The sequence below is a fragment of the Eschrichtius robustus genome, chromosome 2, assembly GCF_028021215.1.
Source record: "Eschrichtius robustus isolate mEscRob2 chromosome 2, mEscRob2.pri, whole genome shotgun sequence".
Classification (NCBI taxonomy): domain Eukaryota; kingdom Metazoa; phylum Chordata; class Mammalia; order Artiodactyla; family Eschrichtiidae; genus Eschrichtius; species Eschrichtius robustus.
Window position 1 is genome coordinate 178,297,282 of NC_090825.1, and position 260,397 is coordinate 178,557,678.

Here is a 260,397-nt window from a genome sequence, read left to right on the forward strand (position 1 = left end):
TATTTTCAGATTATTTTCCGTTCTGATTTATTATAAGATATTGAATAGAGTTCCCTGTGCGATACAGTAAATCCCTGTTGCTTACCTATTTTATGTATAGTTTGTATCTGTTAATCCCATACTCCTCATTTATCCCTCCCCGCTCCTTTCCCTAATCTTATACATTTGATACATAGGGGACAATTTTTAATGCAGCTGAAACGTCTATAAACGTTTTATTATTTTTTAAAAAAATAAACAGTGATACATCCATGTCTCCCTCCCTCCCTCCCTCTCTTTCTTTCTCCGCAGCACGGCACGTAGGATTTTAGCTTATACAGAGAAAGTTCTCCGCTCAGGGGCCAGAATCGCCCACTTACAGATCCATTACTAAAGATTTAACTCTTCGTGGTGTGCTATGGGGCAGGGCCAAGATTCCCTCCACTTTTTCCTGGGAGTCTGGTGGTCGAGAGTGGTCTCTGGGTGACGCAGAGCAGGAAGGGGCAAGATTAAGATCTTCGCAGGCTCCAAGCTCTCGGAGGGGCGTGGCGCTTTCCCACGGCCCTCCAAACCGTGGGACCCGCGGCTTACACGCGTGGAGACCCTCAGATAGCTTCCCCCGAAATTCTCCCACTGTAGATCAGAAGCTGAAGCTCCCTTGTCTGTGCCGCTGCCTGAAGCCCGGTTCCATGCACGCTGCCTCTTCCCGGGGCAGCTGGGGCAGTGGGGGTGGAGGGGAAGCCATCACCACCGTCACCACTGTCACCACAGTCACCACCGTCGTCACCACCGCCGGAGCCAAGACCCCGCCCTGTCCCCCGCAAGCAGCGGCCAGGGAGCCAAGGAAGGGCCGGAGCCGGGAGGAAAGGAACAGTGAGCCTTTTTATTGTGCATTAATTCACTTGGTATTAACAATTCCACACAATATTCAAACACTGCAGGAAAGTGGGTGTGGCACACCTGGAATTTTTTAAAAATCAGAAATAAAAACCACTGGACATCCAAACGCAGATGGGGTAGAACCCACTAGAAGCACAGATTGCTTTCTGAGAACCGGGAACCGGTCTTTACAATGTTTGGCAATGGTCTCCGAGGACAGAGGAGGAAACGGGGCGGGGGTGGGGGGAGGGGGGGAGTGGTGTCGACATATGGCTTCTTTTCAGGGGGGCCCCGCGGCAGGTTCTTGAAGGACGAGCGACCTGTGGTGGCCTCACCGGGGCCCGGAAACTGCCCCTGGTCACTCATGCTTGGGGCGGGGGGTCCGATGGCCTTTTCCTGCCCGCCCGGGGCTCGAGATGGATGAGCTGCCTGGAGGCCCAGCGACGACAGGACAGGGTGGCCGGGACATCAAAGGAAGAAAGAGCACCTTCTGCATCCCCATCCGCCCAAGGGGGCTGGAGGTCACAACCGAGTCACTTAATTCTTGGCCTGGGGGGTGACCTTTAGGGAGGATGGGGGAGGGGCTGGGCCGGGCCAGGCCCACAGGAAACACCGCAGCCCGCAGTCAGAAACCCCGCGTCGCCCAGTACTGCCTTTTTTGGGTGCCTGTGTCCTTAATTCCCCCGGGATGTGGTTGAGAGGCGCCGGTTTCCCCAAGGCCCGCGCTGCCACTGCCAGCTCCCGGCCTTGCGGGGCACTTACAGTCCCCCGAACGCCCTGAAAACCATGGTTTCACGCTGACACTTGCACCAGGAAAGCACAAGCAGAACGCACTGTCATGTGTGCCCTGATGCTTCAGGCCTATGCTGGGGACCATGATGTTGAAGAAGAAAAAAAAAGGAAAAGAGCGCTTTTTCCTCCGCTGGAAAGAAACCCACGGTGGGGCTTTTGCCCACTGCCACCTCCCTGGGCTCCGAGGCTGAGGGCACCTGGGGAGGCAGCGGGGCAGGTGTGGCCATGGGGCGGGGCTGGGGGATGGTGGTCCTCCCCCTCTCTGGGCCTCAGTTTACCCAGACCGCTGGGTCCCTGGGGTCTTGACTCGGGGGCCTCTGGCCCGGTGCGATTTTGCTTCAGGGCTTGCGGGGGTGGGGAGGGGCGGCCATCGGCCGGCTGAGCCCGGAGCTAGCGATGGGGCTGCCAAACTCGGGTCCCTCCACCCCGTCGACCAGGGGTCCTGGGCTTAGCTTCCCGCTGGCTTCTCCGGGGTCACTCGGCGGGGACACGCGGTGAGGATAGGCTTGGCACAGCTGGCAGGGCAGGGGCCCGAGAGAGAGGGCAGGCCTAGGCCCGGGGACCTGTGACCTCAGCACCAGGACCCCTTGTCCTCTTCGGGGCCTGGCAGCGGGAGGCCGGGACAGTAGCGGCGCAGGAGGACGGCCGGGTGCACGCAGACCGAGCTCAGGCTGAAGGGATTAAGGCTTCTGTCCCAGAGCAAAGGGTGACCAGTTGGCAGATGGCTGGTGGGCTGTCCTCGCCGGCAGACTCGCTCTGCCAGCTGCCCCTCTGACCCTCGGGCTAAGCCCCGCTGTGCCCTGGCTTCCCCAACCCCCAGCCGTGGGGTGTGCCCGGGGTTTCTGGAACAGGCTTTGTTCTGTCCTGCTGTGCTGCCAGGCGTGGGCAGGCCAGGCGCCCCTGGGCCGCTGGCTGCCTGCGCAGTGTACGGGGGTAGCAGCGTGGGGTGGGGGGCTTTGTGGCTTCCCCCCTCCACCTGCAGGGGCGGGGGAGCGGGCTCCCCGAAGCCCCAGGTGCTCCCGGACCGGCCGGAGAGAGCTGGGTGCTGGGGAGAAGCTCGGCCCTCGGTCTGCACCCCGCGGGAGCCGGCCATGGGGGTGCCGGGCATCCCGCCAGCCTTCGCAGCTGTGCACGGTCGGAGCCCCACGGGTGGGAGGGGAGGAGAGGTGTTGGGAGAGGAGCTCAAGGCTCCGGGTCCCACCAGCCCGCGTGCCTTGTGCCGGCTGCCCAGGGCCCTCCTGCTCGGGGGGGGCCTGGGATCCTGACTTCCCACCCCGCCCCCGCAGGGCCGCACGGGCAGGTGGGCCACCGGGGGTCAGGCCGCCGCAAGCAGGTGTGCATCTGACCCGTCCTTCTGCCTCCACCTCTTTAAATGTTTTTGTCGTAACAGAGGAAACAGCAATTGTAAGAGAGCCCCCCAGCCCGCCCTCACCATCAACTACACGACACCTTACAGATGCTCCCGGCGGCCGGGTGTGAGCGCAGAGGGGAGCACTGCTAGTGCCGCTCCATTTCTGGGCAAAGGATCCCATCTCCAGGGGCCTCTGCAGCTACTTCCAGACAATTTCACACCTTTTTTTTTTTTTTTTTTTTTTTTTTGGCCGGGCTTAGTTCCCCGGGATCGAAACCGTCCGTGCCCCCTGCGGTGGAAGCGCGGAGTCGTAACTACTGGACCACCGGGGAATTCCCTCGCACCCTTCTATACCCCGAAGCAGCAGGGGGCCCCGGGCTGGCCTCCCCAGGCTGCATTTCTGCCTGAAAAATGACCATGGAGATGCAGAAAGTGGAAAAAAACAGAACAAAACACGGAAGAGCCAAATACGACCACAGCCTCTAACTGCCCACGCTGATGTCTCGTGCTTAAAACTAAAGAAAACACAGCTGGCCGTTGCAGTGACCAGAGCCATGGGCTGAAAATCCGTTTCTGGGATGGGCGGGGTCCCCAGGAAAGGGAGGGGGCCTCAGCATGGCTGTCGGATGACACATGCCACACAAAAGCCACACAGCTGGGTGACCCTAGGTGACAGGGGTGCGTTTCACAGGCAAAGCCCCCCTCCCAGCCCCTAAAATCCACGTGTGCATTGTCACACAACCCAGCTTAGCTACAGGTTCAGCCAATGACACCCGATTTTAGCGGTATGGAATTACAAGGTTTTAAATGAAAAGGAGAAAAATTTCTGAAAAAAGTTCATTATGTCCCTCCTCCCAACTCCACCCAATTTTTCTCCACTTAACACACCCTGGCCAAAAGCATCACCATCATCAACCTGGCTGAAGTCCTCACGAATGGCCAACTGTATAAGACTTGCCACCCGGCCGGGTCACCCACGCCAGCGGCTAATTCACCCACCTCTTTCCCGTCTCCCCGCCCAGCTCGGCTCTAGACCATGACTCAAATGGCAACGCAGTTTTCAAAAATCGTTACCACATCGCTTGGGCATTTCAGCTATTCCCCATCAGAAGTGGTGGTGGAGCCCGGCCCCTGACAGGGCTGTGATGTTGGGTCTGAAAATCCATCTGAACCCAGAGGATACATTTTACCCCACCTGGGTGATGGCAACTTTTTGCATTTCTTTTGGAATTAAGAGTTTTGCTTGACTGTGTACTGAATGATGCCCTGGCTGGGGGAGGGGGGTTCGGGGAGGAGCCTAGCAAGAGGGAAGATAGAGCTATAGGATAATACAAGGCTTCTTGTCCTTAAAGGGGTTCTCCGAGGCGGGGACTCCCACCAGCAGGGGGTCGTTCCGGGCGTGCTGCTCACAGTAGCTCATGAGTTCGGAGGAGGCTTTGGAGACCTGTGTGTGGGCACAAGGACAAGAGAGGAAAGATAAGAAGGGGCCGAAGCACCGTGTCCACAGCAGCACGACTCACAGCAGCCGAAAGGTGGAGATAACCCCAGCGCCCGTCACCTGAAGACACACACCGTGTCCCTCCACACACGGGAACATCACGCAGCCACAAAAAGGAGAGAAGCCCTGACCCTCGCTACAATGTGGATGGACCCTGAGAACACGATGCTCAGTGAGAGAAGCCAGACACAGAAGGACACACAGTGTGTGATTCCACTGATGGGAACCGTCCAGAACAGGCAGATCCACAGAGACAGAGGGCAGTTGTCAGGGGCTGGGGAGTGACTGCTCATGGGGATGGGCCTCCTTTTGGGGTGATGGAATATTCTGGAATTAGGTAGTGGTGCATTAGGTTGCACAACAATGTCAATGTACTAAGTATCACTAATGGTAAATTTTATGTTACGTATATGTATTTTACCGGAAATTTAAGATTAAATAAGAAGCAGAAGAACTGAACCTTCTCCAGAGGGGGCTGTGTGGAGTTTGAAGGGAAGGGTCAGGGGAGGAATCACTCTAAGAAAGGACCTGACGGGGAGAGCCCTGCAGGTGCATCGCCCGAGAGGCGGGACAAGGCCTTCGGCATTTGATTCTTGTGCCGTCTGAGCCGTCGGGGTCTCGGTGACCGTGGTGAGGGGGCTGACACCTAGGACCCCCTGCGTCAGGGTCTCCAAAAGAGGAGTGAGGAGATGCAGGGAGGGCCCACTGCAGCCCTGGGGGAAGCTGACGTGGGTGAAGTGGTGCCTAGTGTCCGGGGGGGCGGGGCCCACCCTGCTGGCAGCACCGCGGCTGCGCTGTGGGACCCGGGGGGGCCCCTCGAGTCCCGGGCGCATCCCTGCGGCCTTGACCCCTCGGCAGTCCCCTTCCCACCAGGAAGAGCGGCGGGCAGGGAAAGTCTGCGGAGGGTCTTCTGCGCCCCAGAGCTGCCGCCCCGGGCGCCAGGGCCCCGGGCTCGGATTCCACTGCTCCGCCTGGAAGACAAGCCCCCCGGGGCCCCTGGATGCTGCGCGCCCTCCGCTCGCCTCGCCGGCCTCTCACTCAGGCCGGCCCTGCGCTCCCGGTCGCCGTCTTGGGGCCGCAAAACCTCAGGCGGGACGGGAGGGAGACCGGTCACGCCCGACTCTGCTCCTCCCCACGTTCAAAGGCCGCCCGCGGAGGAGCCCTCCCGACATCAAACGGGCGGGTGAGTCAGCGGCCTCCGCCAGGGCCGGGGCTGGCTCGGCGCTGAGAGGAAACCACTTCAACCGGGGCTGCTCTGCCTTCAGCCCCAAGGAATGCTTTGAATGCTCAGAGTTCTGGAACATTCAGACGCCTCGTGGGAGGCGCCCCCCACGACACCACCCGGGGGCTGCGGCAGCCTCCCTCCTACCTGGCTGGGCTGGAGGTGCAGGGCGACCACAGGGGTTGGCCCCATGGCCACATGGGGTCGCGTGTCCGCACTGCCGGGCCATCCGTTCCTAACCCGCGACCAGCAGTGACTGGGGGATGACCGTGCTGAGGGAAGCAGGGCCTGAACAGATGCGTGGAGTAATGGCTGATTCCATGTGTCCGCTTAGCTAGGCCAGGTACCTGGCTGTGTGGCCAAACGCCAGCCTAGATGTCTCTACGAAGGTCTTTTTAAGGTGAGATTAACATTTAAGTCGATGGACTTTGAGGAAAACAGGTGACACTCCATAATGTGGGTGGGCCGCATCTAATCAGTTGAAGGCCTTCAGAGAAAAGACTGAGGTCCCTCGAAGAGGAAGGAATTCTGCCTCCCGACAGCCTTCGGACTCAAGTTGCATCAGCTCTTCCCTGGGTCTCTAGCCTGTGGTTCATGAAGCCCTGTCAACCTGAGACCTGCCAGCCCCACGACTGCGTGAGCCAATGCCTAAAAGTACCTCTCATGCTCCCTCTCTGTCTCTAATATATAGTCATATATCCCTGACTAATCCAGTGGGTAGCTGGAGCACGGCTAATGTGGAAGCATAAATGACCCGTGTCTTCCCTGGATGGAGACTCCCTGGTCCTCACCCAGCCACCCACAAGCTGGGGTCTGCGGCAGGAATCAGCTTCTCGGAGGTGGCTCACCGTCCTTTGCAAAGTGGACATGGGTTTGGTGAGAGGATGATTTCGAAGAGTGTCAGACAGCTTTCTCGTGTAGGAGGCCATGACTAGCCCGTTGGTCTATATCCTTTGAAAGCCCTGGATGTCATCCTGATGTCCACTCGTGGACTTAAGATTCAGCTATATAAACAAATACGGTCCCTCCACACACGGGAGCATCAGTCAGCCAAACAAAGGAGTGAAGCCCGGACACTCACTACAACGTGGACAGACCTTGAGGACGTGATGCTCAGTGAGAGAAGCCTGACACAGAAGGACACACAGTGTGTGATTCCATTGATGGGAAACGTCCAGAACAGGCAAATCCACAGACAGACAGTCGGTTCCTGGTTGTCAGGGGCTGGGGAGGGGATGTGGGGTGATTGCTAATGGGGACGGGCTTCTTTTTGGGGGTGATGGAATGTGCTGGAATTAGTCATGATGGTTGCACATTTTGAGTTCACCAAACGCCACTGAATTGCGCACTTCAAAAACGGTTAACTTTATGCAAATTAAAAAAAAAAACAAAAAAAACCCCCACAGAGCTGACTGCCCAATTGTGCACTATCTTATTTTGCTTTGCATGTTCCTGGCCCCCGATGGGTTAAGCGTTTGCGAGGAGGAACTGCTTGTCCTTTTTCTTTTTTTAGCTAAAAATCAAACATGCTTATTTCAAAAAATGTAATCAACGCAGAAGTGGCGAAAGTAAACAGTGAAAGGCCCTGTGTCCTCTCTTCCCTGGGGCCAGGCCTCTGACTTCTCTTTGCATCTGTCGCAACAGGGGAGCTGGACAGAGCTCTGAGGATGAGGGGATAGAAGAGAAAGTGACTGTCTCACGCTGACCCTTTTGGAGGGGCCTGATTTGGCCTTCTCTGGGGCCGTCCGGGGACGGACCCCAAGGGCTGGGGCAGGCTCACAGCAGTACTTGAGGCCTGCTTCTGGTCCCACTCTGTTTATAAAGCATGCTGGCACATCAATCGTCACAACAACCCATGATGTAGGTTTACATCAGCTGTGTCTTTCTGCTGAGGAAACTGAGGCTCAGAGAGGCTGAGTGGCCCAAGGTCACACAGCGAGAGGCAGAGCCTAGTGCAAAGCCCTGCCGTCCTGCTAGCCTCCGTGCCCACCGTTTGCTGAGGGCGTGCCCGGGGGTCTCTCCCCTGCTCACCTTGATGCGCTCGATCCCGGCTTCGATGCGGAGCTGTTCCACCAGCTTCCGAGCCTGGGCTATGTTGTTAGTGGCTGACATTGTCTGCCATCAGCTCTGGGCCCCTGTCGTCCAGAGAGCTGTGGGGAGAAGCAGACAGACATGAGCTGGCCCGTGACGCCCCAGGACTTCAGGTGGAGGACGTCGAGGAGGGATGCCCCACTTCCGGAAGCCTCATGGGGCCCGGCAGCCCCGCCACCCTGCAGCCACGACGCCTGTGTCCCTGGGTCACGGTGAGAGGCCCGGCCAAGCACATCTTCTCCTACAGTCCCCTCCTGCGGCCGGTCGGGGGTAAGTGCTCACTGGACATGACCACTGAGGGTCCCAGGAGAGCTCATAAAACCATTGCATCGGCTCCTGGTTGGCTCAGAATGAGGGGAGTTTTCTCTGATTCCTGCTCCTGCATTGGGACCCCTCCCCCCATACTGTTGGCACTGGGGCCGATCATTCTCTCTTGGGGGCCGTCCTGGGCCCTGTGGGGTGTCGAGCAGCCTCCCTGGCCCCCACCCACTTGATGCCAGGAGCACCCCCAGTGTGACAACCACAGATGTCCCCAGACATGACCCAGTGTCCTCTGGGGGCAGATTCGCCCAGGGGCGAGACCCCTGGCTCTGGACCAAGGCAGATCACGTGGGAAGCCTGCACCCGTGGGTCCTGGGTACCCCACCCCTTCTCTGCAGGGCCTGGGCCTGTTTCCTTCCTTCATTTGGTCAGTTGTCCAGCAAATTAAAATTTAATTAAATTTAAAACGTTGCGATGCCCATAGATTCACATGCATTTGTAGAAAACAGTAGAGACAGCCCGTGTAGCCGCTGCCTGGTTTCCCCCAGCGGTGGCATCTTGCAAAGCTGTAGTGACGTCATAACCAGGATGCTGACATTGACACAGGGGAGATGGGGGGCACTTCCACCCCCAGGGTCCTCATGCCTCCCTTCAGGGGCCACAGCCAGGTGGCCAGGCCGTGGCTATGTTCACCTTTTATACTTCAGTACCATGGCCTTGAGAATATTGTTTATTTATTTATTTATTTTAGGTTGCGATAGGCTATAACTTAGTTTATTATGAATAAAATGTGTAGCACATCATACATTTCTACCCCACAAATTCAGTGTTAGAAGAATTCCAACACGACAGAGCTTAGACTTGGCAAGAACAATGCAATAGACAGAGTAAGGCCACTTAAACAGGAAATGGCTTGTATAAGTAAAATGAACACAAACATTTTCTAGGTATGATTTGGTCTATAACTGGGCAGGATTAAGACAAATGCCATTCAACTTCAGTTAAAAAGTCAAAGTTTCACTGTTGTTCAAATAAAAAGTCAAAGCACGCAATGTAGAAAAAAAATGATAAAACCATCTTAACCTGACTTACATCACATCCATATTCAATGAATTATGAGAATGCTATTTATTTATTTATTTTTTCAATATTTATTCATTTGGCTGCGCCAGGTCTTAGTTGAGGCATGTGGGATCTAGTTCCCCGACCAGGGATCGAACCCGGGCCCCCCTGCATTGGGAGCGCAGAGTCTTAGCCACTGGACCACCAGGGAAGTCCGGAAAATGCTGTTTAAATGGAACCACTCGGTAAGGAGCCTTTCGGGATTGGCTGTTTTTTCCCACTCGACCTAATTATCTGGAGATCCACCCCTGCGGCTGTGCTTATCAACAGTTCATTCCTTTGCAGTAAAGGTCCACAGTGTGGAGGTGCCTCTTAACCCTTTGCCTGTCCGAGAACACCTGGGCCGGCTCCCGGTTCTGGCTGTGTCAGCAACAGAGCTGCCACAGGCGTCCGTGTGCAGGCTTCTGAGTGAATATAAGCCTTTATTTCTCAGGGATAAATGCTGAGGAGTGTGACTGCTTGTTTAATTTTTTAAGAGAACACCGGCCTGTTTTCCAGAGTGGCTACACAATTTTACATTCCCACCAGCCACGTACGAGTGATGTAAATTTATTTTTTATAATTCAGTTATGCAAAATTTTTCTGTCCCTAAAGGTGGTGAAAATTCTACTATTTCCATCCAATCTACATTTAGTGAGCCCTGGGATAGTGGTTCTCAACTGGGGCCATCCTGCCCCCAGGGGACACTGGGTGATGTCTGGGGACATTCGTGGTTTTCAGAACCTGGGATGTTGCTCAACCGCCCCCCAACCCCAGTGCCCAGGGCGGCCCCCCACAGAGGATGGCCCGGCCCCAAATGACGATAACGCCAAGGCTGAGAAATCGAGTCTGATCCTTGCTCACACTGGACACCAGGATAAATCCCCGATGGTCAGCCAGTGTAAACCAGGGGGGCCCCCAGCATCTGTATCACCTCCTCTCCCTCCCGCTCAGGTGTGGATTTAAATGTGTGCAGCATCCCAGGACCTCAGAGGTCACATTGTCCTGCGGGGGCGGGGGGGGGGGGGAATCCATGGAATCCCTAACCCAGGGGTTTCACCTGGGGAGATCCTGTCCTCAGGGGACACTGGGCGACACCTGCGGACGTCTGTGGTCGTCACGACAGGGAGAGGGGCTCCTGGCATTGAGACGGGATCAGAGAACGACCTGGCCCCAGTGTGCGCGTGGCCTGGGTTGAGGACGCTCCCAGTGGGTCCACGCAGTGTTCGTTTGGGATGGTGGGGTGCAGAGCCCAGGTTCAGGAGTCCTGGGGAGCTGCCCGACTGGGCTGGCGTTTACCCAGGTCTTTCAGTAGCAACGTGTGCTTCTGTCATCATACACTGTACCTCTGTCTGTTTCCCAGAGGGGCAGCTGCAGAAAAGTAAAGGCAGAGTTCAGGTTCTCAAAAAATTTCCCTTTTGGCAATAAACAGAAACGGACCGTGGACGTGCATGTCTCGGATGGCCCTCCAGGGAATCGCGCGGAGTGAAAAGGCCAGTCCCCAGAGCCACATGCTGTGCGGTTCCATGTACAGAACATCCCCGAGACCACAAGGTCGTGGAGATGGAGGAGAGGTTCGTGGTTGCAGGGGGGCGGCGGCCTGGGGAGGGGTCTGGGTAGACAGGCGGACACGGGGTCCTCGTGCTGTGTGAAGTGCTGGAGATCTAGACTGTGTGTGTGTGTGTGGTTCACGTGTCTGCACAGGGGATAAACTTGCAAAGATCGTAATATACACACACAAGTAAAACTGCAGGAATCTGTGTTCGGTAGGTGATGTAGGGACTTTCTCTCTGTGATCTGGTACAACTGCGTGTGAATCTACAGTGATCTCCATCCAAGTTCCATTAAAAAAAAAAAAATCCCTTCCACACTGCTGGCTGCCTGCCTTCCCGCCAGACACCCAGGCCCCTTTCTGGGTCAGAAAAGGCCCGAGTGTGTCTGCTCTGGGCGTACAGGGCCCACGTGTGGGCTTCCAGAGGGCTCTGATTCAGCAGAGAGCTTCAGAGCGGCCACAAAACATCCAATTCAGGGAAAACCGCCCTTGGTTCGACTTAAAAATACCTAAATTACTCAGCGCTAAATATAGACGCTGACAGAGAACAAATGGGGTGGCTTCACAGCATGTTTTCCTTGGAAGGCCGGGGAGTCCTGCTCAGCACCCACACTCAGAGTGTCCACCAGGACCCTAGGAGGCCCGGCCACCCCGTGGGCACCCCAAACCGTGGCCTCCCTCGTCAGCTCTAAGCCCGTCAGCGCTGCTGGCTTTCTGTTCCGGGCACGATGCCCTGAGAGGCTCCCTCCAGGCTGGGTTATAACCTGGACCCCCCGGGACGGCCGGAGGGGGCTGCATTGGGGATGTGTGTGTGCTTGTGTGTCTGCATGCACGCGTGTGTGTGCATTTGTTTACATGCACGTGCATGTGTGAGCCTGCATGCGTGTGCATGCATGTGCGTCAGTGTGTATCTATGTGTGTGCACGTGTGTGTGTGCACGAGCAGCTGAGACCAGACATGGCTGCATCACGGCAGCCCAGACAGCAGACCGAAGTCCTGGTCCTGGCGGTGTCACGGCCAGTCACTGCCTCACCGCGTGCCCCCGGGGTTAGGTCAACTCCCGCAGGACAGGCAGTGGCCGTGAGTCAGCCCGGGAACATTCCTCACCAGCTGCCTCCCTGCCAGAGACACGTGATGGCCCCAGGCACCCGACCTGGCCGGGCCTGCCTGGCCCGTGGCGCCTTGGAAGGCCCCGGAAGGCGGGCAGGGCCTTGGGAAGCAGGAGGGAGGGGTGAGGCGGTTGGAGCTGCAGGTAGCGGTCAGATTCCGCCTGGGGAGAGGCCGGTTCTAGCCTGGCGAGGCTGGGGGCATGACTTGGGGTGAGGTTTGCCTAAAAATAGAAACTTAACAGACGACAGCAGGCCCTGGCTGGCCTCCCAGTAAAGGGCTAGGAAGTCACCAGGGTCAGGCTGGATCCCACAGAAGCATCGCGGGCGCGTGGCTGCAAGGCAAGGACCATGAAGGTCCCGAGCGCGCCAGGATGCCTTGTGAGGCTGCGCTGATTACAGACAGAGGGTCATCACCGGAGTGTTACAGACCTGAGCCCAGAGGCCAGGCTCAAATGCACGTGAGGATTAAACACAACTGGGGGAGGGTGGTGTTTCTCGATGGCGAGCTGGGGGATGGCAGGATGGGGGACACCGAGTTAGAACAGGGTCCCTCCCCCAAGGCCCTGCTGACACTGGGACCAGGTCACTCTCGGTGGGGGCCCGTCCCGGGCGCTGCGGGGTGCAGAGCAGCCTCCCTGGACCCACCCACTCGATGCCAGGAGGCCCCCAGTCGTGACAGCCACAGACGTCCCCAGACATGGCCCCGTGTGGCCCAGGGGCAGGGCCACCTCCCCCCGGGGTTGGACGGGGGAAACCTCTGGGTTATATTAGGCCTCATTTTCCCAACCAAAGAGATTCCATATAAAAAGTCATAGAATGGGGACTTCCCTGGCGGTCCAGCGGTTGAGACTCTGCGCTTCCACTGCAGGGGGCGCAGGTTCAATCCCTGGTTGGGGAACTAAGATCCCACATGCCGTGCGGCGTGGCCAAAAAGTAAATAAACAAAACAAGTCATCGGATGAAAAAGAAAATACACACAGATTAGTGAAAATGTACAGAATGCTGATTTTCTGTTTCAGAGAATTTACCTCCTAGCAACTGAAGCAACAGAACGAGTGGAGAAGATTAACAGCTATGACTGTATACAACTACTCAGAACTTCTTCACGGCAAACCAATAAAACTAAAACCCAAGACCAGCGACCTAGGAAAAATCATGGCAACGATACACTGGAAAGCGACCTCTCTGTCATGTTAATAATACCTTAGCTGGGTATTTTTTATCTGGAAAGGACGCACTCGAGGAATTCATGTGAAAAGTAATTTAACCGGTAAAACACAAAGTGAACAAAGCGTGGCCTCATCAGCAATCGAGGAAAGTAGGTTGGCGGGATCATGGGCTGCCAGCACTTCATTTACCCAGGACACCAGGAAGGCTGCAGGAAGAGCGACACCTGACGCAGGTAGGGATATGCTCGTCCCCGACTCTCTGGTATTGTCGGCCAATCTCAGCCTCGTAAACTGGACATCAGGAGCTACGAGGCTGTCCTCTCAAATCCCTTGCTGGGGCATTTATCCCGAGGGAACAAAAATCAAGAGAAATAAAAAGCTACATATAGAAAGGTGTTTACAACGGTGTTATTTATAATAGTGCAAAATTGAATGAAACCGTGTGTCCTGCAACGGGGGAATGGCTAATTCAGTGGGGTGTTTTCCTAGTGGAGCAACTGTTATAAATGGTACCCAGGGCTTCCCTGGTGGCGCAGTGGTTGAGAATCTGCCTGCCAATGCAGGGGACACGGGTTCGAGCCCTGGTCTGGGAAGATCCCACATGCCGCGGAGCAACTGGGCCCGCGAGCCACAACTACTGAGCCTGAGTGTCTGGAGCCTGTGCTCCGCAACGGGAGAGGCCGCGATAGTGAGAGGCCCGCGCACCGCGATGAAGAGTGGTCCCCGCTTGCCGCCACTGGAGAAAGCCCTCACAGAAACGAAGACCCAACACAGCCAAATATAAATAAATAAATAAATAAATAAAAATAAAGGAATTCCTTTAAAAATAAATAAATAAATAAATGGTACCCAAAGATGGGCAGCCCAGAGGAGGTATTTCATGAAAAAACAGGGAGATGGATAAAGTGAGGATGTGTGGCTATTTACCACTGTATTAAAACATATGTGGATAAAGGCAGAAGGGGAACCTCAAACTGACAGTCTGGTTAGTCATTGTTTTTATGATTTCCTTTAATGAAATGGTTTCCATTCAGGTACAACTTGCATCCAGTAAAATCTGTGCCTTGGGGCATGCAGTCGATGAGAACTTAGAAACGCATACAGTCCTGTAGCCAATACCAGTTGTGAGTAAAGCCGTGGTGAACATTCATGTCCAGGTTTCTGTGGGAACCTAAGTTTCTGTTTCTCCCGGGGAAATGCCTGGGCATGGGATTTCTGGCTCCTAGGACAGGTGTATGTTTAACTTTACAGGCTAAACATTTTCAAACAGTTTCCAAAGTCACTGCGCTGTTTTGTGTTTTGAAATAATCACAGACTGACAGGCAGTTGCAAAAATTGTACAGGGTGCCATGCACTCTTTTCCCCGATTCCCCCGATGGTGACATCTTATGTGACTGTGGGACAATATCAAACTGGGACACTGCTGCTGGCCCGATGCTCACCGGGCTCAGGTTCTACCAGCCCTCCCACGACTCATATGTGTGCAGACGGGACGTTTGTCACCACTCACTCCTCCAGGAAGGTCTGGTCTAAACGTCGCCTGTCCTGGCCGCTATCCCTGACTGAGATCCAAGTCCCTTTCTCCTGCATCCCTCACCCAGCCAGGACACCTGCCTGCAGACCTGCCCCCACGCCACCGCGGCCACCCCCATTGACATCTGTGTCTGGATCATTCTCTGGGGCGCCGTCCTGAGCACTGTAGGGGTTTGAGCAGCATCCCTGGCCCCCACCCACTCAATGTCAGGAGCTCCCCCAGTTGTGACAGCCACAGATGTCCCCGGACATCGCCCAGTGTCCCCAGGGGGCAGAATCTAAGGCTTTTGTTGAACTCTCTTATCAGAAGAAACCCAGCAGCTAAAAGAGGTTCATTTAGGCAAAATGCAAACAGTTTTTTGGAATTGAAATGGTCCAGTTTGAAGTGAAATGGTACTGAATGGAACAGAAGTTTGTTTCAAAGAGGGTTTAAATTTCTTAGCATCTGAGAATTCCCTGGAGGTCCAGTGGTTAGAACTCTGCTCTCTCACTACTGAGGGGGCGGGTTCAATCCCTGGTCAGGGAACTAAGATCCCACAAGCTGCTTGGCCTGGCCAGAAAAAAAAAAAAAAAAAAAAAAAAAGAATTTCTTAGTATCCAACAACCTCTGTGGCTGGGAGAAGTCACACGGGGCCAGAGTTTCCGAGTTTCCCTCAAACTCAACCAAGAACACATTTGAAGGAGGAAAGAGCACAGCCCTGGGGGGAGAGAGGGGGAGGCAGAGGCCCTGTGGAAAGTGGCGGACCTGCATTCTGCCCCAGCTCCCAAAGCTGTATGGTTTTGGGAAAGTTACCTCCCCCCTCTGAGCTCCAGTGAGCTCTGCTCAATGCTCAGAGTGACACTCCCTCTCGGCGCAGAGCCTGGCCAACCTCCAGGTCCCCAAGTTCCTATGTTGGGGGACGGGGGCCCCAGAGGCTGGCAGCCACGGGGAGGGCCCTCCTTCAGGAACCTGTGGCAACTGCCACATATAAACACAGCTGCGGGGGAGGAGGGACGAGAGACGAGGTGCCTGGACCTCCTCTGCATAGTGAGCGCGCACTGGCCGGTTTGCTGGAAGCTACTGAGAAATCTCCCTGCCCTCGGACTTTGCTGGCACCGATGTGGCCACACCACTCATCTGCCCAGGGGCTGGGCGGGGCAGGGTGTCACAAAGCCCACCTGGCCTGGGGGAGAGCGGGGCAGAATCTGAAGTGGATTGTATTAAAACTAGGAGTGGAGGGGCTTCCCTGGTGGCGCAGTGGTTAGGAATCCGCCTGCCAATGCAGGGGACACGGGTTCTAGCCCTGGTCCGGGAAGATCCCATGTGCCGAGGAGCAACTAAGCCCGTGTGCCACAACTACTGAGCCTGCGCTCTAGAGCCCGCGAGCCACAACTACCGAGCCCGCGAGTCACAACTACTGAAGCCGGCACGCCTAGAGCCCGTGCTCTTCAACAAGAGAAGCCACTGCAATGAGAAGCCCGCGCACCGCAACGAAGAGTAGCCCCCGCTCACCGCAACTAGAGAAAGCCCGTGCGCAGCAACAAAGACCCAACGCAGCCAAAAATAAATAAATAAATAAATAAATTTTAAAAAATAAGTAAAAGCTGAGCATGGATCCCCTTTTGTCGTTCTGTGGCTCTAAGATCACGCTGATCTATTGATACATTCATGGCCTCCTCCTCAGCCACCTGGACTTTGGATTAAAACCTCTATCTGCAGATTTCACTCCAATGACGGTGGGCCAGCTCCGGTGGACGCTCTCCTGACGAGGGCAACTAGCAAATCTTCATGGAGTAGAGAAGCCTGAAGGCACTGGAGGGCTATTAAGATAGTGAAGATTTCCATCCAGGATCTGGGGAGGATGGTAGCCCAGGAGTCTGGCTTTGGGGCTGCTTTTTACTGGGGTGGAGGGTTTGCTAAGAGGCCAAGTGGCTATTGCCCTCACAAGGCTAGGGGCTCAGAGGTTGAGATCCAGGGCCTCCTAAGGGGAGAGAGATTGGGGAACTCCCCCTTGGTATGAGCTGGGACAAAAGAGTCCTGCCTTCTAAGAAAAGGGTCCACAGGAAGCAGACAGGCCCTCACAGTGACTGTAGCTGAGTTCTGAATAACCTCAGTCCCCGATACTGGATTGAGGTGACCTTAGATTGCTAGCAGCCCTAGATGCTGGACAGAAGTAAAAATGGATCCTTTCTGGTAGAAAACAACATCATCTTAGGCTTCGAATTATTTCTACAAACAAGTCAGCAGTCACAATATCTAGCACACAATCAGAAATGACCAGGCATAGAAGAAGACAGGACCACGTGAACGAAAATCAGCAGAAATAACAGACGATACAAACAGGTTCCCAGGAGTTCGATACACTGGAATTGACAGACTTTAAAATAACTACATTAATTATGTTAAATATGTGAGGTTGGAATTTTAGCAGCGAATTGGAAACTAAAGAAAAAGACTTGAACGGATGTGTGGAAACTGACAATATCTGAAACGAACACAATGGAAGAAGCAGTATCATTAAAGATAACTAAAGAGAAAATTAGTGAACTAGAAGATAGGAAATATCCAGAATGAAGCATGGACCACATGAGACAAGGTATAAGACACAGAGGATGCAGTAAGTTCTGACACACGTGTAATTGGAGCTCTGGAAGGAGGAGAGAGAGAAAGGGGCAGAAGCAATCTTGGAAGAGAGAGTGATGGATAATTTCCCAAAACTGATTAAAAAAAAAAAAGGACTCTAAGCCACAGATTCAAGAAGCCCTAGAACCTCAGGCAGGAAAAACATTTTAGAAATTGACAGAGAAATGACCAATGAGCACCTGAAAAGGTGCTCCATGATTAGTCATCAGGGCAAGTATAAATGAAAACCATCATGGGAGACTGCTTCACAGCCCTTAGAGTTGGCAAAAATCTAAAAGACCGACAATACCATGTATTGGGGAGGATGTAGAAACATCAGAATTTTCACACGTTACTGATGGGAGCATAGGATAGTACAACCACCCTGGAAAATGAGTTAGCAGACTCTTATAAGGCTAAACACATACTTAACCTATGACCCAGCAATTCCACTCCCAGGGATTTACCCAAGATACATAAAAACATATTTCCACAAAAGGACTTGTACAAGATGTTCATACATCTGTATTTGTAACAGCAAAAGTTGGAAGTAACCCAAATGCCTGTCAACAGGAGGATGGATAAACAAACTGCAGTAATTCATACCATGGAATACTACTGCACAAGGGAAAGAAGAACCTACTGACAGATGAAGCCACACGTGGGACTCTCAAAGGGTGAAAGAAGACAGACATTAGAGGTGTTCTCTATCTCAACTGAGGTGTTAGTGTACACAGGTGTATAGACTTGTCAAAATTCATCAAACTGCATATGTAAGATCTGTTCATTTTACTGAAAAGGAATTATACCTCAATAAAATCACTTAATTACAAACAAACAAACATAATCTGCCAGAGGAAAAAGAACCAACAATTTCATGGACCCAGTGAAAATTCTAGACCTGGTGAAAATCAACTTCAAGAATTAGAGTAAAAATGAGACTTGCCTGGCGGCCCAGCGGTTGAGAATCCAATGCAGGGGACGCAGGTTTGATCCCTGGTCGTGGAACTAAGATCCCACGTGCCACGAGGCAACTAAGCCCGAGCACCACAACTAAAGAGCCCGTGTGCCACAACTAAGACCTGACACAGACAAAAATAATTAATTAAAAAAAAAAAAAAAAAGAATTAGGGTAAAATAAAGACATTTTCAGACAAACAGGAAGACTCTGTCTCCAGCAGACCTGCCTTATTAAAGGTAAAATAAAAAGATATTAGAGAAAAATGACCCCAGATAGAAGGCGGGAAATGTAAGAAGATGCAAAAAACAAAACAAAACAAAAATGTTGAAGACGGGAAAGAACTTGATAAAATAATTCTAAAGTCCCCATGGAAAAATAAACAGGAGGTGGACAGCCCTGAAAACACACAAGAATCACAAGAGCCATTAATTCGATATTTACCTCCACCCAACAGAAGATGCTCTAAGGTTCTGCCTTGAAAATTGTATGATGCTATTTTAAATTATGCTAGTTTGGTTACTGGGTTTCAGGGATTGGAGTCCTCAGTACTACTTCAGGAGGTCACTCATTTGAATTGTGTGATTTTTACACACAGAAAAAAGAAAAAATAAAGTCAGTATCTGAAAAAACATGTACACTTCTCCATCTGCTGCGACTGGTCCAAGGCCAGAGTGATGGGGACCAGGCCAGCTGTCCCTGGAGACTTCTCCTTGGTCCAGCCCTCAGCAGCCCCAGGCAGACTCCTGTGCCCTCCCCCCATCCCCAGCCAGGGGCGTCCGCCCACCCCCTCCATCCCTCCTCCCAACAGCCGGCGTGACTTCTGAAAATGCACCTGAGTCTGTCCTTGCCCTACTCAGAAACCACCCGGGGCCCCTGCGGCCTCACAAACCAAGTACAAAGTCAAAGCTTATCACTCACTTCCCTCTGTCAGGAATTCTTCCCCCACCCCCTATCCTGCCTGCTATGGACTGAATATTTTGTCCCCCACCCCCCCCAAAATGCATGTTGAAGCCCTATTCGGTATCAAGAGGTGGGGCCTTTGGGAGGTGCCTAGGTCTTGAGGGTGGGGCCCTCGTGAATGGGATCGGTGCCCTCATAAGGGGCTGAAGGGACCAGAGTTCTCCTTTTCCACCATCTGACTCCATTCTCTGGGTGCGGGTGCTCCCAAGGTAATGCAACGTGCCATCCTGGGCCTCCCTGTGTGGGTTCACATCTTGTGTGGGGACCTGCGTTACATCCAGGTGATTGGTACGCCTGTCCGCCTGTCTCTCCCAAGGCCTGGCAGTTCCTTGGGGACTGGGTTGATGTCTTTCTCTCAGGATGTCTTTCTCAGAAATATCTTTTACCCTGGCCCCCTGAATCACCTTTATCACAGTGTGACTTCTCTGCTTAAAACCATCCCAAGGTGAAATTTTAAAGAGAAACAAGACATTTCACATCAATGGAATCACACACTGTGTGTCCTTCTGTGTCTGGCTTCCTTCACTGAGCATTCTGTTCTCAAGGTCCATCCACGTTGTAGTGTCAGTGCTTCGCTCCTTTTCACGAGTAATATTTCATCGTGTGCATGGAATAACATTTTTTTTAATTTTTTATTTATTTATTTTTATTTTTATTTATTTTTGGCTGTGTTGGGTCTTCGTTTCTGTGCGAGGGCTTTCTCTAGCCGCGGCAAGCAGGGGCCACTCTTCATCGCGGTGCGCGGGCCTCTCACTATCGCGGCCTCTCTTGTTGCGGAGCACAGGCTCCAGACGCGCAGGCTCAGTAATTGTGGCTCACGGGCCTAGTTGCTCCGCGGCATGTGGGATCTTCCCAGACCAGGGCTCGAACCCGCGTCCCCTGCATTGGCAGGCAGATTCTCAACCACTGTGCCACCAGGGAAGCCCTGGAATAACATTTTTAAGCAAACATTTTTTAAAAGAAAAGGAAGATAAAGAAAAGCCCTCATCTTGCTGTTGTTGAAGGGTAGCCATATATTTTCCTAATCAGGAGGAAAGTGGAAGATGGGAAAAATCAGTGGTTTGTTTGACTTGGACCAAGAAATATATAGGCTGTGTGTCTCTGGCTTGTGGACAAGAGCACTGGAGTGCCAAGCTTCATGTGTACCCTGCAGGTGATGGAGTGCATTCATAGTCTCTGTTACTGGGGAGGACCACGATGTTGGGCATCATGAAGGGACTTCTGCGCCCATTTTTTACAGATGAGGAGACCGAGGCTTGAAGACGTTCGTATGTTAATAACCTTCCCGAGACCACGCAGCAGGTGGAGGTTGGGCCACGGTTTGAATCTAATTCCCAAACCAGGGCTCACTGGGAGACCAGATCTAGGGGCAGTCGGGCGGGTCCCAGCACATAGCTCTGTCCCCCCTGCACCCAGAGGCAAGCTTCGGAGGGTGAGGGGCACGGTCTCTGCATCCTCCATGGCCCAGTGCATTTGGCAAAGGGTTTAGACATACAGTGGTCCCAGGGCTGAGGGCCTCCACACAAGGGGGATGGTGCCAGGACCCTCACACGGCTTCTTGCTTTGGAGAAGGACTGGGGCAGAACGCTGGGGACATCGACAACACTGGGGCAGGCCTGTGTGGCCACCAGGGTCAGAGAAAACCCCGAGTGAGATGAAAACAGCAGACTTCCAGCGTTGCGCCTCCCGTCTGGTGGTTTGTAAGTGACTCTGGGGCTCTCGGAGTCCTGGACACTTTTCCCCAAGGACTCGAGCAGACTGTCCTGCCAGCTTACGACAGGGCTGCACGTGTGTGCCTGGGAGACCTTTGCATCATCACCTCTGCACCCCGCAGAGGACCCCCCCCCCCCCAGGCCTTCGCAAGATCACGTTTCTGTCCCCTTGTTCCTGGTGAACGTCAGGGCTTGGAGTTTCCTGGCGGCCGAGCCTGCTTCCTTCCGCCTGGGCAAGTCAGACGGAGTAATGGGAGCTCTCTAAGGCGGCAGGACGGGCCCGGATGCAGGACCTCTAAGATGTCTTTTGGCCTCTGTGTCTTGCCAAGATACTCGGCGTGACTGTGTGTCCAGATCGCTCACGGCTGCGGGGCGGCGTGGCGGGGGGGGAAATGCGTGGCAGATAGGTACCCGAGACCTCGTTGGGGGTGGGCGGGCTGAGCCTCGTGTCCTCATGGGCAAAGCCAAGAAGGAGACAGCAGGCCTGGCGGGGGGTGGGGGGGGGGCCCGGCCTCTGCCGGAACCCTGGAGCTCTGAGCCCTGAGCAGCAGGGCTCAGGGGAAAGCGGATCAGGCATACACCCCGGGCATCTAGGGAAGCCCCAACCTGCCGGGCGTGTCTCTGGCAGGCAGACTCAGAGGCCGGAGAGAGCAGACGTGCTCCCCTGCTCAGCCTGTGATGCCATCTCCGCCCTCAGAGGTGTTTTCCAGCAGCACAGGAAGCAGTGACAGCAAGACGCAAAAATGCCAGCGATCCCCGTGAATTCCACGCATAGCTCTCATAGCTGGGAAGAGTGCCACTCCCAGCCCACGCGATACACTGACACCCACCCGAGCCGCCGAGGCTGCTTTCTTACCAGAAGAGAAAGAATGGGATGCCACAGAGGCTTCTGAGAAAGTTGGCTGGTAGGGCTGCGTCAAGGGAAAAGAATGTGAAAAATGTGGCTGGCGAGGTGAGCAGGGCCTTCGAGGAGCAGCTCCTGGTTCTGGTGGCCCAAGAGGCGGTGCAGCCAGGGGTGGGGGGCCACTGGGGACCCCTCCCTGGCTGTGGGGGCCCCTCCCTGGCTGTGGGGTCTGCCTGCGGCAGGCGGACACCCAGGCACAGTTCCGGCCCGGCTCTCAATTCTGTGCACTGAACGTGGACCTGCAGCCCTGGGGACTCAGTGTGAGACGAACTGCTCTCCTGGAAGCCGCGGCCGCAACTTCCAGAAGCAGCACGAGCCTATAGGCCTGGGATGAGGTGGGTTGGGAGCCCCTGGCTCTCAGAGACAGAGTGTCCCTCAAAGGCCACCTAATGTCCTGAGGAGGACAGACTAATTCAGGGTCTGTCTCCCGGGCACTGCTGACACTGGTACCGTCCTGAGCACTGAGGGGTTTGAGTAGCATTCCTGCCCCCAACCACTTGATGCCAGAAGCCCCCCAGTCGTGACCACCACAGGTGTCCCCAGACATGGCCCCGTGTCCCCGGGGGGGCAGGACCGCCCCCTCAGTTGAGAAGTACTGGGTTAGAACCCCTCACAGCAATGCTTCTACCCTGAATTTTACTGTTAAAGACGATAAGGAGAATCACGGGAAACAGGAATGAGGGTTTTCTTTTTTCTTTTGTGGTGTTGGTTTCAGGGCCCATCCTGAGTCAGGGCTAACGTGCTTGATCTCACCTGTGGCCTGGAGTGACCCCCTGGGCCATGCACAGCCGGTCCTACCTCCTCTGGGGGGCCCACTTGCAATGACAAGGCATTTGTCACACCCGACCTTCACCAGCAATCTAGCAAGGGATCCTTGGGGCTGTACCCGCCTCTACGATGACCCCCAGTGACCTTGTACAATCCCCTCCCCTAGAGTGTGGGCAGGACCCGAGGATAGGAAGGGATTTAGCTCTGGGCCGGGCCGGGTCGTGTGGCACAGGTGACAGAGAGGGGATAGATACCCTTGGTGGGCCTGCTCTAATCAGGGGAGTGAGTGTGAAAGGGATTCCACGCAAGGGAGACCCTGTGTTGCTGGCTTTGAAGTCGGAGGTGGCCGGGTGGCAAGAAATGGGGGTGGCTGCAAGTGGGGGGGGGGACCCCGCTGCTATAGCTGCAAGGAACCAAATTCTGGAACAATCTGAATGAGCTCCAGATGAGGCATTTCGACTGCAGCCTGGTGAGACCCTGAGCAGAGAGGGCAGCCACACCATGGCCCGACTGCCGACCTCCAGAACTGAGAGCTGGAAGCTGCTGGGTCTGTGACAGCTTGTTACGCAGCACGGATAGCTGATACAATGGCCAGGAGAGGCCCGACTGGGGTCTCCTGACTGTTGGGCTGGCTTCTTCCCAGCACTCTACATGCTAGACGCTGGCCATGGGGCCGGGGACAATTCCAGCTGGCACCCACTCCTTCCGCTGAGCGTGGACAGGACACTCATTCTCTTTTTTAACAGCCCTGAGACGCAGGTAAAGCATTAAAGCCAGAGGAGTTTCTGGCAGCTTCTCCATTAGCGGCCAACTTGCTCCCCGTGGTTCCTGCTCCCTGGGACATGAGTGCCACATGCGTTTCATCCCCCGACGGCACAGGAAGTTGGCCTCAGTGAATCTCAGCCCAGAGAAAGCCTGCTGCTTCCAGGCGGTTCTGAAACCCTCCTCCACAGCCTCCTCATCCAGGCGGATGGGGCCTGTGTGGCCGGCGAGCTGGGTGAGTCAGAGCCCCAAGAAGGTGGCCTTGCAGAGGGAGGGGGGCGGCTGGCAGCGGGAGCCTGCGTCCCTGGCCTCATCCCCAGCCCACAGAGCTCTGCTCTCGGGAGGGGAGGGGAAGGGAGGGGAGGCAGGCGGGAGGCAGCAATTCCTTGTCCTCAGAGAGAACAGAAACAGCCTTCATTTTGCTTTAAAACTTCCGGAACCGGTAGCTTTACAGCTCACCGAGCTTCTGAATTCTTTCCTCCCAGGGCCCGGCAGTCTGACCCCCATCCCCACCTGCCATTAAACAGGAAGGAAACAAAACAACCCCCCGCCCCAAAACACAAACCTCCAGCCAGATTCGACAGGAGGACAAACGAGACCCGGGTGAGAAAGCAGGCTCTCCCCCACCCCGGGGATAACCGCCCCCCAGTACATGGTGTTCAGAAGAAGAGGAGGCGGGCTGCTGTGTTGAAAGAGGAAAAACAATCCCAAAGCAAAACAGAAAGGGATGAGGTTTGGGAGAACAGTCTCTGGGCTTCTTTGAAGAACAAACTGCCCTCCTGCAGGGCCCGGGGATCTGGCTGACCGAGGGCTGTGCCCACGTGCAGGTTGATTACACACCTACTGTGTGCACGAGGCCTCGGACCTGCACGCCTCCAGGGGGTACCCTTGCACCACAGTCATGGCATGGAAGCCCCTAGAACAGGGGGTCTCCATCAGGGGCGATGTCTCGGGCATCTGTGGTTGTCATGACTGGGGGGCTCCTGGTATTGAGGGGGTGGGACCAGGGACGCCGCCCCCCCCCCCCCCCCCAGAGAATGACCCGGCTCTGATGTCAGCAGTGCCGAGGTGGAGAGACCTGCTCTAGACCCTACAGAAACGTGCACACGCCATTAGAAAGTCAGAGGGAGGGGCAGGTGCCTCGCGGTGTCCCCAGCATCCGGGATGCGGTGGCCTCCTGGCCTCGCCCCTGGCTCCAAGCAGGGTCAGACACAGAGGGGACCTGCGGAGGGCCACGGGCGCCACACTGGCATTTGGACTTTACTACGAGGGAGGAGACAAAACCTCTTTGACCCCCCCCCCCCCCAACAACCAGGAGCCGAGCGGGCATCCCCGCCCGCCCCCAGCCAGGGCTGGCTCTGGGCTCCGGGATCTGGGCCTCCCTGCTGGGCCCGAGATTCTCCAGGGTCGAGGTCACCACCCTGGCCTGGCGTGGGGAGGGCTGGCCACGTGATGGCTTCTGTGACCTTGGGCGTCATGACCTTTGGTGGGAGTGGGGGCCCGTAAAAGACCAGCTGGGTCTTTGCCAGGCAGACGCTTCCCAGCAGGAGGCTTGCCCCGCCCCTCCCCCACCCCACCCCAAGACCAGCGTCTTGTGACTCCCTGTCAGCCGGTCCTTTTATGCACAGGCTAAATCGGGTCCCTTGGCAGCTATATTTAGAAAAGGCCGGAAAAAGGGGAATGAATGAGGTGCCCACAAGCGCGAGAAAAACAGAGCTGCAGGGCAAACGGCCGCCCTTGGCCCGAGCCGGGAGGTGGTCGGACAATGAGCCCCGGTGACGGAGGGTGACGGTGTGGCTGATGCGGGAGCAGAAGAAAGGGCCCTCTCTGTGCACCCGGAGGATGACTGCAGTCATGTGAGGGTGTGCAAGCCGGGCACTGGGCTGGGCCAGCACGCCGAGCGCCTGTGGAGGGTGTCACCCCCATTCTTGGCTTCCCGGCACTGAGGAAATGCCGTCACCCTGGCCCCGTGAGGGTGCAGCTTGGAGCCAAAGGGCAGGAGGCTGGGAGAGAGGGGAGGGCAGGTCCAGGCCTTCCCACCTGAGCCTGGACAAACTCCTACACATTCTGCAAAACCCCATGAAGTGTCACCCTCTCTGAGAAGCCCCTGGTCTGCTGTCCGTGCACAAGGCTGCACCAGAACCCCTTCTTGGGGTATACACAGCTCCCTGGACATTCCTTGGCATTGCATTTCCTGTGGCTGCTGTCACAAATTACCACAAATTTGGTGGCTTAAAAACATACACATTGATTATCTCACGGTTCTGGAGGTCAGAAGTCTGACTAGGTCCTCTGGGTCAAAATCTACACGTGGGCAGGGCTCGTTCCTCCAGAGGCTCCAGGGGAGCAGCGGTTCCCGCCTCCTCCAGCTTCTAGAGGCGCCGCATCCCTGGCTCGCGGCCCCTCCTGCATCCTCACAGCCAGCAGCGCAGCCTCTCCCGTCTCTCTCTGCCTCTGACCCTCCCGCCTCCCTCTTATATAAGGACCCTGTGATGACACTAGGGCCCCCAGGGAATCCAGGGTCATCCCCGTCTCAGGGGCCTTAACTTAATCCTGCCTGCAAAGTCCCCTCTGCCATATGAAGTGACACATTCACAGGCCCCGGGACTAGGACAGGGGCATCTTTGGGGTCCGTGGCTGAAGCTGGGCACCAAAGGGCCACCTGGATGGAAGGGACTGGTGTCTGCGGTGCAGGGCGTCTACCAAGGAGGCTCCTTCCAGGAACTCGCTCTGTCCCCAGGGCCGGTCTCTCTCCCAGGACAGGCCCCCAGGATCAGGCTGCCAGGGGCACAGCACTGGCCGCACCTGAAGTCCGCAGTGGATGCCACTCGCGGGCATGTGCCCAGGATGGCCCACCCTGCAGAGTGGGGACGGCCTGCCCGGGGCACACGTGCTGCTGCGGACGGACCTCGGGCCTGGGTCATGGCCTCCAGCTCTTTGCTCTGGGCTCCGGGTTGACGGCCAACACCCAGGGGACTGAAGCCTCAACACCCCAGCATCAGAATGACCGGTGGTTACTGAGCATCTGTTACGCCACCTCTGATGTGGTTAGAAAGTGCTGGAACCAAACAGACCCAGAGAGGCTCTCCCTAAGGGCTAGCTGCAGTTAGGGACATTTCTCATGTTTTTTTTTTTTAAAAAAAAAAAAAAAAAAAAGGGCCAATGGTGAGATTACTTGAACGGTTTCAGAGGTGCGCCTGTGTGAGGCACCAGACTCTAGAACAAGGGGTCTCACCGGGGCGATCCTGCCCCCAGGGGACACTGGGGATGTCTAGAGACATCTCTGTCTTCCCTCTGGGGGGCTCCCGGCATGGAGTGGGTGGGGTCAGGGATGCAGCTCCACGCCCCGCAGCGCCCAGGACGGCCCCCCACAGAGAATGGCTGGGCTGTGGCAGCAGTGCTGGGTGGGTCGGGGGTCAGGGGGAGACCCCTTTATGAACGGCCTAGGAGTGTGCCAGCCTGGGAGCCTCTTTCCTGTGAAATGTATACGTTATTTTGGTCCCATCGGGTTCGCTTGAGAAGCCCGGGTGGGCTGAGGCCACCAACGTGGCTCCTGGGCACCTCCTCCGGGCCCGGCCGTGCCTCCTCCGTGTCCGAACTCCCGAGGGGACCCAGGTGCCCACCAGGTGCGGACACAGGGCCCTGGGGTCAAAGCTCAGGCTGCCTGGCACTAGAACAAAGCACGTCCTAATGACATCTGGACGGAACCCGCTACTCAGGTGCTGACGCTTGTGTGTCTTGGCTGGAAGCCTGACCTTCAAACACAGCACCCGGGGCGGGGGGGGAGGGGCAGAGAAGCAGCAGTCTTGGTCCAGGATGCAAATTTCGGCCCCAACGGAGGTGTTGCTGGGCTGTGTCCTCATCTGGGGACACGGCTGGGGAGCACGGTGGAACCTTCCAGAGAGGGCCATCCGCAGCTACCCCACTGACAATCCAGGGTCCAAGGAGCCCCAGTGAGCGGGAGGGAGGGAAGGAGGGATCTCGGGGCCCAGGTACCCACAGGAGGCAGCAGGGGTGCAGGGACCAGCACTGGGTCTGTAGAAAGCGCCTGGCGAGAGGGAGTTAATCTCGGCTTCCCGGCGGCCTCTGCCCCAAGACGAGGTTTCGATGACCCGCGTGGAATTTCTAACAATGAGATGAAGTGTCTGGTTCTGTTCACACTGACATCCCGTTTCTCGCCTGTCCAAATTCCATAACGCCCTTTCTTGTTAATGCAGAAATGCGGCCAAGTGCAGGGCTGCCCAGGAAGCACCGAGGTCTCCCATGGCTCTCGCTGGAAAGGGGAACTGTGGCCGCCTTGGGGCTGGGGGCCCAGCTCTCAAGGGTCTCTGCAGGACTTGGGAGAGGTGGCTTGGGCCGCACTGCGCACAGGAAGTGGAGAAGGTGCACAGAAGGCACGGACGTGACCTCATGGGATCCTCAGGGACTGGTGCAGGGCAGCCGGTGGGTGTGTTCTCAGAGAAGGCCAGGCAGAGCTGCTCGGACTTCTGCCCTCGCCCCTAGAGACCCTCCTTGCTGGTCTGAAGAGGCAGGCAACTGTGTTTAAGAAGTGCATGTGGGGACTTCCCTGGTGGTCCAGTGGGTAGGACTCTGCCCTCCCAAGGCCAGGGGCCCGGGTTCAATCCCTGGTCTGGGAACTAGATCCTGAATGCCGCAAGTGGGAGTCCACATGCTGCAACTAAAGGGTCCTGCATGCTGCAACGAGGATCCCACATGCTGCAACTAAGACCTGGCACAGCCAAATGAATAAATAAAAATAAATCTTAAAAAAAAAAAGAAGTGCATGTGGCCAGGAGCGGTGGGTGACCCCTAGGAGCTGCTGACAGTCCTGCAGCTGCAGGCACCACAAATTCTGCCAACACCCCGAGGGACCCTGGAGCAGATTCTCTCCCAGTCAAGCCTCTGGGTAAGAATGAAACCCAGCTGACACCTGGATGGTGGCCTGGTGGGACCCTGAGCAGAGGACCCAGTTAGGCTGTGCCTGGACCCCTGACTCACTGTGAGATGATAAGTGGTTGGAGCTTGGGGGTATTTGTCATGCAGCATCGCTAACTAATACAGCAGAGAAGCACAACCTGCAGAGAGGACCCAGGTCCGGAGGAGATGGAAGGGGATGTGGCCTGATGTGGCCTGTTGACGTTCCCTCATTTTTTCCTACGATGTCATGTCAGTTGGGCCTGCCACTCCTGAATTAATCTATGTGACTGTAAAAATAATACAAATAGAAAATATAAAACTAACATTAAAAAAAAAATAACGTCTCCCTCCTGACCCCAAAGTCTTTGACTAGAATGACTGCCCTAGGAAGGTACCGCTGCGTGTCCTGCTTTGAGAAGCCAGCCCCAGGCCGTGGCCAACTGTGACTCCCAAGGTTGTGGTGGGGAAGGAACCACACCAGTGAAGAGAGAGGTTTGCTGATCCATCAATTCCAAGCCAAAGAGCCATGTTGAAAGAAAACCGTTCATCACTCCTTGCCGCCTTTTAAAACGAATCACCTGGGACCCTGCTGCGAAAGTCCAGGACTTTCCCACCTTGTCACAGCCCTGCCTCCTCCCTTGCTGTCTGCCCCGCCAGCACTCCCTGCAGATGTGCCGGGCGGGTCTCACTTGCACCCGGATGGGTCCCGCACCAGGCACGGCGGGGATGAGGGTTCTGTCATGCCAAGCACCTGCTGGGACCGAGCCTGGCAGGACTCGGATTCTGTTCCTGCGTTTCACCGCTCACGCCTGCCCTGCGGAACATTTCCCAACGTCTGTCCCTGTTACCCCGGCGTAGCCACGAGATGCTGGGAACACGGGAAAGAAAACAAATTGCTGTGATTCAACAGCTCTGACAGCCCACCCCCGACCCCTCAGCATGCTCTGTGCTTCCTCCTCTTTTCCCTGTTGACAGCTTTGCTGAGATAGAAAGTCAGAAAACAAACAATTCACCATTGAAAGTGTTCACTCACTCAGTGGTTTTTTGGTATATTACATTATTAAATTTTAAAGATTGTAAAAATATATATATGTGACATAACATTTGCTATTTTAACCATTTTTAAGTGTACAATTCAGTGGCATTTAGTGCATTCACATTACTGTGCAATCATCACCTCTTTCTGATTCCAGAACATTCCATCACCCCAAAAAGAAGCCCCATCCCCATCAGCAGTTACTCCCACCCTCTCCCCAGCCCCTGACAACCACTAACCACCAACTCTCTGTCTCTGTGGATCTGCCTGTTCTGGACGTTTCCCATCAGTGGAATCACACACTGTGTGTCCTTCTGTGTCTGGCTTCTCTCACTGAGCATCGTGTTCTCAGGGTCCGTCCACGTTGTAGTGAATGTCAGTGCTGCACCCCTTTTCGTGGCTGCGTGATGGTCCCGTGTGTGGAGGGACACGGTGGGTGTATCCATCATCTACTGATGGACAGTGGGGTTGTGTCCACCTTTGGCTGCTGTGAATCGTGCTGCTGTGCACATTTCTGTACAAATATCTGAGCTTGTAGCTTTTCCCTGAACTCCCACTGCTGGCCCCATCCTGACTCTCAGGGAAAGTGGTGATGGCCCCCGAGGGCTCTGAGGGGTCCTATCCAGGTGGGTAAGGGGCCATGCAGCCTGGGAGACTATGTGATGGTTAATTTTACATGTCAGTTTGGCTGGGCCATAGGATGCCCAGATACGTTTGGAGACTTCTTTACCATTTTCATTGCATTATACGACCAAGAAAATTCTGATAATTCTAGTCTCTGTTCAGCAGGAAACTGGTCAAACGACATCTTTTTGTTTTTAAGAGAAAAGTTGGCAAAATCACCACTGCTCAAATTCTCCCAAACCCAATAATTGGAAAAGAGATGAACTGTGGTGAGTTTATCTTTGAATTAAAGAATTCAATACAATTCAGCCAAGCAGAATTCCATTTCCTCAGAACACATCACCAATACAAACCTGGTGTGTAGGTGGGTGGGTGGGTGGGAGGGAGGGAACCTGGGCTTGCGGTCAATAGACCTGGTGCCAAGTTGTGACTTTGTCATTAACAAATTTAAAAAAGAAAAAAGACTGGGACTTCCTTGGTGGTCCAGCGGTTAACAATCCGTCTTCAGGGCTTCCCTGGGGGCACAGTGGTTAAGAATCCACCTGCCAATGCAGGGGACACTGGTTCGAGCCCTGGTCCGGGAAGATCCCATATGCCGCGGAGCAACTAAGCCCGTGCGCCACAACTACTGAGCCTGCGCTCTAGAGCCCATGAGCCACAACTACTGAGCCCGTAAGCCACAACTACTGAAGCCCACGTGCCTAGAGCCTGTGCTCTGCAACAAGAGAAGCCACCACAATGAGAAGCCTACGCACTGCAACGAAGAGTAGCCCCCGCTGGCCGCAACTAGAGAAAAGCCCTCAAGCAGCAATGAAGACCCAACGCAGCCAAAAATAAATAAATAAATAAAATAAATAAAATTAAAAGAATCTGTCTTCCAATGCAGGGAACACTGGTTCAATCCCTGGTCAGGGAACTGAGATCCCACATGCCGTGGGGCAACTAAGCCTGCATGCCACAACTACTGAGCCCACTCGCCACAATTAGATTGAAGCCCATGCGCCACAACAAAAGATCCTGAGTGCCGCAACTAAGACCGGACGCAGCCAATAAATAAATGAGTAAGTAAGTTAAGTAAGTAAGTAAAATAAAATAAAAAATAGAACCTGGTCTTTAAAAAAAAGTAAAAAGACTATGGGATGGTTAATTTTACGTGTCAGTTTGGCTGGGCCATGGGATGCCCAGGTATGTATGTGGTCAATTGTTCTTTTGCATACTTCTGTGAGGGTGTTTCTGGATGAGACTGCGGGGGATGCGGAGGTGGAGGGCCTCTCCTGAGAGGAAGGGAATTCTCCAGTGACTGCCTTTGGCGTCGGCTCTTGGGTCTCCACCCTGCAGCCTCCATAATCAATTCCTTAAAATAACTCTCTCTCTGTACACACATCCTGTTGGCTCTGTTCCTCTGGAGAACCCTGACTAATACGGACCGCCAGGTGCCTTGTGGGTGGAGAGAAAGGAGCTGGAACCCTGGCCCCGTGGTCCACCAGCCCGGGGCCTTGCTGAGTCTCTCTGCTGCGAAGCCTCAGTTTCCTCACCAGAAAATGGGGATGAGAAAACCCGCTCCCCGAGGCTTCTACCAGGACAAAATGAGACCAAGCAGCCGGGTCTGGCTCACAGGAGGCACCTGATAGACACCAGCCGGGCTGCCGAGTGGGGTCTGCAGCGGGGGATGAGGAAGTGGGAAGGGGCGGTCAGCAGTGGGCCGGCCAGGTGCCTGGGAGTGGGCCAGGGCCTGGGTGGAGCCGTCCGAAGTCACGGGCTGGAGCTTTGTGTCCTCGCCGCTGGCAGGTGCTGTAGCGTGTGGACCTAACCCCGCAGCACGAGGCCACGCGGCCGCAGCCCCAGCCGCTCTCCTGACACCTGAGCCTGGCGGGGGTGGCTCTGCCGTGATCCCTGTACACGTGTGTGTCCCCGGGGACCAGGAGCAACTGAGTACTGGCCTCCCTATCAGGAAAAGGGGCTGCGGACCTGTGGTCCACTGATGGAGAGCGTGAAAAGACCAAGATGAGGGTATCTGGTGACCACTGGGGAGTACCTGCGTTTCAAATCATCATCTTTGTCACCGCTGTTCTCGTCAGCCGGGCTGGGGTGAGGATGGCAAGGCGCCCGCCTCAGGCACAGAATCTAAGGGGCACCGAAAAGTCGGTCACCGTGATCACATACTTTCATGCAATATTTTTTTTTAAGAAGTCAAAATGAATGCAAAATATCCATGACGAATCACACGTCAAGGTTTTCATTAGGGACAGGATCTGATGGGGCTGGGGTTAGGGCAAAGCAATCCCCTCTTTAATTGAAATTCTAATCTTCGGACTTCCCTGGCGGTCCAGTGGTTAGGACTCTGAGTTTCCACTGCAGGGGGCGCGGGTTCGATCCCTGGTCGGGGAACCAAGATCCCACAAGCCGTGCGGCACCGCCAAAAAAAAAATTTTTTTTAATCTTGACCACGGATTTTTTGGGGGGCATTAATTTTGATTTTTAGGACATACTGCTATGTTAAGATACAGCATAGCGATGACTGCATTTTTCGGTGCCCCCTTAAGTTCTGCGCCCGGGGCGGGTGCCCGGCTTTCCTCACCCTGGGCCGGCTCTGCCTGGGCCGCTTGCAGGCCGCACAAAGCGGAGAGGTGTGGCATCCTCAGGGGCAACAGGGCCCGAGGAGCGCAGGCAGGAGGGAGGTGAGACTCCACGTGTGAGCACTACGGTTAACGAGGGGCCCTGCGTGGGCCAGGCCTGCGTCGGCGTCTGCAGGCCCCCTTAGGCCCCCTGGGAGTTCTCATCCCCACCTCGCAGGTACGGGACGTGAAATGAGCGCTCCAAGCCACACCCTGGGCTGCGGCAGGGACCTGGGTCCCAGGGACTCAGCCGTGCCGCCACCCCGATCAGCGGCCACCGCTCAAAGCCCTTTGGGACTCAGGGAGTGAGCACCCCGCGCCTGGAAGCATGAAAGCCTGGGCTGAGGGTGCTGGCGGGGGTGGTTGCTGGAGACTCTGGCCCTGCTCAGGCGTGGCTGACGTGGGGGCTCGGGGCCGAAGGGGGGCATTAGCTCTGCTCACGGAGCCGCGTGGGGGCTGTGGATGAAAGCCTGTCTCCCCTACCAGGGCCGCTGCCGCGGGGGTGGTGCCCAGGGCGGCACTGGCCAAACCAGAGGCCTTGAGGGGAAGCCCCGAAGGAAGATCCTAGAGGAGGGGAGAGCACACGGTCCCTCAGAGGCGGGGAGGGAGCCCCAGCGCCCTCTGGCTTCTCTGTGGCCCAGGGTGCTGCCATCCCAGTGCCACGGGCACTGGGTACCCTCTGGGACCTCCTGGCTGCAAAGGGCACACAGAGCCAGGAGGGCTGTGGGCTAAAGTGTGTCCCCAAAGACACATTCAAGTCCTAAGTCCTGATACCTGGGGCCTCATTTGGAGATAGGGTCACTGCAGATGTCACTAGTTAAGATGAGGTCGTACTGGGGTGGGGTGGGGCCCTAAACGCAGTGACTGGTGTCTGCACGAGAACGGGACACGCGCACATGCGGGGGAGGCCATGTGAAGAGGAGGCAGCGGCTGGGGGGATGCAGCCACAAGCCAAGGCTGCCAGGGATGCTGGAAACCACCAGAGGTGAGAAGAGGCAGGGAGGACCCTCCCCGGAGCCTGTAGAGGGAGGGGGGGCCTGCCGCACCTGGATCTCGGACTTCCGGCCTCCGGAGCCGCGTGAGGACGCGTTTCTGTGGTTGTAAGCCCCCCAGTCAGTGGGTACTTTGTGATGGCGGCCCCAGCGAGCCACTTCAGGGGATTCCGTCTCAGCCCCTGCTCTAGCCACCTCCACCCCGGACCCCCAAACCTCACAGCCGATCACGCCCCGTGTCCTCGGGCCTCACACCCCACCCCCCTCCAGCTGTATGAAGCAGGCGTTCAGAGAGGCTCAGAGACGAAGCAGTGAAGCCGGGGGTCCAGAGCGAAGCACCCCCCGCCTCAAACCAGCCCTCCCTCCATGTTCTCAGCGAGCCCCACAAAGGGTCCCAAGAGAATCCCATTTCAGCCATACTCCCAACAACGTCCTTCCACCGAGAAAGGCGTCCCGATGCCCTTTCCTTCCCAGAGCGGTCACGGAACCCGTGGAAATTAAACCACACGCGCTCAGACGAGCAGTGGGGCTGAGGAGAAGGTGGAAAGCGCCTGGTCTGAGAACGCGACCTGCTGAAACCTGCGGTTTCGGGATGCGGGTGTTGGGGGCAGGGAGTGACAGCTGCAGAGGGAGCATTGGGGAAGGTCCCAGATCCACGACCCGACGTGACACCTGAAGGAACGAGGACAGGAAGGGCAGGCGAAAGCCGCAGGAGGAAGGAAATGACAGAGCCGGAGATAAACGAAGCAGACCAGAGAAACCAGAGGGCGGCCAGAGAAACTGAAACTGGTCCTTTGAGAAGAGGGGCGATCCTGGCCTTTAGCCAGACTGATGGGGAGACAGAGGGGGAAGACGCGGGGGGCCAGAGCCAGGCGTGACCACTGAGCTCCTGGAAATGGGAAGGGCTGTAGGAGGGTGCCGGCGACCAAGGTTGCCAGCAGATTAGGTAATCTACACGAAATGGACCACTTCCTGGAAAGGCGCACATTTCCAACCTGCTGGTGAGAGCCCCCTTCGCCAACGGCCGGCACCACGCTTGGGAAGTCACAGAGTGTTATTTCCTCTGCAGGGAGATGAAAGGAACCCGCCCAGACATGGCAGAGCCTCTCAGAGGTGGACCTGGGATTTGAACTCAGGTTTCCTGGCTGGGAGCCCGGAGCTCGTTTCACGGTGACACAATTCCCAGTGTGTCATGTGCGCACGAAAACACTCTGGCTTGTTTGTTCCTTTGCTCAAAAACAAGGGATTCCAAGCTCGTGAAGTAAGAGAGAACGTTACATACCTTTTTCAGTTTTTCCAAGAAGCAGCACTGTTTGACCCTGTTTAGAAAGAGAGAGAGAGAGGAAAAAAAAAAAATCACGGTTAAATATTTTTAACGTAATTAGCTCCAGCTTTTCTCAGAGAGATACTTGGCTGTCACCAAAAATGTAGCATTTGGTTTGGAACCGGCCGTGTCCTCCAGAGAAGGAACGGGGGTGCTTCTGGAGATTTCACTTTATTCTTCACAACCGATCCATTCAGGAGAGACAACTGTGTTTCTCTGGGGAGGGGGGAGTTGAGTTTTTGTCTGGAACTTGTATTATTCCATTTCAGGACACGGGGACCCCAAGCCTTGAAATGGAACCGAGCCTTGATGTGTCACGCTTGGGGTTTTTCCACGTCTGGTTTTCGGCTTTGACGGAAGCCACTTGACGGGGCCAAAAAGGGAGAGGTGGAAAAAGCGATCTCGGGGCAAAGCAATTAACCCCGGGTGGAAGAGGTGACAGGTATACGGGGCCAGGAAGGCGAGGGATCTGAGGCTGGCCGCCTGGGGCCAGGAGGTCACCGGGAAAGTACGGAAGTCCCCGTGATCGGACCCCGGGGGCGGGGTGGGCTCTGGTACTTTGGAGCCGCTGGCCTTCCGGGGGATGGGACCCACTGCTCTAAGCGGAACCCTGGACGGAGCCGAGTCTCTGTCTGATGATTGATGCACACAGCAATGAGGGGCCCTGGGGCCGCCACGTCCAGCTGTCAGGGTGACCCTGAGGCTGGGCTGGACGCCAGCCTCCACCCCACTCTCCACACTGCCGCGCCCGGGGAGGCACCCACCAAGGCCAGGAGGGAGAGGTGAGCGGTAACCCCGTCCCCTCCACGCGGCCAGCACCAGCCTCCCGTCTGTGGAGGAGGAGGCTGCGGGCTACGGAGGCCTGTCCTCTGCCGCGGGGCTACACGTCCCGCTCGGCCAGATGGATGCCTCAGCCTGTGCTCCGGGCGCGGGGACCCCCCGGCAGCTACCGGGCCACTGACCACACTTCACAGGCCAGCAGCTAGACCACCCTCGAGTTCTAGGCAGGCCCTTGCTTGGGGCCCTTTCCACTGTGGGCTTGCTGTGGGGAGGTCAACAGAAGCCCCTGCCCAATGCAGGCCAGGCTTCCTGAGCTGCGGGGCCTGCCTCGGGAGAGGCTGTTTCCCTCCCGCTCTGAAGGTCCCCTTTGGTCTCGGAGAGCCGTCCCCTCTCCCTTCACAAACATTAGCTCTTTCCACAAACCTACAGGGGTTTTTTCCACCTACACAAAGGGACATGCTGCTGGTGCCACTCTAGGGCCAGAGCCGAGGGCCACCGAGCCTTTCTCAGTGGCCCTGGGCCCCAGGGGGCTGGCATCAGAGACCACGGGGCGGGCCGGGAGGGGGGAGACCCAGCCGAGTCTCAGCCACAGGAAGGAGATGGCTGGGGCAGCTTTCACTATTTTTTTTGGCCACACCGCGTGGCACGCGGGATCTTAGTTCCCCAACCAGGGATCGAACCTTCACCCCCTGCAGTGGAAGCTCGGAGTCCTAACCACTGGACCTCCAGGGAAGTCCCTGGGGCAGCTTTCTCTAAAGCAGGGCTTCTGCCCCCCGGCACTGTTGACATCGGGTGTCCTGGGCACTGCGGGGTGTGAAGCAGTGTCCCTGACCCCACCCCCTCGATGCCAGCAGCCCCCCAGTCCTGATGACCACAGACGTCCCCAGGCAGGGCCCAGTGTCCTCTGGGGGCAGAGTCACCCCCAGGTGAGACCCCTGTCTTAAGGAAGTGCTGGGTGAGACACACAGACACAGAGTAAGGCATCTGGCAGGGAGCACTCCTGCCCCAGTCCCTTGAGGCGGGGGAACCCCAGCTCCTGCTAAAGGTCAACACTGGGCTCCTGGGGCTTGTGGGGGAGACACACCTTTGCTGGGCTGAGTGTGCTGGGGCACCGGGGTGTCGGGGCGCAAAGGCGGCACCTCACCACCAGCCCATGCTCCCGGCGAGGGCTGGGCCCGCCTGCCGTGTGGATGCCAGCAGGCCTGCGTGGGAACGGGCCACGGGAGGTGTTCTGTAGGGTCAAGCCTCGATACCTTTGGATTCTGTACTTGGGAATTCACCTACTGGCTAGATTGTATTTGTAACCCCCAGACTGATACTTGGGGGTGGGAGTGTGCAGTCATTAGATGACACAGGCAGAGCAGTGAAACATTCGAGTCACTGACAACCATTTTCCCAGCTGAAGTGGAACCGGGTGGTAACCAGGGTCCTTTTCACCATTTAGGGCTACGTTTTGGGCATTTTTGAGTTTTTGGCGGGTGTCTGCCTCTAAAACGGCTCCCCAGCCTAGAGCTGAAGTGCTGGCCAGCGTCCCAAGTGCAGGAGGGCGGTGTCATACTCACGGGGACAGTACTGTGTGTTAGGTGAGCTTCGTTCAGGCCAGGGTTACAGCCCCGCCGTGAATGAATCAACAACTGGTATCAGACAAGGCGCCTTTAAACAGAAACGCACATCACACGAGTTTGCGTGGGGATCGGTCGTGACAATGGGGTGACGGAGGCTCACGGGATCCTGGCCCGGTGTGTCCCCAGGAGCGGTGGTGCGGTGTTCACTAATTCAGTGTTTGCGGCAACTTTATGGCCCAGAACCGCTGCCAATGACAAGAATCAACTGTATACATATTTTCTCTTCTTTATGACCATGAAAGGAACACAATTTCATTTTCCCAAATCTAGAAATCACATAAAGTAACAAAAATCATCCATAATCCCAGCACCTGGATTTTTCACGGCATATACACATACCTGTTCATTTTTACAAATTCAGGTCCTACATGCAATTTGATCACCTGCTTTTAAAATTTTTCTTAATTTGCTTACTATCTATCACATTGTGGGGGGAACCACTGTTTTCCCATGCCATCACAAATCCTTCTAACTAATTTTGGAATGATTTTAGATGGACAGAAAAGTGACAAAAACAGCACAGAGAGTTTGCACGTGCCCTCAGCCAGCTCCTCTAAAGGTTGGCATCTCATCAAAATGAAGAAATGGACCCAGGCGCCTTACTCTGAATTCAACTTCAGGCTTTATCTGGATTACTCTGAATTCAACTCCAGGCTTTATCTGGATTTCACCATTACTCCACCCCACCAAACAATGTCTGTTCTGTTCCGGGGTCCCGTCCAGGATACTAATGCTGCATTTACCAACAGGACCTTTGTGGATGTACCATAATTTATGATTAGTAGTAGTACTATGTATATCTATTGTTGCCCATTATTGGATGTTTAGGTTGTTTCTGATTCTTTCCTCTTCTTAAATCACTGTACCATGAGAATCAATGCACATGAAGCAAATATCCAAGCACAGGGAATTCTGTGTGTGCCTCTCTTTTTTTTTTTCCTGAGGATGAATTCTTAAGTGTAAACCCTGAGTTTAAAGGTATAGAGGACTTGATCCACCTCCCAGTTTGACCTCCAAAAAGATTGCAAAACGGTCCCATGGGAGCCACTGGGCTGCTCACCCACTTACCCACTGCCTTGCCAGGCCTGGGCACCAAGCTATGGTCCTTGGATTCAGACACCTGTTATTATGCCGCACTTTTTTTTTTTTTTTTTTTTTTGGCCACGCAGCACAGCTGGCAGGATCTTAGTTCCACGACCAGGGACTCAACCCGGGCCCTCGGCAGTGAAAGTGCAGAGTCCTAACCACTGGACCGCCAGGGAGTTCCTGCCACATTCTTTTATTAAAGTAGGACATGCCTACAGAAGAGTGTACAGATTGCTCATGTACAGACCATGCATTTAAAAAGTGTGTGCGGGGCTTCCCTGGTGGCGCAGTGGTTGAGAGTCTGCCTGCTGATGCGGGGGACATGGGTCTGAGCCCTGATCTGGGAAGATCCCACATGCCGCGGAGCGGCTGGGCCCGTGAGCCACGGCTGCTGAGCCTGCGCGTCTGGAGCCTGTGCCCCGCGGCGGGAGGGGCCGCGATGGTGGGAGGCCCGCGCATCGCGATGAAGAGTGGCCCCCGCACCACGATGAAGAGTGGCCCCTGCTTGCCGCAACTGGAGAGGGCCCTCGCACGAAACGAAGACCCAACACAGCTAAAAAAACAAACAAACAAACAAACAAATAAATAAAGAGTAGCTATTAATTAAAAAAAAAAAAAAAAAAAGTGTGTGCACCTGGGTCACCATGACCTGCATCAAGACATAGAACATTTCCAAGACCCCCAAAGGCATCCCAGGGCCTCCTCCTGCAGTGAATCACTATTCCAATGGAATGATTTATTTTTCTTATTATTATCATCATTTTCATGATCATGGTCATCCTGACTTTCACTCGTGAGGATGGGAAAGAGGGTACAGATTCTGATTGCAGGATGGGCTGTATAGGTGAGAAGAACTTCCTAGAAGATTTTAGAACGTTCTAGAAGACAGCCAGCCAGCATCTGCTCAGAGGGTGTGAGGAGTCGGTCTTTCTGGCCCAGCTGAGGTGCAGGGAGGGGATTTTGAGCGAGCTCCGGCCCTGGCTCGGGGCGTTGGTCTGGATGTCGGCCCACTGGCTCTCTGAACCCTGATGCCCTGTCTGTAACATGAGGGCCCACGGCATCGCTCTCGGGGTCACGGTGAGGACGAAACGAGACAAAGACGGTGCCCAGCACTGCAGGAGGTGCCGACCTAAGGCAACGATGATAAAAGTAACACGATGGATATGACATGTGATAACACGGGCACACCTCGTTTTACCGCGCTTCACGGATATCGCGTTCTTTACAAATCGCAGGTTTGGGGCGACACGTTCCCGCAAGGAATAAAGAGTGTGCTGAGTCCAAAGAAGCGGGTTTGGAGATGGAAGAACCTCCTCCTGGCGAGGATGCGGTGGAGACTGTCAAAATGACGACAAAGGACTGAGGATAGGACATAGACTTAGTTGATAAAGGGTTTGAGGGCATTGACTCCAACTGTGAAGGAAGTTCTCCTGCGGGTAAAATGCCATCAAACCGTATCGGACACCACGGAGAAACCGTTCGTGAGAGGAAGAGGCCACCGATTCGGCAGACTTCGTTGCTGTCTTATTTTAAGAAATGGCCACGGCCGCCCCGTCCACAGCATCGGGGCAGGACCCTCCACCAGCAAAAAGGTTATGACTCGCTGAAGGCTCAGATGATGGTTAGTGGGGTTTTTTTAGCAATAAAGGATTTTTTTAATGATTTTTTAAAATTTTTTGGCCGCATCACACGGTAGGTGGGATCTTAGTTCCCCGACCAGGGATGGAACCTGGGCCCCCTGCACTGAAAGCACGGAGTCTTAACCACTGGACCGCCAGGGAAGTCCCCAAAGTATTTTTTAACTGAACGAAACCCGAATTATTAGATGTAGCAGCTGTGGCTCCAGGATCAGGGGCTGAGTGGCCTGGGTCGAGTGGAAAGGCCTTGGGTCCTGGGCTGACACGGGTACAGCTGAGGAGGCCTGGCTCCCTAGGTCCCTTCTGACTTGATCCTCGTTTCCTGGAGGGTGGAGCCTGGGTGGGGGGATGGGGCTGGGCTGGGGTCATCACACTCGCTGAGTGTTTATTACGGGTCAGAAGTTGAATTTCCCTTCTTTCTCCTGAGAAAGGTGTTACGGCTGCTTTGCAGACCCGGCTGGCAGGGTCCCTGGTGCTTCTGGAGACACATGCAGTTCCATGGCTCGCCCGTGAGACAGAGGGAGGAAAATTCCAGAACCCCTGACTCTGCGCTTTTTCATTAGCAAGGCCCTGCTTTACATGCAGGACACGGGGGAGGTCTTCACGTGTGTGTGTGTGTGTGTGTCTGTGTAGTTGGGGGAGTGGGTCACTAGGGCAGGGGTCTCTCCCAGGGTAGTTCTGCCCCCAGGGGACACTGGGCGGTGCCTGGGGACATCTGTGGTTGGTACTCTGGGGGGCTCCTGGCATCGAGTGGATGGGGGAAGGGATGCTGCTTCACACCCCGCAGCGCCCAGGACAGCCCCCCCCCCCCCAGAGGATCCCCGGCTGATGTCAGCAGGGCCGGATGGGGGGGTCAGTGGGGCACCGGGTCCTGTTCTCTGCACAAGCCCATCCTCGCCCAGGACTCCCGGCTCCACCTCTGGGTGCCTTTGCCCAAGCTCTCGTCCTTGCTGGTCTCAGCTCAGCTGCTCAACTGCCAAGGGCTTCTCCTAGAAGGATTCAAAAATAGACCATCTACTTTTTTGTTTGTTTGTTTGTTTTGTTTTAAATCTCAGAGATGCCTGAGAGCACAGCGCCCGGCAGAGGAAGCTGCCCAGGCAGTGAAAGAAACCAGAAGTGCTTCTTGTTGATTTTCACCAGCTCTTCTGGGGTGACGGTAGGGTAATCCCCTTCCTCAGGCACTTCTCTTAGAAGTTACTCTGCATTCTGCTTCTCAGAAGGAAACTGGGCTCCCAGGCGAGCACTCATGCCCTCCACCCACTCGGGGCTTTGAAGCAAAAAATCCAACAGATTCGGAAGGTTCACAACAGACCAGGGACCCTGGGGGCCCCGCGATGCCCCGGAGCGGCTGCCACGGCCCCCTCGTGCCCTCAGCCTGTCCTTGGCCCAAAAGGGGGGCCTCAACTTGTCACAGCTGCAGGGAGACACACCTACAGCTGATGTTTTTAAAATGACCAATAAACATCATATGTATCTTTTCAGTTGAAAGCTATCCTCACCTTCAGTATTTACGACAGGGATTCTCTCCCTCGGCCCTGCTGACACTGGGGCCCCGGGTCACTCTGTGGAGGGCCGTCCCGGGCACTGTGGGGGGCTCAGCAGCACCCCTGCTCCCACCCCCTCGATGCCAGGAGCCCCCCAGCCATGAAAACCACAGATGTCCCCAGACATGGCCCAGTGTCCCCTGGGGGGCAGAGCTCCACTGAGCAGAGTTCCTGCTCTAGGATTATTGAGTTAACGTCTTTGAATCCCTTCAGTGGATTCATCTCAAGTAAGAATTTTTATTTCATTTCATTTCATTTGCTGTGCCGCATAGCTTTTGGGATCTTAGTTCCCCGACCAGGGATCGAACCCGGGCCCCCTGCGGTGGAAGGTCAGAGTCCTAACCACTGGACCGCCAGGGAATTCCCTCAAGTAGGAATTTTTAATACAACTGTTTACCCTCAACTTACTTTTTAAAAATGTATTTGTATTGCAGGTAGGTATACGTATAGCTGATTCACTTTGTTATACAGCAGAAACTAACACAACATTGTAAAGCAATTATACTCCAATAAAGATGTTAAAAAAAATGTATTTGTATTGAGACATAATTGACACACAACCCTGTGTGAGCCTCAGGTGTTCCTGTGTCAGTCTGATACATTTATTTATTGCAACGTGATTACCACCTTAACCATCCACTGAGTTAAACGTTTCTTCCTACCCTCCCGTCCTTCCCTGGACCAAGAAGGATTTGAGAAGCTTCTACAAGGGCAAACAGCAAGTCATCGAGGCAATGACGGTGTAGCTGGGGTGGGAGGGGAAATGTCAGGAAGAAATAAAAGAAAGGTTGCAAAGTGGGGGTGACCGTTCTCTGGAAAGATCGTCTGGTGTTCGTTTTTAGTTTGGGTACTTTTCGCCTAAACAAAAATAATGTCCACTGGTTATAGCAGGTCAGATACTGTCCCTCAAATATCCATGTCGTGTCCCCCCCGTCCCGTCCCCCCCCCCCCACAGAGCTTCCTGGATTCGGGGTGGGCCTTATACCCAATAGCTGGTGTCTTTATCGGAGAAAGCGGAGGGGGGGTGGGATTTGATACTCAGACACACAGGGAGAGGCCACGTGAAGACGGACGCAGAGACTGGGGTGATGCGGCCACAAGCTGAGGACACTGCAGCCCCAGAAGCTGGAAGAGGCAGGAAGGGTCCCCCTCTGGAGCCTCTGGAGGGAGCATGGCCCTGTGACACCCTGAGCTTGGACTTCGGGCCTGCAGAATGTGAGAGAATAAATGTCTGGTTTGAGCCATGCCGTTTGTGGCCCTTTGTTACAGCAGTCTCAGGAAATTTAAAAAAAAAGTCTCTAGATGCGCGTCCCTGCAGCTGTGACAGTTGGGACCTTGAGTGACAAGGGCTCCCTTCCCACCGCTGGACTGACTGGCTCTGGGCATTTGGGGGAGCACAGAGAAGGCACCCCAAACCCCCCTGAGATGCCTGCACCTTGCAGGGTTGATACATCCGGGCTGTTTGCATGGGAGAAATGGTCGGCGGGTTCCCTGCCTCCGGGACTATATCCATGGGAACCGCAGACACCTGGGATTAGGAACCAGTTACCCGGGGTTCCCAAGCTTTGGAACCCTCTGGAGGGCCCACTGCAGTCTGCCCGGGGTGGGTGGGGGGCACTGTGGCAGCTGGCCTGGGTGTGGCCGGTTGCAGAGGCCCCTGGCGACTCCACCGGGCAGCCAGGGCGGGACCCCTGGGTGAGGCCGGCCCGCACCCACAGGAAAGGGAGGCCCAGGCTTTCCATGGGTTCAATGCTCCCGGATGGTGAGGGTGGGGTAGTGAGTCCACATGTTTAATGACGGTAGGAAACAGAAATAAAAGATCACATTCCCGCCCTTGGGGAACTTTCTGTTCAGCAGGAGGAGGGTAGAGGGAGGGGCTCTCAAGATGCATAAATAGACGATTACAGTACGTCATTTAAGTGCTACATATCAACACACTTTTTTCTATAAAAGGCCAGATAGTAAATATTTCAGTCTCTGTGGCAAAGATTCAACTCAGTAGCCGCCATAGACAACATGTCATGGGCGTGCTGTGTGCCAGTAAAACTTTATTTGCAGCATCAGGCAGAGGGCCAGATTCCACCCCCTTGGCTGTAGTTTGCAGAACCCTGAGCTGGAGGGATGAACAGCTTCTGAGGTTAAGGAATAGCAGCTCCTCCAAAGGTTAAAAGAATTACCCTCTGACCCTGCAATTCCACTCCTACGTATGTACCCAAGAGACATGAAGACACACGTCCACACAGAAAAGTGCACACTAATGTCCAAAGCAGCAGCACCCATAATAGGCAAAAACTGGACATGACCCAAATGTCCATCAATGGGTGATGGATAAACAATGTGGTCCCTCCACACACGGGAACATCACTCAGCCACGAAAAGGAGACAAGCGCTGACACTCACTACAACGTTGATGGACCTTGAGAATACAGTGCTCAGTGAGAGAAGCCAGACACAGAAGGACACACAGTGTGTGATTCCATTGATGGGAAAGGTCCAGAACAGGCAAATCCACAGACATAGAAAGTGAATTCATAGTTGCCTGGGGCTGGGGAAGACTGAATGGGGTATAGGGTTATTTGGGGGGGGGGGTGATGAAAATATTCTGGAATTAGGTAGTGGCCATAATTGTACAACCTTATGAATGTACCAAAAACACTGAATTGCATATTTTAAATAGGTGAATTTTATGGTATGTGAATTATAGCTCAATCTTTTTTTTTTTTAAAAAAGGAGTTAAGTACGACAAGCTTCCTAACAGTAGACAGTGTCCAGGCCCAGAGCTTAAGGGTGGGTAAACCCTGGTGGGAGGCCCCGGCTGGATGATACCCCAAGTTCAGGCCAGGATGTGGGAGGTCAGAGCAGAGTGGATGGGGGGGCCAGTGGCCAGAGCCAGGCAGGTGTGGTCCAAAATGGACGTGCGTGCTGCGTGGAGAGTTTGGGCCTCTTCCTGGGGCCGAAGGAAGTTTCCACACAGGCAGTGATGGGTCCAGGGTGGAAGGAACAAAAGCAGGGCCTCACTATGACTTTCAAGGTCCCTCTCCATAAAAAAATATTGAACATACTTTATGACCACATTGGTGTAAAGATGGACACCATCCAGGCTGGAGTAGTATATTCATGGTTTTCTTCTGATGTTAAACTAAAGCACTCTCGTGGGCTTCATGGATAAGCAGACCTGGAGACCAGGTGGAAACAACCCGGATGAGAACCCTGCGGGGCGTGGACGGAGGATGTGATGGGGATGAAGAGGAATTTAAGTGGTTGGGAACGTGGGGGAGGAATCGAGGACGATCTGAGGTTCAGGGGGGCCCTCTGCAACCAAACTAAAGAGCGGGCTGTGGGGGACGGAAGAGGTGGGCCTGAGAGTCTGCTCTCCAAGCGGCAGCAAGGCCAGCACCAGACACATCCTTCTTTCCGAGAAGTCACTGAAGCCAGAGGAGCAGAGCCTGGCCTCCGAGCAGGGCGCGTTCTCTGTGACCTGGCACCCGGCCCAGCCGGCCTCCGAGGCCTGCCATCCAGCTTCTGAGAGCACGGGGGAGCCGCGGAGACACGGGCTCCTGGTGAGGAGGAGTTCGGCGCCAGCCCCTGCAGAATGTGTTCGGTTTGAGAGTGGGTGCCTTCCCATGACCCTCTGTGGCCTTTCACGGTCCCCCTGCCCAGGCCCCACCGCCATCGCCCGACACTCGCTGAGCCTGAGCACTTCTCTCCAGATTCGGAGCAGACACTTGGAGCAAGCACGCATCCTGGCGTGGGGCACATCGTGTCTCCCCCAATTCAGATGTGGCAGCCCTAACCCCAGGCCTCAGAATGCGACCTGATTTGGAGAGAGGGTTGTTGCAGGTGTAATTAGTGAAGATGAGGTCACACCAGAGCAGGGGGCGCCTAATCCAACATGACTGGTGTCCTTATGAGAGGGGACGCTTAGACACAAATACGCACACAAGGAGAAGGCCACGTGAAGACAGAGGCAGAGATCGGCTGAGGCGTGTACAGGCCGAGGGCGGCCGGCCACATCAGAAGCCGGGAGAGAGCCTAGGAGAGAGCCTGGGACAGACCCTCCCTCGCATCCTCACACGGAACCAGCCCTGCCGACACCTTGCTCTTGGACTTCGGCCTCCAGGGCTGGGAGAGGATACACTTCTGTTGTGTGGAACTTTGTTACAGCCGCCCTGGGAACTCACACACACCCCCGGCTGTTGGCTTGGTCTGACTCAGAGGGGAAGGGCCGGCGACAAGAGACCAGAATTTGGGGCTCGGCAACCCCTGCCCCCGTGGTGGCCTCCCCCAAACCCTCGCCCGCCCTCTGCTGAAGGTCTAAATGGAGGTTGTGAAGCAGAGCTGGCAACCCTTTCCTGTAAAGCCCCTGGAGTCAGTCCTGTCCCAGCTGCTCGCTGCGCCCCGCAGCAGGAAAGCGGCCGGACAACGTGTAGATGGATGGGCCTGCCCGTGTGCCAACACAATTTTATTTACAAAACACGCCATCACCCTGGGCTGTGGTTTGCGACCCCTGGTCTGGAAGCTCCACCTGTTCAAGTTACATGTTGACGGTGATCCCGTCTGTGGAGATTTTCCCTGAGACACAATTCGCCTTTTCCATCAGCTGATCCGCGTCTCCTTTGGGGGTCTTCTGTTTCGTCTTGTTTACATGTTGTCTTCGGTGGCTTCTGAGCTACAGCGGCCCGGGGGGGTGGTTGTGACAGAGACCGTCTGGCCTCACAGCTGGAGACACCACCCGCCCCCCGCGCTTCCCCGGAGGAGCCCACCGACGCCGGTCCAGGGGGAGACCGTCCAAGCTCCAGGCAGAGGAGCAAGGGGCCCAGAAGGGAGACCACCAGGCAGTGCCGTGCAAGTGGAGCCCAGCATCGGCCCCGGGTGACGGCAGAGTCCTGCATCCTTTCCCGGACGCTGCTCAGATGCGCAGATTGAAGGGAAGGATCGGGGGACCAGCATCCACAGAGCTGGCCTGGGAACCACCCTCATGACGCAGGGCAGGCGCGGATGGTGGGTTTACCCACGCAGACACACACACACACACACACACACACACACACACACATGCACACATATATACATACACACACACAAACCCCACATACACATCCCCACATACACATGCACACATGCACACATCCACATGCACACACACACGCACATCCACACGCACACACACACGCACATATACACACATACATGTACAGACATACGCACATACACATGCATACACATACACACGCGTACACCTACAAGTACACACACCCACGCACATACACACACCCTCATACACAGAAACACATACGCACATACACACACAAATACACACAAACACATAAACACACGTACAAATATACATATACACATACAAATACACAATAAAACACATATACACAAATACAAATACACAGAGATACATATACACATATACATACACATCACACATGCACAAATACACACACACAAACACAACTCATCAGTGGGAGGAACTGAAAAGCCTGGTAGAATCCAGTAAACACGGAATTAAGTCTAACTGTCTGACTAACTGGGGGATAATAATGGCTACAAAACAGATCATAATAGTCCAAATTCTTGAAGAACAAGCACGTACGATGATGCATAGTTTTTTTTGTTTTTTTTTTTTTAAATTTTTATTTATTTTTGGCTGTGTTGGGTCTTCGTTGCTGCGTGTGGGCTTCCTCTAGTTGCGGCGAGCGGGGGCCACTCTTCGTTGCAGCGCACGGGTTTCTCATGGCGGTGGCTTCTCTTGCTGCGGAGCACGGGCTCTAGGCGCACGGGCGTCAGTAGTTGTGGTGCGTGGGCTCAGTAGTTGTGTCTCACGGGCCCAGCTGCTCCGCGCCATGTGGGATCTTCCCGGACCAGGGCTGGAACCCGTGTCCCTTGCATTGGCAGGCGGATTCTTAACCACTGCGCCAGCAGGGAAGTCCCCATAGTTTGTTGCTATGATACTAGACCAGGGCCACCCCCTTGGCCCTGCTGACACTGGGCCGGGTCCTCCTCTCTGGGGGGCCGTCCTGGGCTCCGTGGGGTGTGGAGCGGCCTCCCCGGCCCCGCCCACTCGATGCCAGGGCCACCCCAGGGGTGACAACCATGAATCCGTTTTCCATCTGCGTGGATTTGCCAGTCGTGGTCATTTCTGCTGGAGCTTTAAACCGGTACAGCTCCTGCCAATGACCCAATTTTGCAGTTAAATACGGAAAGCCTGTTCTCCTTGAGCCAACGTCATTCCGCAAAGCCTAAAACATGTGCTCCCTGCCTTTGCCAAGCAGCGGAATACTACGCGGCTGTGAAGAAGAACGAGGCCGGTCTCCAGGTACTGATGTGGAGAGTTCCTGTAGAGGATTACGTTGGGTCAAAAGGAGTGGACTTCCTCGAATGAATGGACACTGTGTGGGCCACAGCTCTGGGTGCCCCTCCGCCACCAGTTATGTGCTGACGGAGGCCAGGCGGGTCAGAGGGACGTGACTCGAAGACACACGCACCTTGTCTGGGCCCCGTGTCCTTGGCCACGCTGCTTCTCTGCTCTCTGCAGAGAAACATCTAAACGCGGAATTGAGCCTCACCTCCCATGGTGTTGTATCTTGAAGAAGCTGGAAAAACACTGCATGAATGTGACACACCTCATGGGGCAGAGACCGGCTGTTGAAAGAGGCTGAGGCCCCGAGTTCAGCCCCGAGGAGCCGGGACAGCCCGAGACTGAAGATGCCTCGTCTCACCTCCACGCCTGGGTCTTCCGGGAGCCGTCACACCTCTGTTGGGCAGAGTCCAGGTAAACCCACCTGGCTTCTCCCCATCCTGCCCCCACTGTGGTCCACCCACCACCTGTCTTGGGTGCTCAATGTACCTGCACCTGGTCATCCCACCCTAAGCTCAACAGCATGGCCCACCATGGACATATGTTGGTGTCTGCCAAGCCAGAGCCTGAGCTTTCTCTCTAGGAAAGCCTGCTTTCTGTTTAAATTTTAAAAATTAATTCTGTGAGGCCAGGGGCTCAAGCAAAGGCTCAGAGTTAGGAGTGTGCAGAGAGACGTGGGTGCTGGGGAGGAAAGCAGCCCTCCTGCAGAGGGGCGCCTCAGAGGGCAGGTGCACTGTGAGACCTCCTGTTTTTTTTAATGGTGGTAAAATACACTGAACATAAAATTCACCATCTGCACTGTTCTTAAGTGTGCAGCTCAGTGGCATTAAGTACATTCACACTGTCGTGAAGCCATCCCCACCATCATCTCCAGAAGTTTCTCATCTTCCCAAAAGGAAACTCTGTCCCCAGGAAACACTGACTCCCTTCCCCTTCTCCCAGCCCCTGGCCCCCACCATCTACTTCCTGTCTCTGTGAATGTGACTCCTCCAGGACCTCCTGTGAGTGGAATCAGACAGTATTTGTCCTTCTGTGTCTGGTTTATTTCACTGAGCATCATGTCCTTGAGGTTCATCCAGGTCGCAGCAGGTGTCAGAACCTCCTTCCTTTTTTTTTTTTTTTTTTTAATTCATTTGTTTAATTAATTAATTTATTTATTTTTGGCTGCGCTGGGTCTTCATTACTGTGCGTGGGCTTTTCTCTAGTTGTGGCGAGCGGGGTCTACTCTTTGTTGTGGTGCGCGGGCTTCTCATTGCGGTGGCTTCTCTTGTTGTGGAGCACGGGCTCTAGGCACACAGGCCTCAGTAGTTGTGGCTCGTGGGCTCAGTAGTTGCGGCGCACGGGCTCAGTAGTTGTGGCTTGCAGGCTCTAGAGCGCAGGCTCAGTAGTTGTGGCTCACGGGCTTAGTTGCTCCGTGGCATGTGGGATCTTCCCGGACCAGGGCTTGAACCCGTGTCCCCTGAAGTGGCAGGCGGATTCTTAACCACTGCGCCAGCAGGGAAGTCCTATGCTTAATTCTTTTTAAAAAATTTTTTTAAAAATTTTATTTACTTTATTTACTTTATTATTATTATTATTAATTTTGACCACACTGTGAAGCATGCAGGATCTTAGTTCCTTGACCAGGGATGGAATCCGTGCCCCCTGCAGTGGCAGCGCGGAGTCTTAACCACTGGACCACCAGGGAAGTCCCTGTATGCTTAATTCTTTAAGAAGCCACCAGACTGTTCTCCACAGCGGCTGCCCTATTCTCATTCCCATCAACAGTGAACGAGCGTTTCACCTTCTCCACATCAATACCTGTTCTAAGCCCCATTCTTATCTGAACCTCACTATCCTCATCTATTAAATGGGCTCATGGCTCCTCCCACAGGCCTGCTGGGTGACCCCACAAAAGATGCTATTTAGGGGACTTCCCTGGTGGTCCAGTGGTTAGGACTCTGTGCTTCCAATGCAGGGGGCTCGGTTTCGATCCCTGGTCAGGGAACTAGATCCTGCATGCTGCAAGTAAGATCCCGCATGCTGCAACTAAGAGCCTGCGTGCTGCAACCAAGACCCAGCACAGCCAAATAAATAAATACTTAAAAAGAAAGAAGGAAAGAAAGAAAGACAGTGTTTGGATGTCACGCTTTGTTTTGCTTTGGGGGGGACAACGTTTGTCCCTGGGCGGTCGGGGAACCAGGGAAGAAACACTGGTTGGGTTGTCGTGCGTGTGTGCGTGCACATGCGCGTGTTTGCCACCCCTGGGAATTCATCTGGAGAGCTGCTGGGAGATGAACAGCCCAGGAGAAGGGACGCCGCCCTCACGCACGCACGCACACGCAGACACTCAGATCCACGTCGCATGCACGCGTGTTCCCAGAGCAGGGGTCGCGGGGCTGACGGCCACCGAGACTGAGTTTCCCAACCCACGGCGGGGCCGCCTCAGATGACGTGCAGACGTGCAGCCCGGGAGGGCCTGGGAGCCCGGCAATAAAAACAAACAGGCCAGGGCCGCGTCCAGCAGCGAGCTCCGTCCCGGCCTGCACGTGGGGTGCTGGGAGTCTGCACGGGGTGGGGTTGGCCCCTTCCTGCTCGGCCACCGTGGCTCCCAGACACGTGCAGAGCCCGGGGGGGACAGGGTCAGCATCATGGGAGGCGCAGGGGCTAAAAGCAGCTGCCAGCCAGCCTCAGACATCTGGAAATCAGGCGGCCTGGGCACTCCTTTTGTTCTGAGCTCACTGACTCTGCACACAGTCACCCGGGCCCCCCATCACGTGTGCAAAGCTCTGCAGGCTCTGTGTTTCCTCTGCAGGCTCGCAGGCTGGGGCACCAGGGCAGCAGATTTGTTTTCTATGCTGAGCAACAAATCACCACCATCTAGTATCTCAGGGTTTGGGGGGTCAGGAGTCAGGGCACAGCTAAGCTAGGACTGGGCCCCCGAGGCTGTAATCCACGTAGGGCTGGGGCTGCCATCTCATCAGAACCTCGACTGGAGAAGGGCCCACCTCCGAGCTCCCTCAGGCTGTTGCTACACTGGCCTCCCCAGAGCTGCAGGACTGGGGTCCCTGCTTTCGGCGCTCGGCTCCCACAGGCTGCCCTTGGGTCCTGGCCACGTGGGCCTCCTCCACACACCCTCTCATATGTGGCAACTGACCTCTTCGAGGCTGGCCAGGGAGGGTGTCGAGGGGAGCCTGGTGAATGGGAGTCTTACAGAACATAACCCACTCATGGCCGTGACATCTGTCACCTCTGCCACCTTCTCCCGGTTAGAAGCAGTCACAGGTCTCACGCACACTCAGGGAGAGGGGACTATGCAAGGCCTGGTACCAGAAGGGGAGGGTGGAGATCACTGAATAAAGGCAGCACGTGCCTGAGACCATCCCCCTGGGCCCTGGAGCTGAGAAAAGACAGAGAGAAGGTTCAAGGTTGCCTGAGGCGGCTGTGCTGGGGCTCTGAGGCGCAGATGCCTGCCGGGTGGGCCCTAAAGCGGGGAGGGGCCTTCCAGCAGTGGATCTGGCTGTTACACGTATTATATGTAACACACGTATACACACGTATACACACACACGCATACATATATACACGTATGTAATATACTGTCTGCATGTGTTATATATTTGTATGTATATATTACACACGTATGCATGCATATTATATATACTATATACTCATATTTATCAACAAATCCAAAAGGAGAAGTAGAGCGTTCTCACACCAAGTGTAAGGTATTCGTAAGCAGCACTACCACATCACAGAGAAGATTTTTAGAGAGGAGGCTCTGAGACTCACTGAGATTCAGCTGAAGGCAGAGCTGGGCCCGAGCCCCTCCCGAGCCCGGGACCCTCGGAGAAGCCGGTGCCAGAACTGGAGCGCCAAGGGCGGCCCCGTGGGGACTCGCCCCCTACTCGATTTCATAAAGAGATTTGTGTTTTTCTGTTGGATTGGAGGGTCACCTCAATTCTTTGTGGAATGAGGCAGAAATGTGAATGAATAACGCAACAGAAACTGTGCTCGGGGTGCGGGGAACAGACTCCCACCCTGCAGGCCGAGGACTGCTCACTTGGTGAAGGGCAGCCTTGGCTTCCGTGCTCCAGGATCCGGGGGAGCTGGATGCAGAAGCACCTGTTCGCTGTGCCTTCGGACCCCCTGGCGCTGCCGAGCCGGGCCGGGTCCTTCTCTGCTGGGGGCCTGTCCTGGGTTAGGGTGCCACGGGTAAGAAGCGGCACCCCTGTCTCCACCCCACCCCCCAGGAATCATCCAGCCCCAGTGTCCACGGTGTTAGGTGTGGAAAGGGGTACAGCAAGGCCTGGAATCCCTGTCTGCTGCCTCCCGGGTTGGGGGTGTGGACCCAGACGGACCCCCCTGCGTGGAAAACCACCAGCCCTGGCCGGCCGCCAGCAATGCTTGTCTGCGAAGGGCCAGGAAATGGCTGGGAGGGACGCTGAAACGGACAAACATCCCGAGAATGCAAACCGCTCCTCTCCCCCAACCCTGGCCCGCGCGGCCTGCCTACTCTGGAGGGACCCCTACTGCTGGGGTCCTGCCCCTTCCCGGACAGGCCCAGAGGCAGAGGCCCGGGAGGTGGCCGCCCGGGTGCACCTGACACGTGTCACGTTAACCAGAGCAAAGGAGGCGGCTCCCAGGCCTCCCGCCCGCCCGGGCCTGGGGTCACGATCCCGCACAAGGGCGGCCAGGTGGGCACCCAGAGTTCTGGCTGGTGACTCACCTGGGACCCCGCGGGGGCTGGTTCTGGGAGCCGGGCGCCCAGGGAGAAGGGAAAGCGGGAAAGTCACAGGGTGGACATGGGGCAGGAACCGGACAGTGGGGCCCAGGGCTGGGACCTGAGCACACGAGTGGTTCCGTTGGGGGTGTTGGAAGCGTTTGTCCGCAGGTCTGGAAGTGTCTGTGGTGACAAGAGGGGAAACGGGCATCTGGTCACCTCCTCAGGGACAGGCAAGGACAGGCCACCCATCTGAGGGTCCTCACAGAACCAAGGAGAGAGGGCAAAGGATGCTTTTCTAGTCACCAAACAAGCAAAGGACAGTCGTAAGTCCCAATTCCTCAGTAACCGTGTGTGTGAGTTTCCTGGGGCGGCCATAACAAATACCACCTATTAGTGGCTTAAAGCCGCACATGCTGATTCTCTCATGGTTCTGGAGGTCAGAAGTCCTAAAATCCAGGCGTGGGCAGGGCTGGTCCTTCCGGAGGCTCCAGGGGAGCATCGGTTCCCCCCTTTTCCAGCTTCTAGAGGCGCCGCATCCCTGGCTCGTGGCCCCTCCTGCATCCTCACAGCCAGCAGTGCAGCGTCTCCCATCTCTGCCTCTGACCCTCCCGCCTCCCTCTTATAAGGACCCTGTGATGATGCTGGGCCCTCCCAGGGAATCCAGGGTCACCCCCATCTCAGGGGCCTTAACTTAGCCCCACCTGCAAAGTCCCCTCTGCCCTGTGAGGTGACACGTCCACAGGTTCTGGTGATAAGGACGTGGATGTCTTTAGGGACCATTATTCTGCTGGCCACACACATTGTTCTAAAAGAGTTTTTAAAAAACGATCCCCCATGTTTAAATCAAGCCGTTATAATAACTGGTGTGGTCTGCAGGGAGGCTAGGTGGTGGTGCTGTGCTCCTCAGACCTCCGGGCAGCCTGGGGTCCCAGGATGTGCTAACGTCGACTGGCCCTGTGGGCCCAGGCCCTGGAGTCCATCACTACCTGTCCTGGCTTGCTGAGCTGTAATGCTCCTGCTCCTTATATGCTCTCATGGGTGAGGACGGGGCTATGGGTTGAATTGAGTCCCCCCCCAAATTCCTATGTTGAATCCTAACCCCCAATGTGATGGTATCAGGAGGTGGGGCCTTTGGGAGGTGCCTAGGTCATGAGGGTGGGGCCCTCATGAATGAGATTAGTGCCCTTATAAAGGGACCCCCAGAGAGCGCCCTGCCCCTTCCGCTACATGAGGACACAGCGAGAAGCCAGCTGACTGTGAACCAGGAATCAGCTCTCAAGAGATGTGGAATCTGCCGGTGCTTTGATCTTGGACTTTCCAGCCTCCAGTACCGTGAGGAATAAACGCCACTGTGCATAAGCCCCCAGTCTCTGGCGCTCGGTTACAGCAGCCTGATTGGACTAAGACACTTGGAAGTAGGGTCACTGCAGGTGTAATTATTCAGGGTGAAGTCACACTGGAGTAGGGTGGGCCTAATCCAATACGAATGGTGTCCTATAAAAGGGGACATCTGGGCACAGACTCGCACACAGGGAGAGGCCATGTGACAATGGTGGCAGAGATGGGGTGACGCTTCTATAAACCAACAGACGCCATGGACTGCTGGCACCCCCGGAAGCCGGGAGAGCACAGAACAGTCCCTCCCTCAGAAGGAGCCACCCTGCCGACACCCTGACCTTGGACGCTCAGCCTCCAGCACTGCAGGGGACAAATCCTTGCAGTTTAAGCCCCCAGGTTTCTGGTGCAGCGCTAGGCGGCCCCAGGAAGCTCAGCAAGTATCGTCCTCAGAGCTGGCGAGGACCATGAGGCAGGAGAGAGAACATGATTCTGATTCTATAAACGAGGAATCTCAGAGAGAACTCTGCAAGTTGCTCATCCCCATGGCACTCGGAGGGTGGGGGGCATGCTCCCAGCTTAGGTGACTCCGCTTTCTCTTGAACTCCCCTTCCCCGTCCCAGGCCCACCCACAGGCCTGCTGATGGCCTCTAGGCTGCCCTTCTTTCAAACTCAGTTCAGCTGCCTCCTCCGGGAAGCCTTCCTGGCCTTGCTCTCCCCTGGGCACCCTGCCTGAGGGCCATTTCCTCTTCAGCCACTCCACTAGACTACATCAGTACTTTAAGGGATCTTTGCATCCCCAGCACCTGGTCCCAAGCAGACACCCAGTAAATGTCTGATGAGCTATGTAGGGAGCCGTGGGAGGGACATGTCGGGGGAGATCAGGGCCCAAGCACCAAAGCTGATGTTACCCACCCTGCCCCGCCCCCAGCCCAGGTCCTCATGACCTCTGCCCCGTCTGCACAGCAGAGCCCTCGCTGGCCCACTGGCCCACGTGTCCCTCCCCAGTTCTTCTTCTTTTTTTTTTTTTTTTTGGCTGCACCGCACGGCACGTGGGATCCTAGTTCCCTGACCAGGAATCGAACCCGTGCCCCCTGCAGTGGAAGCATGGAGTCCTAACCACTGGACCACTAGGGAAGTCCCCCTCCCCAGTTCTTGAGGGCCCATCTTTCTTCTCCCCTCTTTAGCCCCATATCAGGCCGTGAGGAAGATTTGACATGAAACTTGCAGAACACTCTCTGCATCAGAAGTACTTTCTTGAGCAATCCCAGCCTGACAAGTCATTAATCTGTGGTTTGGCCCCTCCCTGCCCCCAATGGAGTTTGTCCTAAGGACAGAAAGTCCCTAATAATGAGACTAGAGAAAAAAAAACAACAAAAAAAGGACGGTCTAGGTGACAGAATGATGGGGAGGGGGCGGCCTGGATGTCAGGTGTCAATTTCCTCACTTGCAAATTGCCCAGGAGGGATCAGCGGAGTTCCCAAACAGCAGGAGGGTGAGAACTGGCCCCGTGCTCATCCCTGGCGTGTTCATCCCTGGCGTCCTGAATAGGCAGCAATGACACACCTGCAGCCAAATCCCTGAGCAGTTTGACTGCAGCCTGGATGAGGGCTGCACCGGGGGCTTTGTGCCCTGCCCTGCAGGGATGGAGTTTCCTGCTCCGTATTTGCGGGGCACCGTCCTTCCTCCTTCAGGGGGGAGACCAGAAGACACACCCCCCCACCCCCAAGTGCCTGGCGAGTTCCCACTCACTCCTCCTCACTCAACAGATGTTGGCTCAGATGGATGAATTTGGCTCATGGCCAGCACAACTCTGTGGGGTAAAATCCTGAGGTTTTTCACACGATCATGTGTGGCTGTTTGTTCAACACATGCTAGGGGAACAGCGAATGTTTAGGGGGGATGGGAAGGTGTGGGAACAGTTTGTGGAGGGCCTGGCATGTGGCCTGTGCCCTGCTGGGTGTCTGATGTTTGTTCCCATAACTCTCCTTAACGTAGGACGTGGCATGTTCCTATGAGACCTGCCCCCCGTCTCTGGCTGGGATTAGGACTTTGGTCTATGGGATTCCTAATTCCCCATAACAAAATGAAAAGGCAAAATGGGATATATTTTGTCACAGGTATGATGTCCTTAATATATAAAGATTTCCAACAAATCAATAAGAGATGAACAAACCAACTTAATGAATGTGGGATCGTGGATAGGATGGACAATGGGAAAAGTTCATTCATGGAAAAACCGCTGAAATTCGAATCAGTTCCATGCTTTGGTCAGTAGGACTGCAGCAAGACTGATTTCTCAGCTTTGATCAATGTTCTGTGATTATGGAAGAGACATGGACCAAGGGAAGCTGGGTGAAGGGTATTAGGGAATTCTGTACTGTTTCTGCACCTCTTCTCTAAGTTGCAAATGACCTTAAAACCTTCCAAATGAACTGTTAACAATGGACACAGATAATCCACAAAAAGCATTACTATTACAATGACCTTTATGAAACACTTAAAACTGTTGTCATCAAAAAATTATAGGTAGGGCTTCCCTGGTGGCGCAGTGGTTGAGAATCGCCTGCCAATGCAGGGGACACGGGTTCGAGTCCTGGTCTGAGAAGATCCCACATGCCGCGGAGCGACTAGGCCCGTGTGCCACAACTACTGAGCCTGCGCGTCTGGAGCCTGTGCTCCGCAACAAGAGAGGCCGCGATAGTGAGAGGCCCACGCACCGCGATGAAGAGTGGCCCCCCGCTCGCCGCAACTAGAGAAAGCCCTCGCACAGAAACGAAGACCCAACGCAGCCAAAAATAAATAAATAAACAAATAAATAAAATTTAAAAAAAGAAAAAATAAACTTGTTTAAAAAAAAAAAGTAGGTAATACAATGAAATGTTACTTTTGGCCTTTGATCCAAGGAGGCGGACAAGCCAGGGCACCTGGGTGCAATGAGGGGTCTGGGATGGCTGTGAAAGATGACGTGGGGACAGTGACAGAATTTGACTGTGGGCCGTGGCTTAGATGAGACCCGTGTCAATGTGGAATTTCCAGATTTTGATAACAGTCCTGTGGTTCCATAAGAGAATGTCCTTCTTTTTAGTACAGATACACTGAGGGATTTAAGGGTTAAGGGACATGATGTCTCCAACTTAGCCCCAAATGGCTCAGAAAAATTGATTTGCATACATGTATAACTACATATATATACAACGGTATGTGTATGGATAACCACATAACTATACGTACCACAGTTTACATCCTATAACTGTGTATGTACATATATGCACACACACACCTATCTACGTATGATGTATACATACACACGTCTACATACACGCACACACACAGGGAGAGAAAGAGAATTACAAATAGAATAATAAAGCAGACGTATGCAGTCGGCGAACGTGGAATCAAGGGTACAAGGAGTTCCTTGTCCTATTCTTACAACTTCTTGGTAAATTTGAAACTATATTGAAAACAAACGGTTAGAAAAAGACAGCCTGGAGGGTATTTTAACAGTGGTGAACTTCTGCTAATTTTAAATTAGCAGATTTAAATTTCAATTGGGGTATGTTCACGCACATCAAATTCACCCTCTTAAAGTGTACAGTTCAGTGACTCTCAGTATCTCTTTTTCTGTAAACCTTTGTGTGTTTTCTGAAAAAAATTTTAAACAATGAGCAACTATCATTTTCATAGGTAGTGGGGGAAAAGCTACTTAAAAATACCCGACCTTTCACCACTTTACAAACTGTGGACCACGTATTGGTTGGACCTGGTGTCCTGGGACACGGGGATGGCATGAGAGGGACCTGGGGGGCGCAGCCTGCACCCTGTGCCACCCCGGTTGGTGCAGAAGCCAGGGCTTCACGCTTCCCACAGTCCAGAGCACCTTGCCAGCTCCCTGCCGAGCCTCCCATCTGCTCAGCAGGCCCCTAAATTCAGAGCAAGGGCCTCACGGGGAGGTGGGTGGGGTGATGTGTCTGGCCGGGAAGCTGTGAGCTGGGGCGCCAGGTCCGTGAGCCAAGACAGAGGACGGGGCGGGCGGGAAGGACACACAGACCCTGGAGCCAGGTTTTTGCTGAGCCAAGATTCCCTCAAGTGAAAGAAGAGAGAACGGATGCACACCCATCCCCCCAGTGGGAACGCAGAAGAAATATTACAAGTGGGTCCAAACAAACACGACCTCAAGTCCTCACCACGGCGGAGAAGGCGGACACGGCCTGGCCGGGGCCACCAACAGCGCTAAGTCACACGGCAGCGCAAGCCTGGATGTGCCGGAGAGAGGGCCCTTCACCCCCTCAGTCCCTCTGCCCAAAGCCATCGCCCCAGCCCGAGCATGAGAGAGACACCAGACAGACCCTAAGAGAGGGACTTTCTACAAAACTCCCGGCCAGTCCTTCTCAAAACTGTCCCAATCATCGAAAACAAGGGAAGTCCGAGAAGGTCACAGCCCCAAGGAGCCTGTCATCACGCGCGGGTCCTGGGACAGACAGAGGACACTAATGGAAGGAGGTGACAACCGAATAAACGCTGGGGTCCCATTAAGGCTGATGCACGGATGGCCAGGCGGTGTCAGGTGCCAACACGGAGGTGGGTGGGTGACGGGCACACTCTGTCCTGTCTGTGGCTCGTCTGTGAATCTAAAACTATCCAAGAAGGAGAAGGTTCATTTAAAAGGTAATCAGAGGCGGCGAAGTGCTTCCTGGTGGGTCCATAACCCTGTCCCGGTTTCCTGCAACAAGGTCTGATAGCCAGAGCGCGTTCGGTGACACGGTCCTGGGCGGCTGTGTGGCAGCTCGAGCCACATGCGGCGGGCCGCGGGGGGAGGCTGGGTCTTTGCCGAGGGTCCTTCCCCGCTGCAGTTGACAGGTCGTCTTTGGGTAACGGTCCTGTGCCCCTACACACTCCCCCAGTGGTGCCAGCATCTGTGCGGGTTGAACTGTGTCCCCCCAGAAAGGCATGTTCATGTCTGGACCCCCCAGATCTGTGAGCGAGACCTTATTAGGAAATAAGGTCATTGGGGATGTGATCAAGTTAACGAGAGGTCGTACTGGAGTGGGGTGGCCCTGGTGTCCTGAGAAGATGAGGGAAATCGGGACACGGAGACACACGGGGAGACGGCCATGTGATGATGGGGGCAGAGTCTGGAGTGATATGCCCACAAGCCCAGGGATGTGAGGATCGTCAGGGACCCCAGAGCTGGGAGGGGCAGGAAGAACCCTGCCCTGGAGCCTCCGCAGGGAGTGCGATTGTGCCGCACCTTGATTTCTGACTTCTGGCCTCCAGAACCGAGAGAATGTAAATCTCTGGTGCAAGCTGCCCTTGTGTGGTGACTGTCACGCGGCCCAGGAGCTCACACAGCGTGCGATGACGCCGAGCTTTGCCACCACGGTTCTCTGTCGGGGCTGGGAAAGGTGTTTCCTGAGCCCTTCCTTCCTTCTGCCTTGGTTACAGAGGGGCAGCTTCTGCCCTCTCCTTCTTTTACAGGAGGAATAAGAAATCCAGAAGGTGGGACGTTCCATAAGATTCTTGGGCTCTGGAAAAGGGGTCACTTTCATGGGAAGGAAACAGACTCCATTCCCTGATGGACGGAGGACAGGGTGGTCACCAGAGGCAGCGTGGGATCGGGACAGGGCCCTGGAGCCCAGAGAACAGCAGCCACCGGTCCCGAAAACACGCTCGAGGGGCAATGTGGAAAATTCTGTTGGGCTGGATAGCAGGTGCTATAAGGTTCTGGTTTTGTGCTGATGTGTGAGGGTGTCACAGCAGGTGCTCGCTGAGACATGCAGGGTCACGGGCGTGGTGCCTGCAAATCACTGTTCAGTGCTCCCCTGAAAAACGTGTGTGCAGACAGAGAGATGACAGGTAGTTAACGCATCAATAGATGACAGATCAATAGACAGATTTTATACATACGACAAAGAGATGATAGGTGACATCAGTCAATATGTAGTGATCTATATAGATAGACGACAAATAAATTGATGATAAATACATGACACGGGGACATGTCATAGATGGGGACACGGGGAGGGGGAAGGGTAAGCTAAGATACATAGATGGGGACATGGGGAGGGGGAAGGGTAAGCTGGGACGAAGTGAGAGAGTGGCATGGACATATATACACTACCAGATGTAAAATAGCTAGCTAGTGGGAAGCAGCCGCATAGCACAGGGAGATCAGCTCGGTGCTTTGTGACCACCTAGAGGGGTGGGATAGGGAGGGTGGGAGGGAGGGAGATGCAAGAGGGAAGAGATATGGGGATACAGGTATATGTATAGCTAATTCACTCTGTTTTAAAGCAAAAACTAACACACCATTGTAAAGCAATTATACTCCAATAAAGATGTTAACAAAAATAGATTAAAAAAAAGATACATAGATGATAGGTAAAGGATAGATAAGATAGATAAACAGATAAGACGGATTGTGATAGATATTTACAGATTTCCCGCCACACCTTTATGCACGTACACACATATATTCCACACAAATGCACACGTCTCCTCCATGTATTTGTTTCCAAGAACCTTCCCTCCTTTCTGCGTGCCCCCCACCCCTGGCCGCTGGTCTCTGTCCACAGCAGACCAGTTGCCGTGTCCCGCCAGCCCCCGCCGGCTGCTGTCCTGCAACATCCGTAGGTTCTCCAGGGCCGTTCCCCACCTCCCGTCCGGCCGCTCTGCGTCCTCCCCACACGCTGCCATCCTTCTGAGACCAAAGCCTGACCCCATAAATCTCTGTTGTGTTCCTGTCTGTCTCCCCCTCGGCCCTGCGGACATTCGGGGCGGGTCCTTCTCTGTGGGGCGCTGTGGGCTCTGGAGCAGCATGCCTGGCCCCCACCTACTGGATGCCAGGAGCCCCCCAGTCGTGACGAGCAAAGCTGTCTCAGCCACCTCGGGATCCCCGGGTGAGGCCCGCATGGGGCTGGGGGCTTCACCACAGCTGACTCACAGACCTAGGAAGAAATCGGGGAGGCGCTGCAGTCAGACCCTTCCTGGGCTTCTGGATGTGGACCAAACCCCTTCCTGATGGGATCCGGGGTCTCTCTTGCCCCCTAGATCTCATCTGCACCCCCCTGTGCTACATCGTCTACCTGGGGAGGGCTCTGACGGCCGACATGCTGCCCAGGTCCTCGGCAGACAGATGGACGGACGCTCCTTGGTCGGTGATTTCTGTGATGAGAATCACAGCTGCAGCGGAGCCGTGGCTGAGGTCTGGGAGAGTTCCGGGGACCTGGGGGAGCTGTCGGATCTAGCACCTGGGCCTGGGAACGCCAGGGGCTTTGGTTGTTATGACAACAGGGAGCCAGGCCTGTGGGGAATGGGCTGTGCAGGCTACGACCACTGACCGGCCAGGGGCTGAAGGGGAGAGTCCGCCCTGGAGGGAGGGGAGCACAGCTGGGCTGCCGAGTCATTTGGGGGCTTGTACGTTTCACAGAAGGTTATTAACTTGAGGAGCATCGTGCCAACCACTGTAGCATGAAAGGAACATGATGCTGTCTCAGCCTCCCGGAGCTCTCAGGAGGAGCATCTGCCGTCACTCACGAGACAGAATTCAGAGACACTAGCAAAGAAAGCCCCATGACTGGTCTCCCGGCGGAAGGGCATTCATCTTAGCCAGGGTCCTCCCCACCCCCAGCCCTGCTGACCAGCGGGGTCCTTCTCTGTGGGGGGCCCTCCTGGGCGCTGCGGGGTGTGGGGCAGCACCCCTGGCCCCCACCCCCTCAACGCCGGGAGCCCCCCAGTCGTGACAACCACAGATGTCCCCAGACACTGCCCAGTGTCCCCTGCGGGGCGCAGAGTCGCCTGGGGCAAGACCCCTGCTAGGTGATGGCCAGCCTCCCCCTACCCTTCCCCACCCCACGCACCACGAATGAGGTCAGCACCATGAATGAGGTCATCGTCAGGACTAAACACACCAGGGTCAGAGGGAGGGAGGAGGAGGCCTGATGCTGGGCTCTGGGCTCAGAAGGAAACAAGGTCATGAAGACACAATGAGTCAGAGAGAGTGGCTGGCGGGGGTGGGTGCAGTCGGCCCACAGGCCCCGGTTGGCTCCTGTCTGCGGGAAGCTGGCTGCTGCGTTCTCCTTCCCAGAAAACTCAGAGGTGCAGATCCACCCCCAGCTAAGGACGGGGTCCCTCACTGCAGGATTTCGTGGAAGAGAAGCTTGGTTAGATCCGCGTCTCCTCCTTCTCGGTGCCCGCCCCACACTGCTCTCAGCATCAAGCCCTGTGGCGGCACCCCGCTCGGCAGACACTTAACGCCCACACTCCCCCACTCTCCTCTGCAACTTCACTCTGTTTCCTGAATGCATGTTTAGGAAGGACAAACAGTCTAGGCCATGCCCCACATCTTTGCTTCCTGGCTCGGCGGGACAGACGGCGGGGTCCCCCCTCTAGCAGAGAAGGGGGTGGGGAGCCGCGCTGGCACCCAGGGCACTGAGCTGGCAGGGTGCTTCCTGGGACCACGGGGCAGGGCAGGGGTGCTGGGCAGTGGGGGCCGACACGGGGGGAGAGACTGGTGAGATCCCGAAGGTGGTGTCCTTGAGCAAAAAAGGAAACACGCTGGGGATGCTCAGAGACTTGTTTCTTGTGCTTGGAGAAAGCGTCTGCAAACATGCAAAGGGGCAGGCGACAAGGAACACGGAGGGATGGGCTCGGAATTGGGATCAGTGTGAACCCATGGCTTCTCTAGTAGGTAGGTAGGTAGGTAGGTAGCTAGCTAGCTAGCTAGCTAGCTAGCTAGATGATAGAAAAAATATACATACATAGATTCTTAGATAGATGACGGATGAATAGACAGATGATAGATAGATCATAGATAGATAGAGATGACAGAAACATACGTACAATCATAGATTCTTAGATGACAGATGGGTAGATAGATAGGAAAGTAGACAGGTAGGTAGACACAACCAGCAACGTAGTAGCCATGACACCCCAAAGGCACACGAGGAAGCTGGGCCCGTCCCCAAACGGGTTGATGGTCCCTGTGAGATGTATTTCACTTCACAGCACAGGCCCCTAAGGCAATCTCTGCGGCGGCGGAGCAGCAGGCCTCTGCCATTCTCTGCATCCAGTTAACGGTCCCCGGACACGTGCCCGCGATCTTGAACTTACGGAAGCAGAAGCTCTTGCTGCTTATTCACCGACTTCTGGCAAAAGGGGAGACTACGGTGATTCTCATCAAGGTGCTCACGCCCAGATTCAGCCGGGGGGTGGGCAAAGCATGGCCCAGGCCCCATCTGGTCCACTGCTTGCTTTTGTCAATAAAGTTTTATTGGAACACGGCCGCCCACAGTCCTTTACGAGTAGCTTCTGGAGGCCGCGTGGCAGAGCTGGATAGCTGCAACAGAGACCTCCTCGTCTCCAAAGCCAAAATCAGTTGCTACCTGGCCTTTCATGGGAAAAGTCTGTTGACCTCAGGGTGGCTGGCAATTCTTGGTGGCGTTGAGAGCATCACAGGTCTTTTTCTGCTCGAAGGCTTTGGGCACTTCTCCTGCTCCATTTTCACAAGGGGACTGCCAAGCTTGTGCTGCCTCTCTGAGCTCACAGAGAGGACGTGCTGGAGGCCCTGCCCTGCACTGTCCTGGGTGGAAGCTTCCACACACACAGTCCCTTTCTGGGCCCAGGGCCACCCACGGGGGCTGCTTGGCCTGTGTGGGTTTAGCCACCCTCTTGCACTCAGTGTCCTTTTTGTTTTTAATTTCTGCTTTAAAAAGTAAATTTTAAAACTTTTGTAGTCATCACAGATTCACAGGAAGTTGCAAAAACCATGTGCGGGAAATACTGTGGACCCTTCCCCCGGCCTCCCCCGGTTGTAACATCTCGCATAACTATAGTTAGTATCATAACCAGTGTCTTCGTCCTCCTGGACTGTAGGAACAATAGCACAGGCTGGGGGGCTTAAAGCACAGACATTCATTTCTCTGGTTCTGGAGGCTGGAGTCTAAGATCAGGGTGCCGGCGTGGCTGGTTCCTGGTGAGGGTACACGTCCTGACCTGCAGTCGGCTGCCTTCCTGCTGTGACCTCACATGGCAGAGAGAGCTCTGGTCTCTCTTCCTCTCCTTACAGGGACACGAATCCTACGTGGGGGCCCCACCCTAATGACCTCACCTAACCCTAATCCTCTCCCAAAGGCCCCATCTCCAAATACCATCCCATGGGCTTCAGCATATGGATTTTGGGGACACAGACATTCAGTCCATTACAACCAGGAAATTGATACTGACACAACCCACAGAGCTTAGTCAGATGTCCCCAGTGTCCTGTGCACGCATGTGTGTGTGTCATGTAACTTTAGTGCATGTGTAGATTCATGCCCCCCACCACAGTCAAGACACAGGACAGTTCCAAGAGCAACCCCCCCTCATGCTACACCTCTCAGCCACACCTCCTCTTCCTCCTCCGTAATCCCTTCTTCAGTGCATCGATCAAACGTCCATGGTCCTCCACAAAATACTAGCAAACCGAACCCAGCGACATATGAAGAGGATTCTACCCCACGGCCACGTGGCGGAATGCACGGTCGGTTTAACATCTGACAGTCCACATAAAACAGCCCGTCGACAGAGTAAAGGACAGAACCCACAAGGCCACCTCAATATGATGCAGATGAAGACGTGACATCTTTCTACGCTCCTCTGTCATAAAAACACTCACCAAACCAGGAATAGAAGGGAACTTCCATGCAAGCCACAGCGAAGGAGCCCGCCGGCCGCGACTAAGACCCAGCACAACCAAATAAATAAAGAAATAAAGAAGGGAAGTTCCTCAACCTGATCCAGGGTATCCCGGAAACCCCACAGCCACCAGGATGCTCCCAGTAAAAGACTGCACGCCTTTCCACGGTCACCAGGGGGGACACAAGGACGCACACTCTCGCCGCTTCTACTCAATGTGTACTGGAAGTTCCAGTCAGGGCAGTTGGGCGAGAAAACGAAATAAAAGGCATCCAGATGGGAGAGGAAGAAGGAAGACCGTGTCTCTGCGTGCAGAGGACAGATCTGGGTATAAACTGCATGGCAGCAGTGCAGCGCACCACAGGCCGCTGAGAGACCAAGCTGGTCTTGGAGCCACGAGTCTCTCCTGAGCTTGGTGGGGATGGGGCAGGGGCTGGGGGGGCGGGCAAGGAGGTCCTGCCGAACTGCGACTGGCCTTTACAGTCTCATTGACTCCCTCGGGACAACCAGAAGGGCAGCAGATTAGAAAGTCCCACTGAGATAAGGCCATGACGGGCTCTCTGCAGAGGGGCAGGTAGTAAACAGACCTCTTAAAACACGTCATGAGGTTTTCGGTTTTTGTTTTGAAAGTCAACAGCTGCCCAGAGCCCGGCAGGGCAGGTCAAAGGGCCAATTCCTTGGCCGGGAACAGGGTGGGGACAGAGGGCAGCTGGAGCCGGACGCCAGCCCTGTGGGAACGTTGTCCCGTCGGGGCCGTATTTCTTCTCCATCCTCCTCCCACCTTCACTCCCAAATGTCTGCTGACGCATCTGTCCTTGGCTGCTCCGTGGGAACCCCCAAACTCAGGGGGACCAACTTGTCTGGTTGAGCGTTCTAAGTCCTGCACCCTGGGAATCCCTCAGCCCCGGCAAACCAGGGTGGCCCAGATGGCTGGTCACCTCACGAACTCCTCCAGTTGGTCCCCTTTTCCTCCAGGCTCCCCCGCTGGGCTGTGTGGCACCATCGTTCTCCCTGGTGGCTTAGGTGTGACACTGGGGCCCCCGTGCTGTCCCCCAGGCAGGCCTCTTCTCACACGGCTCCTCAAATCTCCCGCCTGCCTCTCGGCCTTCCTGCATCTTTCCCACCTCTACTGCCTTAATCTGGTCCCCTCCTCCCATAGCCAGGCCATGGGAGCAGGAAGGGTAATAAAACACTGATCTGGTGCCCCTGGGCCTTGAGCATGGAGGGCTGTATGATGTTTATGACCATTTAGCACAGGGAACTATACTCAACATCTTGTGATAAACCATAATGGAAAAGAATATGAAAAAAAATGTATACATATATGTATAACTGAATCACTTCGCAGTACAGTAGAAATTAACACAACATTGTAAATTGACTATACTTCAATGAAATGAATTTTAAAAAGTAAAATTAAAATTAAATTTTAAAAAGTCATAGCATACACACTACAACATGGATGAACCCCACAACACACGGAGTTTGAGAAGCTAGACGCAAAAGATTACATAGTGTGTGATTCCATTTACGTGAAGCGTCCAGAAGAGGCAAATCCAGAGAGACAGAGAGTGGGTTATTAGGTGTCAGGGCCTGGGGGAGTGGGTGGGGGTGACTGTTAATGGGGACGGGGTCTCCTTTGGGGGTAATGAGAATGTTCTGGACGTAGATGGTGGTGATGGTTGTAAATTCTGTAAATATAGTAAAAACTGTTGAATTGTACACTTAAAATGGTAAAGTATAGTATACAAAATTTTTTTAATGTCCATTTTATTTTTTTCAATTTCTTTCTTTCTTTTTTTTTTTTGGCCATGCGGCTTGTGGGATCTTAGTTCCCCGACCAAGGATTGAACCCATGCCCCCTGCAGTAGAGGCGAGGAGACCTAACCACTGGACCACCAGGGAATTCCCTATAGTATATAAATTTTAACTCCATAAAGCTGTTGGAAAATAAATGATAAGTAACAACATTATCAAGAGGTCAGGCCCCTTATCCAAATGAATTTTTCGGACACATTGGTTTTTAAGAGTATCATTAAAACAAAAAGATTAGAGGTGCTATGGGAGAAACAGAACAGGTAAGGGTGGTTTTCAATTTTACTCTATTGGGTGCATGATCATTTTCACATATTTTATAGATGAGAAAACTGAGGCTTAGAAATGGTAGAATTATGTGAACTATAGTCAATAAAACTGTCACTCTCTCTCTCTCCATCTATCCATCCGTCCATCCATCCATCTATCCATCTATTCATCCATCCATCTATCCATCCATCCATCTGTCCATCCCTCCATACACACACACACTTGAAACGGTAGAACTGCAACTAGAATTCAGGAGCTGCAAACCATGATCCAATACTATTCTTATCCTTTAAAAATGTCAATACCTATTTTATTTTTCAAAGTTAAACATGGTTCTTATTAGTACACTCTTCCCTGGATTCCTGATGCTCTTGATAACCTAGCAACGCAACATCTCTCAGAGGACAAGGCAGAAAATTCTCCCGCAGCATGTTCCACTCACAAACAAGTGCACCTCGCTCAGAAGGCTCTGTGAACCGATGATGTGGAGGGTAAAAATAATCAGCCCTCCTTGCCACCTCTTACAAGATTTGTAAGGAATACTCCTATGTGCCCATGCTATTTGCCAAAACTCTACCCCGTCTCCACTCTGCCCCACTCTCTCTCTTGTAAGATGCCAGAGATGCACACGGGATCCAACCTTGGCGTTCCACACACCCCACAGACCGCCCTGGAATGAGGCGCTGCTGCCCACCACCTGTGTCTCCAAGGACTGACCAGGCCTGAAGAGCTTCAGGGCAAACCTTGCTTTTCTGAAGCCACACTGAAAAGCAGTGGTGGCATTTAAGAGGAAAAATATAATATGATTTGTGCTTCTTCTTTATGCCTTTTTGTTATTTCCTAGATTTTTCAGTGTGTTGTCATTTGAAAAAAAAGAAAGTTAATTGATTTTTTTTTAAGGGAGAGATTATGGGGGCCTGAGCATGAGACCCAGAGTTCCTCTCACTCCCAACTCCTTGACAAGGCTATTCACCTAAAGAACCAATGTAGAGGAAAAGTTTTTCCCAGGGCTAATGACTAAAGGAAACTCTCTTCTACACTTGGGAGCTTCAGGATGGGTGAGAGCCATAAAGCCAATAAAAAGACAGATAACAAACTGGAAAAATCACTCACAGCATATGTAATAGACAAAGTGTTAGTGCCCATCACATGTAAAGAGCACCTACAAATCAATAAGAAGAAAATCTCAGGAAAAAAAAAGGTCCTTGAAGATATACAAACAGAAGAAAGAAAGAAAGAAAGAAAGAAAGAAAGAAAGAAAGGGAAAGAAAGAAAGGAAGGAGGGAAGGAAGAAAGAAAGAAAAAGAGAAAGAAAGAGGGAAAAGGTGATCAATCTCTCTAATGACCAAATAAATGAATATGAATACATCAAAGAGACATCCTTCTTCACACAACTGACTGGCAAAACTTTTACATTTAATTACTAACCATTATGGTAAGGCTGTGGGGGCAATGGTGCCGTTGAAGGGAGTTTAAATTGGTATAAGTTTTGTGGAAGGTCATTTGTCAATGACTAAATTTTAAATGCGTCGGGGGGGGGGGGTGGCATATGGGGAATCTCTGCACCTTCCCCTCAATTTTGCTATGAACCTACAAGTGTTGCAAAAATAAAATTTAGGGAAGTTAAATACAGCATACTTATTGTACTGACAAAAAGTGATAGCCAAAATACACTGTTAAATTTTTGTTAAAGGCAGAAAAGTATGGTTGTTATGTTTTTGTTTTGAAAAAGATCTTCTTCTGTCACAGGACTTGTTTCTAGCAACAAGGCAGACTGCATTGCCTATGTCTCCTTTCCTGTAAAGCCCAAGCAATACCAGATTAAAGAAAACTAACACTCTGGGCTCACAAAAAGGAAGAAAACTAGCAGAGAATCAAGACGCCAGAGGGCTTGCACACCCGCGTGGTGGGAGGGGTGCGTCGGCTGCCAGGCTGAGAGACTGGCTGCTGGGCTCAGCCACCTTGGTGTTGCTATTGTGTTTATAATCTCTTTCTCTTTCTAATTTATAGTTTTCAGTTTACAGAAAAACCGTGAAGATAGTACAGAGTTTCCACGCACTCCACACCGACTTTCCCCTATTGTTAATTTCTAGCATTATATGGCAATTTGTCTTAATTAATGAACCAATATCGATACATTATTACTGACTAAAATCCACATTTATTCAGGTTTCCTTAGCATTTCCCCAGTGTTCTTTCTCTGTCATAGGATCCCACCCAGGACCAGATGCTACATTTAGGCGTTGTATGGTTAATTTTATGTGTCAGCCTGAGCAGGCCAAGGGTGCCCAGAAACTTGGTGAAATAGTCCCGCTACTAGGGCTTGTCTGATGTTTTCCTCCTAGTTAGACTGGGGTGATGGATTCTGGGCAGAGAGGCTGAGGGGATAAAGTGTCCTTTCCACCCCAGTATATGAAGGGTACATACTTGTTACATATGACACCAAAAGCACAGGTAACAACAACAAAAAATGGACCTCATCAAAATTAAAACCCTTTGTGCATCAGAGGAGATTACCAATAGAGTAAAAGGCAAACAACAGAATGGGGGGAAATATTTGCAAATCATATATCCAATAAGGGGTTAATATCCAGAATACATAAAGAACTCCTCCTACTAAACCAACAACGACCTGGTTAAAAAATGGGCACCTGAATGGCCATCTCTCCCAAGAAGACACACAAATGGCCAATAAGCACATGACAAGATGCTCAACAGCACTAACCATTAGAGAACTGCCAGTCAAAACCACAAGAAATACCCCTTTGCACCCATTAGGATGGCTGTTATAAAAATAAAAAAGCAATAATAGAAAAGAACAAGATTGGTGAGGACGTGGAGATACGGGAACCCTTGGGCATGGCTGGTGGGGAGATGTAGAATGGTGCAGCCACTATGGAAAACAGTATGAAGCTTCCTCGAAAAATTAAACATAGAATTACCTATGATCTAGCAATTCCACTTCTGGGCGTATGCCTGAAAGTATTGACAGCAGGGACCCAAACATAGATTTGCACACCCATATTCATAGCAGCATTATTCACAATAGCCAAAAGGTGGAAACAACCCAAGTGTCCATCAACAGATGAACAGAAAAACAAAATGTGGTCCATCCAAACATTGGAATATTATTCAGCCTTAAAAAGGGAGGAAATTCTGACACACACTACAGTGTGGATGAAACCTGAGGACATGATGCTGAGTGAAATAAGCCAGACACAGAAGGACAAATACTGTCTGATTCTACTCACAAGAGGTCCCTAGAGGAGTCAAATCCACATAGACAGGAAGTAGACGGTGGGGGCCAGGGGCTGGGGGAAGGGATGGAGAATCAGTGTTTAACGGGGACAGAAAACCCACAGCCAATATAATACTCAACGGTGAAAAGCTGAAAGCCTTCCCACTAAAATCTGGAACAAGCAAAAAGGATGCCCTCTCTCACCACCTCTATTCAATATAGTATTGGAAGCCCTCGCCAGCAATCAGACACGAAAAAGAAATAGAAGGTATCCACATTGGAAGGGAAGAGGTAAAATTGTCATTATGTGAGGATGACATGATACTACGTATAGAAAACCCTAAAGACTCCACATAAAAACTACTAGAGCTGATAAATGAATTCAGCAAGGTAGCAGGAAGGATACAAGATTAACATACAGCAACTGGTTGTATCAATATTTCTTTACTCTAACAATGAAATATCAGAAAGGAAACGTAAAAGGGACAGAGTTTCGGTTTGGGAACATGAGAAAGTTCTAGAGATGGATGGTGGGGATGGTTGCCCAACAGTGTAAATGAATTTGTTTTTAACATTTATTTATTTTATTTATTTTTGGCTGCACTGGGTCTTCGTTGCTGTGCGTGGGCTTCAGTAGTTGTAGCGCGCGGGCTCAGTAGTTGTGGATCGTGGGCTCTAGAGCGCAAGCTCAGTAGCTGTGGCTCGCGGGCTTAGTTGCTCTGCGGCATGTGGGATCTTCCTGGACCAGGGCTTGAACCCGTGTCCCCTGCATTGGCAGGCGGATTCTTAACCACTGTGCCCCCAGGGAAGCCCAGTGTGAATGAACTTAATGCCACTGAACTTTATACTTAAAATGGTTAAGATGATAAATGTTATGTTATGTGTATTTTACCACAATAAAAAGTTTATATATATATATATATATATATATTTAAAAGGCCAGGACCCCCATAGGGCTGCATCCTTAGGGGAAGAGAGACTAGACAGAAAGTCCACCCAGCAGTGCAGAGGTGCAGTAAGATGCCCACCTCCGTCTGAGCCTATGGGCTTCCCTGGGGATTGGCAGCCATAGTCCTGTTCTCACCCCAAGTGGCTTAGAACCTGGAGCTAAGAAATCAACCTAAAATGTGGTCCCAAACATCTGAGGAACCTACCAGAACCCAGTCACTACAAAGGGACGTGCTCTCAGCCCAGGCCACCTGGGATCCTCCCAGCTAAGGCTTGGGATGGCAAATGTGCAATGCACTCGGCGTCGTCACACATCCCCATTTCCATGGGTGCGTGCACAGGAAAAGTCTAGAAGGAAAGGTCAGAGGTGAAATGGGAGCATTTAGTTAGCACATTACTCTCATCTGGCCTTCCACTTAGCTTTTTCTATAAATGATCCAATTTCACACTCACAACGTCTCTGTGATGGTTTTTATTCCACCAAACAAATGAGGAAGCTGAAATGTAGGAAAACAAAGAAACTTGCCCAAGACTCACAATTAAAATTTGTGGGCAAATCTAGACTGGACACTCGGCCCCCTGTCCCTGTGTCAATGACCATCAATTCCCATCTATCCCACACTCTCGACGGGGGGTTAATTCCAGGGAGCAGGGCTTGCGGTTGGAGATTTCCACTTTCTCATGCCTGTGTTATTTATAAATACATTCTCGACAGGGGGTGAAACTCGATTCCCCGGGAGGGGAGAAAAATCTAACTCTTCTTATGCATGAAGCACAGCTGTACCGACAACACATAAACAGATACACAGTGTACCTGTGCTGTTAGTATTTTTTTTTTAACTGTGGTGATCTTTATTACACCCCCAACATCTTTTTTTTTTAATTTTTTAAATTTATTTATTTATTTATTTATTTATTTATTTATTTATTTATTTATTTATTTTTGGCTGCATTGGGTCTTCGTTGCTGCGCGTGGGCTTTCTCTAGTTGCGGTGAGCGGGGGCTACTCTTTGTGGCGGTGCGCGGGCTTCTCATTGCGGTGGCTTCTCTTGTTGTGGATCACGGGCTCCAGGCGGGCGGGCTTCAGTAGTTGTGGCACGTGGGCTCAGTAGTTGTGGCACACGGGCTTAGTTGCTCCGCGGCATGTGGGATCTTCCCAGACCAGGGCTCGAACCCGTGTCCCCTGTGTTGGCAGGTGGATTCTTAACCACTGCGCCACCAGGGAAGCCCCTGTGCTGTTAGTATTTTATGGGTCTTCCATAAGGAGAATTTTTTCTCATCAACTCTTTGATTACCAGAACTTGAATTTTTCCCAATAATGAGCAACCTCCACAGGTGGACAATTAAGGGTTTTTTAAATTGAACTATAATTGATTTACAATATTGTGTTAGTTTCAGGCGTACAGCAAAGTGATTCAGCTATATATATGTATATATATTCTTTTTCAGATTCTCTTCCATTATAGGTTATTACCAGATATTGAATATAGTTCCCTGTGCTGTATAGTAAATCCTTGTTGTTTATCTATTTTATATTTATTGGTGTGTATCTATTAATCCCATACTCCTAATGTATCCCTCCCACCACTTCCCCTTTGGTAACCGTAAGTTTGTTTTCCATGTCTGTGAGTCTGTTTCTGTTTTGTAAGTAAGTTCATTTGTACTATTTTTTAGATTCCACATATAAGTGAGAGCATATAACATTTGTCTTTGTCTGACTTACTTCACTCAGTATGATAACCTCTAGGTCCATCCATGTTGCTGCAAATGGCATCATTTCATTCCTTTTTATGGCTGAGTAATATTCATTGTATATACATACCACATCTTCTTTGTCCATTCATCTGTCAATGGACATTTAGGTTGCTTCCATGTCTTGGCTACTGTAAATAGCGCTGCAATGAACATTGGGGTGCATGTATCTTTTCAAATTAGAGTTTTCACCAGATATATATGCCCAGGAGTGGGATTGCTGGATCATACGATAGCTCTATTTTTAGTTTTTTAAGGAATCTCCATACTGTTCTCCATAATGGCTGCACCAATTTACATTCCCACCAACAGTGTAGGAGGGTTCAACAATTAAGAGGTTTTTAAAAGTATCATTATGAACTCATGGCGTTTAGATATATGGTATGTCTTCATCCACTGCCAGCATTATTCTTTTTGATAAGCAATTAGGACAAGGAAGTCTAAAAAGGATCATGAAAAAAAGAAAAAAGAAGATTGAGAGAATGCTGATTTATACTGAGCCAGTATCACTTCTGTATAAATTTATTTTTACATGAAGGGAAAAAAGATTGAAGCTGAACTAAAAGGTCACTTCACTGCAAGCTGGAAAGAAGTCTAGTTTCTAAGAAACATCTCCAAAAATGGGAAGTTGAGTTTCTAAGGAACAGTTCCACTGAGTTTTGGTGAAGAAGTGGGGCTGCGAGCTGGAGAGCAGGACAAGGCAGGAAGCAGGGTGCCCCACGTGTGGCTGGAAAAACCAAATGCCACTGGCTCCTGCTGGCAGGAGGGGCGCCCTGCTCTTCGCTCCGCAAGCATAAATACCACGTGGTGCTTTGCTGGCCGGCCTGCTGTCCTGGGCTCACCCCGGGAGCGCTGCACTTTCCCTCGCTGACTCGGGGATTATCTGTCTTCTTGAAAATCTACGCTGGGATCTGAGGTTTCAGTTTCACCAAAATAAATCCTGCACTGGCCCAGCCCTTCCTCAGTTCATCCAAACAAACCAGTCTGGTTTCTGAGAGCATTTCAAGGGGTGCTGGCGGAAACAGCACTGCCCTGCCGGCCTCCGGAATGCAGGATGCAGAGCTTGTGGACGATCTCTCATCCCTTGGCAGCCCTGTATGCCAGGGGGTACCAAAATCCCCAAATTCGGGGAAGTTTGGGCATTTCTCTAAGGTTGTGAAGTAGGTTGTCAACCCAGGTTTGGTCTGGAACGTCAAAGTTCAGAGGCAACCCGGAAGCACTTGAATGAAGGGATGTGGTGGTCTCCCCTCTCCCTGCTCCCACCCCCCCAGGGATCCTTGCCTCTTGCATTGTTTTTTAAATTTTATTTATTTATTTATTTACGGCTGTGTTGGGTCTTCGTTTCTGTGCGAGGGCTTTCTCTAGTTGCGGCGGCGAGCGGGGGCCACTCTTCCTCGCGGTGTGCGGGCCTCTCTTGTTGCGGAGCACAGGCTCCAGACGCGCAGGCTCAGTAATTGTGGCTCACGGGCCTAGTCGCTCCGCGGCATGTGGGATCTTCCCAGACCAGGGCTCGAACCCACGTCCCCTGCATTGGCAGGCAGATTCTCAACCACGGCGCCACCAGGGAAGCCCGCCTCTTGCATTTTTAAGGCGGGTGCCTTCATTTGTTCACAGACCCCATGGGGTAGGAACAAGGCTCCCCCCCTCAGCACCGTGGACATTCAGGGCCAGGTCATTCTCTGAGGGGGCGTCCTGGGCACTGTGGGGTGTGCAGCAGCCTCCCTGGCCCCGCCCACTCAGTGCCAGGAGCCCACCCTGGTCATGAAAACCACAGATGCCCCAGACATCGCCCAGGGTCCCCCGGGGGCCAGTTCACCCAGATGAGAGCCCTGATCTAGAAGAACTCATGACACATGAACAAGCAACTGGCCTTAGTTGATTCAGCTCAAGGAACGTCTGTGGCGCATCTGCTAAAGGTTGGTCTGGGGACTCCTACTCCCCAGCTGCATGGCTCTGGGCAGGTCAGTCGACCCCTCCCACATCTCCTGGGGCTGTGCGGTCAGCGCCCCCACGGGGTGCTTGCTACTTGGAGCCGTGGATGGGTGAAGGCACAAAGGAAAAGAGAGCAGGAAAAAAGGCATGGCAATGCAGGGAAGTCCAGCTGACACCCACAGAAGTCATAAACTACATCCTTTTTCTCGATCTGTGTCTCCCTTGAAAAAGTTCCATCTGCAGCCTCCAAATGACTTGCAAAAACTTAAGCAAGAAGTTTTGAAAAACGAGTGACAAGTGAACCGAAATGTGGCCTCCAAGACCACAATAAGGTTGAAAACAGCATTTTCTCCTTGGAATTCCAGGCCTTCCAAGGTCTCATACAGCCTTTTCATGGACTTCAGGTTGGGCTGACCCCTTAATGAATGTTCCTAATGCACTTACAACACAGTGCAATTTGCAAAAATTCACATTATTGCAGTTGGGAGCAGCTTGTTGTGTTTAGGGGAGGGGGGGTTAAGGTGAGTCTCATTATCTGAGCATTTGGCATCATGAATTCAATGATCGTGAGCTGGACTGAAAATACAACATGAGGAAAGTTTTGTAAACCAAGCAGAAAGGAAGTCCACCCACCATTCTGCAAAGGCACCCACAGGGGACGCACCCGGAGTGAGACGGGTGATGCCGAATTAAGCTCTCCCATTCAGTCCCTGTTCCAGATGCTCTCATGGTGAAAAGACTTGTGGTGTGTGATTACTGCTTCTCTTCCTATTATATTTTTAATATGACGGCCCCTACATGCAAGCCATCTGCTTCTGTATATAGGTGAAGGTACCCCAGATTTTTCTGACACTGGAGGGAAAACGGCCATGTTGGACTCACTGAGTGATAGCCCCCCGGGATGTTCTGCCTTATCTCAACTTTAATCTTTTAAAAGATAATAATTAGAGGAACACTCATGGCAGTTAAGAACACCAGCTCTGGAGGCAGAAGGGTTGGTTCCCACATCCAAGTTCTCCTGTCCGGCAGCTACGGGAGACATGGAAACTGAACTGGACGAGATGTGCCGTAGCATGTGCCTTAAAGGCAAATGAGGCGGGCTTCCCTGGTGGTGCAGTGGTTGGGAATCCGCCTGCCAATGCAGGGGACACGGGTTCGAGCCCTGGTCCGGGAAGATCCCACATGCTGCAGAGCAACTAAGCCTGTGTGCCACAACTACTGAGCCTGCGTTCTAGAGCCCGCGAGCCACAACTACTGAGCCCTCGTGCCACAACTACTGAGCCCGCAAGCCACAACTACTGAGCCCGTGCACCACAACTACTGAGCCTGCGAGCCACAGCTACTGAGCCTGCGTGCCACAACTACTGAGCTTCCATGCCACAACTACTGAGACCATGAGACACAACTACTGAGCCCATGCACCACAACTACTGCGCCCGCAAGCCACAACTACTGAGCCTGCGCACCACAACTACTGAGCCCACGTGCCACAACTGTTGAAGCCCGTGCGCCTAGAGCCCGTGCTCCGCAACAAGAGAAGCCACTGCAATGAGAAGCCTGCGCACCGCAACAAAGAGTAGCCCCCGCTCGCCGCCACTAGGGAAAGCCTGTGCACAGCAACGAAGACCCAACGTAGCCAAAAAAATTTTTAAATAAATAAATAAAATAAAATTACTTAGAAAAAGAGTATGCTTAGTTTAAAAACAAATAAAAAGCACAAAAACAGAAGTACATACAGGTAAAACCTTCTTAGCTATGGCACCAAAAACACAAGCGACACAAGAAAAAAATAAATGGGGGAACGTCATCAAAGTTAAAAGCATTTGTGCTTCAAAGGACACCAGCAAGAAAGTGAACAGACAACCCACAGAATGGAAGAAAATATTTGCACATCCTATCTCTGGATGAGGAACTCGTCCAAAAAACCACATATATGTACATCATTATGATGAGTAAAAGGTATTGGGGAGGGTGTGCATGAGTGGTGGTGCAGGGGGCATCTGGGAACTCTGTACTTCCTCTCAATTTTGCTGTGAATTTTAAAATCCTCTAAAAAATAGTCTATTAAAAAAAATATTGAGGACCCCAGACAGCTTGTGTTAAAAAAATCCCAAAAAAACTATTTCTAAAATTTTAGCAGGACTACATTTTTAAATGACAAGTAACAACTTTTCAAAAAAATATTTTTTTTTAGGGAGAACAGTGCTGTTTGCTGCATTTTGCAAATCTCTTCCGTGTGTGTCTGAACAGAAGACAGCTGGATTCTCATGGCAGCTTCTGCGTTCAATCTGTTGTGACATGAGACCCACGTAACTGCTGGAAAACAGCACACACGTGTGAGAAAATGCGAGTGACAGAGGCCAGGAGTGCTTAGTCTTGGGACGCTACCAGGGAGAACCTGCTGCAGGGTCTCCTCTCCATTTCACGGCTGGGAAAACGAGCTCAAAGTCGGCACCAGACCTGCCCAAGTCCACCACATGCAGCTCAGGTCCCGGGATACACCTGGGACCCTGCGTCTCCAAAGACTTTGGCCGTGGGTAGGTAGCCCCAGACCCACCGTGCCTCAGTTCAATCCGACCAACCGCTGACCGCCCAGTGTTTCCAAGGTGATGCGATGGAGGGGTCCCGCTGAGGGCCGTGGCGTTTTGCAGGTTCACGGCCCTCCATGCGGTATACGCCTCTGTCGCCCCTGCCCTCCCGCCAGTGTCCCCACTGCTGGGCAGCAGGAAAAGAGAGGCACCTTCAGAAAGAGAGCGGATGTCACCTGCCCCCGCAAGATGCCAGCCAGGAAAAGAAAAGGCGGTGGGAATCCCAGAGGGTCCTTCCCGCTCCTTCCAGAAGCTGCGAGGAGCGTTTTGGAGGCGTCCCCCGGAAGGAAGCCTGTTGGCCCCAGACATGATTCTCACCGAGGCTGAACCACCCACAGGCTCTGGCTTCGCTCTACTCCCTCTGGGCCTCGGGTAGAAGCAATCAGCAGAAAAGAACAGTCTGTGTGAGGGCCCCAGGCCACACCGGCCCCCAACGCGGCGAGCAGATGAAGGGAGATTGCGGATGGCGGGCGGACTGTGGGGACACCTGGGGCCAGGGCCCTGGAGCATCTGAGCACAAGCCACTAACAGCATGAGCCACCACCGATGGTATTCTGGGAATCAAATGAGTCCCAGACGCCAGGCTGCGAAGCAGAAGCCAGTCTCAGCCCGGGCAGCAGGCCACGCCTCTCCTCTTTTCCACTTTTTCTTCCATCAGAATTGCCTTTTATAGCCCGGTTGATATTTACCAACCAGATGAGGTCAGAGGGTGAGAGTAGTAACCACTGAAGTGTAAGGCCGGGGAGGACAGGCCAGATCAAGGCTGGAACCCAGACCCTGGGCTCTGGGGCAGGCGCTGGGCACAGAAGCGTCGAGAGGTCATAGGTCGGGGGCTGGCGAGGGTGAAAGGGTGGGGCAGGGCGGGCATCCTGCTACCAAGAGCCGACCTGCTGTGTTCTTTCCACCCCTCCAGGCTGCAGACAGTGGAAGCTCTCTGGAGAAGCCCAAGGAATCCAACCATCCCAGGCTGGGAAATGCAAACTCAGGCCCTTGTTCGCGGAGCCTGGACCCGAAACTGCCCAAAACTATGCAGGGCTCATGCTGACGGGGTGACGGCTAAATATAGGAAACCCAACTATCTGGAGAATGCAGCTTCTGCATTTGGGAGGGTAACGTAAGTTTGTTTTTATTCATTGTTCACAGATTTTTTTTGTTTTTGTTTTTGTTTTTTTGTAGGGCATTAGAGCTGGGAGGAATTTCAGAGTTTGCCTCACGGAGATTCATTTCACAGACAGGGGACCTCAACTCAAGAGGGAGGGGCGTTTCATTTTTTTTTCTTTTTTCTTTTTGGTCGCACTGCTCGGCTTGTAGGATCTTAGTCCCCCGACCAGGGATTGAACCTGCACCCTCGGCAGTGAAAGCACTGAGCTCTAACCACTGGACTGCCAAAGGACCACTGGAATTCCCAGGAGGGATGTTTCTTTTCTTGAGGAACTGGACGTTTTCTGCTCCATGCCTCTGAACCACGGCAAGGAGACCTCTCCCCATGTTCTCCACTTCTCGCCTCGAGGGTCTGCATCTCCCCCTCCCCACATTCAGGGATGGAGTGTGGTCTGTTGGTATGCTTTTCCCAGAGACAGATGTTGTGGGAAGGGCAAAATCCAGCTGGGGCTTCCCCCCACCTTAGAAATAGTCAGCCCAGGGGCTTCCCTGCTGGCGCACTGGTTAAGAATCCGCCTGTCAATTCAGGGGACACGGGTTCGAGCCCTGGTCCGGGAAGATCCCACATGCCACGGAGCAGCTAAGGCCGTGCGCCACAACTACTGAACCTGTGCTCTAGGGCCTGCGAGCCACAACTACTGAGCCCACGTGTTGTAACTACTGAAGCCCGGGTGCCTAGAGCCTGTGCTCCGCAACAAGAGAAGCCACTGCAATGAGAAGCCCGCGCACCACAACGAAGAGTAGCCCCCGCTCGCCGCAACTAGAGAAAGCCCGCACGCAGCAACGAAGACCCAACGCAGCCAAAAATAAATAAATAAATAAAATTCTTCTTTTAAAAAAAGAAACAGTCGGCCCAGAGGGCCCAGCAAAGCAACTGAATTCTGGGGGAAGGTTGGGTACCTTTGTGCAGTCTGTGTTAGTTTCCTGGGGCTGCTGCAACAAACCACACGGATTTGGTGGCTTAAGGCAGCAGAAATTTATTCTCTGCAGTTCTGGAGGCCGGAAGTCTGAAATTAGCATCACTGGGCTGTAATCCAGGTGCGGCAGGGATGCGCTCCCTCGCCTCCCCAGGAGGCTCCGGGGGAGGGTCCTTCCCACCTCCTGCAGCTCTTGGGGCCGCGGTGTCCTGAGCTTGTGGTCGCGGCCTTCCAGTCTCTGCCTCTGTCTTTCTGTGGCCTCTCCTCTGTGTCTGTGCGGAATCTCCTCCTGCCTCCTTTTTTTTTTTTTTTTTAACTTTTTAAATTTTGTGGCCGCACCGCGTGGCATGCAGGATCTTAGTTCCTGGACCAGGGATTAAACTCGCGCCCCCTGCAGTGGAAGCTCAGAGTCCTAACCACTGGACCGCTAGGGAAGTCCCTCTGTCTCCTTCTTATGACTGCATCAAGGGCCCACCAGGATAATCTCCCCATCTCAAAAGCCTTCATTAAATCACACCTGCAAAATCTTCGCCTGCTCAGGTAACAGAGTCACAGGTTCCTGGGACTTAGGACCTGATATCTTTGCGGGGGGTCATTCTTCAGCCAATCCCGAAGTCTCTCTCCAGGGCCGACGTGCATGCTGACAGGAATGCCCCCATGCCCAGCACCAGGCGGCCTGCCCCGGAGAGAAGGCAGCTGAAGCAACGGGCGAGGCGGTGCTGTCTTCCTGGAGGATGACCCCACACGGAGCTGGTAAGGCTCCCATTTGGGCCGACAGGAGAGTTCCAGAACCAGGCAGTGGTGCTGGTTGCACAACACTGTGGATGTGCTAAATGCCAATGAATTGTCCGCTACAGAAAGATTAAAATGGTGGAATTTTTTTTGAAAAATTAAGATGGGAGGGGACTTCTCTGGCGGTCCAGTGGTTAAGACTCGGCGCTTCCACTGCAGGGGGCGTAGGTTCCAACCCTGGTCGGGGAACTAAGATCCCACATGCTGCAGGGTACGGCCAAAAAAATTTTTAAAAAAAAAGGAAAAAGAAAAATGAAGGGACTTCCCCGGTGGTGCAGTGGTTAAGAATCCGCCTGCCAATGCAGGGGACACAGGTTTGAGCCCTGGTCCAGGAAGATGCCACGTGCCACGGAGCAACTAAGCCCACGAGCCACAACTACTGAGCCTGCGCTCTAGAGCCCGTGTGCCACAACTACTGAAGCCTGCCTGCCTAGAGCCCGTGCTCCGCAACAAGAAAAGCCACCACAATGAGAAGCCCGCGCATCGCAACGAAGAGTAGCCCCCGCTCGCCGCAACTAGAGAAAGCATGCACGTGGCAATGAAGACCCAACGCAGCCAAAAATGAATAAATAAATAAGAAAAAACAAGAAAAATGAAGATGGAAAATAAAACCCGCCCGGGGTCAGCTTTGCATCCGGGGCTCAGCCTGGCACTGGGACCCACCCTGGCGGCATCCTCCGTCCATCCCCACTTAAGCTGCGGGGCTGCCACCACCTGCTGTGGGAAACGGCGTGGTGGGTGTCAGGATTAACCCGTGGTCACCACTAAAAACAAGTGAGAGGCTTTCTAGGGAGCAGCCTGAGAGAGCCTGGCCTGCAGCTGCAGCCAACGGCAGCAAACAGGTTCCTGCCTGGCCAGCTGTCAGAGAGCACGCACGCGGGCCACGGCGTAGGAGATGCCGGGAAGGTCACGGGAGCTCACCGGCAGCCCCTCGAGGGGCTCCTGAGGTCAGATGGCATTTGAGAGAAAGGTGAGACAGAGCCTGCTGGCTGCTGGGCCACTGTGCAGCGCAAAACACGTCAGTTTTGACACCTAAAAGTCAGAACGGTCTGCAGGTGGCGAGTAGGTGGAGGGGAGGAGGGGAGGCGGGGAAGGGACAGAGGAGGAGCAAAGTCTAAAGGAGAGAGTAAGATCTGATTCAGCAAAGGTTCTGCCTACACAGGATCTGCCCGGTGAAAAACAGAAACCCGATGCCACGCAAGGGCAGGCTTGCGAACAGAGATTACAAACGGGACCTGGGAGTTTTTCTGTGCACGTGTGCGTGTGTGCACGCGTGCGTGCACACACACACACACAGACACACACATGGTGGGGCGGGAGGGGGCACGTGGATATTCCGACAGAGGTGGCAAGCACGGCCAGCACCGTGGGAGCCGAGGGTACAGCACATGACCTCCCCGAGGGACGCAGGTTTGCGATGGGACACAGGCAGCTGGCTCACGTGGCCCCGGATGCAGGCACACATGTGCTGTCTTGGACTCAGCCCAGAGTCACGAGGCGGGGACTCTGGCAGAGCTTCCCTCGCTTCCGCCGGACATCCCGGGCCAAGGTGCTCAGGGCCCCTTCCTCCTCCTGCAAAGAGCTCGGAGGGAGGGTCCCCAAGTTCCCCCGTGCGGTGGACAGAAGCGCAGGACACCGGGGCCCCGGGGGCCTCCCAGGTCTGTGGTTTGCTGGCACCCTCTCGGCCAGCACCACGGCCTCCGTCAGATGCCTGCAGGCCTGTGAACACAGCCCGGACCTGCGTGCCTGCTCTAAAGCCACACTTCCTTCTGCAAACTTTTTTAAGAATTGACATGAGGTTTTCATAAAATCAAAGTAAGCATTTGAAAGTGAACATTCCACCAGCATCATGTGCAGTCACAGTGTTGTGCAGGCTCGACCTCTATCTGGTTCCAAAACGTTCTCAAAGGAAGCCCCGTCCCCATCAGCAGTCACCCCATCCCATCCCCAGTCCCTGACAACCAGGAACCTACTCTCTGTGTCTGCGGATCTGCCTGTTCTGGACGTTTCCCATCAATGGAATCACACCTTGTGTGTCCTTCTGTGTCTGGCTTCTCTCACTGAGCATCGTGTTCTCAGGGTCCATCTGCGTTGCAGTGACTGTCAGGGCTTCACCCTTTTTCATGGCTGAGCGACGCTCCAGTGTGTGGATGGACCACCTTGTGTTTATCCATCATCTGCTGATGGACACTTGGGTTCCACATACACTTGGGTGTGTATGCTTGAGTATCTCTTTGATTCTCTGGGAGTGGACTCACTGGGTCACCTGATTCCCTTTTCACCTTTGCCATCCCTGAAATGCCCCAGACCAGGCCTCCCCATTCTGCAGCCTGCAGCTGGCCTCTGGGAAGTGTAATTCTTTACAACGGCAGGTGCACATCTATCCGATAGGCATCTACACGCCCTGGGATGATGGGGAGTGAGGATCTTCAGAAGGGGACCCTCCAAAAACCCAACGATCAAGATAAATATCTTAGTGCGCTGTTGTAAAAAATCAAAACGAATGCACAAAATCCACCATGACCCGGATATTGACATTTTAAAATCAAGACAGGATTGTGAACGGTGCCGTGACATCCATCTTGGAGTCCCAGTCAAGAGGAAAAATCAGAATGACTGGTCCTGTCTTGATTTAAAATTTTGAAATTCAGGGGGCTTCCCTGGTGGCGCAGTGGTTGAGAGTCTGCCTGCCAATGCAGGGGACACGGGTTCGAGCCCTGGTCCGGGAAGATCCCACATGCCGCGGAGCGACTAGGCCCGTGAGCCACAATTACTGAGCCTGCGCTCCGCAACAAGAGAGGCCACGATAGTGAGAGGCCCGCGCACCGCGACGAAGAGTGGCCCCCGCTTGCCGCAACTAGAGAAAGCCCTCGCACAGAAACGAAGACCCAGCACAGCCAAAACTAAATAAATAAGTAAATAAATAAATAAAATTTAAAAAAAAATTTTGAAATTCAGTTCATCATGGATTTTTGCTTTGCTTTTGGATTTTCAATAGAAATACTAATGTCACATCAAAACATTTTACTTTTAAGTGACATCTAATTAGATTAAATAGATAAGATTAAGTTGAACTAGTTAATTTTCACTTTACATTCAATATTCTTTACCTTGATCACTGAGGTTTTTGCTGCCCCCTTAGATTTTTCTCCAATGCCTGGCTCTCTGCACCCTGGTCTCAGCCCTTTGATTTGGGCCTTATGGATCCCAGTGGGTAACCCAGCGCAGCTGACTACTTGCTAGTGGTCCTCAGGTTCCCTTCTCTGAGCCGCATTTTGGACGTTTCTAGAATCCCAGTTGTGCAGAAGAGCTGGAGGGTGGGAGTGACGCTTGCCCAGCACGTTCTGGTACCTGGCACCCAGAAGGGTCCCGCCTGTTAAAAGGGTCCATCAGCCAGGCTGCCAGAACCTGGAAGGGGCCAGCACAACGCAGAATGACCTACAGGAAATGGGGTGCAAGCTAGGGTTCATTTTTTGTTTTCTGTTGGTCTGGAGTGGCAGCTGGCGCTGTCTTCTAAGTCCCAGTTTCCCTGTCGACAGAATAAAGCCCCTATCAGTGGCGTCGCTGGGGGATGAGAGTGCCAGCACTTGGCAGGTCAGGTTCTCCATGAATGCCAGGCCCTTCTCCCTCTTGATCCCCCAGGGCCCTTAGGACAAACTTCCCTAAGAAGGAGAAGAGGGCTCAGGGCAGGCGGCAAGGTGCGGGTTTGTGCCACCCCAAAGCACCTGCCGCGGATGCGCCATGCTGGTGAGGCCCTTCTGAAGACGATCCCGGTTTGTGTGTGTTGGGGGAGGAGGCGAGGAGGCCGCTGGCCTCTCCCCATGTCAGCAGAGCTTCCCTTGAGAAACTTTCCACCACACTGCCACCTTATCAGGCTTCAAGGGAGCACGTCAGCACTTTCTTAGAAAATTATCTGTTCTGTAGGTGGCACCAGCGGGCACTGCCCTCAGCCCTGCCTGGCCTGGAGCGTTGCTCAGTCTCCACCCCCAAACCTTCAGAGGCGCATATCGTTGGATGAAGACATTTCAAGGGTCTCAGCCACAGGGGGTGAGCTTGGGCAGCCCAAGGAGGGATGACAAAGACCAGCTGTAACTTCTGCAAGATGCCGCCCCATTTCAGAAGGGGCTTGGAGAGGGGCGGGGTATGCTTCTCCCTGGCTGGCTGGGTTTCAGTGTGGCCTAGGGTGCGCACATCTGTCTTCTGAGCACTGAGTTTGAGACTCTCAGTTCCCAAAAGGCAGCAAAGGGAAGAAACTCAAAGCCAGACCCAGGGCAGGCTGAGGGCCAGCTGGGAGAAAGGCCATAGTCGTACACAGAAACTGTCACACACACACACACACACACACACACACCCCCCCCCCCCCCCCCCCGCAGCTCAGCCGGTCGCGCTGGCCCTGATGGCGGTCTGCAGTGAATCTGCTGTGGGGCCGGTTCCCTTCCCCGCCCGCTTTCCGAGAAGCAGGGGGCCCCTGGTGCTGTGCCGGGGCTGCCCCTGCCCAGATCATCATGAAGCCGCTCAGCCCAGTGATCTGGCCCCTGGCGAGACAGCCTGGAAATGCACCGTGGGAGATGATGACCGAGCATCGGGATCACGAAGGTCTCCGCAGACTGACTTCAGGGGAGAGGAATCCCGCCAGCGGGCGTCTAGACTGCGGTGTTTCTGGGATGCTGGAACCGGGAGCCAGAAATGCCAGCCAGCGGGAGGGCTGTGCTGCCACCTGGTGGCCACGGCTGCACGGGCAGCACGACGTCCGCCCGGCAGTGTGGCAGGTGGACCCCAGGTGTTGGGTGTCAGCGGTGAACAAGGAGGGGTTCCAGCCCTCGAGGAGCCTGAGAATGAAGGGGGAGGACGTGCAAAACCTGCATTGATTTAGGGCAGGTGAGACTCCCCCCCGCCCCCCCCGCCCCGGGTTAGGGATTCCACGGACCCTCAGAAGACCACGTTCCATGACCATGTGACCTCTGAGGTCCTGGGATGCTGCTACACACGTTTAAACACACACCTGAGGGGGAGGGAGAGGAGGAGACTCACAGACACTGGGGCTCACCCTGGCTTATACCGGCTGACCACTGGGGATTTATTCTGGAGTCTAAGCTGTACTATGGATCAAATTCAGTATTTTTCCAAATAATAAATGCAGCGGTCCCCCCCCTCGGCACTGCTGACACTGGGGTGGGGTCATTCTCTGTGGCGGCCCTCCCAGGCACTGTGGGGTGTACCTGTGGGGCGCGAGCCTGAGACAGGTTTGCCTTGGTAGGCCCCTGCCTCCAAACAGCAACCCGGAAAGTTATAGTTTATTAACTGCACAGGTGTGAAGATGAATACAAACCAGGCTAGGCTGTTATTATATATCATTAAGACATTCACTCTCGGTCGACTGATTTTAACAGAAGTGAAAGCGCTTTGGTGGGCCCTGGGCACGGGCCTCCTGTGATGGACGGGGGTGAGCATGCCGCCCGGACCACCTTGGTCGAAACGCTGCTTCTCACGGGGGCCTCCCCTCCCCTCGCCCAGGCTGGGTCAGCCCCCTCTGCACAGGCCCAGCTCCTGGATGTTCGCTTCGGAGCCTGGGGCACTGCCCTAGACCCGTTCTCCACCCAGGCAGTCCTGCCCCCTGGGGCACTGCCATGTCTGGAGACCTCTGTGGTTGTCACACTGGCGGTGACCTACCCCACAAGCACAAAGGACGGGCACATACAACACAAAAGGTCCCCACGGAGCCATGCTCCCTGGGCCTGCCCCAGGGCTCCAAGGGACGTCGGGGAGCCTGACCCGTTCCTGCCAGAACCATGGGTCCCACAGCCCAAGAAGGCCACAGCGGCCTGAGGGGCCATGTCTGGGGGCCAAATCAGCTGGAGAGACGGACAGAGGGAGGGCGGGAGGACAGCCCCTACCTGGCGGCCTGAGCCAGGCTCACGCGGTGAGGAGCTTCGTGAACACCATCCGCTCCCTGCCTACCAGGTCTGTGCGGGGGCCCCTGCACATCTGGGCCTGGGGGGGGGGGGGGGGGGCGGGGGTGAAAATGCACATAACATAAAAGCTACCATTTTAATCACATTACACTGTTCAGCTCACTGGCATTTGTACAGCCATCACCTCTATCTAATTCCAGGACACCCTCATCTCCCCCATATGAAACCCCGCCCCCATCAGCAGTCACTTCTCCTCCCGCAGGCCGTGACAACCACGAACCCACTCTCTCTCTCTGTGGATCTGCCTGTTCTGAACACTTCTGGAATTCGCAGCTGTGATTTCTGCAGTGACTCGAGGGTCTGCTGGGATCAAGGACACAGGGCGTCCTGCAATGTGCCTTGAGGGGTGGCCCTCAAGCAATGGGCACTTGCTGTCCCCTCATGTCCTGACGGCCACCCCAGAATGTGGTTACGCCAGGCTGGGCAGCGGCAGACCCCACGTGCCTTCCAGGCGGCTGCTGCAGGGCGATCATGTCGCGTCCCCTGTGGGTCTTTGTCCCCCTGCACCAGCAGGGGCAAGGGCCGGGCAGAAAGAGAACCCCCGTGGGGGGCTGCTGATGTTACTGCTGCAAGACCCACGGCACCAGCTCCCGGGCCGACCCGAGCGGACTCAGCGAAGCAGGAGTGCTCACGGGCCGAGCCCGGCGACCGGCGCCCCGCGAGGAAGATGAGAGCGCTGGACCAGCACGGGATGAGCCTCAGGATAAGCCCAGCCTGCCTCGCCGGTCACGAGTGTGACCGTAAGAAGAACGTGTGGTCACTTGGAAGGCTGTGGCAAGAGTGAGCCTCAGGGGTGGGCCACCCAACGTTTTGTGCACCGTGGAGACTTCCAGAGGTCACAACCCAACGCGTGTTGGGTAGAGGCAGGGTCTCCCGGCGGCACTGCTGACATCCGGGCCGGGTCATCCTCGGTGGGACGTTCCCCAAGACACGTTCCGTTCCGTAATCATCTGACACAAATTCTCCTAAATAAAGTTTTATTGGCACACAGCACGACCGGTAATTTACAAGGGCAGACCTGAGTCGTCTTGACGGAGAGTGTGTCAGCCTGCCAAGCCGACAATATTCCCTCTCTGGCCCTTTCTGGAAAAAGTGTGCTGACCACTGACCTCTGGGCAAGCCCGGTGAACCTAACATTCTAGATGGGGGAGAGAAACATGCACACAAATAACTACACGAAATAGAGACAGTTTTACTCGGAAGCGTCATGGAGAAAAGTGAGGCAGTTCAGAAGGACCGGGGGTGCTGGTGGGGAGAGGGCGGTGGGATTCAAGGACGGGCTGGAGAGGAGAGCCCTCGCTGGAAGGGGACACTGGAGCCCAGACCCTAAAGAGATGAGGGGCAGCCGTGTGGCTATTTGGAGGAAAGGTGGCGGCAGTGGGGGTGCAGCTCGTGCAAATGTCCTGGGGCGAGAAGATGCCTTTTGGGGCAGCGGGCGGCGAGGTCAAAAGCTGACAGGCCCTGTGGCCACTGAGAGGTGAGCTGTAGCCCTTGGGAGATTGGGGAGGGGGCACTCCGAGCAGGGAGGTCACATGACCTGACAAAGCTTCTAAGGCTGCCTCTGCGGCTGCTGAGCTGGCGTTTCTTTCCTCCACGTGACGCAGCCCTGACTCAGCCTGGAGACGGTAGCCTGGCAGTGGGACCTGCAGCTCCATCCGGGTTGGGAGGGAGTTTGCAGGAGCTGCCTGGGAGCTGCCTGGGCTGGGCCCTGACTCCCCGTCCACCTCCCTCAGCTCCCCGACACAGAGCTTGCTGGAAAACAGGCGGGTCCCCACAGCTCCTTCCCGGGAGCGGGTGGGAGCTTCTTGGAAGCCGCAGGCCAGCGGCCACGGAGCTGTCTGCTGACATCACTGTGCAAGGCTGCGGCCGTCAAGACCCTGGGCTGCCCTGAAAGGGCTTTGAGGTATCGGGGACAGGGCGTCAGGACGACGTCCCACCTCCCCGATCCCCGCGTCCCACGGAGGACAGTGCGCTGTTCATGCGGGGTGTGCAGGAGCTTCAGACAGGGCGCGTTTCCTGCAGACCCATGGCCCCCACCCGTGACAGAGAGGGGGCTGCACCAGCGTCCTGACATCATTCCGTGGACCCAAGACCAGAATCATGAGCTCCCAGGACTAGGAGTCCGGAGACAGCACTGGGGCGGGTCATCCTCTGTGGGTGATGGAGCAGCACGCCTGGCCCCCTCCCCCTTGATGCCAGGATCACCCCAGTCAAGATGACCACAGACGTCCCCAGACGTTGCCCAGCGTCCCCTGGGGCAGGATCAGCCCCGATGAGACCCCACTGCCCCGTCTTGGTCCAATAATAGAAATGACTTTGGAAGCAGCTGGTCAGCCCCTCTGCCCGGGGCCCCGTGTGGACGCCGGACATATTTGAGGTTGCCGGGCTGCTGTGTGTTGAAGCGGAGAACACAGATGCTGAGATTTCTGGTTGCCCAATCCCTGGAAAGCACAGTTCCCAGCCCTTGTGCATCACAGCCAAGAAATCCAGCAGAGGCCGGGCTGTGTTCCTGGCACTGCGGCCGCGGCGGCTCTGCGTGACCCCAGGCTTGTTCCCGGCAGGTGCTGCTAAAGGGACCCAGCTGGCCCGGGAGGGCGGGACTCCTCGGCTTCTGCACCCTGCCTGCCCCTCAGAGGGCCTGGACTGGGGGTGGCTCTCACCCTGGGAACAGTCTGGGGACATCTGTGGTCGTCACGACGGGGGGGTGCCCCTGGCATCCAGTGGGTGGGGACCAGGGAGGCCGCTCCACACGCCGCGGTGCCCAGGACGGCCCCCCACAGAGGAGGACCCGGCCCAATATCCACAGCGCCGAGGGGGGGAGACCCTGGGTTAATTATTTGGGAGAAAACTGAGCCTGGTCCCTGCTCACGCTGGACACCAGCATAAACTGCTGATGGTCAGACGGTACAACCCAGGTGAGCTCAGTGTCTCTGAATGGCCTCCTCTCCTTCCCACTCCACTCAGGTGGCGTGTCCCGTCTGCACGTCAGCAACACGTTTTGGGGGGGGGGGGGGAAGGGGGGAGAGAAGCCACCGCCCCCGCTGCTGGGTCGGGGGGGGACGGGCTGGAGGACACGGACCAAGGGTTCCGGCCTGGGCCTGTGCTGTCCCTGGGTCTGCAGCCATGGCCCTGGAGACCGCCCTGTGAGCAGGGACCATCTTTCCCAGCCCCTTCCTGGTCAGCCCGGCCCAGCACACTGGGGCGGGTGAAGTAAACATGGCCGGGCGCCAAGGACAGCAGCTTGGCCTCGCCCCGTAGGTGGGGCACCCGCAGGGGATGAGGCAGGGGAAGGGGGAGGGACCTGGGGCCCAGCGCCCCCCCCTCTCCTGGCCTCGACCTCAGAGCGAGCCAGCGCCGGCCCAGGCCCACCCTTGCTTTAATGCTCTGCTCTCACCGACTGGAATCTCCGGGAAACTTCTGAGCAAGGGGCTCGGTTTTCATCTCGTACCTGGCCCTGAAGATCTTGTCGCTGACCCCACAGCTGCAAGACGAAGGAGTTTCTGAGGCCTCCTCCCTCTGAGCGCCATGTGGGCCACCAAGCCTGGGGGGACGCTCAGGATGGGGGTGCGGGACGGTAGGGAAGCCCAGGGTCACAGGCATTTGAGCTTCCAAGCAGAGAGCGATTTGGAGTCCACGTGCGTGCAAGCCTGGCTCTAACCCAAGTTGCCCAGCATGAGCAGGGATCGGACTCAATGCTTTTTCCAAATACTTAACACAGGGTACCCCCCTCCCCCGGCACTGCTGACATCAGGGCGGGGTCGTCCTCTGTGGGGCAGCCGTCCTGGCCTCCCGCCCACTTGATGCCACACTCCGTCCCCCATCATGACAACCACAGATGCCCCAGACACGGCGCAGTGTCCCTGGGGGCAGAATCGCCCTTGGTTGAGACCCACTGGCCTAGACGAGGGACTGGGCCCTTCTGGGGAGGCTGGGCTAAGCCACGTCGGGGCTGAGCCCGACTTGCCACTGCGGCTCTGACCCTGCCTCGGGGGCTGCGAGCCTTGGGCCCCCATCGGTTTGATCAAAAGCACGAGACCAGCCTGGACACAGGGCCATTCTCCAGGACGCCTGGCCGTCAGGCCTCACGACCGTCCATGCCCTGCCCACCACCTCGCACCTCCCACCCTGCAAGCCCCTGCCTGCAGGGAGCCCTTGGAGCTCCCTCCCCCTCGGCGCCTGCCTTCTGCGTCGGATGCCCTCCCTAGCCCCCTAGCCGGCGTGGACGTAGACGCGACCCCCTCCGAGACCTCCCTGGACCCCGGGCTCTCATCTCTCTGCTCGGCCCCACCAGGCACATTTCCTGATTTCTTCCTCGTGCCCCTTTTTTCTCTTTGGCCGCACCGCGCGGCATGCAGGATCTCAGCTCCCTGACCAGGGATCGAACCCGCGTCTCCTGCATCGGAAGCGAGGAGTCATAACCATTGGACTGGACCGCGGGGAAGTCCTGTTTTGGCCTTCTTGTCTGCTTGGGTGTCTGTGCAGCGCTGTCCTTGGAGGGCAGGGCTTCATTCACCACCATGGCCGGCACCTACGACCACCCTTGGCCTGTGCTGGGCGCCGGGTCGGTATTCTTTTTTTTTTTAAACATTTAACACATACATTTTTTTAAGTATTTGTTTAGTTATTTATTTATGGCTGTGTTGGGTCTTCGCTTCTGTGCGAGGGCTTTCTTCTAGTTGTGGCGAGCGGGGCCACTCTTCATCGCGGTGCGCGGGCCTCTCACCATCGCGGCCTCTCTTGCTGCGGAGCACAGGCTCCAGACGCGCAGGCTCGGTAGTTGTGGCTCACGGGCCCAGTTGCTCCGCGGCATGTGGGATCTTCCCAGACCAGGGCTCGAACCCGTGTCCCCTGCATTGGCAGGCAGATTCTCACCACTGCGCCACCAGGGAAGCCCCGGCTCAGTATTCTGACTGACAGTCTGACCTGCCACTCACTCTCCAGCCACCACTCCTCCCTCCCGGATTCTCCAGCGCTTTCCCCGACGCCATCCTCACCCTCCTCTGACTGTGATGGAGTGCTCACTCGACCACACAGTTGTTTTGTTCTGTCCTGTTTTTTTCAACAAACATGTTACTTTGAAATAATCTGGGGTTTACAGAAAAGTTACAAAGACAGTAGAGAGAGTGCCGTCTGCCCTTCCCCAACTACCCTTCCCCGGGGTGAGTTTGTCACAGCTGGGAAAGTGACATGGGGACACTTTATTCAGATTTCCCTAGTTTTCCCCCCAATGTCCTTGTCCTGCCCCAGGATCCTTACACTCTGTTCAGTCACCACTCACGTTCCTCAGTCATCTCTGGGCAGTGAAAGCCTCTGGGTTTTCCTGGCCATCTTCTCACTAATTCTTTGTTTGTTTTGGAAAAAAAAAAAGTTACTTTCCATTTAAAAATGCCATTTAGGGCTTATTCTTGTTATTTTAAAATGAATCAATAAATATTTAAGATTTTTCTCAGTTTTAATTTTGAATCTGGTAACTTTTGATAAATATAACCCAAATTTAAAAAAAGCTCTTTGTAGCCTTCAAGACCAAAAAGCTGGAGAACCTCTGTCCTAAAGAGCGGTTGGTGAGCTCTGGTCCGAGGGCCACATCCGGCCCTCTGCACATTTTTTGTAAATAAAGTTTTACTGGCACATAGCCACGCCCCTTCCCTCAGGTATTATCTCTGGTGGCTTTCAAGATACAAGAGTTGAGTAGTTTCAGCAGAGACAGCCTGGCCTGCAAACGAAAATATTTAAGGTCTGGCCCTATACCAAAAAGTCTGCTACTGTTGATCTCCATTACAGCAAGTTTGTAGCAAGTGCTTGTTTAAAAATCAGGCCAGGGGGGGCTTCCCTGGTGATGCAGTGGTTGAGAATCTGCCTGCCAATACAGGGGACGTGGGTTCGAGCCCTGGTCTGGGAAGATCCCACATGCCGCGGAGCAACTGGGCCCGTGAGCCACAACTACTGAGCCTGCACGTCTGGGTGTCTGTGCTCCGCAACAAGAGAGGCCGCGATGGTGAGAGGCCCACGCACCGCGATGAAGAGTGGCCCCCGCTTGCCGCAACTAGAGAAAGCCCTCGCACAGAAACGAAGACCCAACACAGCCAAAAATAAATAAATAAAAATAAATTTAAAAAAAAAAAAAAAAATCAGGCCAGGGACTTTCTTGGTGGTCCAGTGGTTAAGACTCCGCACTTTCACCGCAGGGGGCGAGGGTCCGATCCCTGGTCGGGGAACTAAGATTCTGTACGCCACGTGCGGCCAAAAAATTTTTTTAAATAAAAAATAAAATAAATAAATAAAATCAGGCCAAAACCTACAGGGTGTGGGGCCCCAACAGACATCAGAATACCAATACCGTCGAAATGTCTATTGCATAACATCTTTCAAAAGCAAACACCACCGTGGACCATTACGCAGCCATGAAGAGGGGGGAAGCCCTGACACTCGCTACCACATGGACGGACCCTGAGAACACGATGCTCAGTGAGAGAAGCCAGACACAGAAGGACACACAGGGTGTGATTCCATTGATGGGAAACGTCCAGAACAGGCAAGTCCACAGACACAGAGAGTAGGTTCGTGGTTGTCAGGGGCTGGGGAGGGGGATACGGGGAGTGACTGCTGATGGGGACGGGGCTTCTTTTGGGGTGATGGAATGTTCTAGAATTAGCTAGTGGTGGCTGTCGCACAACTAGGTACTAAAATGCACTGAGTTGAACACTTTAAAGGATGAATTGTGTGCTGTGTGAACTATATCTCAATAAAGGAAAAAGAGCCCACAGCCCTGTGCTTTGGCTGCAGGACACCGTCCTGTTCCGTGTCCCTACAGGTCAGGTGTCCCGATCACTGCCCCACCTTGCGATCACCCCTCAGACATAGTAACAGCCTTCACCCCGTCCCCCCACTGCACCCCAGGGCAGGGCCCATGGCACCCCCAGGGGGCACTCAGGCTGCAAGATCAGCATGCTATAAAGAAGGGAAAAAGTCGAAGTGGTTTTCCCTCAAAGCAAACTGGAAAGATCTCGGGCAAGAATCCAACATGTTTAAGCAATTACAGGCAAAAGAGATTTCAAGGAAATGTCCCAGCGATTGGTAGGATCCTAGGGCCACGGTGCCAGCCTCACTGGGGGACCCTTGAGTGTCCCCACAGCATCGTTACCCCCGGCTGGACAGCTGGTGGCATGCACGGAACGGACTTGCGGGGTGGAGATGCTGTCCAGTCAAGGCTGTGCTGTGACCTTGGGTGACCTCCTCCAGCCCTGGTTTCCACTCTCGTTTACAAAGGCGCGAAGGCTCCCCTCCTGGCATCGCGCTCTGGGTAGAGGTTACATTTTGGCTAAATGACTCGCTCTGGCCAAGAGCGAGCCCGGTCCACTGTGCTTTTTATTTGCTGCAGGCTCCCCTCCCCCTGTGACCCGCCCTCCTACCCTCCCCCCCCCCCCCCCCCGCCACAGTCCCTTACTGAGTTCCACCCAGCTCCCCCACGGTGGGTTGAGCAGTGTGCCCCCAAAATTCACGTCCACCCGAAACCTCAGATGGTGACTGATATGAACTGAATTCTGGTCCCCCAAATTCCTCTGTGGAAGCCCTGACCCCCAGGACCTCAGACTGTGACTGTATTTGGAGATAGGGTCTTTAAAGAGGAGATTAAGGTAAAATGAGGCCCTGAGGGTGGGCCCTGAGCCAATGGGACTGGGGTCCTTATAAGAAGACAGATTAGGACACAGACATGCACAGAGGGGAGACCATGTGAGGACATGGGGAGAAGGCGGCCGTCCTCACACCAAGGAAAGAGGCCTCAGAGGGGACCAGCCCTGCCGACACCGCAATCTGGGACGTCCAGCCTCCAGCACTGCAAGAGAATAAGCGTCTGTTGTTTAAGGCCCCGGCCTGTGGTATTTGGTTGTGGCAGCTTGAGCAGACTAGTTCGGTGACCTTATTTGGAAATAGGGTCTTCGCAGATGTAATTAGTTAAAGTAAGATGAGGTCACACTGGAATAGGATGGGCCCTAACCCAATGCTGGTGTCCTTATAAGAAGAGGAGAGACACACAGAGACAGAGGGAAGGTCACATGACAATGGGGGCAGAGACTGGGCTGATGTGTCCATAAGCCCAGAACTGCCTGGAGCCCCAGAGGCTGGAAGAGGCAGGAAGGACCCTCCCCCGAGCCTCTGTGACATCTTGAACTCGGACTTCTGGCCTCCAGGACTGTGGGAGAATAAGTCTCTGTTGTTCTAAGCTGCCCAGTCTGGGTTCATCTGTTACGGTGGTCTCAGGACGCTGTCACCCCTCTGCGGTTTCCCTTCCCCACACTCTGACAGCCTATGGAGGAGCCAGGTCACCCCAGCCCGTCCTCCAAACACCTCTCTGGTTAGCAGAGGGTCTCCTTCACCCACTCTTGTCCTCAAAAGCGTTCACAGTGCCTTGGGGGGGACTGCTTCTACTTACTTTTATTTTTGACTGGATATATTAGTCCATTCAGGCTGTTATCACAGAACCCTGCAGACTGGGGGGCTTAAACCACAGACATGATTCCTCATTGTCTCAGAGGCTGGAAGCCCATGCTGGCATGGCTGGTTCCTGGTGAGGGCCTACTTCCTGGCCTGCAGACAGCCGCCTTCCTGCTGTGACTTCACATGGCGGAGAGAGCTGTGGTCTTTTCATCCCCTTATAAGGACACTAATCTCATCCTAGAGGCCCAACCCCCATGACCTCACCGAACCCAATCAACTCCCAAGGGCCTCACCTCCAAACACCATCCCACTGGGGGTTAGGGCTTCAGCGTATGAATTTGGGGGGACATGAACATTCAGTCCATAACACGGGGATAGGTTATTATTATTAAATATCCACTGTGGGACTTCCCTGGCGGTCCAGTGGTTAAGACTCCCTGCTTCCACTGCAGGGGGTGCGGGTTTGATCCCTGGTTGGGGAACTAAGATCCCACATGTTGCACGGCATGGCCAAAAAAAAAAAAAACCCACTGTGTACAGGCGGGGGGCCAGGCGAGGGATGGGTGGGGCCCCCGTGGCTCCATAGCGCCTGGCAGGGGAGCTCACCCAGAGCTGACAAGCCCCACAGGCCTGCTGACCTAACAGCTCCCTCTGCGCCCCTAGCCCCGGCCTCCCTCTGAACCACTCCTGTCAGTGGAAGCTTTGGAGGAATGCACAGCTTTGCCCTGAAAAAGTTAACGGCCACAAAGGGTGCCTGGGATGCAGAGCATGTCTGGGGAAAGACCCGGAAACCAGGAAGTCACTCGTTTACAGGAAGGGAGGCTGAGAGCTGGAGCACAGGTGGGAGGGAGACACCATTTTCACAGGACACCATTTGCACCTTTTGAATTCTTGTACCGTGGCATATTTATCGATGCAAAAACTCAGTTTTTCTTCCTAGGGGTGTCTGGGCCCGCGTGAGGGTAGGCGAGGGAAAAGCCACACATTGGCCCAGCTCCCTGATTCTGCAGCTCAGACTGGGTTCCCCCTGTCCTGGGGGGTGGACAGGTGACCCGCAGGCTGGGGCCAAGGTGTCAAACCAGAACAAAAAAATGTTTCATACTCCAAAGAACTGAAAGCGGGGTCTCAAACAGATAAGTATACACTTGTGTTCACAGCAGCATGACTCCCAACAGCCAGAAGGTAGAAAGAACCCAAGTATTCATGGACGGATGATGGATAAACAAACATGGTTCTTCCACAAAATGGAAAATGATTCAGCCTCGAAAAGGAAGGAGATTCTGACACTTGCTATACCGTGGATGGACCCCAAGGACATGATGCTCAGTGAGAGAAGCCAAACACAGAAGGACAAGTACTGTCTGATTCCACTCACAGGAGGTCCCCAGAAGAGTCACATCCACAGAGACAGGAAGTAGATGGGGTGGGGGCCAGCGGCTGGGGGAGGGGCTGGGGAGTCAGTGTTTCATGGGGACAGTTTCTATTTGGGAAGATAAGAAAGTTCTGGAGACGGATGGGGGGGATGGTTCCACGACAACGTGCATGTATTTAATGCCACTTAACTGTGCACTTAAAAATGCTGAATTTAATGCCATTTGTATTTCAACACACACACACAAACACACACACACACACACACACACACACACACGAAGATGTTCCAAATGTTCACAAGAGCCTGTGCCGTCCTGGGTGTGCCTGTGTGCAGCAACGCAGCCCATGCGTAAACAGGGCAACCCTGGTGGCCTCACAACACAGGTGACCGTCACCAGGTGGCATGTCCACCACCCCACCCCACCCCCAGGAGGTGGCTGAGCACGTTAGAGTCCTAAGGGAAGGGTTCAGGGACCTGCTCCACTGAGCTTTCCTGATAATTCCCAAGGACAGAGGGGAGGGCAGGTGGGCAGGCAGGGGGACCCGGCACCTCAGCTCCTACCCCCGGTTCCCTGGCTGTTTACTGAGCTTAGACGTGTCCACTCTGCTGGCCAAGCTGTTCCTGCCCCGAGATCAGGAAAACAAGGTCAGCTCAGGACACGGAAGCACTGCCCTGGCTGCCGTCCTTCCTGGTGGACGCGGGGCCGGGACCCGCAGAGGGTGGACCCCTGCTGGTCACCTCCCGGGGGCGTGGGCTCTGGGCCAGGGGCATGTTCTGTCCCCACGGTTCCCCAACTTCTTTCTCCCCCTTGGTCAAGGGGAGGGGCCCTGGGACGGGGAGCAGGGGTCCAGGGCTCTCCAGCAACCTGCTGAAGGGCCTGGGGGGTCCCTCACTCAGGCCCAGGTTTCCATGGATACCAGAGAAGCTGCAAGACCCCTGAAACCTTCAGGAAGAAGGCAGGCAGAGCCCAGAAAGGGGAAGGGCGTGGGGCTCAGGTGGGAGAACTCCAGTGACAGTGGGGTGACACGACACGCTTCCCATCCGTCCAGAGCCCTCGCTGTGCCGCCCAGGGACACGGACTGCAGAGCTGAGGACCTCATCTCCTCCGGCAGCAGCCCAGGGTGGCCGGGGCAGCTATCGCCCCAATTTTACCAAAGGGAAACTGAGGGTGGGAGCAGATGCCTGCCTGACCAGGGGTCTCGGAGCTGGGAGGTGCTGAGGCAGATGCTGCTTCTTGGGCCTGGCTCCAGTGCCCGGCCCCACCCCCAAGCATTGTAGAAACGGCCCTGAAACCCCCTGGGCCTCTGCCCACCACTGCTGGGGGCGACTGGGGCACCCTCACCTTCTCTGTGCCTCAGTTTCCTCATCTGGAAAACAAGATCAACTGATTGTTGCCATGGGTGGGGCTGGAACCCTCTATGTCTCCCTACTGCCCTGAGGATAAGGTGGTCTCTGCCGGCGGCCTCCTGGCTCCCTCTGCCTCACCTTGCACCCCTGCCCACCATCCTGGAACCAGCCTCTACTCCTAGGCACACACTGCTCCCGCCGCCTCGAGGGTCCCTCCCACCCCAGTCGGCTCCAGGGCATTGGCATGCTCAACTCACACGTCACTTCCTCCAGGAAGGCCTCCCTGCAGCCCCAGAGGGAGCACCTCAGGCAGTGCTGTCACCACCAACTCACTCAACCAGGGTTTCAACTGGGGTGATTCTACCCCCCAGGGGACGTTGGGTAATGCCTGGGGACATCTGTGGCTGTCAGGACTGGGGGGCTCCCGGCATCGAGTGGGTGGGGGCCAGGGATGCTACTCTACGCCCCACAGAGCCCAGGACGACCCCGCACGGGGAACAACCTGGCCTCAGTGTTCACAGTGTCGAGGGGGCCAGCGGGCCCTGCCCCTCGGCCCTGGGACGCGGGAGACCTGGTTGCTGGTTTGCCAGGGGCACGTGCGTGTGCCGCTGCCTCTCCTCCCGCCTACCCTGCATGCCTGTCCTCACTCCGCAGCCCCGGCTCGAGCCAAGGACACCCACAGCTGGCAGCCTGGCTCTCTGTGGCTCTGGGCTGCCTGGCTTTGCGAGTCCTGCGGTCAGAGGGCCCTGGCTCCGAGCTCGCCTCTTGTCCGGGCAGAGCTGTGAACCGGCCAGGATGTTAAGTCAGCGACCCAGGGACGGCGCGTCCCATTCCAGGAGGCTCACGAGCTCAGACCTTGGCCCCGGCCGCTGCCTCAGCCAGGGAGCCCGAGTGTGGTCATCACTCCTTCCGGGGCACGATGAGTACATTCTCCGCTGGCCCCGCCATGCCACCGGTCCTGGTCACAGGCTCACCTCTCTGGCTCAGGGGGTCAGGTGAGGACTCCTCCCTGAGCCTCATTCTTTCTTTCACTCGCTAAACATCCGGCCGGCAGTTGGGCGAGATCCCTGACCTGAAGGAGCTTACGATCCGGCCTGGGTGACAGATGCAGCTAATTTGAATGTCACAGAACAGTTATTGCGTGGCCCTGGGCCACTTCCTCAGCCTCTCTCTGCTCCTAGTTTCTCCTCTGTGACGTGGAGATGATTATCTCTAATTGGCAGAGCTGAGGTGAGTTTCAGAACAAGCGTGGGAAGGCAACAGGGTAGGTGTAGGTGTATCGATCAGCTACTGCTGCATGACAAATCACCACCAACTTAGGGTCTAAGACAACACCCTTTGTCATCTCCTGGTTTCTGTGTCAGGGAACGGGGGTGTGGCTTAACTGGGCCCTCAGCTCGGGTTCTCAAAACCCTGAAATCAAGGGATCGGCCGGGCTGAGCTCTCATCTAGGAACTTAGGGTCCCCTTCCAAGCTCACCCGAGCGGTTGGCAGAATCCACTGCCCTGCAGTTGCAGGACTGAGGCCCCATTTTCCTGCTGGCTGCTGGCAGGCGGCTGCTCTCAGCTCCCATGGCCTCCTCCACGGGCAGCTCACGACGTGGCTGTTTGCTTTTTTCAAAGCCAGTAGGAGAGTGTCTGCTGTTGCTGTGGTCTCTCTCTCTCTCTCTTTCTTGCGGTAAAAAGCATATAACCATCCTAACCATTTGTAAGTGCACAGCCTGGCATTAAGCACACTCACACTGTCGGGCAACCATCCCCACCATCATCTCCAGAACTTTCTCATCTTCCCAAACTGAAGCTCTGTCCCCATGAAACCCTGACTCCCCAGCCCCTCCCCCAGCCCCTGGCCCCCACCATTCTACTTCCCGTCTCTATGGATCTGACCCCTCTAGGTAGGCTTCTGGTCTCTTGTAACGGCTCGTCTGATTCGGTCAGGCCCACCCAGACAATCCTTGTGATGAACGAACTCAAAAGTCCACTGATCAGGGGTCTTTGTTATAAAGTCCCTTGGGCCGTATCACATCAGCCTAACCACAGAGTGGCATCCCATCCATTCCAGGTTCTGCCCACACTCAGGAGCAGGGATAGGACAGTGTGTGGACACCAGGGGGGCGGGGGTCTTTGGTGCCATCTTGGAATTCCCCCTCCCACGGGAGGTGCACAGACACGGGGTGCTGCCACTGTATGGGCTCCCGTGAGGAAGAAGCACACAAGCCCCCACCCCCCCGGGGAGCGCCTACCATTCCGGGCACAGAGAAGACGGCAGAGAACTCTGGGGAAGTTGAGGAAGCCTTGATTCCAACAGCGGGATGTCTCAGCAGTCCTCGGAGCCTGGGCAGAATGGCCAGGGGAGGATGAGGGATGGTTCTCACCCCCCAGAGAGAGAACTGGGGTACCTCACCATAACTCCCGGCCCTCCCCGTCACTCCTCCCTCTGGCGGCCCTCCTGTGGATGCCAGGACCGCGGTGGTGACAGTGGGCCCGCCCCCTGTGCTCAGAAAGGGCAAGCGAGTCACCTGGGGTGCCCGTGTGAGTGAGGGGTGCATCTGGACTTGAACCTGAGCCTTCTGGTGCTGGGAACCTCCACAGACTTGCAGACCACCCCCCAAGAGAATAAACCCACTGGAAGGGCTGGCTGCCTAACAAGGCGGCAGACGAGATGCCCAGAATTGTGGGAAAAGAGAGGCACAGCCCTGCACGACGAGCGTGGGGCACTGCGCCGCCCAAGGTTAGATGTCTGTTTTTCCCCGCCCCCCCCCCAAACACAGCAGGAAGAGCTCTCTCCACTCTGCAGACATGTGACGGTCCTACACACCCACAAATTAAGCAGAGCCGAATCTGTGCACGTGACAGAGGGCCCAGAACTCTGCACACACGCAGTCCCTACGCCAACTTCCTATTTTTGTGCAACACTTACACGAGATGCCGCCACTGAGGGGAGCTGGGGGAAGGGTGCATGGGATCGCTCTGTACGGTTTTTGCAACTTCCTATGAATCTGGAATTATTTCAAATTAAAGGTTTTTTTTTAAAAAAAACCACGTGAGGGGACTTCCCTGGCGGTCCAGCGGTTAAGACTCTGAGTTTCCACTGCAGAGGGCACGGGTTCGATCCCTGGTCGGGGAACTAAGATTCCACACGCCTCACAGTGCGGCAAAAATAAATAAATAAATAAATAAAAATTAAAAACCAGGTGAAGCCACGGGTTTGTCTAGCTGTGACCAGGACAAAGCATGCTTTCTCCAAGCACCGCCTTTCTACCCCAACCCTGACCCACCCGCGGTGCCTCCAGCAAGGAAGGCGAGGGTAAAGAGACCCCCTGCACGGTCCTGGTGGAGGCTCAGCGTGGCTGGGTCTGGAATGACCATGCCCCCTTCTCCCCCTCTGTGGCCATAAGGATTCTAAGTCCCCAAACCCCTGCCCCCTGTGGACCAACCCCCGAGTGTGGGCAGGACTGTGAACGTGATGCCATTTCCCACATTAGGTGATTTCGTACAGAAGAAGGGATTTGGACGGTGTGCGTAAAGCCCCGAGTCAGTTGACTTTGAGTTGATCAAAAGGACAAATCACGTGGGTGGGCCTGACCTAGTCCAAGGGCAGGGCCCTTCCTGCAGTGAGAGACTGAGGGAAGAGGGGGCCCACAGAGGAGACCACGAGGCTGGGCCAGGACCCGGCAGCCTCCAAGAGCTAAGAGTCGTCCCTAGCATGCTGTTAGCAAGGCAATGGGCACTTGGGCCTGACGACTGAAAGGAACCACATCCTGCCAACAGCCTGAGAGAACTTGGAAGTGGATCCTTCCCCAGTCGAGCCTCAGGGAAGAACTCAGCCCTGGCCAGGCCGAGTGAGACCCTGAGCAGAGGCCCCAGCCACACTGTGTCCACACTTCTGGCTCAATAGACAGGGGAGGCGTAAGCTGCTGAGCCTGTGGTGGCTTGTTACACGGCAATAGCTAGCTAGTACACTCCTCATGGGACGGCAGAGCAGACTGCCTGGGGTTTTACAATCACTGTCACGTTTAGTCACGTGCAGGGGATGCTCCTACAGCTCGGGAAGTTCCAAGGGCTTTGGGAGCTGGGAGCCAGGACCCATGGCTGAAGTCCAAAATATGTATTTATGATAAGTCACAAGATCACACCCACCAAAGGCTCCATCTCCAACTATCACCACACTGGGGGGTAGGTTTTAACATCTGAATTTGGGGGGACACCGATGGCAATTAGAAACAAGCTCCCAACACCCCAGTTCCCTGTGACCCTGCATTTTGCGGCACCCGCTCAGGTCCCCAACCCACCCTCAGCCTCCCGGCCCCCCCCGCCGCCCCAACTCCCAGGCCCTCCCCAGGCCATACCTCAGTCCTCTGTCACACACACCCACTGTGTACACTGTACTGGGAGCTTCTGCACACAGACACACGTGTTTTAGCCTGGCGGGGCCTGGCACATGGGTGTCGGCTGACTCAATGAATGAAGCAGGAGGGCAGGGAATAAGGAGGAAGAGGCACAACCCCGGTGCCCACCGGCTCAGCTGGAGTCAGGCCAGTGCGTTGCAGGGTGGAGAACTGACCCTGGGATGTGGGGAGCTCCTTCTGCCCACCCGAAATGGGCCACTCTTCAGCCTCCCCGTGGCTCCCTCTCCTCCCCTGCCTCCCACCTTCTTATCATACGTGACTGTCACCCTGTGCGTGTCTGGAGTCAAAGGAGGCCTTGAATCTGTGACTCTACCTATGACCGCATGTGTGTATCACCCCTGCCCTGAGGGAGGCTGACTGTTCAAGCGGTTGCCTAGCAACGCGCCCGTGGCTGGGGATACAGGGGTCTCTGTGCCTTGGCTGCCGCCTGGGCTGAGCCAGTTCTCGCTGCCCCGCGGGTGGAAGCCCGGCTCTGCTGTATCAGACATGAGCCTCTCTGGGCCTCGATGTTCAGACTGGTAGAATCAGGTGGCAGCACTAACCAGTCCATACGGGGATTAGCCCACAGGGTCCGGAAGAGTGGGGCCTGGGTGGGAACCACGGTAATAACTCACAGTAGAGCATAAAGAGAGTGATCTCGATTGATCCGGGGAGCAAGAATCTTGTGGAGAAGGGGTCTCTCCTCCCACTCTCTGGGTGCTGCTGACATGGGGCCGGGACATTCTCTGTGGAGCCGTCCTGGACACTGTGGGGTGCAGAGCAGCCTCCCTGGCCCCCACCCACTGGATGCCAGGAACTCCCCAGTCATGACGACCACAGACGTCCCCAGACACGGCCAGGTGTGCCCTGGCGGCAGGATCACCAGGGTGAGACCCTGCTGTAGGGGGTCAAACTCATGTCTGAGCTGCCCCCGCTGCCATGGGAAGCACCACGTGGCCTGCTCTCCAGAATCAGAGCTGCAGCCTGCCGGGAGAGGGTTCCAGGCCCTGCAGGCTGCAGCAGGGGCCCCCTTGGCCGGTTTCTGCGTGGGACCCCATAATTACATGTGTATCACATATGCTCTCTGTCAGGAAGGTGGGGACAGCAGAAGCCGTGACCTTCCGTGAGCAGGACGTTTTAAGGTTTTTAACTGTCTATCTTGGCAGTTCTTTCAGGAGAACAGCTTGTCCATGGAGAGGACTGATAACAATGTGCATTTCAACACACCCGGGACAGATCAGAAGCGGGTAACCAACCAGGAGAAAGAAACATGCTCTGGCTTGCGCGCTGGGTTGGAGTTTGCTCCCCACACCAGGGCCACTCTCTCAAGATAAAGGGCTCCAATAGGCGCTTTCAGCAGAAATGTCCGCAAACTCCCGGGAGAACAGGGGCTATCAGAAAAACACCCCGCTGTTGGGAGGTCACGGAGTTCTGCATTCTCACCATGAGCGGGAGGGCTGGAGAAGTGCCTGAGAAATCGTTCTCAACTAAGAATCACCCCAGTCCGTGCAAAATCTTCTCATTTCCACCTTGGCCCCCTTTCAGGTGCTCAGTGGCCACCTGGGGCTCACGGCTACCATATTGGAAAGGCCAGCTCTCGCTCCAAGAACAACGGCACCTCCATAAGGAAAGCCAGCACCACGATGGCCCACACCAGAGCCCTGGCACAGCTGCCACGCTGTAGGGACACTTGCTACGCCCTTCCATGAGGCAGGAACCAACCGGCTGTGGTCCCAGCCCCTCAGAGCTTCCAAACCAACAGGAAAAACCATCCAGTGGGGCCCTAAACACATCCAAAGACAGAGTGAGAGAGGGACCAGTGAGGCAGCGGTCTCACCCGGGTGACCCTGCCCTCACAGGACACTGGGTGATGCCTGGGGACACCTGTGGTTGCCACAACCGGGGGCTCAGGGAGGCTGCTCCGCACCCCCACAATGTCCAGGCCCTGATGTCAGCACTGCTGAGAGGGAGAGACCCCAAATGGGTCCACGATTCTCACAGACACATCAGTCCTGTGAGAGCTGGGGATTCTGCCCGCCCTGCTCGCTGGCAGGCTGGCCCCAGAGCCTGGCCTGGGCAGACAATGGGAAATCCTTGCTGAGGGGATGGAGGAAATCTTTGGGAGGGTCACCCCGTGCCTGACCAGGCCAGGCAGCCACTGCCCAGGTGACTGTACTGGGAGGTGACACACGCCCCAGGGTGCCGCAGGGGGACACTGGGCAGATTCCAAACGAGGAGGCTTTGAGGGTGGCTGCCTGGGGAAGCCCCCCAGGGGCCAGAGCCGCCGGCCCGGCTCCAGGCGACAGGGGAGAGAGTCACAGAAGCAAGACCCAGTCATCACGGCGGGGTTGCCCACCCTCACCCTTTGGCCTTCGTTCCCTGGTCCAGGCTCTGCTCCAGCCACTGGAGGGTGCTGGGGCCAGGGCGGGTTTGGGGGTGCAGGTGCCGTGAGCCCGCCAAGGTCACAGAGCCCGTGTTTTGTGCCTCCCTCTTACACCCAACAGACCCACAGAGGTCTGCAAGCAGGAGCGGGGGGTGTGTGGTGTGTGTGCCCAGAACAGGGTGACCATGGGACCCTGGGGGCTGAACCAGAATGTCTCGGAGAACGTGGACGGGTGGTCACGGGTCTCCAAGAGGGCCGAGGGGTTGACTGAAGACATCTGGGCGCCCCCTTGCACCCCCTGCACCCCCTCCGTCAACATCCCTGCCTGGCTCAAGGCCGGCCCCGCCAGAGACCCCCCGCGGACTTTCACTGCCCCCTAGTGGCCGCCAGTGGGAACTGCAGCACTCTGGGGAATGTCTCCAGCCCCAGAACCCAAACTCCGGGTCCTCCTTTAGCCCTGGTGTCTGCAGAAATTGAGTGCAGCGGATCAGCGTGCTGTCACCAGGATGGGTGGGTTGCATGGTGACACCCTGGCTTCCCTGGAAAGGCGGCGGCCCGGCCATAGGAGACCCCGCTGCCCGCCCCCGGTGCTGTGGGGAACTGGATGTGAGGACACCCGCAGATGCTGAGCACAAGGCCTGGCAAACAGGATGCGCTCAGAGTGACTATGAGACTAAACAGCAATCAGGAAAAGCCCAGATCCGCCCCCCCCCCCTTCCAGGAGCACGTACAGGAGAGTAGGCTTCCTTGGAACAGAAAACCCCCGCAAGGCTGGCGGTGGGCACCCGCTCAGGGTACAATTCTGTCTCCCCCAGCGGTCTGTCACTGGGCACTGCTGAAAGGGAGGCTGGTCCTCCTCTGTGGGGGTGTCCTGGGCACTGCAGGATGTGGACCAGCATCCCTGCCCGCACCCCCTCGATGCCAGGAGCCCCCCAGTCATGACAACCATAGATGTCCCCTGACATGGCCCAGTGTCCCCTGAGTGGGGAGCAGGGGGTCAGAATCATGCCTGCGTGAGACCAACTAGCACAGCTGAATTTCAAATGCTGCAAGGATTTAAGGGTAAAATACACGATCCGAACAAAATGCAGGTGAACTGTCTTTTTACAATCTTGACGTTTGGAGGAAGGCCACACAAAACACAAAGGAGAACGTGGGTGTGCGCGAGACGTTTCAGATGCCCGATGACAAAACTCACTGTGAGCAAAGTGCAAAGACACGCTCAGAAAAACATTCGCAGTGGACGGCGTACAGACAGAGAAATAGAATTTAAACTTATCACTGGGACTTCCCTGGCGGTCCAGTGGTTAAGACTCTGCACTTCCAATGCAGGGGGCAAGGGCTCGGTCCCCAGTCAGGGAACTGAGATCCCACATGCCGTGTGGCGGGGTAAAAAAAAAAAAAAAATCACTGGGAGAGAAACCCCAACAGAAAGGACGCAGCTGGGCCATTCGCCTTAGAGAAACGGCGGCGCTCACGAAAAGGAGGCCCAGACGCAAGAGCTGAAATCACCTGGGCTTGTCAGGTTGGCCAGGATGTAAAACTGAACTTAGAAGGATAGGGAGACGCACCCTGGGATGGGAAATGGTGCGTTTCTGGAGGTCTTTGCGGCTGAAGGTCAAAATGTAAATGAGGGCTTCCCTGGTGGCGTAGTGGTTAAGAATCCGCCTACCAATGCAGGGGACACGGGTTCAAGCCCTGGCCCAGGAAGATCCCACATGCCGCGGAGCAGCTAAGCCCATGCGCCACAACTACTGAGCCTGTGCTCTAGAGCCTGCGAGCCACAACTACTGGGCCCACGTGCCTAGAGCCTGTGCTCCCCAACAAGAGAAGCCACCGCAGTGAGGAGCCAGCACACCACAACGAAGAGTAGCCCTCTCTCACAGCAACTAAAGAAAGCCCGTGCACAGCAACCAGGACCCAATGCAGCCAAAAATAAATTAATTAATTTAAAAAAAAAAAAAGAGAGTGAATTTCAAGTTGCATAGGAAATGTATCAACTATGATTTAAAAAAAAATGTAAATGAGAACACTCAGACTTAAATTCACAGACAAGGCAAACCTACTTCCAGGAATTTACCCCGAAGGACAACCAAGGATGTAAGAAGTCTGCACAAGGACATCCACCCCAGAATGTAGCAAAATTTAAAAAGAGGGAGAGAAAAAAAGAAAAACAGAAAAAGAAAATGAACACCCCCAAAAAAGCCCACTAATAAGACCAGTTAAATCAATTACAAAATTACTTTAAAAAGAAATAAACTACAGTTCAAATGACAATGTCCTACTGTATAGCACCGGGAATATCTTGTGATAAACCATAATGGAAAAGAATATGAAAAGAGAATGTATATATAAGTATAACTGAATCACTTCGCTGTACCGCAGAAATTAACACAACACTGTCAATCAACTACACGTCAATAAATAAATTTTTTTAAATGAAATAAATTATAATTCATCTATAACATCCGGCTTCAGGAAAGAAGCTGGAAATCTAGGTTTATGGATGAGGGAAGATGCCCATCAAGGGCATGCGTACATCAAACAGAAAAATCCTACTTCTCCAAAACCCCATGCAAGAGTGTAACTCACAGAGAGATTCGGGAGGACACTCACTGAGGTGTCAGCAGTGGTCCTCGATGGGTGGGGGCTTTGGGGTGACTTACCTCTCCTTTGTCCTTGGCTAAATTCACTTTCTTTTTACAGGAAGTTGGTCAGATGTTAACACTACGGAGAAGGGCTGAGCGGGGCTAGCTCGTCCCGCACGCTGCGCAGACACGTACCCGCTGCGCGACCTCGCCTGGCTCCGGGCCGTTCTCCCAACCCCCCTCCTGCTCGGCAACTTTGTGAAACAGAGTTAACACTGTGAATCTGTTTGGGGCCTTGGCGGAGCATGACCCGGCCGGACGGAGGAGCCCAGGGTTCCAATCTCAGCTTCTGGTCTTTGTCTGCAGGGAAAGCCTGCCTCCCGAGCTGAGCTAAAATATATACTTTTTAACTTTACTGAGGTTCACTTTACACAGCATAAAACTGGCCAGTTTGAAGGACACAACTCAAAGATTCTTTAGTCAGTACACCAAGTTACGAGACCACCCCTACCCCTACCCCGCACAGTTCTGGACCCTCCCCTTCGCCCTGGAAGATGCCTGGCGCCCAAGTACAGTTCTTCCCCATTCCCACCCCAGCCCCTGGTAACCCCGAGTCACCTTTCTGTCCCTACACATTTGCCTTTTCTGGAAATCTCATCTGAATGGAATCATGTAGTGTCTGCCTTCTTGTCTAACATGCTTTCTTTTATACAAACACACACACACACACACACACAGAATGAGAATATACGTTATAAAGATGTCAGATCTCCCTCAAATTTCTTGCTAAACTGAACACAACCTGAATCAAAGATCCATCTGTATATTTGTTAGAAACCGGAAGTTTATTCCAAAGATGGCCTGAAAGAGGAAACTCCACGCAAGTAGCAAAGACGTTTGTGACAGAATCAGAGGAGCACGGAGTGTGGTCCCTGCCCGGCAGGGAAACAGGCCTGACAATTACAGTCAACGAATCAGGCAGGCCATGGGGCAACCTCATTCATTCTTATGCTATTTCCTCTTCAAACATCACAAAAGCTACTCAAAGTCCTCTTGGGAACAAGACCAGAAACAAACAAGTGAGTAAGAGTTAAGAGACCAGGACTGAGCTTTATGTTGCTCCTGACTTAATCTTCCCGAGGCCTTCACCACATTTCCCGACCTGCTGTCCCACTGGGGTGGGTGACGGGCTTCAGATATCTGTCGCGCCCCACGACTTAGCTCTGCTCTGGCCGATGGCCATCGACGGGTCACCCTCCAGGCAAACGGGAAATGGGTGAAGCACCGTAGACCCCAATTAAACCTTCTGAGGAGGAAGCTAAGAGCTGGGAAGCAGGTGGCACTGACGGGCCCGCGCCGCTCTGCGCCCATCCTGGGTGCGCTAGGACCCACCCTGCGGGCCCCCACGTCTCCCTGCTCTGTCCCCCTGCTCCGGGAGCCAAGGGCAGAAGACGTTCCCTGTGGCTCCCGTGCCCTCTTGATGGATAAGACGAGCCCTCAGAAACGAGCAGAGCTGGGAAGATGCAGGTGTGCACGGCGAGGACGCCGCCTAGACAGCAAACCCCAACCTCTTAACTCATCCTGGCCCCGAACCGCCAACCAAGGCCTGCGCGAACACTGAACGTGGAGAAAAGAAAAACCTCAGGACACCGACCTGTGCTGGAGGCCTGGCTGTCTTCAGCGCCGAGATTCAGGAACCCAATGTCCACTCCCTGGAAGAAAAACGTACCACGTTAGCTGAGCATGATTGGCCCTGAAATGCCGGGTGGGCGTTAGCAGTGTCCGCATGGAAGAGTCGTGCGCCTGTGAATAGACATAAAAATTGCTCTGGGAGCCTGGCCTTCTGGTTACTCTGCCGGACGTTGAGGACGGCACAGATAGGATGCTTCAAAATGCAGAGAGGGTAAATGTAACAGAGGCAATTTGCCAGAAAGATTTGCTAGTGATTTAGAATGTTATCCCTGATGAAGTTTTCACATGTTCCAAAACTGAATTGGATGAAAGGGCTGGATGTTCACATGACCTTTGATAGTTTATAAAAGATGTTCACCTGTAGCATTTGACCCCCAAGGTCCCCTGGGAGGAAGGGGAGGGGGCTGAGCCAACCCCCTGACCGAGGGTGCCCCAGAGTGCCCAGCTCACCGGGGGTTTGCCTGAGGCATGTGACCAACTAAATGCAAGGTGGGATCCTGGAGGGGGTCCTGGGGCAGAAAAAAGACATTAGGGAAAACTAGTGAAATCTGAATAAAGAATAGATTGAGGTCGCAGAAACGTACCCACGTCCATCCCTTGGTTGTCACAAACGCACTGCTTATGAATGACGTGACCACTGGGAGAAATTAGGTGATGGGTAGACAGGAACTCTCACTGAAACACCTCTAAAAATCTAAAATTATTCTAAAACGTTTATTTAAAAAAAAACTCAATTAAAAAATTTAGGGAGAGAATTCCCTGGCAGTCCAGTGGTTAGGGCCCCACACTTCCAATGCAGGGGGCACAGGTTCGATCCCTGGTCGGGGAACTAAGATTCCACATGCTTCGCGGCATGGCCAAAAAATAAATAAATAAATAAAATTTAAAAAGTATATAAAAATTTAGGGAATCCTCTTGCACTGTTGGTGGGAATGTAAATTGGTGCAACCACTATGGAGAACAGTGTGGAGGTTCCTCAAACAATTAAAAGTAGGGTTGTCATATGATCCAGGAATCCCACTCCTGGGCATTTATCCGAAGAAAACTCTAATTTGAAAAGATACGTGCACCCCAACGTTCATAGCAGCACTATTTACATTAGCCAAGACATGGAAACAACCTACATGTCCATCGACAGATAAACGGATAAAGAAGATGTGGTACATACATACAATGGAATACTACTCAGCCATAAAGAAGAACGAAATAATGCCATCTGCAGCAACATGGATGGACCTAGAGATTATCATACTAAGTGAAGTTAAGTCAGAAAGAGAAAAATACCATATGATGTCACTTATATGTGGAATCTAAAATATGGCACAAATGAACTTATTTACAAAACAGAAAGAGACTCAGATTTTGAAAACAAACTTTCAGTTTGTTTACCAAAGGGGAAAGGTGAGGAGGAGGGATAAATTAGGAGGTTGGGATTAACATACACACACTACTATATATAAAATAGATAACCAACAAGGACCTACTGTATAGCACAGGGAACTCTACTCAATACTCTGTAATAACCTACATGGGAAAAGAATCTGAAAAAGAATAGATACATGTATATGTATAACTGAACCACTTTGCTGTACACCTGAAACTAACACAACATTGTAAATCATCTATACCCCAATATGAAAATCTAAAGTTAAAAATGATAAAAAAAAAAAAAAAAAAAAGGGCTTCCCTGGTGGCACAGTGGATAAGAATCTGCCTGCCAATGCAGGGGACACAGGTTCGATCCCTGGTCCAGGAAGATCCCACATGCTGCAGAGCAGCTAAGCCCATGCACCGCAAGTACTGAGCCCACGCTCTAGAGCCTGCGAGCCACAACTACTGAGCCCACATGCCACAACTACTGAAGCCTGCAGGCCTAGAGCCCATGCTCCACAACAAGAGAAGCCACCGCAATGAGAAGCCCGCGCACCGCAATGAAGAGTAGCCCCCGCTCGCTGCAACTAGAGAAAGCCCACGTGCAGCAACGAAGACCCAACACAGCCAAAAATAAATAAAAATTTTAAACTTTAAAAAGTGATTAAAAAATAAAAATTTAAATGCTGGTTCCCTTTCTCTGAGCTGAGGCTAATTTGTTGCCAATCAAAGGCCAGGATGGAGAACCGACATCCCCACCGTCACCTGCAGGTGGCGCTGTGGCCTCAGGAACGCCCTCTGGGCTCCGGGAGCGGCTAGAATCTCCTCCAGCAGCAGGATCTGCTCTACCGGGCCCGCCGCTTAGGATTGGAACTGCTCTGGCCACTGAGGCCAGAGGGGCGCCCTGGAGAGCGCGGAGGGCCGGGCAGCAGTGGACCGCAGGGGTGAGAGATGCGAGGGCCAGAGCAACATGCCCACAGGCCTGGAAGCCGAGACTCGCCTCAACGTTGCAGGGACCGTCTACGCCTCCGATCCTTCAACTTTTTGTTTTTTGAACCAATGAAAGACTCAGGACAAGTTGGAAACTAGTACAGAGGGGTCCCGGGCGCCCTTCACCCGGCCCCCCAAAGGCGGCTCCTTACGCAACTAGGGGACATTAGCCAAACCTGGAGACGGTGACTGATAAACCAGGCGCCTTCTTTCTTAGTCTTATTGAGATATAATTCTCATGCCACACAATTTGCATAAAGTGGACAATTCAGTCGTCTTTCTGCACATTCACAAAGTTGTGTGACCATCACCGCAACCAATATTTGAACATTCTCATCCCTCCAAGAGGAGACCCCGTCCCCATGAGCAGTCACCCCCATCCCCCTCCCCAGCCCCTGACAAGTAGGAATCCACTCTCTGTGTCTGTGGATCTGCCTGTCCTGGACATTTCCCATCCACGGAATCACACCCTGTGTGTCCTTCTGCGTCTGGCTTCTCTCACTGAGCATCATGTTCTCGGGGTCCATCCACGTGGTAGCGAGTGTCGGGGCTTCACCCCTTTTCAGGGCTGAGTGATGTTCCCGTGTGTGGAGGGGCACACTGGGTGCATCCATCGTCCGCCGATGGACGTTCGGGCTGTTTCCACTTCTGGCTACTGTGAATCACGCTGCTGTGAACATGGGCAGCTGATGAATCATCGTTGAGATGGTGTCTCTCCCTCTGCTCTCACATCTACCATCTGCAAATCTCCCCGCGCCCCAGCCCTCTAACGCCCGCTGCGGGCTGTCCTCTAGTCCTTGGAGCTGCACTTGGGCAGTGAGGTGACCACCACAGAGCCTCCACCCCGGCTGTGCTCAGTCCAGACTGGCTTAGACCGGAGCAGAGAAGGGCGAGGACGAAACTCGTGCCCACAGGAACACGTCCCCGGGGCTCACAGACAGCAGGCTGCGAGGCGCACCAGCTGGCGCCAGGCTGTCCCTGTGATCTTCACTGGCAAAGATGCTAGGCTTTCACTTCCCCATCAGCGTGAACCCCGAGCCCCCCGTGAGGGGCCAGCAGTGCATCGAGGAGGCAAGGCCCTCAGGAGAACCTGCTATAGAATCCGCAGAGCTGGTGGCAAAATGAGAATGCGGGGCCCCTTGTTAAAAAATTATTACAAATTTCAGGACGGTGACAGCAGAGCCCTGGGGTGCAGACAGGGTTGCATGAAGCCGGGCCTGCCGACCCCCCGCACACCCTGCCCTCAGAACTGCCGACGAGGCAGGGTCGGTAAACCTCAGACACAGACAACGAAAACGCCAGGTGCAAGGTGCCCAGCGCTGTGAGGGAGAAATAAATCACTGGAGGGAAGCAGACAGAACTTACAAGGGTGGTAATCAGGGCCCTGCATGGAGAGGACATTCGCCCACTCTTGTCATGGGCAGGACTTTTTTTCTTTTTTTTTTTGGCTGTGCCGCCCGGCTTGCAAAATCTTAGTTCCCCAACCGTGGATCGAACGTGCGCCCCCGGCAGTGGAAGCGCGAGTCCTAACCCCTGGACCGCCGGAAGCCCCTGGGCAGCACTTCTTATGACCTGTGAGCCCCACCTCATCCACACGCTTTCCTTTTCTTTTCCTTTTTTAAAAATTGAGACAGAATTCACCTACTATAAAACTCACCCTTTTAAAGTGTCCAGTTCAGACTTCCCTGATGGCGCAGTGGTTAAGAATCCTCCTGCCAGCGCAGGAGACACGGGTTCGAGCCCTGGTCCGGGAAGATCCCACATGCCGCGGAGCAACTAAGCCCGTGCACCACAGCTACTGAGCCTGCACTCGAGAGCCTGTGAGCCACACTACTGAAGCCTGTGCACCTAGAGCCCGTGCTCTGCAACAAGAGAAGCCACCGCAATGAGAAGCCCGTGCACCGCAACGAAGGGTAGCCCCCGCTCGCCGCAACTAGAGAAAGCCTGTGCGCAGCAACGAAGACCCAATGCAGCCAAAAATAAATAAATAAATAAATTTATAAATAAATAAAGTGTCCAGTTCAGTGGCTTTTAGGAGATTCACAGGGTTGTGCCATCATCGCACTAATCCCGGGACACTGTCATCCCCCCTGAAGACACCTGGTGCCCATCAGCATCACACGGTTCAAAGCTGAGTCTCCCCCGAGAAAGGCGAGATCCCAGACTGCAGGAATAGCGTGTGCTCTGCTCACCACGGCAGCTCACACTGCTGTCACCGCCGGCCCACAGGAGGTGCTCGCTAGTTCTGGGGATTCTGCACAATCCAGTCGGTGCCAAGGGCACAGACTGGAGAGCCCTGTGGATCTGGGGTGAGCGGGCCAGCCCCACACAGCTGGGTGGTGTTAGGCGAGGCCCACTCCTGTCATCAAGTTCCATGAGACTGTGACCTGCATTTTCTTGTAATTCTTTTTGCTTTAATTGAAGTATACTTGATTTACAATATCATGTTAGTTTCAGGTACACAGCATAGTACAGACATACTGTGATTCAGTTATACATACACACACACACACACATATATTCTTTTTCAGATTCTTTCCCCTTATAGGTTATTACAAAATATTGAGTTCCCTGTGCTATACAGTAGGTCCTTGTTGGTTATTTATTTTATACATAGTAAGTAGTGTGTATATGTCAATCCCAACCTCCTAATTTATCCTTTCCCCCACCCACCTTTCCTCTTTGGTAACCATAAGTTTTAGGAAATAAGTTCATCTGCATCCTTTTTTTTTAGATTCCACATATAAGTGATATCACATGATATTTGTCTTTCTCTGTCTGGCTTATTTCACTTAGTATGATAATCTCTAGGTTCACCCATGTTGTTACATATTGCACTATTTCATTGTTTTTTATGACTGAGTAATATTCCATTGTGTATATGTTCCACATCCTCTTTCTCAATTCCTCTGTCCACGGATGTTTAGGCTGCTTCCATGTCTTGGCTATTGTAAATAGTGCTGCTATGAACACTGGGGTGCATCTGTCTTTTTGAATAATGGTTTTCTCTGGATATATGACCGGAAGTGGGATTGCTGGATCATATGGTAACTCTATTTTCAGTTGTTTAAGGAACCTCCATACTGTTCTCCATAGTGGCTGCACCAACTTACATTCCCACCAACAGTGTAGGAGGGTTCCCTTTTCTCCACACCCCCTCCAGTATTTATTGTTTGTAGATTTTTTGAGGATGGCCATTCTGACTGGTGTGAGGTGATTCCTCATTGTAGTCTTGATTTGCATTTCCCTACTAATTAGCGACTTTGAGCATCTTTTCATATGTCTTTTGGCCATCAACCTCCATCTTGCTAGCAGACTGTCACCTTCTCAGTGTGCACGCTCTGGTGAAGCAATTGGCCGTGTCAGAGAGGCCCACGTGGCAGGGGACTGAGGGTGGCCTCCAGCACAGCCAAAGAACCAAGGCCCCACAGGAGCTGAATCCTGCCTACAACCATACGAACTTGGAAGCAGCAACTTCTCCAGTTGACCCTTCCTCTGAGACCCCAGCCCTGGCCGACACCTTGACTGTAACCAGTGAGAGAGAGGCCCTGAACAGAGGACCCAGCTAAACCAAACCCAGATTCCTGACCCACAGAAACTGTGAGATAATAAAAGTGTGTTGTCAAGCCACTAAGTCTGTAGTGATTTGTTACACAGCACTAGCTAACTAATACAATAGGAGACTATTTAAATAAATCATACAGCAGAATAACAGTTTCTGAACATATACGTGCCAGTCTCTGTGCTGAGTTTTATATATATATACACACACATATATATATATATATCCACTCATTTTCATATATATATATATATATATATATATATATGCTCATTTAATTATCTTAACAAATATTATAATTCACTTCTTATGAAGGAAGAAATGGAGTCACAGAGGAAGAAAGTAAGTTGCTCAAGGTCACGTGTGAGCACAGCCAGGTCTTAAAGGCAGGTCGGACAGACCCCAGGCATGAATTCCTAATCATTTCCCAATACTGGACAGGCGGATGAGAAATATTAGATAAAGGTGAAATGATAAACAAGAGCAGGGGTTGCCAAGCTCTGGGGCCCATGGGCCAAATCCAGCCCACTGCTTGCTTTTGTAAATAAAGTTTTATTGGCGCACAGCCACTCCTCTTCATTTCTGGATCGTCTGAGCCTGCTTCTGCGCTACAACCGCAGAATTGGGTAGTTGCCACAGAGAGTGCGAGGCCTGCAAAGCCAAATATACACACTCTGGACTTTACAGAATGAGTATGAAAACCCCTGAACCAGAGTTAGATTCCAGAGGGCTCTGCAGGCCAGGAACAGAGAAATCCTAAAGTTTCTGAGCAGAGAGAAACACTGCAAAAACCACGGTGGTGCATCTCATGTCCTGGAATCCTCCAGTGGGGAGGTCCCAAACGTGAAGCAGTGTCACACTAACTGATTAATCGTCATCTTCAAAGTTACAAAATAATAACGCTCGTAATAAAAAGAGAAACGAGGAGAAGGCACACGCAGCTTCAAGGCAAAGTCCTAGTTGGTTCTGAGTCACGACTTTGGCGTTTCACGTCTTGCTTCAGAAGGACTTCCCTGCAACTAAGGAGCCTGCCTGCCGCAATTAAGACCTGGTGCAACCAAATAAATAAATAAATATTTTTTTTAAAAAAGGACCTCCCTAATTCCCCAAATTTTCCTTTTAAAAGTCTTTCATTTTGGAATAATTGTGGATTTACAGAAAAGTTGCGAAGCTAGTGCAGAGCATTCCCAAACACCCCCACTCGGCTCCCCTCATGTTAACACCTTAAAGCAGAGGTCGGCCAACCTTTCCATAAAGGACCAGATGTTCACTATTCAGGATTTGTGAGCTCCAGGCTCTCTGATGCATATTCCTGTTTGTTCGTTTCAACCCTTTAAAAATGTAAAAGGCACTTAGCTCCTAAGCTGTATAAAAATAGGCCAAGGATAAACAGTATGCTGCATCCATACAGTGGAATATTATTCAGCCTTGTAAAGGAAGAAGATTCTGACACCTGCTGCAACACGGATGAACCTTGAGGACATGATGCTCAAGGAGCCAGACGGAGAAGGACAAATACTGCCTGATTTCACTCACCTGAGGTCCCTAGAGGAGTCACATCCATAGAGACAGGAAGTAGACGGTGGGGACCAGGGGCTGGGGGAGGGGCTGGGGAGTCAGTGTTTCATGGGGACAGAGCTTCAGTTTGGGAAGATGAGAAAGTTCTGGAGATGGATGGTGGGGATGGCTGCACAACAGTGTGAATGTGCTTAGAGCCGCTGAGCTGCACACTTAAAAATGGTGAAGATGGTAAATTTTATATTATGTATATTTTACAGAATAAAAATTAATTAATTATAATTTAAATAGCTAATTAATACAATATTAAAAACAGGCCAGTGTAGGCTGGATTTGACCCCCAGGCTCATTTGCCAACCTCTGATGTCCATCACCACGGTACACGTTTGTCACCACCAAGAAGCCAACATTGGTACATTACTACCAACTCCACACTTTATCGAGATGTCACTGGTTTCTCCACAAGTGTACCTCTCCGGTCCCAGAATCCCATCCAGATCCCACAGTGCATTCAGGCACCTCCCTTTTCTTGAACTGAGTTCTCTCTGGAGCCTCGTGTTAGGAAAATCTAGAGCCTCCGGGCCACTCTGCAAGAAAGGTCAAATGAAGGAGGGGTGGCAATGAGGAAAGCTGGCGGTCACCGCTCGGGGCCTGGTGTGCGCACACTGCCCTAGGGATGTCGCGTTGGGTCACGGGAGCAGCACATCAGGTGCCAGGCGGGACCACCACCAACACCGGCCACGTGGCCGCCCCGGAGCTCGGGAGACCTCACAGCCAGGAAGGGGCCACTGCAGCACGTCTCTCCCGCTAATCTCCGTGTGGATGGACGCGAGCTTCCCGTTCTCCGGGCACAGTCCCAGCAGTGGAACCTCAGGGTCATTTGGCAAGTCCACACTGGACTCTCTGAGGAACTGCTGGACTGTTCTCCAAAGTGGCTGCTCCATTTTTCCTTCTCGCCCCTTCTCGGCCAGGTACTCAAAAATCATAGTATTGCTTTTATTTAATTATTTCTTTGTTTGTTTAAAATCTTTATTTTACTATTTTATTTTTATGACTTATTTTTAATTCTTATCTCATTATTTTATTATTTAAAAATTATTTTTATCTTCTCTCATTATGTATTATTTTTATTATTTAAAAATGTTCGTAGCAGCACTATACACAGTAGCCAAAACATGGAAACAACCTAAATGTCCATCAACAGATGAATGGATAAAGAAGATGTGGTGTATATATACAATGGAATACTATTCAGCCATAAAAAAGAATGAGGGACTTCCCTGGTGGTCCAGCGGTTAAGAATCTGCCTTCCAATGCAGGGGGTGCAGGTTCGATCCCTGGTCTGGCAACTAAGATCCCACCGGCCATGGGGCAACTAAGCCCGTGTGCCGCAACTACAGAGCCCACGCACTCTGGAGCCCGCACAGCACAACTAGAAAGAAGCCTGCGTGCCACAACTAAGACCCGATGCAGGTAAAAATAAATACATAAATATTTTAAAAATAAGAAAGAAATAATGCCATTTGCAGCAACATGGATGCAACTAGAGATTTTCATACTAAGTGAAGTAGGTCAGACAAAGACAAATATTATATGATATCACTTACATAAACTATGATACAAATAAACATATTTACAAAACAGAAACAGACTCACAGACAGAAACAAACTTATGGTTACCAAAGGGGATGGGGGGTGGTGGAGAGATAACTTAGCAGTATGGAATTAGCAGATACTACTACATATAAAATAGATACACAAGGACCGACTGTATAGCACAGGGAACTATATTCAGTATCTTGTAATAGAGTACAATGGAGAAGAATCTGAAGCTGTACACCTGAAGCTAGCACAATATTGTAAATCAACTACAGTTTAATAAGTAAAATTAAAAAAAAAAAAAGAACAGCAGTAGTATTTGGTATGTGTGAAGAACATATTTACAAAAGTGTGATTTCTGTTCACTGCACAGATTCCATGGTATAGCCTGGTGATTTTCTGTCTTTACAAACTGTTCCCTGATCTGGCAAAGAAAATTGCCTCGACGTGAATAAATAAGTGTTCGTTCATTAGCTGTGCTTAATTAACACAAATAAGACTGATGAACCCCCCAAAATTATTTTTATCTTCTTTCATAATTATTCATTATTTTATTCTTTTCCTTATTCTATTCGTTTTATCGGAATAATTCATTATTATTTCATTATTACTACTTCATTTTCTGATTATTATTGTGTGTATGGGTCTGGCCTGTCTAGTCTTGGAAGGTCAGGTAATGAACCATCGGGCAATTCTGACCGAGTGGAGGGTAGGAACTAGGAACCCTCTCCGTTTTCGTAGCGGACGGAGCTCTCTGATTTGAAGAGGTTTGTACCTGACGCGGGGTGGGCTCCTGCTTGAACACCCAGGAGACCAATGCTGACAGGGACCTCCACCCATCCAAGGTCATATGGGCGTGGCAGCCCCACCTCTCGTGTGGGGTGTTCCAGGAAAATGCTTTTTCTTTCCTTTTTTTAATTGTTGTTTTTCACTTCACACCTAATGCAATAGGAGCTGGAGACCAACACCTGCGGTTCTTAATTCCCGATTCGCTGAGCCCGAGGGGCCCTCAAGCATCTCAGCAGGACCCAGATGGAAAAGCACAGGACCTTTCGCAACGCGGCCGCAGGGAGGTGCACTGGTGTGACCGCCTCATAGGCCAGACGTTCATCCCCATCTCAGGGGCCTTAACTTATCCCCATCTGCGGAGTCGCTTTTACCACATAAGGTGACACATTCACAGGTTCTGGGGATCGGGACACGGATGTCTTTGGGGGTCCATTATTCTGCCGACTGCACACTGTAACACCCGACGATGTAAGTGAATCTAGCCCTAGAACATTACATTTAAAAGCAGGTCCCCAGGACTTCCCTGGTGGCGCAGTGGTTAAGAATCCGCCTGCCAATGCAGGGGACATGGGTTCGAGCCCTGGTCCACAAGATCCCACATGCCGCGGAGCAACTAAGCCCGTGCGCCACAACTACTGAGCCTGCGCTCTAGAGCCCGCGAGCCACAACTACTGAAGCGCGCCCGCCTAGGGCCCGTGTTCCACAACAAGAGAAGCCACTCCAACAAGAAGCCAGTGCACTGCAACAAAGAGTAGCCCTGCTCACCGCAACTAGAGAAAGCCCACGTGCAGCAACAAAGACCCAACGCAGCCAAAAATTTTAAAAATAAATAAGTAAATTTATAAACAAAAAATAAAAAAAATAAATAAAAGTACTCTAAAAAGCGGCCTATTAAAAGAGGGACAAATTAGGAGGGTCATACCGAGAACCAGGAACTCTGATAAGGGAAAGAAAGAAAAGGAGGGAGGGAGGAGGGAGCCCATCATAGCGCAGATGACGGCTCTGCGCTCACACTTGACCAGCCGATTCATCAGGCTGTTGTGGACAGGACCCAGACACAAGCTGGGTCAATCCTGGCCAAATGGATTTTCTACGTTTCCCCCAAAGCCCCTGCCAGTATCATAACAAGATCATGCCATCAGGATCAAGACTTTCTGGCCACTCCAGCCTGGATTAACCTACTCCGGAGCCATCCCCAGGCCCAGGGACCACTGAGGCCCCACGAGCGGATCAGACAAGAGCCCTAATAGAATCACGCCCTGGGATTACTCCCAAATCCCACTTGGCCGATGGAAAGCATATTCTGGCCAGTGCTGAGCTGATTTCTGCAAGATCGCACCGGGCAGCAGGCAACCTCTTTCCTTCTCTCGTTGCGCGGGCCAGACTCCGCGCCATCAGCCTGACTCTCACCCGTTCCCATCACCACTCCCTGCCTGGGAGATTCAGCCCCTTCCACCTCCTGGCGTGAAGCTTTCGGCGAGGCACCTCTTCCTCCCTCGGCTCCACACTGCGTGGAACGCAGAGATGGGACCATAGAAACTTGCCCTCCACCCACCCTGTTGCTGTCGTCAAAGCTTTGTAGGGAGGAGGGTGAAAGCGGCTGAAGTAAGTGGACAAAAGGCATCCCAAGTAGGGTTCCAGGAATTGCAACTCCACCCAGATTGCCCTGGGAATGGACTGTGCCCCTAATTCCTGATAAAATCACAATCTCAGTCACTCCATAGAGCATCTCTCTGTGGTGGCAGGTGGTGTGCCCTTTTTTTTTTTTAGTTTTTTAGGGACATTGGGCAACTAATGTTCCCATCCTGACTGATTTCCAGAGCTACATTCACCTGCTGTGGCAGCGTCTCCAATGCCCCCAGCCTCCTGAGATTCATGGCCTTCCTGCAGTCTCCTCCCGCTTGGTATCAGGGTCTTCGTGACCAATTCCACGTGACAGCTGTGATAGCAGGTCACTTCTGAGATCAGTCATAAAAGACGTGTGGCTTCTGTCTGCTCTCAGGGAGCCGGCCACCATGTAGTGAGGAGGCTCAAGCAGCGCCATGGGGGCCCACGTGGACAGGAGCCATGTGAAGGGCCATCCTGGAAGCAGCTCCTCTGGCCCCATCGAGCCTTCAGATAAGGCAGCCCCGGCTGACGTGTGCTTTACAGACTCCTGAGGGACCCCGAGCCAGAACCACCAGGTTAAGCTGTTTCCAAGTTCCTGACCCATACAAACTGTGAGAGAGTAAATGTTGGTTGTTTAAGTTTTTAGGGCATTTGTTACACAGCAAGAGATGACTGATACACCTGCCATCTGGGCTGATTCACCAGACAGCTCCATGTATATTTTTTTCAACCAGTACGATTTTCTAACAGCAAGCAACTAACAGCATTGGATTTTTCATTTTCTTGTTTTCCCATCTATAGACCTGATCATCTGGGGGGACACAGGAGACTAACGGGACACAGTCAATTCAACGAGGGGAGCGCAGTAGAAAAACTGGGACAAGAAAAGGAAGCCTTTGGGGTCTCACAGATTATCAAGAAATACCAGCAGCTGGTTCTGAGACTGAACAAATCCAATGCCTTGATCTGCTTCCCTCTAAAGCATGGTCTTGCCCTCGGCCCTCCTGACATGGGGGCCTGTCGTTCTGTGGGGGGCCGTCCTGGGCACTGTGGGGTGTGGAGCAACACCCCTGGTCCCCACCCACTCATGCCAGGAGCCCCTCCACCAGTTGTGATAAGCACAGATGTCCCCAGGCGTGACCCAGGGTCCCCTGGGAGGCGAGATGCCCCTCTGCTCTGGCATGCCCCTCATGGGCAGGAATGGCAGGGACCCAGCACCTGGCGACAGGCAGACCCCCCCCCCCCGGCCCAGGCCCCTTCTGGGAACCGAGTGGGTGGGCCCGGGAGGCCTGAGCCCCCTTCCCTTCCCACAGCGACATCCCACCAGCGTGTGGCAGGCTCACCTTGCCTCACTGGAGGCTCGATATAGACACACACTGCAGTTATCACCCCAGCCTTCACTCATCACCACAGCAACCATCTAAATGTGTCACCCTGAGGAGCTCTGATTGCACGACGTGGGAGGAGAAGCCCGGGGGGTGGGGGATGGCAGCCTGAGCCTCGCCACCTGAGCTCCTGAGCCCCGGCAGAGACTCGCGGGGAGCCCCCCGGGGCTGACACGCTGCTCCAAAGCCACGGGACTGAACAGATCAGGGGCCAGCACACCCCAATCAGACGGGACAAAAGGTCCTGGCATGCTTGACCCAGGGGCTAAAGGTCTCTGGGGGCTCAGCAGAAAGGGGGGTTAGGAGGCTGCTGCCCTCAGCTCTGTGTCCTGGTGCCTTGGAGACTCCCAACCCTCCTCCGTGTAACACAAGGTGGGGTCTCCCTGCTTTTTACCGTCTGACCCCCGGGGGTTGATTCTGCTTCTTGATGTGAGCAGGGATCAGACTCAATATTTTCCCAAATAATTAGTACAGGCTCTCCCCCGTCAGCCCTGCTGACACTGGGCGGGTCCTCCTCTGTGCGGGGCCGTCCTGGGTGCTGTGGGGGTAGAGCAGCATCCCTGCCCCCATCCACCCGAGGCCCAGGGCACCCCCAGTGTGACAACCACAGACGTCCCCAGACCTCTCCCAGTGTCCCCAGGGGGACACGATCGCCCCACTGTGCTAGGCAGCAATCATCAGATCCCCCCCCCTACCTGGCGCTGTACCGTATGGGGGAACGGGCGACTGCTTTGGGAAGAGGACCAATTTCTGACAAAAAAAACAAAACAAAAAACCATGTACACACAGATTTCGTTTTCCACTCAAAATTAAAATAGCTTCACTCAGTCCCCCGGAAGGGGGTGGGTGGGGACAGATAGTCCTGCATCTGAGAGGGAGCATGGGCGGCGTTCAGTCCCACCTTCATGACTGACTAAGGCCCGCCCGTGCCTCAGTTTCCAAATCTGTGACATGGCAATGACGTCAGCACCTCACACCTGAGCAGGTTGGCTTTTTCAGATTAAATAAGTGAACATCTATCAAACGCAGAAATCAGTGCCTGGCATATTGTTAATAGCGTATAACTTCTTTATTAGTAGGACTTCTTCATAACATTAGAACACCTATTAACTGCTTTGTTGACAAGGCCAGGGCTCAGCAAAGTGTTTCTGTGAAGGGCCAGCGGCAAATACTTTTGGCCACTGTCGCTACTACTGGACTTGGCCAGTCATCGACCAGTGGGTGAGGCTCTGTGCCGACAAACCTGTACAAACCCAGGTGGCTTGGATCCGGCCCAGAGGCTGTAGCTTGCGACCCCCAGACTGGACGATGGTCTATGAGGAGATGGCACCACTGCTCACACGGAGGCACCGCTGCAGAGGGAAACTAGATTCCGGGTCCTAACCAGAAGGACCCCGCTGCCCCTCACCATCACCCAGCAAGATCACCCCAGGCCATCTGCAACACGAAACCTCACCGCCACAGAGGCGTCGTTTCTCTTAAGAGTCAGAGAAGGGGCTGTTGCTTTCCCATCACCTTGAAAAACATCCATGGGCCGACTTCTGGTAGCAAATACCTCCTGTTTATCAACCTTGGCTACAAAAGGCATCCAAAATATCTCGACTTGGTGAGCAAAATATTTTCTTATCATTCTAGATAGGGCAGTTTACCGTCTGCAAAATCGCCACCGGTAACGGCCCCAAGTAATACTTCCCTAGAGGGAGAAATGGCTCCTGGGGACAGAGAGTCTGAGAAAACCTCTAGAAGATGTGACAACTCGGCGTCCCGTGGATCCTGCATGTGTCCTGGGGCAGAAAAGGGGCATCAGGGGAAAATTAAAGAAACCCAAATGAAGTATGGACTTTAGTTAATAATGACATATCAGTATTGGTTTCTTAATTGGGACAAATATACCAGATTTGATGTAAGATGTTAAGAACAGGGGGACTGGTTGTGGGGGGGCGGGTACGTGGGAACTCTCTGTACTGTCTCCCCAGTTCTCCTGTGAATCTAGAACTAGTCTGAAATGAAAAGTTCATTTAAGAAGAAAGAGGAAAGAAGGGAGTGATGACAATTAGCTACTCATGTTCAAGAAGGCTTTGAAATGTGATTGAGGGAACATTAAGTTCCTGTGACAGCATCCAATAACGACAGGGTTATATAAAGCCCAGAAAAGAAAAGACGCTAAGAACAGGATATGCCGATCAAGCAGGGGAGGTTTGCTCCCAGGAAAGGAGTGAGGAGGGGGAGAAAAGACAGGTGGCTGAGTGGCTCCTGCGACAGCCATGGTGGACCCCGGCGCAGGGGCTGCTCCACGTAAGGAATCTTCTGGAACATCCCAGGCGGATCCAGGCAACGTGGCGCATGCACTCGGAAGGCCATGGCGCCCAGGCGGTGCTGCAGCGAGGCCTGCTGAGTGCGCAGCCAGCGCCTGGGCCTGGGGGAGGGCAGCGGTTTTATGGATGGAGAGTTCTGGAACATGAGGGTGAAGCCGTAGTCCAAAGAAAGCCAGACAGACAGCTAATATGACTCGGCATCGTGGTCTCTGCAAGTTGACTTACTGGTCACTTTTATCTACATCAGGGTTTCTTCCTCTCGGCCTTGCAGACATTCACGGCCGGGTCATTCCCTGTCAGGGGCGTCCTGGGCGCTGCGGGGTGTGGAGCAGCCTCCCTGGCCCCCACCCCCTTGATGCCAGGATCACCCCAAGTCGTGACGACCACAGATGTCCCCAGACAGTGTCCCCTGGGGCAGGACATCCCAGATGAGAATCACTTGACCTACAATAGCTAACAATCTACACACGGGTCCATAGGAGCGTAATCATCCTCACTCTCCAGATGGGGGAACTGAGGCTCCGAGAGGCAATAAAGCCAACCTTCGGCCACCAAGTTGGGAGGAAGCCTCGGAAGATGGGCGGTGCTGACCTATCAGCACGTGGGCCAAATCCTGCCCACCCCTTGTGTTTGTAAATAAAGTTTGGTTGAAACACAGCCACACCCACTCACTTATGCGTCAGCTATGACGTTCGCTCCAACAAAGGACCAGCTGGCCCGTAAAGCTGAAAATATTTACCCCCTGGCCCTTCATAGTGTTTACTGGCTCTGCACAAAGATCCTCTCCCACCGCCTCAAGGCCCTGCAGGGTTCTCTTCTCAGACTAAGTGTTCACTGAAGGTTCTGTTGGAGGCATGAAGACAGCAGAGGAAGCCTCCCTGGAAGTGAAAGGAGTTCGGGCTGGTTCCGCCTGGCTCTGGCCAAGGAGGCCTGCCCCACGATCTATCCGCTCCTCGGCCAGAAGGGGGTCTGCCCACTCCCCGACTGCCAGCCCCGCCCCAGCCCGGCCCCAGGGAGCGCGTGTCATCGTAGGTGTGCGGGACTGTCGGGGTGATTGGCGGCTGGCAGCCCGCCAGCCTGTCTGCCTTTGAGGCTGCGGTGCGTGGGCTGCGCTGTCATCTCAACCTCGCTCTCACGTGGGGTGGAGCCAGGCTTCTGCTCTGTGCTCTGGTGTTGGCGGGAACCACGTCTCCCTGACCCTGCAAGGTCAGCCCTGCAGCCTCTGGAGGGCAGAACGTGCTAGGCAAGGACGGGCACAGCTGCCCCAGCTCATCTTCCCGGAGCCCCAGCTGCCTCGGTGCAGCTCTGGTCCCGGTGCTGAGACCCACAGAATACGCTTTCATCGGAAGGTCACCTTTGGCCAGGCTTTCTCCTCATCAGCACTGCGGTCACTTTCTGGGGTGAAGGAGCATCCCTGACCCCACCCCATCGACGGCGGGAGCACCCCCAGTCGTGACCACCACAGATGTCCCCAGATGTCATCCAGTGTCCCCTGGGGGCAGAATCACCCTGAGTGAGACCCCCTGGCTTAGGGATTCCACGGACCCCCGGGAAGCCGTGCGTCCCGTGACCATCTGACCTCTGAGGTCCTAGGATGCTGCACACATTTAAATACACACCTGAGTGGGAGGGAGAGGAGGAGACACAGACACTGGGGGTGACCCTGGCTTACACCACCTGACCGTCGGGGATTTATTCCGGTGTCTAGTTTGAGCTAGGGACCTAACTCAATTGTTTTTCCAAAGAACTAACACAGGATTTCTCCCCTTTGGCACTGCGGCCATTTGGGTCCAGGCCGTCCTCTGTGGGGCCGTCCTGGGCCCTGTGGGGTGTGGAGCGGCCTCCCTGCCCCGCCCACTCGGTGCCAGGAGCTCCTGGTCGTGACAACCGCTGACGTCCTCAGACATGGCCCAGTGGCAAATACGGAAACCACTTGCTCCGTTGAAAGTAACTCCTTGGCAGTAAGCGCTGGACTCTACCCGTCACTCAGAGACCAAACTAGGGAGGCAGAAATGAGGTGAAACCAGAAGTCAGGCCGCAGCAATCCGGGCACCTCCGGATGTTCCATACCTGACAAGTTCCAACTATGTGGTTTGCTGGGGGGTTCTGTTTTGGTTTTCCAAACCTTGTTTACTTCATGACCTGACCCTCACCAACTGTATTCATTTCCTGGGGTTGGCCGCAACAAATGACCACAGGCGGGGGCGGCTTCAAACCACAGAAATGTATCCTCTCTCAGTGCTGGAGGCCAGAAGCCCGAGATCGAGGTGTCCACAGGGCTGCTTCCCTCGGAGGCTGTGAGGGAGGAAGCGTTTCCTGCTCTCTCCCGGCTTTCGGGGCCGCCGGTGATTCTTAAAGAATTCTTGAAGTTCTTGACCTGTAGACACATCAGCCCAATCTCTGCCTCTGTCATACACGGCCTTCTTCTCTGTGTGTCTGAGTCTTCATGTGGCCTTCTTGTAGGGACACCATCCGTTGGCTGTAGGGCCCACCGAAATCTGTATAACTCTTTCTTTTTTTTTAGTACGCTTTTTTTTTTTTTTTGGTTGCACCAGCCTATGGGGTCTTAGTTCCCCAACCAGAGATCAAACCCGTGCCCCCTGCATTGGAAGGTGAAGCCTTAACCACTGGACCACCAGGGAAGTCCCCCAGCATGACTCATTTTAACTAGTTACATCTGCAGAGACCCTAATTCCAAATGAGGCCTGATGCCCAGGTACCAGGGGTTGGGACTGGAACATATCTTTTGGGGGGAACACAGTTCAGCCCACAGCACCACCTCTTTGGCCTTCCCTCCTGCTCTCCCAGCCTCACCCCACGCCCCAGCTCTCCTGACCCCCACGTATGCCGGCCCCCGAGCCGCGTCCTTCGCGCCGATCAGAAAGTGCTCCCGGGTAACGGGTTCAGCATCCGCCACGCTCCCCTGACTCCCCGCCGTCTCCTGGAGGGCTGTGTGCTGGGAAGCAGCTCGCCCGAGAACATTCGCCCTCGAGGCCCGAGGAGGCGGCGCGCTGAGCTCCGTGCCCGTCCCGCGGTCACGAGTTTGAGGCAGGCGGGCGGGTGATGGCGATGTGGCTCCCTGGAGACACGACACCTGGCTTGTTGGCAGGGGCACTGCTCCCGGCCCAGCTGCCACCACGTGGGAAGTGGCCCGATGACCTCAGCTCCTCCAAGTGTCCTGAGAAGCTGGGAGGGTTGTTGTTGTTGTTGTTTTTAATCGTAAAAGTTCCCGATTTGGGCCGCGTCACGCCCGGTATGCGGGATCTTAGTTCCCCAACCGGGGATCGAAGCGTGGAGTCTTAACCACTGGGCCATCGGGGAAGCCCCCCAACTTGTACTTTAAAGACTGCTCTGGGCTTCCCTGGTGGCGCAGTGGTTGAGAGTCTGCCTGCCAATGCAGGGGACACGGGTTCGAGCCCTGGTCTGGGAAGATCCCACATGCCGCGGAGCAACTAGGCCCGTGAGCCACAATTACTGAGCCTGCGCGTCTGGAGCCTCTGCTCCGCGACAAGAGAGGCCGCGATAGTGAGAGGCCCGCGCACCGCGATGAAGAGTGGCCCCCGCTCGCCGCAACTAGAGAAAGCCCTCGCACAGAAACGAAGACCCAGCGCGGCCATAAATAAATAAATAAATAAAATTTAAAAAGAAGCAAGGAACATGACTTTAAAAAAATAAAAGATAAAGACTGCTCCGTGGAGATGAAATTCGTGTGGATTTCGGCTCCGGAAACCTAACTCCGAGAGGTGGCAGTGCTGTCATTGGCAGTCAATGCACAGGTAACCCCATCTGCTGTCACTCACATTAGGAGCCTATGCGCCCTAAGACACAGGCACCATACAGAACATCTCCGCATATAACTTACTGGGCATTGGCCACGGCTTTCTAGAAAAGCAAACCTGAAGCTTTCAGCTGAGCTTTTGGCCCCAGGAATTAGCTTTTAATTATAAGGAAAGCAACTAGGCACTGTTTCCTCTGCCATTTTTGTTTAACATTCTATCACTGCATTTTCTCACATCACTAAGTATTCTTTGAAAACATAGTTTTTCATGGCTGCCCATGATATATTAACATTGAGTTAATATATCATAATTGATTAACTAATTTCCTTACTATTGGCCACTTAGACTGTTCCCATTTTTTGCTTTATAAATAATGCTGCTGAGAGCATCTTTATGCCCATCTAATTACTTTAATTATCTCTAATTACTGATGTATTTCTTAATATATATTTTTAGAGGTGGCATTAAGGGATCAGACACCGTTACATATTTTTAAGGTTCCCGGAAACACGCTACTAAATTATTGTTGAGAAAGATTATGCCATCATATACTATCCTTCTGTCCACACCCTCATCAACACGGGTATTACTTTTATTAATAGTCACCATTTTAGGGGAATTCCCTGGTGGTCCAGTGGTTAGGACCCCCGCTTCCACTGCAGGGGACACGGGTGTGATCCCTGGTTGGGGAACTAAAATCCCGCATGCCGCCAGGTGCGACCAAAAAAAAAGGAAAGAAAAAAAAAATTCACCATTTTAAAGGTGAAAAATAGAGTCTTCTTGGTTTTTTTTTAATAAATTTTTTACTTTGGAATGATTTTAGATTTGCAGAAGAGTTACAAAGATAATACAGATATCTCCTGTTTATCCTTCACCCAGCTTCCCCTAATGTTAACTCACATAACCAGGGTGCATTTGTCATACATTAACGTTGCTATGTTACTATTAACCAAGCTCCACGGTTTATTCAGATTTCACTAGTTTTCCCACTAATGGCCCTCTCCTATGTGTCACCCTTACATCTCCATTTTGCTGGAGAAGATGGAGGTTCAGAGAAGTTAAGTGACTTACCAAAGTCACAGAGCTGCTGAGTGGCACAGCCTGGATGCAACCCACACCTGAAGGACTCCAAATCCAGGAGTACTCCAAGCATGCCTCCCGCCCTCTCATCCCATCCTAAGTCACCCTTGAAACAAGCAAAGGCTGGTCTCTAATTCTCCATTAACACATGAGGTGATCCAAGGCAAGTAGCTGGGTGATTAACCACCATGAAAGAACTAAGTAGGCATCCTTCTCTTCAAACAGCCACCTTGAGAAACTATTTCCAAGCAATATGCCATCTCATGACATTTCTGGATGCATCCTCAGAAATCACTTTCAGAGACAAAGCAAAAATCTTATACCGAAGAAATACAGTCCTGTGACTTGGCAATAATAGTATATCTCCCATTCAAGCAAAAATCAACCCTGCTCCTGTTGGGCCGTCCACCTTACTCACCACTGAGTGACCTTTGGCTGGGTGGAGGGCACTCTAAGATGGTCCCCCAGCGACCCCCAACTCCTGGTCCCCGTGCCTGTATCTCTGCCCCCCTGCTGAGTGTGAGCGGAACCTGTGACTTGCTTCTAACCGCTAGAATACGGCATTGGCTGGGGACGTCATTTCCATGACTATCTTGTGTGAGAATGTAACTTCCACCTTGCTAGCAGACTCTCTCCTTTGCTGCTGTGATGAACAGGTTTCCATGCTGAGGAGGCCCACCGGCCAACAGCCAAAAAACCGAGAACAGCCTCCAGCCAACAGCCAACAAGAAACTAAGCCATGCCAACAGCCACATGAGTGAGCTTGGAAGCAATCCTTCTCCAGTTGAGATAAGACGGCAGCCCAGGCCGACAATTTGACTGCAGCCTGAGAGACCCTGAGCAGAAGACCCAGCTAAGCTGCACCTGGATTCCTGACCCACGGAAACGGAAACTGTGAGACAATAGATGTGTGTTGTTTCAAGCCACTAAGTTTGTGGTGACTTGTTACGCGGCATTAGCAGGCTAATACGGACTGTTTCCAAATTCAAATCTACCCTCTAAAGATGAAAATCTGAAATGTATTTGAAACATACAGATTTGTATATTTGAAATATACAAAAGCAGAGCAGCCTGCTCTTGAAGGCAATCACATCCATGCAGTGTTCCAAGGACAAGGTCTCCCAAGGTGACTGTTGGAAGATGGAGAGGACACCTGCTTCGATGTGAAATCTGGGGGTGGTGAATTATCCTTAGCTGACAATCATAACCAGATTTTCACACTCAATAGCATATACTACATCAGGCAGTTTTTCTGCATTATCAGGTTTGAAAGCTGTGCTGTTGTGTGTCACCAAAAATAAAAACTGATTCAGAAAACAATGCTATACGTTATATATATGTATATATATCGTACTACTTTTCTTAAAACAGAACTGCCAGAACGCCTCCCCCTCTGGCTGAGACCGGAATAGATAAAAGTCCAGATTTTTACACACTTGGGACTGCCAATGTTTTAACACATGGAACATTCTATGGGGTTGCAAACTGCTTTATATTCTTCAGATATATCCTGACTGTGCCAACCACCCTGACAGTTGGTCATATTCATAAATGAATTGAAACAGATCACATTCTTGGAGACAGATGCACGGTGGAAGGGTCTCTCCGCCACAGAGGGGGCCTCATTAAACCCCAGGACCATCGCAGGAAACAGGAGTCTGGATTTTATGAGACATCCAGGCTCAAGGAATACTGGAAGGGAGAATGCCATGGCCAAGCTCAGTGTTATCCATTGAAAACCCGTGACTGCAAAGACCAGGAAATGCTGGCCAGCAAGGAGAGAAAGAGGTCACTCGCTCGGAGGGAGAAAGGCAGGGAACATTATTTACCAAACCAGGCTGGTGAGAGACTGCAAATCTCAGCTTGCGTGGCCCCTCTCCTGAGGACAGCTCTGAAGGACAGCCATGACCTAAACTGGTTCATATGTGGGCTTTGCCCCACAGAGGACAGCTGGGAAACAGTTCCCCAAGATCCTGTAGGATACCAAGAAAAACTTACATTCACGTATATTGCATAGAGGTTCTCAATGAAGAAGAGAAACAACTTTGCCCCCAGGGGACGCTGGGCCATGTCTGGGGACATCTGTGGTCATCACAACTGGGGGGCTCCTGGCATCGAGTAGGGGGGGGCCGGGGAGGCTGCGCCACACCCCACAGCGCCCAGGACGGGCCCCCAGAGGACGACCCAGCTCCACCGCAGCCCCGATGTCAGCAGCGGGGAGGCTGAGAAAGCCTACCCAGCCTGGCCCTCAGGGCTAGAGGGACTCATTCGTCTTTATTACAGACCCAAATCTATGTCACCCCCGCAGAGGAAAAACGGCCGCTTAATTACATTTCCATACATGCTACCAAGAATTTTCCTAGGGAAGATGGTTTGGGAACATCGTCTAGAGACAGAACATTCCAGGCAGCGCTGAGTCAGTGTGGGCCTTCAAGCTTCACTCTGATGTCAACGGGCATCACAGAGCAGCCGACGATTCCAAACACGTTATCTTTGGCTTTGATCCCATTACATACCAATTCTGCCCCCACCCCACCCCAGGGACACTGGACAATGTCTGGGGACATCCGTGGTCATCATGACTTGGATGGGGGTGCCCCTGGCATCGAGTGGGCGGAGCCAGAGAGGCTGCTCCACACCCCACAGTGCCCAGGACGGCCCCCCAGAGGATGACCCAGCCCCACTGCCAGCAGGGCCGAGGGGGGACCCTGCTTTGGAGGCAATGAGCCTGGAGAAGGTCCGGCGTGGAGGGCAAGGAACGCAGACGGCGGGGATTGCACCTGCGAGACAACAACGCAGATGTCTACAGCGCACAGGTAATTCTCCCGGCCCGCCAGCCACTCCCGGGTAACCGGACGCTGCCCTAGCAGTGACCGAGCGTGGCCTGTGCACTGCCAACCTTCCACAGATGTCAGTGCAAATGTCCCTTTGGCTCAAAGAACAAGTCCATCCCTGTGACACCCTAAGGTCCTCTTGCCCCGTCCAAAAGTCTCTCGTCCTCTGGCCCAAAATCATGCAGGGAGAAAGTCATCCAGTGGCTAAGCAATCACTCCAACCCCAAAGTCTCACTATGCCACAAGGCCACCTACATTCCACCAGGTTCCAGAAGGTTCCAGAAAGTTCCATAATTCTTGACCTTTCACCTCCCCCACACCTTACCCCTGCTCCGAGTCCGCCTTCCTGAAAGGAGGGCAGGACTTTCAACAATCCCACAGCCTTGCCTCACTCACTGCTTTCTCCCAGGGACCCCAGAGCACCTGCCTTCCTTCCAAGTTCCACGCATGGCCGGTTAGGGCCCAGGGTTGGCGGGACCTACGTCCAAGGTGTGACTGCTCAGCAGGCCCAGACGCAGAGGAATTCACGCCCCTGTGCCAGACTCTCAAGGTCGGGGCTTAAAACGAGAATGTGTCAAGAGATCATGGCTCCACGGGCTTTACCTCAGCCAGAAACGGGAGTCCCCCACAGCCCGTCAAGGACTGCCAATGGGCTCACGCCCTGAAATGTCACCACTTCGACCAACAGGTGGAGGGCTTTTTTGGTAACATAAACATAATATAAAATTTACAATTTTAACCATTTTAAAGTGTACAATTCAATTGCACTTAATATAGTCACAGAGCTGTGAACTCATCACCACCGTCTAGTTCCAGAACTTTCCATCACCCCAAAGAGAAGCCCCATCCCCGTCAGCAGGCACTCCCCATCCTCCTCCCCGGCTCCTGACAACCACGGACCCACTCTCTGTGTCTGTGGGTCCGCCTGTTCTGGACGTTTCCCATCAATGGAATCACGCACTGTGTGTCCTTCTGTGTTTGCCTTCTCTCGCTGAGCATCGTGTTCTCAGGGTCCATGTACGTTGTAACGAGTGTCAGGGCTTCACCCCTTTTCACAGCTGAGTGACGCTCCCGTGTGCAGATGGACCACAGTGTCGTTTATCTGCTTGTTCGTTGATGAAATGACATTTGGGTGGCTTCCACCTTTTTGGCCCCTGTGAATCACGCTGTGTGAACATTAAACGTTCAGGTTTTTGTGTGGACATATATTGTCATTTCTCTTAAGCAGACACCCAGGAGTAGAATTGCCGGGTCATATGGAAACTCTATGTTTGACCTTTTGAGGAGCTGCCAGACTGTTTTCCAATCAGCTGCCCCGTTTTCTATTCCCGCCAGCAGGGCACGAGGATTCTACCCTCTCCACGTCCTCACCAACACTTGTTACTGTCTGTCTTTTGATTCTAGCCATCCTGATGGATGTGAAGGGCTGTCTCACTGTGGTTTTCATTTGCATTTCCCTGAGGGCTACGGACGTGGAGCATCTTTTCACACGAGGCCACAGTTTTCAATGCTGGGAGACAGGTACACCAATGCCAGCCTCACACACCCAATTCCACAGCCAGAAGGAAGCATGGCTGGTTCCCTCGACGAGACAAAAAAGCCTGTGCAAAACGTAGGCAGCGTGATTGGCTTCGTCTCACCAAAGAGCTACAGGGTGGTAGAGCCTGCGGTTGGGGTCCCTGCTGACTCGGCTCCCCAGTTCTTTTTTTTTTTTTTCTTCTAATTTAAGTATAGTTGATTTACAATACTGTGTTAGTTTCAGGTATACAGCAAAGTGATTCAGTTATACACGTATGTGAATGTATCTGTATTCTTTTTTCTTATTCTTTTCTATTATAGTTTATTACAAGATATTGAATATAGTTCCCAGTGCGATACAGTAAATCCTTGTTGTTTACCTGTTTTATATATAGTAGTGTGTATCTGCTAACCCCACACTCCTAATTTATCCCCCCCAACTCCTTTCCCCTTTGGTAACCAGAAGTTTGTTTTTTAAGACCGTGAGTCTGTTTCTGTTTTGTAAATAAGTTCATTTGTACTATTTTTTAGATTCCACATATAAGTGATATCACATAATATGTCTTTGTCTGACTTACTTCACTTAGTATGATAATCTCTAGGTTCATTCACGTTGCTGCAAATGGCATTATTTCATTCTTTTTCATGGCTGAGTAATATTCCGTTGTATATATGTACCACATCTTCTTTATCCATTCCTCTGTCAATGGACATTTACACTGCTTCCACGTCTTGGCTATTGTAAATATCGCCGCTATGAACATTGGGGTGTTGGCTCCCCTGTTCTGAGCTTCAGTTTCCATATCTGAAGACAGACCCTAAGAGGGGCACCACAGGAAGTTGCTCTTGGGGCCAACGCAGCCCTGCGTGAGAACCACCATGCACAAAGTTAAATGCAAGACAACAGTGACCAGTACATCACTGGAACCTTGACCTGGGGCAGAAGGAGGGGAAAGAGATGCAACTGCAGCTCTGTGGGCAGGAAGGCAGCGCATTAGCCCCAGAACACACATTCTAGCACATTCTGGAAGATTCAACCTGGGTTGAGTGGATAAAAACCCCTCTAAAAACATGCAGCTGACATTAACTATAATGGGAAACACGTCTCCAAGAGGCACCAGGAGAGAATCCTGCATTGTGGGCCCAGCCACAAACACGGTGGAAAGTGTGTGGTTGGAAATTCCACATTCCCTTTAGGGTGCAGTGCAGCCCACGACAGGGAGGAACTGTGATCCGTGTCACGGACCAGAAACAAGATGAGAAGCTGTGAGGACACAGAGCTTCATCTGTGCTGTAGTTCCCTAAACCACATTAGTTTCCTGCAGTTGCTGTAACAAACTGCCACTAATTCTGGGTTTAAAACCACATACATTGGACTCCGTGGAACCAGAGTGTTGGCACCGCATGCAACACCTTTGGTATTTATGCCTTGTGTCTTTTTCGCACCTTAATTCACTGGCAAGCATCCCTCGTACCAAGTTGAGCCATGTGGCTGACAGGGTCTTGGTGCTCTGGCCGGGTGTCAGGCCGAAGCCTCCGAGGTGGGAGAGCCAAGTTCAGGACATTGGTCCACCAGAGACCTCCTGGCACCACGTAATATCAATCGGTGAGAGCTCTCCCAGAGATCTCCATCTCAACGCTAAGACCCAGCTCCACTCAACGACCAGCAAGCTCTAGTGCTGGATGCCCCATGCCAAACAACTAGCAAGACAGGAACACAACCCCACCCATTAGCAGAGAGGGTGCCTAAAATCATACTAAGTTCACAGACAGCCCAAAACACACCACCGGACGCAGTCCTGCCCACCAGAAAGACAAGATCCAGCCTCATCCACCAGAACACAGGCACCAGTTCCCTCCACCAGGAAGCCTACACAACCCACTGAACCAACCTTACCCACTGGGGGCAGACGCCAAAAACAACGGAACTACGAACCTGCAGCCTGCGAAACGGAGACCCCAAACACAGTAAGTTAAGCAAAATGAGAAAACAGAGAAATATGCAGCAGATGAAGGAGCAAGGTAAAAACCCACCAGAGCAAACAAATGAAGAGGAAATAGGCAGTCTACCTGAAAAAGAATTCAGAGTAACGATAGTAAAGATGATCCAAAATCTTGGAAACAGAATGGAGAAAATACAAGAAACGTTTAACAAGGACCTAGAAGAACTAAAGAGCAAACAAACAATGATGAGCAACACAATAAATGAAATTTAAAATTCTCTAGAAGAAATCAATAGCAGAATAATTGAGGCAGAAGAACGGGTAAGTGACCTGGAAGACAAAATAGTGGAAATAACTACAGCAGAGCAGAATAAAGAAAAAGAATGAAAAGAATTGAGGACAGTCTCAGAGACCTCTGGGACAACACTAAACGCACCAACATTCGAATTATAGGGGTCCCAGAGGAAGAAGAGAAAAAGAAAGGGACTGAGAAAATATTTGAAGAGATTATAGTTGAAAACTTCCCTAATATGGGAAAGGAAATAGTCAATCAAGTCCAGGAAGCACAGAGAGTCCCATACAGGATAAATCCAAGGAGAAACACGCCAAGACACATATTAATCAAACTATCAAAAATTAAATACAAAGAAAAAATATTAAAAGCAGCAAGGGAAAAGCAACAAATAACATAGAAGGGAATCCCCATAAGGCTAACAGCTGATCTTTCAGTAGAAACTCTGCAAGCCAGAAGGGAGTGGCAAGACATAATTAAAGTGATGAAAGGGAAGAACCTACAACCAAGATTACTCTACCCAGCAAGGATCTCATTCAGATTCAACGGAGAAATTAAAACCTTTACAGACAAGCAAAAGCTAAGAGGATTCAGCACCACCAAACCAGCTTTACAACAAATGCTAAAGGAACTTCTCTAGGCAGGAAACACAAGAGAAGGAAAAAAAGACCTACAATAACAAACCTAAAACAACTAAGAAAATGGTAATAGGAACATACATATCGATAATTACCTTAAATGTAAATGGATTAAATGCTCCAACCAAAAGACACAGACTGGCTGAATGGATATAAAAACAAGGCCCGTATATATGCTGTCTACAAGAGACCCACTTCAGACCTAGGGACACACAGAGACTGAAAGTGAGGGGATGGAAAAAGATATTCCATGCAAGTGGAAATCAAAAGAAAGCTGGAGTAGCAATTCTCATATCAGACAAAACAGACCGTAAAATAAAGGCTTTTACAAGAGACAAAGAAGGACACTACATAATGATCAAGAGATCAATCCAAGAAGAAGATATAACAATTGTAAGTATTTATGCACACAACATAGGAGCACCCCAATACATAAGGCAAATGCTAACAGCCATAAAAGGGGAAATCAACAGTAACACAATAATAGTAGGGGACTTTAACACCCCACTTTCACCAATGGACAGGTCAACCAAAATGAAAATAAATAAGGAAACACAAGCTTTAAATGATACATTAAACAAGTTGGACTTAATTGATATTTATAGGACATTCCATCCAAAAACAACAGAATACACTTTCTTCTCAAGTGCTCATAGACTATTCTCCAGGATAGATCATATCTTGGGTCACAAATCAAGCCTTGGTAAATTTAAGAAAATTGGAATCGTATCAAGTATCTTTTCCGACCACAACGCTATGAGATTAGATATCAATCACAGGAAAAAAACTGTAAAGAATACAAACACATGGAGGCTAAACAACACGCTACTAAATAACCAAGATATCACTGAAGAAATCAAAGAGGAAATCAAAAAACACCTAGAAACAAATGACAATGAAAACACGACGATCCAAAACCTATGGAATGCAGCAAAAGCAGTTCTAAGAGGGAAGTTTATAGCAACACAATCCTACCTCAAGAAACAAGAAAAATCTCAAATAAACCTAACCTTACACCTAAAGCAATTAGAGAAAGAGGAACAAAAAAACCCCCAAAGTTAGCAGAAGGAAAGAAGTCATAAAGATCAGATCAGAAATAAATGAAAAAGAAATGAAGGAAACGATAGCAAAGATCAATAAAACTAAAAGCTGGTTCTTTGAGAAGATAAACAAAATTGATGAACCATTAGCCAGACTCACCAAGAAAAAAAGGGAGAAGACTCAAGTCAACAGAATTAGAAATGAAAAAGGAGAAGTAACAACTGACACTGCAGAAATACAAAGGATCATGAGAGATTACGACAAGCAACTATATGCCAATAAAATGGACAACCTGGAAGAAATGGACAAATTCTTAGAAAAGCACAACCTTCCGAGACTGAATCAGGAAGAAATAGAAAATATAAACAGACCAATCACAATCAGTGAAATTGAAACTGTGATTAAAAACCTTCCAACAAACAAAAGCCCAGGACCAGATGGCTTCACAGGCGAATTCTATCAAACATTTAGAGAAGAGCAAACACCTATCCTTCTCAAACCCTTCCAAAATATAGCAGAGGGAGGAACACTCCCAAACATATTCTACAAGGCCACCATCACCCTGATACCAAAACCAGACAAAGATGTTACAAAAAAAGAAAACTACGGGCCAATATCACTGATGAACACAGATGCAAAAATCCTCAACAAAATAGTAGCAAACAGAATACAGCAGCACATTAAAAGGATCATACACCATGAGCAAGTGGGGTTTATGCCAGGAATGCAAGGATTCTTCAATATACACAAGTCAATCAATGCGACACACCATACTAACAAATTTAAGGATAAAAACCATATGATAATCTCAATAGATGCAGAAAAAGCTTTTGACAAAATTCAACACCCATTTATGATAAAAACCCTCCAGAAAGTAGGCATAGAGGGAACTTACCTCAACATAATAAAGGTCATATATGACAAACCCACAGCCAACATTGTTCTCAATGGTGAAAAACTGAAACCATTTCCACTAAAATCAGGAACAAGACAAGGTTGCCCACTCTCACCACTATTATTCAACATAATTTTGGAAGTTTTAGCCACAGCAATCAGAGAAGAAAAAGAAATAAAAGGAATCCAAATCAGTAAAGAAGAAGTAAAACTGTCACTGTTTGCAGATGACATGATACTATACATAGAGAATCCTAAAGATGCTACCAGAAAACTACTAGAGCTAATCAATGAATTTGGTAGAGTAGCAGGATACAAAATTAATGCACAGAAATCTCTTGCATTCCTATACACTAATGATGAAAAATCTGAAAAAGAAATTAAGGAAACACTCCCATTTACCACTGCAACAAAAAGAATAAAATACCTAGGAATAAACCTACCTAAGGAGACAGAAGACCTGTATGCACAAAACTATAAGACACTGATGAAAGAAATTAAAGATGATACAAACAGATGGAGACATATACCATGTTCTTGGATTGCAAGAATCAACATTGTGAAAATGACTATACTATCTAAAGCAATCTACAGATTCAATGCAATCCCTATCAAGCTACCAATGGCATTTTTCACAGAACTAGAACAGAAAATTTCACAATTTTTATGGAAACACCAAAGACCCTGAATAGCCAAAGCAATCTTGAGAAAGAAAAATGGAGCTGGAGGATCAGGCTCCCTGACTTCAGACTATACTACAAAGCTACAGTAATCAAGACAATATGGTACTGGCACAAAAACAGAAGTATAGATCAATGGAACAGGATAGAAAGCCCAGAGATAAGCCCACTCACATATGGTCACCTTATCTTTGATAAAGGAGGCAAGAATATACAATGGAGAAAAGACAGCCTCTTCAATAAGTGGTGCTGGGCAAACTGGACAGCTACATGTAAAAGAATGAAATTAGAACACTCCCCCTAATACCATACACAAAAATAAACTCAAAATGGATTAAAGACCTAAATGTAAGGCCAGACGCTATAAAACTCTTAGAGGAAAACACAGGCAGAACACTCTATGACATAAATCACAGCAAGATCCTTTTTGACCCACCTCCTAAAAGAAGTGGAAATATAAACAAAAATAAACAAATGGGACCTAATGAAACTTAAAAGCTTTTGCACGGCAAAGGAAACCATAAATAAGACAAAAAGACAGCTCTCAGAATGGGAGAAAATATTTGCAAGTGAAGCAACTGACAAAGGATTAATCTCCAAAATATACAAGCAGCTCATGCAGCTCAATGTCAAAAAAACAAACAACCCAATCCAAAAATGGGCAGAAGACCTAAATAGACATTTCTCCAAAGAAGATATACAGATGGCCAACAAACACATGAAAGGATGCTCAACATCACTAATCATTAGAGAAATGCAAATCAAAACTACAGTGAGGTATCACCTCACACCGGTCAGAATGGCCATCATCAAAATCTACAAACAATAAATGCTGGAGAGGGTGTGGAGAAAAGGCAACACTCTTGCCCTGTTGGTGGGAATGTAAATTGATACAGCCACTATGGAGAACAGTATGGAGGTTCCTTAAAAAACTAAAAATAGAACTACCATATGATCCAGCAGTCCCACTATTGGGCATATACCCTGAGAAAACCATAATTCCAAAAGAGTCATGTACCACAATGTTCATTGCAGCTCTATTTACAATAGCCAGGACATGGAAGCAAGCTAAGTGTCTATCGACAGATGAATGGATAAAGATGTGGCACATATATACAATGGAATATTACTCAGCCATAAAAAGAAACTAAATTGAGTTATTTGTAGTGAGGTGGATGGACCTAGAGACTGTCATACAGAGTGAAGTAAGTCAGAAAGAGAAAAACAAATGCTGTAATGCTAACACATGTATGTGGAATCTAAAAAAAAAAAAAAAAAAGGTTCTGGAGAACCTAGGGGCAGGTCAGTAATAAAGACGCAGACGTAGAGAATGGACTTGAGGACACGGGGAGGGGGAAGGGTAAGCTGGGACGAAGTGAGAGAGTGGCATGGACATATATACACTACCAAATGTAAAATAGATAGCTAGTGGGAAGCAGCTGCATAGCACAGGGAGACCCACTCATGCTTTGTGACCACCTAGAGGGGTGGGATAAGGAGGGTGGGAGGGAGACGCAAGAGGGAGGGGATATGGGGTTATACGTATACATATAGCTGATTCACTTTGTTATACAACAGCAACTAACACAACAATGTAAGGCAATTATACTCCAATAAAGATGTTAAAAAAAAAACCACACACACACACATTGATTCTCTCATGGTTCTGGGGGTCAGGAGTGTGACTTGGGTCTCACGGGGCTAAATCCAGGTGTGGGCAGGACTGGTCCTTCCAGAGGCTCCAGGGGAGCAGCGGTTCCCGCCTTTTCCAGCTTCTAGAGGCGCCGCATCCCTGGCTCGCGGCCCCTCCTGCATCCTCACAGCCAGCAGCGCAGCCTCTCCCGTCTCTCTCTGCCTCTGACCCTCCCGCCTCCCTCTTATAAGGACCCTGGGATGACGCTGGGCCCACCAGGAATCCAGGGTCATCCCCGTCTCAGGGGCCTTAACTTAATCCCACCCGCAAAGTCCCCTCTGCCCCATGAGGTGACATGTCCACAGGCCCCAGGACCAGAACGGGGACGTCCTTGGGGCCATCACTCTATCACAGCTTGCTTCTGCTTTTTTCACTCCTCCATGCTTTTGTCTGAAAGAAAAGCCCATTTTTTTCTGCACATTTAATCCTTGCTGGCTACTAGACATAACATTCTGTGTGGTCTGCTTGACCGCCCTTGAGGCAGGAGCCTCCTTTATAGATAAAACCAACCAACCAACCAACCAAACACTGAAGCTCAGGCTAAAGAAAACTGGGTGAGGTCCCCCGGCGACTGCAGAGCGGAGGTGGCTGGGAGGCCAGTGGGTTTGGGGTGGCATCACTGGACACAGGAGCGTAAGTTGAAGCCAGGCACGGGGAAGAGGGGGCCGTAGGAAGGGCAGGCTGACCGCAAGGAGGTGGCATTTGTCAGAACAGAGAGCAGAGGGCATTCCAGGCCAGGGGAAGGAAGCAGGAGTGCGACCCCAGAGGCAGGAGGGAGACAAATCAACAGTGCAGAGAAAGCTGCCCCAGGCCGGCTGTACAGGAACAAGGAAGAAGGCGGGGAGCCGGTGAATGGAATCAGCCAGAAGAACTCAAATCCTGCCAAAGCCCCCAGGGCTGAGATGCGAGAGAAGCAGCAGATGGATGAAAATCCCACCAGGCAGAGAAGCACAAACAATCTAGAGGTTTAAAAATAGATGATGGGCCCCACGATGCCACTCCTGGGTATCCACCCGAGAGGACTGAAAACAGCCATCCACACAAAAACCTGCAGACAAACGTTCACTGCAGCCCGAGTCACAGCGACCGAGAAGTGGAAACACCTCAGTGCCCATTGATAGATGAATGCATCAAAACAACGTGACAGATGCGTACAAAGGAATACTATTCTGCTGTAAAATATGAACGTGGACGGACCCTGAGAATACGATGCTCAGTGACAGAAGCCAGACACAGAAGGACACACAGTGTGTGATTCCACTGATGGGAAACGTCCAGAACAGGCAGATCCACAGAGTCAGAGAGTGGGTTCCTGGTTGTCAGGGGCTGGGGAGGGGGATAGGGGAGTGTTTAATGGGGACAGTTTCAAATTCACAAGATGAAAAGGTGCAGGATGGATGCGGGGGCGGGAGGGGGGCAGTGGTCGCACAACAGCGTGAATGTACTTAATGCTGCTGAGCTGTACACTAAAAACGGTTAAAGTGGTGAATTTAAAGCGACCTATAACTCACCACGATGAAAAAACAAAACAAAACAAATCAGAGTGGGCGGAAGTGGACGCAGGGAGGTGAGTTAGGATGGTCACGCGGTGCTGAGCAGAGATGGGCGGGGGCGGGGGGAAGGGGAGAAGGAAGGGGGATGGTGTCTGGCATGTGATAAACTGATTTATTTATTGATCCCCAGAAACTACCATGACTGGCAGGGCCCTCCCCTGGGGCGGCGGGAAACATGCAGGGGATGGTCCCTACACCCGCCCCTGGCACCATCACGATGTTGATGGCTGAGTAAAGAGGCCACTGAAAAAAAGGCTTCGGAGCAACAAAGGGTCCCATTCACCGTCCCAGGTCCCAGAGCGGGGGCAACTCCTGCCCACTTTCTCCCAGACGTCTCCCAGGGGTGCCCAGTTTCACTTTTAAAGGACACACCAAACACCTCCCCACAAAGCAGGCTGCTTTCCAGCAACCCTCTGCTTTGGCCAGATGCTCCTCCAATGTGTGAGCCAGCACCCAGGGCGCTGCTCGGAGGCAGGGACTCGGGCGGGAGGGCAGGGGCAGCAGCGCCCTCGGGAGGCTTCCCAGCCTCGGGCCGTCTGTGCCAAAACTCTCCCCCGGGGTTTCGGGGGCATCCCTGGGGGTCCAGGGGGTGGGACTCCACACTCCCAACACAGGGGGCCCCAGTTCGATCCCTGGTCGGGGAGCTAGATCCCGCATGCCGCAACTAAGAAGTCCACAGGCAGCAACTAAAGATACACATGCCACAACTAAGACCCAGCGCAGCCAAAATGAATAAGTAAATAAATAAATACATGTTTTAAAAAAAAAGGGCTTCCCTGGTGGCGCAGTGGTTAAGAATCTGCCTGCCAATGCAGGGGACATGGGTTCGGGCCCTGGGCCGGGAGGATCCCACATGCCGCGGAGCAACTAAGCCCGCGAGCCACAACTACTGAGCCCACGTGCCACAACTACTGAAGCCCGTGGTGCCTAGAGCCCGTGCTCCGCAACAAGAGAAGCCACCGCAATGAGAAGCCCGCACACCGCAACAAAAGAGTAGCCCCCCGCTCACCACAACTAGAGAAAAGCCAGCGCACAGCAACGAAGACCCAACGCAGCCAAAAATAAATAAATAAAATAAATTGATTAAAAAAAAAAAAAAAACTCTACCCCGGGGTTTCAAAACTCCCCCTCCTTTGATCAGAACGTGGCACCTATGCAAAGCTGGGCCAGAACACTCAGGTGGGGCTGGCTTCCGCTGGGATTTCAGTCACCAGCAGGGGGACCCGTCCAAGTCCCCCCACCACCGATGCATGGATTTGGGATGGGTGGGACCCATGTGTCTCACAGTAGGATGAAGACGTTTCTCCCCAACACCCCGTTTCTCCCCAACACCCAGCAGTGTCTGCGGCCACAATATGCAAGACAATGAGTTTTCAACTCCCCAAAGTCACTTCCAGGAGCACGGCCTTCGTTGGGTATGATCGAACCAGGAGAAAGCTGACATCACGTTGCAAAGATGCAAGGCAAAGTTCACAGCACAGAGGATGGAGAATCTGGCGTCGGTCGGGAACAGTTCTGGTGGTGGGGGTGGGGTGGGGGGCAGGGAGGAGACTAATCCGGGCCTCTGCATACCTGAGGGGGCAAATACTACCTGGGGCAGGTGTTCAAGGTTAACATCTGGGTGATGCCACGTGGGTGTCAGGGACCCCTGGGACGGGACGAGAAGCCACTCAGCTGTGGGTTCTTCCCCAAATCTGTAACCTCAATCTAATCACGAGAAAAACATTAAACTAACCCACACCGAGGGGCATCTTGCAAAACTCCTGACCCGTCCTCCTCACAGCTGTCCAGGCATGAAAGACAAGGAAAGTTAGAGAAACTGTCACCGCTCAGAGGGGCTAAGAAGACGTGACGACTAAATGTCATGTGGGATCCTGGAGGGGGCCCTGGGGCAGAAAAGGACATCAGGGGAAGCTAGTGGAATCCAAACTCAGTACGGGCTTGAGTCAATGGTGATGCACCCATGCTGATTTCCTAGGGTGGCAAAGGCACCCCTGGAAGGCAGGATGCTGGTGGTGGTAAAGGTTGGGTGAGGGGTACACGGGACTCTCTGTACTACCTCTGTGACTTTTCCGGACACCTGAAATTAGTCCAAAATAAAAAAGTTAATTAAGAAGAAACAGGGGGCTTCCCTGGTGGCGCAGTGGTTGAGAATCTGCCTGCCAATGCAGGGGACACGGGTTTGAGCCCTGGTCTGGGAGGATCCCACATGCCGCGGAGCAACTGGGCTCGTGAGCCACAGCTACTGAGCCTGCGCGACTGGAGCCTGTGCTCCGCAGCGGGAGGGGCCACAACAGTGAGAGGTCCGCGCACCGCGATGAAGAGTGGCCCCCGCTTGCCACAACTAGAGAAAGCCCTCGCACAGAAACGAAGACCCAACACAGCCAAAAATAAATAAATAAATAATTCTTAAAAAAAAAAAAAAAAAAAAAAAAAAAAGAAACAGGGAGTTTGGGATTACCAGATGAAACTATTATATATAGGATGGATAAACAACAAGGTCTTACTATAGAGCACAGGGAACTAACTATATTCAATATCTTGTAATAATCTATAATGGAAAAGAATATGAAAAAGAGTATATATGTATAACTGAATCACTTTGCTATACAGCAGAAATTAACACAACATTGTAAATCAGCTATACTTCAATAAAATTTTTTAAAAAAAAGCAGATCTCGGAATGCAACCCACTATCCTTCTTAGAGACGACATGTGGGGTGCTGGCTGTGGTACCCGGAGCGATGGGCATGGGCATCAGCTTATCCTACGCCCCATTTCACAGTGAGGGAAGCGGAGGCCCAGAGGACGGGGGACTTTGACAATGTGGAAATAAGAAATGGAGCTGAGGGACTTCTCTGGTGGCGCAGTGGCTAAGACTCTGCGCTCCCAATGCAGGGGGTCCGGATTCGATCCCTGGCCAGGGAACTAGATTCCACATGCATGCCGCAACTAACAGTTCTCATGCCACAACTAAGGAGCCCACATGCAGCAACTAAGACCCGGCACAACAAATAAATAAAGAAATATTTAAAAAAAAAAAAAAAAAGAAATGGAGCTGAGACTGGAACCCGAGGTTCCAGAACCCTGGTCCCCTGTCCTTCATGGCCCCAAACTGCACACACATGTGAGGTTTGTGAACATCACTGGACATGCTTTGTTTTCTTTACACAGCCCCTGAGAAGCTCCTGGAACCGTCTGATGACAGAAAGAGAGACAGAGAGAGGGCTTCCCTGGTGGCGCAGTGGTTAAGAATCTGCCTGCCGATGCAGGGCACACGGGTTCGAGCCCTGGTCTGGGAAGATCCCACATGCCGCAGAGCAGCTGGGCCCATGAGCCACAATTACGGAGCCTGCGCGTATGGAGCCTGTGCTCCGCAACAAGAGAGGCCGCGATAGTGAGAGGCCCGCGCACGGCGATGAAGAGTGGCCCCCACTTGCCACAACTAGAGAAAGCCCTCACACAGAAACGAAGACCCAACGCAACCATAAATTAATTAATTAATTATTTTTAAAAAAAAGAGAGACAGAGACAGAGAGAGCTAGAAAGAGACAGAGAGAGACAGAGAGACAGAGACAGAGGGAGAGACAGAGAGACAGAAAAAGAGAGAGACAGAGAGAAAGAAAGACAGAGACAGAAGGAGAGAGACAAAGAGAGACAGACAGAGAGAGACAGAGACAGAGACAGAAAGATAGAGACAGAGAGACAGAACGGAGCCAACCTAGTTTTTTAAACAATAAAAACCGCCCAGCTCCTCCCCAAAGCCCCACCAGCTCAGCTTCCTCCCATCACCTCCTGCTGTCAGTCATTCAAGTCAAAAACAACTCTGAAAAAAAAAAAAAAGAAAAAAAGAACAGCTCTGCATTTCATTAAGTAGCAATTTGAAGGAGAAAAAAAATTCCATTTCTCGCTCCTGCCTCAAATATTTACAAGTCAGCCTGGAAGAACTAATCTGTCAGTTTCTCAACCTAAAGAGAGAGGCAGTGCTAAGTTCAGCAGGTGCTGAGCGAGGAGCCCCAGCCCAGGGAAGGGAGCCTCAGTTTTCACAGCAACCTGGCCTTTTCCAAGCTCGCTCTGGGACGCTTTGCGTGGCAAACTGTGGCTCTTGGAACATCTTCCTAAAAAACACCGATCGCCTGACATTACAAGGGTTTGTCTGAATATGCATTTGGATGCCCATTACTTCACTGTGTTACTACTTTGTTTTCATTTACTTTACATGCTTTTTTTCAGTTCATTATGTAAAAGCTACGAGCACAGACATTTATATACAAAGTTTGATGTCTGTACATTTTTAAGTAACATTATAATAAACATATGTCTTAAAATGCGACCTATTTTTGAGCTATCAGAGGCCACGGTTCTTTAAATCTAAGAGCCTGTTATTTCTAAGACGCGTGTCCCTCACGTCTCGTGACACTACAGAAAATCAGTGATCTATCTCAGTAGGGCACGATGCTACGGGAAATATAATCATTCCATACAGTTGTTCCCAAATCATTAACCCCTGCTCACCCAGAAGGCTATGGGAATCCAAGCTCCTAACTAGGCAGCATCAGAGGCAACGTCTCAGAAGTCAAGTATTATTTGCTCTCCCAATACTAGAGCTTAAATGAAACCATAAGAGCTATGAAACCCCAAGTTCAAGTCCCAGCGTTGCCATGAACCCGTGAAACCGCTGGGCCTCAGTCTCGCCATCTGTAAATCACACAAGCTGGACTAGAGGGGTGGCCAGACTTTTCCTGGAAGGGGCCAAAGAATCAATATTTTCTGCTTTGTGAGCCTTAGCGTCTCGTGTGTGGTGGGAAAGCCGCCATGAGCAACACGTGAACGGATGCATGTGGATCTGTGCCAATAAGACTTTGCTTCTGGACACCGAAATGTGAACTCTGTAATTTTCACGCGTCATGACATATCAGGCTTTGTTTGACTTTTTTCAACCATTTAAAAATGGTACAGATGCACCTGTTTGAAGGGCAGGAATAGAGGCGCAGATATAGAGAACTGACGTGTGGACACAGCGGGGGGCCGGGGGAGGGAGATGAATTGGGACACTGGGATTGACGTATGTGCACTGCCCTGTGCAAAACGGGTAGCTGGTGGGAACCTGCTGTAGAGCACAAGGAGCTCAGCTCTGTGCTCTGTGCTGACCTAGATGGGTGGGATGGGGGGTGGGAGGGAGGTCCAAGAGGGAGGGGATATATGTATATATATAGCTGATTCACTTCATTGTACAGCAGAAACTAATACAACATTGTAAAGCAACTGTATCCCAATTAAAAAGAAAAAGAAAAATGTAAAAACCATTCTGGGAATTCCCTGGTGGCCCATCCCCCTGGTGGTCCAGTGGTTAGAGCTCAGTGCTTTCACTGCTGAGGGCCTGGGTTCAATCCCTGGTCGGGGAACTAAGATCCCGCAAGCCACGAGGCAAGGCCAAAACAACAAACAAGCAAACAGAAAAACCACTGTTAGCTCAGGGGCCTTACAAAAATAGATGGCGATGGAGGATTTGGCCCATAAGCCATGCCGCCCCCTGGACTGGACAATCTCGGGGCCCTTCCACAACTGACTTTCCAAGATGCTCTGATTCTCAATCCACATTTTCAACCTGCAGATATTTCAGTAGCTCTAAAAACGACCCACCAAGTGGGCATATATCTGGAGAAAACTCTAATTCAAAAAGATACATGCACCCCTATGTTCATAGCAGCACTATTCACAATAGCTGAGACATGGAAACAACCTAAACAATCTGTCCATGGACAGATGAATGCATAAAGAAGATGTGGTACATATATACAATGGAATACTACTCAGCCATAAAAAAGGACAAAATAATGCCATTTGCAGCAACATCGATACAACTAGAGATTATCATACTAAGTGAAGTAAGTTAGAAAAAGAAACACAAATACCATATGATAGCACTTACATGTGGAATCTAAAATATGGCACAAATGAACCTATCCATGAAACAGAAACAGATTCACAGACATAGAGAACAGACTTGTGGTTGCCAAGGGGGAGCGGGGGAGAGAAAGGGATGAAATGGGAGTTTGGGGTTAGTAGATGCAAACTATTACATTTAGAATGGATAAGCAACAAGGTTCTACTGTAGAGCACAGGGAACTATATCCAAACTCCTGGGATAAACCGTAACAGAAAAGAAAATTAAAAAAAAAAAAAAAAAAAAAAAAGAATATATATGTGTATAACTGTCACTTTGCTGTACAGCAAAAATTAACACATCGTAAATCAACTATACTTCAATAAAATAAAATTTTAAAATATTAAAAAATAGGGACTTCCCTGGTGGCTCAGTGGTTAAGAATCTACCCGCCAATGTAGGGGACACGGGTTCGAGCCCTGGTCCGGGAAGATCCCACATGCCGAGGAGCAACTAAGCCCGTGCGCCACAACTACTGAAGCCCATGCGCTCTAGGGCCTGTGAGCCACAACTACTGAGCCCGCGTGCTACAACTACTGAAGCCCGCACGCTTACAGCCCATGCTCCGCAACAAGAGAAGCCACAGCAATGAGAAGCTCACACACCACAACGAAGAGTAGCCCCCGCTCACCGCAACTAGAGAAAGCCCGCGTGGAGCAACAAAGACCCAACACGGCCAAAAAAAAAAATTAAAAAATACAATTAAATCTGAGGCCCAAATCCTGTTTCTGTTTGGACAGCATGGCTTTTTGGAGTGGAGAACATGGAGGAGTAATTCATATAAAACTCCGTACACTACAGAGTTAAACCTGTCCCTACGGGCACTCAAGGTTACTAAGCTGTTCTTAGCTCCTTGCCCATAAAAACAAAATAACGGGGAGGGAGGATGAACTGGCAGAGCAGAGGATTTTTAGGGCAGTGAAACTATCCCGCACGGTACTGTCAAGGTGGATACATGTCCGTATATATCTGTCTCAACCCGTAGAACATACAAGACCAAGCGGGAACCCTCAGGTCAACTACAGACACTGGGTGACAGTGACATGTCCACGAAGGTTTCTCGATTATAACGAATGCCCCACTGGTGGGGGACGGTGATGATGGGGGAGGCTGTGTCCACATGGGGGGCAGGGGCGTACGGGAAACCTCTGTACCTTCTGCTCAGTTTTGCTGTGAACCTAAAACTGCTCTAAAAAAAAATAAAGTCTATTAAAGGACTTCCCTGGCAGTCCAGTGGTTAAGACTCCTCACTTCCAGGGCTTCCCTGGTGGCGCAGTGGTTAAGAATCTGCCTGCCAATGCAAGGGAGACAGGTTCGAGCCCTGGCCTGGGAAGATCCCACATGCCGCAGTGCAACTAAGCCCGTGCGCCACAACTACTGAGCCTGAGCTCTAGAGCCCGCGAGCCACAACTACTGAGCCCACGTGCCACAACTACTGAAGCCTGCGCGCCTAGAGCCCGTGCTCCGCAACAAGAGAAGCCACAACAATGAGAAGCCCGCGCACCACAACGAAGAGTAGCCCCCACTCACCGCAACTAGAGAAAGCCCGTGCGCAGCAACGAAGACCCAACGCAGCCAAAAATAAATAAATAAATAAATAAATAAATTTAAAAAAAAAAAAAAAAAAAAAAAAAAAAAAGACTCCTCACTTCCAGTGCAGGGGGTGCTGGTTCGATCCCTGATCTGGAAACTAAGATCCCACATGCTGTGCGGCACAGCCAAAAAATAAAAACAGAAAACAAAAAGAAATAAGCAAAAAAAAAAAGTCTATTAAAAAAAAAGTATCTTTGGGGACTTCCCTGGCGGCGCAGCGATTAAGAATCCGCCTGCCAATGCAGGGGACACGGCTTCAAGCCCTGCTTCGGGAAGATCCCACATGTCGTGGAGCAGCTAAGCCCGTGCGCCACAACTACTGAGGCTGCACTCTAGAGCCCTCGAGCCACAACTACTGAGCCCACGTGCCACAACTACTGAAGCCCGTGCGCCGAGAGCCCGTGCTCTGCAACAAGAGAAGCCACCACAATGAGAAGCCCACACACCACAACGAAGAGTAGCCCCCGCTCGCTGCAACAAGAGAAAGTCCGTGCTCAGCAGCGAAGACCCGATGCGACCAAAAATAAATAAATAAAAATAAAATTTAAAATTTAAAAAAATTTTTCTAAAAAGTATCTTTTTACTTTAGTGCAATCATAGAATCGTAAAATCTTTTTCGACATACTTCAGCCCAATGGTTCCCATCTGCGGGTGACTCTGCCCCCTCAGGGGACACTGGGCCGTGTCTGGGGGCATCTGTGGCCGTCAGGACTGGGGGGGCTCCTGGCATCGAGTGGGTGCGGTCCAGGGAGACTGCTCCACACCCCACAGTGCCCAGGACGGCCCCCCAGAGAGGATGACCGGATGGACCCCCAGTGTCCACACTGCCGAGGAGGAGAAACCCTGCCTTAATCAAACCCATCACGTTAATAACAAGAACACCTCATATTTACAGAAAATTCCCACCACCTCCTCCAGAGGTGCCTCACTGGATCTGCACAACCTGCAAGTGGCCAAGGAGGGTGTTCCTGCCCCGTCCTACAGATGACAAATAACCAAGAGCTTCCCCGGGGCTGCGAGGTAACCTGTGACCTCCTCCACGCTCCTGTCCCCGTGAACTTGAAAACTCCCGCTTCCTCCCAGGGGCCCAGTCAGGCCCCGAGTTCTCCATTTTCTGTCAGATGGTGCAAATGTTGACTTCTCCGGTGTTGAGAAAGAGGGAATGGGGGGAGAGGAGAACAGGGCATTTAGAAACTAGGACCACAGGGCCCCGCAAAAGCTGACTCTCACCCCACGAGGGTGACCCCTTTCTAGGTGGCGTGGGGTGCAGTGTCCCTCCCCAAAGATACGTGCGCTTCCTAAGCCTGGTAGCTGGGAATGGGACCTGATTTAGAAATGGCATCTTTGCGGGTGTCATCGAGCTGAAGTGAGGTCACACAGAGTAGGGTGGCCTAAGCCAACGACTGGTGTCCTCAGAAGAGGGAAATGTGGACACGCGTGAGACTTGATAAAGATGCTCTCCTTGACCCGATTCTACTCAGGCTACCTTGAACTTGTCAATGGGACCTCGACGTTTGGGTTCCCGTGTTCATCTCTGCATCATCCAGTTTTAACAAGGATCCTGCTAAGTTGGTTGATTGAGACTCCCCCAGCCTCCACATCTGATAACTCCCAATACCTCCTCGGGCTCCTCAGCCCCTCCCCCAGGTGACGTCTGATCCGGCCACCCGCACCCGGAATCCTCAGAGGTCCCTTTAACCAGAATCTCCCCTTATGTTTCCTCTTGGCAATTTTCCATCCACGGACCCCCACCTGCTCCTCGGCTACGCGTCCCCGTTTGTCCGTGCTGTATTCAGAGTGGAGCCTAGTTCTACACTGAGGTTTCTTTTCCCCGTTGCAATCGTTTCAGGGTAAAGTCTGTTTTTACCGTTCTAACTACTATCCAGCTCTGGGTTTCCTTTGACAGACACACAAGTGTGATGGCCACGTGATGACCGAGACTGAGACCGGAGTGATGCATCCACAAGCCACGCGGCACCAAGAGTTGCTGGAAACTACCACCTTCCAGAAGCCGGAAGAGGCAGGAAGGACCCTGCCCTGGAGCCCCCAGGGGAAGTGTGGCTTGACCCACACTGATTTCAGACTTCTGGCCTCCAGGACTGGGAAAAGACAGATTTCTGTTGCTTCAGGCCACCTGGTCTGTGGCGCTTTGTTACGGGGGCCCCAGGAAAGTCACACCAGTAGGCAAAGACAAGGCTGGTAGGGCCGGGGCCTTATTCTGACCCTCCCAGCCACAGCCTGTCTGCCCCAGCACGGGAGCTGCACGGACTTGGCTGGATTCATCTCCTGCTTTTGATTTTTCTTGACTTTTTTGTCCAACAAATTAAGGAGCTTCTTAAGAAGGCAGGGGTCATGGCCTTGACAACCAAGGACAAAAGATATGATCAGTGGTAACTGTCACAAAGCAGAGCTGGCGGGCAGGTTTCAAATTAATTTGCACCCCAGATTCACCTGGCCCCTCGCCCGGCACCTCATCATGTTAGCAAAGAGCTGCGGAAACTCACGTGCACACACCCATGCACACCCACAGTCATGAAAAGCAAACTAATTGACATACTGCAAAGATGGGTCACCTTTTTGTCTTTTATCATCTCCAAACAGTTAATTTTCAGAAATTCCAAAACGGGGAGCAACTTCTACAAATCGGTTTCTCTCCCTCGGCACTGCATCCCGGCATCGAGAGGGTGGAGGCCGGAGAGGTGCTCCACAGCCACGGTGCCCAGGATGGCCCCAGATAGAGGATGACCAGCCCCAGGGTCCAGGGTTCCCAGGGAGGGGGGAGACCCTGCCCGTGACGGCTGTGCTCCTCCCACCTGCCCCCTGGCAAACTTCTCGGTGCAAACCTTCTCTCTGGCCTCTGCCCCTGACCATCTCATGCACAGGTGTCATCCCCACCTCACCGCCGCCCAAGAGACTTCTTCCTGTCGCCGCGTACCTGGGGAGCTCATGGAACACACAGGCCTGGACCCCCATCTCCGCCACCCCCAGGGACCCCAACTTAGAGAGCCGGGCCAGGGACAGAAAGGCCCCGGGGCCCCGTCTCTACGCTGCCCCCCACACGCACACAAGCGTCCCATTCACGTGGTGCTCCCGGAGCCTGGCACCCGGTCTGAAGCTTAAAATAGGCACACAACCAGCCTTTGTTGGGGAGAGGAAGGAAGGAAGGAAGGAAGGTTTCAGACAAAGGAGACAGCAAACTGCACCGTCCAGGAAAGCTGGGGGGCCTGAGCTGGGCGGGCGGCCAGGAGGAGCGGGAGGGGTGGTAACTGGAGGCCAAGTGAAGGTCACTCTGAAGGTGGGGTGGGTCCAACTCCCCGGTGCCACCAAGGGCCAAGGGAGCAATCTCGATTTTGTCGAGTGGGTGATGAGCTGGTGAAGGTGGCGGGGAAATGAAAAGCCAATCTCAGCTTTAGAGAGAAGATTCTGGTCATGGGGGGGCTCAACCCATCAGAGCAGGAGAGACCAGAGGCTGATCTGCCAGCTGCGATGTTCTGATCAAGAGACGGGGAAACACTTAACTCAAGGGGGGGGAAGAAACACAGAGGGGAGAGAGAAAGGCAGATCCGGGGTGGGGGGCTGATGCCCAAACGACCACCCCCAACCTCTGAGCTTCAGTTTAGTGGGCTGTCAAATGCCCAGGAAAAAAGCCATTTACACAGCAGCACGATCCTTCACTGCCAAAATGTGGGAGCAGCCGAGATGTCCACCGACAGGTGAACGGATAAACACGTGTCCCTCCACACACAGGAACGTCACTCAGCCACGAAAGGAGAGAAGCCCTGACACTCGCTACCACATGGACGGACCCTGAGGACACGATGCTCAGTGAGAGAAGCCAGACGCAGGAGGACACACAGGGTGTGATTCCACTGATGGGAAACGTCCAGAACGGGCAGATCCACAGAGTCAGAGAGTGGGTTCCTGGTTGTCAGCTGGGGAGGGGGGATCAGGGTGATTGCTCATGGGGATGGAGATCTTACTGAGGTGATGGAAGGTTCTAAGACGGGTTTATACAGATTGTCGCACAACTCGATAAACGTACGAAAAAACTGAACTGTGTGCTAAAGTGGCTGAGTTTTATGAAATGGCAATTGTACCTCAATTTAAAAAATAAAAAAGTAATAAGATTTCTCCCCTTTGCAAGGTTCTCAGGGAGAACTGGTACTGTTTCTGTTAAGAGTCTCAGAGCTGCCCACAAGCCCCCCTATCCACCAGCTGGCAGGACAAGATGCAACGTCACAGCGTGGACAAGGAGGGGGCGGGATGTGAGTGCCTGGGACAAGTCACCCACCTTTTCAGTGACCCAGTCTGGTCTCCGAGGTCTCCTGGGTGACATATGGAATGAACACTTTTCTCTAGACCCTGAAGAGAGAGAGGGAGAGGCCATGCCCAAGGGCAGCACAAGAGAGAAGCGGTGAAAAGCGAGGTCCAGAGCTGCTGAAATGAGCATTGAACGTGGCAAACCTTGACATCGTCAAGGACGGGGCCTGCAGGAGACAAACCTTCCCAGTACAAAGACGTGGCTCGGCCCATCACCCTTGGGCTGTGAAGACACAGCAGCCTGCGGGGAGCAATGGAAGGGGTTGAAGTTTGTGTCAACACCCAGCAATCACGCAACTGTCCTGGGTACCGTCCTCTCTAGAAAGCTCCTGAAAGTTCCAAAGTCATGGAGGCCGGGCCCAACCACGCTTCCCTAAGAAATTACACAGGAGCTTCAAGAACACAAATGCCTGGGACTTCCCTGGCGGTCCAGTGGTTAAGACTGCGCTTCCACTGCAGGGGGCATGGGTTCAGTCCCTGGCTGGGGACCTAAGATCCTGCATGCCCCTTGGCAGAGCCAAAAAAAAACAACACAAATGCCATAGGAAATACAATTTTAAAGACGACTATTTGTTTCCAGATGCAAATGAGAAAACCTGTAATAACACTTTGGTGAGAAGAAGGCACTTTTTACATCACAACAGGGTGTACCCAAAAAAATGCTTCCATTCAGTAAGCACGAAGCTGAACTGTCTGTGTGTCAGGGTAATTCATATTCAGTTGCCTTTCCCTTCAAACTATAGGGCCCCAGGCTTTATGAAACATGGAGCAGAAAACAATGGCATCAGTCACAATCGTTTGCAGTTGGAGACCAAGAACCACTGGAAGAACTCAAGCTCCCGTAGAAGCCTCCTGCGCTAGGTTACAACCAAGGAAACAAATCACAAACGTAGGCATCTTTCAGTGACTGCAGCCAATCAATTAATCCTATATTCAAAATCAGTATAAGTGTTCAAAAGCCACACAAAAGACCCACCTAGAAAGAAGTCAGCATTTCTAAAATTCTCTAAAAGCGGTGTGATTTTTGTTTTCCTCTCAAAACCAGAACACGAGATGATATAAAAACCAACCCAAATCTGAATGGCCATACTTCCTAAGGATCAAAGGCGAGGTGTGACCTTTAAAGGAAACAATAACTTACTTTTGTTTCCGAAAGGTGTCTCCACCAGGGGCGATTCTGCTCCCTGGGGGCAGGGGGGGGGACATCTGGGGACATCTGTCATTGTCACACTGGCGGGGGAGGAGTCCTGGCATCGAGTGGCTGGGGCCAGGGATGCTACTTCACACCCCCCAGTGCCCAGGACGGCCCCCCACAGACCCGGCCCCAATGCCAGCAGCGCGATGTTTGTCAGCACTGCCAAGGGGAAAGACCCTGGTCCATCACGTGAACTCAAGCTGTAAAGCTCATATAATCGTGGCCCAGTGGTCCCCTTCAGGGCACACATCCGAATGGCTCCTGTGGGGTACACGTAATCAAAACCACCCGAGAAGCTTTCTCTTAAGCAGATGTGCTTGTTCCTTGATAAAGCTTCAGAACCCAGGCAGATGCAGGTAGATCTGGCTTTTGTTGTTGTTTTCCCCTCATTTTTAATAATATGAAGAAACGATATTTCTTGCAGATTCTTTTTCAAAGCTCCAGAGGGGATTCTTATGTGCACCCTAAAATTGAGGGACTGGTGTCAAGCTTCAAGTGATTCCTTCCCTCCCCTCCCTGACAACCCAGTAATTCTACCCACCCACCTTCCTCCCCCCAAAAAAACCTTAATTTAGAACATCATTATCAACGCGCACGTACCCTCGCCACGTGCCAGCAGCGTGCGAGGTACACGCATCCCCTCATTTGACCCTCGCAGCCATCCTGTGAGGTACCTGCTCCTATTTTATTATTCCCACTTTACAGAGGAGTAAACTAAATCCCCAGAAGCGACACAGCCAAGCAAGCAGCCCGAGTGGACATGGGAACACAGGCCCACCTTCCAGAGCCCGCTACACTCTCAACCCGTGCAAGACCACAGCACGCGACTGAACAAGTCTGTGAACTTGGCATTTGCCTCGCTGACACCTAGCAATGGTGAAGGCTCTTTGCTGCTCATCACGCCTGTCTTCTACCGCCCACCTTCCAGCCCCGAGCAACCCCCGCTCCCCAGGAAAAATAAAAGTGCCACCCACTTCCCTCAATATCATTGTCCCCAAAACTCCCACTTTGATTCTGGGCTCCTGAGCCCCCAAATTCCTGAAAAATTCGGTCACCAACACGAGCCTTTCTGCTTCCCCTTTGCACCCTGCCTCCCAGAAACACAACTTGCAAAGTGTGTCCAAAGCCCATCTCCTGCAGCTCACTGCCTTGCCAAACGGTTTCTGCCCCATGCCCCCTTCTACACCAGATGATTAGCCAAAGTGGGGGGGATTCCCCTCCACAATCCTCATAACTGACTTCTAACCGAGATCCCCCCATTTCCTCCTGAATAATCAACCTCCTGCAAAAAGGAGGGGGGGGGTCTCTCAGCTTCTATCCCACCTCCCTCCCCCCCCCCTTTCTCATCACTCACAGACTCCTAACTCTCCATTTCTCCTGATAGCCCTCGGAAGCTTTCTGAAAGGAGCCTGACACCCCCTCTTCCCTTGGCTCCCCCAGACTCTGCTCTCTGGCCCTGTGCCAGCTCACCCTGACCCCGAGTTCCTCGATCACCCTCCTCGGCCACCGGGACCCCCAACTCCATCGCAGTCCCCTCCCCAGCTAACCTCGACCCCCAGCTCCAGCCCCCAACTCCACCCCAAACCCCCGGCCCAGCACCCCCTTCAGGAACCCCGACCCCAACCCCTAAGCCGAATCCCCGGCCCCTCCTCACAGACCCCGACCCCCGATTCCGTCCGCAGCCGTTCCAGGACTCGCCACCCGCGGCCGCCCGGGCCTCCCCTCCGCCCCGGCCGCGCCCTGACCCTGGCACTCGAGGCGGGGGGGGGGGGGGGGGGCAGACCCTGGCCCAAATCGCTGCCGCACGCGCCCTTACCTGCGCTCGCGCCACCACAGCCGCCTCAGCCCCTCACGCAGCGAAGCCTAACCCACCACGGGCCCGCGAGCGCTCGCTCCCCTACGCGGGGGCGGGGGCGGCTCGCAGGGGGCGGGCATTGGCGCCCCATGCGGCCAATCGCGGGAGCCGGCGGCGGGAGCCAGGGCTCGGGGCGGGGCGCAGGGCAGACAGCGGGGTAGGCTGCGCCTGGGGGAGGGGGTGGGGCGTGGGGCGTGGGCGGGGCCTGGAGGCGGAGCGTTGAGTGGCACCGCTGCTGGCCACCCGCAAGGGGAGAACGCGCATGGGGGAGGAGCTATGCTAATATGCAAATAGGTACAGTGTGGTCGACCCCGCCGCGGGGCGGCGAGCCGAGTTTCAGAGGTGACTTAGTGACGTCGAGGAGGTGCAAGGCGTTTCGCGAGTTCGAATCCCGGATGGGGCCGCGGCTTCAAATCCGAATCCTACCTCACGTGCGGGGAGAAAATGTCCCCTCCTAATCAGTCGCTTGACATGCAGGACAATAATAATAACTGCTTCCTGTCGTTGAACGCTCTGCATAAGGCTAGGAGGCGAGACGACATAACCCCCCCCGTTTTACAGGGGTGGAAACTGAGTCTCCGAGAGGTTAAACTCAAGGTCATTCGCCCAACCCTGTCCAGGGTTTCTTAATATCCTAACTCCTGGGCCTTGATTGCAAAATGCAGATTCCTGGGCCCCCACCCAGATCGAATGAATCAGAATCCTGAAAGGAACTGAACCCCTGGAATGTGCATGTTTAACATGCTCCCTCGTTGATGCTGGGAAACATTTGGTATGTCTCCGAAGGTACCCAGCGGTCATGGAGGGGAGACTTTCTTATACAGGAGGATAGAGCCACTGTATTCTGGGACTTCCAGAACTTTGTGCAACACTGTTACTCTGTGATCTGAGCTGCTGGCCTCCCAGCTGGGCCCCCCCAGGGCTGCTGTCATCCCTGCAGGAACCTCCCTGCTCACCCCCTGCAGTGCACAGACAGAACCAGGTGCCTGGAGTCAGCATCTCACTCCCCAGCTCCATCCCACAGGAGGAATTACTGTCTGCACAAGGGTTGCAAACTGGTGGCCCCTAAATGCTGTAAAATTCTAAATTCGTTGCCAACATTTAAAAATCAGGTTGTTTCACAAAAAGAAATCCAGATTTCCAGGCACTCTTGAAAAATCAGGTCTGGCGATTCTTGCAGCCCCAAAGACAGATTAGGACAGGGCTGGGGTGAGGCAAGTGAGGCACTTTTCTCAAATCCTGAACCTAAAGGGGCACCCCAAAACACTCACCATCCAGATAAATACTATATAAATGCCATATTTTAGAAAGTCAAAATAAATGCAGAAATAATCCATGATGAACAAAATAACTAAAGACAAAATTTTATTCTGCGCTTGTGCAAACCACCTCCCTTGCTACTCTCTAGCCCCAGCCCTGTCAGATCCTGTCTTTATTTCAAATAGTGATGTTTTGTTCATCATGGCTTCCTTTACATTAAATATTGCAGTAAAATATGTATCTAGATGGCTGAGTTTTTTGCCACACATGGCGAGTGCCTCGCTCTCTCACCCTAGTCCTGGCCTTGTTTATAAATTCACGAAATCTGCCCTGAGCCATTTAGTGGATGGGAAAACTGAGGCCCTGCAGGTTTGTTTGTTGTTGTTGCTCTTTTAATTAATTTTTATTGGAGTATAGTTGCTTTACATCCTGCAGGTTGTTCCCCAGGTAATATGAGGATCATAGTGCCTGCCCGGTCACCTCACTGGCTGCAGGAAGTACAGGGTCCAGCAGGGCCGGCGTGATCTCTTGTGGGGGCCACAGGGGAGAAGCACTGAAATGTTCCCATGATGCCCCAGAGTCCTCGTCACAAAAGTCCGAACTCTTCCCACAGACCCATCCCTCACCCCTCATCTTTCCGGTCTCTCATCCTTTACAGGTGGCGAGCTGACCTCCCCATCCCAAAAAAGGCACACTGTTGGGGAATGCGGAATCCACTTCTTTATTGCAGGAAGACTATTTGTAGAGCGAATGCTACACAGACCCCACAGCGGGGGGCGGGGGGCACCCACATGCGGGAGGTGAGGGGGCAGGGGCGGGGACAGCAAGCATGGCCTGGCACGGTCCCCAGACCCAGGGGTGCCGAGGCAGGATGGGCCAGCAGCTGGGGCAGGCTCTGGCCCCCTCCTGCTGGAGAACCCCAGGGTCGGGGCAGGGCCTGGGGCAGAAGAGGCCTGGAGGCAGGCAGAGCCCCAGGGAGATTGTGCTATCAGGGTGTGTCCCTGAGAAAGGGCCGCAGACCCCTGCGCAGCCCCACTTTCTCCGGCACCTTCAAGTGGGAGGGGTCAACACCAGCTGCTGGTGGGCCCTGGACCCGCCACAGGACAGGGGTGCTCCGCTGTGCTCAGACAGGATGCTGCCTTTTCTTCCGTGGGCCTGTCCACGCGCCGGGCGGTGACACACACGTGCACACACACACACTCCCTCCTTCTCCCAGTGGGCCCAGTGAATATTTGCGGAGTGAACAGCCATACAGATGCAGAAGGAGAAAAACACACTGCTACCAAGATGGACACAAACAGTCCCTCTTACCCACGTACAGTCCACGTGGTCACATGACCTCTCTTTTGCGGGTGCACACGCACACGTACACACACACGTGCCGCTTCCTTGCACCTAATGACACCAGCGCTGCGAGTGGCCCCAGGGAGAGGCCCAGGAGGCAGGGAGCTGAGGGCAGCTCCAGCCACGGCCAGCAGGCAGCTGAGACCCTCAGTCCTGAGACCACAGGCAACTGAATGCTGCCCAGGAGCACATGAGCTGGATGTGGATCTGTCCCTGGTCACGTCTTTGGATGAGACCACAGCCCAGCTGGCCTCATGCTGAGACCACAAATGTGTGCTGCTGCAAGTTGCTGAGTTTGCGCTCATGTGTTCCCCAGCAACGGCTGATGGATACAGATGTTGGGCTGAGAGCCCCCTTACGACAGAGTGCAGCAGGCGTGGTGCTCCTCAGACAGTCAGGACAAACAGATCCACAGATGCTCTCTGCTAAATCCCGTAACCCACTCCCGAAAACGCAGCTGCACACGGTCACACTCTTGCAGGTGCCAAGGCTCACACATCACAGGTGTCTAGTCCTCCTGGCAACCACACGACCCACCCCTGCATACACCCTACACTGGGATCACACGACAGACCATCACACACACAGGAGCCCCCCACACACGCTTAGACACAAGCCATCTGCCCAGCACACCAAGGGGCCCAATGCGTCATCCCATGGGTGCCCCCCACCCCACCCCAGGCCTACAGGTCACCTTCATACTGTCCGACACGGCCTCACTGGGTCCCGTGAGTGTGGTGTCATCTAGACACTCACAAAAACAGAATCTCACGGTGGTGGTGGGCACACCCTGACTTCAGGACCCACGCCTTCCTGGGTGCCCCCCCCGGGGGGCCCCATAGGTGGGAGGAATTGGGCTGGGCAGAGCTCTGCGTCCAGCCCCTCAGATCCTGCCAGTGCTGGGTCCAGATGCCTGCCTCTGGACGGGGCCCGGCAACCCCTCACCAACACCCCAGGTCCCCTGCCCTGGGCTCGGTGGCGACAAACTGTCTCGATCTCTGTCTGAGGGCTATGTCCGGGAAGGCCCTCCATATTAATTCCAGACAGTCCCCTGGAGTTGTGCCGTGGCCATCGGCCGGTCCCAGGCCTCCCCTGCCTGCACCCCAAGCCCAGGCGGGGCGGGGAGTGAGATTCCGGGCTGGCGGGGCACTGCTGTGAGCCCTGTGGTTATTGCCTGGCAGCCTGAGACCCAGCCCGCAAGGCCCCCCACCAATCCGTGGGGACGGGGGTGAGAGGGGTGGTCTGGGACCTGGGGAGGGGGGCACAGGCCAGAGGTCATGAGGGATGGAAGGGGGAGAGGAGTGTATGTCAAACACCAAGTAGGAGAAAAGAAAATCTGAGGTCCATGTGCGTTTCAACTCCCTCCTCCCCGGCAAGGTCACAGTGATCTAATGTAGGGGCAGGGTGCAGGTCTGGCTGGGGGCACCCAGGGGGCAGAGTCAGAGGTGGGAGTCCTGGGAGACACGGAGATGGAGGAAAAACCGGCATCCTCAGTCCCTATGGGGACAGGCAGCTTCCCCCATTTTCCCATGTGCAGATCAAGGGGGCCGCCTCCAGCGCTTGGCTTTGGGGGGGGGCGTACAGACAGGACGGTGGGCGGGGCAAAGAGGGAGGGGAAGGCAGAGTGACACGGCAGAGCTGGGTTGGAGCCCCAGGTCTGCCACAGGCTCGGCAGGGCCTCAGTTTCCCCGCCGGAGATGTTGGAGAGAAAGAAGTGGAAGAGATGGTGGGGGAAGGGGAAAGAAGGAAGAGGAGGAGAAGGAGAGGGAAGAGGAGGCGGGGGTGGGGGGGTGGGGGGGGCGGCGGGGAGCGGGGGCACAGGACGTGGGGAGAGGCCTGGGGCCGGGACAGCGGGGCGCCGGCGGTGGGCGCTCTGGGCTCACATGAGGACGCATTTGCCCTTGATGCGGTCTGTCCTCTTCTGTTTGCTGGAGCGCTTGCCATCGATGTTCAGGCTCATGTTCCGGCGTGTCTCCAGCGTGAGCAGCTCCTGGAAGAGCTCCTTGACGTTGTAGTTCATCTTGGCCGATGTCTCCATGAAGGCGCACTTCCACTCCTGGGCCACGGCCTGGGCCTCGCGGGTGTCCACCTCCCGCTGGGTCTCATCGCACTTGTTGCCCACCAGCATGACGGGGATGTCCTCCACGCTGCCCTTGATCTGCACGATGAGCTTGTAGATGGGGCCCAGCTCCTCCAGCGACTGCTTGCTGGTGACCGAGAAGACCAGGATGAAGGCGTGGCCCTTGGAGATGGACAGCCGCTGCATGGCCGGGAACTGGTGGCTGCCCGTGGTGTCGGTGATCTGCAGCGTGCACACGCTCTTGTCGCAGCTGATGACCTGCCGGTAGGTGTCCTCGATGGTGGGGATGTAGGTGTCCCGGAACGTGCCCTTGACGAAGCGCAGCACTAGCGAGCTCTTGCCCACGCCGCCCGCCCCGAACACCACCACCCGGTAGTCATTGCTCTGTTCAGGCATCTTCCACGCGGGGGTGCGGGGTGGGGCCGGGAGGGCTCGCTTCAGCTGCTAGAACCCCAGACCGACCCTGCACAGAGAGGAGTGTCAGACAAGAGCGACCACCCACTTGGGAGGGGGCGGGAAGGGCGGCTTCTCAGAGGAGCGGCATTTCTCCTGCATCCCGGTTGATTTGGTTGACTCTGCCATTCTGCCCTGCACACAGGCTCAGAGCCAGACCCTCTGCCTGTCTGCTTCCCCTCAATGAAATCTGGGGCCTAAATTCCTTCCCCGGGGCGGGGGGGTGGTCTCTGGGCTGGAAGAGGCATGGAGATGCCAGCGTGGGGTGCACACCAACTGCTTTCTCCACCTGCATGCTCCCCCAGCCCCCACGTGGCACTGGCTTTTCCCTGGCTTTGTGACCTGGGCAAGCTGCTTTGCCACCCTGAGCCTCAGGTTTCTCCTCTGCAAAATAAGTGAAGGGGTGCCTCTCTCCGGCCATCACAGGCTCCCTGCTCTCACCCCAGCCCAGGGGCTCCTCAACCTCATGGGAGCTGTGTGGTAGGGCATCTTTAAAATGCAGATTGCAGGGCCTCAGCCCTGGAAGTGGTGAATCCTTTGGTTCAGGGCCACAGCCCTGGGAACTTGCATTTTAAAGCTCTTCTCCTCCCCTCATCCCATAACTGTGATCCTGGTGCTGGAGGTCCAAGAATTTGCAAATCATAAAGCGGGTTTCCCACAGCAGCCCAGGCTGTAGATGAGAAAAGTAAAACTTAGCCTAAAGAGAGAAAGCCTCGCTCCCTGAACTCCAAACCCAGGCTATGGTCTGGCCTGCCCTGGCCTCCCGCTCAGGTCTGATGTGTCCGTAGGAACAGAACTCCCTGCGAGGAGGTCCTCTTCTCCCCTCTCCCCTACCCAGTGCTCAGAGAGGTCCAGTGACCTCGGGAGGTCACACAGCACAGCAATTCCTGAAATGATGGAGGTGGGAGAAGAACCGTGACCTGGGGGTGGGAAGGCAGGAAGCCTGTCTCCAAGCATCTGCGTCCTTACTTATAGAAACAGCAGAGACCCCTTCCCTGCCTCCTTCTCAGCCATCTCTGAGGGTCCCTCAACATGGGGCGGGGTCTACAATGGGATAGAGAAGATATGGCAAGATTGCACCCAGGCCATGCTACTTCCCTCAGGTGTGAGTGTGGTGGGCGGGAGCGGGGGGGGGGGGGGGCGGCGAGGGCGGGGAGCAAGACCCAATAGTGTGAAAGACCCTGGCGGTGAAAACCCGGGCAAGTAAATTGATGTTCCCGAGCCTCGATGTTCTCATCTGTGAAATGTGAGCAGTCTCAGTGCCCACTCCACGGAGCTGCTGGGACAAGCAGTGCCATGAGCTGGATAAAGCCCTTGGCCAGGTGCCTGGCACACAGAGCCCTCAGTAAAGATGGACGGACATGGTTATCAATCACAAGGGCCCAGGGTGTAAAGCACTCGGCTGGTCGTGGGTTGGGAAGGCACATTCTCAATGATCAAAAGTACCAGGTTTGTCAGAAAAAGACATACGGAGAAGGTAACAGCCGACACGTACCTCACAAATTACGTGCCAGGCAAACTTGTAGGAGCTTTAGTGGTTCTAACTCGTGGGGGACTGTTTTTAGTCATCTCGGTGACATGCATAGCACTGTGGGGGGGGGGGGGAGGGCTGGCAAGGCTGCCAGCCTGCTCTGCAGTCACTACCTTTCCTGGGTGGGCACCCCAAGAAGTGGGCTCATCAGCATGCAGCCAGGCACCGCCACAACTGGCCGAGGGATCTGGGGTGGCCGGTGACCGTCCGTTCTGCCACCCCAGACCCAGCCCTTGCCTCGCTCTGGGTGCAGACCCCCTGGCAGTGCTCCAGGCCTGTCAGCAGGGGTGTCCTCCGGGAGGGGCCCACTGGGGCCTGGGATCCCTGACTAGGAGCCCCATTCAATAACCCGCAAACCCACGCCAGGAACACCTGGTGCCATTTGAAAACCACCCGCACCTCCCATGGGCTGGGGTTGGGGGGAGGGGGCTGTGGGCACCAAGGCGCAAAAGGGGGTGGCACGGGCTCAAGGTCACAGCAGAGAGGTGGCAGAGCAGAGCAGGATTTGAACCCGGCCCCGGCTGGCTACACAGCCTGGGGTCCTTCCCCTGTGCAAGGCAGCCCACCCTGAGGCTCCCGGGCCAGAGGAAGCTGCCCGGTCCTGGGTCCCCGGAGCCCACTGCTACTGGGAGGTTGGAGCGACCTCAGGTGCAAGAAAGCAGGCCCCAACCCAGGGGAGGGCCTGGGGGCTCGGGCTGCCTGCCCCAAGGGGGTCTGACATAGGGACTACCTGACCAGTGAGGGGTTTGAGGAGAGGGCGCTCCCCTGGGCCCGAGGAGGATCTAAGTGGTGGGGGAGGGCCGTCCACCAGAGGAGGGGCTCCTGGATGAGGGCCTCGGCTGGGAGAGGGAGCAGGAGGGCTGAACGGGGCGGCGGTGCGGGGAGACGGGCTCAGGGCCCACTCGATTCCTCCTGGAGGGGCCCTGACAGCGGGACCCAGGGGGGCTCCTGTGGGCCGGAGGAGGGGCTGGCTCTGCCGAAAGGCTGCCCGTCAGTACCGTGGCGGGGGGGGGGGGGGGTGATGCCGGGAGGGAGCTGTCCAAGGTGGGCGCGGAGGGCGGCCCGGCCGGGGCCCAGCCGGACCGGGGAGGGGGGTCCGGTGGAGGGCCCGGCCCCGCGGCCGGGGAGGGTGGGGCTCGGACAAAGGAGGGCGCGCGGGGAGAGAACCTGCGGGCCTCGCGGGGGGACGCAGCGGGCCCTGGTCCCCCGCCCCGGCCGCCTACCTGGGCGCTCGTCCCTGCGGCGCCGCCGCGGCTGCTGCTGGCCGTCTCCGTGTCCGCTCGGGCGCCGCCGCCCCCCGCACGCCCGAGCTGCCGCCGCCGCGCCCGCGCCCGTCCCCGCCCGTCCCCGCCCGCCGCCGGGCGCCGCGCTCCGCCCCTCCCCCCGGCCCCGCGCCCCCGGACAAGGTCACCGCCGGCCCGCGCCCCGCCGCGCGCGCAGCGCCCCCCGGACCCCCATCTGGACCCCCGCCCCGCGCCCCTGCCCGGTGAACACCGGCTCCTGCCGGGGACGCCATAGGGGTGGGGTCTGCTTCCCCGGGAGGAAGCTGGCGCACCCCAGGGCCACCCAGCAGCCGGCCGCTGGGCAAGATGGGGGCAGAGCCGAGGTCACCCAGGAGCAAAGACAAGGGGCCAGTTGGCAGAACTGCAGACAAGGGGCCTGGGGGAACAGGACGGGACATCCTTGGGCTAGTGGGGGGTGAGGGTCCAGGGCAGGGTCCCCCAGCGGGGGGCGGGCATTGATGGAATGAATAATCAATCAATCAATCAACAGATGTATGAGAAGGCAGAGGTGGCCCGAGGGGGCTCAGGGCAGTGGGGACGTACCTGGAGACTAGTCCCCATCCGGGGGATTTGTCCTGGCAGGGTGGGACTTGGTGTGGGTTGGTGCCCCTAAGGGCAGGCCACCAAGGCAGAGATGGCAATTGGGCCCTTGAGTTGGGGGCAGGGGTGGGGTGGGAGGGCAGCTGCTTTTGAAGCTGGGGGTGAACAAAGGGAGCCAAGGGGAATGGATTTGCAGTTTTCTGGTAGGAAAATGTTATCTTCATCAAATAGAAGTTGTCTCTGAGAATAAACATTTGCCTTTGGGAAGCGTCTGTGTGGCTGACATCTGTGTGTCCGCGTTTAAGCCGACGGGGTACCGTCACCCCTCCCTCCTGAAGACTGGGAGGGTGGAGCCTCATCTCAGAGAAGACTGGGCTTTGGGAAACAGCAACTGAACCAGGCAGGGGCGGGTGTGAGAACGCCCCAGGGCCCAAGCCTGTTAGAAGCAGGCACCCCTCGATGGGTAGGCTGACACTAAGGGTCCCACAAGGAGGGACCTTCTGGGGTCAGAGCAGTCGGAGGGTGAAAGAGGCTCTTTGTAGGGTGGTGAGCTCCCCATCATGAGGTACGTGAGCAGATGGTCGGCTGGAGCCCAAGGGCCCCTGTGGCTCTTGGCTCCTTGATTTTTGCTGACCCAACTTGTCTGTGGCTCTGGTTGAGCCAGACCCTTCCTGCTCCCTTGGAGAGGTGGGCACTGCCCCCAAGACCATCTGGTTCCCCCAGAGGCTGGGCCTCTGAGGTTCGTCCTGCTTTGGGGGCTTGAAGGGCCCCATTTCTCCCTGATTCAGCTCCTCCACTGCACCTCCCGGCCTCTAGCACCTGGACCATCCCACCCGCCTCCTTCCTGGCCTCCCAGGACAGCCCCCTCCAGCCCTCCTTCTACCCTGGCCTTCACCGCACAGACTCCCCTGCTCTCATGCCACCCGTGGCTTCCTTCACTTCCGGGTCAAGGTCCAGCTTCTCAGCCTGGCGTTCAAGCTCCTCCCGACCTGACCCAAGCTCCCCTCCAGTTCCCCATCCAACCCCGGCTGCCTGGAGCTGTTCCCCGCGCACACCCCACTCCTGCCCTGTCCTAGGCCATGTGGGGCACCACAGAGGGTGGCCTGGCCCCAGCCCCACATCTCCAAGTGCTCTCAGCCAGCGATGGAGACAGCCCCGTGGATCTCCGCATCCCGGCCAAGCACTCCTCTGAGCCTCAGTCTCCCCATCTGTGAATGAGGATCACCATTGTCTTGCCTCCCAGGGCTGCTGGGAGCGATCGATCGGGCATGACGTCCACCCTCCTGGGGCTGCCGGGCACACAGGCGCTCAGAGATGACAGCCCCGCTCCCTCCCGCTCCGACTGCCTGCCTGCCTGCTTATGTCTCTGAGTGACCAGGGGCACTGGGCCGGGCCTCCAGCCTTGGGCCGGCCCTCTGCTTCTCCAGGCACCAGCCCAGGCCGGGGCAGGCTGACTCATGCCTAGGAGCGTGGGCACGCTCCACTCTGCGGCTGCTATTTATAGCTCCCAGGCCAGGCTCCCGGCCGGATGAGCCAGGAGAGGACAGGCCCCAGAGTCTCCCCCTCGCTCTCTGGGGCACAGGGCTCAACGCCCACCTGAGCACCCCAAACTAGGATGGCAGTCCCCCCTTTCCCACGGCCAGCCGGGAGAGCCCTGGCCTTCATGCGCCAGTGCAGGAGAGGGTTGGGTTTTATCAGCTCAGAGAAGGGGATCAGCTCCCCTGGGGTGGCCCAGCTGGGAAGAGGCCGGGCTGGGGCTGGAGCTCGGGTCCATCAGGCTCTGAAGCCACAAGCCAGCCTTTCTGCTGTCCCAGGCTGTCTGGGGGCCTGGCCCAGGGATGCACACCTGGCCTTTGGCTGTCCTTGATCAGCAGAAGTCCTCTCAAATGTAGAGGGACAGCCACTCACCTGAGAGGTCCCTGCTCCTAGCCTGGCCTTGCAGCCTATTGGCCTCCTGCCAGCTGCTCCGGGCGGGGGCCGCTCTCCAGACCCACCGTGCAGGGAGGAAGGTGGCTGGGTCTCATGCTCTGCTCTTTCTGTGCTCCCGGGATTAATGCAATTATGTGGGCGAAGCTGAGGCTGGGCGCCACGGCCTCTCACCGATGCTGTTTGGCCCTCAGAGGATTTTTATTTGTTTTTAACTTTGGTGTCAACATTTAAAAATAAGAAGGTCATTTGTCAAAACACAGTTTGCCTTAAAAAATGAATGGGCTGGTGTCTCGTGCCCAAATTCTGCCCACCAGCTCCTGTAGGAGCTGGACCCCAGCCCCTGGTGGAAGATGCTGGTCCTTCACTGAAGCCACCTGCCTAGTCCCTGGGAGTGGCCTGAGGGGCTCTTCCACCATACGGGGCTGTGTTGTCGTCAACACCTCCAAGGAGCGGGGTCACTGGAGCCTAAGCCATTAGCAGGATGAACCCCTGCCACACTTGCATCCTTTAACAGAGAGCCGGACAGCTTTGATCAGTCAGAGACAAGGACCACGACACGCAGGGAGACCTCAGGGCCTTTGCACAGGCCACTTCCTCTGCCAGAAAAGCTCTTCACCCATCTTCTGACTCCAGTGAGGCCCTCAGAGATTCCCACCCACCCCCGACCACACTGCTAAAATAGTCTTTGTCTCCCTTCGTGGCTCTCCCTCCACCTTGCTTATCTTCAGGGCAACTTATCACCTTTTGTGTCCATCTATCATCTGTCTCCCTTGCTAGAACGTGAGCTGCCTTGGGTTCTGGGACAGTGGGTCTCCCCGGGGGGTGATTCTGCCCCCAGGGGACCCTGGGCGATGTCTGGGGACATCTGTGGTTGTCATGACCAGGGTGGGCTCCTGGCATCGAGTGGGTGGGGCCAAGGAGGCTGCTCTACACCCCAGGGCATCCAGGACGGCCCCCCAGAGGATGACCCAGCACCACGTCAGCAGTGCTGGGGAGACCCTGGGGTAGGGCGATGGACCTCAAACGTGTCCCCGGACCAGCATCCCCTGGGAGCTCGGTAGAAATGCAAAATCTGGGAATTCCCTGGCGGTCCAGTGGTTGGGACGCCGGCTTTCACTGCTATGGACCCAGGTTCGATCCCTGGTCGAGGAACTAAGACCCCACAAGCCGTGCAGCGCAGCCAAAAAAAAAAAAAGAAGAGAGAAAGAAATGCAAAATCTCTGGCCCTGCCCCAGCCAAGACTAGCTCAGCAGGAGGCCCAGCCGGTCCCTCAAAGGAGAGGGCATGTGAACCGTGGCGGCCTTTTCTTCTGCTTTAAACGCAGCACCTCAGCTGTGCCTCGCAGGCACTGAGCCAGGGGGCTCTAAACGGCCCACCTGCCCATCTCGGCCCTCTCCTGCCAGGCTGGGCACACAGCAATCACTTGGGCCCTCGGCCAGAGCACTGCGGTCTGCCAGGTCAGCTGTTCTTGCCCCAGGAGCTGCAGAGGCCTGGAGGGTGTCAGGGGCGGGGAGGGACGGGGGTCTCCCTTCTGCAGCCCAATCTGGCCTCAGCCAACTGACAGCCAGGAGGAGAGTTCTAGGGTCTTCCCAGAACTACCCCAAGCCCTGCAGCAGCGCCCTTCTGCCCTCAGGAGTCCCAGCCCAGTCCCAGCCTGCAGGAGGCTCTCAAAAGGTCAGGTGGGTCGGTCACTGGCTCTGTACCAAAGCTGACAGACAGCTCAGGGTGGACACGGGCTGGGACAGGTGGGCTGCATGACCCTCTCTTCCTGGCAAGGCTGAGGGTTCAGACCTGGTGGTCAGGGCAGGCCTGGAGGCGCTGTGTGCAGGGACACAGCATCCTGTCCGATGCCTGTGTTTCGGGGCCCAGAAGATGCAGACTGGCTGGCAACCGGCACCCCCCTCCCCAGCTCCACACTAATAATTTCTCCCCCAGAAACGCAAACAGCAGACAACAGAAGTCGCGACACACTGTTACTACGCTTGATTCAGTCCGCGAGGCCTGGGTGCTGCCTCCTAACTTTCTACTCTTTTGTCTCCAGGTCAGGGAGGGGGACCCGGCTGACTGCATCCAGCTGTCGCTGGCACTGGGAGCCCCGACTCCACTCGGCTCAGGGGCGGCGGGGCCGGTGAGGGTGACGCTGTACCAAGGACCAGAGCTGAGTCCTGGCTCAACCCTCCTGCTTGCTGAGCCCCCGCATTGGGCCCCCATAATCGTGCTGCCAAGAGCCTGCCTGGTCGCAGCCAAGCGGCTAGGGGTGGCCTTGACCCAGCCAGGCACAGCCGGATAAAGGTGGTGCCTGGTGTTTTGTGCTGGGAGTTTTGTTTCTTTAAACAGAAAGGCGTTTGTGCTACTTGGGAACGCTCGTGTCCAAGTGAAGGTGGCTGTGCCCGGTTGTCACCAAGTGATACACAGGTCACTAGCAGGCGTGTGCCCCCCTCTCCTCCATGAGGCACGCACACAGATCTCAAAGCGACACGTCCTCGATGGCGCAAAGTTGCACAGAGATGAATGAAGGCTTTCGTGGCCGACGTCCAGTTCCATGTCAGGGCTGGTCCAGGGCCCCAGGTGGTGGGTGACCAACCCACAGGCTTCTTCAGCCAAAGCTGTCACCACGTGGCACCTGTCGTGTCAGAGCAGGTGTGGGGGAGATGGAGCCACTGAGTTGGCCTAGACAAGAAGACCCTGGTCTAGGCTGGACATGGCCACCATGAGCTGGGGGACCTCAGGAGCAAGGTTGGCCTCTCCAGGGCCCCCATCAGATGGGACGATCATTTTTCTTCTTACCTCAGCTTTCAACTTTGATCCTTGGCCAAAGCAGGGAAAGCTGACCAGAACTGACCAAGTGACACCATCATCCCTGGGGCCCCGGGAAGCAGACGCCAGGGCTGACCCTGGCCCCTCCAACCACAGCAGACAGGAGGGGTGGCATTGGGGGTGCTGGGGGGGCAGCCTGTATCCTCTCCTACAACACACAGCACCCCCCAAACTTCTTGGGGTCCCAGCATCCCTGGGGGGCCTGGAAGTAGTTTTGCTGGGCCTGGCAGGACCCTAGAGAGAGACCAGAGCCTGGCAGACGGAGGCTGGGCAGGCTGGGGGGTCCGAGGATGCCAGGGACCGGGGTGGCGGTGTCTGAGGGGCGGGCGGGGGCCCCCGGGGTTTCCCCCCTCACTGGTGTGGCAGCGCCCTTCCTGGTCTGGAAGCTGGCTTAGAGTGAGGGGGAATGATGTGACCCTGAAGGCTCCAGTGCAGGGAAGGGAAGGGGAAATGGAACTGAGGGGTGGAGGGGCTTGTGGTGTCCCCAGGCATCCCAGGAAGCTGACGGCTGGCGGGAGGACGGGGACCCTACTGTGCATGTGCTTTAGGTAACGGAGGGGAAGGAGTATGGAGGGGGGGGAAGCCTGGAGCAGGCTGTTCTGCACCCACGGGGGGGGCTTCCTACTGGATTCAGGGGGACGGGGCCCCTGGGGGACCCTGCCCAGCCCCGTCCCATGGGCCACACCCTTCTGAAGGCAGGCTCTGGAATCTGGCAACTCCATGACATCCCGCCCACCCGGGGCGAAGGTGGAGTGAAGTAGGGGCAGGGGTCACCAGCAAGGGTGGGTTTAGGACAAGGTGGAGGTGATGGTCCCACGCCCACAGGGGTCACTTTCCCAGCATGGGGACAGGGTCAGGCCTGCAGGATTCAGACGTGGGTCCTGGCAAAAGCCAGACAGAAGTTCCTGGAAACGGGCCCAATACTTCCAGCAGCGGTGGGGTGGGTGCCCAATAGAGTGGAAGTGGAGGGCCTTGGACACACGGCCCTGCCCCCTGAGACCCATATCGACACCGAATGAGGCTGGGGCCGTGGCGGAGGTTGTGTGCTCTCCTGCCCGCGGAGACGGGCAGGTGGCAGCAGGCCAGCGCCTAGGACGTCCCCTGGGACAAGCAAGTAGCTGTTCCTGGAACACCACCGGGCCAGAGTGACCGGCTGGAGGCCCCGCCCCACCCAGGGCCACGGGGCAGAGGGGCCCATCCTCGCCGGGAAGCTGTGACGGCCCCACTGCCACAGCCGGTCTCCCCAGTGTGGGTCTGGGCAGCGACCGTGAGTGAGAGGAAGGAAATCAGAGGTTCTCGGAAGGAGCCTGGGCCTCATGGCCGAGTGGACAAGTGAGAAGACAGGAAGGGTGTAAGTAATGGGATGGAGCTGGGGAAGCTGAGGCCGCGCCTCCAGGCTTGGCAGCAGACAGTCAAGTCCCCCTGGAAGGGCCCTCAGCCCTGGCTCAGCCCGGGAGCAGGAGCCGGTTGCCATGACTACACTAACAGAGCTTGTTGCCACGGAGGGGAGGGTTCGCGCCAGCCCCACGGGGCTGTTAGGCTCCTGCACTCCCCGAGGGGGGTCCTAGCTTCATTTGCGTCTGGCGGGGGGAGCTGAGTCACATGGCCCCTGACCCTGGCCTGTGGGAGTCATCCTGTTCTGGAGACCCTGTGGCCAAGCTGCCCCAGGCCTGTCCGCACTCTCTGCAGCCCTGGGGCTCTGTTGCCTCAGGGAGCCGAGCAGCTCAGCCCGGCCCAGAACCCCAGCCCCTGGAGAGCAACCTCTCCTGGCAGGGCGGCCGCACCAGAAAGCAGGGAAGAAGAGGGCGGCTCCGAGATCCCTGGAACCTCCGTCTCCCCAGAAGCACAGCCTCAGGTGGCAGGAATCACAGCCCCATCACCCCCACTAACCGCGAACGAATGGAGGCTCCTGGCTGGCGGACTCCTTTCAGAAACCCCTCAGGGCATCACGTGACAGCGACTGGACCCTCTGCTCACCCTGGGGACACGCCCGCCACGTGCTGCAGGGCTCCAGGGAAGGCGTGGGGGGTGGCTACGGAGTTGGCACTGTAGCCAGGGCTGCGGAGGACAGAGGCTGGCCTCTCCCGCACTCGTCCACAGCCGGCGGTGCTTAGGGGTGGGGAGGGTCTGGGTCTGACCCCACCTGGACGCCCGGGGCCACCTCCCCTGCGAGTCACCAGACCCCCACGGCTGCGGATGACATGGCCACACAGCTTTGGTGAATACTTTTAAGAGAAGAATTTGTAAAAGTAGTAGCGGTGCCCCAGGGCTGGGGGTGTAGGATCTGGGGCTCAGTGCAGTCCCGGGCGGCCCCTCTGCGCAGGCGCAGCCCGGGAGCTGAGCTTGGACCCTCGGGAGAGGCGAGGCTCCGGCTGGGTGGGGGGCGGGGCGGGCACCCGGCGCGGGATGGTCACCACTTGAGGAAGACCATGCCCGCCAGGACGGCGTAGCCCAGCACCAGGAAGAGGACCTTGAGCAGCCGGTCGCTCTTCTCCTCCAGCTCCTTGGCCAGGATCTCAAAGAAAGTGACGAAGAGGAAAGTACCGCCTGCCAGGCCCTGCAGCAGCACGGAGGCCACGCTGCTGGGCACGCCCTGGGCACTCTCGATGCCCAGGCCGAGGCTGATGCCCAGGGGGATCATGGCGCTCACGGTGACGGCCAGCTTGGCAGCGTCCCTCAGGGCCATGGCGCTCCTGGCCATGCTGATGCCCAGGGCCACGGCCACCAGCGTCTCGTGGATGGCCACCCCCACAAACAGGCTGACCACCTTCTCCCCCTCCTCCTGCAGGCCCAGGGCCAGGCCCTCGAAGACCGAGTGGGCCGACAGGGCGAAGACCAGGCTGAGGAGCCGCAACGGGCTGGAGCGCGACAGCTCCTGGACACTCAGCCCGTGGCTATGCGCGTGGGGCTCCCCGTAGAGCGTGTGGCCCCGCGAGCCACCCATGAAGGGGCTCTCGTACTCTGAGTCGCTGCCCACGTCCGAGCTGGCGTTGAATGTCTCCAGGTCGATGAAGGCCGGCCTCTCCTTGCGGAAGGTCAGGACGAGCTGCTCCAGGAAGACGGTCATGAAGAAGCCCAGCAGCATGATGGTCTCGGCCAGCGGGTAGTCGGTGCTGATGTGCCCAAGACTCAGGACTTTTTGGAGCTGGAGAAGAGGGCGCGAGAGGGGGAAAAGACGGGGAGAGGTTCAGAGGCGCGACCGCCGAGACCCCCGCTGCCCATGCAACAGGTTCTTCAGACGTCACCTCTCAAGTAGCAGAAATACCCAAATCATACAGGTCTTAAAGAGGAGTGGTGGCTCATCCTTGATGGATTTAAAAATGAAGGGACTTCCCCGGTGGTCCAGTGGGTAAGACTCTGCGCTCCCAATGCAGGGGACCTGGGTTCAATCCCTGGTCGGGGAACTAGATCCCACATGCATGCCGCAACTGAGAAGTCTGCATGCCACAACTAAGAAGTCTGCATGCCGCAACTAAGACCCAGCACAGTCAATAAATAAATAAATGTTTAAAAATAAAACCTCTATTAGAAAGGGACTAGGCCTCACGTCATGTCCACTATGTCAACCAATTTAAAAAGAGTGTAGTGGGCTGCATCATGACCCCTAAAAGATATGTCCACCAGGAATCTCAGAATGTGACCTTATTTGGAAGAAGGGTCTTTGCAGATATAACTGAGGTGTGATGGGCTGGATTGTGTCTCCCCAACAAAAGGAAATTTCTATATAAAGGTCTCCCAACCCCTAGTGCCTCAAAACTAACCATACTTGGAGATAGGGTCTTTAAACAGGTGATTCAGTTAAAAGGAGGCTGTGAGGGTGGACTTAATCCACTAGGACTGCTGTCCTTACAGGAAGAGGAAGGGCCATCATGTGAAGAGACAGCAAGAGGTGGCCATCTACAAAGCAAGGAGAGAGGCCTCCGGAGGACCAAACCCTGCCAGCACCTTGGTCTCGGACTTGCAGCCTCCAGCCCTGGGAGAGAATAAGTGTCTGCTGTTTAAGCCCCCCGTCTCTGGTCTTCTGTTATGGCCACCCCAGGAAATTCATTCATAAGATAAGGCTCTTGAGATGACATCATCCTGCATAAGGATGATGTCCTTAATCCAATGACAGGAGTCCTTCCGAGACAGAAGAAGAGAGACACACAGGGAGAGGCCGTGTGACAACGGAGGCAGAGCTGGGGTGATGGAGCCACAAGGTAAGGGACCAAGGACCGCAGACGATCCCCACAAGCTGGGAGGGACACGGGATAGACCCTCTCTCACGGCCGGAGGACCCAGCCCACTGACACCTTGGTCTCGGACTTCCGGCCTCCAGACTGGGATATCAGCCAGGGCTTCTGGCCCTGATGCCTGCACGGGGCTGGCTTCCACACACCCGGAGGCTGTTTCCAGAGCCCCCCACCTCTCCACCCCCCTGGGTGAACGTGCTGAGAACGAGCATGAGGCTCGCCGGCACATCCAGCCATCCTCGTCAGATCCTTGAGTCAGCGCTGTCCCACAGAACGTTCCGGATGGCGGAAATGTCCTCTATCTGTGCTGTCTGATATGGAAGCCGCTAACCTCGCGTGGCCCACGAGGACTTGAAATGTGGCTGGTGCGGCTGAGGACTGGCACGTTGAAGTGGGTTTGATTTCAATTCACTGAAACCTGACCAGCCGGAATGGTGAGTGGCAGCCACACCAGACCGTGAGGCAGACACTCTCTGGCTGAGGCTGGCGGGCAGCCAGGAGGAGGGGCCTGGCCCACTGAGGCGTGGGGAGCCTGGGGCAGGGGCGCGGCCCAGGAGTGGTTTGGGGAGGACCGTGAGAGGGCCCCAAGCACTGAAGGGGGATGGGGAGGGGCAAGGTCATTGCAGCAGTCCAGGCCGGAGGGGTGGCACTGCGGGAATGTGGAAAACGGCAGGGGGGGCGGGTGCAGAGGGTGTCAGAGAGGACTCCGATCTCATCCTCACCGACGCCAAGTGCACAAGTTTCCCGCGCTGTGTAACAGAGGAACGCAAGCGTAGCAGCATAATACACCTCCCAGCCCTCAACATCAGGAGTCCAGGCACAGGATGGGGCTTGTGGATAAAGCAAATGGCACAGCGTGGCCGGGGACTGAGGGTGGCTCCCAACCCACAGCCAGGGAGACACTGGGCCCTCAGTCTGACAGCCAGGAAGGAACTGAACCCGCCTTACAGCCACATTGGCTCAGAGGCCAATCCATCCCCAGTCAAACCTTGAGATGAGACCACAGCCCACCGGATACCTTGATTGCAGCCTCATGAGAGCCGGCAGCAGAGGACCCAGCCAAGTGGTGCCCAGACTGCTGACCCACAGAAACTGTGTAGGAATAAACATGTGTTGTTTTAAGATGCTAAGTTTGTTATAATTTGTTACGCAGCAGTAGCTAACTGATACAGGAGTTGAAGAGAGGCCACAATCGCCAGCTTCAAGACAAAGTGCATGTGTCCGGGGCAGGTGGTCTGGTCAAGTAATGGCTGATGAGCCCACCAGCTGGGAACCCTAGGTCTAGTTCAAACCCCTTGTTTACCAGATAAGACCCAGAGAAGAGACACAACCAACTCATGGTCACACAGCAAATTCATTTTCTACTTCCTGTCACCCTTATAGTGTCAAGGCCCTGAGCTTGGTATCAGGGTTGAAAAGCACCAGAGATGGGGAGGGGCAAGATAAGGGTAGGGGATTAAGAAGTACAAACTATTATGTACAAAATAAATAAGCTACAAAGATATACTGTACAGCACAGGGAATATAGCCAATAGTTTATAATGATATAAATGGAGTACAACCTTTAAAAATTGTGAATCACTATGTTGCACACCTGTAACTTATACAATATTGTACATCAACTATATCTCAATTAGGGAATTCCCTGGCTGTCCAGTGGTTAGGACTCTGTGCTTTCACTGCTGAGGGCCCGGGTTCAGTCCGTGGTCAGAGAACTAAGATCCTGCAAGCCACGCAGCACAGCCAAAAGAAAAAGAAAAACAAAAACACAACAACTATATCTCAATTACAAAAAAAAATAAAAGGAAAGAAAAAACAAAAGGCACCAGAGACGATTGGCCATAAGGTGCCAAGGGCTGCTGCTACCACCCCAGGGAGCCTTACCTTTTCCCTCACAGCCGGCAGTAAAGCATTGAAGCATGTGGCCAGAAAGACCCCTCCTCCGAAGGTGTTGCAGAGTGAGAGGATCTTTTTCGAACGATGGGCCTTCTCAAAATCCGTCTCGATGATCTTCACGGGGAGCAGGGAGCCCAGCAGCATGAAGAAAAACACGCCCACCATGCAGAGGATTTTGGCTACCAACAACTTCACCATAGCGGCGGCCCGGGCTGCTCCGGTCACCGGTCACTGCAGGGCCAAACCATGTGTGGGCGCACACTCCCCTCCCACGATGCGCTACGGGGCCCAGCCACGCAGCCAGGGGCTCATGCCTCAGTCCAGCCACTGTGAATGTCAGGGGCAACCGCGTCAGCTGTTGGATTGGTTATCTGACCAGCTAGAGCAACCAAGCCCATCACCCCCAGTACTTCACCCCATTCCAGGCCTAGCACACGTCCCTGTCTCTTGCAGAAAATTCTCCACGGCTGCACTGTCCAACACGGCAGTCGCTAGCCGCGTGTGTCTGTGTAAGTTAATTAAAATTAAATAAAATGTAGGCAATTCCCTGGCGGTCCAGTGGTTAGGACTCCGCGCTTCCACTGCGGGGGGCACGGGTTTGATCCCTGGTTGGGGAACTAAGATCCTGTATGTGGCGCGGCCAAAAAAATTTATTTTAATTAAAAAAAATTTATATAAAATGTAGAATTCAGCTCCTCAGTTGCGCTACCCACATTTCAAGTGTTCCATAGCCACTTGAGTCTAGCAGCTGCCGTACTGGACAGCACAGACAAAGAACATTTCCATTGTTGCAGAATGTTCTGGGTCCCACCGCCCTTACATAAAATCCAAAGGCTTTACCCTGAGGCAAAGGCTCTGCACCATCAGCTCGGACTCCACCTCCCCATTCCCGTTCCCGCCTCAGGGCCTTTGCACCTGGCAAGCCCATTCCCGCCTCAGGGCCTTTGCACCGGCAAGCCCATTCCCGCCTCAGGGCCTTTGCACCTGTTGTTCTCTTGGCCTGGACCACTTCTCTCCCCTGACCTTCCAATGATGCTCGTCTTTCAGTCCCACAGGAGGGCTTCCCCCTGCCCTAAATGGCATCCCTTGTACCCACCGCAAGGCCTGGCGCAGAACAGATGCTCAGTAACCGCTGGCTGAACAAACAGATGAGCTGAAGCATGTGGACCTCTTTATGGGGACTCAATGAGCCAAAGTAAAGCAGATCTCGCCCTAGATAGACCCGTAAATGTTACCATTAGAATGAAGGACCGCGGCTGCTCCCCTGTCCTTAGGCTTTCTCCCCAACCTCCCAATTCTCACTGCCCGCGTCGCCATGTCAGCTCAGATGCCACCAGTGGAGAGGGGTCTCCTACCCCGTCCCCTGGTATCATTGGAGCTACAGGGAACTACATAATTTAAAGTCCCTGAATGTCATCACTCGCCCTGGGCTGCGACTTCCACGGGAGCAGGGAGTGTGTCTTCCTCAGCCCAAAGCCAGGTACAGTAGGCGCCCAATAAATACCTGCCGAGTGTCGGGATGCCCCAGTCTGTGGAGTGGGGGTGAGGGTGGCCTGGACGCCCTCAAACCGGGGGTTGATGGGGCTGGGCAGCGGGGACGGGCTCATTCATTCATCCTTTCACTCAGCACTTATTGAGCGCCTTCTGTGTGTCCCGCGCTGCACTGGGCGCCCCGCTCGAGAGGGGACAAGTCGCGCTCCGCTGGCGGAGCCGGACGCAAATCACACAGATCGCCAGTAAAGGCGGGGCCTCGGCTAACAGGCGGCAGAGCCCGCCAGGCCCCGGGCCGCCCCCGCCCCCAGCCCCGCCCAGGCCCGGCCCACACGTACCTCCGCCGGGTCCTCGCCCGCCCGCCGGAGCCGCCCGCCGCTCAACCGCCACGCCGTGTCGACCCCACTGCAGCGCTCCCGGTCTAGCCCCGGCTCGGCGCGCAGCTGCCCACGCCCCGCCCACGCCCCTGCCCATTGGCCGCCCCAAGCGCAGAGGGCCAAGTTCTCCATGCCATTGGCTATTACGGCTGCCACTCACCCCGCGACTCCACCTCTCCTACCGGCAAGGGAAAGTAGTTTCCTCCCGCAGAGCGGCGGGTACAGGCACCGGGCGGCTCCGGCGGGAAACTCCGACCCTAGGGGAATGGTTCCGTCAGCGTCTGGCTTCCAGAGCTGTCCAGGGGTTCCAGGTGCTGAATCCCGTTCGGATCGAGGTTTGGCCATTGTCAGAAAACGATTTGACTGTCTCTCTCGGAGCGTCCTCGCTGCTGATGCCCTTCCCGTCGGTTTAAGATGCAGATTTACCCGTTCAACATCTCTGCCTCCTATGTACCAGGACCTTTTCTAGGAGAACATCTGTCAACAAAACAAGGATCTCTCCCCTTTTGGAGCTTACGTTCTAGGAGAAGACAGAAAATCGACAAACATAATAAGTAATAAAATTATGGCAGAAGGTGACAAGCGCTCTGGAATAATAGAGCCCAGTAAGGGTTATCAGGGTGCTGGGAGGTGGCTTGCGATGAACACACACACACACTACTATACATAAGATAGATAACCAATAAGGACCTACTGTATAGCACAGAGAACTCTACTCAATATTCTGTGATAACCTATATGAGAAAAGAATCTTAAAAAGAATGAATATATGTATATGTATATGTATAACTGAATCACTTTGCTGTACACCTGAAATTAACACAACATTGTAAATCAACTATACTCCAATAAAATTAAAATATATTAAAAAAAAAAAAAGGAGTGCTGGGTGGTGGATTGCTATTTTAGGTTTTTTTTAAGGATGTGTACCCAGGAGTGGAATTGCTGGGTCAAACGGGTATTTTTTAGGTGAGGAGAAGGAGACATTTTTTTTAAAAATGGCTTGATCCACTGCCCCATAAAAGCAACCAGACTTATGAAAGAGAGGACTGTATTCATCTGTTAACCAAAATCTTATTGTCAGCCTACCATGAGCCAGGCATAGGGAAAGTTGCTTAGAATAAAGTGGAGAATGCCACAATATGGATGAACCTGGAAGACATCAGGCTAAGTGAAATAAGACAGTCACAAAAGGATAAATACTGTGTAATCCCACTCATAGGAGGTCCCTAGATTAGTCAAATCCACAGAGACAGAAAGTAGATGGTGGGGGCCAGGGGCTGAGGGAGGGGGTGGGGAGTCATTGTTTCCTGGGGACAGAGTTTCAGTTTGGGAAGATGAGAAAGTTCTGGAGATGGATGATGGGGATGGCTGCACAACAATGTGAATGTACTTAATGCCACTGAACTGTACACTTAAAGACGGTTAAAATGGTAAATTTAATGTTATGTATATCTCATCACAATTTTTGAAAATTTTAATAAAATGGAGTGAAAAAGCCCATGCCCTCACAGTTCACAGTCTAGTGGGAGAGACAAGTATTAATGAAATACTAGCATATTATTAGGCAGACTTCTAAGGTGGTTCCAAATGATCCCAACATCCTAGGATCCATGTCCTCGTATAATCCCCTCTCCTTGAGCCTGGGCTGCACCCAGCGACTTGATTCCAACAAATAGGATATTGTCAAGTGATGGGATGTCATTTCCATGATTAGGTTTCAGAAGACTGACTTCTGTCTTCCTAGACAACTCTCTCTATTGCCTTTTTGCTTTCGTGCTTTGATAAAGCAAGCTGAGATGCTGAAGATGCCCACATTGCAAGAAAGTGAGGGTGACCTCCAGCCAACAGCTGAGACCTTTGGCACAAGAGCCTACAAGGAAGTAAATCCTGCCAATGACCACGAGTGATCTTGGAGGGGGATCCTGCTCCCATTGGGCATTCAGAGGACTGATGCCCAGTGGACACTTTGATTGCAGCCTCTGAGGGACCCTGAAGCTGAGCACTCAGCTAAGTGAACCTGGATTCCTGACCCACAGACACTATGAGATAATAAACGTTGTTATCGTAAGCCACTAAGTTTTGGGGGAATTTGTTATGCAGCAAAAGATAACCAATACAGGAACTTCCCTGCTGGTCCAAGGGTTAAGACTTTGCCTTCCAGTGTGTGGGGGGGTACGGGTTCAATCCCTGGTTGGGGAGCTAAGATCCCACATGCCAGAAGCAACATTGTAACAAATTCAATAAAGGCTTTAAAAATGGTTCACATCAAAAAAAAAAAGATAACCAATACATACATGTAAAGGGAAAACTGTAGGTTGTACTAAGTGTCATGAAGAAAAAAAAAAAAAGAGAGAGAGAGACAGTTCTGTGTTAATCAAATAAAGAGCAGTGAGAAGTAAGGGGTGAAGAGAGGATGTTTGATGCAAAAGTAGAAAGGAGCTTGCGATATTGGAGGAACTGGAAAGCCAGGCTGTCTGAATATTGGTGAGTGACAAGGACGGTCCCAGAGACCATTTTAAGGCATCTGAATTTCCCCATCGATGAATGTGAGTCAATGATGAAAACTCATTGAAGAGTTTTACGAAGGTGAAGGTTGTGATTCAACTGATGTTTTAAGGTTATTCTGAGTCCTGTGTAAAGAAAGGATTGTAAGGGAGCGAGAATGAAGGCAGGGAGACCAGTTGGGTCATTTGAGCAAGAACTGATGCTAGTTTAGGTGTAGGTGGGAGGTGGAAGGGAGTGGATGAATTTGAAAAATATCTTGGGTGAATTGACAGGACTTGGTCCTGGTTTGTCTGTGGGCCGTAGGAGTAGGAGGTGTCGGGAATGACTTCTAGTTTTCTAGTTTGAGCAACTAGATGGATCCTGGTGTTATTCACTAAAATAGGAAAGAGTGGAGGAGGCACAGACATTGGAGGAGTCAAGAGTCTAAGTCTGGCTTTGCAGAGGTTAAGTATGAGATGTCTATGAGTTCTTAACGTTTAATGTCACTTTCTGCCTGCACGGAGCTTGCTTCATTATAAGCATGCAATATATGGTAGCTATTTTTTAAATTGAAGTATAGTTGATTTACAATGTTTTTTAAATTAATTTTTATTGGTGTATAGTTGATTTGCAATGTTGTGTTAGTTTCTGCTGTACAGCAAAGTGACTCAGTTATACATATACATATATCCACTCTTTTTTAGATTCTACTCCCATATAGGTCATTACGGAGTATTGAGTAGAGTTCCCTGTGCTATACAGTAGGTCCTTATTAGTTACAGTGTTGTGTTAATTTCTGCTGTACAGCAAAGTGACGCAGTTATACATATATATACATTCTTCTTCATATTCTTTTCCATTATGGTTTATCACAGGATACTGAATATAGTTCCCTGTGCTATACTGTAGGACATTGTTGTTTATCCATCCTATCTATAATAGTTTGTATCTGCTAATCCCAAACTCCCAATCCAACCCTCCCCTGCCCTTCCCCGTCTTGGCCACCACAAATCTGTTTTCTATGTCTGTAAGTCTGTTTCTGTTTTGTAGATAAGCTCAATGGAGTCACATTTTAGATTCCACATATAAGTGATATCATATGGTATTTGTCTTTCTCTGTCTGACTTACTTCACTTAGTATGATAATCTTAGGTCCATCCATGTTGCTGCAAATGGCATTATTTCGTTCTTTTTCACAGCTGAGTAGTGTTCCATTGTATTTTGTGTGGTAGCTATTTTTATTATTAGACACAAAGTGACTTGACTCTTTTTCTGTTTTCCGTAGTTCACAACAATAACAAAAAAGATCGTCCATAATAACAGCACACCAGGTAAGTGCCCACAGGAAGACTCCTTCCTATAGGAGAATTCGTAATGTGCAATATTTATTCATAATTCTTTAGAGCATGAGACTGCTCAGAGAAGAAGCTGCAAAGCTTCGGGCTTTTATTCATTCAGACGTATTTTTGAAAGCTTCCTAGACGCCAGGACCTACCTAAGAGCAGGTACTGTCAAAGTACAATTAAAAAAAAAAAAATACTGACAAATCTGACTACATTGAATACTTCAAAAATCTCCCATAGTGAAAGACTCTATGAATGGGATAAAAAGACAAGTGATAGGCCAGGAGGAAATGTTGATAATAGATGAGACCGAGCTTTTGATAGCAAGCAAACATCCTAAAATGAAAATAGGAAGGGAGGGACTTCCCTGGTAGCGCGGTGGTTAAGAATCGCCTGCCAACGTAGGAGACACAGGTTCGATCCCTGGTCCGAGAAAATCCCACATGCCGCGGAGCAACTAAGCCCGTGTGCCACAACTACTGAGTCCAAGTGCCACAACTACTGAAGCCCGCCCGCCTAGAGCCCGTGCTCCGCAACAAGAGAAGCCACCGCAATGAGAAGCCCACGCACCGCAACGAAGAGTAGCCCCCGCTCGCCTCAACCAGAGAAAGCCCGTGCACAGCAACGAAGACACAACGCAGCCAAAAATAAATAAATTTATTCTTTTTTAAATAAATAAAAAATAAAAATGGGAAGGGAAGGGAAGGAACAGACAATTCTCAGGAGAACAAATACAAGAGGTGAATACATATACGAAAATATGCTCAAGCCATACAGATAATCACAGAAATAGGAAATAAAATCATCTGAACAGGGACTTCCCTGGCGGTCCAGTGGTTAAGACTCCGCACTTCCACTGCAGGGGGAACGGGTGCCATCCCTAGTCAGGGAACTAAGATCTCGCATGCCGCGTGACTCGGCCAAAAAAAAAAACAAAAAACAAAAAAAAAGCCCACCATCTGAACAGCTTTATTGAGGTGTAACTGACGTACAATAAACAATAGATATTCCAAGTATACAATTTGATAAGTGTTGATATATGTACACACCTGTGAAACCATCCTCACAATCAAGATAGTGAACATAAACTACACCCCCTGAAAAAAAATGTCCTCCTGCCCCTCCCCACCCCCGTCTCCCAAGCAACCGCCATTCTGCCATGGTTGCTCAACAGGGTAGTTTCTGATGGCACTGCTCCCAACCTTTCTCTGCCTGCCGCTGGGTGACCATTCATGCACGTTGCTGTTGGGCATACAACCACGGGGCGGGGAATTGTACATCCAGGGTTTCTAGGGTATCCAAACGCTCAGCTTTAGAACTTCATATACAGCTGGCTTGTCCCTTTTGGTGCAGAAAAGAGTTAACATAGCAGGCTTAAGATTTTTGTGTTTGCAAAGGCCCTCAGCAGCGTCTGGAACTGGACTCTGGGGGCACCTGCCACCCTCAGTCATCGGAGAGGGGGCTCCCTGTCCCCACACTGTCTGTGCAAACACGTGGTTTACGCTGAACACCTGCTGTCCTCCTAGAGTCTGGGGCCTCGGCTGTGCTGGGCAGAGGTGCCTGAGTGCACAGACCCCCCCAGAGAGAACCCCAGGCACCAGGTCTCCGTGAGCCTCCTTGGGAACCACACCCCACTCGTGCTGTCACGTCTCGTTTAGCAGGAATTAAGTGCATCCTGTGGGACTCCATTGGGAAAGGGCTCTGAAGGCTTGTGCCTGGTCCCCCAGACCCCACCCCAAGCCTTTTCCCTCTGCTGATTTTGCTTCATATCTTCTCGTAAACCACAGCCATGAGGACGATCATTGCTGAGTCTTGGAGACCCCCAATGCACTTTTGTGATGAATAACACTTGTTTTTGTCTTTTCATTTTAGCTATTCTGGTGCAATCATCTCACATTATGGTTTTTGTTTTGTTTTTTAATTTTGGCTGCACTGGGTCTCTGTGGCGGTGCACGGGCTCTGCTTTGTGGTGCTCCGGCTTCTCTAGTTGCGGCCGTGCAGGCTTAGTTGCAGCATGTGGGATCTTAGTTCCCGGGCCAAGGATCGAACCCGGGCCCCCTGCATTGGGAGCGCGGAGTCTTAACCACTGGACTGCCAGGGAAGTCCCTCACATTATGGTTTTAATTAGTGTTCCCTTCATGGCTAATGAAATTGAGTCCCTTTTCATGTGTTTATTGGTCAGTTGCATATCCTGGTTTTTGAAATGCCTTTCTGTTTTGCCCATTTAAAAAATTGGGTTACTTCTCTTTTTCTTATTGATTCTTAGGAGTACTTTATATTTTTGTCAAGTATATATTGCAAATGCCTTCACCCATTCAATGGCTCACCTTTCCTCTCTCTTTTAAGGCAGTCCAATTTGTTGATTTTTTTTTTTAATGTATGGTTAGAGCTTAATGTATGGTTAGAGCTTGTATTAGTCAGGGTTCTCCAAAGAAACAGAACCAATATAGGATGCCTATCTATCTATATATATATATAGAGAGAGAGAGAGAGACAGAGACAGAGACAGAGAGGAATTTACTTTATGGAATTGGGTCATGCAATCATGTGGGCTGGCATGTCTGAAATCCGCAGGGCAGGCTGACAGGCTGGAGACCCAGTGAAGAGTTGACATTGCAGCTTGAGTCCCAAGGGTGTCTGGAGGCAGAATTCCCTCTTCTCTGGGGAGACCTCAGTCTTTTCTCGTAAGGCCTTCCACTAACTAGATGTGACCCACCCGCATTCTAGAGGGTTATCTCTCTACCCAAAGTTTTATTTCTTTACGTCTTTATTGGAGCATAATTGTTTTACAATGTTATGTTAATTTCTGCTGTACAACAAAGTGAATCAGCTATATGTATACATACATCCCCATATCCCCTCCCTCCTGAGCCTCCCTCCCACCCTCCCTATCCCACCCCTCTAGGTCATCGCAAAGCATCGAGCTGATCTCCCTGTGCTATGTGGCTGCTTCCCGCTAGCCATCCATCTTATATTTTCTACCCAAAGTTGACTGATTTAAATGTTAATCTCATCTACAAATACCTCCCCAGCAACATCTAGGCTGGTATTTGACCAAATGTCTGGATGCTGTGGTCTAGCCAAGTGCACACATAAAATTAACTACCATAGTGCTTTTTGGTGTTCTCTTCAAGAAAATTTTGCCTGCCTCAAATCATATTTATATATTTATATATATATATTTATATGCTTATATATATATATTTATATGCTTATATATATATATATTTATATGCTTATATATATATTTATATGCATATATATATATATATATGCTTGCCATGCAGCATGTGGGATATTAGTTCCCTGACCAGGGATCGAACCCATGCCCCCTACAGTGGAAGCGTGGAGTCAACCACTGGACCACCAGGGAAGTCCATATTCTATATTTTCTTCTGCCATCTTTCTGGTTTTACCTTTCATAGATTCCATCTGTTTACGTTTCAAAAACAGGCAAAACTAACCCCTGGCATAGACACTGGGGCAGCATTATCCTTTGGGGGTCATGAGTGGAGGTCTTATCCTTTGGGGGTCGTGGGGTCTGTTCTTGGTCTGGGTGCCAATGACAAGGGGTGGGGGGTTGCGGGGTGCTCCCTTTGTGAAAATTCATTGAGCTCTTTGCTTATAATGTGTGCACTTTCGTGCCTGTATGTTACACTTTGATAAACAAATTTAGGCAGCACAGTCATGAGAGCGAGAGAGAAGGATGGACACCCTAAGTCTGCAGGAGCTTACAAAGACCTGGGAACAGCGTGAGCTGAGCAGAATTTGTGGTTGGTACCCTCAACCTCACCCCCGAAGGGATTCACATTCTCTGAGCCCATCTCTGACCCCATATCCCATCATGCAATGCAGGATGGCAGCCCTACCACAGCACAAAGCCTCACAAAACATCCCTGGTGAGGAGGACTTAAAATTCTGAAAGGGGAATCAGCTCTAAACGCGCAACCCCAGTCTCTAGGACGCAGGCCGTTTCTAGGCTCAAGCCCGGGTGGTTTCAGGGTTAGACTCAGCCTTGTTCTTTCTGGTCCTGATGCTGCGCGCGGCCCGCAGGGATGGAGGCGGCACCGTCGGGGAGGCAGCGGCGCCGGCGCGCCCCCTGGTGGCCTCAGCTCCTCATCTACGGGGGCCACGTCCGGAGGGCTCAGTGTGTGTTCTGACTTTGAAATAACTGATTTTGCAGGGCTGGGGTCGATTTGGGGGAGGGGTCGGGTCGGGTGGGGAAGCCAACTCAGTTTGGGGTTTCCAAGTTACCTAGGTTGGGATGAAATCTTTGCTGAAAAGATACAGGGGCACTCTGGAGCCAGTGAACAAATAATTATAATAATAATAATTATTATTATTAGCCACTCTGCCCAGCTTGGGGGATCTTGGTTCCCCAACCAGGGATTGAACCTGGGCCCTCCTCAGTGTAAGCAGGGAGTCCTAACCATTGGACCGCCAGGGAGTTCCCCTGAATAAATTATACATTTTTGCTGGTGGCAAAACTGTTTGGGATATTTGTTTCTTTGGCACATTTATCTAGGGCCTACTGTGTGTTGGTAGTACTGCAGGACATTGCTTCTCAGCCTTGGCACTGCTGATTTTCAAGGCCTGGTCATTCTCTGGGGCGGGGGTGCCGTCCTGGACACTGTGGGGTGTGGAACAGTACCCTTGGTCCCCACTATGACAACCACAGAGGTCCCCCCAGACATCACCTGGTGTCTTTTTTTTTTTTTTTTTAATATTTATTTATTTTATTCTTGGCTGCGTCGGGTCTTAGTTGTGGCACTCGGGATCTTTCACTGTGGCACACGGGCTCCAGAGTGCATGGGCTCTCTAGCTGTGGCAGGCTCTCTAGTTGTGGCTCCAGCGCTCAGGAGTTGCAGTGTGTGGGTTCAGTTGCCCCGCAGCATGTGGGATCTTAGTTCCCTGACCAGGGATCGAACCCATGTCCCCTGCATTGGAAGGCAGATTCTTAATCCCTGGACCACCAGGAGAGTCCCTCACCTGGTGTCTTTAGGGGGCAGAATTGCCCCCCAGGTGATACCCCCTGCTTCTGTGAAAGAGAGAGACAAACCTTGTTTCCACCTTGTTGCTTCACGGGACTTAATATGGGTGAGATTTGCAGTCTTGCTCCTAGGAATTATGCACCAAGGGTGTGGAAATGCAGAGAACGGAGCCTTTCTAACCCCATCAACAGTAGCAGCAGCTGCCTTACATCTCAAGGCTCAACCTATTCCTGGAAGCTTTCTCCAAGGCACGACTTATGCTAAATCTATGTTTAATTGCCTTTTTTTTTTTTTTTTTTTTTACTCAGTGCACTTCTGACAGCAATATTCAGAAATATCCTATTTCTAACTCGTGTGGGATCAAGCAGTGATTCTCCGTGATACACAACTCATCAAGTTACATAGAGAAGCTGATGGCTTCTGGGCTTCTGGGATGAGTTGTTGACAATTACTCCTTTTTTTTTTTTGGTTTTTTTTTTCCTTTCCCTCTTCCCCACACTTCCAGCGGTTCCAAAACAGAAAATTTCTGGATCTTTCCTGAACACTTAGACTGGGTGTGGGGTCAGTTTGGAAGAGGTTCTGTAGGGCCTCCCAGCGATGGACACACAGGATGGGAGAGAAGGAACAGAGATCGTTTGGGAAGACCTAAGGGGCATAGGTAGACGCTCCTGGAAGATACAGCTCCTATTCCTGTGCCCACCGGTGCTTCTCGACGTGGGCTTCTCCAAACAGGTGTGTCCCAGTCCCCTGAGATGCTTGTTTAAAATGCAGAACCAGTAGGGGCTGGCTTAATAAAGTCAGGAGACTGCATAGACTGGACCGGTAGTTCTCAAACCCTGTGGGATGTTGAGCAGCATCCCTGGTCCCTACCCACTTGATGCCAGGAGCATCTCTGAGTCCTGACATCCAAAAATATCTCCAGATATCGCCCAGTTTCCCCTGGGAAGGCAGGGTTACCCCTGCGGACAATCACCACCTTAGGTGAATTGTCAGAGTTTATGGGGGTGGGATCCGGTTACCAGTGATAAGGATTCTCAGATGATTTTGGCCCAGGTGGGGACCACTTAATCCTCCCCCTCTGAGCTGGGGGCCACCAGCCAATCCTTGCTAATCACAGACGAGGAGGAAACAGGCTTAACTGGCGCCACGAAGCTTTAAGATTTTGCCGAAAACACGTTCTAGAAGGTTTGTAAAGCCTTAGAAGGAAGCTGGGGTTTTTCTCTCTCCTTTCTGAAGAATTCTTGCTCAAATGGATTGACGTAAATTGGGACCCATGTGGAGGTGAGCCAGGTTGGTGGTGGGGAGGGTCAGTGAAGACCCAAGATGCCGGGACTCCTGCCAGACCTGGGACCTGCTGATTCACTTTTGAATGTGACAGCCCTTTATGGAGGCTGCGAGGCTAGGCAATCAGGTCCCTCTGGTTGGCTGGAAGACTTGGCCAAGCTCAAGCCTGTGGTGGAAGGCTCTAAGGCACCCCAATAACCCCCACCTCCTGGTGGTCATGCCCTGCGTAATCCCCTCCCGTCAGGTGTGGATGAGACCTGCGACTCACTTCTAACCAACAGTATAGGTGATGACTGCCATTCCCAAGATTCCATCATGGTACCTAAGATTCTGTCCTGCTAGGTGACTCCCTCTAGATTCTCTCTCCCCTGCTGGCTTTGAGGAAGCAAGTGGCCATGGCGGGGAGGGGGGTGGTTGTGGAAGACTATCGAGCCCCAGAGATGTCCATGTCTTAATCTCTGGAACCTGTGAGTATGGTACCTTACATGGCAAAAGGGACTTCGCAGGTGGGCTTAAATTAAGGACCTTGAGATGGGAATGATCCTGGCTCACCCGAGGGGGGGGGGGGTCCAGTGTCATCACAAGGGCTGTTATAAGAAGGAGGAAGAGGGAGATACAACACAGACAAAAGGGGAGAGGCCAGGTGAAGACAGAGGCAGAGACTGGGGTGATGCGGCCACAAGCCCAGGACACCGCAGCCCCCAGAAGCTGGGGGAGACAGGAAGGCTCCCCCTCTGGAGCCTCTGGTGGGAGCTCTGCCCTGTGACACCTTGCTTTGGGACTGGACAAACTGATTTCATGCTTCTGGCTTCTAGAACTACGAGAGAGTCAGTGTGTGTTGGTTTAAGCCACCGAGTCTGTAGTAATTTGTTATGGCAGCCCCAGGAAATGAACACAGGAGGCCCCGGTGGTGCAGAGCTGAGGGAGGCCAGGCCTCAACCCACAACATAAGGACTGAACTCTGCCAGCGAACTGTGGGCAGATGAGAACGCGGCCTTGGCTGAGACCCTGAGCAGAGGCCCTGCTGGTTTCTGACCCATAGAAACTAGGAAGTAACCAGTGTATTGTTTTAAGCCTCTGAGTTCGTGGCGCTTTGTTATGCAGAAATAGATAACGGATACCAAGCCTTTGATGGGGTTTGGCAGGATGAAGGCACATGTATCAGAAAGCAAACAGGCTTTCTGGAGGCAGGCAGGTAACACGCTCTGCATCTGGGCCTGTGGGTTCAGGATAAAAACCCCTCCTCTGAAGAATGGGAGAAGAGGTGCTACACACCTGACACACAGCAGGGGCTTGATGACTGGTGACTCGTGTGAAGGAGACGTGGCTTGTCAATGTCCTCCCCGCCAGATGCAACATTATATAAACACTTAACTTTTATGGGTACTTTTTCTAAAGCTCCAGCAATGATTAAAATGTTGCGTCAGGATTAAGAACCAGTTCCTATGTTATTAGGCCATGAAAAGGAATGAAGTTTTGATACATGACGCAATGTGGATGGACCTTGCGAACATGATGCTCAGCGAGAGAAGCCAGAAACAGAAGGACACACAGGGTGTGATTCCATTGATGGGAAACGTCCAGAACAGGCAAATCCAGAGACACAAGAGAGTGGGTTCCTGGTTGTCAGGGGCTGGGGAAGGGGATGGGGGTGACTGCTGATGGGGACGGGGCTTCTTTTGGGGGTTTAGACAGTGGTGATGGTGGCAGAACATGGTGAATGTACTAAAAACTACTGAATTGTACATTTTTATTTTTATCTATTTAATATTTATTTATTTGGCTGCACCGGGTCTTAGTTGTAGCACGTGGGATCTTCATTGCCACGTGCAGGATCTTTTAGTTGCGGCACGCAAACTCTTAGTTGCCACATGTGGGATCTAGTTCCCCAACCAGGGATCGAACCTGGGTCCCCTGCATTAGGAGCGTGGAGTCTTAACCAGTGGACCACCAGGGAAGTCCCTGTACGTTTTTAAATGGCACATGTTATGTCATGTGAATTATATCTCAATGTTTTTAAAAGGAACCATTTCCCCAGACAGGTAGCTGGAGCCACGTAAATGCCAGTTTACTGCATTAACTTCTGTGGAAACGCAGATCGGGAACTCGGGGCGGCCAGGACCCCGCCTTCCTCGCCGGCTCCGCTGGTGTCCAGGCTGCCCGGTCGCACTGGGTAGCTGGAGCAGCAGGAAGGCTGGACGGCAGGGAGCTTCCACACCCCGCCAGCGGCACCCACCGGGGACGGACCCCTCCTCCTCCTTGAACTTCCTTCCTTCCCTATTGGCCACCGTCCAAGAAGCAGGGAACACGGGGAAGTCATCTCTGCAGGACAAGGCAGCTCAAGGTCACCGGAGGCTGGAAGTACAATCCCCCAGAAGCCACAGAGGCCACGGCTGAAGGAGGTGAGTGTGGCCCAAAGGTGCTTCCACAGCCCAGTGGCCAGTGGGGAGCCGAGCGCAGGTCCTGATGCCCCCCCTTTGCCTACACCGTCTGTGGCGGCCTCTAGACGCTGGGAAAGGCTGGGGGCACTTCTCCCCTTGAGCCCTGGCAGGGAGGGAGACCCGCCGACACCTGGATTTAGCCTCGGGGGACGGGGGCCATGTCCGACTTCTGACCTCCAGGACTGAGATGATCTGTGTGGTTAAAAGCCACTGAATCTGTGGGACTGTCTCAGCAGCGACAGGAGATGCACACACAACCCGGTTCAGTGGTTCCAAGGTGACCCACACAGGGTCCAGGCTGGGGGTTCCTGGAAGCCAGGGGCAGGGAGGGGCGGCGGCGCTGAGAGGTCAACACAGACACGGGCAGAGGTCATGATGTCTATTTATTCCCCACACATTACGTTATGCTTGTCACCATGGCCAGCACGCAAGAGTTAGGACACAGCTCGCCGGACGTGTGCCAGACGGCAGGTGGCTGGCGGCCGTCTCCCTACTAGTTACCTACACACACGGTGCTGGGTCACCTCGCACATGGCCCGACACCACCAGGGAGCCTCCAACGATCCAGCTGCCAACGCTGGTGTCGGAGCAGCGGTGCCAGCCGACCCCTCCTCCCCACGCCGCCCCGCCTCGCCTGGGGCCGCCGGGCATCCACGGTGGCTGCCTGGCAATCTCAGGCCAAGGCGGGCGGCACCAGGACCCCCTGCAGCCCCCACTCCCAAAGGGAGGAGGGCCCGCTGAGGACGCAGAGGCGCCGGCCAGCGGGACCACCTGTGGGCAGAAGGGCAGTGGCTGGGACCCACGGCCAGGCCGGGATGGGCTCGGGGGCCAGGCCGAAGGTGGTGAGAGGGCCCCTCACGGTCCGTCGGTCGTGAGTACTGGGAAGAGAGCATTGGGATCAGACCCGCGTCCATCCAAATGCTCAACTGGAAGAAAAGTCCCAGAAATGGGTCCTGCACAGCCAGGACGTCCGCTCCGGCCCGCCCCCAGGCCCAGGGCAACAGAACCGGCTCCTGGGAACCTGCAGCGGGAGTTGCTCACGCGAGAACCCGGGTCCGAGGGCCGGGCTGGCTGGTAGGGAGCCCTTCCGAGCAGGGACGGCTAGAGTGGCCACGGTCAACGCAGAGAGCAGCTTCTCGTGGGCTGCGAGGCCCCTGAAGACAGGCTGAGGGGGCGGGACTGCAGAAGGGGCTTCGGGCCACGGCTTCCCCGTGGGCTGCTTCTCGAGAGCGGCGAAAGGACCCCCCCAAATTATTCTAGAAAATACTTTAGAGACTGGGTTTTTGGGGGGCTGGGAGTGAGACTGGTGCTGGTCTGTGCTCACAGCTTGCTGGTTCTGTTTCGAGAAGGGTCTGGGGGCCGTGAGAGAGTACAAAAAGGGAGGGAAGGGCAGGGGCAAAAAAATAAAAATAATAAAAATCCGTCTTAACATGCAGGTCCAATTCCTTTTCCTCTCATGGGCGGTCCGACGGGAAGAGACAGAAAAGTGAGAGAAGGCTTCCGGTCAGCCGGGACGGACCTGATGGCGCTGGGGGGCTGGAGAGAGAGACAGCCCAACTGAACGGGACTGGGAGGGGTGGGGGACCCGGGTGGGAACCCCCGGCAAGGGGCCTGATGACCAGAGACGCCCCCGCGTGGCCTCGGCGACGCGGGCCCGGCCCCGGACTCACCGGGCAGTCATTCCCGCGGGTCGTCGCTGCTGGCACTGGGGGTCCGGCTCCGGATCTGACTGCGCAGCTGTTCTATCAACTCTGGGTTCTGCTGCTGCATCTGCTGAGCGAACTGCTGGCCCCTGCGGGGAGGGGAGGTGCGCCCGGGCTCAGCCCGGCCCAGGGTGCCCGCCCCACGTGCCCCTCGAGGGCAGGGGGACCGCTCCCTGGAGGACGCAGGCCCTACAGAGCAGGTCTCTCTTCCTGGGAGCGGGGGGACACGCCCCGCCTGCCCAGGAGCCCCGCCTGGCAGGTCCACTCACGCCTGGATGAGGCTGGCCAGGTCGTTCTGCGAGGGGTTGGTGCCGGGAGTCCCCAGGGGGTTGTGGCCGCCCGAAATCATGCCGGACATGCTGCAAAGAGAGCCCTTGACTCGCAGACGGCTCAGCCCTCCTCCCTCTGAGCCCCACTTGGCCCTTCCCCGCTGCCGGCAATGGACATCTCCTGGGGCCCAAACCTGCCCTCAGCCCACCCTTCTGACTGCAGCCTGTCAATTCCATCAGCTTGCCCAGCAACACCCTTTTTTGGCTTAAAGACAGTGATTCTCAACAGGGCAACGCTGTCCCTCAGGGACACCGGGTGACGCCAGTGACAGAGAAGGCCACAGTGTCTGAGTCCATTGACGGGAAACGTCCAGAACAGGCAAACCCAGAGACAGAGAGTGGGTTCCCGGTGGTCAGGGGCTGGGGATGGTGCTAATGGGACGGGGTTTCTTTTTCGGGTGATGAATGTCTGGAACTAGACGGTGGCCACAGCTACAGGACGTCGTAAATGTACTTAATGCCACGGAATCATAAACCTTAAGATGGTTAAAACGGTACATTTTATGCATCTTTCACCACAATAATTTCAACGACAAGACCCAAAGGAGAACGGTGGTCACTTACAGCTGTTGAACTTGGGGATTGTTCATGAGGTTGGATGCCTGAAGAAAAAAACAGACTTCTCAGAAAAAGCAAGCTCCCAAACGCATTTTGTCACTGACAAGGTCTCCCCGTAGGCACCGTGGGCCTCCAGCCCAGCACCCAGAGCGCCAGGCCCGCCTCTTCCCTGGGCCTCACCCCATCCCCACACGCTGTGACCCCGCCCTTTCCCCACTTCGATCCCATCTGGACTCTCATCTTAAGATTCCGGGCACCTCGTCATCCTTCCCCGACCAGGGACACCTGGGAGTCAGTCCCAGCTCTGCTCTGTGGATGAACATCATCCTGGAATCTCTCCTACACTGACACCCCCAGCCACGTTGGGATCATCTCCTCAGGGCCGACTTTAAGACGTGCACACGAGCAGAAGCCAGGGAAGCACCTTCCAGGCTGTGGCTCTTTCCGTAAAGGGCTGGAGAGCGCTACCAGCCGGCCTCGGCCCGTCCACTGCCCTGCATGGCTGCGTGCCCAGGCCACGGTCATGCAAGTGCCGGGCGTGGCTGGGTGCCGACAGCACAGCACGAAGCTGAGGGGGGCTGGGACCGCCGACCCCGACGGACAAGGCCAAAGGAGCGGCCTCTGTCAGGCTGCTCCCCCCGCCGGGAGTCCTCTGGCAGCCTCGTGCCCGCCCCGCCCTGGACGAGAGCGGCAGCCCAGGCTCCGAGACGTGGGAGGCCAGACGCTTCCCGCTCAGGTGGGGACGTTTCTCTGACGGGGGACTCCAGGCTCCTCTCTCCCTGGCGACCTGAGACCCCCACCCTGAGGTCCCTTGAGCCAGCGGTGTGGCCTGAGGACCAGTGAGACCACCCGGGGGCTGACAGGCATGTGGCGGACACGCTGGCTGCCTGTTCCAGGGGACGGCCCTGTGCAGAACACGCGCATCTGGACCAGAGGGTGGTCGGCCCTTCCTCCGCAGGGCCCCCGCGCCCTGCGGTGTCTCGTCTGCACCTCCGGGAGCAGGTGCAGCGACTCTGCTGTCACCGTGGCCACATCGCGAGGGGGCCCGGGCTGGGGGGGAAGGGGGGTGGAGATTCCCCAGGTTATTCAGCTGGGAGAGGCGGGTTCAGTTTGTCTGGCTCCACACCCCACGGCGCCCAGTGTCCACGGTGTCTGCAGTGGGGCAGCCCTGGCCCGGGGCCCGTGGTGACACGGCAGGCGGGGGCCGTTACCATGCTCATGAAGCTCGGGTTGTTCAGCAGGCCCGCGATGTCGAAGCTGCCAACACCTCCCGTCTGTGGCGCGAGAAAAGCCCTGATCAGTGGTGCCTGGACACAGAACCTCGACAGCTGGCCCCCCGGGAACTGAGGGGTAAGGTCCCACCTGGGGCCTGTTGGAATCCTGGGCGTCCCAGCAACCCGGGCGGCCAGGCCCTGCGGCCGGGGGTGCTTCGTAAAAGACGCGCACCACGGTGTGGGTCCCCCGGAAGAGCACGGTATGTTAACCGTGTCTTTCACTTTGTGATGCTGACTGTGGCGGGACGGCCCCTCCCAGGGGTGGCCAATCCCTAGAAACGGTAAACAACTGGCCCGCGAGTGCACCTTTCACGCGCAAGCCAGCCTCTACGGGGCTCGGGGCCGCTGTCCCCCTGCCCTGGTCACCCCGGGCAGCCCCCCTGCCCCGGGGCCATTCAAACTAGCCGACCCCGCGCCTGCTCACCCTGCCTGCCAGCTCCTTCCCGCGGCCCACACGGCCCCCAGCCCTCTGCCTCCTGACGAGATGGGGCTTCCCCGTGTGACTCACGCCCTCCCGCCTCCGGGGGCTCTGCGAGGATAAGCCTCTTCCCGCACGACAGGACCCGGTTAAACAGATGCCGGACCCCCGGCACCGGAGACGTTCCTCCCACACGGGTCAGGCCCAGCCCTCGACCCCGAGCCGCCCTGCCCCCGCGGCCGGTCCCCGGGGGACTCACGGGACTGGGTGCCTCTCTCAGCCTCAGCTCCGCCACCTTGAGGTTGGACTTGTAGGTCTCGTTGTCGGGGTCCAGCTCCAGGGCCTTCCTGTAGTAGGCCACCGCCTCCGTGTGCTTGTTCAGGCTGGACAGAGCCAGGCTGCAGGAGGGACAGTGGGCATGGAGGGCCTGGGAGGCCGCCCGCCTGCCCGCCCCGCCCCGAACTGCTGGGGTCGCCATCCCTCGTCCATCCCACGTCCGGGGGGGGGGGGGGGGGGGGGGGGGCTGGGAGGAGGCGGGGCAGGCGTGGTCAGAGCTCCTCCCTGCTCAGGCCGAGCTGAATCACAGGTGTGTCCTTGGACCACACTGGAGTTTATGCTAACGAGGAGGCCTGTTTATGCTAACGAGGTGGGCTTCCAGGAAGCCTCCGGATGCGCTGCTGGCCACACAGACCAAACTCACCCCCAACTCCCGGGGAGGGAGGCGTTAGAGACGGGCTATAAAACCCACCCCCACTGGTGACCGCCCCGTGTGCTGGGTGGGGGCGCGCCCCGAACCCCACGGGACAGAAGCTCTGCCTCGGGACCCTCCCCGACCTCGCCCTTGGCGCCCCTCCATCTGCTGCTCGTCTGCATCCCTTACGATAAGCCAGAGAAGGTTAAGTGAAACGCTTTCCTGAGTCCTGTGAGCCTTCGAGGGAATCGCTGAACCCAAGGAGAGGGTCGTGGGCACCCCGACTTACAGCTGGTTGGTCAGAAGCTCAGGTGACGGCCTGGACTCGGGATTGGTGTGTGGGGTGGGGCAGCCCAGTGGGCTGGGGCCTTAACGTGCGGGGCCCGCGCTGACCCCAGGCAGACAGTGTCTGTGGGGCGGAGGGCGAGCGGCACTCACCCCATCCTGCCGTAGGCCTTGCTGTAGGACGGGTCTATGCAGATGGCCCTCTCGCAGTCCTGCACTGCCCCCGCGTAGTTCCCCAGTTTGCTGTGGGCCGCAGCTCTGGGGGAAGGCAAACCAGGGCAGTCGGGGAGCTGATTCCAGTTTCCCCGTCTGTCACGTGGGGCAGAGGCAGCTTTGCCAAGGATGGGAGGCCCGGTGGGGCTGGACGCCTGGGCTGGCGCCGGAGGATACAGCAATCTGGGTGTCGCCCTGTTCACCAGGGAAACCGAGGCTGAGGGGGCAGACGAGTGCGGCCGCTAACACCACGGACACTGGGCCACACCTGGCCGGCCACCCGGCATGGGCTCGTTATTTGGGAGAGCGGCTGAGCCATCACTAACCCACAGATCGACCGCCCCTCCCGTTCCCCTGGGGACCCCGCTCAGCCTGCCCAGGCCCCCGCCGGCCCCCGCCGTACCTGTTACAGAAGTAGACGGCATTGGCGGGGTTCAGCTCGATGGCTTTCCCATAGAAGTGCACGGCAGCCTCAAAGTTTTCTACTTTCATCTGTTCGTTCCCTGAAGAGAAAGGGAAGGAAACGTACCCTCAGCTGTTCCCCTCGGACCCCGAAGTTCTGAGATGGCGTTCTCGGCTCGCCCGGCTTCCGTGTGACAGTTCGAGACTTTGGGGGCCCAGGATGCAACGCTTAAGACACAGGCTGGGTTGGTGGCGTGGGGTGGAGGGTGGGTCTGCGTCCAGCACAGGGCCTGGCCTAAGCCAGCCCCCGGTGTAGCAGCTGTCAGTCCTGGTTGTGGTATTTGGGAACCTAAGCCTCAGATACCATCACTTTTGCTCGTTCCTTCAGAAACAGCCCAGTTTCAATGAGATGGAATTCACATACCGTGAGACTCACCCTTTAAAAGTGTGTAACTCAGCGGTTTTTAGTATATTCAAAGTGGTCCAACCATTAGCACTAATTCCAGAACATTCCATTAGCCAAAATAAGCACCATCCCCATTAGCTGTCACCACCCCCAGCCCCTCACAACCACACATCCACTCTCTGTGTCTGGCTCTGCCTGTTCTGGATGTTTCCCATCAATGGAATCAGACACTGTGTGTCCTTCTGTCTGGCTTCTGTCCTTGAGAATCCTGTTCTCAAGGTCCATCCACGTTGTAGCAAGTGTCAGGGCTTCTCTCCTTTGCATGGCTGAGTGACGTTCCCACGTGTGGAGGGACACGTGTGTGTGTCCGCTCGTCAGCTGATGGGCACCTGGGCGGTTTCCACTCCTTGGCTGTTGTGCACCATGCCGCTATGAACATGCGTGCACAAGCACCTTTGTGGATGTGCGTTTGCATCCCTCCTGGGCACACCCTGGGGTGGAACTGCTGGGTCACATGGTCACTCTATCTAACCGCTTGGGAAGCTGTCAGACCGCCCTCCGCGGCGGCCTCACCCTTTAATTCCTCCTGGTCAAGGGTCTGATTTCTCTGCATCTCTGCATCCGTGTAAAAGCCCCCCGGCCCCCCTCTCCAAAGGCTGGTTTGCCATCCGCTCCACAGCCCGGGACCAGCCGGCCTCCGCCCGCTGCACCCAGAGGCCAGCCGTGCGGGGCGTTCCTTACCTTCGGTTTTGAGGCGCTCTGCCTCGGCCGAGTCCTCCTCCGAAGGTGGGGTTCGCTGGGGGCTCCTCAGATCAGGTGGTATCTCCTGGCCCCAAAGCCAGGATGAGCTCTTTGAGGGGCAGCGGGAAACCGCCGACCTCCTCCCCCAAGCCCAGCACCCTCCCCCCTACCCCACCCAGCCAGGGGACGCCCAAGGACAGCTGAGCCCCGGGGGGGTAACTCAGGCCCTCGAACTGAGACAGAACCACAGCCCCGCGGTGCCCGAGGCTCACCCTGCCCGCCGCAGCTGCTTCAAATATTTCGGGAAGAGTCTGGGGGAGCGCGAGGTCGCTATCCTCCACCGTCACCCCAAAAGCGGTCTCCAGGCATTGGATGGCAACTGCCAGGGGGACAGAGGTGTGCTCTGCTGAACCCAACCCCGAGCAGACGATTCTGGGGGGCAGCGCTCACGCTTCCTTTCTTGGGCGTGCTCGCTAAGGCCTCGGATGCACCAGGCGCTGCGTGCGCCCTGCAGGGCCCTATGGGTGCTGGTTCTGATTCCTCGGGCAGCGCACGATGGACCTGCCCCTCGAGCCCCGAGGCCGGGAGGAGGGGGGAAGCCGCTGTCCCTGCCCCACGGGGCTCAGGTGGTGACGCCAGGCCTCTCTGTGGGGTCACAATGCTGGGGCTGCCTGGGTGGGGGGCCTCGGGGGTTCGGCGCAGCCCGGTGGGCACGGAACAGCCACCTCCTGCCAGGCAGGCTAGCAGCCGGGTCTGGGCTGGGCTCCCCACCCCTGGCCTCTCTCCCTCCTTTGACCGGTAGGGACACACGCACAACGGCGGGGATGGAGAACCTTCGGGAGCTGCACCCCTCCAGAAGAGAACACCTGCGGGAGGCCCAGCCTAAAGTGAGGGAGGCGGGGGACAGCCCTGCACCCGCCTGGGGCTCAGCGTCCCTACCTGGGAAACGAAGACAGGGACCAGCCTATCACTCCCACCGCATGGAGCTTCTAGGCGCTGATGCAGGTGGGGGGTTGGGCAGGGGACCCGAGGCCCCGGGGGGAGGGCATGGCCCGCACGTACCTTCCAAGCTCTCCTGGGCGTCAGAGGAGAGCTCCCCATGCCGGAGCTGGTCATGCAGGAACCGGATGATGGCGTAGGCCAGGCGCTTCTTGTTATCCATCTTGAGATGGGAGGAGACGAGGCCTGGGGGTTTCAGGATCTGCGGACAGAGGTCCAGGGTGTGGGGACAGGACGGCGGGCACAGCTGAGCCTTTCCCCCTCCACCCTCCACCTCCACGCAGCCTGCACCTCCTGCTCCAGGCCCTCTAGGCTCCCCTCACGCCCCCGCCCTGCCCTGCAGGAGCCGCTTTAACTCACTGGCTAATCGTGTCTGCCTGACAACAGTGAGGCAGAAATGTTAATTCTCCGCATTTCACAGAGGAGACACTGAGGCTGTAGGTCCAGAGCCCCTTGCCGTCCTGCCTGACTCTAACCCCAGGGTGATGCGGTCCTGGGCCCGGTGGTCATCACTCCTCAGCGGCTGGACGGGGGGCGTAGGGCTCCCCAGGGACACAGAGGGCAGGCTGCAGCCCCACCTGTTGCTCCTCCACGCTCTGGACAAAAAAACGGTCCAACAGCTTCTGAGCCCCCCGAGCCCCGAACACCCGGGGGACACGCACCGCCCACGAGGGTCAGACAGGACCACTGGGTGGGCCTGAGCAGACCAAAGGCCCAGAGGGCACTGACACCCCCTCCCAGGCCGCCTCAGGGCCTCCTCTGGGTTCCTCTACAACCTGCTGTATTCCTAGGCCAGGTGTGACTCTCCCAAGGGGACACTGGTGACAGCTGTGGTCGTCACAACTTGGGGGACGGCCCCCTACAGTGCTGAGGCGAGAACCCTGGAGAACGAGCGTGGGAAGGGCCTGTTCCCTGCGGGCCGTGACGCGCCAGGCACTTCACACACAGCTCGCCCCCTGCACAGGCCCATCTCCCACACAGAGAGGAAACAGGCTCAGAGGGGGCACCCCACGCTTGCCCGAGGCCGTGCAGGGCTCACCCGGGAGGGTGGGATCCACGGTGCGAAGCATCTTGGTCCCCCAAACATGCCCCCGTGGAGTGAACAGCCTGCGTGGCTTGGAAATCGAGGGGCGGCCTCCTGGCCGAGTTATCTTTAACCCATCACTGGCCAGCGGCGGGTAAATCAAACCGGGCAGAGCAAATATAACCCCCAGGCTTCGCACACTGGCTGAGAGCAGGCCGGGCGCTGCCAGCCCAGAGCCGCCAGGCGAGTGCAGTCAAGACACGCGATGCTGGCCGCGCTCAGAGCTGTTTCTGGTTCACAGAAAACTACATCCATCGACAACTTCAAAAAGGGAGAGAAGTCAGACACAGAAGGCCACACAGTGTGTGATTCCACTGATGGGAAATGTCCAGAACAGGCCAATCCACAGACACAGAGAGTGGGTTCGTGGTTGTCAAGGGCTGAGGAAGGGGTGGGGCTTCTTTTGGGAATGTTCTGGAATTAGTGGTGATGGTTGCACAGCACTGTGAATATACTAAAATCTACTAAATTTTACGGTATGTGAATTATATCTCAAATTTTAAAAAGGGAAGAACTTAAAGCAGCTATTTTGTACAGCTGGACAGGGCATTCTGGCCACCCCTGGAAAGCTCTACGGGGATGGTAATGAGCTTTCCTCCCCCATTTCTGGATACAATGAGCCTTTACCAGGCAAGTGCCTTTGGCCCAAGAGCGTCCCAGGAACTGCGAGGTCTGGTATCAGGACGCGCTAGAGCCCAGAGGACAGACGGCCAGCCCCAGATCCACAGGATCTCAGGGGCAACACAGAGGGGCCCAGGGAGACCAACCAGCACAACCCGCTCGTTTTGAAGACAGTGAAACCCCCAAAGGTGAGTCATCTTCCCCAGCTGAACCAGTGAGCCGCTGCCCAAAACGTCAACAATGTTCTGGTTTTACAGATACTTGACAAACGGCAGCATCATTCACCACAGCCAAAAGGCGGACAGAACCCAATGTCCGTGCATGGATGATGGATCAACAAATGTGAGCCATCCACATAGCGGAATATTATTCAGCCTTAAAAAGGAAGGAAGTTCTGACACCTGCTACAACCTGGATGAACCTTAAGGACGTGATTGCTCAGTGAGATAAACCAGACACAGGACAAACACTGTCTGATTCAATTCACATGAGGTCCCTAGAGGACTCAAATCCATAGAGACAGGAAGTAAATCGTGGGGGCCAGGGGCTGGGGGAGGGGATGGGGAGTGTTTAATGGGGACAGAGTTTCAGTTTGGGAAGATGAGAAAAGTTCTGGAGATGGATGGTGGGGATGGTTGTACGACAACGTGAATGTGCCTAATGTCACTAAGCTGTGCGCTTAAAGATGGTTAAGTTGGTAAATTTTATGGCATATCTATTTTACTGTAATTAGAAGAAAATCTGTTTTCAAAGCCCAAAGTGGTCCTCTTAGGATGTGAACCTCTGAGACCCCAGGACCCTGATCCTTTTGTACATTCTGTTCTAAATCAGGGGTCAAGGGCCACACCTGGCAGCCGCCTGTTTAGCTGAGGATGTCTTTTGCATCCCTACGTTATAGAAGTGTCTGCATAGCATGCTTGGTTTTCCTCAGGGGCCCCAAAGCCCACAGAATTTACCACCTGGGCCTTCATGTTTGCCAACCCCTCCCAGCCGACTTCTCGATCACTGAACGGGATGGAGGGGTGCCAGGGTCTCCCAGAGGGGGTCACAGATTGACAGGTCACATGGTAAGGTCACAGGCTGGGCAGCTGGGGCTCCCCCGAAGTGTTCCAGGCAGCACTTAGGGGCACGATCCCCCTGCCAGACCCACGGGAGCTGGTACTGGGTGACTGAGCTTCACACTGGGCTCGAGGGTGTGTGCGTGGGGGGATCTGTTTTCCCCACAGGGAACTAACGCAGGCCCTGTGGTGGCAAGCGTTTGCTTAAGAGTAGGATAAAGAGGCAATCTGATCTTTACGTGACTGAACTGTGAGGACGGAGGGGGTGACTCTGAGGGGACCGTCAGGGTGCAGAGAACTGAGACACAAAGTCACACCCGTCCCTGGCACACCTTCAGTTCTTCCAAGGGCCCCGGCCCTTTGTACCTCAGGGCCTTTGTACATGCTGCTACCAGCCCTCCCACCCCGACTAAATGGCTCATGTGAGGCAACCGCTACCTGGTTTCCTGGTTCCTGGCTTCTCCTGGTCTACTGACATGACCTCCTCCCGAGGGTCGGCCCCCCAAGTTGACACAGTGAGCCCCGAGACCGGGGCTCCCGGAGGCGCCCTGGGGGTAACAACGGGCTCTGCAGTCTTAGCACCTGAGGTCCAGCCGTCTCCACCCGAGGCCAGCTCCACGTCGCCTCCCCACCCCTGAGCCGGGATGCTCGTGTCACGTCTGAAGGAGCCCCCGCGATGCCCTCTCTTTCCTCTTCTATAAAACGGGGTAACGAAAGCTGTTGTGAGAATCCAGCGCCCCACGCGGGGCTGCTCCCCCAGGCGCTATCCGCATGGTGCGGGGGACATCACTCCTTTCGTGGGGAGTGTGCACTGTAGGGTATTTAACAGCATCCCCGGCATCCGTCCAGCAGTGTCCCCTGGGGGCAGAATCACCCGGGGCGAGACCCCCGGGGGTTAGCGATTCCACTGACCCCCGGAGGCTACGTCCCATGACTATCTGACCTCTGAGGTCCCGGGATGCTATACACATTTAAATCCACACCTGAGTGGGAGGGAGGGGAGGTGACCCACACACTCTGGGGGTCACCCTGCTTTACACTGTCTGATCATCAGGGGTTTATTCTGGTGTCCAGTGTGCACAGGGATCAGACTCGATTTTTTTCCCCAAATAATGAATGCAGGGCCCCTCCCCCTCAGCACAACTGACATGGGAGCTGGGTCACTCTCTGTGGGGGGCGTCCTGGGCACCATGGGGTGTAGAGCAGCCTCCCTGGCCCCCACCCCCTCGATGCCAGGAGCCCCCCTCCCCCACAGGGGTAACAATCACAAAAGTCTCCAGACGTCACCACACCACCACCAGCTGAAAATCACTGATAAACACTAAGTGGGAAAAATAAAAGTCAGCACGGGTCAGAGTTTCTGGCCAAGCGACTTGGCTGCAAACTTTCAGCAAATCCTGTGTTTGCAGAGCATTTGGGGTTTCCGGACTGCAGAAAAGCGGATGTGGGTCTGCAGCGGGGGACCCAGCACATGTTGGACACAGGCGGGCCGTGAGGACTGCCTCTCTCTTGCCTCTTGGGCGCGGAACAGCTGTCGGCCCTTCCTCGCCTTCCCGCTCCCTGCAAAGGCGGCCCAGGAATGCCAGGACGCTCTTTTCCTTGACTGCCCCTGGGCACTGGGGTCTCAGGAACAATCCCGACTTGTTGGGCTTTGGCTGCCGGACAGAATTCTCAGGGCAGGCTGCTCTCTCTGCGAACAGCGAGGGCTTTGTGAGGCTCCAAAGGCACCCGGGGCGCTGGCTGCAGGTGCGGGGTGCAGGCGAGAGCCTGGCCGGGGGACGGACGCTGGCCCCGGGGTGCGGCTGCAGCGGGGGTCCCGGTGCCAGTTCCTCCCTGTGCCTTCACAACCCCCGCCGGCTCTCCGTCCACCTTTCCATTTTATCATTAAAAACACCCCAGCCTCGGGACTTCCCTGGCAGTCCAGTGTTTAGGACCCCAAGCTTCCAGTGCAAGGGGCATGGGTTTGATCCGCGGTCCGGGAACTAAGATCCCACGTGCTGGGACTTCCCTGGTGGTGCAGTGGTTAAGAATCCGCCTGCCAATGCAGGGGACACGGGTTCGAGCCCTGGGCCGGGAAGATCCCACATGCCACGGAGCAACTAAGCCCGTGCGCCGCATCTACCGAGCCTGCGCTCTGGAGCCCACAAACCACAACTACTGAGCCCACGTGCCACAACTACTGAAGCCCGTGCGCCTAGAGCCCGTGCTCCGCAACAAGAGAAGCCACCGCAAGGAGAAGCCCGCGCACCGCAACGAAGAGTAGCCCCAGCTCGCCGCAACTAGAGAAAGCCCGCGCGCAGCAACGAAGACCCAACGCAGCCAAAAATAAATAAATAAAAGAAAATGAATTTATAAAAAAGAAAAAAAGATCCCACATGCTGTGCAGCTCGGCCAAAAAAAGCCCCAAAACACCCCAGCCTCTACTCCTTTTATTTCCCTGCTCAGAACTGATCATTCGAAGAGGCAAAAGGGTACACTCAGGAAAATGAGTGACCCAGCCCCGGACCCCAGGAAGGAGAAGCCTCTCCTCTTTCTGAGACTGCCCACCCTTTCTGGGGGTGCCCTGCCCCACCTCCACCCCGAATCCAGCTCTTCTCACCAACACCAGTGTGTGCAAGCTGGTCCTCTGTTCCTCCCCCCCCCCCCTCCCAGGGCACCTAGGGCTCCCAGGAAGGGCCGTCCCAAGAGCTGGAACTCAGGCTCCAGCTCGAGCCCCACATCGCAGCCCTGTTTTCCTCTGAGAGGCTGCCAGGATGTCCTGCACACTAAAAACCCTCCACAGCCCCCCGAAACCTCCTGAGCAGGCACATGTGGCCCCTCACCAAAGCCCCTGTGCTCTGCTCAAACGCAACGCTCACCTTCCCTCCTGCCATCCAGGAACCACTCACTCCCCCTTCAACACCAAGCCAGAAGGTCACCTCCTCAGACAGAGATGGACACCCTCTTCTTCCAGCAAAGCCCAGTACCTGTCCTGCCTCTGGTCCAGCATCTCCTACAAGGCCTTCCGACTCTTTCCTGGCCTGCCCACCCTGCACCCGACTGTGAGCCACTGGACAGATCACCTTCCCCCGGGGACCCCAGCACTCAGGGGCGTTTGGTCCACATGGACTCAGGGAAACCTTGGATCCTTGTCGTGGTCAGAGCCACGTGACCAGGTTCCTTTGGGAGGTCGTTTCTCTTGGGTCTCGGTTTCCTCATCAGCAGAGGGGATGACAAGCCTACCCACCAACCGTCCCCTTTACTCTTTCACCCTCACTGTGCATTGGCCGCCAGGGCCAGCACTGGGTCTTGGCCAAAAAAAAAAAAAATGTAGGAACAAGTAAGACAATAGCTCTCAATCCGGGGCAGAGTTTAACCCCATTTAGAACCACTCACCCTTCCAGGAAGACTGAATTATAAACCCCTGAATGAGATCCTTGGAGTGCCCAGGACTTTCCAGGCCCTGAGCTGAGTACACATAATGGCCTATTTCAGGGGTCAGCAAACATTTTCTGAAAAGGAGAGTCAGAATGAGGACGTTCAGCTTCCCAGGCCATGGATAACATGTATGCAATCAAGTGGGCTGTGTTCCCACAAAACCTCATTCATAAAGACAGGCTGCAGGGGGATTTGGCCCCCTGGTTACAGTTTGTTTAATCTAACTCCCATTGTACAGAACAAAACACTGAGGCTTAGAGAGATGGGGGCACCGCCCGCCAAGGGCAGCCAGCTAAGATGCAAATCAGCAGTTTTGAACCTGGGCGGGCTGATTTCAGAGCCTAAACTCCAAAATCCCCTTTCCTCATCCCATAAAAGTGGGCACGCACACAAAACCTGGCACGTGATTTCTTGGGGGGTTCACACCCTCTGCCCCCTCTGAAGCCCACTGGTGAAGAATCACTAGTCTAGGGTAGGATTTAACTTTGGCACTGTGGACATTTGGGGCCAGATCCTTTTCTGTGGGGTTAGAGCAACATCCCTGGCCCCCACCCACTTGATGCCAGGAGTGCCCCTGGTCGTGAAAGCCTCAGATGCCCCCAGGCACGGCCCCGTGTCCCCTGACAGGACAAAATCCCTGGTCTAGGGAGAGGAAAAGCAGACAAAAATAACCAGAGAGGCAGAAACAAAAGAAAACGGGAACATCACTCAGCGGGGATGCAGAGGGCACACGCATTTCCTGGCACCTAATAACAAAACTGGCTGTCCTCTAGAAAGCTCTTGACAAGGAGTGGGAACCTGAGTAAAGAATGTTCCACGTAAAACAAAAAAAAAAAAAAAAAAAAAAAGAATGTTCCACGTGTACTTAACCTCAAAATGCCTGTAAGAGGCGTGTACTTCTAGAGCCCCTATTAGTAGAAGAAAAAGGCTGGTGGAGAGTGGAAGCGATCTCCCCGAGCTTACACAGCCAGAGAGAGGGGGACGAGCTGGTCCTCAACCCCAGATTTCTCCCACCTCCAGCACAGTAGGCAGAGGCCCTCCGTGTGAAATCAGACTAACCGCTGCTGATCCCTCTGAGCTCCCACTTCGCGCTGGGGACCCTGCGACTTTAATCCTCCCGGGAAGCCTCCCACCCCAGGCAGGGGCGGAGACGACGCCCATTTTACAGAAGGGGAAACTGAGGCTCCGAGAAGCCAAGAGGCTGGCCAAGGTCACCCAGGTAGAGAGTGGCGGGGCCGAGACAGGAGCCCCGACTTGAACCACACGAACGGGGGACCCGATTCAAAAGGACCGTGTTGCCGGGAAGCAGTAGACACCCAGCAAGCGCTCACTACGTGCGGGGCGCTTTGCCTCCCGCTGTCCACCCGCCGGCCTGCGAACCCGCATTTCCCGGGCCTGGGGTCTGCGGGAGGGAGACCCGGGCCGGCGAGGGCCTGCCCGACGCCGTCCGGCCTCAGTTTCCCCTCCGCACCGCCCACTCATAGTACCCCGCGGATCGCGGCGACCCCGGCCCCACACCGACGTCCTCTTACGGGGCCCGGAGCCCTGGGAGCCCCAAGAGCCCCGACCCGCGGACCTCAGGCCCGCCGGGCTCAGCGCCGAGCCCCCCACTCACCTCTCAGGCAGCAGAACCCCGACCCACCGACGGCTGCGCCTGCGTACCGCGGCCCCGCCCGGTCCCGCCCCCCAGCTGCGACGCCTGCGCAGAAGGAGCCAGCACCCGCGGGCTTTCATTCTGCGCAGGCGCACCAATTATCTAGGCTGGCTTTGGGGGGGAAGTGACGCAATGTAGAGGCTGGGACAAGCTGGTCGTTAGGGCAACTGACCTCTGCGACCGAACGGAGGGCGGAAATCAGAACTGACTAGTCCTCTACAGCCGGAATGGAGCGGTGCATGGTGGGACAGTGGGGGACTCTTGTGGGTTGGCGGAGCCGTCATGTGGTGCAGAGTCGGCCACGTGGTGCAGCTGTGTTTGGGTATCTGGCGCCCAGAGTATTACAGGCGTTCTTTGAACATATTTGTTCATTTATTCACCCACCCGTTCACCTACAAGTGCGTTCTTTCATTTATTCAATCCATAAGAGTAAAATAATAGAGAGATTTGTTTACAGCAGATGTCTAATAGTCGAAAAATATTTATTGCACACCAACTACAATGGCCAGCAAAATGTTTGCTCTCATTACCTTGTATTGGGGTAGACGGACTATAAACTAGTAAACTAGTACATAAATGAACAAATTTTACTTAATGGCAAGCGCTATGAAGAAAAAGTGGGGTGCTGTGATTGTGATGGGCGGGGGTAAGTTGGCTGGGATGGTTAGGGAAGGCCTCTCTTTCACACGTGGATTTGCAGAACGGAAGGAAAGCACTCCAGGTACAGGAAACAGCGAAAATGAAGAGTAACAGAATTAAACTTGATGTCCTCAAGAGAGAAAAAACCTAGGGTGGGTAACGAGAAACTCCCTAGTAAATTAGCGTTAAAGTTGCCAGAAGCGTTCTCCTAATACATTTTTATCCTACTTAAAACGCATGCACACTTAACACCCTGGGTTATTTTCATTTCATTTCTTTTGCAGAAATGAAGGAGGTGGGTTTTGGGGCCGGTTTAATTCTCATCATTTTTTCTTTCTGGGTACTTTAGACGGTTCAAGGTTTTGTTTTAACCGACAACCCTAGATATAGGTCAGGTAACTGCACTGTTCCAAAACACCTGTTGTTTGAAGTCCTGGATCCGTTCACTGAAGCTTTCTCAATGATACTTGCTTACATTTCTGTTTTTTAAATAAATGTGTGTTTAATTTAATTGACCAACTGGATTCAGCTAACATATGTGGCGCACCATCTCTGTTCATTAGATGCTAGAAGCTGGCCAGGATGCTAGGAATGGGATAAGAGCCTGAGATATGGGAAGCGACCACGGAGGACCTTAAATGAGGGAGAAAACTTGTAAAACTAGCCAGATACCCAACAAAGGTAGAAAGGAGGCAAGTACAAATTAATACAGGAGCTAGAAGCCCAAGGGAACTACTGGCAGCGAGAACCTAGCGAAGGCTCCAGGGCGCCAGCTGTGTGGGTTTCCACGGAAACGCCTCTCCCCCCGCCTCCCCGAAGGCTCTGCCCTTTCACCACTGAGAGCCAATGACGGGCGGGGGTGGTTCCAGCGCATGCTCAGGATGAGTCAGCGCCTGGGCGCGCAGCCTCGGGTTGTGGGCGGAGCTGGGGTGCGCGTGCGCCCTGCCGTCCGGCGCACGCGTCTCCCAGCATTCAGTTGGTGCGCGGGCGGTGGGCACTTCAGTTCCGTAGGCTTTGGCGGCTGAGTGGACGGAGGGTGCCGGCCGCTACGCCGACGCAGGCCAGGTGGAGGGAGAGGTCGCCGGTGCACACCCGCCAGCCATGAAGCCCCCCACAGGTACCGGCCGCCCATTGGTGTGGCCCCGCTCGCCGGACCCAGGAGCCGCGCGCCCCCTCCCTCGTGGTGGCCCCTGGGGCCTAAGAGCGGAGCCCAGTGACTCTCGAGTGACCCGGGCCCAGGCAGGGGAGGGGGGGGGGTCAGCGAGCCCGGAACCCCGACCCCTCGGTTGCCGAATAAATTAACAACTTTTCCAGCGCTTCACTCATTCGGCGAACTCCGTGTCACTTCTGCTGAGGATGGCTCTGGCCCTGGGGTGGACTCTGAGGGAGTTCTAGACGCGGTTCCAGAGCCGGAGACGGACGTTCAAGAGGCAAAAATTAAGCAAGGGCTTTAGACGGTGGTGCCCCGGTGCCGGGGCTGGTGGTGCTTCTTTAGGGAGGGCGGTCCTGGAGGGCTTCTCGGAGGAGGTGGCATTTCATTCAGCCTGGACCCCGTGGGGAGAAGCAGCTGTCCTGCGGGAGGAGCGTCCCAGGTGGTGGGAATCGCGAAGGCAAAGGCGGGGAGGCAAGCGCACCAGTAGGGCGTTTGGAGAGCAACAAGTCATTTTAGCTGGAACACAGCTGGGAGTCCCTTTTATGAGAAGCACAAAGGGGCGCTATGGAAGGGTATTCATTTAGGGGAGCGATGCCACCCGCATACTGTATTTTAGAAAATCGCCCAGGATGTTGAGTGGTGCCTCCTGGAATTTTCTCTTGCCCACCTATCCTCTCTGTTCTTTCTGCAGCCCATTGTGATGATGATGATAGTAATTGTATTAATGATGATAATCATAATTATGGTTATTCAGGCCTCAGGGAGGCAGGAATGTTGTCTGCCTTGTTTGCTGCAGGATTGTTAGCTCAGAGATCTGGCACGTAGGTGACAATCAGTAAGTATTTATGAAAGGAACGTGCCTGCTCCAAGTTTTCAAATCCTAGTTCCTCCAAAAGATTTTCCCGACAATTCCACCTCACTCGGACTTCCCACCTTTCCTGAGCTCCTGGAGCCCTTCTTTACCACCAGACTTAATGCAGACTCACAGACCCTCTTGTGCAGTTCTTGAAATCCAAAATATTCTGCAAAGATATTCTCTAATTTGAAGCAGTCATTTGGCCAGAAAAATCGAACCTCTATGGAGGTGAAGAGGCTCCCCCCGCCACTTAGTGTGTATCAGTGGAAGTAAGCTGCCCGACTTTGAACCCCACCTCTGTCGCTTGCTGCCTGTGGCATCATGGCGAGCTCAGGATTCCCATCTGTAAAGTGGAGCTACATAGGATGCAGAGTACAGAACTGCCTAAGAGTGCAGTGAGGTCAAAACACCCTGGAACACACAAGAAGGTTTTCAAGTGACAGCTGTTGTTTTTCTTTTAATTAATTAATTAATTTATTTATTTTAGGCTGCGTTGGGTCTTCGTGGCGGTGCGCGGGCTTCTCATTGTGGTGGCTTCTCTTGCTGCGGAGCACAGGCTCTAGGCGCGCGGGCTTCAGTAGTTGTGGCTCGCGGGCTTCAGTAGTTGTAGCGCACGGGCTTCGTTGCTCCGCGGCATCTTCCTGGCCCAGGACTCAAACCCGTGTCCCCTGCATTGGCAGGTGGATTCTTAACCACTGCGCCACCAGGGAAACGCGACAGCTGTTGTTATAGGACCACAGTCCTGTTTCCAAAAACTCCTGGGGCTAGAGACGTCACAGTAATCAGATTTCCCCCTTTTAGAGGAGTAATACAATACAGATGTTCCAGGTTCCATTCAGGGAGGTTGGGGGTACCACCCTGCAGTCCAGTTATTCTTTCAGTGAAACGCAGGTATATGCCGGATGTCCCGCTCAGCACCGCTGACTTCGGGGGCGGGGCCTCTCCTGGGGGCGGTCCTGGCTGCTGTGGGGTGTTGAGCAGCACGCCTGACCTTGCTGAGGAAGGAGCATCACTCCCTAGTGGTGACAACCACAGACGTCCCCAGACATCCCCCAGTGTCCCCTGGGGGCAGGATCACCTTGTGCTCTAGAGAGCCGATCGCCCTGTGCTTCCCCAGAAAGCCCTGGGGCCTCGCCATCTGCTCCGGGAAACAGTGGACTCTCCCCGGGCTGTTACTCTGACCCTGATTCCGAGCCTGAAGCAGACACGCCGGGTGTGGGGTTCTGTTTTCTGGGTCCAGCCTGTGCAGGAGACGCCCTGGACGTGGCGGCACCGTGCTCGGCCGTGAACTACCTCCGGTGGGACCTGAGTGCCCAGCAAATCGGGGAGCTCACCACCAAGCTCATCGAGGAGACCAAGCGCGTGTACGACCACGTGGGCTCCCAGGAGCTCCAAGACGTGTCCTACGAGAACACGCTCAAGGCGCTGGCCGACGTGGAGGTGTCCTACACAGGTGAGCCCTGCCCAGACCGGGCGACACCACCTCCTCCCCGGGGGCCCGGTGGAGAAAGGCAGCCCGGGCCGGCCAGCTTGCTCTGTCCCCGAGGGCCCAGAACGGCAGCGTCAGACAGTGTCTGCCAGCTCTCCTCTCGGGGAGCCGGCTCACGTGCCAGCCTTGAAACTGGAGCCCCTTGTCACCCCTGCCCGTGTGCCTGCCCCGGGGTCTGTTTGTTTTCTCTGAGCCGCTGAACTTGGTCCCCTTTGGTTTTCTCCTCCCACGGTGCCCTGGGTCCCCTGATACCCTGAGGCGTCCTCATCGCCACCCAGTGGGTCCTTCCCTCTTCTCCTCCACGGGGTCTGTCTGCTGCCTTTGTATGTCAGATACACAGCTCGCCTCCCAGAGCCCCCTCTGCAGAGCTTGATGAGGCAGAGAACTCTGAGCCGAGGAGACCCCCTGTGCCTGGATCTCTAGAACAGCTGTTTTTCTGGAAACCGTCTAGAATCCCTGAGTTCCAGCTGCGGGATTCTCACATGTTCCTGACGCCTCGCCGTGCAGGGTCTGCTTGCCCCTGGCCTGCAGGCTTAGACTCCAGAGGATCCGCCCTGGGGGCGCCCAGTGTGCCTTGGGCCCAAGGGTGAGGGCTGCGGCTCAGGCAGCGGATGAAGAGCCCGCAGGCCGGCTCTGCCCCCTAGTCCCCTGCTCTGGCGGGGGCGGGGGAGGGGGTGGCGGGCTCAGTCTCCCCTCTCATCTGTGGCAGGAGGCTCTGGAGTGTGGATGATGCAAATTCCCACCTCGGGAGGGACCCTGCCAGACGTGATTTGGTCTCTCCTACTCCACTTCTGTGGCCTTTTCTTTCTATCTCTCCTCAGTAGCCTGAGTAATTTTAAAGAAAACTAGAATTGGACCACGGCACTCCCCTCGACCAACTCCGGTGCCTTCCCACTGCCCTGGGGGTGAAGGTGGGAGCCCTCGACGTGGCCTCTGGGGCCCGGCCATGTGCCGCCTTGCCCCTCGTCCTGCGCCCCATCTGGGGGCTTCGTGCCAGCCGGGGAGCCCCTCCCCTCTGCTTGGCTGGGCGTCGGGTTCTTTGAGCACAGATTGAGCTCCGCCCCGGCGCCCCTTCCTGTGCCCCCCCTCCCCACACCAGCCACCTGGACTAATCCCACACTCTGCTGTTTCGTTGTCATACTCAGTGCAGTCACAGCCTGCAAATCCCAAACGGACAGAAAAGGCTGTTTCTGTCCTTTTCATGGCTTGCTCTCGGGCCACCGGCATCAGACCCGCCCAGAGCCCCACTGTGTTTGGTCTAGTCAGCTTAGCCGGTGACTGCCCTGCAGAGGTTTCCACGCTGCAGCTGACCCACCAGACCTGGGCCATCTCGGTGGCCTGGAACCATGGAAGCCACCAAACTGTGATGTTAATTCAGGTCTCCCCCATGCAAAGTATATGCTTTTTTAAACACTGCTGTGTTGAGATAGAATTCACATACCATGTAATCTGCCCACTTAAAGCATAGATGTCATTGGTTTTTAGCGTATTTAGCATATCCAGCCTTCACCACTATCCAATTCCAGAACCTTCCATCACCCCAAAAAGAAGCCCCGTCCCCATCAGCAGTCACCCCCTGACAACACTAACCCACTGTGTCTGTGGATCTGCCTGTTCTGGACGCTTCCCATCAATGGAATCACACCTTGTGTGTCCTTCTGTGTCTGGCTTCTGTCACTGAGCATCGTGTTCTCAGGGTCTGTCCACGTGGCAGCGAGTGTCGGGGCTTCACCCCTTTTCTCGGCTGAGTGATGCGCCCGTGTGTGGAGGGACACGTGTCCAGTCATCTGCTGATGGTGTCTGGGTCGTGTCCACTGTTCGGTTACTACGGATCATGCTGCTGTGATGGCGTGTGTAGAAGTTTTGGGTGGAGGGTGTTCCGTTACTCTCAGGTGTGCATCTGGCGGGGGTGGGTCTGCGGGTCACGTGGTGACTCAGCTGAAGCGTGTGCTTTCACAGCCACCACACCACGTCCTGTCTCACGAAGCGTACACGTGTGCCGTGAAGTAAAAAATCTTTGGTGAGCTGCAGCGTAGCCATGGGCAGCCGTGGCTCTTTTCTGGCACCGCGTCCCTTTGGCCTCTTCCGGTCTCGTTCTGCTCCCTGTTCCGGTCCCTCTTGGCTTGGGGTGTCCTGAGCTAAGTTCCTTCCCTTTTGGACTGTGAGTCCCCAAGGACGGGGGTAATTGCTCATCTCTAGCCTGGGGCTGGCACCCACCCGTTTCCACCCGGGGCCGTTTTCACACCTGTCCTGTCGTCTCCCCGTTTCAGTTCAGAGGAACATCCTTGACTTCCCCCAGCACGTCTCCCCATCCAAGGACATCCGGACAGCCAGCACAGAGGCAGACAAGAAGCTGTCCGAGTTCGACGTGGAGATGAGCATGAGGCAGGACGTGTACCAGAGGATCGTGTGGCTGCAGGTGAGCGCGCGGCAGGGCGTCTTCAGACTGGGTCCTTCCGCTCCCCAGGCTTTACGAGGTGTCACGCTGGAGGGGGCCCCGCAGGTGGGCAGTGGGCACCACGGGCTGTGCGCCGGGCCTGGGGAAGGTGGTGAGTTTCACGGTGGGGCTATTGGACCACAGCAGACGACGTTAGAAACGTGACAAAGACGAGTGGGAGGGAGGAGAAGAAGCATAAAATGCCTTCCTGGGTCCACAAGTCACCTCACTTTCCCGACCTTGCTGGGGACACCTAGAGGGGACGTCCAGTCTCCAACGTGAAGTGAGGGACGAGTAACAGGTGTGTGCACTTCCTGCCTTCCTGTGGACGCTCCGTGCAGCTGGCCAAGCACCGCTGCCTGTGTCGGGGGGACCACGGATACGTCTCACGTGGCTGGTGGGTGGTTCTTAGAACCCACTGATGCGTATCCCTCGGGACCAGGGGAGGCCCCTGGGTGCTTTGTGCAGACGCGAGGGCGGGGGCCTCTGAAAGCGCAGGCAGTGCTGCTTTTAACGGAAGTTTTCACTGACAGAATTAATTGTAGGTTTACGTGCAGTTGTAAGAAATGATTCAGAGCGGTCCCGGCTGCTTTGCCCCGTTTTCCCCCTTTTGTGAGAGTAAAGTCAGCGTCCCAGCAGGATCCTGACGTTGACACAACTGCCCCTGTCATCCGCTGCCCTGGGAAGGTCCCCAGCGGCTTTTGGTCTGGGGCTCTTCCCAGTCAGGCGAGCATTTGTGTACAGCTTCTGTGTGGACTTCGGTCTCCATTTCCCCGGGGTAAGTGCCCATGACTGCGGTTGCCGAGTCCTGCGATGGCTGCTTTGTTAGGAAGTTTTGCTTTCTAGGAAACTGGCCAGCTCCTTTCCAGAGTGGCTGCACTGTGTTCCGCTCCCTCCAGCGACGACTCCCCTGTTCTCTGCTGCCTCGCCAGCACTGGGCACCGTCTCGATGTTTTGCTGCGAGCAGAACTTTGGTTATCTTGTTCTAGGAGAAGGTACAGAGTGACTCGCTGAGGCCAGAGGCGTCGCGGTACCTGGAGCGGCTGATCAGGCTGGGCAGGAGGAACGGGCTCCACCTGCCCGAGGAGACGCAGGAGGTGAGCGCCTGGCCTGGGCCCCGCGTGCCGGCCTCTGCACATCTTTCTGCCGCCTCAATCCCAGGAGGGAAGGTCCACGTGGACCAGCGCTCCCTCTGCACCTGCTCTGCCCTCGGTCCTCAGGGTCACAGGGCTTCCCCAGGGCACAGGCGGCGTGGGCCCCTCCCTGCATCCCACCCCAGCCCCGCCTCATCCGGGCCCTCCCCACCACCGTGGCTTTGTTGGGAGGGTCTCAAGGAAGGACCCCCCCCTCCTCCGAGCCCACTCCACCCTCAGCCCCCGCTCCCACAGAGCTTCCGTCCCGACGCCAGGCCCGTGGGGCTCCCACAGCAGCAGCTCTGTGACTGCCGGGTTTCTGCAGTTCAGTTCGGACTCCATCTACCCAGAGTCAGAGCCCGCGGGTCAGGGCTCGGCCCACGCCAGCCACAGGTCCACATCGTCTTCTGCGCTTGTGGCCGACAGGCTGTGTCAGGAGTTCCCACGCGCCCACCCCGAGTTCTGTTCGTTGGCTAGCGCGGCCCCCAGAACACAGGCACCCAGTCCACAGACTAGACCACCGGGTTATTATAAGGGAACAGCCAGGTGGAAGGAGGAGGTGGGGAGGCGTGGGGTGGGGCTGGGGCTTCCAGGCCCCCTGCAGGCACCCACCCGGCAGCTCTCTGAACCCCGAGTTTACTGAGATTTTGTTCCATGAGCACGATTACATCGTTGGCCATGGGCCACTGATTCACGCTGCAACCCCCGTCCCTCTCCCCTCCCAGGAGGTGGGCAGGCAGTGGGGCTGTAAGATGCAACCCGTCCTGTAGCTTTAGGTTTAGGAGCTGTGTGCCAGGACTGGGGACCAAGACCCGACCCGTTTCTCCCGTAATTCACAGTGCGGCTCCCACTGGGCACGGAGGCTGGGGGCGACGGGAGGCTGAAGAGCATGGCGTCCGCCTTCACCCCCTCCCTCCTCTCTGGGCTGAGCCCTGCGGCCGCGCGGGTTTCCAGTGGGGGGGCCCCCCCCCCGGGGGGCCTGTCCCTTCAGGTCCTCCCAGCTGCCTGACACCCCTCTGCCCCCAGCGTGGACCCCAGAACCCTCAGCTCTTCCCACTCCTGGTCCAGCAGGACGGGGTCCCTGCAGCACTCTGGACAGGCGGGCGATGGGCAGCCCGGCCCCTCCCGGGAGGCAGCCCCATGGGGTGGGGAGGGGGGCAGGCACGGCGAGCCACCCATGGTCGAGAGCGTCACCTCGGTGGGCGGCATGGGCGCCGTGGCTACACGCATCTTGATGGCCAGGATCAGACCCAGCTCTGCCACCAACCGGCTGGGTCCCCGGAGGCTGGTCACTGGACCCCGTTGTCCCTATTCACCATCTGCAACGTGCGTGACCTGAGGACCCCCTCACAGGTGGTGACCGAGTCGGTTTGTGTGGAGGACAGAGAATAGTGAGGCCAGCAGATCAGGAAAGAGCTTGTCGCTCATGGTTCTGGGCAGGGGCACGCCTCGTCACATAGGGCCTCCCGGGAGCACGAGGGTTCAGCAGGAATGAAGGGACGGGTGGCTGGGGACAAGAGCCTGAGGTGTGGGTCCCCGGGAAGGAGCAGGCTCAGGATCGGCTAGAATGACCCCGGGGCTCCGGGCCTTTCCGGGGTGATGAGGGCAGGGGGACGGTGGCCCCGAGTGTGGGAGCCCCGTACAGAAGGGGCTGGGGTGCAGCCCTGCGCTGGCTGGTTTGCATCAGAAAGTGAACGACACGGTGAACGCGGGTACCAGGCCCGACCCAGGGCTCAGCGACAGCTTCGGCCGGTGCTGTGCCTTGTGGTGGAGGAAACCAGGACTCGGAGGACTGTGGGACTCCAGCCTCCAGGGTGGTCCCGGGCGCGTGGGCCCCGAAGTCCTGCGCAGCGGCAGACACGTGGAGCTTCGAAGCTGGGGGAGGTGAGGGTGTGGACACTGGGGCTGCGCAGACGGCCTTGACACTTGAGAACCACTGGCCGGAGGGACCACGGGGACGCCCGGGGAGGAGGGCGCCCAGGAGAGGCGGCCTGCTGGCGCGGGGCAGGGTCCTGAGCGCCGCCCCGCTCTCCCAGGGCACCCTGTGCTCCTGCCCAGTCGTGGCCCGTGGGGCCGTGAGGCTGCAGGGAGGCCAGTGTCCGGCACGGCGCCTGCTGCCCGCAGAGGCCCGGCGTCCCTCGGGCTGGTTCTGAGCCAGGCGTGCCTGACGAGCCCCTGCTCCTGGCAGAGCCAGCGGGCACGCTCCCCCAGCGCCCCTCCTGTCCTCCGACAGGCACGTCTGCTCAGCCCGGGAGCGGGGCCGGGCGCGCTGAGTCCTGGGCCGGTCAGGGGGTGCAGCCTGGGCAGGTCCTTGAGGCGCCCTGCCTGCTGCTGCCCCGGCAGGGGCCCCGGGGAGCCGGCGCCTTCCTCTGCGCCCCCCGTCACTCCCTCCCCCAGGCTGGTCCATTTCTCCCTGTTTCTGAAAACCAGATAGACCCTGAAGGGACAGAAACTTAGCTCCGTTGAAATGGCTGAAACTTAGGCTGTCACCTTGGGGTAACTCCTGAGGAGGGTCCTAACAGGACCCGAGGCCCTTTCTCTCCCATCTCCCTCCTCTCATCCGCCTCTTCTCCCTTAACCCGCCTCCGTGCCCCCGCCCCCCGATCTCACGGCCGTCTTCTTCCTTCAGAAAATCAAGAGCATCAAGAAGAAGCTGAGTCTCCTGTGCATCGACTTCAACAAGAACCTGAACGAGGACACGACCTTCCTGCCATTCACGCGCGAGGAGTTGGGTGCGTGCGGGCCCGCGGGGTGGTGGAGTGGTGTCCGTGTGCCCCTGACCCCCGGGAGGGCCTTCTTCCGCTGGGGCACTCAAAGTGTTCGGTTCCCAAGGTTCTGGATCCTTCCTTGGGGACGGTTGCGGTCTGTCTACCGAGATTCTGCCCCAAAGGGAGTTGTCCGCCGAGACCCCACCCCCACCCTGCTCTCTGTGATGTTTCTTTAATCTCACGGGGTCCTCCCCAACCTGATCCAGCATGGGGTCTTGAAGGGCTGGGGCCTGGGCGGCTTTTTCAACTTCTGCCCTCTTCCTCGAATGCTTTATTTTGAAAACTTCACACCTGTAAGGAAGTGGCAAGAATAGCACCAGGGAAACCCCGTGTGCTCCCCAGGCCCGGCCTCCCTGCGTGGATGCCGTGTGTGCTGTTCCTGCACCGGGGCCTCCGGACACGTCTCTAGGAGCAAGGGTGCCTCCTGAGTCCCTGGGTGCAGGCACCCCTCGGGAAGCAGAGCGTGGAGCGGTCCCCCCAGCCGTCCCGATGGCAGTCTTTACGTTTCTGGCCCCATCTGGCTTGAGCCAGGCCTCAGGCATCGCATTTAGTTCCTGTCTCTCCAGGCTCCTTCCCTGTTGATCGGTTCCTCAGCCTTTTACAAACTTGCTTCCGTCTTGCCCACGTTGATAGTTTTGCAAAATCTAGGCCAGGTGGTCAGCGGCCTGTCACCTCTGCCTGGGGTTCAGATGGGGCTGAGCATCCTCACCGGTCTGTGTAACAGGCTGTTGCATAAGATGTGACACCTCGTTTGCCTCTGGGCGGCTGGGTTTTGGGGACACCCATGGATGCACGCTGACCCAGGCAGGTTCTTCAGGTCCATCACGCCAACCTCTGCTGCCCTAACTTCTGGTCCCCAACCCCCTGTCCTGGGCAGCAAGACCCACGTGGCTCCTGGCGTTCACGGGCCAAAGGGCGGTCCCAGGCCTCTGGAAACTGACAGCTGAATCTGCTGGCACAAGCTGTCCTGTGGGGCTGCTTTTCCCCCCATCTGTCTAGCCCAGGGGCCCTGCTGTCATGGCCCAGCCTCCCGGGTGAGAGGGTGAACCCCAGCTCCATGGAGCAGACACTCAGAGCCCCGGTGACCTGTCTCACAGGGCTGGGGTGGCGGCTGGACATGTGTGGCCAGCCTGGTGGGGTTTGACCCCGTCTGCAGTTTCAGTTCCAGCTGAGCAGGAGCCTTGCTGGGTTATTTTCTCCTGGTTGTGGAAGGATCCCTGGTGTCATTTTACAGAAACATAGATGGTGTGTTCTTTCTCTGTTTTCTCCCTGCTTCCTGTCCTCCCTCTCTCTCCCTCTCTTCCTCTCTCTCTCTGCCTCTCTCCTTCTCCCTCTCCTTCCCTCCCTCTCTTTCTCTACCTCTATCCCTCTCCCTCCCTCCCCCTCTCCTTCCCTCTCCCTCCATTCCCCTCCCTGCCTCCCTCCCTCTCCCCCTCTCCCCCTGTCCCCCTCTCCCTCTCTCCCTCCCTTCCTCTCTCCATCTCCCTCTCCCTCCCTCCCTCTCTTGAGAGAGTCATATATACACATCAACACTTTGGTTTCTTTCCCTAAATCTCAGTCCTAAGGCAGTTTCCTCTAGGCGTCTTCTCTGTAAAGGCGCCATTCTCCATTCATAGTCAATCGCTTCTCCAGAGAAGCTTGGAGGTTGGCTCCTCTCATTTGTTTTCACCCACTAGTTCTGTGTAATCTCTTACTTTGTATCTTCTTGTAAGTCAGAACTCACCCCCCCTGCCCTGCCCCGTCACCCAGTACTTGCCGACCAATGTCTTTGTATCTGTGGGCTTCCAGGTCCTGGTCTTTCTGGCGGGGTACGGTCCCCTGCTGTCATCACTTACTTAGGTGCTCATTGTCCTAATGTGGCCTCGAGGAGCCCCTTCAAGTGGACGTGTCCCTGTGATTCTTCAAGTACCTGCTATTTGACACGGGGTGGGCCGGGCTCACTTTGTCCTCTCCCTGGCCCAGCCCGGCCTGGCCCTGGCAGGATGGTCAGAACCAAGGTCTGGCTGCTGGCTGTGCTCCCAGATGCTGGGAGCTATTGCTTCTAGGCCCCCTCAGCTGACGAGAGCTGTATGCGCACACGCGCGCAGACACACACCCATGAGTGCCTACCGGTGCCTTCAGCTCAGGTCGAGCACCTTAGATTCGCCTCGTGGCGCCCCTTCCATGCTTTTACCACCTTGTCCAACAGTGAGAACCGGCTCCTGGATGAGCGTGAGGCTGAGAGAGAGTCACAGGGTCTTCCGGTCCCAGTAGGGAGGAAGAGCCGGTTCAGGGCGAGGGCGGCCCTCCCTAAGCTGTTTCTTGTTGGGTTAGGGTTCGAGTCACGGGCACACCTGTCGGGGCCCGCCGAGACGACCCACCTGAGGGGGATCCTCTGGGGTTCCTCCACCCCTCCCTCGGCTCCCAGGCCCCAGGGCTGAGCTGGGTGGTGAGGGTTCCGAGTGAACTGGCCTCTGAGGTCGGAGCCGGGGCATGAGGGGCGGTAGCCTTGCATCGCCCAGGCTGTGAGACACAGGTCCCTGGAGGTTTTAGTCTGAGGGCGATGCACCCAGGTCTCCACGCTAGGAGGACAGGCCAGGTTGGAGGCCAGCCATTGCAGCAGTGCTGGCAGCTGGGATGGGGCGGGGACACCGCCCAGTCAGGGCTGCCTGGCGGTTTCTGCCTTCCACTGGTGCCATCCACCCAGAAAGGACACAGAGGAGACGGCAGCCCATGCCATCCCGGGGTGGACGCCGTCCCGGGCTGGAGCCTATCCCGGGGTGGATGCTGTCCCAGCCTGGAGCCTGTCCCGGGGTGGACACTGTCTTCGGGTGCAGGCTGGCCTGGGTGGAGCTGAAAATAGCTTTTCCTCCCCGAGGGCATCCTGATGAGGAGAGCAGCAGCTGTCTGAGGCGGGAGAGCCCTCGACTTGGCTCCTTTGGGTGCAGAGGTGGGAAGTGGGCGTGTGGGTGGGCCGCACCGGGCACTGTGCTCCCTGCTGGCTCCCGTTCCTCGCTTCCCATGCGGGAGGGACGCCCTCCCTTCCCACCTCGGTCGGGCAGCCCGCGGGTCCTTTCAGAGCCCCCGGATTTGGCTCCCACAGGAGGGCTCCCTGAGGATTTCCTGAACTCACTGGAGAAGACCGAGGACGAGAAGTTGAAGGTCACCCTCAAGTACCCGCACTACTTCCCCCTCCTGAAGAAATGCCACGTGCCCGAGACCAGGAGGAAGGTGGAGGAGGCCTTCAACTGTCGGTGCAAGGAGGTGCGGAGCCCGCCTCTGCCAGCTCAGTGCCCGGAGGGGCCCCACGAGCTCGCCCTGCCCCTAGCAGGTGTCCGGGGGTCTGGCTCCGTCCCCCAGGCCCCCGGGGCAGGAGCCTGAGCCTTTTCTTCCTGAGCTCGCCCTTCTGCTCCCTCGCTCTCGAGCCTTAGCCTCAGGTCCTCTCCCTCTGGGGTGTCGCCGGATACCCGAGGAGCTCGGATTCGCAGATGTCCCCCCCGCATCCCCTCTCTGTGCCTAGCATGTGGGCTGGGCCTTCTCGCTGTGGCCCGGGCACGGCCTTGACATTCAGACATTGGTTCCTGCATGGACACTTGTGTTTGGTCCATACCGCGTGTGGCTGCAGTCTGTGCTTCTCCCGTTCAGCGTCTTCAGTAGATGGGGGCTGTGCATGAGCCCTTCATCTTCCCCGCAGATACCACTGGTGCTTGCTCGGCCTCGCGGGGGATGCGGGAGGCATTGGGGACAGTCCTGTGTCCCCACCTTCTCGAGCTGCAGACAAGCCACGTTGGTCCTGTGGTGACTGGGGGCTCCCAGGAGAACCCCACCGCAGAACCGGAGAGGTGGCCCCAGAGAAGGTGGCGTACGCCTGGGGCCGGGCCTCAGCGGCGAGCCCCGGGCCACCTGCGGCAACAGGCATCTCACCGTCCAGGGGCTGGGTGTTCGGGCGCCGTGGGGATGAGCTACTGTCTGCACGGCAGCCGAGTTTGTATTGTTGAGCCTGGGAGGCCCCTCGGGGGCTCCTGGAGAGCCTGGCCGCATTGCTTCCCACTCTCAACCTTAGAGCCCATCACGGTTCACACCCTTTTGGTTCCAAAGGACCTGTGTTTATAAAGACCACGTGGTAGGACAGCACCAAAGTGCCTAGAAATCTGGGCCAGGAGGAGGAGGGAGGGGGATTGGCTGTGCCCGCCAGCAGCCTGATAGCCCTGCCCGCCTGCAGAGACCTGGCCCGGGGCCCCGCGGGGAGGGCATGGCCCACGGTCCCCAGCGCCGGCCCTCTCTGGGTTCCAGGAGAACTGCGCGATCCTCGGGGAGCTGGTGAGCCTGCGGGCCCAGAAGTCCCGCCTGCTGGGGTTTAGCACGCATGCCGACTATGTGCTGGAGATGAACATGGCCAAGACCAGCCAGGTGGTGGCCACTTTCCTAGGTAACCCCGCCTCCCCCTGGGGCCCAGTGGGGAGCGGGGTCAGGCGGACCTTGACTGGACGTGGTGCTGCCTGAGACCCCACTGTGTCAGCCCCTGCGGGTCGCCTTCCTGGACCCTTCATTCTGCCTCGAGGGGCATGGGGTGGGGGGCGGCTGGGGGGCTGCCACAGGGACGTAGCTGAGCCTCTCCCCTCCGCCCGCAGATGAGCTGGCCCAGAAACTGAAGCCCCTTGGGGAGCAGGAGCGGGCCGTGATCCTGGAGCTGAAGAAGGCCGAGTGCGAGAGGCGGGGCCTGCACTTTGACGGGCGCATCAACGCCTGGGACATGCGCTACTACATGAACCAGGTGGAGGAGACGCGCTACCGCGTGGACCAGAACCTGCTCAAGGAGTACTTCCCCATGCAGGTGGTCACGCGTGGGCTGCTGGGCATCTACCAGGAGCTGCTGGGGCTGACCTTCGACCTGGAGGAGGGCGCCACCGTGTGGCACGAAGACGTGACGCTCTACACGGTCCGGGACACGGCCTCGGGCAAGGTCATCGGCAAGTTCTACCTGGACCTCTACCCTCGGTGTGTGCTTGGGGGTACATGTCGGCCATGGGCCGGGGATCCTCTGCGGAAGCTGGGCCTCACCCCGCGTCCCTCCCCAGGGAAGGGAAGTACGGGCACGCGGCCTGCTTCGGTCTGCAGCCAGGCTGCCTGCGGCAGGACGGGAGCCGCCAGATCGCCATCGCGGCCATGGTGGCCAACTTCACCAAGCCCACAGCCGACGCGCCCTCCCTGCTGCAGCACGATGAGGTGGAGACCTACTTCCACGAGTTTGGGCACGTGATGCACCAGCTGTGCTCCCAGGTGGGTGCGGGCCACTGGGCTGCGGGCAGGAGCGGGGGAGGGCCCGGGCGCGCATGGTCCTCAGGCATGTCCTCGCCGCGGGATTCTTCAGCTGACGTCACCCCGGACGTGGCGACGCCCTCGGTGTCAGCTTCCATCATCAAACCCCATGCACTGGGCACGTAAACAACGGAAATGGATGTCCTGGAGGCTCTGGAGGCTGGAAGCCACTGATCAAGGTGTCAGGGCTGGTTCCCTACATGTTAAATACATGTACTCAAGAGTTGCCTTTAAAAAAGACAAAAGAAAAGAAAGGAACGTTGCCTGCAAGTCTGGTGACAGCCAGCGATGAGAACCAGAGGGAAGGCTCTGGGGCGGGGAACGCCGCGCCCAGTGAGGCCTTGGGGCTGCTGCCAGTCTCGATGGAGGCTCAGCAAGTCCCGGTGACTTCCCCACGTGGGGCCCCCAGCTGAGCGGCCGGGCCCAGGACCCACTCTGCTCGCTCAGTCTTCCTGCGGTCAGCCCTTCGTCCTGAGAGCGATATTCTCATAGGCTGCACCGGAGCGCGTGGGGACAGTTCACTGAGCTGTGCAGCCGTCACTACTGCCATGTTTTGGAACATTTCCATCACCCCGAAAATGTTCCTCCCGCCCTTAGCTATCACTCCCCTCCCCAGCCCCTGACAACCAGGAACCCACTCTCTGACTCTGTGGATCTTCCTGTTCTGGATGTTTCCCATCAGTGGAGTCGCACCCTCTGTGTCCTTCTGTGCCTGGCTTCTCTCACTGAGCATCGTGTTCTCAGGGTCCATCCACGTGGTAGTGAGTGTCAGGGCTTCACCCCTCTGCGTGGCTGAGGGACGTCCCCGTGTGTGGAGGGACCTCTTATTACTGGTATGTTTATGAGCAGAAGGTTTTGACTTTGAAGTTAAGTCTATTAACTGTTTTCTTGCACGTTTTGTGTCCTATGGAAAAAAATCCTTCTCTAACCTGAGGCACTGAGTTTCTTCTGCCTTTTCTGCCTAGAAGTTTTGTAATCAAGCCTTTCATTTTGTTGTTGTCCACTATGGTGGAGTGTTGTCTGTGGTGTGAGGCTGGGGGTCACCCTCTGTCACCACGTTGTCGCCACCGATCCCCACGCAGCCACATGTGATGTGTGTTTCTGTTTAAAGATACCTGGTCTGATAGCAATTGTTGATTCGCTCACGGCGGGGTTGTAACCCTCGCCTGAAGGAAGCTCATCTAACACACTCACTGTCCCCGTGAGCACGTCACCGCCCTCCTGCACTTGGGACAGCAGCCAACACTTCAGCTGTATGCTCGGAGCCGTGTTGAGCAGAGAAATCACCCCAAAAACACAAAAATGCACACATTGGGGCATTCAGCAGACCGTGAGAAGGACGCTTGTTTGCAGTTGGGGCTGGAACCGGAAGTTGGGGGTCGAGTGACCCAGGAGTGAGGAGGCAGCGTCTGCCCTGCTCCCTGGGGCCTGGGAAGGACATGCCGGGGTCACTGGCCTCGTGTGGACCCACACCTGCCGGGCCTGGGTTCCAGCCACACTGCGTCAGGCGCCATGTATTCAGGAAGAATTTCAGGCACGAAAGAGGAGCAAAGAGCGCCTGCCAACGGCTGCCATCCGGATGCGCCGTGTCCGCGCCTTTGCCTCGTGGGTGCGGGGCTTTGGCTGGAGAGTGTTGGCTCCATGGGTGGGGAGGGGGCGCGGTGATCCACGGGATGGCGGGCTCTCTGCACCCCTGTGTCCCGGGCAGGTCTGGGGTCCGGGATGGGCCCTCCTGCAGCTCCACAGCCCGCCTTGCAGGCCGAGTTCGCCATGTTCAGCGGGACACACGTGGAGCGGGACTTCGTGGAGGCACCTTCGCAGATGCTGGAGAACTGGGTGTGGGAGGTGGAGCCGCTGCTCAGGATGTCCCAGCACTACCGCACGGGCAGCGCCGTCCCCCAAGAGCTGCTGGACAAACTCATCAAGTCCCGGCAGGCCAACACAGGTGCGGCCGGGCCGAGGGAAGGGAAGGGGGCTCCCGGACCGCCCCGCTGGAGAGGGCGGCCTGGACACAGAGCCAGTCCCACGTCTCCTTCCTCCCGCCCCCCAAGGCCTCTTCAACCTGCGCCAGATCGTCCTGGCCAAGGTGGACCAGGCCCTGCACACGCAGACGCCCGCGGACCCGGCCCAGGAGTATGCCCGCCTCTCCCAGGAGATCCTCGGGGTCCCAGCCACGCCAGGTAGCCACGCGCGAGCCGGGCCCACCTTAGGGGTTGGGGTGGCAGCCACTGCCCGGGTCAGGAGGATCGTATGGTGGCGTGTGAAGGGGGACCGACACACGCTCCGGCCGAGGCCCGCGGACTTCTGGCCTCTTCCCGCCTCGGTTCCTGGGCTGGTCCCTCCCGCTGTGGCCCGTGGAGGCCAAGGGTGGGGTGGGCGGCTCTGCACGTGCTTTCTGGAGAGCCTGGAAGGGGCAGGAGAGGGATTCATACCCCGGACGGAACGCGTCGACGAGGTTTACACGTGCGTGTCGTTGCGGACACGCGGTTCACTCCGTTGTGAGCATTTTAACCCGCGCTCTCCCCGTGCTGGAGGGCGAGCCCTCACTCATCCCTCAGAGCCTCGGCAGCTGACCTTGTAAGAGGCTTAGGGGTGAACCCTCGTGAGCTTCAGCAGAAAGTGGGCAAAGATTGATTTGTGTCCCTCCACTGAGTTGCCCGCAAGGTCCCCGTTTTCTAGAAGTGTTGCGCCAATCCTCCCTCTAGTGGCAGGGGTCTCAGGGCTGCTTTGAGGCCCCCGCTCTCGGGAAGGGGCACTGAGGGGCCAGGGGGCTGGGCAGGAGCCTCTCCGCGTGTGTCCCAGGGACCAACATGCCTGCGACCTTCGGCCACCTGGCAGGCGGCTACGACGCCCAGTACTATGGCTACCTGTGGAGCGAGGTGTACTCCGCGGACATGTTCCACACACGCTTCAAGCAGGAGGGCGTCCTGAGTGGCAAGGTGAGAGGCCGGCCTGCCGCGCAGACCAAGACGGCGGTCCTCGGCCTGGGGCTAGATGCCTGTGCCACCCGCCTGGGCCTGCCCGGCCCTGAGGGCCCTGCCCTGGACCTCCTGCTCCCCCGCCCTTTGTTCAGCCACAGCAGAGGTGGCCACACCCACACCCCCAGATCCCCTCCCTTGGATGCTGATGGCCCCTGGAGCCAGGGGAGGGGTTACTCCACCCTCCTGCAGCCCCGTCCCCTCTCGGCAGGTGGGCATGGACTACAGAAGCTGCATCCTGACGCCAGGCGGCTCCGAGGACGCCAGCGTCATGTTAAGGCTCTTCCTGGGTCGGGACCCCAAGCAGGACGCCTTCCTCCTGAGCAAAGGGCTGCAGGTTGAGGGCTGCGAGCCGCCGGCCTGCTGACGGCACAGGGTTCTGCCCACCCCAGCGGGCCGGGTGCCTTAGCGCCCCGCCGGGGCGGGGGAGGGGCCGCGTGTCCCCCCAGCCCCTGAGTCCCTGGTGGCCGGCCTGGGCCAAAAGTCTCCACCTGGACGTGTCTGGAGAGCCTGGCGTCAAGGCTCCCACTTGTTGCACTAATGCAGCCCCTTCCTGGGGAGCTTTCCTGGTTAAAACACGGTTCTTTGAAACGCAGCCATTAAAAAAAAGACTCCAGTCCTGGTCTCTGACTGCCATCCCTTCCACCACAGGAGTGGCATGGGGGCCGTCACTGTGGGGGGAGTTCTGACCTTGGTCGGGGATCAGCACTGGGGCCGTTGAAGGCTGCTGTCCGCTGGTGACACGTCTGGGTCACTGGGAGACAGCTGAGCTGTGGGGTGAGTTCAGACGGGGATGGCCCCCCAACCCTGGCCGGGCCGGCTCTCCAGTGATGGGGTGTCAGTCCCCTGCCGGCCTCTCGCCCATCACTGTTCGGGATCTCGGGGGCTGTGATTGGCTGCAGCTGATTCTGGCGGTGGGCACAGCTGCGGGAAGCCCGGCTGTGGCTGTCCCTGTCCCCATGTCCTGTCCTCCTGCTCACGGCCGGCCGGCTGGCTCCCTCCCTCTGGTCATCGGCAGCTGGTGAAGTCTGGACCACAGCAAGGGACCGCCTTCCTGGGTCCTAGCAATTTTTCCAAAAGGCCTTAGGGGTGTTTTTTGGTGGCAGTAGGAATTCAGAGAAGGTGCTGCACCACTGGAGCGGTAGGGTGGGTCTGGACCATCCCGTGTGTCCTTCCCTGGCCTTTGAGCTCCTCGGGAGCCCTGCCTCCGGCCCTTCGTCCCCACAAAAGACACCAGGCAGCGGAGCGAGGGCGCGGACAGTGCCCTGACCTTCTCCTCGGGGCCCAGGCGGGCAGGCCGTGCCACGCTCTGTCCTCCCTTCAGCCTGCCCACCCGTTCTCACCCGCCCTGGGCCAGTCGGCTGTGGACCAGGCTGTGGTGTCTGCCCTTCTGCAGCACCGGCTCAGCTCCCTGCACCCACTTCTGTGCCTTCTGTGTTCTGGGCTGTTCGCTGGCCCAGAGCCGGTGGGCGGGCGCCCCGTGGCCGGGAGGGCTCTTCGTATGAATTACCTGGGGCTCGAAAAGGAGCACAGCCGGCCTTCCATCCAGGCACCTCTCGATGGATATGGAAGTGGCGTGTCGGGGGCTGGGGGCTGCTTGTCTTCCCCTGCACCGAGCCCCCAGATGGTCCCCGTGCAAAATCCAGTTGTGGCGTTGGCACCCCAGCTGTGTGCCGGGCCGTCCGTTGCGGGAGCCACAGGCCTCGGGCTGGTGGGCCACAGGGTTCCCAAGCGGGCAGGTCAGGACTGAGAGGGTGAGGCCTTTCCCCGGGTCCAGGGCCCAGACTGAATGCCGGCTGGAGGCCCATCTGCTCACCGCCCACCCCCCAGCCCCTGCCCTCACATCAGCCCCCAGGGCTGAGCTCAGGTGTTGGATGCCCAGGCTCCCCGGCAGCCCAGCCCGTTCCCACTCCTCCGTGGTCACTGAAGGACTTGGAAGCAGGTTGCCCCACAGAGACTGCTGTTCCCCGAGCCCTGGGCAGGGGGCAGGGAGGACGGGCACAGGGCCTGCAGGGGTGTGGGCGCCGGGGCAGCCGGAGCAGCTCCACACAGTAAGTAAGAGCATCTCACCAGAAACAGTGCGTTTCTCCAGCCGCCCCGGGACCTGAGCTCAGGTCCTGGCGCAGGAAGGGGCAGCAGTGCAGCTGTTACCTGTCACTAGGGGTCGACTGTGGTCCGGTGCCACCTCTTAGATCCTCCCCCTGTCCCCTTCCGGGGTTGCGACAGGACCCCTGCCAATCGGGTTCTCACTCCTCCCCATCCCCTACCCCTCCTCCATGAAGGTGGAAGGAACACGTTTTTAAAAAGGATGGAGCTTGAGCTTCCCTAGTGGCACAGTGGTTAAGCATCCGCCTGCCAATTCAGGGGACACGGGTTCGAGCCCTGGTCCGGGAAGTTCCCACATGCCGCGGAGCAACGAAGCCTGTGCGCCACAACTACTGAGCCTGAGCTCTAGAGCCCGCGAGCCACAACTACTGAGCCCGCGTGCCACAACCACTGAAGCCCGCGCACCTAGAGCCCGTGCTCCGCAACAAGAGAAGCCACTGCACTGAGAAGCCTGCGCACCGCAATGAAGAGCAGCCCCTGCTCAACGCAACTAGAGAAAGCCCGCACGCAGCAACAAACACCCAACACAGCCAAAAATAAATTTATTTATTTATTTATTTTTAAAAATTGATGAAACAAGCGTCTATCCAGGGATGAATCGATACAAAAAATCTAGTCCCTCCACAAGCGGGAGCATCACTCCACCATGAAAAGGAGAGAAGCACAGACACTCGTTTACAATGTGGATGTACCTTGAGAACATGATGCTCAGTGAGAGAAGCCGGACAGAAGCACGTTGTGATGTTAATTGTAGGTGTCAACTTGACCGGGCTGAGGAACGTCTGGATAGCTGGTAAAACATTTCTGGGTGTGTCTGTGCAGATGTTTCTGGAAGAGATTAGCATTTGATTCAGTAGACTGAGAGATCCGCCCTCACCCATTTGGGTGTCATCCGACCCATCAGGGGCCCAAGTGGAACAAAAAGGCAGCAGAAGGGCAGGTTCCTTCTCTCTTCTTGAGCTGGGACGTCCCTCTCTTCCTGCCCTGGAGCTCCTGGTTCTCGCGCCCTTGGCCTCGGACTGAATCACACACAGCTCTCCATAATTGTGTGGCCAATTCCTATGATAAACCTCTGCTATGCTCTGTTTCTCTGGAGAACCCTGACTGCTGTGGCCACAGTGTCTGATTCCATGCATGTGAAATGTCAGGAGAAGGTAAATCCGTAGACGAGTGGTTGCCAGGGCTGGGGCTGTAGGGGGCTTGGGGGTAATGGCGCAAGTGTAGGGGGTTTCATTTTCTGGCCGATGATCATTTTTTCGTTTTGGCCACGCCGCCCGGCTTGCGGGATCTATCTTATTTCCCCAGCCAGGGATTGAACCCAGGCCCTCAGCAGTGAAAGTGCCAAGTCCTAATCACTGGACCACCAGGGAATTCCTGATAATGTTCTAGAACTGATGGTGGTGATGACTGCATAACTCTTGAATTTACTGAAAAAACCACTGAATTGTGTACTTTTAAAGGGTGCACTTTCATATGTGTGCATTACATCTTAAATTTTAAAAATAAAACAATATCGGGAGGCTTCCCTGGTGGCGCAGTGGTTAAGAATCCGCCTGCCAGTGCAGGGGACACAGGTTCAAGCCCTGGTCTGGGAAGATCCCACATGCCGCGGAGCAGCTAAGCCTGTGTGCCACAACTACAGAGCCTGCGCTCTAGAGCCTGCGAGCCACAACTACTGAAGCCCGCGCACCTAGAGCCCGTGGTTCGCAACGAGAAGCCACTGCAATGAGAAGGCCGCGCACCACAACAAAGAGTAGCCCCCACTCACCGCGACTAGAGAAACCCCGCGCGCAGCAACGAAGACCCAACTCAGCCAAAAATAAATAAATTTATCAAAAAATATATATATATCAGGGGTTCAGGGAACCTGACGTCTGTGCACAGATCCTGGCCGGCCCTAGAGGTGTGGGGAGCCAGCTTGGCGGGAGACAGAGGGCCCCTGGCAGCCTTGGGGAGAGCAGGCAGCCCACACGGGCCCATGAAGGAGCCTGGATGCACACCTGCCTGGCCCGGAGTCTTTAAAAAATGACAAAAATCAACTTAGGCCGAGTGCAAGAAACTCGCCCCACAAAGGAGTACAAAGCGATTCCGTGGACTTCCCTGGCGGTCCAGTGGTTAGGACTCTGAGCTTCTACTGCAGGGGGCACAGGTTCGATCCCGGGTCAGGGACATTCCATGTGCCGCGGTACAGCCAAAAAGAAAGAAAAAAAAAAATCGATTCTGTTTACATGAAGCCCCAGAGGAGGCAAAACTGGTCCAGGTGACCGACAGAGAGGGGAGAGCCAACTGGGTCCTGCAGCCGCTCATCTGGGCAGGAAGAGCTTACGCACAGGGCAGTGAAAGCAGGTGCCTTTCATTGCGTGTAAATTCTATTTCAAACCCAACCCAATTCACAAAAGTAACCATGAGCCCACTCCAAAATCAACTGCCACAAGCACATTTTAATAACTGGAGGGGGAAGACTGAAAGTGGAAATGGTGCAGGGAAGGCAGTTTTGTGGTTTTATATTCTTTGGCAACAAAGTTCTTTTCCTTGACTATTACTCTCTCAAAACGTGACCTTGGATGAGGCACCACTGCACACCGCCTTGGGCAGTGCCGGAGGGGCACCCAGCAGCCGAGCTCAGACCCAGGCCCCCACGGAGCCTCACTGGCCGTGGTGTTTTCATCACAGTGTTGCCTCAACACGTTTAAAAACTAATATATGGGTAGCTAAAAAAAAAAAAAAAAAAAATCACTAAAATCCCCATCATGGAAAATAGCCATGCCCAGCCCCATGCTCCCTGGACCAGACCCCCTTTCAGCAGTTTTGGTGGCTTCTGGCATTTTCCTCCATGTCTCTAAAGTTATTTATGATGCTTCTCCCCTTCCTACTTCTTTTTTTTTTTTTTTTTAAGAAATTTATTTATTTATTTTTGGCTGCCTTGGGTCTTCATTGCTGCGCGCAGGCTTTCTCTAGTTGCGGCGAGCGGGGGCTACTCTTCGTTGCGGTGTGCGGGCTTCTCATTGCGGTGGCTTCTCTTGTTGCAGAGCACAGGCTGTAGGCGCAGGGGCTCAGTAGTTGTGGCTCGCAGGCTCTAGAGCTCAGGCTCAGTAGTTGTGGCGAACCGGCTTAGTTGCTCCGCGGCATGTGGGACCTTTCCCCACCAGGGCTGGAATCGGTGTCCCCTGCATTGGCAGGCGGATTCTTAACCACTGCGCCACCAGGGAAGTCCCTGAAGTAATTAATACTTCCGAGCGAGCATTCAAGCACACAAAAGAGAAGTCCAAGACCTTAAGAGAGGAACTGGGGTCCCTTAAGAGAGGGGGAGGGGCACCTGCCAGGGAAGACAGAGTTCGTCAAGAGCGGTGACGAACTCTGGGCCATCCAGTCGTGGACAGCTGCGGCCGAAGGACTCCATGGGGTGGGGGGCAGGTACCCAGGTCGGGTGAGGATGGCAGTGGACCAGGTGAGAGGCCAGTGCTGGACAAAAGGGGCGGGCCGCCCCCTCTCCTTCCCAAAGAGCCCATGCAATTGGCCTGAGGTCCCGCAGCCAAGCAGGGACTAGGGCCCAGGTCCCCTCGGAGACCCGGTAGGACGACCTGGGTGGGGTCGATCCCAGCCCATCCATTCACCAAAAGAAATCCCACAGGGGGAAACCGGACGGCTCCTTCGCCCCAAAGGAAAAAAGAAGGCCCTGAAAGGCCGCTGGAGGAAGGGCCACCGGGACAGGCTGGCTTTAGGCGTGGGCACGCTGGGCTGCTCTCTGAGCATTAGAGGGCGGTGCTCACGTCCGAGGGCTCTGGCGGGTAGAAACCAGCCCAAGCCGGGAAGCACCACCACGTGGCGCGATCTCGGCTCGGGGCACACTCTGGGGATGGAGAATGTGGGTGCCCGTGACCTCCCGGGGGGGGGCCCTAGGTGCCAGGTGCGTGCGGGAATCGCGCGGGGGAAGGGAGGCAGAGTCTGGAGGCCAGCCCGGGCGCTAAGGGCCTCGGGGGAGGGACACCGGCCCCGAGGCGAGGACTGGGGCGGGGCGCCTTCGCGCCCCCAGGGCCCGGGCCGCCTCGGGCACCTACCTGAGGCCGCGCCCGCACGTGCCACCGCGCCCGGCCCGCCCCAAAGCCCGTGGCGGCGGGGGGTGGGGGGGCCACGCCACGTGACCGCCCCGCCCGCCCCGCGCGTGCGCCCTGCCCGGCGCCCCATTGTTGGCGGCAGCCGCGTCACGGGGGCGGGGCCGGGGCGGGGCGGCCGGCGGCCGGAGGGAGGCGGCGGGAGGGCGGAGGGAAGGAGCGTCCGCGCCGCCGCCGCCGCGCCGCCGCCGCCGCCGCCGCCGAGGAGCCGCCACCGCCGCCGCCTAGAAGCAAGCAGAGCCGCGCCGCGCCGCCGCCGCCCGCGCCCGAGCAGCCCCGCCGCCGCCCCGCCCCGCCGCTGGATGCCGGCGGCCGGCGGCCGAGCTCCCAGAGGCGGAGGGCGGCGGCGCGGGCGGCGGCGGCGGGGGCGGCCGGCGGCCGAGAGGCGGGAGCGCGGGCCCGAGCGCTAGTGCCGCCATGCCCAGCTCCACCGGGCAGCCCGACGGCGGCGGAGGCAAGCGCAGCGGCGGACCCGGGGCGGCGGTCGGCGGGGACCCCAGCCCGGGCCCCCCGCCGCCGCCGCCGCCGCCGCCGCCGCCCCCGCCCGAGGGCGCCGAGGAGGCCGCGCCCGCGCCCCGGCCGCCGCCCGAGCCCGACGACGCGGCCGCCGCGCTGCGCTTGGCCCTGGACCAGCTCTCGGGGCTCGGTCTGGGGGGCGCGGGCGACCAGGACGAGGAGGGGGCGGCCGCGGGCGGCAGGGACGGAGCGGTGGCGGCGGCGGGAGGCTCAGACTGCGGGGCCGCGGCGGAGCCCCCGCCCCCCGACGGGCCCGAGGCGGGCGCGCCCGGGGTGGCCGTGGCCCCCGGCCCGCTGCCGCTGCTGGAGCCCGACGTGAGCCCCCCGCCGCCGCCTCGGCCGTCGCCGCCCGACGTGTTCGCGGGCTTCGCGCCCCACCCCGCGGCCCTGGGTCCCCCGACGCTGCTGGCCGAGCAGATGAGCGTAATCGGCAGCCGCAAGAAGAGCGTGAACATGACCGAGTGCGTGCCTGTGCCCAGCTCCGAGCACGTCGCCGAGATCGTGGGTCGCCAGGGTGAGTGGCCGCCGTCGGGGGCGCCTCCCCGGGGGTCCCCGCGCGGCTCGCCCCGGGAGGGGCCACCCAGCCCAGGCCGCGGCTGGACACCAGACCCCGGCCACGCCCCGCGTGGGCTCGGGCCTCGGTGGCCGCCTGTGTGCCTTTGTCCTGCCGCTGGCCGCGGGAGAAAGTTGGGCGCAGCCCGCGCTCCTCCCCTCGGCGCTCCGGCCCCGCTGCCGCCTTTGTCTGGGCGCCTGCAGCCGGGAAAGGCCCCTGCGTGCAGCTCACTGCCCGGGCCCTGGGCCGCCAGCGGTGGCATCCCGGGGATAAAGGGACCGGGCTGGGCAGTGCCCGCTCCACACCCAAAAGTGGCACGGGGCGGGTTCGCTAGGGCTTGGGGGGTCGCTGGGGCAGGGGGCGGGGGCGCTCCGGCAGTGTCAAGAGAGAAGTTTGGCGGCACAAAGAGGGTGCATCGAGACTTGCCAGCCTGGGCACCCTGTTGGGGATGGGGAGCAGGACGGGATGAGAGAAGATCCCTACAGGGCTCTTAGCCCCCAGTCAGGGATTTGGGGGATGCACAAGGACCCCCCTGTAAAAGCCGCTTTTGGGGTCCGGCCCCACAGCCCTCCCCTGGCCAGGTGGCCAGCAGCAGACCCAGGGTGTGCTGGTCCCGGAGCGGCATTGTCGGAGTGTCCCTGTGGCTGCCCCATTGTTCTCTTTGTTAGAGAGCCAGGCTGAGATTTGCAGGGTGACATCAGGCCGGCGGCCGCTCATTGGCCCTGGAGCTGCGGGGCGGGCGGGCTGGAGGGTGGTGGGCAGTGCCCGGCCCAGCACACACCCACCCACCCTGTTAGCTGCCTGCCCACCAGCCTCAACTTTCCTGCCTTCCTGCCCGCACCTCCGGGCTCCCTGCTGCTCAGCCAGGTTCTAGAACTTGGGGTGGGGCCTGGGCGGGGCTTGAGGTGGGGCTAGGGGTCCCTGCCTCTGGATCCTCGGTAACAGGAGCTAGAGAAGGGTGTGGGGGGCTTGAGTCACAAGGTGACCTGTCGCCCTAACTGTCACGAGCAGAGGACCACAGGGATGCCCTGGACACCGCTCTCTACTAGTTGCGGGTGGGTGGGGCCATGGGGTGGCAAGCCCTCTGGCTTCGGGCGCAGGTACTTTCAGTCATTCATTTGTCCTCCCCATGTGTGGACACAAGGAGGACAAGGCGTGGTGCTGGGCCCAGGGACCCGCTCTTAGGAATGGGAGCCGGGGGGAGGGGGACCCGTAAACCGTTCTCTGGACCCTGCGGCTACCGGCAGGCACCACGAGACCACGACCGGACGTTTCCCCTCTGCCACCCGGTCGCCTCCTTCCTATTCAGGACATCACCCCCTGCCGCCCCTGTCCCCAGTAACCTCACTGGGACCTGTAACAAGACAGCTGCTTCCCTGCTGAGTGTCCAGGAGCCTGTGGAGACCGAGGCTGGGGGCTGTCACCCGAGGTCATGAGACTGATCCTCGCGGTGGTGGAGCCTGAGGACAAGTCCCATGTGACTGCGCGTGTCAGCCCCCCGGGGGTGCGGGCCGCGAGCAGGAGGCACCGATCCCTGGCCTACATGCTGAGCAGTCGGGTGGCTGGGTCGCCAGGCTCCACGCTGACCTCTGGTACCGCGTGTCCCTCTGGTACCCGCTGGTACCCAGGGTATCAGCCTGGGTTCCTGCGGATGGCAGACAGCAAGGCAGGCTCTGGGGGTCCCTGGGCCCTGACGGCTCTTCCTGCAGACTAGGGTGGCCCTGTGGCTCTGAGCACAAGAGCCCCTCTCTGTGACAGTGGGAGAGCACCTCCCTTGTTGTGAGGATTCTCAAGCAAGATGCTGGTTCTCAGCCCAGCACCGGGCCGGCACACTGTAGCCACCCCATGAGTGGGGTGCAGGGCACCAGGGAGGGGAGCACGAATGCCAGGACAGGTTGGCAGCTGCAGCAGCCCTTGTGTCTCCCCACTCTAGAAGCATCTGTGGCTCCCAGCTTCTGCCACCAGTTCTCAAGCACAGCCTGGGAGACTCTGCCCTTCCTCCGGTTACCCACCCCCCTGTCCACCCTGTGGGTCCCTGGACATGGAACCTGTCCCTTCTTACTGCTCTGTTGTCCCTAGGGCAGGGGGCGTGGCCTACCCTGAACTTATTCTTTTCTGTCTGACCCCAGGCCCACGGCCACCCCCTTCTCCGGAGTGCAGGGTCAGGGGGTTCACCTGCCCGACCTCCTATGCTGACGAGAGCCACAGACCCGGGCTCGCCCTTTCCTGGACACCCTCTTGCTGCTCTGTGAGCCTCGGTTTTCTCAGCCCTGAAATGGGTCCATGCACCTTCTGGGCACAGGGCAGGAGATTATAGCCCCTGCCTTGCTCTCTCCTCCCAGAGGCTGGGGGGCCCAGAAGGTGCCCTGGACCCACTGAGAGGCAGCCTCAACCTGCCCCGAGGTGTCCGCCAGCGAGGATCCTGCAGCCTCAGGTCACAGGCGGGGAGGGAGAGGCTGCAGGAGCGGAGGTGCTGCCAGAGCCGGTCGGCAGGGCCCAGATATGAACCCTAGTCTCCTGGCTCTTCCTGCCCTGCAGGGAGCAGGGGTGAGTCAGGAGAGAACCTTCCACCTTCCAAAGCTCCTGGGTTGGGGGTGGTGGGGAGGTGGCCCCCTTCCACAAACAGGAAAAGTGGAAACTCAGAAGGGCCGGTGGAGAGCCTGCCACCCCAGCTGGTCGTCAAATGTCGGGGGGGCTGGCGCCCAGTTCCTTCCAAGACCCTTCCCTGCGCCCCCCGCCTTGCTGCCTTTGCCCCAGTTGGCAGAATGGCCGTGGGTGGGGTGGCCGGGGTTGGGTCTTCAGAGCCAGGCCTGGGTCTGCAGCACACTCGGCTCACGGCCGGGAGCGAATGACCTGCCAGCCAGCCAGGGTCCCCTCCGTCATCCCTCACTCGCTGTTCTCTCCCTTGTGCGGGGCCCCACCCCTGCGGGACACTGCAGGCCTGTCGGGGGCCCCTGCCTTGATGTTCTTACCTACCCACTGGGGGTCGTAGGAAGAACGGGGCCCCTGGGTGGCGGGTCACACCCTTCCGTGCCTGCACGGGGCTTTCCCTGGCCCTGTTTCACAGGTGAGCCAGCTTTGCCCCCAGACACCCTACTGTGACTCAGCCTCGCCCTGGGGACAGCACTCCGCTGGGTTGGGAGCGGCAGTATATCAGGCTGACTTGTCTCAGCCCTGGCCTGCTGGAACTCTGTCCCTGCTGTCCCCTTAGCCAGCAGTGCTCCCCTGGCACGCAGCCTCCTTCCCAGGGCGGCCCCTCAGCTCCCCACACACGGCCTTGAGGTTCCCTTGATAAAAGTGGCCTGTGGTCACCCGCATGGGCTCCTTTGGGGCAGAGGCCGTGTGGCCTGGTTCCCTGAGTGCCCAGTGCAGGGGTGCCTGGACCCCAGTACAGGGTCATGAGCAGTGGGAAGCAGGGCTGCCTGCATCTAGGCTCCCCACGGGGACCTTTGGCCTTGCCCCTCTGGGGGAGGGTCCGGCTGCCACGGGGTGGGGCCTGCTGGGGCCTGGGGCAGTCAGCCACCTTCCCTGGTTCTCTGAGTTGGAATCCTGGGGCAGGGCCCTGGAAGCTGCATTTCTGCTGCACCCACCAGTTGGCGGTAGCCCCCAGGGTCACTCCTGGAGACCCAGTTTCCTGGCTTGTGCAGTTCCACCCACCGCCCCCCCCCCCAAGCTCTGCCACCTCTCAGGGTCCTAGCGTGGGTGGGGTTTGGGGGATAGTGGATGTCACAGCTGAAGTTTGTATGGTTAATTGGGCTCTACTTGGCCACTGAGGGCTCCATCCAAGGCTGCTCTCTGGGTCAGGGCAGGATGGGGGCCGGCAAGCGGGAAGCTGCAGGGTCCTTCCCCAGCCCTGACCTGCCCAGGGGTCCCTTCCCCACCGAGGCTCCCCCATGAGGACAGGCACCGGTCTGGGGCCACTCTCCAGTCCGTGGCCGGTCGGGTCCTTCCCCAAACCTGTGAGGCTGGGTGTGTTTCTGCCCTCCTTTGGCAGGTGAGGAAACTGAGGCATGGGACGGTCCCTTGAGTGCCCAGGGCAATCCCCAGTCCACCGGCCCTTACGGCACAGTCCCCCAGCCTCGGGGAGTCCAGAAAGTCAGACTTGGGGTGTGAGGAGAAACTCTGAGAAGTGTGTGCTGGGGCCTGGCCCAGCATAGTCAGGGCGGGCTTCCCGGATGAGGGGGTGCCGGGCTGGGATGTGATGCAGAGAAGGGAGAGGACGGTGGGGTGCAGCAGGAAGGATGACGTGACAGAGGGGAAAGGTCAGGCGCAGGGGAACTGCAGGAGGGGCCTCCCCAGCCGAGTGGGAGGAGACCGTCCAGGCAGGAGTGGAGGCAGCCCAGGTCAGGGTGCCTTTGGGGTTGCCAGTGAGGCCATGGAGCCACCAATGGGGAGGATGCCGCGTGCAGAGGGGATGGCTGGGGGCCAGGAGGCGAGGCCAGGAGATGGGAGGAAAGCAGTGTCTCCCTGGGAGATTTCAGACCCCCACTCAGTTGGCCCGCTTTTATTCAGCCGTGGATGGGGGGCTGCTGCCCTCTTTGCGCTGGGGGTGAGGCTGCCCCCCCCCCCCCAGGCCCCATGTCTCTGACTTCCTCGGCTGCGGGCAGACAGCTCGTCCCGCTAACTTTGTATTTTCCCTCGCTGAGAAGTTAGCCACACTGTTATTCCGCTCAATGCCGCCCTCTGTTTGCACTGAAACGATATCCCTGTGTCCCTCTGGCCTCCCCAGAACTTGGGGGTGGGGGGTCCTCCCAGACTCCTGGGCCCAGACTCAAGATATGTCAGAAGGCCCCTGGGCGGGGGTGTGGGTGTCAGGGCCCCGGGCCGGCCACACCTGGTGTTTAGATGTCTCAGGGGCAGCTTCCAGTCGACCTCGGGAGGGCCGCCTAGGTGGTGGGAGAGGCGCCCAGTCAAAGAACCTTCTCGACTGACCCTCTCCCCCACAGACACCTTGGCCCCCTTCCGCAGGGTCAGCCCCTCAGTCCAGCCCAGGCAGCAAAGGTGAAGCCACAAAGCCGTGTCCCCGAGCTTCCCCTCAGAGGCTGGGACCACTGAGGGCCTTTGGAGGTGTCCTGATACGGGACCCAGGATCTGCTCTTGGGGGAGGGTCACATGGTCAGGAAGAAGTCGTAGGCCATTTCCACAATCCGAGCCTCAGTTTCCCCTCCTGTCGGGGAGTTGGCGTCAGAGGGTCTGCATTAGTGTCCTAGGTCTGGTACAATGAACTGGATGGCTTGAAACTATAGAAATGAACCCTCACAGTTCTGCAGGGTGGAAATCAGGGTGTCGGCAGGACCATGCTCCCTCCAGGGGAGAATCTGTTCTGGTCTCTCCCCGGGCTTCTGCTGGTGCTGACAGGCCTTGGCGTTCCTGGGCTTCTGGCCGTCTCACTCCAACCCTGGGCTCCGTCTTCACAGGGCCATCTTCTCTTGTGTCTCTACGTGTCCCTCCTCTATAGTGACACCGGTCATTGGATTCAGGGCTGCCCTAATCCAGCATGACCTCACCCTAACTAATGACATCTGCAAAGACTTTATTTCCAAATAAGGTCACATTCTGACATTCCAGGTGGACATGGATTTGGGGGGGACACCTTTCAACCTAAAACAGGGTCCCTCCTTGCCTTTGGGACAATCCCCCTGTTACAGAGCAGGGGGTTGCAGGACCAGAGTGGACACTGAGGCCTAAGGTTGGAGGGAGGGACGCCGAGTGCCTGAGATCACAGCCCGAAGGTGGGGCCTCCTAACCCAGCGCACCGGCTGGCCCCTGCAGCTGCCTCCCAGGAGGGGTGTCCTGGGGAGGGGTCCCTGCCCTCACTGCGTCTCCCCCTCCCCCACCGCAGGGTGCAAGATCAAGGCTCTGCGCGCCAAGACGAACACGTACATCAAGACGCCGGTGCGTGGGGAGGAGCCGGTCTTTATCGTGACCGGCCGCAAGGAGGACGTGGAGATGGCCAAGCGTGAGATCCTGTCGGCCGCCGAGCACTTCTCCGTGATCCGCGCCACGCGCAGCAAGGCCGGCGGGCTGCCCGGTGCCGCGCAGGGTCCGCCCAACCTGCCGGGACAGACCACCATCCAGGTGCGCGTGCCCTACCGCGTGGTGGGTCTGGTGGTGGGCCCCAAGGGCGCCACCATCAAGCGCATCCAGCAACGGACGCACACGTACATCGTGACGCCCGGGCGCGACAAGGAGCCGGTGTTCGCTGTGACGGGCATGCCCGAGAACGTGGACCGGGCGCGCGAGGAGATCGAGGCCCACATCACGCTGCGTACGGGCGCCTTCACCGACACCGGCCCCGACAGCGACTTCCACTCCAACGGCACCGACGTCTGCCTGGACCTGCTCGGGGCAGCTGCGGGCCTCTGGGCCAAGGCTCCCAACCCGGGCCGCCGGCCCCCCGCGCCCACGGCCGGCCTCCGGGGGGACGCTGCTCTGGCCACCCCGGGGGGCCCCGAGGCCTTCTACGCGGGCGGCCGAGGGGGGCCGACCATGCCGGTGCCGGTGCCGGACGCGGACCCCAGCAGCCCCTACGGCGCCTCGGGCAACGGAGGCTTCACCTTCGGTGGGGACGGTCCGGGGGCCCCCGCGGGGCCACCCGCCCCGGAGGACTGCGACTTCGGCTTCGACTTCCTGGCGCTGGACCTGACCGTGCCCACCGCGGCCACCATCTGGGCGCCCTTTGAGCGGGCCCCGCCCCTGCCCGCCTTCAGCGGCTGCGCGGCCGTCAACGGGGCCCCCGCACCGCCCGTCCCGGGCGCCCGACGCAGCAGCGGGGCCGGCACACCGCGCCACTCGCCCACGCTGCCCGAGCCCGGCGGCCTGAGCCTGGAGCTCCCGCTGGCCCGCCGCGCTGCGCCCGACCCGGTGGGCGCCCTGCCCTGGCGGCCCCCACAGGGCTCCCTGGCGTCCTTCTCGAGCAGCGCCAGCTTCTCCACGGCCACCTCGCTGCCCAGCAGCTCCTCGGCCTCCTCGTGCTCCGCGCCGGACTCGAGCGCCTCGGAGAGCGCCCGCAAGCCCCAGGCGGCCCCGGCCCCCAACGCCCCCGCCTCCGCGGCCCTGGCGCGGGAGTGCGTTGTGTGTGCTGAGGGCGAGGTGATGGCCGCGCTGGTGCCCTGCGGCCACAACCTCTTCTGCATGGACTGCGCCGTCCGCATCTGCGGCAAGAGCGAGCCCGAGTGCCCGGCCTGCCGCACGCCTGCCACCCAGGCCATTCATATCTTTTCCTAGCCGGTCACCTCGCCGCGCCCGCGGCCCCCAGGGCCGTCCACGGACGCGGGGTGGGTGCGCAGGGCCGGGTGGGGAGGAAGGGGAGGGTGGGGGCGGGGAGCGGCGGGCAGCGGGCCGCGTGGCCAGTGTTTACAGACGAGCTTTAACTCCGGTCCCAAGCGTGGAGACGGCGACCCGGCGGCCCAGCGACACCTCAGTTCTTAACAAATGACAGTATTGAGTCGACAGGTTAAAATAAACCAGAGAGAAAAGGCCTGCTTGCACTTTTTATTTAAGACACCCCCCCCCCTCCCCAGGGTGATCTTTTTAAGGAAAAAAAACCACGATTTTTACAACTCTCCCGGTTGTTCTTTTGTACGTAGCTGATATCGATTTGACAGTGTTTGTTTTCCCACGGCCTCAACCTCTGCAGAAACTTCCAGGAGGACGGCTCTCTTTTTGGGGCCAACTGGTTACCCTTTAGTATGTAAGCCGCGCGCAGGCTGGAGGGGGGCGGGGGGAGGGGGCGTCCAGAACTTTCTTTTTTTTTTTTTTTTTTTTTAATTATTAATCCCTTTCTGCTGTGGTTTCTGTTGACCGTTTTTTAATTTTTTTGTTTTTTTAAACTTTTACTTTTTACCTCTTGTGTATATGTAGGGAATTTATAGGGAAATATGTACTTTATGGAATAAATTTTAAGAAAACTAAAATATATTTTATTTTAAATAAAGTAACGGACCTTTAATCTTACACAGCTAAATTACTGATTATATATTTGCTGAGCTGACCTAAGGGTTCAGAAAATTGTATCAAGAGTTTTATTTTTTGACTTCAAAGCCTTCTTAATAAAGTCTTTTTACTACACGTGAGCCCTTGGCCTGGTGTGGGGTTGGTGGGCATGGGGGAGGGGTGGGGGTGGAGGGCTCAGATCCAGCCCCTCCCCCCCTAGTCTTCCAGATACAAGAGTTAGGGCTCAGAATACCCCAGTTCCAGGCTTTTCCACAAGCCAGGTGCTGTCGGCATCGGGGCTACACTGAAAGGTGGTCCAGACAGGTCCCCTTTTCCTGAGGCTCAGGACCTGACATCCCAGGGGACAACCAGCCATGGGGGCGGCTATGACTCGTGTGGAGGGGGTGGTGCCAGACGGTCGCTTCCTAGGGCATCAGCCCGCCTCCGTGGTGTGTGTGGGACCCCATCCCCAGTAGGACGGGGTCCACCTGACATTGTACAGACGGGGAAGCTGAGGTCTGCAAACCTTCCTCCCAGGATGGCTCCTAACACCTCCCAGTCCCCGAAGGACATCTGAGTGATGAGCCACAGGCGTTGTCCCCCTGTCACCTAGTTGGGAGCAGAGGACCAAGGCCCGTGGGGCTGCTGGACACATTTCTTCAGGATTGGGATTGGCCTGGAGTCGAGGACTGGGGGACCATGGGTTGCACCGTAGTCAGCCGGCAGTTGCCACAAAAGTTCCGAAGGCGGGGAAGGAAGCTCTGGAGTGTGTGGAGGATGGGGTGTGGTGACAGGGGGGGGGGGGCCCAGGACTGTGACAGGGAGAAGCCCAGGGGCCAGGTGACCACAGGCTGCTGGCTTGAGGAATGGGCAACGAGGGGTCTGGGGGACACAAGCCGCTAGGAAAGCTAGGAGGGCATAGCAGAGCAGCCTGGAGGGCTTCCAGGAGAAGGCCAGGGGCTTGGGACGACAGGAGCGTCTGATGGGGCAACAGGGATGGAGAGGAAGTAGCCAGAGATGGACAGGGCACCCCACGAGCGAGTGACGGCCACATCAGATCCTCCAGCTGAGAGTAGTAGCCCCAGGCTGCAGGGCCACAGGTGGGTCTCAGGAAGGGCCACATACACCCAGGGTTCCAGCCCAGCCCTGCTGGAATTTCCCCATCTGTAAAATAGGCATACACCTGGGACTTCCCTGGTGGCCCAGTGGTTGGGACTCCATGCTTCCACTGCAGGGGCACGGGTTTGATCCCTGGTCGGGGAACTAAGATCGCACATGCCGCACAGTGTGGCTCAAAAAAAAAAAAAAAAAAGGGGGATACACCTAGGTCCACGCAACCAGCTCTGATGAGGCTCAGGGGGTGGAGTGCATTGATTCGTGGCCCCCAAAAGATACACCCCTGGAACCTGAGGATGGGAGCTTACAAAAGGGTATTTGCAGGGACTTCCCTGGTGGCGCAGTGGTTAAGAATCCGCCTGCCAGTGCAGGGGACATGGGTTCGAGCCCTGGTCCACAAGATCCCACATGCCACGGAGCAAATAAGCCCGTGCGCCACAACTACTGAGCCTGTGCTCTAGAGCCTGTGAGCCACAAGTACTGAGCCCACGTGCCACAACTACTGAAGCCCACGCGCCTGGAGCCCGTGCTCTGCAACAAGAGAAGCCACTGCAATGAGAAGCCCGCACACCACAACGAAGAGCTGCTCCCACTCGCTGCAACTAGAGAAAGCCCCTGCTCAGCAACGAAGACCCAAAACAGCCAAAAATAAATAAAATAGGTAAATAAATTTATTTTTTTAAGAAGGGTCTTTGCAGATATAATTAAGACTCTTGAGATGAGATAATCCTGAATTAGGGTGGCCCTAAATCTAATGTCCTTGTAAGAGACGGAGGAGGAGACTCAGACACACAGGGTGAAGCTGTGTGAAGACAGAGGCAGAGGCTGGGGTGATGCAGCCACAAGCCCAGGGATGCCTGGGGCCCCCACAAGCTGGAAGAGGCGGGAAGAATCCCCCCTCCCCCGCCTGCCCTGCAGCCTTCAGAGGGATCGCGCCCCTGCCACACCTTGATCTCCGACTTCTGGTCTCCAGAACGTGGAGAACAAATACCTATTACTTTGTGGTAATTTGTTACAGCGCTTCGGGAAACCAGTATGGGTGGGTGGGTGGGAGGGCAATGCTTAACCCGGGGCCGGCCCACACTTCAGCGGCGGAGTAGTTGTGGCACCAGTGGCCCCAGGTGACCTGGAGCAAAGTCAGGCCATAGAGGGTTATGGAGGCAGCAGGGACTTGGGGCATGAAGACCACCCCCCTGCAGTTTGGCCCCCAGAGCAAGAGGAAGAGCTGTGGCCGCCCCCCACCCCCAGCCAAGGGGTCTACGGTGGTAGGTGTGCGTCCTCGGGAGGGAGGTGGGACCTGGAGCCTGAGCGAGGGTCCCGACAGGGGTGGGCAGAAGGGGTGTTGGCCTGGTGTCTGTAAGGAATTGAGGGGCCTCTGGGGAGTTGCAGGGAGTGGGCTTGCCAGTTTGCTCCTGAAATAAGAGGAGAGAAGGGCCCCGAAGGGCCCAGGTGCCCACGAGCTTGGCAGGGGATCGTGGAGATTGGGTGGCTGAAGGACCCACCAGGGGAGGGTCAGGCCCAGGGCAGAAGCCCAAATCCAGACCAGCCAAAGCCAGCCCCCTGGAGGGGTTTCTGAAGATGCAGTGGTTAACGGGGTGGGCCCCCAACCATGGGCAGGGCTGTCACTTATTCTGGTCTGAGGAAGTGCTGTCCCAGGACTTTCCAGAAACGCCTGAGGAGTCTGCTTACTGCTGGGTACAGGGCTGTGAATATTGTAAGTGTGAGGCCAGAGACCCTGCAGCCCTCGGGAAGAGAGATGGCCAGGCCAGGGTGAATTCCTGACCTTGCCGTTTGACCCCCTGGATGCAGCCCTGCCCGAAGGTCACGTGTCCCAACCTCTCAGTTAGTAGGCACCAATAAGCTCTTCTTCTTTGTTTCAGCCACTGTGAGTTGGAATAACTGAAACTCACAACCACCCACAGGGACCACATTCTCAGTCAGGGAGCTGGAAAGCATTTCCGGGGGGTGGGGAGGAGGGGAAGCAAGTCAAGTGTCCTGGGCGCCCAGCTCCCTCACGCCAAGGCCTGGCCAGTGTCCTGAGTGCAAGCTCTCGTCCCCCTTGGCAATTGGCTCTCTTGGTTCACAGGTCCAGCACATCAAGGTGACCCTGGTGTCGTGTCCGGGCATGACATGGGTCACCATCTTCCCAGCCTCCAACAACTGTGTCCTCACTGCCCAGCAGTTGAGCGAATGTTCCATATTTTAGATTTTTGGTCATGGCAGAACCCCACTCCAGTAAGAATTTCTGTGTTGGTGAAAATCTGGCCTGTCTCTGCCACAAAGAGCAGGGGGCTCAGATCATGGTGCCCCCTTGCCAAAGCTCCTCAAATTCCCCCAAAGAGAGGCTGACAGCAGGCTGCAGAGTCAACTTTACTTTAATGAAAAAAGAACAAATCCAAACACAAGTCTGGGTTGAACAGTCATATCACGAGGCAAGGACCCCCACCTCCTATACCCCCTAGATGCTCCCCCAGCTGTCCCCAAGGACGACACCTCTGGGAGAGCAAGAGGGACAGAAATGGAGCCTGGGTCCTGGGCATCAACATGCAGAGGTCCACCTTGACCCTCAGGGAAGCTAGATGTTCTGAAGCAGGTGGATCGCATGCTGAAGGTGCTGGCGGGCAGCCGGAGCACAGCCGTGGCTCCGCAGGACGCCCAGCGGGTAGGAGGTGCCAGGCTGGCCCTGTTCCCAGACCGTGAGCTGCAGCTCTTCACACCCACCACTCAGCACGAGTTGAGCCTGGCCTCCGCTGCAGCTGACCTACCAAGGCGGGAGGAGCTGGGTCCGAGGGGAGAAGGGGCCCTGGCCCTCGGAGGACAAGTGGATAGGAGACTGAGGTCCCCCTGATCTGAGTCTCAGTGGCTGCCCCACCCATAGGAACTCAGGGTCAGGAGCCCAGGGCTCTGCCACACAGACAGGGAAACTGAGGCTCAGATGGGACTCCCCCGCCCAGAGCCGCCCAGTGAGAACTCCTACTCTTAAGCCTGTGCCCTGGGGAACAGCAGCTCCTCATGGGTACCAGCTTCCACAGCTGCTGGGCAGGGCCATTTGAAGACAATCCTCTCTAAGACCCGGCCCAGGCCGGGGTACTCTGGTCTGAACAGAGAGGGGATTTTTACTATAAAATAAAATCACACTAATTTTTAAAAATAATGAGTATTGTATCCTAGTGCGTTTGAAATCTGTTTTAGGAGTGGCTATGATGTCCCAGGGATTGCCAGGACAGCGCAGGAAAACCTAAAAATGATTCTGCAACAAAATGACATTTCGACAGCTGCTACAGGTAACCACACAGGACGATGACCCTAAGGGACATTTTGCTGTCATCCAGACACATTTTATTTCCGATTTTCTTGGGGCTCCCCCCAGCAGCGTGCAATGTAACAGGCCTGCTTGGGGGGGGACCCTCACTCACCTGCACCGTCCCGTCACTGAAGAGCAGGAGTGCGGCCCGCTCGGACACCAGGAAGCGCAGCAGGCAGAGGCTGGGGGCTGCCGGCCAGGTGGCTGTGGACAGGCCCCCCTCCTGTGGACAGACCCAGCCATGGGGCCTCAGGGCCGAGGGCTCCCACCGCCTGGCACACCCCGCAGCCCCACCCAGCCCTCACCTCTCGCAGCCGCCGCTGCATGTATCGGGCAAAGAGCCGAAGGACGGCCAGCTTGGCGCCCAGCAGGCTGGGCACATCCCTCAGGGCGAACGTCTCCAGCTTTCCCCGGTCGGGCATGTAGATGACTTGGCTGATGGGGGTGGGGGGTTGCACAGGGCGGTGCCAGCTGTCAGGACCTCCGTCCCGGGCACCTCACACCCAAGGACACCTTCTCACGCAGCCGTGTCTCTTGGACCATGATGTGAAACCAGCTCTGCACGGACCAGCCTTCTCTGTCCATCCAGCCCCAGCCCCTCCCCTGAACTCCAGACCCCTGGAGCCACGGACTCGGCCTGTCCACGCTGAGATCCTGATGGGCCGCCACACCTACTGAGCCTGCGCTCTAGAGCCCGCGAGCCACAACTACTGAGCCCATGCGCCACAACTACTGAAGCCCACCTGCCTGGAGCCCGTGCTCCGCAACAAGAGAAGCCACCGCCATGAGAAGCCCATGCACCTCAACGAAGAGTAGCCCCCGCTCGCCGCAGCTAGAGAAAGCCGGCGCACAGCAACGAAGACCCAACACAACCAAAAATAAATTAATTAATTAAATAAATTTAAAAAAAAAAAAAGTGTGAGTCTGACCCTTCCTTCCCGCCCCAACCCCAACAGTGGCCTGTGAGGCTCTGTGACTTCATGTCCTCCCCCTCTCCCTGCCATTCCTCAAACCCACCACGCTCAGTCCCATCTCGGGGGCTTTGCACATGCTGTTCGCTATGCCTCAGAGGTTGTTCCTGACGGACTCTTTCTCATCATTCCTGTCTCGCCTGAGCGTCACTTCTTCAGAAGGCCCCTCCTTCCACAACCACTCTGTTGAGAGTTGTCTCCACTTCCCCAATCTGTCACCTCACCCGCTTCATTTCCTTCAGAAAACTGCCACCTGAAATCAACTTAGTAATTCATTTGTTTAGCATTGTTCTCCCCCAGCAGGCAGTAAGCGCCTGTAGGTGTGCACAGTAGATGTTTAATAAATCTGTGAGGAGTGAATGAAGAAAGGCAGGGAGGAGGGCCTGGCCTCCCAGGGGGACAGGAACTCCACAACTTACCCCTCTGTGGGGCGCAGGGCCACGTGGGTGCCATCCCGAAGCAGGACACCACTGCCCCCGTCTGACAATTGGTAGCCGAAGCCGTACTTGCTGGAATAATCCACCCACTTGGGGGCCCAGAGGATGGGCCGCTGCTCTCCTGGGGGGTCCTGCATGGCTGGCACAGGATGAAATGAAGTGAGCAGGGGTCCTGGAAGGGGCAGGCGGAAGGACGGCAGAGGCACAGGAGATGGAGAGTAAAGTCCAAAGAATAGAAAACCAACTCTTGGGACTTCCCTGGCGGTCCAGTGGGTAAGACTCCGTGCTTCCACTGCAGGGGGCACGGGTTCGATCCGTGGTTGGGGAACAAAGATCTCACATGTGGCCAAAAAAAAAAAAAAACAACCAACTCTTGCCTTGAGGGGGGAGGACTGGGGGACCCTGGGATCACAGCTGCCTCTGGAAATGAGTAAATCTGAAATGCTTGTAAGGTCCAAAACACTGTAGGGCTTTGCTTTATTTCATTAAACATTTTTTGTATTAAAAAATAAAAATTGCTCAAGGCCATGTGGGATCCTAGATTGGATCGCAGAAGAGAAAAAGGGCAATAATGGAAACCCTGGGAAAATCCAGTGGCCCAGGAAGCTGGGCCACAGGAGAAGCTGGAACTCTGTAATACAATCTCCAGCTATTTGTGCTGCTCCTACCTGGGGCGCCAGAGTCCAGGCAAAGCTGCAGGCTCCTGATGGCTGCCTCTACCTCCTGCCTCGGGCTCCCCTGGGGCCCTGGGGAGACAGATCTCTGTGGGGGACAGACAGGCCAGGGCCCCTCCAACCAGCCCCGCCCCAAACTCCCACATCCGGGAAAGTCCTATTTTCACCCCAGAAGGATTCCAGACATCATTCTCATTTCACAGGTGGGAAAATTGAGGCGGGGAGAGGGGACGTGCTCCTGGCAAGGCAGGATCTTTGCCCCCCACTTCTCGACCCTCACTCCTGCCCACAGCTCCCACCTAGGATGGAGAGTCTGCTCACCCGCCGGGTCACTCCCAAGGGTCCCCTGGCTGAGCAGGCGGACAGGGCGCTGGGGGCACAGAGCCCCTCCCCCTGACAGGGAGGCCTGGGGAGGGAGCAGCAGGGGTTGGGGGCTCTGGCCTCCCCCCCTGAAGACCCCCTGGCTTCTCCCTCTGCCCAGCCTCCCTGTGAGGATGCCCTCCACATTCCCCACCATGCCCCCCTCCCCACGCCCTCACCTCACTACCCCACTCCGTGGAGTCAGGGTCAGGGCCATCTTCTCCTGGACCTGAGGCCTCCTTAGGAGTGAAGGGGCCTGCAGGAGGCACGAGGATTGGAGGGGGGGCAGAGCCTGACCCCATGCAGGGCGGGACCTCTGCCACCGACATCCGCCTCTGCCGTGGAGGTGACATTTCAGAGCAGGTAGGGAGGAGGACAGGTGTGTGAGATGCGGGGCGCAGGTAGGAGCAGGTGAGGGGGCAGGGCGGTACTCACAAGGCCTCCGGCGCTGGGGCAGCAGCAGCCGGCCCACCTTCCAGAAGAGTCTGCCCAGAGGCTGGGGGATGGAGAAGATGGGCAGGCTGTGGCAGGAGTGGGGCGGCAGCCGGTCTGGGGTGAAGCCCTTCGGAGTGGAGAGCTAGGCGTCAGCACGCCGCTCCTGAGTACCTGGGCTAGCTGGGGGTCCTGACCCACACCTGGGTCTGCTGAGATGCCCCAGAGAAGGGCAGCCCCGACCCGCTGACACCCCACACCTGCGTGAAAAAGTCATCCTGCAGCAGGTGGTCCAGGCTGGGCCGCTCGGCCGGGTTGGGTGCCAGCAGGCGGGCGATGAGGCGGCGTGCACTGGGGGACAGATGTGCAGGCTCGGGATAGCGGCCGTCTCGGATGTTCTGGTACATCTCCGACAAGGGTGCCGCCACGAAGGGAGGGGCGCCAGTCAGCACCATGTACCTGGGCCGGGTCGGGGGCAGGAACCTGGGTGCCTGCTTGCATCTATCCTGGGCATCTAGGGTTGGCTCACACCTACCTGTGCACACCTGGCCACACCTTCCCACACTTCCTGACTCCGTACCCATGTCACATCCACTTTCTCATAGCTGCCCTACATCTGCTCCCACCTGGCCATTCCTGTCTGCTCAGGAGACACCAGCATCTGTCTGTACACCTGCCTGCTCCTGGGTTATACCTGGACACACCTGCATATACCTTTCCCGTTTTAGTTTATGCATGCTCACACCTGTTCAACTCCTGCATATGCCTCGTACCGGTACATATGCCCTCATCTGCCTGTGTACCTGCCACCTGCACACACCTGTCCACACCTCTGTGCACACTCAAAACTATCATCCCGCCATATGCCCTATTCATACCTGCACGCTCAGATGATGGCAGGTGTGTGCTCCCGCCTACCCCCCAGCTGCACACACTAGTCCTGTGTTTGCTCATACCTGCCTGTGCCCCCACTCAACCTCCCCTGTACATGCCTACACCTGTCCTTACCTGCCGGTGCCCGCTCCCACCTGCCCACACCTGGCCCCAGCTGGGCAGTCCTGCCCCCCTTCCCCAGGCCCGGGGCTTCTGGGGCCACTCACATGACGCAGCCCAGAGCCCAGATGTCCGACTGGCAGGAGTGCCCGTTTCTGGACACGACCTCCGGGGCCAGGAAGTTTGGGGTCCCACAGAGCACTCTGGGGGGCATAACGGGGGCTCAGGAAGGCTGGGGCCAGAGCCTGCCCACCCTCGCCCACCCAGAGAGCCCGCTCGGAGCCTCCCGGTCACCTGTGGCAGCGGCCTCCTGGGCCCACCCTGGTGGCCAGCCCCAGGTCTCCGATCTTCACTTCCATGTTCTTGTTCAGGAAGAAGTTACCTGCCGGGGCGGGGTGCGGGGGGGGGGATGGGAGGGGGAGGAGCATGGCGTGAGGGTGGAATCCCCGCCCTCGCCACGCCCCCGCCACGCCCCCGCGGCCCCTTCCCCGCCCTCACTGAGCTTCAGGTCCCGGTGGACGATGCGCCTCTGGTGCAGGTAGCGCAGGCCGCTGACCAGGCCCCGCAGGTAGTAACGCACCTCAGGCTCTGTCAGCATCTGCCGCGCCTCCAGCACGTGGGCCAGTGACTGCAGGGGACCGGCAGGTGCAGCGCCAGCGCCGAGGAGACACAGGTGAGCTCAGGTTAGGCGGCACAGTGAGTTCCAGGGACCCAAGAAGGCAAAGGTAAATTCAGCTGGGCCCAGGTGGATGTGGCTGATTGTGGGACAGGCAGAGGTGAGCTCTGAGCCCCAGGAGGAACATAGGAGTTCAGATGGGCCGAGGGGGCCACAGTGAGCTTTTCGGCAAGAGACGAACCCAAGGTGGGTACATGCTGGGCAAAGGAGAGCTCAGGTGTACTTAAGTGGGCTCAGGGAGTTCAAGGGGTCTATGAAGGTGCAACTAAGTCCAAGTGGGTTCAGGAACAGGCATTCCTGCCTGTCGGACGTCTGGGCTCTGGGCTGCACCATGTGAGTGGCCCCAAGGGCCCCGGGCCTGGGGAAGGGGGACAGGACTGCCCAGGTGAGGCCAGGTGTGGGCAGGTGGGGCCTGGCTGAGGGCAGGAGGGGCACAGGTGGGCATAGGTGTGCCGAGGTGAGTCAAGAGAGCCTCTGGGTGGGCAGGTGGGCACAAGCGCATTAAGGGTGAGCACAGGTGGGCCTAGTGTGGTCACAGGTAGAAACAGGTAAGGAGAGACAGACATCGGGGGGGACACAGATGAGCACAGAAGACTGGGGGCGGGGGGGGGCATGGCTCCCTCTAGGCCCCGCCCCCTGGGCACCTGGCGGCTGCAGTATTCCAACACCATGTACACGTGGTCACGGTCAGCAAAGTGTCCGTGGAAGGCCACGATGTTGCGATGTCGCAGGCAGCTGTGCAGGGCGATCTCGCGCTCCACCTGCGGGCGGGGTCCCACGTGTACACACCCGGCAGGTGCCCATACCCGAGGTACCCATGCCCCCACGGGCGTGCTCCCCACCCCCAGGGCAGGGACGTCTCTGCGGACCCGATTTGGTCACAGGGCCCCTGGGCACTGATGCGCAGAGCGTACCTTGTCGCTGGGGCACAGCCGTCCAGCCCCGCCACCAGCATGAGGCACCACTTTGAGCGCAAACACGGAGCTGGTGGACATGTCGGTCAGCTTGTAGCAGCGGCTGAAGGCGCCCTGCGGGGCAGGCGACTCACGAGCTCAGGGCACACAGGTGTGGGGACAGATGGCCAGGCCTCTTCACACACAGACACGCACACACACACACCCCCCTGAGACGCATGGATGCATAGCTCACATCCTCATACCTGGATACCCAAGGCAACACAACACACAGAAGTACACGAAGGCACAGGGACACATACACTCAGACACACAGACACATCCACACCTGGATATATAGAGCCCACGGACCCTAATACAGTACCCGGACACACGGTACAACGCCCGAACACAGAAAGCAGAGACCTATGACACATTCAGACACACACGCACAGGGACAGCACAACAGAGTCTGGGTCCGCACCAAGGCTCCAAGTCGCAGAACACTCGGGCGCACACCCACACCCTAGACACACAACCCACAACACAGCACAACGTGCCCAACACCGGTTCCCGCCACACGATGCACGCAGAACAGCGGGTACATCGCAGACCCGGGCGTCCACCCACGCCAGCCCCAAACTCGCGTGGACACGCGACACACGCAGAGACAAAAGCCGGGGCGCACCCTGGCTCGTTTGCGGTCGCGATCGCGCGCACGCGCCCCGCCCCGCCGGGACCCCTGCCCGGCCCGGCCCCCTCTCCAGCGGACTGGGGGTGCCGGGGTCCCCACCTTGCCGATCAGCTTCCCGCGCCTGTACACGCGCCCCGAGCTCGGGTCGCGCAGGAAGACGGAGACCAGCGGGCGGCAACTGTGCCGCCGCCGCCGCCGCCGCGGCTCGGGCTCCATCCCTCCCGGGAGCCTGGCGGGCGGGCGCACTGGCGCAGCCTCGGCCGGGACCACCGCGCGCGGCGCTGCTCTGGGGGCCGCGCGCTGCCTGGACGCGTCTTATTGGCCGAGGGGGGAGGGGTGGAGTCCAGACGCTCGGGGCGGCCAGCGCGGGAGGGGGCGGGCGCGTGGGGGCGCTTGGGCGTGCGGGGACGCGGGGCTGGCGGGAGTTCCAGGGACCAGAGCGGCGCTGGCACCTTGCACGCCAGCCCAGCGCCAGTCCCGCGCGCGCTCAGCTCGCTTGCTCCTCCAATCCTGCGCCTCCCGCCAAGCTGTGAACTGTCAACACGCCCATTGCTCTGAGCAGGAGACTGAGGTCAGAGGGATTGTCTCATTCTCTCGAGGCCTCGAGGGGAAGGGTGGGTGGGAGGGAGGGCTTGGCAGGGCTCTCCCCAGAGTGCGCTTGAGGTCTGAGTCTAGTCATCCTGAATACGTGTGACTGTGGGTCCTCCTGGCAGGTGGGTCCCCGGGCCCCATATGACAATGCACGGGGCTTGATCATCTTGGCACTAGGGAGCCACAGCAGGATTCAGGGAGGTGGGGAGGGGAGTGAAGCCCAGAGGGGCACTGCTGGGATTGGGAGGCTGGCGTATAGGATGGACACTCAGTGGTGAGAAGGAGCAGGATTTGTGTACTGATGGACAGACACTGGGGGTTGTGACTCCTGGCTTGGGCAGCCAAGGAGAGGCAGGGGGATGGAGAACAAGTGGGCAGGCTTAGGCCCCCCCGGGAACCATGGGAGCATCTCTGAGCTGTTCCCCAGAGTCAGTTCCCAGCTCTTTCCTTGTATTGTCTCAAGTCACCCTTTCACCGATTCTGAGATGCAGGAACTGGCCTTGGCCCCATTTTACAGATGAACACACTGAGGCCCAGGGAGGTTAAGTCGCTCACCCAGCCAGGAAGGGACAGTGCTGGATGTGAATCCAGGCAGCTGCCTCTGGATGCCTCGGTATTAATCCCCAAAAGTCACATAACATAATGAATGGGGAGGGGTTAGCAGGGCTCCGCGGGGCTGGAATCAGGCCTCGGAATTTTCCAGAGACCAGATTTCGGAGTTCGGCCCAGCCAAGCCACCAGGGATAGGAAACACCTTCTGCGTTGTCACATGTCTGCCTGGCATGTCAAATGGGGGCACCCAGGGCATGGGGGACTCTGCGGGGGCCCCAGTGCATTGGATGGAGCCATCCTCTGGTACCTTTGCGGGGGGCCGGCCTCAGCACCAGGGCCAAGGATTCCAGGCCAGTGCAGGGGGCCAGCTGGCTGCGGCCGGGGGAGCCCGAGTCCTCTGCTAATGAGAACCAGGTGCGGTGCGACAGAAGGAAGGCAGCTAGGGGGCCCGGGGGTCTGAGCTGTCACATCATTATCGCCCTGGAATCCACATTGGCAGGCAGGAATCCAGGTCCTTCTCAGTGGCACGCCTCTGCTGCCTGCTAATTCAGGTATTTGTTCAGCACTTGTGCCCAAGACAGACCCACCGGCCCTCAGGAAACGGTGGAGAGGAGATCACCCAGAATTAACCAAAGCCGGGGGTCTGGGCAGGTTCTGGAGGCCAACGTCAGAAAGCCAGACCCCTTCCAGGCAGTGGCTTATCCCAGAGGTCGCTGCTCTTCTTAGCCCCATGTTATAGATGAGGAAACTGAGGCTCAGGAAGGGACATGTAAGCCAGAGTCACCAGACTGTGGCCGAACCTGGCCTGGAGTACAGGTTGGTGCGTCTGGAGCCCCTGCCCCCCCAATACTGCCCCCCAGGCCTCTCCTCCGGGGGCTACAGGAGCATAGGAAGAGCCCTCACGCTGCAGTAGGCAGCTGAGCCCACTGGACCCCCAGAAGCCTCCTGGGGGAAAGAAATCCAAAGCTCCTGGCCCAGTGCCTCACAGCAGGGCTGTCAGCTGACACCCTCTGCAGACACCAGCTCTGCCCCCATCTCCCGGCAGCCCGCTGTTTTCCTGGCTGAACCTCCTCCACAGGGCTGGGGAGCCATCCCATTCCCAGCCTGCACCCCCTCGAGCAGGGATGCCCTCCCCCAGCACTCTAGAATGGAAAAACTTTATAATAAAAGGAAAACCTTAGATGTTCATAGCAGCTTTATTCACAACAGCCAAAAGGTGGAAACTGTCCGGGTGTCCATCGACTGATGAGGGATAAACAAAATGTGCTCCACCCATACAGTGGAATATTATTCAGCCTTAAAAAGGAAGGAGGTTCTGACACTTGATACAATGTGGATGAACCTTGAGGACATCATGCCCAGTGAAATAAACCAGACACAGAAGGACACACTGTGTGTCATTCCACTCACAGAAGGTCCTAGAGGAGTCACATCCAGAGAGACAGGAAGTAGATGGTGGGGGCCAGGGGCTGGGGGATGGGTGGGGAGTCAGTGTTTCATGGGGACAGAGTTTCAGTTTGGGAAGATGGAAAACTCCAGGAGCTGGATGGTGGGGATGGTTGCACGACAATGTGAATGTGCTTAATGCCACCGAGCTGTGCGCTTAAAAATGGTGAAGATGGTGAATTTTGTGTGATTGTATATTTTGCCACAATCAGAAAGTGAAAACCATTTTAGCTTCCCCACCCCCCAAAAAACCACAGGCTTAGGGAACTAATACCCCCATTTTACAGATGAGCAAACTGAAGCCTAGTGTGTGTAGCAAGCACAAGATCGCAGTTTTGCAAAGGGGCAGGCGTTGAGGGGGGAACTCAGTGGGGCTGCCTGACCCTCCCATGCCGACCCCTGCCCAGGGCTCAGGAGGCCGGGGTGGTCGTGGGCTGGAGCCCCAGCCTGGCCGGGCAGTCCCCTAAGCCCCCGTGCTCCAGGCCAGAGGCTTGATTTGTCTCCAGTCTGTTCTTTCCCTGACCTGAGATAACTCCCCAGACTCAGCAGATTTCCCAGGAGAAGTGCTGGGGAGCCTCGCTCAAAATACCTGCTGCAGGTGGAGGGGGCGGCTGCTGAGACAGCGCCCGGGCCGGACCCTGGGAGGCCTCCCTCGGGAGGCTGGTGGGGGGGCTGGGTGCGGGGTCCGCGGTGGTGCAGCCCCCTCCTTCCAGAACTGGGGCAGGAGCAGGCGGGCAGGCGTGACTCAGCCCGGCTCCTGGGTCCCTCTCTTGCCTCCTGCCTCCTGCCTCCTGGACTTTGAAACGCAGTGGACTCCCTGCTGCCTGTCTGTACTCGGGAGCCCTCGGCCAGACCTCGCAGGTCCCCAGGGACGGGCCCCATGAGCAGAGCGGGCGGGAGGCCACCTCATGACTGCAGTGCCCACTGCCTCAAGACTGGCCCAGCTGGGACCTGGGTTCCACGTTCCCTGAGCTTCCATCCTCTGGGAACAAACCTTGCCCTTGCCTCTCCCGCCTCTCAGCACCCACTGTCACTGGCTCCTTCTAGAAGCTCTGTCCCCTCGTGTCCTCTGGGACACCTCTCTGTAGGCTATTCTCCCACCTTTCTTGTTACATCTTTTCGGTTCTCCTTTGAGGCTCCTCCTCCTCCCGGTGCCCAGGACTCAGTTCAGAGCCCCCCGCATCCCCTTTGTCCACTCCCTCTCGCTGCTGTGGTCCAGGCCAGCAGGAGACTGACGCGGGCGGCTTGTCTCTCCTCCCCTGTCTTAGTCCGGCCTCTGCCAAAAGCAGACCCTGAAGCAAGGGTTTAGTGCCGTGAGTTGATCTGAGGAGCAGGAGTGAGGGGCCGGGGAGGATGGGAGGGAAGGACGAGGGGCGCATGGACCCCTGGCATCCGCCCCCCGTTGGCCGGGGCCTCCACCTTGAACATTAATTTTCTTGCACACCCAGCTTGGAATGGCTCCCATACATGGTCCAACTGCAGCTCGGAGAGCGATGGAGTGAAATGTGGGACAGGAAGGTATGTGGGTGGGGAGCTCTGAGGGGCTTGATGCCCCTCCCAGAGCGGAGCAGAGCCTGGGCTCAACTTCTCCCCTTTAACCCGTGACACTAGGACACATGTCCACAGCCAGGGTGTGGGGCGGCAGACAGGGTCAGGGAGGGGAGATCCAGAGTGCAGTTTTGGGGACATTGCCTTCAAGATGCCTGGCAGGGGAGCCCAAGGATGATCTAGAGGAGGAGATGGAACTGAAGACACCACGTGGGGCCTCCCTGGCACAATGCTCAGGACCAGCCAGGGCCCTGGGTCAGGAGCTTTAAGGACAGCTACGGCCAGGTCGGGGGCCACGATGTGTTTAGGCCCTCAGAGGCTCACAGAACCAGGGGCTGGCTGAGAGCTGGACTCAGGGGATGCTGTGGGGCTCAGGGACAGTCCAGCCTCTTCATGACAGCAAGAAGCCTTCCAGAACCAAATCAGATCACATCCAAAGCCTGCTAGTGGGCCCCCATGGCCTTCCCACACACCCTCTCGCTCACCCTGGCCCAGCCACCCTGGCCTCTCTGTTGGTCTGAGATCCCATACCAAGCTCATCCCAACCTCAGGGCCTTTGCACATGCCATTCTCGCTGCCCAAAGGGCTCCCCACCCCCCAGTCTTCGTCCAGGAGCTCCTTTTCATCTTCTGGGACCCAGGCAAGGGCCCCCCACACCCTATGAGTCCCTCTGCGGTACCCTCACCACCTGCAATCATGCCATTTCCTTGCTAGTTCGCTGACTTCTCTCCTACAGGACTGGGGGCTCCATGGCAGAGACAGGTTGTGCATTTCCTTGCTATGTCCCGTGTAGGTGCTGACCCACTCGCTGGGGGGCCTTGGGAAAGTCCAAACCCTCCCCCAGCTGCCTCAGACCCCGCCTGCTTGCTTGGTGGGCATCCTCAGGGTCCTGAGCGGGTGCTGCCCTTCCAGGTGGACACTCTTCCCCCAGTGTCCTCAGCTGGATGCCTTCTCAACCTCTGTTTGGGGACATTGATTGACTCCGCTGCATGCAAAGTACTGGGTGCCATCAGAACCAGCCAGATTTCCACAGGAATAATCTGTATTTCATCTGCTTGGGTCTTTTGACCAATTATGAGAGAAGCAGCTCAATGTCATGTGGGCTCCTGGATGAGATCCTGGAGCAGAAAAAGGAAATTAGTTGGGGAAAAAAAAAAAAAAAACAACAGCAACTCGTGGAATCCAAATAATGTTTGGAGTTTGGTCAATAGTGATGGTAATTACTAATATTATCAATTAGTAATCATAATATACCAACGTGAGTTCCTTAGATGTGACAAATAGTCATTGTTTCCTATGGCTGTTGTAACAAATTAACACAAACTTGGTGGCTTAAGAAAACGTATATTTATCACCTCACATCCTGGAGGTCAGAAGTCCTAAAATCCAGGCGTGGGCAGGGCGGGTCCTTCCGGAGGCTCCAGGGGAGCAGCGGTTCCCGCCTCTTCCAGCTTCTAGAGGCGCCGCATCCCTGGCTCGCGGCCCCTCCTGCATCCTCACAGCCAGCAGCGCAGCATCTGCCGTCTCTCTCGGCCTCTGACCCTCCCGCCTCCCTCTTATAAGGACCCTGGGATGACGCTGGGCCCCCCCGGGGAATCCAGGGTCCTCCCCATCTCAGGGGCCTCAACTTAACCCCACCTGCAAAGTCCCCTCTGCCCCATGAAGTGACACGTCACAGGTCCCAGGACCAGGACATGGACATCCTGTGTGTGTGTGTGGGGGGGGTGACATTATACTACTGGTGACAAAGATAGACAGAAACTTGCTGTAATATCTTTGCAACTTTCTGTAAATCTAAAATTATTCCAAAATAAAAATTCTCTTTATAAAAGAGAATTAAAAGACTACAATAAATTAAAAACTAAAAGGCAGTAACTCAAACTCACCCCAACACCCCCCCGCCCCACCGAGATCATCGTGCTCGACCGTGAGGGTTTATTCCTGTCCACTTCCTGTCTGAGCTTATGCTAACATAGGTACTTTTCCTTTTATATAAATGGCATCAGATCATGCATAACTTTTCCTTCTCACCTAACACTTCTTGCCGTTTCTGAATAACCTTCCCATGCTCCCAGTCCCCACACTATGCGAGGCCCCTGCCCCCTCTGGCCTCATGTTCACTGCTCTCCAGCTACACAGGTCTCCTCACTGGGCTGGTCCTCACCCTCCTCCTCTGGCCCCCTGGCCTTTGCACGTGCTGTTCTGTCTGCCAGGAACACCCTCTCCCTCACACCCACTTCCATCTGGTTCCCCTTCATTCTCCAGGTCCTGCCTCAAGCATCTCCCCACTCAGGCAAGTCCCCCCAACCCCCTGCCTCAAAAGGAGCTCAGGACACCCATTCGGATGTGACTGTGAAGCTATCCCAGGCCCTCCAAGTCTCACTGCGTGTGACTCTGCCCCTCTGCCCCCCAGCATCCCGACCCATGAGGTGGGGGTGAGGATTCCTCTCACGGGGGCAGCTGGGGGTGTCACATCAGATATGGAGGCCTCCAAGGTGGTGGTGATGTATAGAGGTGAAATACTCCATCACAGGATCAGCTGCCTGAGAAACAGGACCTGTCCGGGGCGGGGTGAAGGTGATGAAAAAGATGCTGTTCACTATTAGAGAGGACCTCCTGATTACAAGTCACAGAAACTCCAAATTGCTAAAGTGAAAAATAATGGATGGATGGCTTCAGGTGCAGCTTGATCCAGGGACTGAAACAACCGTCTCAGAAATCTCGCCCTTTCTGCTTCCTGCTTCTGTTGGCTTCTCCCTGGGGTGGAGAAAACCACCATCCCAGCTCACATGGGCGACCCTGGCCATGGTGGGTCCCCGATCCTGCTCCACTCATGCTCATGCCCAGGGACAGCTGGGCAGCTCCAGAGACCTGGGTTCTGGGGTTGCAGGACCCCTCCCACCCCATCTACACAGGAGACTGGAGTATCCTGTGGACCACGTGCCCAGGCCTGAGGGATCGTGGGAGGCCATAGGGAGTTGGGGAGGGGGGCAGGGGGAGGCTCAAGGCTGTGAGACCACAGAGGGAGCCTAGGCTGACCCACATCCATCAGGACTTGTGTCCACTTGGCCTGATCCTGTCCAGGCCCAGCGTCAGGGATGGGGTCCAGGCCGGAGCTCAGCGTAGGGGGACCCTGCCGACCCCTGGGCCTGAGTTCAGACCAGGGCATGAGTTGCGGGGGGGTGAGATGCCACCGCACCTGGAGCCTCCAAACCTCACAACCACCCCTCCACCTGCAGCAGATATTTCCAGCTGAGCTCTCCGCCTCCTCTGGGGATCTGCTGAATCCAGCTGAGTTACCTCCTGCATGGGGGTGGGAGGCTGGAGACCTGCAGGGCGACAAAGACTGGGGAGAGGGGGCATGGGTGGGTACAGGACTCCACACCTTCACCCCAGCCCCATCTGGCCATCCCATAAGCGCTAGGGCTCCCATGCGGGGCACAGTGCCTACTGTATGCACTCCCTGCAGGACCCAGTGCCTGCTGTGTATTGTCCCTGCAGGGCACAGGGACTGCTGTATGCACTTTCTACAGGACTCAGTGCCTGCTGTATACACTCACTGCAGAGTACAATGCCTGCTGTAGACATTCTCTGTAGAGCATGGTGCCTGCTGTATGCACTCCTTGTGGGACATAGTGCCTTCTGTATACCCTCCCTGCAGGGTGCAGTGACTTCTGTATACACTTTCTATAGGCTACATTGACTGTTGTATACACTCCTTGGGAGGTTCAATGTCTACTAAATGCATTCCTTGCAGGGTGCAGTACCTACTGTACTGCAGGGCCAAGTATCTACTGTATGCATGTCTAGGATGCAGTGCCTGCTGCATACATTGCCTGCAAAGCATAATGCCTGCTGTATATGCTCCATGCAGGACACAGCGCCTGCTGTATGCATTCTTTGCAAAGCACAATGCCTGGTATATACACTCCTTGCAGGGTACAGTGCCTTCTGTATACCTTCCTGCAGGGCACACTGCCTGCTGTATGCACACCCTGCATAGCGCGGTGAACTGGGGCTTGGGGCATAAGGCACATGGTGGGGGGGGGGGGGCGGGGGATGAGATTGTCCACTTGGTGGCGCTCCTGGCCAAGCCTGATTTCTTTCTGATGCCGCCCAGGCCCCAGGCCCCAGCTCAGCACACAGTAGCTGTTCTGCAGAGGGTGCCTGCCCTCACCATCCCCCTCTCTCTCCTGCCATCCTCTCTCGAGCCCTGTTCCCCCAGGCTGAACCTTGTCAAGGTCACTGCCTTCATTGATGCTGAACCGCTGGCCACTGGTCCATGCTCTATCCTCATCTTACCCACTCAGGCTGCCCCTCCTCCTCCCGGAAGCCCATCCTCTTGCGACCTCGGGGGACCCCACGCCCACCCCGGCCTCTGACACTCAGGCCCCAGTCTCCGTTCTGTCCACACTCTCACCCCATGACCTCATCGATGACTCTAAACACCCCTGTGTGCAAAGGATGCCCACATGTCCATCCCCAGCCAGACGCGGCCCCTGGACTCCCAGCCTCTCCTTGCCTCACCCTGGACCCATCGTCAGGTCACCTCCGGACTTGTGCCTCCCCCTCCCGCAGGGAATGGGGCACCTCCCCTCACTGGCTGCTCAGCCCAAGCTCCCACCTGCCTCCTCCCAGTGCCTCCCCCATGGGATCTGTCCCAAGGCCTGCAGACTCCACTCCCAAACAGCTGGGAGCCACCCAGTGCCCTCCCCACCCCCCACGCCCCCAGCCCAGCCCCTGACCCCAGCATGCCTGCCACTGCCTCCCCACTGCTTTCCAGGTTCCCTGTCCTGCCCCCATGACAGCCAGAGGCAGCTGTTCCCAAACCAGAGCACCCCCTCCCACCTCCCATGGCTGCCATCCCCCTGGCCCCTCTCTGGCCACATCCCCACCCCCAGGCTGGCTACTGGCTCCACCCACCCCAACCTTCCCACTGTCCCTTATTCCCTTTTCCAGCCTCAGAGCCTTTGCATGTGCTGTTCCAGGCAGACTGGGCTGTCCTTCCCCCACCTCCCTGTGGCAATGACCTCCTGCGTGAGGGCCTTCCTGGCCCCCACCCCATCTGCAGTGAGCTTGGGCTATTTCTGCAGAACGTCCTGATGGGAAGGTAGCATGGTGCCCTCGTAGGGCACTGTCTCCCCTCACTAGCTGGATTCACAGCTGTAGCGGCACAAAGTAAATGCTCAGTAAGTGTTGGATGAATGAATGGCGTTGGATGGCCCTGCCTTGAGCTGCTCCAGGCTGGAGGACAGACAGAGCTGGACTGGCGGTACCCCCTCCCTGTGTTCGGGGCTGGAACACCCCACTGCAGGCTCCCGGGAGAAGGGGGCACTCAAGCTGAGACTGGGCCGAGCTCAGGGAGCAGAAGAGCCGTCCACCCATCGCCCCCCTTGGTGCCCCCATCTCCTCAACCCGCTCGCCAGGCAGCATCCTGGGGCCACAGCGAGGAGCCAGGGGAGGGGGCGAGCGGAGGGCGCCTGCTGCGTCCCTGCTTGGGCGGGGGATGAGTGGTGGGCGGGGGGGGCGGGGGGCGCGCAGATGCTAAACCGGGGAAAGGTCTGGTGGTGGGGAGCCCTGGGGTTACCCTGTCCTTGCCCGTCCGCGCAAAGAGCTGAGATCCACCTGGAACTGTCGCTGTGGAGACCCCCGCCGGCCCCATTGCCCGGATGGGGAACTTGAGGTCGGGGAGGGTGGGGCCACAGTCGCGTGGGAGGGGGACCTTCTGGACCCGGGTCTAGCTGCGAAGCCACGGCTTGCAGCCTGGGGCCGGGCAGGGAGGGCGGGAGGCGGGGTGGGGCGCGTCCTCTGGTGACAGCAGCGCCCGGGAATGCGCCGGGCTGGGAGGGGGCTCTCCGCCCCCCACGCCAGGCCCCTGGGACTGAGCTTCTCCCCAGTGCTCTGGGGCCCTGCGCTGGGGGTGGTCGGGACCTGGGGCGGGAACCCCAGGACCGGAACCCAGGCGCGCGGGTTCCTGAGTAGGGTGACTTTGAGGGAGGGGTAGGGAGAGGGATTTGGGGAGGGGTAGCGGCCAGGAAAGGGAACCTTCGTGG

The 260,397-nt window shown here is 55.5% G+C and overlaps 7 protein-coding genes and 1 long non-coding RNA gene across 16 annotated transcripts; 3 read left to right on the forward strand and 5 right to left on the reverse strand.

Moving 5' to 3' along the window:
- Nucleotides 1-842: 842 nt before the first annotated feature.
- On the reverse strand, nt 843-156,109 carry GNG7 (G protein subunit gamma 7). The gene is made up of 5 exons (XM_068537382.1): nt 156,014-156,109; nt 108,023-108,080; nt 34,673-34,709; nt 7,753-7,871; nt 843-4,445 (listed from the first exon to the last, which is right to left on the reverse strand). Exons 4-5 carry the CDS (start codon nt 7,831-7,833, stop codon nt 4,320-4,322), a joined length of 207 nt encoding a protein of 68 aa, XP_068393483.1. The 5' UTR covers nt 7,834-7,871; nt 34,673-34,709; nt 108,023-108,080; nt 156,014-156,109; the 3' UTR covers nt 843-4,319.
- Nucleotides 77,746-80,934, forward strand: LOC137759135 (uncharacterized). The gene is made up of 3 exons (XR_011073040.1): nt 77,746-77,828; nt 77,924-78,124; nt 78,322-80,934. It is a non-coding gene; the product is annotated as an uncharacterized lncRNA (long non-coding RNA).
- A 4,426-nt stretch (nt 156,110-160,535) lies between the features above and the next one.
- On the reverse strand, nt 160,536-161,132 carry DIRAS1 (DIRAS family GTPase 1). The gene has a single exon (XM_068535062.1). The coding sequence runs from the start codon at nt 161,130-161,132 to the stop codon at nt 160,536-160,538; it is 597 nt and encodes a 198-aa protein (XP_068391163.1).
- A 10,371-nt stretch (nt 161,133-171,503) lies between these two features.
- On the reverse strand, nt 171,504-177,351 carry SLC39A3 (solute carrier family 39 member 3). Of its 4 annotated transcripts, none has more exons than XM_068535063.1 (4): nt 177,247-177,351; nt 176,514-176,629; nt 175,406-175,744; nt 171,504-172,434 (listed from the first exon to the last, which is right to left on the reverse strand). In XM_068535063.1, exons 3-4 carry the CDS (start codon nt 175,613-175,615, stop codon nt 171,700-171,702), a joined length of 945 nt encoding a protein of 314 aa, XP_068391164.1. In that variant the 5' UTR covers nt 175,616-175,744; nt 176,514-176,629; nt 177,247-177,351; the 3' UTR covers nt 171,504-171,699. The 4 variants fall into 4 exon arrangements, with proteins under 4 accessions (XP_068391164.1, XP_068391165.1, XP_068391167.1 ...); XM_068535064.1 differs by lacking the exon at nt 177,247-177,351 and adding an exon at nt 176,922-177,142; XM_068535066.1 differs by lacking the exons at nt 176,514-176,629; nt 177,247-177,351 and adding an exon at nt 174,540-174,613 and having other exon boundaries at nt 175,406-175,612.
- A 12,845-nt stretch (nt 177,352-190,196) lies between these two features.
- SGTA (small glutamine rich tetratricopeptide repeat co-chaperone alpha) lies at nt 190,197-205,722 on the reverse strand. Of its 2 annotated transcripts, none has more exons than XM_068537383.1 (12): nt 205,646-205,722; nt 197,914-198,052; nt 197,124-197,230; nt 196,852-196,936; nt 195,706-195,805; nt 195,243-195,347; nt 194,373-194,511; nt 193,633-193,695; nt 192,428-192,465; nt 191,804-191,893; nt 191,502-191,623; nt 190,197-191,367 (listed from the first exon to the last, which is right to left on the reverse strand). In XM_068537383.1, the coding sequence occupies exons 2-11, from the start codon at nt 198,011-198,013 to the stop codon at nt 191,509-191,511; spliced, it is 942 nt and encodes a 313-aa protein (XP_068393484.1). In that variant the 5' UTR covers nt 198,014-198,052; nt 205,646-205,722; the 3' UTR covers nt 190,197-191,367; nt 191,502-191,508. The 2 variants fall into 2 exon arrangements, with proteins under 2 accessions (XP_068393484.1, XP_068393485.1); XM_068537384.1 differs by lacking the exon at nt 205,646-205,722 and adding an exon at nt 203,989-204,080.
- A 1,573-nt stretch (nt 205,723-207,295) lies between these two features.
- Nucleotides 207,296-225,051, forward strand: THOP1 (thimet oligopeptidase 1). Of its 5 annotated transcripts, none has more exons than XM_068537386.1 (13): nt 207,296-207,440; nt 209,573-209,785; nt 212,092-212,240; nt 213,248-213,355; nt 216,021-216,123; nt 219,242-219,402; nt 220,432-220,567; nt 220,770-221,136; nt 221,217-221,418; nt 223,216-223,402; nt 223,509-223,637; nt 224,260-224,396; nt 224,647-225,051. In XM_068537386.1, the coding sequence occupies exons 1-13, from the start codon at nt 207,425-207,427 to the stop codon at nt 224,800-224,802; spliced, it is 2,064 nt and encodes a 687-aa protein (XP_068393487.1). In that variant the 5' UTR covers nt 207,296-207,424; the 3' UTR covers nt 224,803-225,051. The 5 variants fall into 5 exon arrangements, with proteins under 5 accessions (XP_068393487.1, XP_068393488.1, XP_068393489.1 ...); XM_068537387.1 differs by having other exon boundaries at nt 224,296-224,396; XM_068537388.1 differs by having other exon boundaries at nt 224,237-224,396; nt 224,647-224,804.
- A 5,971-nt stretch (nt 225,052-231,022) lies between these two features.
- MEX3D (mex-3 RNA binding family member D) lies at nt 231,023-239,200 on the forward strand. Its single transcript, XM_068537390.1, has 2 exons — nt 231,023-231,683; nt 237,565-239,200. Exons 1-2 carry the CDS (start codon nt 231,071-231,073, stop codon nt 238,947-238,949), a joined length of 1,998 nt encoding a protein of 665 aa, XP_068393491.1. The 5' UTR covers nt 231,023-231,070; the 3' UTR covers nt 238,950-239,200.
- Nucleotides 239,201-243,348: 4,148 nt separating this feature from the next.
- PLK5 (polo like kinase 5 (inactive)) lies at nt 243,349-250,423 on the reverse strand. The gene is given in 15 exon segments (XM_068535067.1): nt 243,349-243,534; nt 244,190-244,300; nt 245,468-245,509; nt 245,512-245,624; nt 246,154-246,231; nt 246,481-246,565; nt 246,699-246,775; nt 246,955-247,081; nt 247,212-247,410; nt 248,052-248,147; nt 248,239-248,326; nt 248,443-248,582; nt 249,263-249,381; nt 249,535-249,648; nt 250,307-250,423. Coding segments are annotated over 15 exon segments (1,692 nt in total).
- Nucleotides 250,424-260,397: the final 9,974 nt, after the last annotated feature.

Coding starts and splice junctions, on each gene's coding strand:
- GNG7 (XM_068537382.1), bottom strand. CDS start 7,833: ATGTCAGCCACTAACAACATAGCCCAGGCTCGGAAGCTGGTGGAACAG. Junction 4,446..7,752: donor CCGGGATCGAGCGCATCAAG/GTGAGCAGGGGA, acceptor GCCCACACACAG/GTCTCCAAAGCCTCCTCCGA.
- DIRAS1 (XM_068535062.1), bottom strand. CDS start 161,132: ATGCCTGAACAGAGCAATGACTACCGGGTGGTGGTGTTCGGGGCGGGC.
- SLC39A3 (XM_068535063.1), bottom strand. CDS start 175,615: ATGGTGAAGTTGTTGGTAGCCAAAATCCTCTGCATGGTGGGCGTGTTT. Junction 172,435..175,405: donor TGCCGGCTGTGAGGGAAAAG/GTAAGGCTCCCT, acceptor CCTCTTCTCCAG/CTCCAAAAAGTCCTGAGTCT.
- SGTA (XM_068537383.1), bottom strand. CDS start 198,013: ATGGATAACAAGAAGCGCCTGGCCTACGCCATCATCCGGTTCCTGCAT. Junction 195,806..196,851: donor AGAGCGCCTCAAAACCGAAG/GTAAGGAACGCC, acceptor CTTTCTCTTCAG/GGAACGAACAGATGAAAGTA. Junction 194,512..195,242: donor AAGGCCTACGGCAGGATGGG/GTGAGTGCCGCT, acceptor TCCCTCCTGCAG/CCTGGCTCTGTCCAGCCTGA.
- THOP1 (XM_068537385.1), top strand. Junction 212,241..213,247: donor AGAGGATCGTGTGGCTGCAG/GTGAGCGCGCGG, acceptor ATCTTGTTCTAG/GAGAAGGTACAGAGTGACTC. Junction 220,568..220,769: donor GGTGGTGGCCACTTTCCTAG/GTAACCCCGCCT, acceptor CTCCGCCCGCAG/ATGAGCTGGCCCAGAAACTG.
- MEX3D (XM_068537390.1), top strand. CDS start 231,071: ATGCCCAGCTCCACCGGGCAGCCCGACGGCGGCGGAGGCAAGCGCAGC. Junction 231,684..237,564: donor CGAGATCGTGGGTCGCCAGG/GTGAGTGGCCGC, acceptor CCCCCACCGCAG/GGTGCAAGATCAAGGCTCTG.